Source organism: Amphiura filiformis, unplaced genomic scaffold (genome assembly GCF_039555335.1).
Source record: "Amphiura filiformis unplaced genomic scaffold, Afil_fr2py scaffold_26, whole genome shotgun sequence".
NCBI lineage: Eukaryota > Metazoa > Echinodermata > Ophiuroidea > Amphilepidida > Amphiuridae > Amphiura > Amphiura filiformis.
The window spans coordinates 72,417-313,245 of record NW_027305490.1 but is presented as its reverse complement, the minus strand read 5'-3'; the positions used below and the strand labels follow the sequence as shown (position 1 = coordinate 313,245).

The 240,829-nt window shown below is 37.0% G+C and overlaps 9 protein-coding genes and 1 long non-coding RNA gene across 11 annotated transcripts; 6 read left to right on the top strand and 4 right to left on the bottom strand.

Annotated features, from left to right (window-relative positions):
- The first annotated feature begins 8,215 nt into the window (after positions 1-8,215).
- LOC140143751 (ovochymase-like) lies at positions 8,216-32,692 on the top strand. The gene is made up of 22 exons (XM_072165566.1): positions 8,216-8,399; positions 8,913-9,090; positions 9,543-9,569; positions 10,096-10,196; positions 11,783-11,850; positions 14,200-14,399; positions 15,339-15,488; positions 15,857-16,219; positions 16,512-16,619; positions 18,002-18,179; positions 18,628-18,899; positions 19,143-19,273; positions 19,923-20,085; positions 20,715-20,777; positions 22,018-22,149; positions 23,380-23,727; positions 24,343-24,456; positions 26,006-26,371; positions 26,774-26,875; positions 28,010-28,336; positions 29,439-29,546; positions 30,550-32,692. Exons 1-22 carry the CDS (start codon positions 8,379-8,381, stop codon positions 30,555-30,557), a joined length of 3,528 nt encoding a protein of 1,175 aa, XP_072021667.1. The 5' UTR covers positions 8,216-8,378; the 3' UTR covers positions 30,558-32,692.
- An 11,916-nt stretch (positions 32,693-44,608) lies between these two features.
- Positions 44,609-52,143, top strand: LOC140143737 (CD5 antigen-like). The gene is made up of 8 exons (XM_072165548.1): positions 44,609-44,823; positions 48,584-48,817; positions 49,063-49,149; positions 49,323-49,562; positions 50,471-50,557; positions 50,919-51,182; positions 51,424-51,510; positions 51,847-52,143. The coding sequence occupies exons 1-8, from the start codon at positions 44,763-44,765 to the stop codon at positions 52,119-52,121; spliced, it is 1,335 nt and encodes a 444-aa protein (XP_072021649.1). The 5' UTR covers positions 44,609-44,762; the 3' UTR covers positions 52,122-52,143.
- A 455-nt stretch (positions 52,144-52,598) lies between these two features.
- Positions 52,599-64,581, top strand: LOC140143715 (uncharacterized). Its single transcript, XM_072165527.1, has 9 exons — positions 52,599-52,680; positions 52,811-53,011; positions 53,594-53,677; positions 53,872-54,111; positions 55,585-55,677; positions 58,197-58,250; positions 58,448-58,486; positions 63,501-63,576; positions 63,990-64,581. Exons 1-9 carry the CDS (start codon positions 52,656-52,658, stop codon positions 64,579-64,581), a joined length of 1,404 nt encoding a protein of 467 aa, XP_072021628.1. The 5' UTR covers positions 52,599-52,655.
- Positions 64,582-72,688: 8,107 nt separating this feature from the next.
- On the top strand, positions 72,689-82,125 carry LOC140143714 (cdc42 homolog; the record flags this gene model as incomplete). Its single annotated transcript, XM_072165526.1, has 8 exons — positions 72,689-72,899; positions 74,447-74,519; positions 74,980-75,089; positions 78,834-79,031; positions 80,396-80,537; positions 80,757-80,919; positions 81,280-81,389; positions 82,022-82,125. Coding segments are annotated over exons 1-8 (1,041 nt in total), but the record flags the coding sequence as incomplete, so codon positions are not given.
- Positions 82,126-82,134: 9 nt separating this feature from the next.
- On the top strand, positions 82,135-91,540 carry LOC140143744 (uncharacterized). The gene is made up of 14 exons (XM_072165557.1): positions 82,135-82,262; positions 82,427-82,481; positions 83,042-83,184; positions 83,413-83,508; positions 83,908-84,183; positions 84,636-84,767; positions 86,477-86,623; positions 88,079-88,288; positions 88,686-88,856; positions 88,997-89,114; positions 89,260-89,426; positions 89,783-89,863; positions 90,012-90,240; positions 90,641-91,540. The coding sequence occupies exons 5-14, from the start codon at positions 83,998-84,000 to the stop codon at positions 90,928-90,930; spliced, it is 1,731 nt and encodes a 576-aa protein (XP_072021658.1). The 5' UTR covers positions 82,135-82,262; positions 82,427-82,481; positions 83,042-83,184; positions 83,413-83,508; positions 83,908-83,997; the 3' UTR covers positions 90,931-91,540.
- An 8,848-nt stretch (positions 91,541-100,388) lies between these two features.
- LOC140143760 (EF-hand calcium-binding domain-containing protein 7-like) lies at positions 100,389-118,861 on the bottom strand. The gene is made up of 14 exons (XM_072165575.1): positions 118,757-118,861; positions 115,037-115,277; positions 112,943-113,008; positions 111,446-111,591; positions 110,306-110,392; positions 109,859-109,988; positions 109,310-109,549; positions 108,593-108,696; positions 108,007-108,161; positions 106,067-106,200; positions 104,754-104,902; positions 103,735-103,944; positions 102,872-102,979; positions 100,389-102,122 (listed from the first exon to the last, which is right to left on the bottom strand). The coding sequence occupies exons 2-14, from the start codon at positions 115,227-115,229 to the stop codon at positions 102,048-102,050; spliced, it is 1,797 nt and encodes a 598-aa protein (XP_072021676.1). The 5' UTR covers positions 115,230-115,277; positions 118,757-118,861; the 3' UTR covers positions 100,389-102,047.
- Positions 118,862-119,148: 287 nt separating this feature from the next.
- On the top strand, positions 119,149-149,965 carry LOC140143753 (uncharacterized). Of its 2 annotated transcripts, XM_072165568.1 has the most exons (11): positions 119,149-119,224; positions 123,163-123,684; positions 124,230-124,429; positions 133,408-133,545; positions 134,263-134,343; positions 135,024-135,186; positions 138,581-138,667; positions 139,703-139,781; positions 142,427-142,520; positions 142,648-142,817; positions 149,871-149,965. In XM_072165568.1, the coding sequence occupies exons 2-10, from the start codon at positions 123,179-123,181 to the stop codon at positions 142,806-142,808; spliced, it is 1,509 nt and encodes a 502-aa protein (XP_072021669.1). In that variant the 5' UTR covers positions 119,149-119,224; positions 123,163-123,178; the 3' UTR covers positions 142,809-142,817; positions 149,871-149,965. The 2 variants fall into 2 exon arrangements, with proteins under 2 accessions (XP_072021669.1, XP_072021668.1); XM_072165567.1 differs by lacking the exon at positions 149,871-149,965 and having other exon boundaries at positions 142,648-144,303.
- On the bottom strand, positions 145,983-167,966 carry LOC140143713 (uncharacterized). The gene is made up of 15 exons (XM_072165525.1): positions 167,583-167,966; positions 166,723-167,054; positions 165,095-165,362; positions 160,951-161,374; positions 158,379-158,398; positions 157,585-157,887; positions 156,989-157,234; positions 156,383-156,466; positions 155,950-156,150; positions 153,171-153,299; positions 151,602-151,912; positions 149,933-150,194; positions 149,571-149,687; positions 148,946-149,021; positions 145,983-148,023 (listed from the first exon to the last, which is right to left on the bottom strand). The coding sequence occupies exons 1-15, from the start codon at positions 167,635-167,637 to the stop codon at positions 147,264-147,266; spliced, it is 3,588 nt and encodes a 1,195-aa protein (XP_072021626.1). The 5' UTR covers positions 167,638-167,966; the 3' UTR covers positions 145,983-147,263.
- LOC140143754 (uncharacterized) lies at positions 161,677-164,955 on the bottom strand. Its single transcript, XR_011857790.1, has 3 exons — positions 164,839-164,955; positions 164,019-164,123; positions 161,677-161,756 (listed from the first exon to the last, which is right to left on the bottom strand). It is a non-coding gene; the product is annotated as an uncharacterized lncRNA (long non-coding RNA).
- Positions 167,967-211,416: 43,450 nt separating the features above from the next.
- Positions 211,417-219,559, bottom strand: LOC140143757 (transcription factor LBX1b-like). The gene is made up of 2 exons (XM_072165571.1): positions 218,935-219,559; positions 211,417-212,063 (listed from the first exon to the last, which is right to left on the bottom strand). Exons 1-2 carry the CDS (start codon positions 219,401-219,403, stop codon positions 211,468-211,470), a joined length of 1,065 nt encoding a protein of 354 aa, XP_072021672.1. The 5' UTR covers positions 219,404-219,559; the 3' UTR covers positions 211,417-211,467.
- Between the last annotated feature and the right edge of the window lie 21,270 nt (positions 219,560-240,829).

Genomic DNA, 240,829 nt, shown 5'->3' with positions numbered 1-240,829 from the left:
ATTTAAGAAAAAGTATTTATTCAATTATCATCATAATTACATGCCAAATACATTGTCAACATTATGTTAGAATATTTTGCAGTAAGTTTTTAAAGAAAGTTTTTGAATGTTATGAACACGTTTTACACCCTTTATATAACCCGACATATAAACGTTTTCTGGCAACCTTTTCTAACCTTTTGCGAATAATGTCGAAAACGTTTTGTGTTTGCTGGGTATGCTACCAGAAGAACTTTAGTTGGTTTCTTTTATTTTAAGGTACGCGTTCAAAAGTTATGTCTATTTTAGTAAATAGTCGAGTTGGATTCGTGGTTATCAAGGTTGTTGTACTGCATGAAATTGATTGGCAATGTTTTCGAGCAGTGCGCATCAGAGAAAAAAAAAAGAACAAAAACAAAACAAACAAAACAAAAAACCAAAAAACAAAAAACAAAACAAAACAAACAAAACAAAACAAAAAACAAATAAACAACAATAACAACAAGGAAGCCTTTAATAATGATTTTATATCCTTTTAAACCCTGAAAATAATGGCCCAGGGTAGGAGTGCTGGGTATGTGTCCGTCATGAGACCCCGCTTTTAAAGTTTAATATATCGAGGACTCCCTTTGCTATACCCATTTTTTTCTAGTATTTCATCATCAAAATACGGCCCTTTTAAAACAGCATTTTATAAGTGATGTGATAGGCCCCTTCTTCCCTACGCCTGTAAGTACATAATACCCCTAACTTCTAAAGTTGAGTGTCCTTGGGTATGCTAAAGTCCTGGAAGAGTACATGTAAATAGACCAGGCAAAGTTACATAAATCTCCAGGCTGTAACAAAACATTACACGGTCACATTGTTGTTTCAAAGTAAGAAACAAAAGAGCGCAACGGCATAATATTTCCTGTATTTAAGTAATGCCTATGCTACCAGAAGAACTGAAGTTGGTTTCTTTTAATTGTTAATGCTCCAGTTCAAAAGTTATGTCCTATTATTTAAATATCACAGATAATGAGTTGGATTCATGGTTATCAAGGTTGAATTGATTGGTAATGTTTTAGAGCAGTGCGCATTAAAGAAAACAACAACAAGAACAAGAACAAGAACACAAAACAAAAACAACAAGGAAGCCTTGCATAATGCTTTTATATCCTTTTAAACCCTGAAAATAATGGCCCAGGGTGGGGGCTCTCAACTCAGAGATGCCGTGTATGTGCCCGTCATGAGGCCCCGCCTTTTTTTCTAGTATTTTATCATCAAAATGTCATAAAATAAAGCAGAAACTTTCAAATCCTCTGATTTCAGTAAATTTGGCAAAATTGCTTTTTTAAGGTTTTTTTTTTAAAGCTCAATTCGTCTTGAAATTTTGTACATTATGAACCTATTTTCCCTAATTTTGGACCCCAATGACCCCTTTTGCATTTGTTAATACCCATTACCTAATACGCCCCTTTAAAACAGCAATTATAGATGATGTGATAGGCCCCTACTTCCCAACGCCGGTAAGTACATACAACAGTAACTTCTGAAGTTGAGTGCCCCTGGATATGTCCTGGGAAGTACATGTAAACATGCACATCAATCTCCAGTCTTACCCTTTGTGGTTACCACTCAATCCACCTCAGGTATCAAACTTGCATTAAGTGTATGTTACCAAACCTCCCCGTACAACCATTGTATTATATAGTAGCGATATTATATTAGTCACTGACAAATAACCTGTTATCACCCGCTTAGGGTCGGTTCATAGTGCATATTCGAAGGCGAATATTCGGCTTCGAATACTTTTTGTGACGTCAAAATATATACGGCAACGGATACACGCCGAGTTGAACCGGATTAAATATCGCGCAACTGATAGCGAGATACTATTGATTTATATGAAAGGCTCGAGGTCACCTGAATATCGTTCGACGAACGATAATTTCAAAAATCCCCAATGAAAATCAAGGGATCTGGAATGAGCGTTTTGAGCGTTTCGACAGTAGTTTTTGTGGGACATGAGAGCACATCAAACATATCGAATTACATTATGAATACGAAGAATGTCTTTCTGATATCAAATAATTTTCATTTTTTAAAATTCACGATATAATACAAACTTTATGACAAATTATTAAAATTTGATATTTTTGACATATTGATATAACAGTCCTCGAAGTAAATATTATAAATCTAATGATATTTTCTTAAAGTGTATGTAGCTGGGAGGAAAAGCCGACGATCAATTGAAAATTTTGACCTTTCATATTGAAGATATGGATTTTTTTCCCCAAAAGACCTAATTTTGTTGGTGTTGTGGGAAAAAATCCATATCTTCAATACGAAAGGTCAAAATTATCAATTGATTGTCGGCTTTTCATCCCACCTACATACACTATAAGTATAATGCGGACCTATTTTCTCAATAATTATAAAAATGCGACATTTTTGGTTACTCAAATTTATGTATAGGCTTTCCACTTTTATTTAAGCTATAATTCGCCACTCTTTCTGATTAATAAGTCCAGCCCAGCCCAAAATACCTCAACCGGAACTCATTAGGGTTACACAAATGGCGCATTCATTTAGTGGTGTGCCCCCTTATTAGTGCGGTACAAGCGTACCCATTTTTATATGATATGAAAGTAAAGGAAAATGCCTGGCAGGCAATATAGCATTCCAATGCTGTAGTGATGGTAAGTAATGTTTTATGCAAATAATATGATATTTAGGCTTACAAACATAACCTAAAGAATGTTTCCATATTTTAAATCGACTGATGCAGAAAAAAGTCCAAATTCAGATTTATGCCTCCACCCCGGTTTTACATAAATAATGTTTGGCCCCAGTTCTAGGTCCCCATATCATGGCCATAATGCATCTGCCCCTGGCAGACGATGTGTGAGGGTCTGGGGTGGTAAATCATTGGTTACCGGTATTGATATAAAAATGCGTTTGCCATGGAGGTTCAACCATTTTTGTCATCTTTTCCGCACTAGCGGAATTCTTGACGTTTTTGGCCCCAATAAACGATGTTATTTTGGGCGGAATAAAGATGTAATGCGTTGTTATCAGTCAAATTCATAATTATAATTAATAATTAAGAGGGCAAAATAAGTAATATGTAGGAATGGATATATAGCGCTTTGCAATGAATATCTTCAATCATAAACTATGCAGAACAACCAAAACCACGAGCGTTGGTATCCTATCATTGCGTGTTCTTTTAAAATAAATTCTTGTTTCGTATTTCTATAATTTGTGAATCAGGCATTAAAACACACTTAGGCCCTAGCAATGTAGGCCTACACAAGTTCGGAACGAGACTTTTTATCTTTTGACGCGTATTTCGGTCAAATGCCAAAATTGATTGCTCAATGAATCATGAAATGAGAGCAGTACTACTTTGATGATACCGATCTCAAGTGGATATCAGCCAATGAAAAAGGTATTCACCGGAAATATATTTGTGGGAGTTGAATTTTGTTGAACTCGACAGATATATATTTGGTGGGTCACCGTGGGTGGTCTCATATATAACACTTGTGAGGGCTGTCATATAAGTCGTCGCTTCAATCATATCTTATGATTTATTTATTTATTTATTTATCTATTTATTTATTTATTTATTTATTTATTTATTTATTTATATTTATTTATTTATTTATGAATTTATTGACTTATTTATTGACTTATTTATTTATTTTTATTTATTTACTTATTTATCTATTGACTCATTCATTTCTTGATTTGCTTTGCAGTTGAAACCTACAAGAAGGTATGGGTCAACCTCCGCGCCTGTTACAGGCAGGTCGTAAATGCCCCAAAAGCAAATCTTTTTGACTCCTATTCAGGTCAGGGGCGTAACCAGACCTGACCTTCCGGGGGGGGCAAGATTGAAAAATTTCCCAATTTCTGATCAAAAGAGGTGGAGTCGGTGGGGTCCAGGCAGGGATCAAGGGGGCTGAGCGCCATGAAGCTCCTGGTTTTTGGCATATTAGAAAATATCAGTGTTTCAGAGTACAAATTTCACAATGAAAGTAGTAGGCCTCTCTTTCTTTCCCTTTTCTCTTCTCCCTTGAGTCCCTTCCCTTTTCTCTTCTCCTTCCCCTTTTCTTCCCTCTTTTTCTTTACAAATTTCACAATGAAAGTAGTAGGCCTATAGATCTTCTCTCTTTCTTTCCCTTTCTCTTCTCCCTTGATCCCTTCCCCTTTTCTCTTCTCCCTTCCCCCTTTTCTTCCCTCTTTTTTCTTTTCTTCTTTCCCCTTTCTCTTCCCTCTTTCTTTCCCTTTTTTCTCTTCTCCCTTCCCCTTTTTTCTCTTCTTTCCCCTTTCTCTTCCCTCTTTTTTCTTCCCTCTTTTTCTCCCTTTCCCCCTTCCCAATTTTTTACTCTCCTTCCAGGTTTTTTGTGTCCTGGGGCAGCTTGCACCCCCGGCCCCCACTGGTTACGCCACTGCTCCTATTTAGACCCATTTATACAGATATTATAAATCATGACAATAGTTCAATGGAGAATAAGATTTTATTAACTTTGTTAAAGAAATTCTCTAAATTTTGCTTACCTTGGTCAACGGGCAATACTTGTTAACAGTCGGGCAACGCTGTAAATTGTAGAAATATATCTTTCTCCGGTTCATAGTTTTATATTCGAAGCCGCATATATTTTGACGCCCAAAACGTATTCGAAGCCGAATATTCGGCTTCGAATATTCACTTTGAACCAGCCTTTAATGTCAAAAACCAACCAAAAACAACAAAAGTGTTGGATTATTCACTGATCTCTATTCACAACTTGTTACAAGTACAACCGTCACGTTGGATTTAAATATTTTGGTATGCAACACAAAAAAGGAGATATGTGTAATTATTTAGCTGAAAAATAACTACTATATCATGTGCCAATGACCTTAAGTGTGCTGTTTTGATTAAAATAAGGTAAGAATGATAATTGTTTCTGCTTTGTTTTGTTTTGAATTGGAATTCCTCCTTTTGTGTAGGAGCACCTCATCCTTTTTGAAAAGTAGGTTCAGTTCACTAATATCCACAAGTCACTTGACAGTCACAAATAGGGAAGAATTGCTTATTCTTCATTTACATTAAATCACAAATCACAATCATAATAATCAAAAATATAGATTTGTTATATAATATTTCAAAACAATTTAATTCGCTTTGGATGAAGAAGCGAAGAATTCAAAATAATTTTTGAGATATCAACTCGCAGGTATACAAAGTTACTGACCACTTATTCTTTAACATTTTTTACCCAATATGTAACACATGCAGATAAAAACAATTGAATCAATCGGTCACATTGTTCCAAATTCTAAGAATTCTTTGCTATGCTGCCATTTATATCAAAGTTTAGATAAGCTAAAGAAAAAGGGAATTCTGTTGACTTCGTTATTGATCTTTATTGGCTGATTCGAAGAATAAAACTGCAGCTGAGAGTAAATTTTTTCATTTATTTTCTCAATTTAAAAGAGCTACTTTTTAGTTAAGTTGCACAGCTAAAGTTGAGATAGTATTGAGATATTACAAAATCATGGTATAAATAAGAATAATTTCTTTTGGTAAATATTCCTATTGTCTGTAAAGTGTGCTGTGGAAAGCACAGCTAGTCTCTTGTTCCTCTTGTTTCAGAACTTGGGATTTGGGATCACTTGCCTTTATTTCTTAACCGATTTCATCGAATGAGGTCTTTAATCCGAGTTAAAAGATGCAGCTATTGGATGTTGGTTCTAATTATGACATATCTGTCTCTGTTTAGGATATAAGGGGTGAAAATAACTGATACCTTAGAATTCTTTTGCTGCACGTAATAATAATAATTATTTTTTAAGAAGTTTAAAGGTCACTCGTACATAGCGTGCAACCTGTTTAGCACATAAGGGTAGTTGTGTTTCCGAGAATATTTTCCACATTTTAGAATGTCACTTTTTCAATTAGTTTCTTTCTTTCTTTTCCAAACTTTGTGTCAAACAGTGAGTCAAGTGAAAGTATTTTGTGTTTAATGGGATTAACGCGTTCCTAACATTGTAGTTGAATGACTGGACCTTATGTGGCCGAGAAACCCAGTCTATCTCTTTGAAAGAGATAGGACCTTTTCGCCAGCCCATAGGGCTGGTATCTAATTCTGAGATGGGATTTGTGTACACTAAAGATTAGCTAAGATTATAGCCTACTTCTATTGGTATGAATTATTTTTTTTATTTCTTGTGGTGGAAATGTTTTTGATGTCTGCTAATTCGATTTGCAAGGAAAAGAAAGTATGTTTTGCCGTTTCAACGAACGAAAACGATTGAGTATTGCCAAAGTTATGTTTGAATTAATTATGACTTAAAAAGTTATCATAGGTTAGGCCTACACATATAAACATAAACTTGTTCAGCAATCAGCATATCAAAAAATGACATGGTCAACAATTAGTAATTAGCGGGGAATGATCACTGGAACAAGGTCATATCAGTGGACTACTGAGCATAGCATGATGTTTGGTTGCCTGTGAGTGCATAATTGATGTTGATAACAGATCTAATAATGTTGTAGAATCAAAATCTTCATTATATGGACCACATTGAAGTCAAAGTAATTATCTATCCTATCCTGTATCGTTTTATGGATAAAATTGACTCAAAATGTTATTGATGATATTATTGCTATCTTTAACATTAGTTTTGTCTTTTCAACGGGAAAAATCCGATGGAAAATAAAGTTTTTAGGGGTTAGCTATAATATTGAACAATATATCCCATATTTTGGCATGCACTTATAGAAAATAAATAAATTATTGTCTTACTTTATAAATTATAAATACTGTAAAATGACACATAACTAAAGTGAGGCCACTTTCTATCTTTTTTATTTGATTCATAAAATTACATTCAACAAAATGATTGAAGACTGAGAAAACACACAATGCAGACTATTACAGAATGGAGTAGGTAAGATGCCATGTCCATAGCTTTGCAGGAGTTTCGGACTAACAATCAACACATTAAAAAATACAGTGAAGATTGTAGTGAATGATCAGTCCTTTTATCATGTGCTTGCCACTATCTACTTTATAGTAAACTATACATTGCGAAATAATATAAAATCATTTTAAAATAAAATGTGCATGTAAGTTGAGTTTACATAGGGAATTAACTAACAACTGCAGTGTATTTCTTGATTTTAATAATAAGCATGGGTAAAAAGCCGTAAAGACAAAAATACAGAACAATTTGGAGTAATGAATTCAAGAGTTGACAGGAGTTATAGGAGTTAATGTGTTTTGCTGTTTCAGTGTGCATGTTCTCACTATTGATGGTTTGGTGAACTGTCATGTAACATGGATGTAAGCGTGATCCTAAAAAATGCCTTTCACAGTGACCCAAACTATTTACAAGACCTCTTCTACATTGAGGCTGGCTTTCCCTTTTAAAGGGAATTTTTATTTAAATGAAGTACACCTTAAATAAATGTGGGTTGGAGGATGGAATATAAAATTCGAAGAAATATTTCCTGAGCCCTTGTTAGGATTAATGTGCGTTGCAACCTCCACAACTCATTCCTTAGCGAATAAAATTAATCATCAAATGGCATTTCTATAGCTCCAATTCTGAGTAACAAATTAATGTATTCTTTTATCATTTGAAAATACTAATTGCTATATTATTTAAGAGGCATATTTAAAATCGTTATTAAGCTGAAATTTACTGGAATAATTGGAAATGAGTTCATACAAGTAAATAACAGAATTTCATATGGAACGAACATTTTCTTGACTATAGTATTTTTGACATCAGTTACCGTGTGGAGAAAAGTCCTTACTTTCAACTACCCCACCAGAATATAGTAATTGCTACGTTTTGTTATTATTATTTGCGTCCACGTGGGTACCAAGCAACAAGTTCAATGGTAACTGAAACGTTAACAATAGAATCAAAAGCTATGACGTCGACGCCCTGGTTCAACAATAACAATTCTACTTATTCATTTGTGTTCAATAAAGTGTCAAAAAGGGTCAGATTTGTGTCGTTTTTCTTAGCGGGAGCTAATATGTATGACAAATCAGTGCTTTCAAATCAATAGAATAGTATTGTCATTATTGAAAGCTGCCTTCAGGCGTATCAGCCCAAACCAAATACACCATGAACATAAATGAAAAACAGCAGCTAATACAGGAATAACAAAATAGAATAACAAATGAATTACTTTGTATTGGTAAAGTTCAAAGCTGCCTTGTAGATTTTGGTAACCTGCACAATTTTACTAAGACTTCCCTGATACATGGACTACAAGTACAGAAGACAACACACCTACGCAACACCTACAGATTCAACAACTTGTAACTTAATGTGGTTAATTGGACGTTACAAGGTAAAGGAATATTATACACACTTGGCAGATCTTAGGATACATCAACATGGATGACGATTACAAAGGGGTCAGTAAAGAAATATATTTTATATTCGTGATATTTGTATGAATTGAATTGTTCAAACGTGTTGAAATGTTTAAATTATTTGCGGTACTTAACTTAACATCCGCGTTGTCATATACAGTGTATGATTTGTGTTTTTATGAAAAATGTGTATCGCAGGGTGAGTTTGTGAGTTTATGTTGAGAGGGTGTTTATGGACATAAATAATAAATAGAATACATTTCGGATTTATATAGCTAAAACTAGAACAGAAAATATACTGTGGTACAGATTAACTTATTCTAGTATGGTCTAAAATCTCGGATATCTGCTGTTGTTATGGTATTTTGAACTTATCAAATCAGGTCAGCTGCACAAGTCGTTAAAAACCAAGTAATGCTTGCAATTACATTGTCACTTTTTTGTTAGCATTTCATTATATTGAACCAGTTGCGTCTAATAAAGGATTCCAATGAAGCTCTTTTGGTAATTTTAATTTGCAATAATGATAATAATACACCTTTTTTGTCATGTCAGAATGGTCAGTGGCTAAGTAATGGCCAAGGTCTATCGGATAACTTATCATTTCTTCAACCAAGGACTGGAAGAAAATGCTACTACTGTCTTACCTTCATCATGACGTTGCTGATACTGCTCATCATTCTTTTCATTGCCGCTACTGGAGTGTTCTACTGGTATATATTTGTTTACAGAGGTAAGAGCTGCATATATCCTACTTTCATAATAATAAAAACATCAGTGCTCTCCAAAATGTAGATATCGAAGCTGCTTATACCTATGACGAATTTCTTTGTTCCAGTAAAGCTGTTGGAATAATATTTGACATAATTATATTTTAAGGATAGTTCTTAGGTAACTTCTCAGAACTATTTAGACCAAAACCTAATACCTAAATGTTGCTAGAATTCATGGTGTAACCTTTGTTAACAGTTGTCAAAAAATTCTAAAACTAGCTTTATCATCAAATAGTATTACACTTTAAAAGGTTGATTTACACTTTTTCGAAACTGCTTGTAACCTCTGTAAATGTACGTCGTATACATGTTTGTATATGAAATATCATTGTAACATTTTCCATGTGTTTGTCATAAAGTTGAAAGCATATGTCAGTCTACTACATGTTTTTAAATGTGTCTTCATTTGCAGGTAGCGTTGAGTCAAGAACTTATTTAGGTAAGTTTTTTAACATACTGATATTTACATTAAATACTATTTTTAAAAGCATTTGTAAAATATTACTGATGTGTTTTAACTCGCTCAGCGACAGTCCAAGAATATAATGTCATCTATAATTTTGTATAATTTCTAGAATTAAAACTATTTAAACAATAGTTAAGTCAGTTTTGCGCATTCAGAAATACGATAAAAATAATCATGAAAAATGTACATAAAAAAAGTTCAAATACTCTTACTAACTCGTTAAGGGTACACGACGTATTGTTGGTCGAAGCAGCCAGACAAAATCGATTTTCATTAAAACTTAATCAATATATTATTGAAAAATAACACTTTCATGTTTTGCAATAATTCATTCTACAAATCATATACTTTGAAAACTTCCTTAATTTATTGTTGTTAATGAGTTAATACGTTTAAAAGACAGAACTGATGCAATCATTAGAATGACTTGCCTAGATAAACGGTCACGTTTGAGGAACATCTAATTTCAAGAACACTGCATGTCTGAATTATTTTGCAGAGGTTCCAATCCTGGTGAGACTAGATGTGGACTTTGCAGATGAATTTTACAATTTCTCATCACCTGAATATATAAACTTAACATCATCTTATACAAGTGAGGTAAGAATAATACATTTTGGAATTTTCAGCGCAAATTCGGCATTTGAATTTTTGTCGTGATAACCGGGTATTTCACAAAAATCAAGGAGTGTATCCCCCTTGAAATGGCAAGTGGAATAAAAAGTCCACTAAAATTGCAAAGGTACACAAAGTAGTGATGTGTTATCGCAATCAAAGGTCAAAATTTGGAAAAAATGGGTATAAAAATCAAACTTAACTTTCTATTTTGTTATTCCTATATTAGCTGCTGTTTTTCATTTACGTTCATGGTGTATTTGGTTTGGACTGATACACCAGAAGGCAGCTTTCAATAATGATAATACTAAATAGAAAGCAAATTTTTATTCTACGCTACTCAAATTTGGTACACTCACCGGAGTGCTTTCACTGGGTCAACCGGCGTCTTCAGCGGATGTTATTACTCTGAAGATTGTTGTTGCTAGTGATGTAGTACTAGGACACCTCCGATGACGTCACAGATGTTGATGACGTTAAACTTGAAGATGTTGTGCCGCCCCCTTGGTTCTGGGGGGTCAGGAGGTTGTCCCAGACAGGGTCGATGTCCAACCCTTTGTCACGGTTCAGTCTGGGTCTTTTAGTTCTGATATGGATTGCTTCCAAGACCCTGCGAGGGAAGTCCTTGGACTCCCTTTCTAACACTTTGGTGTCCTTTGCTCCTGTCGACGTGTTCCTTGATCGCTGACTTGGAACTGGCTGCTTTGGATTTATGTTCTGTTAGCCTCTTTTCGAGCTTACGTCCAGACTCGCCAATGTATAGGGAGTCACAGTCTTTGCAAGGGATGCTGTACACGACACCAGATTGCTTTTCTTGTTCAGTTTTGCCCTTTGGGGAGACAAGAGATCTGCGCAGAGTATTTTGAGGTTTAAAAGCTGTGTTAACACCTACAGAGTTGAAAGCCCTGCGCAGCCGTTCCGAAAGTCCTTCCACGTAAGGCAAGGTAACAAATATGCCCTTCTTATTGCTATCTTCGTCGCTGTCCTTATTTTGTTCTTTCTGTTTTGGACGAGCGTCATCGGAGGTGTCCTAGTACTACATCACTAGCAACAACAATCTTCAGAGCAATAACATCCGCTGAAGACGCCGGTTGACCCAGTGAAAGCGCTCCGGTGAGTGTACCAAATTTGAGTAGCGTAGAAGTATAAATTTGCTTTCTATCATTATAATGATAATACTATTCTATTGATTTGAAAGCACTGATTTGTCAAAGCTGTTTCCCCCGGTGATTCCCCCACACCAATACATTATAAATTCACAAATCAATATATATATATTACTGCGATAAAGTTTTGTTTCTTCTTCTACTTCAATTCTGTATAATTGTAAAATGAATTATTGTCATGAACAAATTTACAGCACATTTGTGTATGTAATACCTTGAATACCATGATAAGAAGTGAAATATTTTAAATCATGAATAATTTTAATTGTCAAATACACTCGTCGTTACGACATTATTTTGAAATATATTGCTATTTTTAAGTAAAAACAAAAGAATAGAAAAGACACCTTATATTACACATTACTAATTATTTATATTAATATAATTGTCATTTCCCAAATTTAGGTAGACAAGCTTTTCAAAAATACAAATTATGAAGAAACCTATTTACAAACAAACGTGGTATCCCTCACGTAAGTAAACATTTTTGATAATATAATAATTATTATAAAACTTTCACAAAAAGTGACGCAGCCGTTATAAATACGCATATAGCTTCAGAACTATATTAATCGTATTTCCAATATTTTATTATTTTAACATAGGAAGAAGGGTGTTTCGTATACCCGCATTTTAATACCCCATTTGTCCAATGTCGTTCAATATTAGCAATGCAGTTGTGTTTTTAAACAAAACACCCGAATTTAAAAGTTGCAGTTTACAGTAATATGGTTATTACTTAAGCAATGTCGCATGTAAAAACCGCCATTATCTTCGCGCTGACTTTAAATCAATACAAATAACTTTTAAATTCCTTTTAAATTCAAATCTTTTTCTTTAAAAACACTGCCGTGTTGTTAGTATTGAACGACATTGGACGAATGGGTTTTCAAAATGCGCGTAAATAAACCACCATTCTTTTTAGTGTTAAATATTATGAATACGATTGCTAGTTTTGATGCTATGTGTATTTATAACGTCTGCGGTAATTTTTTGTTCAAGTATACTTTATATAGTATATAGTTTTATATTAAGTGTACTTGAACACTAACAAAATACTGGAACAATGGTAAAACATGACATATGAAGGTTAATACTTAGCTATTGAAATCTGTTGATACAATGGAGACAATAGATAAACTCTTTTGACCTTGGTTTTCCAATTTATTGCGTCAGACCAATGGAATTTATTTAAAAAAAGGAACAAATAATCAAGCAAACGTGCCTTATCCTTTCTAACGTGTAGTTATTTTTTTCTGTTAGTGCGGTCACGGGTCACCGAAAATACAATACACTAATCACACTTGTTTGAACCGTTTAATTTCAATGTGAAATAGACATGGTCACGCTATGCTTCGAATTCCAAAGTAAACATGCAATATAAAACAATAGAGTTACATGCCAAAAATAGCAGAGTGCGAAATAAACATATCAAAAAAGTAACTACCCCGTTAATGAATGACCATTATTTCGATATTATTTATTGTATGCCAAATTTTGGATATGCATTCGAAGCAGGATCTGATACGTCATTTGTCGCAATGTTTCCGATATTGTTGTCTCAGCGTAGATTTAAATTAAATTAATGATGGTAACCGAAGATTTGAAAGTTGCAGTAAAATCCTATTGCCTTGTATTCAGTATCCATTGGAGGAAATCTGTTCAGCTCTCATTGGGTTATTCTGTTTGTTTTGTGTATTTGGAGGGGATCAATTGTTGTGATGATCAATAACAAATGTCATTATTTATATCAGTTGTCATTATTCTCTTAATGACGAATTGAAACATGAAGATTTCAATATTATTTTGTTCTGACCAACAAGGTCCTAAATGGAATTTGTAACCCTTGGTCTTTCACTTTTTGTGACCTTGTTGGTCACTGAAAATATTGAAATTACCATGTTTCAATATGGAATAGAGTTAACAATGCACTGATATGAATAATGCCAACTTTTATTGATTATCATATGTTTTTACCTCCTCCAAATTCACGAAACAAAACGAATAATCCAATGAGAGACAAACAGATTTCCTTCAATGGATACTGAATACAAGGTAATAGGATTTCTCTGCAACTTTCAAATCTTGGGTTACTTTCATTAAAATGAACGCTGCCACATCAATGTTCGGGCCATTGTAACAAAGGAGGTGTCATAATGTTCAGAAATTAATTCTGCTTCCGCATCCAATGATGTTTACAAATTTGGCATACGATTATCCGTTTTGGAATAATGGTCATTAATTAAGGGGGGGGGGGGGTAGTTACATTTTTTGATGTGATTACGTAATACCTAAATACACATTAATGAATATTTTCAGTGTGATGCAAATTTGGAATATGGTTCTCTTATGATGATTTGTTGCTGGCACGGCAGGAAGGCTACATAATGATGCACAGAACAGAGATCATTCCCAGTATATCAGCTAATTTATCAAACAGTCCATGTTAATTTGACAGTGTACATGAAGATGTAGTAGTTCGTCACCCTGCTACGATAATCGCCAAAGTCGTTTTTTTGTAACTTTGAGAATAAAGTACAAAATATGGTTCAATCATGCATAAGTAACGTGATCACCCTAATTATTTCTGATTATTCCATTTAATTTGTCTCATTATCATTTGTTCTTGTTCATAGATTGGTGAATAAATATGTTTTAATGCATGCTTGAACCATATTGTGTACTTTGTTCTCAACATTACAAAAAAATTAAAAACAATTATCGTAGCTGGACAGATAGTTACTGTTACCATAAAATATAGAAGATCATGCTATACACTGAAGCAATTTTATTTAGTGAAATATTACTCCTTTTTGTTGCAGCCCAGGAAGTGTTTATGTTAACAGTTCATCATTTTTTAGAAACGACAACAAAGTTGATCAGAAAAGCTCAACTGACCACAAAGAAACGTTAGAAAATCTTCGTAAGGATATCGAAGAGATAATGAAGAATGAGTTATCAAACGGCAAATTAGGAGAAACTTTACCAGTTACCGAAATTTCATCACTTGTGGTCGAAACACGTAAGCTATAGTATTATACCTTCGTCTTTGTTTAACATTAGCGTGAAAGTTCATTTGTGTTGGTAAACCTCATAATTGATAGTTTAAATTTATGATCTCAACTCAAAATTAAGATGTACCTCAAGTTTTCGGTCACAACTTTGACCTTCATCTGGAGACTGGCAAACCAAGTTTGGGATCAGTGACCTGTTGGACACTTGACCCCGGGACTTGACCCCAAAACCCGGTCGTACACTCTTGGTAACTTGTATCGGCCCCCGTCGTGGTGAGTAATGGTTGGTTGACTGATGTAAATTGACTCCTTCACACCTCTTTCAAAGTATCTGGCGTCCCGGTCGAGGATTTTGACCTCATTCAAATCAACTTGGTGGCCGGGGGATTCAATGTAGATGTGCTGGGAGACTTCCGACGAGGAAGACAGTGTTCTGAGAATCTATTTTTCAATGATCTTTCAGTCTCACCAATGTAGGATTCTGAACACTAACCCATCAGGGGATGTAATAAATTGGTCCGGTAATGTATTTCTTCTCGGTTTTATCTTAGGCGAGACAAGTAGCTGCCTCAGAGTTTGAGTGGGTTTAAAGCAAATTCTGATACCGTAGCTGCCGAAGGTACTTGTCTGAGACAAGTTGTCTCGCCTAAAGATAAAACCGAGAAGAAAGACTTGACCTTTTGGTCAAGTGTCCAAAAGGTCACTGATCCCAAACTTGGGTTGCCAGTCTCCAGATGAAGGTCAAAGTTGCGACCGAAAATTTGAGGTACGTCATAAGTTTAAACTATCAATTATTTGTTTTTATTCTTATTTGCTCATGTTAAAATATGTTTAAATAAGTTGCAAAATCGTCAACGAATGGCAATGTTAATCATATCGCAGCAGCACCATTTAAACATATTTTGCAATAACGTTTTGCATACCATCTTCCACATTTGTAATTATAGCAATCATAGTTGAACAGTTGCCAAACACAATTCAGACGACAACAGTGATACCTACAACAGAAATGTCTACAACACCTACCCATCGTTCTACTACTGCTGAGGTAACTCCAACAAAGACACCGACGATACGAACGACAGTGGCCCCCTCATGTAGGTTTAATTGTTAATGCCATATAAAACATTAGGTTTTGCCCAATTGAATAAACCTTGCAGCTATTGTATCACATATGTATCACATAGTATCATATACAGTAATATGTGTATCACATATGTCTATCACATAATATGTATCACATATGTGTATCACATACGTGTATTAAGTAAAACACTTTTTAGTGATCTTCATCTGATGAAATTAACTGAAAGTTTATGCCGTAGTTATCACATAAAATCTTATAGGTTTCCCAGACTTTATATTGGGTTTTTCATCTTGTCTTTAAAACGATTTTAAAAGCAGAACGTTAACCATAGTCTGTATCATATTAATCATCGTCATCGTCATTCTTAATATTATACAGCTTGCCAGTCTCCTGGTGACGTGCGTCTCACACAAAACACTCCGTACGACCTCTTCTCACCAAATTACCCAGCAGCCTACCCGTCAAATACAGTCTGTATATGGTTTGTAAGAGCACCCTCAGCGGCACAAAGAGTTCGCGCGCATTTCAACTTCGTCTACCTCGAGGATGGCGTAGATTTCTTGTACGTAGGAACAGGACCTGGGGAGGGTGATTATAACAAGCTATCACACACGGGAACAACTCAACAAGTACCTTTGGATGTCATCTCGCCAGAGGATTTACTGGTCATTACCTTCGAATCAAGTCCAAATGGCGGTGCTCATGGATTCTCCATTCGTTTTGAAGCTGTTGATCCTCCAGGTGAGTACGAAACTCATTCAGTGTTCGGTTTTGTGGTAAAGAAGCATGCACTTATGTTTAATGAAATTGGCATTGGAGGATTATTTACGATTAACACAGACACGAGCTGCTGTGTCTAGATTTTGGGCATAAAAATAATGATGTGTGTGCATTGTGATATGGTATTAAATAAATACCGTCACTGTCACAAAAAAATTGTGAAAACATAAAGAATTTCATTTATCATGTTTATTTCATGCTTGTAAGCGAAACAGTTGCCATAACCATGATAACACTTTGGTCCCCTTGACAGGTAATGATCTTGTGACATGTGACAATGGTCTAGAGGTTCTTGTAGCAGACGACATTTGTGACTCGCGGATTGAATGTGACGACGGGTCAGACGAGACAGATTGTCATGGTAAGTTATCTGATAACAACAGTAACGATAGTTTTCTAAACCAAGTTTGACAGCATTCATTGTACGTATGTCAAGAAGTGGAGACAACATTATGTAGTAGCATGCTTTGAACAAACTCATAATGTCAATAGTTTTCCATTAGTCAGTTATTTCTTTTCTAATTTGAAACATTTGTAGGACGTTTCAAGAGCTTTATTAGGTCTGCCCTTGTCCTCAGTCAGATTATCCACGTGAGTTGGTGCTGGTTTAGATTGCATATTCTTCCTGTTGGTATTGATTGATAGTACTGTCATCTCCAGAGGAAATCAATACATTATAAAGGTGGCTTACTTTGAATGTGACATCAATGCTCCGCCTCTGGATCCAAATGGATTCATTGTTCCATCTTGTGAATTGATCTATCCTCCTAACATATAACATTTATAACATGGTTCTGTTGTGCTACAAGATCACAGCTTCTGATATGAGAGCTTCTGATTCGGCGCCTTTGCAGCGAATCACCATGTCCATAGATTTTTCATGTTAATTTTTTTCTCCAACAATGTTATGATGCTTCACACCTTTTGCATGCTATTTCACCAGTCTGTACTTTTAGCTTTACTGTTTTGTTCTTGGGATGTGGACAGATGTTGCGCTGAGTGGTCCTATGTTTTATTGAAGTGACGATATCATATTTTATGTCACTTTTCGCTCGGGCAAAACTCTTTTCATGACGTAAAAGAAATTTGACGATTGTATCGAATCTTTTCAGAATGAGCGTGTCAAAAATGAATCTGAATATTTTGCTCAACCACTTTGGTGAATGTTATGCTAACAAACTAAGAAACTGAGTTTTATATATAAGAAGGGACAATGAATCCATTTAGATCCAGAGGCGAGGCATTGATGTTACTTTCAATTTAAGCCATCTTTATGATATATTGATTTTTTCTGGAGATGTCAGTACTTCAATAAATACCAACAGGAAGTCAACCCCTCTGGAGTTGAATATGCAAACTCAACCAGCAGCTACTCACGTGGATAACCTGGCTGAGGGCAATATCTGTCCTAATATAGCTCTTGAAATGTCCTACAAACTAAGCGTTTCAAATTTGATTTGTCCTTCGTTCAGAAGAAATAATTAATCAATGAAATACTACTGACATTATGAGCTTGTTCAAAATATGGCGGGATTATTTCGCCACTTTCTTTGCTTTATCGCAGCAAACGCAAGACCCCAGTATAGTACTGCGGGTGCAATATGTTATAAACTTGACAGATTTAGTATATATTTCTTAGAATCTACCAAGATGCTTTCAAAAGGGTAGTAAAATATTTATAATGGAAAGAGGGGGGAAAGGTAGACGTAAAAATTAAGAGCTAAAATAAACGTTATTTTCCAGATTTGTTGCGGACGGAAATATGTGGAACAACTATACCTCTCACTCGTATTCTTGGTGGTCAGGACGTAGCCTTAGGTTCCATGCCTTGGATGAGTTCCGTTAGAACGGCAACAGGTGCTCATTATTGTGGTGCCACTCTGTTATCTGAACAATGGGCTATTACTGCAGCACACTGCATGTAAGTGTAGTAAATGCTTAAATCTGAGAATTTGAGAAATATTATGTGAAACATATATTGTACCAAACTATAGTGCGAAGGTTTTAAAATAAACAAATAAATAAATAAATAAATAAATAAATAAATAAATAAATAAATAAATAAATAAACAAACAAGTAAATAAATAAATAAATAAACCAACAAGTAAATAAATAAATAAATAAATAAATAACAACATAATATTCATAGTTAGACAACCTTTTGAATAGAGTGCTCAATCCCAAGAAGGGAGAGCGTATAAAAATTCAAAGTTTAGACCTTCTAGAATAGAAGTCGTTACTCTTGAGCTTAATAAATAATAAATAAATAAATAAATAGTAAAAGGCAACTGATGCAATGCGCCAATGACGTTCGGACAGTTATGCAATCAACTGATCTGATTTATTTGTTGATTTTGTTCTTTTACAGAAATCACGCCGATCATCTCTCAATCGGCGGCATTTCGTTGGATACATCAACAGACTATGAAGAGCGGATACCAATCTCCGCCATATTTGCTCACCCGGGTTACAATTTAACACATGGAAACCCGGATGTTGCCCTGATTCGTTTAGCCCGCCCTGTTAAAATTTCAGCAGCGACTCGTCCAATCTGTGTAGCCCATGTGACGGAAGATACAGATGAGGCAGACATATATACAAATTGCAAGGCGTTGGGATGGGGAGCACCTAATCACATGGGTATGCTTTACTTATTTCTATTCAAAACATGGTAATATATGAGATTAATCTTGATTTTGAGATAAGTATAAAATAATCTTGTAACTTCACTTGGTAATATCTCCAAATAGAAACATGAGTAAACAGAGTTTTGCTGAACATTTTTATGTATGTTCATGTATCAAAATATCCTTTTATCCAAATTGCTGCGAGTTTAAAGATTGCCATATTCATGATGCGCATTTTATCTTTTGTATGATTTAGGCGGTTTGAGTCCTGTGTTGAAGGAAGTGACTATGCCATTAATACCGAGAGATGAATGTACAGCAACATCAGAGGATTCACAAGGTACAAAGATTTGTGCGGGTAATAGACCTAACATTGACACATGCACGGTAAGTATGGCAAAGGGACACGAAATAGACCTTATTCCAACCCCGGGGGGGGGGGGGGCCTTCGAAAAAATTTGTACGGGGGTGTGCCACGACTTTCGGATGCTGACTTTCTCTATACCTACTTTTTATACCTACTTGTTTTTGCACCCCATCAGTATACCAATTTTCAAAAAAAGCACCCAAATTTGCCATAATTGGGCGCTTTAAGGGCATTTTTGCCAAAATGCGCCCAATTGGGCGCATTGGTCTCCACTGAAAACCCATCCATCGATATACCAAAATCGCTGAAAAGGTACCCCAAAACCGTGGCACATCCCCGTATACCTTCAACCAGGAAGAACCCCCTCCGGTATTCCAACTTAGTAATTATAAATGAAACACATAAACGCTTCATTAACTTATCAAGAGTCTTACCAATCAGGATGCAGCACCGGTGTGTGCATGTGTATGTGTATAGAAGAACAGTATGAAAACGGGTAAATGTTATATTTTTAGGTTGAACATTTGACTGGAAGCGCATATCTTTCTTGTGCGGCGTCTTACTCTCTATTTCAAGTTGTAATATTTACATAACCATTTCTTCTTTGATAAATTTACTTGTTCTAAAATGTAATTACACAAAATATATGATACCTTTTTCTTGTTTCAGGGTGATAATGGCGGTCCATTAGTATGTCGTGGTCAGAATGGTCTCTGGCATATTGTTGGAGTTACAACACGGTCTTCTCATTGTATGCCTTCAGTAGCAGATGTATACACTCGTATATCTGCATTACACAACTTTATCCTATACACAGTGACTCAAACAGATGGTAAGTTGACTCAACTTCGTTGCCGACCAAGTCTTTCTCGTTTTAGAAACAGTTTGAAAAGAACTGAAATACAATAATCATTGAAAGGGGAAACCAAACTAGAAAGCCAGCAGAAATCGTAGCTGAAAACCATAAACGCAAAGTTTGTCGCGCGAAATATGCACGCAAAAAACATCGGGCTAAAGTGGACTATAATTTTTCCTGTTAACTTTTGACGAGAGCGTATTTTAAGTGTATGTCGGGTATTTACTGGTTGAAACGCACTTGTTTCTGATTTCCGGCTGAGGCGATCTACTATTGCCGAATGGAAATTTATGAATGAACATTCCGCCGTATTCGTTGTTAGCTCCGACTTTGGAACATCATGGTAGTACGCGCTCGTCAAAGGTTAACAGTAATGTTGTTTATTTAAACATGATAGATATGCTATTTCAATACCATTTTATATGCGACCGAGTTATACGGCCTTTAATTATACGTACATAGACCTATACCACTGTTTCTCGTTTCTTGGAAACGTTTTCTTTATTTTTATATAGATTCTTTTTTAAATATATATGAACTCTTTACATTGAAGGTCGTGATACAAATAATTGTTGCTAATAGTTTTTATATTTTTGTCTTATTAGCATGCATTGGCACAGCTTTTGAACCTTTTTGTCTGGAGGGTTGCGTCGGAGGTGATGATTGTCGTAAGTTAATATTACAGTTTATGATATATATCTACTACTAACAGTAAACCTCATCGGGGCTAAGTGGTTACGTATCATTATGCCGACTGTTCACTGATGATTCCCGAGGATCGTTATTCCGAAGGTTCGTCATTCCAAAGGATCATTACTCCACAAGTTCATTACTCCGAAGGGTCGTTACTCTGAATTTACAACAAGGTTCGTCCTTCCGAAGGGCCAATACTCCTAATTTAGAATGGGGTCGTTACTACGAAGGGTCATTACTCTAAAATTCGAGAGTAACGAGCTTTCGGCGTATTGACCCTTCGGAACCCAGCAAACACAAAAACGTTTTAAAAACGTTTTAAATAAGTTATATTTTGGCTTTTGGTTTAGGTAAAAACGTTTTAATAACATTAAAATGTCGGGTTATATAAAGGTCAGGATAACGTTTTAAAACGTTTTGTATGAAAACACTCTACAACAATATTTTTTCAATGTTTTCAAAAAATGTTATTTTAAACTATTTTGGCAAACATTTTTGCCAAATATTTTGTCAATACTTAAATAACATTATGTTAAAATATTTGAACCCAGCAAACACAGAAATGTTCTTAAAATGTTTTTTCAAAACCTTTTAATAACATTTAAATGTCGGGTTATATAAAGGTCATGAAAACGTTTTTAAAACGTTATTGCAAATATTTTGGGCAAACATTTTTCGCAAAATATTTTTTCAACCCCAAAATAACATTCTGTTTAGAATGTTTTGTATCAAGTTTTCAAGAATGTTTTTGGAATGTTATTAAAACGTTTTGTACCCTTTATATAACCCGACATTTAAACGTTTTCTGTAAAACATTTGTGTTTGCTGTGCAGTAAATTACCAACAAATGTTATTTAATGTTATGAAAACGTTTTATACCATTAATGTACCCTTTATATAACCCGACAATTAAACGTTTTCTGACAACCTTTTATAACCTTTTGCGAATGATGTCGAAAACGTTTTGTGTTTGCTGGGGAACCCTGTTGTAAACTCGGAGTAACGACCATTAGGAGTAATGAACCTTCGGAGTAATGATATTTCGGAATAACGATCTGTTCCTGTTCATATCGAGCAGCACATCTTGCATTCATTAATTTTGAACAATTAAAGCTTTTCACGATTTTATCACGTGTTTGAACAGATGCCATCCACAATAAGTGGGTATTTCAATATTTTGATGTTATAATATCTAATTTTTGTCTCTTACTAAAGGTACTCAGTGTGGTGATGACCAGGTTAAATGTAACGTTGGTAACTGCATTGATAATACCAAAACGTGTGACGGAATAGCCGACTGTATAGATGCTACCGATGAAGGCGTTGCACGAAGTTGTACTACTGAAGGTAAGCCTTTGCCAGTCCAGTTTTCGGATTACGAATTATATATACGTACATTTCATTGCATTATGTATTGAAAATGCATTGCAACATTGCTGAAAAAAGAAGAATTCGTCAAACTGTAAGTTCCAGTCCCGGGTTCCAGTAAGTTCCAATATCCTTTCCACTTTACGCCACGTACTATAGATGGTATAATGTTCTTTGACAGAAACAAGTAAGATCAGGCTATTCAATGGGATGACAGGTGTCACCTGAGTGACATCATGCGCGTATTCCAGTGCTTACAATGGCGGAATAATGGACATCCGTTTGAACGCAGAGACGAAGAAATTACACAAATGACTTAGATTGGTATTACTAAACGCTTTAAATGGTTTCTGTAAGATATCAAAAATGGCTACGGAAGAAGGTTGCACGAAAGTAGTGATTGGACGAAAATAACAGTCAAAGACGGCTGACGACTTGCAAGGGTTGGGGGACTCATGAATTCCAATTGCAATAATAGGTCGCGTGGTTAAACCATAAAGGACATAGCAAAATTTAAACACGTGATGAACACACAAGACAATGTTTGTGGTGTGATTCAATGTAGCCCATGCCTTATCGGGTAGCCACGTGAACTTTCCTTCTTCTTTGTCTTCTAAGGCTGGTAATTTCTTCTAACCGACTCATTTATGAATCATTATCCCACTACCATTTTCCTGATACTTAGCAAAAACTAATTAAACCATTTGGCCAACATTGTAAAGGCATCTAGAATATTTTGTGTACTTAAGTTTCTCCGTCTCTGCGTTCAAACGGATGTCCATTATTCCGCCATTGTAAGCACTGGAATACGCGCATGATGTCACTCAGGTGATACTGTCATCCCATTGAATCGCCTAATCTCACTTCTTTCTTTCAAAGAACATTACTGTCTTGATTTTTATGCAAAGAACATTGCCATGTAATACGGTATGTGGAATCGATAGTCTATTGGATGAATCGTCACCTTACACTTGCCGAAATTTTCTGCTATGATGCAATAATTTTATAAGCACATTATGAGCACCATAATGTAAACTCATGGAAAGCATATTTTTTATCAAAAATATTTGACACCATCTCCCGACACATCCCAATAAATAATTAACCCGTGCGGTTTATGCAGACCCCTTTCAGATTAGGCTTGGCAATTCGAAGAAGTCTAATCATGCCGTAGTACCATACCAAACATTCAGTACTCCTTTTCTTCAGGTTGTGGTGGTGAATTCACCTTCAGTCAAGGTCAGGACACATACACGATTACCTCTCCAGGATACCCGAATGAATACCAAAGTCTCCAGCGTTGCCAGTGGAGAATCTCAACAACCGCAGGCAACAGAATCAAACTCAGATTTAACGAATTCGTCACAGAAAGAGGATACGACATTTTACACATAGGGAATCTAAATTCTGAATCTTTGCTGAGTCTATCTGGTGATTATTTACCATTAGAGGTTCTATCTGTTGATAATACTATGACGATCACGTTTGAATCAGATTATGCACTGGAAATGGGAGGATTTAGTGTACAAGCGACGTCTATTAGCGAAAATCAAATAGGTAAGATTATATTTTATTGTAGTAATAATTACTTACTTAATTTATGGAATTACGAATTATATAATGATTGTCTACTTGTCGACGTCATGTTCGGTACTAAAATGTACATGTACACCAACTATCCGTATGGAATATTTCCGTATGCATTTAAAGCAGAATGACTTGGTAGTGGTGTATAGTGAATTCAAAGTGAATTCAGAATTAATAAGTACTGGTTCTTAAACACGATATGTTGCTTAAAAGTGATAAGTCATTCAAATTGTCATTTAGTATTTTTGTAATGAAAAATTTGGCAAAACGAAGAAAACAACAGTATTGACGAAGTTGAAGCCCCATTCAAATACATGTAGCTAATTTATATACTGTCAGTATAATTACAGATTCATTTAATGCATTTTGTCTCATACGCACTGCTTTCGGCTGAACCACTAGCAGGCTACGTTAGCACATCTATGACAATGACAGAGGCACCACAATCTGAATTTTTATGATTTTTATGATCGTGCGGATGAGCAAATCACTGAATGGGCCTTTAAATGTGTATGTGATTTAAAAGTGTATATAATTAAAGATTTTTGAAAAAATGCTGGATGAGCCTTTGTTTAACATTAACAGGCACTTTGACAACGTGTTCCAATGGCATGCAAATTCTTCCGGCTCCGCAGATGAGAAACATCATGTGCAATGGAATTCCTGAATGTTTTGACAACAGCGATGAACTCCAATGTGGTAAGTTCTTTCAGCAGTAAGCATGGTAAGAGTATAGTGGTACATGTATTATTTTTCATAGTTTTTGGTGAACCATGAAATGGTATCAGCCTATATTAGTGTATGTTACTTACTTACCAACCTTTTGGTCTGAAATGGACATATCTTTAAATGCCACGAAGGTATGAACCCCAGAGTGGTGTGAAATGAAAGAGGAAGAAGTAAAAAATATAATACAAAAACACAGGGGGTTCTACTCATAATAGTTTTAAAGTTGTGGTCAATTTTGTCTTAAAAATAATCAGAAGTCGCCCAATTGGGCTTCTATCACAGGATTGGCAACTTTCTTTTAGATATAACAATTACTGCCTGTGCCGGGAGGTAGCTTGTCTGCTATTTTGATAACAAGCATATTGTTGCCAAGAAAGTGAAGTAAATATTGTGAAAATTCCCAAAGTATTATTAAAACAGTAAGGACCAAACTGGACGTGTCTAAGATCGCCCACTATAGCCCATTTTGTGGTTAGTATTTGAAATTACGTCGTCCCACGATGCATACACACTAAGGGTATGTGGTAAATGTTATATAGTTGCCTCTGATTGTGCAATAATGGTGAATACTTGTGCGGTGGGGGTTTGGTCAACTGTTATTCCTTCCCATGATGCATTTATGAAAATCAATACATACACACTATAAGGCTACAAGGCAAATGCTATATAGTTTCTACCAAGATTTAGAAATAATTAATTTATGTCCAATTGAGCTAAAACTTGGTACAAATAATCCTTGATATAAGAGGATCATGAAACAGCATCTGAGGTCATCCAAGGTCAAAGGTCAAATGTTAAATGTTAAAGCTGCTCCGATGGGGCTGTAACTCTGGGAAAACAATCCCCGGCACTTGAGGAGTATGAAACGGCTAAGGTCATCTGAGGTCAAAGGTCAGGTCAAATTTTAAGTTGCTCCGATTGGACTGTAACTTGGAGAAAATGATCCCTGACACTTGGGTAGTATGAAGCCGCCAAGGTCATGTGAGGTCAAAGGTCAGGTCACATTTAATGTTGCTCCGATGGGCTGTAACTGGGGGAAAACAATCCGAGGCATTTGGGGAGTATGAAACTGCAAAGGTCATCTGAGGTCAAAGGTGAGGTCAAATTTAGAGTTATGGTGCGGTTACCGCTCTAGTTTTTATATTTTTCATAATGGTACGTATCATGATCTTATGTTTCCAAATATTTCATTGGTCAGAGAGTTAACAGTTATGTACTTACAGCTTTGACAATTCACCTCAAATGTAAGCAACAGTACGTGTAACAATCGGCTAAAAATTGGCCTTGTCATTCTTGAAGACTTGCATTCAATACAAGCGTCTCAACATGTATCATTTGACGCTATGTGATAAGTCTTCGGTGTAGTTTTCTCAACATATATTTTTGTTGTCTATTTAAACTATACGATTTTCTTATCCAACCGGCGTTTAACCATTTATTCAGATACTGTTCCCCGAACTAAATTACATAATATATTCATTGAATGACATATCTATTTATTGGTGTACTGATTTTTCAGCTTGTGGAGACGCTGTTCGAAACGTACCACTGGATGGGTTCATATCAATGCAGTCCCAAAATTTTGGCAGTGGTGGATATCCAGATTTTACCATTCCATGTGAATGGAGAGTAAGAGCTTCCTCTCCAGAAAGAAGATTGGAAGTGACTTTCAATGAATTCGCAACAGAAAGTGGTTATGATTTTGTATCAATTGCGACTGGTAGAGAAAATAGTGCTACCGTGGTCTCATATTCGGGACATACTATTCCACCGAAATTGATTTCCCCAGCGTCTGAATTAATTATTAAGTTCACAACAGATCACACAGGAGGTGCTGAAGGATTTCAACTTTTGATTCAAGATATATCTGTGGAACAGTCAAATGGTAAGTTTAAAAGAAGAAAGGAATTTTCGTATATTCGTTAAAAGAAGAGTTAACAGTGAAGTTTAGCTTCAGCTATCCAAGCGCCAACCCGTCAGCTTTACCGTAATGATAAAAGCTGTTAATGCCTTTATGTCACGATATTAAAACAATCACAAACAGAAATAAATTGAATACCAAAGCAAAGAATTCAAGTTGCAAATGAGATATTTTATCACTAGGGAAAATAACAACAGACAGAAAATAACAAAAAAAAAACAAACCAAAAAACCCAAAAAAAAAAAAACAAACAAAAAAAAAATAAAAAACAAACAAACAGACAAACAAACAAATAAAAAAAGAAGGTAAATACCGGCAACAAAGTGATCAAATTGAAATGATGTTTCTCTTTTAAATCTTGATCAGGAGAGCCGAAGTGCAGAAACAATTTTGAACGTTTAGAGCCTGAAAATTCTTGTGATGGTATTCCACACTGCTCGGATGGCAGTGACGAGCTTGATGAATGTAGTAAGTAACCTTTCATTTGATACATGCAAGCATGTTCATCATCTTACTATAAATAGGGGAATGTTGTTTGTATCTGTGTATGAAGATCGAAAGGCTCCGTCAGTTTGGATCCAAATATCGCCAAATGTCGCCAATCATACGGGAGATTAAGAAATATACGGGGAACGCATTGCACTTTATTTGGTTGAAAACGGCTCAAAATCAGTAAAAAGTGGGTTTTTCGGGCATGTGGGGGGGGGTGTGGGGGGGTGGGTGTGGGGTGTGTGTGTGTGGGGCATATGTAAAATTTCGATCCAAATGTCTGGCGATCGTATTACAAATTACATACTTTAGTATATTTGAAAAAAATAAATAAATGTAGTTTATTGTTCTGATATACACCAGGCACAAAAACAAACTCGTCAGTTGTAGTCATCCTTGCTGTTCAACAACCTCATAATGCTGGATTATTCTGAAAAATACATTTCTTAATTGCACTTTGCTTTCTCATTTGACACCCTGTTCGTGAAAATCGAGCAAGAATTGATCAAGATATACGCCTCCAAACCCTCAAACCCCAAAATCAAAAGTTGCAATTATAACGATTCAATTGTGCCTGTTACATAGTGTGCTTTATTGATTGGCCCGTGGTGCTTGTGTGCAATACAACGATGCGTTCCCATTGAAAATCGTTGAAATTGCAACTTTTTTGGGGCTTGAGGGTTCGGAGCCTCGGAGGCGCATATTTTTTGTCAATTCTTGTTCGAGTTTCACGAACAGGGATTCAAATGAGAAAACAAAGTGCAATTAACAAAATATATATTTCAGAATTATACAAAATTAATAGATTGTTGAACAGCAAGGATGTCTATAACTGACGAGTTTCTTTTTGTGCCTGGTGTATTTCAAAACGTATGTGCGGGTACCAATCATTAGGATGCAGCCTGTATCAAAACCAAAGCTAAGACAGTTTTCATAACACAATAATTATCATTGATGTCTCTGTCAATTCCCCATAATCAATAGAGAATCTTGATCAACATCTTGATTTATTTAGTAATAATAACAATAATTAACAATAAAAAAGATAACGTCTAGAATTGCAGGAATAGGACAAAATGTATATTTTATACCGAATCATATTTTACCTTACAGAATGTGGTAACACATTTTACCTAGTTCCTGACGGCGGCTCATCGAATCTCAATTCTGCCAGATTTCCTTCCAATTATTTCCACTTAACGAATTGTCTGTGGTTAGTAACCCTAGCAAGATCTGACCAAAGGCTTCGTTTACACTTCCACCAATTTTCACTTGAGGATGGTAAAGACTTTTTGAAGATCGGTGCTTTGAACTATACTGGCTCAAAGCTTCCTCTGAACATCGTATCGTCAAATAATGAATTGTTTATTGAGTTTACAACGGATGCAAGTATCAGTAGCACAGGATTCTCGATAACCTTTTCAGGAATAGAGCCATCAGGTTAGTGTCAATGAAAAGCTGAGCATACAAGTGAATGAATGAATGAATGCATGAATGAATGAATCAATCAATCAATCAATTAATCAATCGATCAATCAAATCACCAAACAATTTACAAACTATAATCTTGGAAAAAAGTACTTGGAACGCTTGGCACACTCTGTCGAAATTCCGTGCAGAATTTCTTATGATCGTGGAAATGACGTATATTGTGTTTGGGAATAAACATGACATCTACAACAATGATCTACCCTTCCCCTCGCCCCATCAATCAATGTTGGAACACATTGGGAAATCGCTGAAGACATTGGTATTACTCATTCTTAAACACTTGAGAACGTTCCTGCAATCTTATTGGTTCTTACCCAGCTTTACCCGTGTGATATGACACGATATCACACGGGTCAGCGCGTGTGCGTCAACGCGATACGCGTACTCGCTATTTGGACCAATCGGAGGCGCACAGCAACAACGAGACTGATCGATTTTAAGCCCTAGGTAATTTCTTGCAAAATGTAGGTTTAATTTGGTTAAAATTTGTATGATATTTTTTTTGAATTGAAGTGTTTAAGAATGAGAATAAAGGTATTGTTTTTAGCCGCTGTCGTGCATCTATCGTCTCATATAACACGGGGACATCATTATTTGTAGCGTAAAACAACTCGGCTTCGCCTCGTTGTTTTACTTAAAATAATGATGTCGCCCGTGTTATATGAGACGATAGATGCACTCCAGGGGCTAAAAACAATACCTTTATTCTCTAAACATTGCACGGGGGAGAGGGGAGACAAACATTCCAAGACTTATTTCGAAGATTGTAGCTCGCCGAATTATGTTTACATAAACCTTTAAGATTCAACGTTTAAGTAATTTGGTCACTTGAAATTTTCCTGTACCCTTTTAACATGTTCAAATAGTAGCGATTGTTCCCGATATGATTTGATACTGTAGACATCAGATTTTTTTTCACAAACTGCAAATATTTATTCAAATACCTGTGCAAAATATCATCCATAAAAGCTTCTTTTAAAGTAAGGTGAGGAAAGTTATATAATGCTATTGTTAAAAATATTATTGTTGCACCAAATATGTTTCACTTCAGAAGCAGAATCGTATAATTTTTGTGACAATGGATTTGAGATTCTGGGTGCTAATGACGAATGTAATAACGTCTTCGACTGTAGTGACAAAACTGACGAAACTGACTGTGGTAAGATCGCATTTGTGTAGACTTTCAAGATAATCATTTCATACAAGCGTCAAATAATATTGTCAAGTATTGGAAATCTACAGCATATTTGTGAATAACTCTCTTCGAAATGGTTTCTGTTCAACAATAAACTAAAATGTCAGTCCTGTGGATAAATACAATTATTGCTCCTTCATATCACCAGTAAAATATATTTTGAGCTGTCTTGCTTTGAGATGTCAGCTCGGTCACCAAACCATACCGCAGTTTTCTGTATTGGTGTAGCGTATCATCTGGCCAATGTAACGGGAAGACCACACAGCTTTAAACATAGTTACTGGGTGTCTCCACACTCCTGATAAAAGTGGTTTTCCAAGTAAAGTGTTGGATGCGTGCCATTAGACCAATATGTTATCTTCTAACTTTCCACACTCATGAGATATGTCTTTACCTCTTGTGCGCGTAGGTGGCATTGCGTCATGACTCAAGAGCGCACTACACGCACACAACACTGCGCCATGAGTGTCCTAGACCCTCTGTAACACGTTTACAACGCGATTATTTCCCGGATCCGGATTCGATTGCCGTGAAGACACTTTCTGTCATGGATGCGTATACCAGAAGATAACATTGAAACGTTTTAATGCGGATCCACAGACTACTACAGACCATGTATCAACAGTCAAAGTCCCCGTGCATTGTATGATGTGAATTCTTGCATATTCATGAGGGCCGATTGTTCAATCGTGCCGTGTGTAACAATCACGCCAGCGTTGCGTGCCTTAACGTATACGCAATAGAGAGTTGCGTGCCTTGGCGTTTACGCGATAGACCGTAAAATGCGGGTGATGCTGAGACTTGGACTGCTTGTACGTGGTCTTTTTTCGTCCATGTGCGGATCGTGGTTCGTGTGGAGTCACAACGAATTATTGATTAAGACATAATGCAGATAAAGATTTTATTTTGTTTCAGAAATGAGTCGTTTGCCAATTACACGATGCATTTTGTTACATGTCTTATACAGGTTCCTAAAACTACATGGATCATAAAGGCTACTAGCAGAATTGTCATCTGCCATACGGTACTGAGCAAGGTGCTGGAATGGGGAGATAACGCTCCAAAGTACTTACCGAACATAGATTGAACAAGTCATAATGGATATGAAATCATATGTGACGGCAATGTTTGAGTGTTTTTTTTTTGCTATTTTCAATGCTTTAGTAATCAGTTAATATATTATTATACTGAACTATGTCGTATAGATTTGGGACGGCCAATGTAATAAGGAAAGTTGCAACATTGTGACATTTAGTTGCACCATTGTGACATTTCATATCCGTTTCATCAAAAAACACGTTGGGAACGTTAGTAAAGAGTTCACAGGAAAATAATTTCAATTATGAAATGACGCGTTTGCATACGACGTATCTGATAAAGGAGCTAATGCAAGAGAGCTACTTGTTAAACGGGTTTGTAAAATCCTAAAAACAAGGTTTTTTCTCTTTGAGATGCATGTGTATCCATGAAACGGAGAAGACTCATTCAGCTACTAGTATTTTACAAAAAAATGAAGACTATTCGACTCCCTGTATGAATGGTGGGAAGTTGGAACCACATTTGTTTTTCAAAACCTATTGTAATGAATGTAGCCCTTTCATAATTATTTTAATCTGTTTCACCAAATATAACTGGGAAGTTCTATTTCTGATCACACTTTGAAAATAATTAAAATGAAAAAAGATCCCCTGCTGCCAAAATAAAAATACAGGTTTTTTGTGCGTCTCACCGTAGCTAAATCATGAAATATAAGAACACCGGGAAAACATGTCCCAACTGACCAGTAGAGAACCAGAGAACGAGTTCCAGAGGGTACATCCTTGTCACACTAGCCAATTTTAAATAGAAACAGGGATAATGTGACAAAACATACAATGGGGGATAACAAAATGGTATAAACAAAGTTTCGAAAGGATACAAGTTTTCTTTTGCTAGGGATAAAAGATGTAATAAGAGCTGGCCTCTTCCCAATCCCTAGAAAACGAAAAGTTTTTTTCGAAACGTCGGATTTATAACTTTGTATCTTTTGTGTTATTCCCTCAATGGACGTAGTGTTACATTTTCCCTGTAACTTTAAAATAAATATTGAAAACAGCTTACCTACAAAATATTTTTAATTGCATGGTACTGTCTACACTTGTCAGTTGCATAAAACCTTGTTAGCTGCACATAAATGTCTATTGGGATGATCAGTACATAACATATATTTAAGAGGAAAGTGGTGTACATAAAATGTAGGCGATATGTTTCATCAGCAGTACTTGTCATACATTTTTAATATTGTAAAATCGAATGTATATAAGAGATGTAGTCAAGGAAAATGAGCCATATACCGACAAAACCGACATTGAGCATGTTGAGATGTGGCCAATATAGTGTGCAATTATTTGGGAATCTTAGTGGTTTCAGCAATCAGCATGATCAGCAACATTCATGTGTTTTCACACTTTAGTAATATTGAGAGGGGTTCAAATTGGGTAGCCATTAAATTCGATAAAGACAATTACAAACAATCTCATTTATGAAAATCGTATTTATTAAAGAGTTTAACTTCAGCACTACAATGTTTTTGCACTCACATGGGGCGCCTCACCTGGAACGTTTTCGCTACGTCAACAGCATCACTATCTGCTATGGAAGCTAGTGGATCTAGCGAAAACGTTCCGGGTGAGCGAAAAAATGGTGCAGTGTTAAAGTTAAACTCTTTAATCATTCTATCTGCCACTACGTATTAATATAATCTCATTTATATGTTTGATTGAATATTTATAAGCCTCAAGTTTGTTTAAATTACAGTGCTGGTCACTGAAGTTGTACTATAGAACTACGGATGAGATAAAGTAAGCAAGTAAACAGACAAAGAAACATGATAATTTTGAAATAGAGGTTTTATACTACTGAATGTATGTACATTAAGCATTAATTTTGTTATTATCACTTTATACAGAATGGCAGGGGTGCAAATTGTGATTTCTTCCTCAGGAGCAAGGTTTTTACGCTCAAGATTTCCTCAATCATACCATGCATAAAATAGCTTTATTCTGCACTTCAAAAGATGAGAATGTTAACATAGCGTATATTTATAGAGCGACTGTATGTTAGGTCTTTGAGCTTCCAAAAAGGTTTTACTATGTGCTAAAATTTGCTATTTTACACTAGTTTGGGGTCAATTATGGTCGGACAGGGCTCCTTTCCCTTTTATTTTCCTTTTTGTCAGAGGATCACAACTTGTTTAGTGCTTTATGATTCTTCTTTTTAAATTTCCTCAATATTTTCCAGTTTGTCCTCTTTTAAGTGGCTGCATTATTGATACACTGAATTCCTTTATGACTTTTGTTCCCATAAAATCCTTATTGCTGCCTCTCTATAAATTTCCTCAGATATGATTGCCGCCTCTCTAAATTTCCTCAGATATGAGTCCTGTTTCCACCTGTTTTCATCCAACTTAGTTTTTTCCTGTTAAATTACATTGAATACTTCCTATAGTGATGAATTGTAAATTTCCCCATATCCCATTTCCATATTTTAAAACCAACACCTTCCTATTTTTTGCTCTTATTTCTTGAACAATAATGTGAATTCCTCCAAATTTTGCACAACCAGTGTCCGAAAGATTTCCTCTCTTCCATTCAGTAGCTTCACTTCCTCACAGCCCTCCCTATCATCTTGTACCTTACTCTTCTTCATTTTCTTTCCTCTCAGTTTCCCTCTTCTCTTTTCTTTTCTTCTCTCTCCCTCCTTTTTCCTCTCTTTCTTTCTTCTTCCCATGGCATTATTTCCTCAATTTTGACTCTTATTTCCTAGGAGCGGTGCTCCCCGCTCCCGCACAATTTGCATTCCTGCAGAATGGTATACAATAATAAAGGAATTAATTTTATGTATGTTTTTATATCGCCTCTGCACATTTTTATATCAGGTCAAAAACTAATTCGTTTTGTGCCGTTTATACGGACCGCCTTCTTAAATTAAATTTCAACTAACCCTGGGGGTCACTCCCATTGGGGCCTGTCCACCATCCGCGATAATCAACTCTTGAAAAGCACCCTAAACAAGGATTTAACCCTTGGCTTAAACAATACCCTAAACAGGTGTTTTCACAACCTAAACAGGGATTTTATTCCTTGCATCAAATTTCATACCCTAAATTTCATTTCCGCGTATTAGCAATTGCAATTTTGCTACCCTTTTTTTCCAATATTTTATGTTTTTGACACCCTAAACGCGTTACGCGCGTATCGTGCCTACCCACGAAAAACTACCCTTTTACGCGTTTTCATTATCGCGGATGGTGTACAGGCCACAATGGGAGTGACCCCCCGGGCAACTAACTTGGTGGTGTCAATGACGACTCATTTAGGATGTTGTGCTAATCATCTCCCGGATGAGAGACGTGAGAGTGACGTATCTGCAAGACGTATTGTCGAGACTTATTTGAACATGAAAGTTACCGTTTGAATTTATATGCATTAATGAATGGCTGTTGAACGCGGATTAGATTAGAACAACCTCTCTATATAAGCTTCTATTCGCTGTAGAAGTCGTGATGTAACAGGTTTAATTATCAAAGCCATAGGTGAACATTTTTTTTGAATGTATTGCCCTGCACTATATCTTCGTGTCAAAAATTGCCGTGATAGTACGGCGAATCCTCTCGTTTTTCAAAAGCTACGCATGGCGATTTTGTTCGAGATAGGCCGAGCGACTCAGGCTAAACATACCATTTACGCGATATGAGATACCGCAGAATTTCCTACGAGTTTTTACGATTTGTGCCTGCTCAGTACCCCATATGATGTTGCCATTACAAGAAAATTCGATTTGTTGTCAGGTGAAACCCAGGTTTTGTTTTCAATACACTAACTGGAAGTTCAATACACTAATAGGCGATTGCTGTTGTCGGTATACGCATATAGTTTACTGCATTTTATACATTACGTACATTAAAATTGTGATATATGCAACTGTTTGAGAATTAAAATCATATAAAGCTCAGATGCACGTTTTCTATAGAATATGAAATCACAAGTCTATAACACTATGCAACTTTCTTTATCTGCGTCAATAATAGAATATTGATTTTATCGAATTGAATGCATCTCTACATTTTGAGTTTGTACTTCAGCACTGAGCGATCTAGCGATTATTCCTAGCCAATCAGATAGGACTCCTTTTCTTGCGTTCGGTGAAATACCAATCGCCCGTCGCTCACCAACGGAGTAGTAAATTGCAGGGAAAAAATCTTTATAATACAGGGTGTCGACACTGTGAGACGTACGCTGTAACTCTATATCGCGCCATTGATTATCAAAGAATAGGCATAAAGACCGGGGTCATAATTCTATGGAATTATCACATTATGCTGAGTCAATGTACGTTTCACTCACACTTGTACGAGTAGTGTCTTAAAGGTCCGTAACCCGATCGACAGCATCATCCCCCGATTTTTTCATTGTTGATGAGGTTTTGGTATCACATAATAGATACTATTTTTCTCATTACTATCCTGAAATTTGACGCTCCAAGATGTATTTCCGCAGAAATCATGAAACACAGCGGTTTTTACAGGCTACCATTTTGTAAATACTAAAAATTACTTCGGATTTCTGGGCAGGGCATTAATTGCGAATCATCAGTCTCCTCAACAGCTACTTTGGTTTCGCGTCATACACATTCTGTGAAAAAAGCGAACCACACTAACTGCTGAGGAGACGGTTTGCCGTATTTAGTTATAAAAATTCCACGATGGAGTTAGTGGGCTGAATAGCTCAATTGGTTAGCGCATTATGCTTTTGACCGAGAGGTACCCGGTTCAAAACCCGGTATCGGAAGGGTTTTTTCCCTCTCCATTTTTAACCCAAACTTTTTTATATTCATTTGAAATGTACATATTGCAAGGGGAATATATTTTGTTTCCTTTTTTCTGAAACGGTAAGAAAAACAAACAAATATTTTCCGTTCAATACGGGCCGGGCATTGTACAGCATGTCAGCATTCGTCATACGAGCGGGAATTGTTGTTGTTGCTTGCCTGCCCAGAATGCAATTCACGTATACCAAGGTATTGGATTGCAAATTTGGCTATTTATTTACGCTAAAATGCTCTCGTTTTTTCACAAAGCAGCATAAAGGGGGCGATATTTGATATTATTATGTAATTTTAGAGACAATCCATATCCAAAACCAATAGGGTTACACCCTTTAAGAAAAAGCAGTCACACAAACATGACAGGGGATGAGTTGTAGAGTTGTAGGGCAGGGCAATAGATTCAAAAATTGTTTTCACCTATCGCTATGGTAATTAATACAACTATGGTATACAACTATGGTAAACGATTGTTAACGGCCCTTTACCACGCTTACAAGTTCTAGACAGAGTCAACCGCCATGACAATCTTGTGATGAATTCACTCATTTTCATTTCATCGTAACGGGAATGATTGTTAACGGAAATAACGGTCCTTTACTACCTTTACCTTTACTTCGGTTGTATATATAAATGCGCATTTATAAATGCGTACGTGACTAGATGGCCAGCGCCATATTTGCATTACATCACTGTCAATCACTGAAATGACGACCATTGAGGAGTGGCCACAGTTGTGACCTTGTTTCGTGGCTAGCACTGGCAAGGAACATTGGCTGGAGGTTCGATGCTATAAATTTGCAAGGATAAATCATGGATCATGATTATTGCACAGCACCCCCATGTACAAACATAACTAATGTTTATGTATTTATTTTTATTTATTTATTTATTTATTTATTTATTTATTTATTTATTTATTTATTTATTTATTTATTTATTTATTTATTTGTTTATTTATTTATTTATTTATTTATTTATTTATTTATGCGACGAAAAACGAAAACCCTGTTCTATTTTGAACAAATTGGGAAACTCCAAATTTTTCCTGTACAAATGAATGCCGACCCCAAATTTCGGAAATTTCAGGACAATTTTTTGTGTGTATTTTCTCAAATTGAAATTTATTTTTTTGGGTTATTTAAAAATGTTTAAAAAAAATACCAACCGACCGAACGACCCTACTTGATAAAGGTCCGTTCGCCCGTAGAACAGGGTTTCTCTCTTTCTCGCCTTACTTATAATTTTAGAAATATTATTTGTCCCCCTTCCCCAAAACCACCCCTCCCCTTTTACACTCATAAATTAATTGGTTTTTTTTTTTTTTTTCCCTTCCGTGTAAAGTAAAACTTTATAAGCCGGTTGAATCAAACTGAACAAAATTGACGTATATAATTACAATATAATACCATGACAATAATGTGTATGACGAGATCTAACTTACTAGCTGATGTATAGTGTACGAGTCTTCCTCAACATCTTCCAGCCGGGATGATTAGATCATATACAAGGGTGACAAAGGGTGTACAGATTACCGATTTAGCATGGGGGACACAAAAAAGTAAAACTTTATAAGCCGGTTGACTCAAACCATGGAAGTAAGAGACATGGAAGCTGGTCGATCCAACACCTATTGAATTATTTACGTAACATTCTATAGAGGGTACGTATCAAGCTATTGTGATAACAATGTAGTCAGCGTGTCTTTGGTGTGGATCAGACTTGCCGCCTTTATTGCCAGTTCGTTTATTTACAGGTTTATTATTTTGAGCAAAAATCGTGTTTTTCTTGATTATGTTTCAAGTATGTTGTTTTTATTCGGAAAAAAGTGACAGGGATGTTAGATTTGTAATCCATAATTACAGAAATTCATTCAAAATATCGATTTCTACCCTATACTTACAGATTTTCTTAAACTTCAAAATATTGGAAATCATGCATTTACGTCTAAACCGCTAATTAGCGGTAATAATTGATATGCGCACTTGGCACATGCTTTACATTATAAAATGAATCCGCATCTATTTGTGTGCCTGGGGCTGCCTGAAATTGCTGTTGACCAGAATGTTCCAGAGTCGGGTATTATCTTTACATTTTGCGTAAAATAAATTGTATATCATTTCATTTTCTGTTTTAAAACTGCTATCTGAAAGTCTAGCATATATATACATTTAATCGGTAGGTTTTCACATAATTACATACTTTTAATAAAATTGTATAAATTAATCTGATAGCATTCTGACCATTACGTAGGGATTTTATAAAATATGTTTGTGTTCATAAAACTAGTCATGCACTGCGGTAATATAACACAGCCCATTGTCAGGACTTAGTACACGACCTCGTACTGCTATTGATTTTTAAGCGGGAACTTTGATTTTAGACATGGTACACGTTGACCATGCGATGACTGAATTGTTCCACTTTCAACTGTACTGCTTTTGTTCAGTATCGCGGCAAGTATGATACTCACTTTGATGTAGTATTTGACCAGCTTCCATGTGTATTACTTCCATGCTCAAACTGAACAAAATTGACGTATACAATTACAATATAATACCATGACAATAATGTGTATGACGAGATCTAACTTACTAGCTGAATAAACCTCAAACCATGCATAACATACGTGATTGTACGTCAAATTGTCATATAACGTATGAGCGTGATGTATAGTGTACGAGTCTTCCTCAACATCTTCCAGCCGGGATGATTAGATCATATACAGTCATCTACGTGTTTATACTCTAAATTGTACGTCAAAGGGTGACAAAGGGTGTACAGATTACCGATTTAGCAAGGGGACACAAAAGGTGCTTAAAAACACATTTTAAATTGGTTTTTTGTCCATTTGCGAGCGAATGAGTAAGTTAGAGTTGAGGAGGTCGGGCGGAGACATCTAGCCTATTTAGTTTGAGAGGGTCATTATACCGAAAAGGGCTAAAGTTATAGTTTCCTCAATTTACGTTATAATTAGAGTTAAAATTAGAGTCAGAGTTCATTGGCGGCACTACGGGGGGGGGGATACTTATCTTGACTCCCAAATAAATAAATCCATGACCCCCTTCCTCCGAAGAAAATGACAGCCCCCTAAGTTCCCTACGTGCAAACATTATCAAATAACATCATCGGCAGCTACCCAGTTCTGACCTTAATGCCAGTAAGAATCACATTTCGTCATCAATATGGCCAATTGCCACGCCCATTTAGCACGGAAATAATGAAATATAACTTTTTAAATCAGCTATATCTAGCTTTTCCGTCATAATTTTTTTTCCGTGATGGAAAATCCAAATAAAGAGTTTATGTTTCGGATCAAATTATTTTGCCCTTTGCAATCAATGCCACTATTTTGCAAAACCAATTGTCCTTGTAACCTGTCATTTTTCGCCTATACTTTTGCGTGTGGAAATTGTGCACATCCGGGTACCTTACATCGTTGAACACGGTATGGCGACTTGTAGATGTCACGTGCGCATTTATAAAAGCGCATTTATATATATACCCGAAGTCCACTGTTTACAAGATAGAACCAACCAGCCTGATTATCTTGTGCTTAATTCACTCAATTTCATTTCATTATGTTTACTAGAGATCACAAGAAAACTGCAGCTGAAAATACATTCAAGTTTCTCTATTTCTCTAAAGCATCAGTTGCATTAGCACGACTGCAAGCGAAAGTCATTTTGAAGGCTTCTCTATACCGTTTGCTTGTTAAGCCATACACTACGGGATTAATGGTGGAATTGAAACACAGTAACCAAACTGAAAGTGTCCGCAAAAGATAACTTGAAAACCTCAAATTAAAAGTCAGAAAAAGCTGCTGCAGATCAATTATCCGATACGGTGTTAAACAAACGAAGAATATAACTCCATTGATGATGAGCATTTTGGTAACCGAATTGGAAGTACTGTTTTGCTCATTTCTGCTATCAGAAGACACGCCATTACCACCAGCACTAGGAGCTATTCTATGTTTCAATCGCATAATGATTTTTGTATACATATAAATGTTCATTATTAACGGAATTACAAAGATTACAACTTTGAGAGCAGGCACACAAGTTGTGAAAAGTACCGACAAAGAGCCACAGCTTCTGACAACTCGTGGTAAATGGGCAAATTGCGGTTGGTTTGGCCAATCAAAGCATAACATATCCAACGAACTGAACATTGGAGTTGAAAAAGCCGCTAAAATTCCAGAAAATGTCCATGAGAAAATTGTTACGTATTTTGTACGATGCATACTGCTCATCAAGCGGTGCTTCACAGGGTAGCATATTGCTAGGAATCTCTCAATGCTTACAACTGTTACCAAAATTATGGAAGCAAAATTTGTGATATGTTGTAGAAAAGTAGGTATGATGCACCCGAACGGTGATATGTAAGGTACCGATCCTTTAACAACTGATGCGCCGAAGAAAACTAGTATCTCAACAATGTAGAAGAACAGAAACCCCAAATCAGCGAGTGCTAAGTTTGCGAGATAAAAGTTTATGACATTCCGCATTGAGGCTACGCGCCAAACGACATAAAGGAATGAACAATTTGTTGCAAATCCAAAGACCAAAACAGCAGGATAACATAGGAAAATAAAAAGACGCTCATTAGACGAATATAACAGTGAGTTTGCGTCACTTTCCGATAATTCCAGACCTGTGGTTTTCCCGGTACAATAGGAAGCTACTGTATTTACTGAAGTAATGTTTTCCATCTTATTTACGAAGACAAACCTTCATCAGAAATCTGTCTTGTGCTTTATCTTCGTGGAACAATATACAGAAATGAACATTTGTCAAATCATGTATGACTTTTGCTAAATGTGATGCATTGAGTTGAAAACATTCTATTCTAATTATTGTCAAGCTTCAATAACAACAGACGTAGCAAATCTGAATTACTAAATTTTAGATTTCGTCCACCCATGCACACAATCCAATTTCCACAATTACAATAATTGGGTTATTTTAAAAACGCCGGAAACATCTTCCAATTTAATAAAATTCATAATTTGGTCCTGTTTACATTCAAAATAGAAATACTTAATATAGATGCACCTGTATTCTAGAAATAGGAAGGTAATGTGGAAGTTAGTATTACGTACACCATTGTCACTGCTCGAAATAATATCCTGTTTGCATTCATTAACTTAATTACATGATATTTACTCAGTAAAATATTCGATAGGTTAACAACTAAAATTAGGTGTGTTCTGTTTTTATAAGGCATACGGTTAATGGTTCCATTGTTATCAGGCAAGTCAAGTTATGAAATGACCCACCATAATTGCATCAGCCTCCATTCTGATGCACTGTAATTCTGATGCATCCATCTTCCAAAAGCTCACACAAAAACATAAATTAAATATGGCCGCTTAGGAAATGTATTCTTCTCATTATATTATAACATCCTCGACGTACATTTCTTATATTAAAGGTTATTACGTAATCCTAGCTAATGACAATTTTCAGTAAAAGCTTATTCCAAAAATGTCAGTTGATTCCGATTTTGTGTTTGCGAGTTTTGCACGATTTGTGTATTGCACTGCTCCATAGGCCACTGTGTTGAATTACGTTCTACTATTTCCTGAGCAAAACATGTTCAGTGATGTTTATTTTTAAAAAATCATTAGGCCAGCGGCCCATGGAGAAAAAACAAAAATTATACAGTGTTGTCCTTGGATGACTTTATACAAAATGCAGTATACAAGAATTTGGCTAAATTAACTGAGATTTTTACATTTGTGAAAAGCGAGTATTTATTTCGGTTTGGACTTTGCCAGAAGTGTGATGGCAAGAAGGTTTCACTTTGAGCCTAGGTTATAAGCAGGACAAACAAGACAGAATGAAATGATCGTTTAAATCACACATCTGTCAAAGTCCGTTTATTTGGTCTTTACATCTTACATCGCCTGTGTTTGAAAACAGTTACATGCTTGATGTATTCTCTAATATCAAATCCAGTTTTAATTTTTAAGTCTGTTATAGCTCTCCAGTCTGACCATAAACATCTTTACATTTCTGTTCAAAAATACTCAAAAATTTAAAATGATTTACAACACCTTGATTCAAGCAAACGTATCCAAAACCGTTATAATCAAGAATTTTTCGAATTTTTGAGACCCAATTACAATCAATACCGTTTCCATCCATTTGTTTCAGAAAAAGATAACATTTCAGTGGGCTACCACAATTTATCACGTCTAATAAGATCAAATGCCTTACGAAAAACGACAAAAACACAATTTGCCACCTTCCTTCCTCAAGTATTTATAATAATTGTGTAAAGTGTGAATATATGGTCAGTTGTGATGTAAACTTTTTGAAATCCAGCTTGCATTTCTGTGATAACATTGAACTCATGTGTCCAATTCATAAGACGAGTATTAAAACACATGTGAAAAGTTTACTGAATATTGGAAGGAGAGATATTGCACGGTAGTTATTTGGATCTCTCAAAGAACCTTTTTGTCAGTGAATTGAAACTATAATGCCCCTTTTTCAGTCATCAGGAACGTTTATCATTGTAAAGATAGCATTGAAAATCTTAGTAGACTAATTAAATTTGAATATATCTTTGCTTAACGAATTAATCTGCAAGATATTTTTGTACATAAATATTATGCAGCCAGAGTTTTTCAGTGGTATAAAAACTTCTTTTGAGAAAAGTGTGGGTTGAGTCTGCGGATCACAAAATGTCCCTTTAAGTCCAAAGGTCTAATTGTGGCACCATGATGATAGGGGTCTACAATTGAAAAAAAAAAATGATGTTACACAATGTATGTAACATCAGAAAATAGGTTGATGTCAACAGAGCTCAATGGTCGTTATATTACAATTACAATAAACATTTAACCTTCTTCCCACGAAGAGGGGTGGGGTGTTATACATATTCTCTAAAGTTGGTCACCCGGCATTTAAAACATTAAAAAAACCCGCGTCGTCGCTTGTTTTCCACTTTTGAGAAAAAAGTACAAAATATGATTCAAGCATGCATTTAAACATATTTATTCACCAATCTTCACCAATCAGGGTGATGGCATGTGTTTACGCCAAGCTAATTGTAGATCCATCCTTTGCGCTCTTCACCGATACAAGTTTTATCACAGCAGCTTAATCTTAATCCACGGTGAAATTATTGTTAGAGATGCCGTCATTTGACGACGATAGAGTAGCTGAAAAGGAAATTTCCTTTCATATTTAGGAAATAATCTGTTCAAAATTGTATGTTCCTAGTATCATTAGCCGTTGTTCCTATACTTTTGCACATGAACAGAATTGTTAAGTTTTTAGTTCGCGTGCACAGTATGACATCATACCGATATGTTGGGGGAAAGGTTTGCTTATTTTGGTATCACTGGATAGAGAATACTCATAGGTATTTGGTACAAAACAGTATATGACGTGTATGACATTGGTACAAAACAGTATATGACGTCTATAATAGAAAATCAGGGTTGCAAAAACCACTTCTTACAAAATATAGCTCTATAGGACAGGGAGGAAACATCATAATATGCTCCCCGGAATTTTGAGTTGAGGTGGTGGGTCTTTGGGAACTGTGAACAGGTAAAAGGGGTGCTGCGAAAGAACCCAAAATGTGAAGAATGAGCAATTTAGAGCTGAAATTATCAAAATCAAGGGTGCATGTAATATTCAAGGGTCTTTTGGAGCTGCGCTGTCTAAAAACGAGGGTCCTTCCGTGTAATCATACCCGTATGGTTGAGTCCCCGGGTAGGACGAGGGTTATTGTGCGAACATAATAGTATATGCAGCGAAATTACAGCGCCTTGAGTCCTCTAAGATCTGGAGAAAGGCGCTTTATAAATCCAAATTTTTTTTATTTATTTATGCGAATGTCGTTATACAGGGTGTCCCAGAATGATTTGTACCGTGTTTGCAAAAATAACTAAAAATAGAAGACGGGCAGTGTATCTATTTTTGATACCAGCATTATAATGTTGGACATGTCTCCTACTTATTCTGTTAATTTCCGCACGCTACCTTTATTTGTTTTGGCGTGCCATGCAATAATGTAAAATCGATGAAAAACGACTCGCATACCTTTGAAAAATGGCACGATACGATTAAATGAAGAACGTGGGATGTTTGGCACAGCATTTCGACGACGACAACTACTGTTGGGGTCACGCCTTAAAGCTTGCCGGACAGCTGCAATGTTCGCTCTAGTTCTTACAGTCTTACGAGCACCTGAAGCTTCACTCTGCCGATTCCTGACAATTCCGTGCTCGTCAAACTTCTTTACCTTATACACTATCGTCTAATGAATCTTCTTTGCGTCTCAACATAGCTGCCGGTTTGCCAGTAAGTTTTTGAAAGAAATCCACGCTACTGTTCAGTAAATTGAGGAGCCGTCTTTTCTGTACCACAACCAGTTTGATCTCTGCAAGCATTTCAAATGACATGGACCTCACACCACATTAACTATATTTAAAACTACCGCCAAAGAGAGAATGGGATTAGGCCACAAATCCTTAATTCCATATGATGATTGCTTCGTAACGTCATAAATAATAGATAGATATCGGCTATTTAGTGGAAATATGAACAGGGCACAACTAAAATACCTGCATAACTTTTTCCAAATAACTTTGTGCTGAACGGTTAGTAATGTTACAGATTTTCAAAATAGGTTGCGTTGTCAAAACTTAGAATTCACCATTTTACGCAATCTTCTATAACTTCTACTAGAAACGTCCAATTTTTAAAATCTAAAAAATCTGAGAAAGCTAAATATATGTAGAACTAAAAATGCAAGACAATATGACCATTCAACATGCCCTTCATACCTAAAAAATTTCATCTTTCCCGGTACAGATCATTCTGGGACACCCTGTATGTAATTTTTAGTTTAAGATGATTTTAATCCAGAATACCAGTCAAATACGGATAAAATAATTGCATTTGACACTAACTGCGTTGTCATTTTTATCAATATCTATATTCAATGTCTGTTTAACAGTTATCGGCTTTCCCAAAACAAATGAACCGAATCGTTCACCATGGCATTGCCTCTTTTGTATTTACTAAAATCAACTCTACTTAGTCATACGAGGAAGTGAACTGTATACTTTTATTATTTTTATTGTTGCATGTCACACAGAAATTAAACGTAGCATTTTACCATGTTTACCACAAGTATCATACATGTACTGTGTGATACATTGTATGCTCAATCATATTTCTATCAATAATATTAAGATGTTCTGCTTGTGCAGCTTCTGCTGGTACAGCAGAAAATGAAACCTAACCTATTTTCAATATTTTGGAACAATTCGAAAATAAATTGGTTCTAACAATGCTGAACGCTGTTTTCATTGTAACATGTGTATTGCCGCCGTTAATTCTCTCTCGAGAACGTGAGTATTATTTTTTTATTATGTGTATAATAGGAGCACGAATATTGAATATTATTAGGTTCACTTCAAGTTCTGTAGTGACGTCAATGCTAGCGTACCGACAAACTGCAACTGTACGCATGCGTGTATGCTCTGCGCAATTAAAATTACGCGCGCTATTCATAATTACGACCACCGAAATACGCACCTACGTATACACAACTTGAGGCAAACCAATGTATGATTGATTGCAGTTTTAATTTGCCAATTACCTATTAAATCATGGTCACACCTTACCCACCCACACACCCTGTGCTCGAAATAAGGCCCACCAATATGCTACATGCGAGCTCGCAGGGCCCGTTAAGTTTCGTCACCAATTCGCCATAGAAGTGACGTAATAATCGGATTAACTAACGTAGCAATAGATGAATACAATTTTTGAATAGATCGCCCTGCACTACAAGCATATTGTACTCTAACAGGTGCGAGTGATCAACATGCATATTCTATAGAATTACGATACAGGTCTTTATCCATGATCTTTGACATCCGATGGTTCAATGAATAGGTACCGAGTGAACATTGTAGTGCAGGCCGATATATTCAAAATTGTATTCATCTATTGCTGTGGTAGTTAATCCGATTAATTACGTCACTTCTACGGCGAATATCAGCAATATGGACTCATTCCCTCATTTCAAATTATAAGTTTTGGTTTCTCTTTTGTTCAGAAACCAAAATTCAAGGGATTAAAAAGTGGAGATGAACTGGTCTGCAATCATAACACTATTGTGCTGACATAGAGTACATAAACATAAGAAGTCTGTCGTAGGTGGCATACTTTTATGTCACCGTATAATTACAGCCCGAGTTCAACGGCCCAGCGAACTAGAAATCATGCGCGTATATTGAGGGGGGGGGGGGGCTTTGTTTGTTTTTTATGAAACATAAACGATGCATGATGATGGTTTCAGTTTCAGTTTCAGTTTCAGTTTATTTATTTACCATATCAACGCAATGAAAATATATATAATACATAATGGTAGGATGACCAAAAAAAGAGCAAAGCTCGAGAAGACTTTGGCCACCCTGAAAGGTAATAACAAAATACAAAACAGTGCAAAGACAAAGACACCATTTATGTGTAGACAAAGACATTACCTACAAGTGGGACAGACATTCGCTACATGTTGGCAACAAAGGCAGATCCATGAGTAAACCACACTCCCAGACAGTTGGTTAGGTCCATAAGGATGAACGAAACAAGCGTGCAAAATGGAAAAGCAAAAGGAGCATAACAAGAGAGCAAATGACACGAAAAGGACAGAAATGTCTGGAAGTGCGAACTACAAATAGATAACACTATTAAATAACATGAATAATATTCAGAGCATAAAATAATCACCACTTAATGATAATTAGATAGTAAATTCACTTTATACATTAGTTTAAATTTTTTAACTGATAAGGAATTACGAGTACATGTCTCAATAGCATTCCATAGAATGGGACCCTGTCTTCTGATCGTATTTCTGGCAAGATCAGAGACAAAATTATGAGGGCGAAACAATTCAGAAGACCTGGTACCATAATTATGAATTCTATTGACAGTAACAAAATAATCAGACAAATTTACAGGCAGTAAATAATTCGTAAATTTATACATAAACACAGCTTTAGATAATTTATGAATATCATATACAGTAAGAGTATTAAGTCTGGCAAATAAAGGTGTCGAATGTTCAAGAAAATGAGAATTCGTACAGAGACGCATAATACGCTTTTGTTTGCGATGAACTAAATCTAAATTGCAATTATTACGGTCGGCCCAAATTAAACTACAATACTAAGGTATTATATAATGAAAACAAAATGTTCACGTGTAAAACGTGCTTTAGTCTGAAGAGTATGCCAGAATACTTTGATGGAGATGATTTGATTATGAATTAGTTTATTGTCCCCGGAAAGCACAGCCCATATCTGTTAACTAGGCTCCCCTCTCCCCACCTATATAACCTACTCCCCCGCCTGCCCCACATTCGATATCTACTCTCCTTTACACACTAAATTTCACTCCACTCTCGAGCTCTCCTCTCCACTTCCTTCCCTTCCCACTTCCCGCTCTCTCCCTGTGTGTCTCTTTCTGTCTCCCCTTACATCCCCACATACCCCACCCACTTTCCCCCTCCCTCTTCTCATTTCGAGTAATAAATAAAAGTCAATTTAAACCAGCCTAGATATTGGAAGTCATATAGCTTTCTATTATATCGATCCTACGCATGCGATATGCATATAAATGAGAAGTGTATAATAGTGTATAATCACTCAAGAGTCTTTTCTCAGGGTATTCTTTTGTTATATCGGTGGAAATATTTCGATGGTCTATATTTTTTCACAGTGAAATAAGCCTAGGTTATTTCCAAAACCAAATCACGCTTTCAAATGTAGATTGACTCGTTCGACTTCCCTGTTCGTGAATAATGCCCTGTGAAATTTAAAAACTTCTTTTGTATAATTTGATCAAGGTAACTTCAAACCTGATTTCCAATTATATAACAAAACTGAATTGAAAATCGAAACAGCTTGCTACAAATTTTAAGTTTTTAACAAAGGGTATAGACAAAGATATCGATAATGACGTCACTTAAGAGCTTATGCAGGATAATAGGAAACCACGTAACAAAAACCAAATCCAAAACTAAAACTCAATATTTGAAATGACCGATTTTTGTCTTCATTATCCATCCATGTTACTACCTATTGTTCATTTGTGAGTCTGAAGTCTTACTAAAAGTCGCCAATGTCACTGAGGACTCGTAGATCTTAAACTCAAGGGTCCGAATGGTCTTTAAAGATTTGTTTTGGAAAATAACTCATGTCTGTTATTATCCTCTGCACGTTTTGGAATGTTTTGGAAAGATTATGTTTATTGCTTGAAGATGGTCGTGAGTTTGACTTTACTACCTTTACTACATTTTTGGGTATTTTAATGCCCGAATCAAACATGACAGAATACCTTATACTTGGCACAGTAAACAGCTGTCATAAACTTTTTGAGAATTGACCATTTTCATCCTTGAAATATAAAAATGTCACTGTAGTACCTCATTTTCAATCCATTCCACGGATTCAAATATCAGTCAATAATCTCTATCTGGAAAATAAGCGCTGAGCATAAATCGCACAATTTTCGTATTAAAATGGGCAAAATCTGGAAAATTTCGAATTCTTTTGACACAGATATCAACATGATCAAGTCGTAGCTTACAATGGTTTCCATACGTTCATACACATTGTACTGTATTAGTGTAAGATATTTCAGTTCATATGCACTACAATCGTACAAATCATTTTAAAATTGTCATAATTATTTGGCTGAGTAATTAGTACTTGTTATGCTGATTAATCTAGACTACGGAGGCATTTTAACAGTACATGTACCACCATTTAGTGGACAAATTTAGAATGAGAATAAAGGTATTGTTTTTAGCCGCTGACGTGCATCTACCGTCTGATATAACACGGGCGACGTCATTATTTTTGGCGTGAAACAAACGAGGCGAATCGCCCGTGTTATATGAGACGAAAGATGTATGACAGCGTCTAAAAATAATACCTTTATTTTCTCACTATTCATGCTATTAAGTTATGTTTGGTTTGGGCATGACCCCCGCCCCAATGAAAGGTTTCTGACGGTACAGTTCTTCCAAACGGAAGAAAATTTAACCTGATGGAAATTATTTATATTTTATTCTTTTATGCCTCCCCGTCACGACAGTTGGGGAACTTGTGGGAATTCGTCTGCACTCAAATGGTAAACTGGAGGTACTGATACATGGTCATAGTGACTATATCCCAGTGTGCTATGATCATTCAGGAGATGGAGTTATAACCTGGAACAATCAAGCAGCATGGGTAGCATGTCGTCATCTTGGGTTTTATGGGGGAAGAAAGACCGTCTACGAGGTTGTGTCAGATGGACCAAAACTGTATAATGTTTCCTGTGGAGACGGTAAGTACGTAAATTCTCAATCCATTTAAATATGCTGTCAACTCCATTCAGTGGCGTAGATTTCTTTTTGAGATTGGGGGTAAAGAGTGTTGGAAAACAATTCTTTAAGTATAGTGAGTCCAGCCTCTTTTGGCGACAGAATATGTTTATGATACACATGCGCACAAAAATTGTTGCCATGTTGAAGCTAGACTGATGAAAAATGGTGCATAAGTGGAATAATAAATAGTATCAATTGCTTACAGGTCTGTTTAACGATTTGGAAAGATGTTATTATAAACAGACAGATACAGCTTGTCTCCAGGACATGGAAGCAGGAGTTGAATGTTTTGGTAAGTTCCTAGTAATAAATTTTAGTAGTAAAGGAATGACCACTACATTAGGAATGACCACTCCTATTTAGTGAAAGCTATGAGCAGATTACACCAAAACGGGAACATGCTATAAGTTGAAGTAATCAAAATAAGTATTTGAATCTACTTTTACTGGTGTTGACGTTTTCCAGAACAAGAATCTGAATTTCGCGTCAAGCATGACAATCCGATGAATGGTAGGCTTGAGATGTCTTACAATGGTCAATGGATACCTGTATGTTATGACGGTGGTGATGACGATCATCCATGGAGTGACCAGGAAGCATGGGTTACATGTCGGCAGATAGGATACCATGGGGGAAGAAGAATCGCCTATGAAGGACTATCAGCTACGAGTGATTTGAACGTAAATGATGTTCGTTGTGGACAGGGTAATTATAAATTATATTTATGCCTATACATACACACACGAATATTTGACATGACATGGTAGGTATTACCATAAATCGGTTTTTAGTCTTTTCGTTTCATAATTTTCTGTATCAATTTCCATATGCTGTGGAAGAAAAACAAACTCTTTTCAGATAAACCTACTCGTATATATCATTTGAAAACATCATTAAGGGTTGGGGTATGAACGTTTGGACAGTATTTATTGTGGGACATTAGAGCACATCAGACATATCGAATTGCATTCTGAATACGAAGAATGTCCTTCTGATATCAAATAATTTAGATTTTTGAAATTCGCAATGTAATACACATTTTATTGCAAATCATTAACAATTAAAATTGTTTATATTTAACAGTACTCGAAGTAAACTTTATAAATCTGATGATTTATACTTGAAGTGTATGCAGATGGGATGAAAAGCCGACGATCAATTGAAAATGTTGACCTTTCTTATTGAAGATATGGATTATTTTCCAAAACACCCCAAAAAATAGGTCTTTTTGGGAAAAAATCTATATCTTCAATATGAAAGGTCAAAATTGTCAATTGATCGTCGGCTTTTCCTCCCAGCTATACATACACTTTAAGAATATATCATAAGGTTTATAAAATTTACTTCGAGGACTGTTATTATATCAAACATTTGAAAAATATCCAATTTTAATAATTTGTCGTAAAATTTGTATTATATTGTGAATTCCAACAAAATTATTTGATATCAGAAAGACATTCTGCGTATTCAGAATGCAATTCGATATGTCTGATGTGCTCTCATGTCCCACAAAAAATACTGTCGAAACGCTTAAAACGCTCATTCCAGATACCTTAAGATGATGAGTGAAGAGATATGTGTTATTATTACGATGACTATATAATCTGTTACAGGATTTTATACTGATTTAAAAGAATGTTCTTTTGAGCTTGAAGACACACCATGCCAAAACAATCAACAGGCTGGCGTAGAATGTTTCGGTAAGATTATAATTAACAATTTAGTTATTTTGCCTTTGCAAGAAGTTTATTTAATGTTAGGTCTGGGTCGATTCGACTTCAGTGTCCATCTCTAATATCCACATTGCTCTAATTTAACCATGTAAAAACATTTAAGAAAAATTGTTAATGCAAAACCCAGATTAAAATCGCAACTCACATTTTCGTGCTTAAAAACTAAATTTAGAAGTAGACTTAGAAGTAAAAAAAATACTTAATTAATTTAATTGCATTTGTAAAAGGAATAAAATATGAAACGGTATAAGGTGTCATTATACATTATGATGTGCATAATAATAGTGAGTACGCCTTTTAAGGCTTTACACTTATTGGCTTTTAATAGATTTGCTAGACATTCGTTTGGTACACGAGGACACGTTTACAGCAACACCCGATCTATCTGAAGGTAGACTGGAGATGTCCTACCAAGGAGAATGGATTGCAGTTTGTAATTATGGAGGAATGCCTGGTCAGGATAACTCATGGAGTTACCAAGCAGCGTGGGTAGCTTGTCGACAGCTTGGGTATTATGGAGGGAGGAGAAAGGTCTACGAAGGAGTCTCAGTTAGAAGTGAATTTACAGTTAACGATGTTCGATGTATAAATGGTAACTGAACTAATAATACCTGAATATATTTTGACAATATGCAGTGTGTACGCCATGTTTCCCTTTCCTTTGTTGTAGGTAATTTTTCTCTCGAATTCAAGCCAAAGAAATATTTGTCCTAAGCAAGACCAACAAACATTTAATGGAAATGGAACGTTGCAGTTATTTATGTAAAGTTTTTGGTATAAAACTGTTTAGTTTTAAGATATAAACCTTTTACAAACTTGATTCTTCTGTACAGGTTTGTTTTATCATTTACAAGAGTGTGTATTTGAACTGGAAAATACAATTTGCCATAAAGACAGACAAGCTGGGGCTGAGTGCTTCGGTGAGATACTGTATTTATTTGTTACTGCTGTTATTGTTGTTGTTCAGGTTACATTTACTCCCTATTATCGTCTAAAAACCATCTATTTTTTCGTTTGTCCATTACAAACGGTTGCTTAACATGAAATTATTGATGAATTTGAAAAGCAAATCATGAGCAATCATCAATAATAACCTATTTTATATCTCTATGTCATGTTTGCCGCAAACACTGATATGACAATACAATATTATCGTAATAAATGGCATAGAGCATAACTTATGTAATGTTGGCCTTCATGTTTGAGACATCTGCCATTAACCATGATTTTGTATAACGCCTTTTATTTGTTTTCAGAAACAATTTTAGATATTAAGCTCGTACAAGAGGAATATGATATTGACCCTTTGCCTGATGAAGGTAGATTGGAAATGTTGTACAAAGGCCAGTGGTTACCTCTATGTTTTGACGGTGTAATGTCAAATGATATTGAGTGGAATAATCAAGCGGCTTGGGTAGCATGCCGGCAACTAGGGTATTATGGAGGAAGAAGCAAAATCTACGATGGCCTTTCAGTCAATATTAGTCTCAAAGTTATGGACGTCCGCTGTGATGATGGTACAGTATTTTAACAAATGCGACACTCCTTTAACTCAATTATCGTTACTTAATTATCATTAATCCCATTTGCTTGCCTTGTAAAGGTAATGACTAAGTATCATTTGTGCTATTAAATCCGTTTGGCTCTAGAGACGCTATTATCATGATTATTCTTCACCCATATCTGACTGATTAGATGAACTTTTATTTCTGTTTTCATCGTGCATTATTAGTTTGGACAATGTGTGTAATGATTTGTATTCATTTTTATTAATGCAAATATCTTTCCAAAATTCTTTACTATTCGGCTATCTCCCAAAAACAATTGCTTGATTTCAAAAGGATAGGCTAAGAATATTACTTCATAAAGATGCGATCTTTTGTAAATTTGTCATTAACCTTTGCATGACTTACGCCGCCGTTGCTTCTATATTTCGTACCATGTGGCACATAATTATATGTTTCCTTATTCAAATTCAGTACTAACATTAATTTCCTATACAGGTTTGTTCAATAATTTACAAGAATGCTTTTTCGAAGTGGAAGAAACTGACTGCTACGAAGAAATGCAAGCTGGTGTCGAATGTTTCAGTAAGTAGTTAGAATATTTTGTTAGCAATAAATGTAAAATATTATTCGCAAGTGATCATTCATTTAGATGATCCATAATGTCCAGAATACTTATTATTACTCTTTTGTTTTCTTATTTATCCTACGTAAGACATTCCACCAGACATACGCATTGCGGATAACGACGGACTTGAATTGTTATATCAGAACCAGTGGATTGCAGTTTGTTCGTGGAACAGCCAAGCAGCATGGGTAGCATGTCGTCAATTAGGATATTATGGAGGACGTAATGCTGTACGCGTACTGTCTGATAGTTCAGATTCGACAGTAAACAATGTTCGATGTGGAGATGGTGAGAAAATAATCACTATACTATGAGCATTAAACCTGTTCATATTCATAGGGAACATAGAGAACATAAATGTAAAAAATTTCATTTAAAAAAATGATTGTCATGATTTAGACTTCTCCGTAGTCCACTTGCCCATTTTGCATCTCTGGCTATTTACATTTAAGCATAAAATGTGTATAAGATTTGTATTCATTTGTGTGCAATTGGTAAATTTCATATCTAATCTTTTCTGTCACCGTACTCCCTCTGTTTGTTAGCTTCTTTTTACTCGGGCTTTCGCGATCAATAAACTGGTAGATTCCAAAATCAGAATTGTTCAGTGTTTAAGTAAGCCATTAGAATTATGCAAGATATGTTGCATTCAATAACATAGGCCTACGTATATTTTACTATCACTAATTATATAAACTCTTTATGGCCATTTTACTATTGAAAACGTTCATTTTGATAAACATCAGTATAATTTCTAGTTCAACGGAATGCGTTCATCATGATTAATAATAACATATTTCTATTTATCAAAATTCGACTATGGCATAGTCTAATCGTGATTATGATCTTTACAATTGGACGAAATTGCAGGTTTATTTTATAACATTCAAGAGTGTTTCTTCGAACTTCAAGACACAAACTGTGACGGAAAATATGCAGGAATTGAATGTTTCGGTAAGTGCTTTTAAGAACTGTTTAAAAAATACATGTTTTATTCAAAACTACATTAGTAAATTAGACCAATATCATGGCCTGCCTTGCAAATTGTACTTTGCTATAGGTTTATGACCCATTGTCCCATCACTTTCTTCAAATATTCAATTTTGAACAATAAGCATTTTCATTATCTCAACATTTTATACTTGAAGACTCTCTTCTAGAGATTCGCCTTGCAGATAATGCGACGACAATAGGTAGATTGGAAATATCTTATGATGGGAGTGATTGGGTCGCAGTCTGTTTTGATGGGGGCGATTACGATGATACCTGGAATGATCATGCAGCTTCTGTGGCATGCCGTCAGCTTGGGTTTTATGGTGGAAAGGCAACTGTTCATCCTACTACTGCTGAATGGAAAAGACATGTAAAAGATGTCCGATGTGGTCATGGTAATCATTATTATTATTTCTCTGTTTTCAATCTTCTGCGGTATCGAGAACCGTATAACTTGTTCCTCGTCTTTGGGCGCTTAAGTCCGAATCGAAGTTTTTTGTTATCTAAAACAGATAATTTATCTATATTTCAGTGATCCTATATTTTGTAAACGTTTGTGAGAGGTAGCCACCATTTTAAACAAACCTTTTTGAGGTTTCTTATGCATCACTGAATTCTTTTTGTTGACCACAGTAAATGTATCATTATGTAATCTTAATCAAAAGGCCGCGAAAATTCGTCGCGTTGTCGTTCCTGCTCCTGAAAAGAACGTTATATTTCTATATATTACTACAATAAGAGCGACATAAATATAATAAAGATGAAAAAGGTGATATTATGACTGCAATAACTTTATCCTTGTGTTGTGTCCCATTTAATAACATTATTGGGATTCTGTGTCTCGTGGTTCATTGTACGAAACCCCATCAGAGGCTCCGGGAGATTTTGAATTTTGGGGAGCCATCAATCTGAGACGCGCGCGGAACGCTTGAAATGTTGATGCGGGAAGGGATGCCCCCCCCTTGAAATGATGAATTTTACCTTAAAATTTCCCCTTAAATTATTGGGGGGCTAGGGTACTTGGGTCCTCATCTAATTTATTGGGGGTCAGGCCCACGATTCCAGAGCCACTGACCATGAAAGCGCGAGTATTTATTATTTCATTGCCTCAAAGATGATCATCACCGGATATGTTGCTTGTGTCATATTGTTTCAGAATAATATATTGCACCAACATTATAAGATTGAATTGGCTAATTACTCCATATTCCAGAAAAATATAGCACTAATTTTTGGAATTAAAAAATATTATCGTGTTTTGCTAAATGAAACATAGCTAAATCCTAATTCTTTAGATAGCTCTAACTGGCAATAAAAGTCCAATTTTAATATTTGGACAATTTGAGGGGAAAATGGGCCAAAACAATTTACAATTGTAGTAAAAAAATCCAAGACTTGGCACAATTCTAAGCATTCGAAATCTTGATTACATCTAAGAGTGAGCTAAACATTTTAAGATTTTATGTTAATTTTATTTTGATAATTGGTTATGGAAAATATTAGAAAATGTGTTTTCCAAAAGTCAGAATGCATAACTTGAAATAAGTCTTTGTACAAGTCTTTGGGCTTGATTGTCACAGCATACGAAAAACACGCATGTTTTGACCCTTATTTCCAAAAATTGACCAAATGTTAAAATTTAACTTTCATTGCCAGTTAGCACTAAATAAAGGATTAGGATTTAGCTGCATTTCATTTGACAAAACAGGATATTATTTTTTAAATTAAAAAAAAATATTGTTGTATTTTTTGGAATAGGGAGTAGAGGAAGGAACCAAATTCAATATCTGTTTGCAAAGACCTGTTTAAAAAAAAATAAATAAACAAGTGCATTTTTCATTGGTTTTGTTATCACATTAACTGTGCAGACTTCTACATGTATGACCATCTGCAAAATTGTTCCTTCGAAGTGAAAACAACAGATTGTGGAAATGGTGAACAAGCAGGTGTAGAGTGTTATGGTAAGATTAAGTCAATAAAATACAAGTGTCTGCAAAATTGAAATGATGATCATAGAAACAAATTGTGAAAAGAAATACAAGCGTAACATAACAGCAACACAAACAATAACAACAAATTTGGCAATTAATTTTACAAATTCAAAAATGTACATAAAACACCTTCTGTAACTTGCAATGACTTAGGTGCACAAACTTATATGAAAAAGCATATGGTAGCCATCTGGTACCTTTTGTATGACAACAATAAGAAGCAAGTCCTGACCGATTCATGAAAAAAATACAGTACTATTTCTTTGGGATTAAAATATATCTATATTTTCCCGTCAAATACAACATAGTTGAATCATATTCCTTTAGTTGGACCTAACTGGCAATATCAGTGTTTAAGGATTGTTTTGTATGAAGTGACAATCATACAAAGTCTATAGTATCAGTCGATGTAAACACATTATAGTTTATAACTATTTATTGAAATATCTTAGCCTATAATCAAGATTCCGAATATTTAAACTTGTGCCAAGTCTATAATGACTGTGATTATATGAACACATGCAAATATTTTCAGGTTTATGCCCCCTTTGCCAAAAAAGTTTCCAAATATCTTTTCCAAAAATGGCTTTTTATTGCTAGCCAACTAAAGGATTAGGAATGGGGTGTGTTTCATTTGGTAAAACAGGATATTTATTTAATGTTTTTGGAATCTGGAGTAAGCACATTTCGGATATGCTAATGGTTGTTCGTCAATGGTATAATATCTTAGAACATTTAAGATACCGAATAGAGATCACTGCTTTTTATTTGCACTTGCATAAAACAGAGTATTAATTAACATTGCAAAAAAATATAGGACGGGGCTGATAGTTTAGTTGGAAGAAGGGCCTATCGTGTATCCTCGGAATTTTTTGTCAAAACCCACGCCAAAGCATTCCTCGGGTCATAGCGAACCAGAAAATGTATGTAAACTGTCTGCGGTATACCATTCCTGAGTTATAAGCAACAATGTCACAATAGAGGGGGCATCTAGTAAAAGTCAACATAGGGCTGGTACCTAATTCTGAGATGGAGTTTGTGTACATTAAAGATTAGCTAAGATTATAGCCTTCTTCTATTGGTATGAATTTTTTTTTTACTTCTCGTGGTGGAAACGTTTTTGATGTCTGCTAATTCGATTTGCAAGGAAAAGAAAGTATGTTTTGCCGTTTCAACGAACGAAAACGATTGAGTTATGTTTGAATTAATTATGACTTAAAAAGTTATCATAGGTTAGGCCTACACATATAAACATAAACTTGTTCAGCAATCAGCATATCAAAAAAATGACATGGTCAAAGCGGGGGAATGATCACGAGGTTATATCAGTGGACTACTGAGCATAGCATGATGTTTGGTTGCCTGTGAGTGCATAATTGATAATTATGTTGATAACAGATCTAATAATGTTGTAGAATCAAAATCTTCATTATATGGACCACATTGAAGTCAAAGTAATTATCTATCCTATCCTGTATCGTTTTATGGATAAAATTGACTCAAAATGTTATTGATGATATTATTGCTATCTTTAACATCAGTTTTGTCTTTTCAACGGGAAAATCCGATTGAAAATAAAGTATGTAGGGGCTAGCTATAATATTGAACAATATATCCCATATTTTGACATGCACTTATAGAAAATAAATAAATTATTGTCTTACTTTATAAATTATAAATACTGTAAAATGACACATAACTAAAGTGAGGCCAATTTCTATCTTTTTTATTTGATTCATAAAATTACATTCAACAAAATGATTGAAGACTGAGAAAACACACAATGCAGACTATTACAGAATGGAGTAGGTAAGATGCCATGTCCATAGCTTTGCAGGAGTTTCGGACTAACAATCAACACATTCAAAAAATACAGTTTAAAAGTGAAGATTGTAGTGAATGATCAGTCCTTTATCATGTGCTTGCCACTATCTACTTTATAGTAAACTATACATTGCGAAATAATATAAAATTATTTTAAAATAAAATGTGCATGTAAGTTGAGTTAACATAGCGAATGAACTAACAACTGCAGTGTATTTCTTGATTTTAATAATAAGCATGGGTAAAAAGCAGTAAAGACAAAAATACAGAACAATTTGGAGTAATGAATTAAAGAGTTGACAGGAGTTATAGGAGTTAATGTTTTTGCTGTTTCAGTGTGCATGTTCTCACCATTGATGGTTTGGTGAACTGTCATGTAACATGGATGTAAGCGTGATCCTAAAAATGCCTTTCACGGTGACCCAAACTATTTACAAGACCTCTTCTGCATTGAGGCTGGCCTTCCCTTTTAAAGGGAATTTTTATCTACGCATTTGTTTCTGATCTTCAGACGTCGATTAGAAGTGTTAAGGTTTTTCACCACGTCTGACAGTGTAAGATTGGTGTGGATGTGGCAATGGTGCTAATATAGCTTTTTGAAATAAAGGGGAAATTATTACTAGGTTTGCTGCGTTTACAATGTTTACTGAACTGATTTATTTCAGATACAACTACTACACCAGCCACATCATCCGATAAGCCTCAAAACGCATCAACAGGTTAGTTTATATTCATCGTAATTGGTGTTAGGATAAAGGGCATTGCCATGACTGCCAAAAATAATAATAGCTAAAAAGAAAGCATGGGAAACTAATGTTTAGAGTTAGCAGAATTATAAAAAAAAGAGTACTAATCAGTGTTTAGTCTCACCTACTCTGATAAAGTTTTTACATTTGTACATGTTTTATTGTTGCAGGGAATCCGATTCAAGGCGCTAACCAAGACGGTCAAAACGGTAAAAGAATAATATATCTTGCATACTGATAATTAGAGAAATCTTTTAGGTTGTTTGTTTTTTCTGAAAATAAAGGGCGCAATGAAAACATTCTTGGTAATACACCTGGTTCCCGCATTTTATGTTACTTTATCCAACTCAAACACGTCATTGTCATTACATTAACTTTAGTATGCTGGTCATTCTGTCTTCTACAGAGCGGAGTACAGCATCCCATTTTAACAATACTGTTTATTCGGCGGCAGAGAATACGGAAGAATACACTTGCTTGATTCCATATTGTCACGGATGATTGTTTGTTCTTCTATGTTGTGTCTCCCTTGCACAATCGTTAATCATTTTTTCAGTGTTTCAAAGAGTAATCGTTTGAGCTGTGCTTTGTTACGTCTGTTGAATTTATTTTTGACCGATCTTTTTCTGATAATATAATATCTTACCAAAATACCGTAACTGTTAATGTTTGTAACTGCTGTAGCAATAGGCTAAGGATAATTCTAACATTGATTACAAAAGTGAATCCGTATTGACGTACATGTATACGTTAGATCAATGAAATAGTCAATATCCCAATTGATGCATTAAAAAATCTAAATAAAACGTATTATATTGGGTGCACAGTGCACACCATATATTTACGTACTGTTTCCGTAATGTTAAGAACAGCGTACAAAAATCTTTTAAAAACTATATGGACTGCTTACTTTCGCTAAACATTAATCAGTGGACTTCGGTTGTATATATAAATGCGCATATATAAATGCGCACGTGACATCTACAAGTCGCCATACCGTATTAAACGATATAAGGTACCCGGATGTACATAAACTCCCCGTGCAAAAGTATAGGGGAAAATGACAGGTCGCAAGGAAAATTGCTATTGCAAAATAGTGGCATTGATTGCAAAGGGTAAAATAACTTGACCCGAAAGATAAACTCTTTATTAACGTTTTCCATTACGGAAAAAAAAATTAACTACGGAAAAGCTAGATATAGCTGATTTACAAACTTATATTTCATAATTTCCGTGCTAAATGGGCGTGCCAATTGGCCATATCTATGACGTAGTGTTGGTTTCATACTATCATGCTGCTTGCCGTCGAGCGGCGTGACACACGCGCATTGTAGACAAACAGACACAATCAAGACTTGTGAATGGCTGGTAAGTCATGCCTCTTGTCGCACTACGGCATGAAAGTATGAAAGGGGACATGATTGGCTTTAAGGTCAGAACTGTGCAGGCGGCGGATGACATGATCGAGCCGGCAACTTGTGAAACCGCCCGGCCGTATGGCATTTTCCAATATAGTCGGTTAATTTACTAGTCAACATTTGCATAGGAACCGCATAGTCGGAGGCAAGGTTCATTATTGATTGGAGATTATATACGTATTTATTAGTAATAGACAAGTAATATATATATCGTGTGTTTGCGATTTATTCCGTAATCAATAAGTATGATGAACAAACGCATTTCTGGCAGAAGCACTCACAGCGTAGTGGTATCCGATCTCGACTGTTAATCAAAAGGTTGTGGGTTCGAACCCTGGTAGAATTTTAATTGTGATAAATTTGTTTTTCTTTTGTTAAGGGATCTAAAATGAGCGTTTATTGCGTTTCGACAGTATTTTTGTGGGACATGAGAGCACCTCAGACCTATCGAATTGCATTCTGAATACGAAGCATGTCTTTCTGATATCAAATAATTTTCATTTTTGAAAATCACAATATAATACAAATTTTATGACAAATTATAAAAATTTGATATTTTTCAAATTTTGATATATAACAGTACTCGAAGTAAATTATATAAATCTAATGACATATTCTTAAAGTGTATGTAGCAGGGAGGAAAAGCCGACGGTCAATTGAAAATTTTGACCTTTCATATTGAAGATATGGATTTTTTCCCAAAAAGACCTAATTTTTTTGGTGTTTTGGGAAAAAAATTCATATCTTCAATACGAAAGGTCAAAATTTTCAATTGATCGTCGGCTTTTCATCCCACCTACATACACTTTAAGTATAAATCATCAGATTTATAAAGTTTACTTCAAGTACTGTTAAATATCAAAAATATCAATTTTAATGATTTGCCATAAAATGTGTATTAAATTGCGAATTTCAAAAAATCAAAATTATTTGATATCAGAATGACATTCTTCGTATTCAGAATGCAATTCGATATGTCTGATGTGCTCTAATGTCCCACAATAAATACTGTCCAAACGTTCATACCCCAGCCCTTAAGAGGTAATAATTATGGCAATAAATCCGCCGTATAAAACTGAACACAGCGCAATCCGGCCTCATATAGGCCTATATCATGTAAATGTATTATGTGATGCAAATGTTGACTAGGAAAAAAATATCGCCGCCCGGCCGTATGGCATTTTCCAATATAGTCGGTTATAATTTTGTGGGGTTCATTATCGAACCCTAACGGTTTTAGCTTGTATTTATATTATTTATCAACATAGGCTGTGAGATAATAAATATCATGCATAAAGTGAATAATTAGAATGTTTTTTTTTTTTTTCCATTTTTATTCACCTGTACTTGGGCCTGGTGGAAGGGAAAAAAGAACATACAGACATGGTCCACCAGACCCCATCTTAATTACGGTAACCAAGATATATGCAAAGACACAATCAGATTATGACAATGAGATTTAAATACTACTGCCCCACCACGACAACAGGACCCAACCAATACCTCTGTTAAAAAAATAATAAAAAAGAGCAAATGCTACGCTACCAAGAATGATGGAAAAGGCAAGCAGAAAAAAGAAGTGGTAGCCCAGCAAAAAAGCATGAAAACACAAAGGCAACTGTTGGGTCCCCCTGCCATGGGTGGGCAGAATCAGCACCATACAACATGCATAATAAGATCAAACAAATAATGTTGGTTACGAGTGCATTAATAAACTAGACCAGGGATTTTCTAGACAAAAACACAAATCCCACCCAAACACCCCCTCAACAATCAACGCACCCACCCATCCCCCAAACACACAAACATGCAGGACAAGTGACAAAACAAAACACTGAAAACTTTCCCATCTCACAGTGCAAATAACATGGTCCACCATGGCAAGAAAAAAAAGAAAAGAAAAAAGGGGTAAAAATATATATAAACACACCACGATAAAAGAAAATTGCAACCCAATAAAAACCAAGATCAAAGGAAAATTTCTTAAAATGGTTACCCAGTTTTCCCTTGCTTTCTGCAATTTTATATTCTGTGCCAAATTTAACTTTCACCATGTTCTTGTAAGCTTGAAAACTAGGTTTGACATCTTGAAATTTGCATCTATGAATATAATATTTCAAACATAAAACAAGAAAGTTGATGGCATTGTTGTGCCAGATTCTTCAACATCCAAACCAAACATTTTCTGAAAATTTGAGAATCCAAAACACTCACCGGTTTTACTTTCAATCAAGGCACTCAAGCTATCCCACAAACAAGTAATTTTTTCACATTCACAAAACAAATGTACCAGGGTCTCATCATCATTTTTTTACAAAAACAACAAAATGGAGAATCAGTTCTACCAATCTTATGAAGAAATTTATTGGTACAAACAGCTCTATGAAAAACTTTAAAGTAAAATGCTCTCATCTGAGGAATAATTAGAATGTTTAAAGAGAAAGTTAAAGGTTTAACCATTGTACAGAGTTAAAATCCTGGTGGGAGTTAGTGGAACTTCTAAAGCAGATGAAATTCCTTGATGACCACAGTTTGATAGGCCTATACCTAATGGTCACTTTATTATCCTGCTTTCCAGCTAAATAATTATTAACCCATTGGAATGTGGTTTGTCCAAGGAAATAACATGTCGAATTATTATTAATTAGTTCTCTACCTTGGCCAAACCATCCCTTTCCAAGATTCAGATCATCTCTAGGGACCCCACCCACTCTGTAGGTGATCTAGATCCTTCTAGTCCTGAAATTGGTCGTTATGTTATTATATCTAAGCCTACTTGGAAGCTGATGATTGGTTAAGAATAGTTTGGTACAATCACACTAGGAAGCTTCCAATTGGACAACAATTATTATACTATGTGAATTCTTAATTCCATTTTAGTATGTATATGGAAAGAATTATGTGATTTAATTTAGTTAGACTCGTGATACTGAAGAGAAGAAGTAATAGTCAAGCTCCGCTTCTAGATAGCGATATATCCAGTAGATGTAGAAATACAAAACGTGTGAAGTTTGGATGTGTTAAATGAGTAACTAACCACGCTACCCTACCAACCAACTTCCCAACATAGGCCTATTTGTTTGTGATATTTCAAGCGTTTTAAAATGTCAAAATAATCCCATTCAATTACACGGTTGACGATGAAAATTTACTGAATTTAGAGAATGCAATGCGGCCACCACCTGGAACGGTGGTCGCAATTTCAGTGATTGACAGTGAGGTAACATGAACATGGCACTGGCCATCTGGTCACGTGCGCATTTATATATGCGCATTTATATATACAACCGAAGTCCACTGTTAATAAACAAACTCTTTGCTTTTCAATATTTTCCCGAAATAACCTGACACAAAACTATAGAACACAAAATAGTATAGGTGATTATTCTCTATCATCTTACCAAGTGTAAAGTTAATCCTCTGAGTTAATCGGTTTTACTGCACAGAGTGGAATAACGATTTTGCTTCCGTCCGACCAGCCAGCGAACCGGACAGACAGCCAACCATCTGCACAAAAAAGGGCTCCACACAACACAATTTGTTTTGGGATCATCACTTCCCACCCTTCTTCCCAAACGACGTTTCATTAACAGCTGCACCAGGGCTATCAGCTTAAAATGGAAGTATTACATTATCAAGTTGAAAATTGTCGCTTTCTTTTTGCTGTTGGGGCTTGATGCTAGTCAAAAAGTATTTAGTAAACACAAACGATTTGAGGACCAACTTTGAGCATAAGAGACTTGTTCGTAAGCAAAATAAAATCTTGTTCATTCTCATATTGTGTTCTTTGCTTTTGATCAAACAGCTGCTATTGGAGGAGGCGTGGCCGGTGGCATCATACTATTTATCCTGGTTATAGTAGTAATACTCATTTGCTACAAGTAAGAAATATTACTATGTATATATTTAATAAAATACCGTAAATACACAGATATTAATACAGTGAAAGAAGGCTTTGGGAAATGCTGCTCAAAAATATACTTTCATCAAGAATTGTGAAGTACTCGGGGAAATGCAACGGAGAGGACAAAGTACTCTGCGGACCGACGGATGATGGTGGGGTAAAGGAGGGAAAGTATGGGTAAAAAACCCCCCATTTTGACAAACACTCTAGCGGAAATAATTTATTCGCTCCCTGGGAACAACCGACGGAGCCGCCTACACGTCTGGCAAAAATAAATTGGTCGATTTTACTCCCAAATTAATCTAAAGAGATATAGGGTTACAGTTAGGGTGAGTGCCTTCGTATTGTTTTATTAAAGTGACATGCCTGTTTCTGTCATCTTCCGTTAAGGTACAAAAACAGAGAACTGTTAAGACGTACATCGCAAAATGTTAGGACCATAAGTAATCCAGACCTTCTCAACGACGCCTTACATACCAATCCCGCATACGGAGAAACAGATGCACAAGATACAAACACCTATCAAGAAGAGCGAGGTCAGACATCAAGCGAGTATACATACATTGATGCCAATCTCCAGAATGCGCGAACAAACCAGAATCATAATGACAATGAATATGCATATGCCCAGACACCTGGCAATATGAATTCACGGTCACTGTCTGACAATCCTTACGCTTATGCAGAGACACCGGGTGGCATGCGGCCATCGCTACCAGTGCACAGTGCCACAAATTCTCCCGAAGCTCACCATTCCAATGATAATCTTTACGCTTATGCAGAAACGCCTGGCGGACGTCATCCACAAGTATCCGCTGATCCAAAGCCTTCAACTAACCCGGCTGATGAAGGCTGGAATGAGAACACGATTTATATTACTTCATGTTCGAATGGTGAGACTAAAGATGCAATAGCCTCTAGAACGGATGGTGACCATAATGTGCAGGAAGGCTGGGCTGCAAATTCTTTTTATGGAGATTGAGACACTGCAGCTGCTTTATGTAAACTGATATTTCATCAGATTTCCAAACTATGTGTTTGTGTAAACTTATCCTTCCATGATATTGGTTACCTTATTTTTACTGAACCATGAAATGGTCTCAGCCTATATTGATCTACGTTTACTTCCTTACTTACCTCCTTACTACCTTTAAATACCCAGCAACCTTTTGGTCTGAAATGGACATATCTCCAAATGCCAAGAAGGTATGACCCCCAAGAGGTGTCACATGAAAGAGAAAAACGTAAGGAATATAATAAAAATATTTCTCCACCCGGGGAGGGGGGGTGACACTCATTATAAGACCCGGGTCAATATTCATATGGGTCCTTTTTATATCTCAAAATTCCCAAAAGGAATGACCCCCGAGTGGTGTCGATTGAAAGAGAACAAAGTAAAAAAGTATAATAAAAATATTTCCCCACCCGGGGGTGACACTCATTATAAGACCCGGGTCAATATTCACATATTTGAGTCCTTTTCATATCTCAAAATGCCAACAAGGTATGACCCTCGAGTGGTGCCAAATGTAAGCGAAACAAGCGAAGTACATAATAAAAATATTTCCCCCACCGGGGGGGTGACACTGCTCAGAAGACCTGGGTCAATATTCATATTTTGGGTCCTTTTCATATCTCCATTGAGAACAGATACAAGCATTTCAATGGTAGAGGGACGGATTTCAAAAGTTAGCCTCTATAAAAGTGCAAAGCCAATAAACACGTTCATAACAGAAACATTTTTCTTCACTCAGTGATAACTTTTATTGAACCTGTTTATTTTAATCTTATGCTATAATTGTTTTCATGGATTTATTCTGTCCTCTCAATCATGTAAAATGCAGTTTACTTCAATTTATCTTTCAATACTTACTTCCTCCATCACAGTTCACAACTCCTGTAATGCGACGTCGTATGCTTCTGACGAGGTGTCTTATTTCTTCTTGGTCAATGCTCATCCACTTTCTCAAATGAATGTGATGCAAACCCACGAGGGTTGTGCCTGGCTTGATGGACTTGTTAGCCATCTTCTTCAGAGTGTTCCATAGGTTCTCTATTAATGGGTTCAAGTATGCTTTTCATCGATTAATCAACCATGGGACAAAAATAATGGTTTAAATTTGAATGAAAATGGCGCGCAAAATAAAGTATGTACCTCATTAATGGATCCAGTAATCTCTGCAGAATCCTTTGAATTAGGACTTCTGCAACTTTTGAAATCCGACCCATTACCATTGAAATACTTTTCAGTAAGTAAGCATTTTTTTTTTCAACAAGACCGCGCCGAGCAACAGCATTAAACAAGTTTATTAATTTGCCCAATACTCTTTTGGTTTTTAAATCATGGTGACTTTTTCTTTACAGATAATCTGTTATTTTATCATTGAGCTTTTGTATCATTAAGTAATGCGAACAAAGAAAGTGACACACATTGCCCTTAGACATAATTATTATAATAATAAAAATACGTAAACAACATAACGAGGGAAATAAAGGTTTTTTTTGCCCATTTCCCATACCAATTTCTAACGTTTTGGAGACTGGTTAATAAAAGTAGGTTTAGTCAGCCAAATGAACAAAGATACCTCTGCATTGAAATTGGTCTCTTTATTTGTCATTGTCAATCGCTGACCTGTATTATCGTTTCTATTGTTTGTATTTTTATCGTTGTCCTTTGACAGGTTACATTGTCCTTTTCGAGTAAAAAGGCAACATGTGTCCCTAACGGAATTTAATAGCTGCTCTGTGAAATTTAAGCAAGTATCAATCATTAATACAATAATTGGATTAATGTAGCCCGCATAAGAACGGTGAGAAGTAGTAATGTATCGCGTTTGGTATATAATATGAGATTGAACATATCCGGAAAAAAATATTCTATTGAAGATTTGCTGTGGAACAACTTTTTCTGTAAGTCTTTGTCTTTTGTTTTTATCTGTGGGACAAGATTTTTGACAAGAATAGACCACCTTTTCATCTCTCAAGCAGGTGTTACTGTGGTCAAGATGAAGAATGTTACTTGCAGTGGCGACACCAGGATTTTTTTGGGGGGCATGGGGTAAAGTGAATTTCTGGGGAGGCAAAATCGAGCGCAAAATTGCCGTATAAAGCTGAAATTTACGTAATTTGGGGGCTTTTGCCTGGGGGGAAAATTGGGTGAGGGAAAACTGGGTGGGGGGGTGAAAATATTTGTGGCGGGGGGGTGGTGTCCCCTTGCTCCCCCAGACACGACACTTTTGTGTGGTGGATTAAAAGCGAGAATCCAGCGAGAATAACGCGCAAAAAGCGGGCGATTTAGTAATGAGTGGGCTTTGAGACCAACTATTAAATTATGATGGCCTTACATGTACTAAGTTCTATTCTCAAATTGGTTGATTGTACCAAATGAGCATTGCACATATTGAAAGAATAGCGAAGTACATGATCAATAAACAAATAAATAATAATCAAATAAATAAAACTATACCTATAACAGATACAGCGACAACTAAATCTATTTGTGGGAAATAATTACAGTCTTAGAGCGAGAATGCTGATATCAAAAGTTTATGTACAGTCATGGACAAAAGTTTGGAATATTTTTATTTTTGTATCAAATGCAGTTTTCAATCATATTAGGAACAGGTTTATTGTTCTGGAGTAGTGCTGAGTTGAATTCAATTGAACGATACAAATGTCCTTATACGAGGGGGTATCCAAAAGTTTTTGACATCTCCCAGAAGCGAAGGAGCTATATCGATGAAATTTTGTCAGTGCAATTACTGGTCCTTCTGTACATTATGGTCCAAAAATGGTCTCATAAGTATGTTTACTTTTTTTACAGGTGGCGCCAGATGGGCAGTAGGCGCATAACCTGTAAAATGGTGAAAATTGAGGCACGCAGCGTGATTAAGTTCCTGCATTTGAAGGGTTAGGCCTACAATGCTCAGAAAATCTATGATGAAATGAAAGCTATCTACGGTGATGATTGCCCATCATATGGCACTGTTGCTTTTTGAAAAAGAAATTTCCAAACTGGCCACATGTCTCTCACAGATGAGCCAAGAAGTGGACGTCCATCACTTTCGGATGATGCGGCCACAGTGAAGAAATTCAAGAAAGTGGAGGATCTTATAATGAAAAGGTTATGCGCCTACATCTAGCGCCACCTGTAAAGAAAGAAAACATACTTATGAGACCATTTTTGGACTATAATGTACATAAGGACTAGTATTTACACTGACAAAAAAAGTCTCATAAGTATGTTTACTTTCTTTACAGGTGGCGCTATGGGCAGTAGGCGCATAACCTTTTCATGATAAGATCCTCCACTTTTTTGAATTTCTTCACGGTGGCCGCATCATCCGAAAGTGATGGACGTCCACTTCTTGGCTCATCTGTGAGGGACATGTGGCCAGTTTGGAAATTCCTTTTTCAAAAAGCAACAGTGCCATATGATGGGTAATCATCACCGTAGATAGCTTTCATTTCATCATAGATTTTCTTCAAATGCAGGAACTTTTCAAATGGTGAAAATTGAGGCACGCAGCGTGATTAAAATCACGCTGCGTGCCTCAATTTTCACCATTTTACAGGTTATGCGCCTACTGTCCATCTGGCGCCACCTGTAAAAAAAGTAAACATACTTATGAGACCATTTTTGGACCATAATGTACAGAAGGACCAGTGATGTCAAAAACTTTTGGATACCCCCTCGTATGTTTACATCTCAAAGTTTGTCAATTTAAACAAAGAATTACCCGAGGAAGCGCATTACAATGGAAGTATCACACGATGGCAACACTTTTGGCGGTCTCTTTGTGTCACAAAATGAGATTAAAGACACTAGCAAACTTTATTGTTTAAACTCCGACCAGAACATGTGTTCTACATTTTCATTTTCAAGGAGTCTCTTCTTGCAAACGGAAGCATAACTGTACCAAGAACATGCAGGTATTAGTCCTGGTTCATGAGTCCTTCTAGCATGTAGAGGTGTGAATTCGACCTACCGTGAAATGCTTCCCATATTGTGATTCCACCACGATCTCCCTGGGCCCTAGGCAGCATGCAATCCTCAAGCAGGGCTTGACCAATCTGTCTTCGGACCTTGAATCGGCCATCTTGTCTGTAGATGATGAACCGGGCCTCGTCACTGAAGATCACATTACGACAGTAGCCTACTGTTAAATTCCTATGTCTCTGTGACCAAAGCAAGCGCGGTTGCCGATGTCTTTGCAGAAGTATCAGCTTTCTTATTGGTCGTCTTGCGAGAAAACATGCACTAACCAGTCTATTGTTAACAAGTTTCCTGGTAACAGGCGCGTTTATGGACCTCAGCATTCTGTTCGTAGCCGAGATGCAGGCTTCGGGCGGCCATTGCGGCAAAGTCTCAGGAGAGATCGGTCTTCCCTGGCGGTTGTCTTTCGGGGCCGACCTGACCTAGGTGTAGTAGTTCTGGTCTCTCGACGTCTCTTCAAAATGTTAGAAACTGCGCCTTTTGTAATTCATGAAGTGGCATCAATATCCTTCTGTTTGTAACCGCGATTACGTAAGTCAATGACGCGGGCGCATAAATCTGCGCTCAACTCGCACCCAATGATTAGAACTATCGTATACAACCACAGAATTCTGTGTATACAACAGACAGATGCAATAATGTAAAGCTGCTTTCTTCACACACTTCACACAGTAATGCAAAATGTTCTCAGTACAGATCCAAATAAGTAAAATTAGGTACTCACTAGAAATATTTCGATTTCTATCAGGAATCTTGTTCACTCTGGTTTGGTGAGTGGTGGTGTTTCTAGTTGTTATCGGCAATCTTTGTGACTGATCTTGATTACGTCACATGGGTTGCTTGCCGATTGATGATCTGATCGTAAATTCGATCAAGACTGTACGCCCCCTCGTCCTTGTTCATGGTGGTGTTGCCTCAGCCTCCTTCTTGGTCGATGACTTTAGAAGCAGAGGCAACACCACCATGAACAAGGACGAGGGGGGTTGCACTTGAGTGGCACTCAGCTAAAGCGATGGGTCAAAAACTTGTCAAAATATAAACTGTCAGAAGCTCAAAATAGAGTGTTAGCACGCGGTTTTGGATACGCGGTAAGTCCCGATAATTTAAATCACTCGTCCATTGCTGATGAGCATATCGTTGCGTGTGAGAAAGCATGTTGGAAGCTTCCCAAACCTGAAGCAGCACAATTACGTGCGGAGATTGTAGAAACATTAAAATCCGCGAAATTACCTCCCTCAAATATCAGTAAAGATGAGCGAGTCGCGATTAACCAGCTTCAAAAAGAGGATTCTATCATGGTCCTGGGTGCTGATAAAGGACGGGCAACAGTTGTCATGGACAAAACACACCCCAAGAAAAAATGTGCACCCTCCTCAGCGACTCAAAGACTTATGAAAAAATTAGATCGTGATCCCACGCCAAAACACAAAAGAGAACTGGTTTCAATTTTACATAGGCTAGAAAAAGAAGATAAGTTCAAGAAAGCGGACAAGCAGTTTCTGTACCCCACCTCGGAAAATGTAGCCTACCTCGGATTTATGGTAGCCCCAAAATTCATAAAGACGGTACTCCGCTTCGACCTATAGTAGACTTTACAGGCTCAATCGGTTACAACGTGGCCAAGTCCCTTGCTGATATTTTGAGTATAATTGTTGGCCAATCTGAGCACCATGTTCTGAACTAAAAAAGTCTAGCTGAATATCTAAAAGATGTAACCCTTGAGGAAGATGAGATCCTTAACTCGCACGATGTGGTGGCGCTTTTCACGAGTACCCCTATTGATCTCACTCTTCATGTGCTCAGAGAAAGACTAAATGAGGATACAGATCTTAAAAACAGAACTCTCCTCTCCATCGACGACATAATAGAACTAACCAACTTTTGCCTTGCTACGGTCGCATATTTTAGGTACTCAGGTCAAATATATCGCCAACGTTTCGGCATGGCCATGGATAGCGAAAATCATCTATCACAGACATTCACAAGTCAGCTATCACCGACCACGTAGCTTCTTCTAATCATTCCATCAATTGGGAGGACTCAAAAAGTTATCGACAGGGAAGCTGACAAGACCACCAGATGGCTAAAAGAGGCTATCTGGATACGCCGAAAAGGAAAAGACACTCTAAACAAGGACGAGGGGGCCTATTCACTCAACAACATCTTTGACTAACTCATCACGCCCTCAACGGCTACTGTTGACTATAAAAGGAAGCAGTTAAGATATGATGAGTTGCAGTCTGAAGAAACCACTAGTGTAGTGGTGAAACGTCACTGAAAATGTGAGTAGATCAACATCATTTTGCATTGGAATTGTTCAAAACGAACCATGTTTACAGTATAGTGTTACCTATCTAGGATGTACCATTCTTGGGTTATTACCAAAAAGGGCAAAAGGTCAAAGGTTGACCTCTAAAGGATCAAAATTTTAAACTTGCTCCAATTTTGATCCAAATGGTGCAAAATCTTCGTTTTGATAAAACAGTGTACCTGTTCGTCAAAGTCATTTCATGGAACCTTTTGCTTGTAAAATGTATCATCGTCAAGTATTACGATTAATAAATTAAGTTTAAAAAAAAAAAATAACACAACATCCAATGGGCAGTAACACAATACATATAAACAAAGTTAAAAACCCGACGTTTCGAAAAGACAAAACTTTTCTTTTTCAAGGAGTGAAATAGGAGACATGCTCTCAATATAGTGGAGACCAGCTCTGATCATAAAAGATAAGAGATAAAAAGCTGCATTGACTGAAATATTTGATTTCCTGCTTTTGTTTGTATGCTTGCCTGGATTATCAATAAATCAAATTAAATCAAATCAAATTAATTTTATAGAAATATTACAATAAAGGATTTTCTATCTCACTATACTATATTGTGAACTGACAAAGTCAACGTGCCTGAAACGAAATTATTTTCTCTTTAATGTGTAAATAGTACATGAATATCTCAGCATATCATTAACCTTTTCGTACAAGTGCACCTTTTGAAAATATGACCTTTAGACCCATTGATCCGGAAAATTACAGGTCGTGTATTTCCGTTTTCTTGGACGCAGATATAATAGACGTAAACATTGTAGAATGGTGGATCATTGTGAAAAATGGACTGACATAAGTGTGACTTTCATGTTAAAAGGTCTATCGTGTATTATACAGAGAGAGCGACGCGCGGCTACCTGTAGGCCTACCATTTTCTCATACGGGTCTATTTCAGAAAAACATAGGCTTTACATGTAAAACGGTAAGTGTGCATTACCTCATATGCTTAATGTATAGGCTTATACTACATGTATAAGTTATAGGTGGGTACGGTGTGAGTGTGTCATAGAAGTCGTTTACCGTGTTTCATACCTACCCGGATCATTGCACCATTCTTAGATATTTAAGTTATTTGGATATTATTGTATTTGATAACATAAGCGTAGGAACCGGGCGGGCTTGTGGGGGCTCAGCCCCCTCAATAATTTTGGTCTGGGGGCTCAGCTCCCAATAATCCAGATGAAGTAAAAAAATGGAGCCAGATACCGGGAAAAATGGGTGTTTTTGACATATTTCCTGACACCCAGGGGGTGCGAGGCTCGGGAACCCACACGATGGGTCACTAAAATGTTTTGCTTGGTCAGCCCCCTCCCCAATTTTGAGAATCCAACGGATAATGGATAATAGTTATACCTATTATGGTATTTTAGATATTTATAAATTTCGACACAGGGATTCCCCACAAAACAAATATCTGGGAATCCCTACCGTCACTTAGTGAAACAAGGTGCTAACTTTAGACATAGGGGATTCCCACAAAACAAACATCGAGGAATCCCCAACGTGATATCAAAAACATCTCTAGGATCAAGGGGCTAAATATAGCATCGCTAATTACAGATCCAGGGAATGAGGTCATCCAACTAAAATAGATATGACGTCAAAAGTTCTACCCTACTTACCCTATAGTTTAAGTCATATTAAGATTAGCAAGTGTTCCAATTTTAGAGTTGCATAGCCTAAGCTTGCATAATAAGTTTTGTCTCAATGTTGCAGGGACTCAACATTTGTTTACACCTTTCTCTTATTTACATACTCGTAGATATCTAGGATAAAAAAAAAATAAAAGTCTTACATTTCGTCAAATGAATACTTGCAGTAAGCCGGAAATTGCAAGATGCAGGCTATCAAGTGTGTTTTAGTTGGAGGTGGTGGCGGAGCATATGAATTGTATGATGATGGCCAGCGTCATGATTTGAAAACTGCTTTGGCTATTACTTACACCACCAACAAGCTTCCTACTGAATATATTCCCACTGTAAGTATAAGGGTCATAGGTATGTGTGTTTTTCAGCTTTATACTCTTTTATATTTGTATACTCTTGGAAAGGGAATTGCATAAAGCCCTTATCAGAAAACATTTTTTCAAATGACGTACATGTAGCAGGACATAATAATTAGACATTGTTCATTAAGTCACGTAACGGCCAAGCAACAAGCTCGCATCAACAAAGCATTATAAGACACAAACAAGTCGCTTGATTTGTTTTTCTTTCCCACAAAATGTTAGTTTTCACTGTCAGATATATTCCTTTTGGACCTAACCAGATTAAGCAAAACAAAGAAAATCGCTATTTAATATCGGCGCATATGTCGCCAATGCACGCCACTCTCTCTATCGTGACTGTGTTCGGTCATTTTGATGTGTTATCATGGTTATAATGGCCTTCTCGCACTCCGTGTATATGTACAGTGTATCATGTGTATGGGTATCACATACACGTTCGACTAATATTTCGACTAATAATAAAACGACGTATTCAATCGTTTATTCAAAACCTTGTTACAACTACACAGAACCTATAACCTTGATTTTTACAGAGGATATGTAATACTAAAAACATTTCAATCATGTAAAAATCAGTATTTAGACCAAACTTGAGGGCGTCCTTCTCAGCAAATGTTACAATATGGCTTCAATGCTAATCTGTATCTACCCAAGAAACTAGCACGTATCATGCTTTATACAGCATTATTATTACTTACTTACTTACTTACTTACTTACATAAAGAAAGTCCGCACTTATGTAACCCGTCCTACACCAAAACCTGATCGTGTTTTTTCTACCAAACACTCTAAATTGACAAAGATTGATACCACCAGTATATGAAAGTTGGTGCATTTTCAAATCAAAACGATGCACGCGTTCGAAATTGCTTTCTTGCCCACGATGGGCAGCTGTCGACTATCCCAAATGCGCGCCTTATTCAATTGTTAATTTAAAACGCATGGATTGTTGCAATGGTCACGCTCTGCAATTTACCTCGACAGGTCCGCGTGGTCCGTTTCTAATTTGCAACATTTACAAATGCACCAAATTTCATATATTGGTATCAATCTCTGTGAATTTAGAGTGTTTGGTAGCAAATGTGGTATCAAATTGGAGCTAACAAGATTCTGCACACGACCTTATCACTCAAAATGTCATAACACGATCAGGGTTTGGTGTAGGGCGGGTTGCATAAGTGCGGACATTCTTTATGTGAGTAGTTTATATACCGTATCCATTCATCTTCATTATGATGTCTGTGATAAAATATGTCCTTTTATATGTAGCTTTCGTTAATTTTGTGCATGACGTTGTCCATCTTTGTATAATAACACTATTTTGTTCTAGTCATTATGAACAGCAACATAATAACAACTTTATTTGCAATGCAACGTTCTTGCCAAGTCTGAGTAGTCCTTCAAACTTTTTTATGAAGACTCGGCCTATGTAGCGAGGCCAAACGCAGCCTTAGGCCTAGGCCGTATGCATTTTATACCATCTCTTGTAGATTTACATGTGTATTTGTATATTTTAGGTTTTCGATAATTATCAAGTAACTGTAATGATTGGTGGAGAACCATACGCACTAGGAATATTTGACACTGCAGGTAATAACAGATTCAAAGTTTAAGTTTCTGAATAAATCGTACTTACTGTGAATTTTTCAACAACAGTTATTAACTTTTTACCTGGTCTTTTTAAACACTAGGGAGTGGCTATAAGGGGCTGTGCAATAATTTTGAGGCTGGTGGGAGGGTAAAATGGGGGGGGGGGGCAATTTTTTGACACACATTTAAACGGAAGCTGAATTTATACAGAATCATTGTTGCAGTCGAGTCTTGCTGAAAAACGATCCCTTGATCAATTTCCGTTTTCAGGGCGTCGAGACGTCAGACGATAGATTACATGTTATTTAAGACTCATCAATTCAGTGATCCAAGTTTAAAAAAAACTAAAATTGTGTATTTTCAGAATCACGAGTTACCATAAGTTGAGAAATATGCATGACCCATCACTCACACTTGAATGAATTTCAATCATAGCAAACATTTTATTTCTATAATACAGGACAACAGGATTACGATAGGCTACGGCCACTGTCATATCCACAAACAGATGTCTTTCTCGTGATTTTTTCAATCGCTCTGCAAGCAAGCTTCGAAAGTGTGAAAGAAAAGGTAAGCTCTTTCTTTGAACAAGTTCATTTGGAATGTATAGATTAGTTCTTTTTGTACAATCCAAGAAAAATTAAGGTGTTAGACTCACATTACACTAGTGGTTTTATTAGACTGGCAACCCATCACAGATGACTGTTTCCTTTTATAGGCGACAGGAACCGCCGTAGAGGTCGTGATGAAATTGTCAAAGATTTCACAGGTGGTGTGTGGCAAAATTGACTAAATTCAAGACTTTTCCTTTGTCGGCCGTGTGATTGAATGGGATTATTTTGAAATTTTAAAACGCTTACAATATCACAAACCAAGCAAGTATGTTAAGAAATAATATTAATACAAGCTAAAACCGTAACGGTTGGGGATCGATATATAATGAACTCCCTAAACTAACTTTCAAAATTAATTAAATACAGTATAAAATTATTACACTTTAACGGTTTAAATGTTGTTGGTTAGGCTCCAATCACTCAGTGTGAAAATTGAACGGCAATAATAGAGATTGAAGACGATATGTGTCTGTGGAAACCCCGGCATTACACGGTCCGGGCGTATGGTAAGTAATATGCATCAAAAGAAAACAACAACATACAGGTACGCTAAATGAGAACATCCCTGGTTTTTTAAACAAGAAACCATATTTATCGATGGAATTCCTGGTCCTTGATCGACAAAGCAGCTTTTTGGATAAAGAAATCAGCTTTTTGGAATTAAGACACCCGTCTTCTCTTTTATTGGACAAATACTTGCCAAACGAGGGAGAGGTTTTGCCTTCTCTGTTTATTCCAGTAAATCATGCCGCACACCACCTGAGATAGACACTTAAATATGTTTGCCAAATGATATTTTACTATAGCATTTCGAATTTTGGCTTAAAATGTTGTTGTATTATTTTTTTCAGTATAACACGAGTTTTCACGATTTTTATATAAACATACATCGATATGTTATCAAAACGTTTTAACTAAACCCAAAAACACATGCATTATCATGTTTTAAAAACATTTTGGAGTTTGCTGAATAGTATCCATAAGCAAAACACTTTGACAGCTGTTTAATGCACAACGAAAAAGCAAGGCGAAAAATAGCGTTGCACGAACTTCTGTTCCCCGTCCCAAACAGACACTTATACCGCATTTATGCTGTAACACGACACAATCTTGCCTAAAACGCCTCTTCGCAAGCTGATTTTTGGACGACATTTTCCACACACAAATGAATAGGCAATCTGTCCGTTCGAATTCGCGTCGAAAAAAAATCGAAATTTGTTCACTTCTTCTTGTCTATACGAGATCAAATTTTAACCCCAAAATGGATTTTATTACATGTCGGACTCTACTTGTTCTATTAGGATACTTTGATTCGTTTCATAACATGATAAACATAACATTTTTCTCTTTGAATAAGTTCATCAGGACTGATATAATTAAATTAAATATCAGATTATGTTGTTCAAGTCCAAAGATTTACTCACGTTTTAGACGTTTCATCTTCCGTGCGGAAGATTTCATCAGTAATGCGCCGATACAGCCGCTGGAGCACGGTTATTACAGCTACCGACAAGTATGAGGAGAAGGTAAATACCTTGTTGAGCGATAAAAAGACTTATGAAAAGTTGAAAGGAGATCCCACAGGTAGTTACAAGCGAAAATTGGTGGGTATCTTACAAAGACTGAAAAAGGAGGAAAAGATAGATGATGGACAGTACAAATTGCTCTACCCAACCGCTGAAAACACACCGCGTATTTACTGCACCACAAAGATCCACAAAGAAGGATACCCGGTCAGACCCATTGTAGATTACATGGGTTCCATCGCATACCAGACATCAAAAGCGTTGGCTGAGATTTTGTCACCCATGGTAGGTAAGACTGTACACCACGTCACCAACTCAAAAGAACTAGCAGAAGAACTCGCTACGGTTAAGATAGACGATGAGGACATTTTCAATTCGCACGACGTAGTATCACTCTTCACAAATACTCCTATAAATAAGACTTTGGAGATTGTTACAGAGTATTTGGACAGGGACACTACGCTGAAACAAAGGACCTTATTGAACACCAAGGACATAATTGAACTTCTCGAGTTTGTTCTTACAACAACGTACTTTTCATTCAGAGGTGAAATATATAAACAGAACTTCGGAGCAGCGATGGGAAGTCCCTGCAGTGCCATTATTGCAAATATTTTCATGGAATGGCTGGAACAAAGAGCGATTGCGAACGCACCTGTTGCTTGTCAACCGAAGTTATGGAAAAGATACGTTGACGACATCTTAGAGATAATACCCCGGGGTACCACTCAGGAACTGACAGATCACCTTAATAGCGCAGACCCGACAAATAACATCAAATTTACCTACGAAGAAGAAGCGGAGGAAATTGCCATTTCTCGACACGCTGATAAACAGAAAAGAGGATGGATCGGTCAAATTGACAGTTTACAGAAAAAAGACACACACCGACCAGTACTTAAACTTTGCATCGCAACACCCCCTACACCAAAAGCTAGGGGTAGTCAGAACACTTTTAGATAGAAAGGACTCAATTGTTACAGAAGAAGAAGACAAACAACAGGAGGAAGCAAGAGTAAAACAAGCATTGAATCGCTGTGGATACCCCAATTGGGCCATCGAAAAAGTCAAACAACAGATGACAGATAAGAGCAAAGCGAAAAAGAAACAAAAGGACAAGACCGCAGAAAAGAGCAATGGAATGGTAGTGATTCCATATGTACAGGGTGTATCGGAAAGGTTGCAGCGAGTTTTCAAAAAGCACAACATCCAAACCGCGATGAAGCCACATAACACTCTGAAAAACAACCTTGTGCACCCGAAGGACAAAAGAGAAGACGCGAAAACTTGTGACTGTGTTTACGAGATTCCATGTCAAAATTGTAACAAATCGTACATTGGGGAAACCGGCAGGCAGTTTAGCGTAAGAATGAAAGAGCACCAAAAGGAATCGGATAAGTTAGCGACAAGAAAATTTACCCGAGCGGTAAGGAAGGACTCAGTGGAGGAAATAAACAAATCAGCAATTACAGACCATGTTTCACAGCAAAACCATGTGATTAATTGGGAAGGGGCCAAAGTCGTCGATAAAGACTCATGTAAACAAACACGGTGGATCAGAGAGGCCATGTGGATCAGAAAGCGGGGGGACAACGTCATCAATCGCGATGAAGGAACTTATTCTTTGAGTCATGTATACGATCAGCTACTGCAAACAACTACACACCCTGGGGATGAGAGTAGGAGGACCAGAGGTGGTGCAGCGGCTGTATCGGCGCATTACTGATGAAATCTTCCGCACGGAAGATGAAACGTCTAAAACGTGAGTAAATCTTTGGACTTGAACAACATAATCTGATATTTAATAACATTTTTCTGCATTTTATAATGCGTTTTTTTTTGTCATTTTGGAACGTCATTTTTTGCTACCAACCGCAACGTAATCGCCTTACGGTAATTCCATGATTGACCAATTCACAATAGATTTCACCCTCTAGAGGGCATAATAACCGATTTTCGACTAATGTAGCTTGCCGTTCGCGTTCCCGTGTCACGTTTCACGTAAATTTCGCAATCTCTCTATCATTGAGTGAATGGGTCCCCACACGCTCACCGGTTTTCGTTTTTCGTTCAGAAGTTCTGAACTTATATGTATAAAATTATGTACACGATGTAAAAAAAGAAAAAGAAAATTTGCCACTCATAGAAAAATATAATTCTTCATTAATTTCCAGTGGGTTCCGGAAATAACACACCATTGTCGCAATACGCCTTTCATTCTGGTAGGCCTGGAAACAGAAATAAGGGATGATCCTCGATTACTGGAAAAATTAACAAAGCATGGAGTAAAGTCAATAACCAGAGAGAAAGGGGAACAACTTGCTAAACAGTTGGGAGCTGTCAAATATTTGGAATGTTCTCTCAAAACGCAGGTATAAATACAACGACTGCACAGTGCCAGAAGTGAGTAAGCACAATAGCTGTCTTGTGAAAATTGGCGATTTCCACACTGTACTTGGTCTCATATATACATGGCACCTACAAATGTCAGCTATTGCATTCACCCACTTCTGGCAATGAGCAGTCGACACGCAGTGTCATCGCCCCGATATCTTCATGGCGCAAATCGCCATGATGGTAGGTCGAATCCACGTTCTTCAATAGCCACGAATGGCCATTTTGTTCCGACCTGTTTAGTAGTTTTGAGAAGCATAATGGGCCGAGGGACATCCGACTAAGGCTATTGACAATAGCCTAGTGACTGACCTCTCTAGATATCAGTAAGCCTGGTACGTCATCTGCTTTAGACTGCCTCCACCATTGGTCCCACTGCGCTATAGTACCGTGTTATGTTCAGTAACCCGAGTGTTTACGAATAAAGGGCAGCTGTCATTTTTTTGTTCTGCACATATAAAATCTGAATTTTTGTCAGTTTTTGATTTCAAAACGCACGATTGTTTGTCAATACGTACGCTAACGACTTTCATGTTCTTTCAACACATTATATTCAAATGCAAGCCTTGCAATTGGCTTCTTTAGAAAGCAAAAATGACGGGAGATATTTAACATTTTCTACCCCGGTATCCAAAGATTTATCGTCTGAATATCAAATCGCGCATAGCAGATATATGTGTATTGATCCCGGGTATATTACCAGGCGTTGTCGCTGTGCGACAGTTGCTTTTGATTCTGTTATGCCTTCCAACTTCACGTTTATCAGAATTGATATATTGTTGCAATGCCTATTATCATGGATCATGGAAATCAATTTTTCTTTAATAAAGGTGCTATAATCTCCTAATGTGGTATGTATAGGCAATCTTTAAAAGTAAATCTTTAAAAAGTAAATTTAATTGGCTAACATTTTTGATAATTATAAGGTGTTAAATTTTAAATAATTAATGGACCCATGGAAATGAGCTATGAACTTTAAACTTTTTAAATTTATATTTGTTTGATGAAAGAAAAAAGTCATTATATCTAAAAATGTTGTTGTCAGATTTTTTCTAAAGTACCAAGAAATGTTGTTTTTATACGTATAAAAACGTGCATGTGTAGTACTTTAGGGTACTTTTTTTGCCAAAATAAAAAATCTAACTCGGACATTTTGTTGATATGATTTTTCTCTTTCATCTAAAAAAGCCAAGCTTATGAATTTTTACACCGTTTAAAGTGAAAATCCAAGTACCGGCAATTGAATATTAAATATACAAATTAAAATGATCATTTTTCCTTCTTGACCCAAATTTGTTTATCATGAAAGTCTTCCCTTAACACGATTTGCATTGTCTTTTAGAAAGAAGTAAAGAATGTTTTTGACGAGGCTATCTTTGCAGCACTTGAGGCACCAGACCCCGAGCCAAAGAGCTCGTTGATGTCGAGGTTATTCGAGGGAGCCAAGAACATATTCAAAGATCAAACCCAGGAATCTGATACAGGTGAGATATTTATTTTTCTACCGTGCGTTAATTAATTACCAGGCACAGAATCCTTAAAAGAAAAAAGTACGAAACTTTTTAAATACATTTTAATCTGATTGTACTTTACAATCATTATATAACAATGTAGTCCACCGATTACATGATATTTTGAATCAATAAGAATCCAACCAGGTTTTTCGTCCCTTCTATTTTACCTTTATTTTTGTTTTTAAGCAGACATAGCTCCTAAAGAAATTTTGACAAAAGGGCCAAAGGCTCTGCAGGCGTACCTTAGAGCTTCACGTCACGGAACAAGACCGATTTATAGAACACGGATCATGCTAGTTGGGCAGGAACGAGTTGGGAAGACCAGTCTAATGAATTCACTGCTTGCACAAAAGTAAGGAACAGTAATAATGAAAAGTTTTTTGAGTTACCGTAAAACCTCGTCTACAAGCATATAGAGTGCTTCTGATGAAAGCTAAATTAATGCCGGCGCCATTATGGAGTTTGAGCAAATAAATTACAGATCCAATCATATACAAACAAGTATTATTGTAAGACAAATTTATTGTATTGGTATATTATTTACGCTTGTTTCGTATTAATTTAGCTTCCATAAAAATACTATATATGCTTGTAGACGAGGTTTTACGGTATTGCTCTTTTACGGAGAAAACAATAACACATGTTTGGAAAATATGCAATCGGATGAAAAAGTGTCTCTCAATATGGAAAACATTTGTCTTGTTTATCGTAGGTATAGTGCTTCGCAACCAGTTACGGACGGAGTTGATACGACGAAGACATGTAGAGTTCCGATTCACAAAGCTGGATCTTCGTGGCATCTACAACGGAGTGGAATAGAAGGTAGGCTGTAAAGCATCACTGTGGTCATTGTAAAATTTTAGTATCATCGTAAACATGTTTTCCTGATATGCATTTTAGGGATGGCCATACTAAGGAGTAGTGTTTTGGGCGGGAAAAACGATACCAAATTAAGTATTCTTCTAGTCAAGGTTTCATAAAAAGTATAATTTACCCATCTATGGCGCATCGTTCTTTGCTATGTGTGGTCAAAAACATGTTTTGAAAGAGGTGTCAAAATATTAGTTTGATATAAAAAAAATTAAATTAAAAATAGTTTGCACTATCCAGGACGTGCCATGTACCCATGTAACGCAACAAAGCAGGTCACCTCCAATTGAGCCGGGCCTTTGAGGCCTATTGACCTTCATCGATTTTGCCGCATACAGAAACAGCCTAGACAGTGTCAACTATTCTTTATTTAAATTGTGATATCGAGCACCCTTTTCATAGTTTTGACCCCATACAGCCACAAAGTTGACATTTGACCTTTCTGGTAATAAATCTAATGGTACGTCCTAGATAGGTTTAACTATACTTTCTTCTAAATCCTTTGGTGTAATTAAAAAAAAAAAAAGAATGCAGGAAGTTTGAAATTGGTTGAAATTTCACCACAATGTTACAATTCATTTCAGAGCGCGCAAAGAAGATTAAAAGTGAATATATAAAAGCGATGGGATACAATATGGCTAAAAACATTTTACACCCTGAGGAAAGTGTCGCTATGGATACAACTAGAATTCTGCAACCTTGGCAACCGATATTGAATCGAGCGGGAACAAGACGGAAGATGAGAACGCAGAATCGAAAGCTCCTGTCAGTAGCTCATCAAATATAGAGAACCTACCTAACAATACAGGAATCACAGATCTCGTGGTAAGATTTAAATGTGTTATCTGGTTTACTGTCTTATCAAAACTGTTATCTTACTTCCTTTATTTTGTGTCCGCTTTGTGAGAGGATATTAAAAATATGTCAATTTCAACTTACAATCATTTAACTGAAACTTGCCTGATTAGTATCATAATATTTTCTTTCAGGAACAACAGTCATCGTCGAAAGTATCGAATAAAACCACACCGATTGCATTAACCGGTAAATATACTAATAACACCAACAGGGTAAATACGATACTAAGACCAGGAATTAAAATTCAATTTTGAAATTATTCAAATGTTCGGTTCTCAGTTCGGGTGCCTCAGATTTAGATTTTCGGTTAGGGCCTGTCACGAGAATTCAAATTCTTTGTTGTGTTTACACTAGTCCGTTGCTGTATATGAGGCCCTATATATAAACCTGACCAGCCATCTCCGCGCGCTAAATTCGAGGACAGCGTGATCAGAGGAACTGAGCCAGTCCTATGTCGTGCTAGTTTGTGTTACAGACTGGGAAGCAAGCTAGCGAGTAAGGATCGCGAGTCGTCTGTGACAAAGACTGATGTCGAAGTAACATTTTTGCCTTTGAACATGTACAATTAGCTTTTGATTTTTGCACACGGTGAAGTGACACGTAATACTTAGAGTAGGATGATCTTGACAAATGTCTGGAAAAAATAGAAGATATCATTTAAAACACAAATTCTGTGTCGGTTGGGCCCGTTGAACAGCGTCTTTTCCGTTCCTTAGTCGACATTTTTTTAATCTATATATTCTAAGAGTTACCACCAGAAATTTTGAAGGAGTTGGATCAAGAGCTAGACAAGCAGCGACAAAGTGACAACAAAGATGAAGTTGAACCTGTTCTAGAATTTCAGTTCTGGGATTTTGCTGGACAAGATGTCTATTACAATGCACATCAGGTAAGTTGAAGGTATTCAAAATGGTTTATAAAAAATACGATAATCATAATAATGATGATAGCGATGATGATCATAATAGTACTTATTATTATATTTTATGATGATGATAATAGTAATGACGAATATGATGACGAGTGATGACATTGGATGATGATGTAGTATATCTTTGAAATAATTGACTCTTGTTTTTTAGTTTAATTACCGGTATTTATGTGTGACATTGAGCAGGTGTTCCTGAATCGTCGTGCAATATTTCTGCTTGCCTTTGATCTCAGTACAAATCTAACTGATCCGGTGGAAGTTGGTCATGTGTGTTTCGATCGGGTGAGCATCAATCCTAAATGTAGTTCACTATTATCATTATTAAAGCTCAAATAGCTTCAAATCGTCTTTTTTTGCTCACATTACCCTATAAAGGAGTCAAGACGCACATCCCGGGCGCACATCCTCGTCGAAAACGTAATTCAATTACCCGTCCATCCCGGTCAATTTGGTTAGCTGGAAACCTACGCCTATAAAAGCATCTTAAACCACTGTAGGCCTACTTTCTACCAATTTACACAGGCTTCTATAGGCCTACTCTCTTCGTGTTCCCTATAATCAGAGTAGGTCAATTCTGGCGATTTTCCACTCATATTGACATTCCTCCTGTTAACTTGCGTCCACTATACATGTTAGAGGCACCTCTCTCTCAGTAACTTCAAATATGTCGTATTTTTCCAGAACTCGTCAAAGAAATCTCGCTTCCATGATTTTACGGGTCTTGAGTTCATAGACTTTTGGCTTCAATCAATCTATGCATACGCAACACCAATGAGCGACTCAATGCAAAGCACAGAATCAGATTCTTCACAACATGGAGAAGACACATCACAAAATAGAGAAGGTCGTGGAGCTGTTCGAAAACAAAAGGATGCTTCATCCTATAAGACGCCACCTATTGTAATTATAGGAACACATCGGAATCACAGCCGTAAACATGTTACTCCAGAACAACAGGTATTGTATCACCTGGCTGTTTTCCTACAAATATTGTTTCCTGTACAATAATAATCCGTTGTTATCAATAGAAGTCCAGCCTTGTTATAGAAAGGTATTCATAACAATGTAAGCTGATGATTTCATAAGGGTTTACTACACTGTCGTGACCCCAGACCGGGCACCCGGAGGTGATGGGTAGGATATGCTGCTGAGAATTTTAAATTTGACCCATGGCTATACTAATTTTAAAAAAATTGCCAGCAATCTTTGGCAAATCGATACCAAAGTTTCATTGATGTACCAAATGGTCGAAAATGCGACCCATGTTGGCGACATGGTTATTTTACTGCCCAGTTTTACCGAGTCCCCCGGCTGTCATGGCTGTCGTGATGGTGAGCATATATGCGGACAGTACCACGAGTTATGCCCGGGAGTTATGCTCATATAATATATTTTGCTTTGTTTTGCAGGTAAGAGAGGAGGCAGAAAAGAAACACGAGATATCCAGTGCAATCAAGGGCAAGCCATACGAGAGGCACGTCATCCCGAAAATATACAGCATCGAAAATAATCCAAAGAATAGAACCAAAGACGATGAAAAGGTATCACTCCTGCCCAAATTGCCCGGGGAGGAATACTTGCATTAGTTTTCGACAAGGATGCTCGTCCCGAGCTGCCCAACCGCTCCCCATTTCTAAGAGTAATTTTGCGAGTAAGAAACGCGTAAGTGTACTTCGGTTATATTTGTAAATGCGCTTTTATAAATACTCACGACCACTCTACAGAAAAGCATAGGAACTTTGTAGGTAAATATCATCAAATTTAAGTATTAATTGAATAGCAAAATTTTTACACATGGGGTCATTCCGAATTTATAATATGTTATCAAAAACAACATTTTGAAAGTATTTGACGACGGAAAAAAAATATTCAACGACGGAAACGTTTACAATATAATTACAAAGTTGAACAAATTAGACAATTTTGGTGCACAGTAGTCTCACGTTGTTCCGCCTTTGCATTCAAATGTATAGGAAGACCACCCGCTATGTAGAAGGTTGCTTTCTACAAGCTGTTATGGTAGCGCGGACGTGGTCACGTGCGTATTTATAAAAGCGCATTTATAACCGAAGTACACTGTCCAGGGTGGCTCAACTTACCTGGCGGTTCAACCCGCTCTCCCTTACCGTACCCTCCCTGGCTATGCTCAATGAACAGGTTAGTTCAGTTTATGATGTACAAGAAAATACTATTTTCAGAATTCGTTTATACAAATCCAAAATTTGGGTTGACGTACCTTAACGACAGTTTCATGTTAAGCCTCAGCACGGTCTCAAATTGACAGATCATTGACCAATCTCTGTACATCAACATCGGCTGCTTCCTTGATCCTGCTGATGTAGCTGGCACTGTTAGGTCATAAATATGCGGAAGAAAGTACTTCCCTTCGTTTCTGTTGGTTGTTTTGGCCCCCTCTTTCTTACCCAGATGGCTTCCTATATGGGTCTCCTCATTCTGTTCTGCTTCTGTTTTTGTGACTCCTCCCACACTATACATGGTGTTCTGTGCATCGTCAGCCTGCAATGTGATGTGTATTACTAAACAGAAAGGGAGATATCAAAATTAAGGAGGCTATCAAATTATGCGGCTACCCTGAGTGGGTTTTCAAACAAACGGGAGTCCAAATACTCGGAGATGGCAGTCCTTCTGTACAAAGAAGGTCTTCCAAGTTTACGCGTAAGGCGAGTGAGAAACATGACATTAGAACCGTTTTTTAAGCCACATCAGACGCATAATATCCACCCCAAAGACACGCGGGATGTTAAACAAACATCGCAATGAGTATAAGATCCCTTGCCCGAATTGTGATAAGTCATATATCGGAGAAACATGGAGAATTTTTGTTACAAGACTTAAAGAACACAACACAAAAAGGAAGCTGACAAAGCTGAAAAGAATTTCACTTGAACGCAAATTCAGGCCTCCATTCCAGGGGAGGAGAACAAATCTGTTATTGCAGATCACGTTGAAGAGAAAAAGTATGTAATCGGATGGGAAAACCTATAAATCAAACACACTGGATGAGAACAGAACAGAAAGAGGAGGCACATAAAAGAAGCTATCTGGGTATAAGAAAGAGGGGGACACTCACCAGATACAACTGCCGTCGATGTGCACGGATTATGAGAAAGTATTTTAACACTTTCTCATAAGACTTAAAAGTCTTAGCACGCAACTGTAATTGAGTGATGGACTTATTTGAGGGTAAGAATTAGATCAAATAAGCGGCTGTATTTTCATTGAATTGCAGATGATCCATTTTCTTCGCACTGATCTAACTGAAATTGCACTACAAGAGCCGTACATGGGAGAGAGAATACCCGTCAGGTGGCTTCAATTTGAAAGTGTCTTGCTTGAACAGGCAGCCAAAAAGACTCACTACATCACATTTGAAGAGGTAAGGGCGCCTTGGTAGTAGTAATGTCCTGGTAGAAGAGAATTAAAGTGGGTGGGCATAAACTCATTATCGAACAGGGAAGGCTTTTTGGTTAAACGGTCGTTCCGCGCAAAGATACGCTTGGGTCCGAATGTGACCGGGCTCAAATAAATCCTCCAACCAGACTACAAAGCCCAAATAAGCATGCTGCACAGTGTCGACAGCCTCTAAATAATTATTTTTTCCCTGAAATGAATCACGTCCTAATACTCCGTTGGCGAACGACGGGCGATTGGTATTCCACCAATAAGATAGCTCGCCTTTCCGAACGCAAGAAAAGGAGTCCTATCTGATTGGCTAGAAAACGATCGCTAGATCGCTCAGTGATGAGTGTACAAACTCAGATGTAGAGATGTATTTATTCCATTTGAATCAATATTCTATTATTGACGCAGATAAAGAAAGTTGTATAGCTGTTCACTGTGCTGTATTGTATTATAGACTTGTGATTTGATATTCTATAGCCAGTGTACAGCACCGTGGTCTGGGCTGAATGGGCTATGCTTGTTCTTTTCATAATAATAATATTCTCAGACAATTGAATATATCACATTATAACGTACGATTTAAAAACGTTATGGTGAAAATGCAGTAAAATATATGTGTTTAAAGAAAGCAGCAATCGCAGCCGAGTGTATTGAATTTCCAGTTAGTGTATTGAAAACAAAACCTGCATTTTACCTGACAACAAATCGAATTTTCTTGTAATGGCAACGCCATATGGGGTAACTGAGCATGCGCAGATCGTATACGTGTATGAATGGAAACGCTGCGGTATCTCATATCGTGTAAGTGATATGCTTAGTCTGAGTCGCTCGGCCTAACTCGAACAAAATCGCCATGCGTAGCTTTTGAAGAATGAGTGGATTCGCCGTACTATCACGGCAATTTTTGACACGAAGATATAGGGATGATGACGCTGTACGGTGCTGGTCTATACGGAAAGGAAAGAGAGATCAGATTTGAAGATAAAAATTCAAGTGACACATTTTGATAGCTACTGATTAGACATGTGAAAGAATGAGGCTTCAGCTTCCTGGCCTGTCAAGGTTATATAACCTGCAACAATTATTTGTGTCATGTGCACGTGCACAACGCATATATATTAGAGCCATAAGTTTCCGTGATACGGAAAACGGACGAATTTCACGGAATCGGAGGAAGAAAACGGGAAACAGGATTTCATGTGTTATCATTTTATTTATATATAAATTATAAAATGAATTGTCTCAAGACATTAACCGAACTGTTTTGAAAGCTACTGTACAGTAATATTATTCAATTAGGCAAATAGAAGATTTGACAGCGATGACCCCACACTAAAATTCAGTGTATCGTTACGTCAACTTCACTTATTGCGCAAACTATGAATTTAAAAAAAGATCACTCTTTTTATATATTTCACAAATCCAACAGGCAAGGAACCAGGCTGCCAAACATGGAATTACAGATAACACTGAATTCGTAACTGTCCTTCAATTCATGCACGACTTGGGCACCATCATATACTTTGGATCAAATGATGAGAAGGGTGAACCGTCTTTGAAAGATTTGGTCATTTTGAACCCTCAGTGGTTGATAGATATCTTCAAGACGATCATTACAGTAAAACCAGTAGAAAAACAAGTAAGGTTAATAAAAGGTCATGGAACACATTATAATTTGGTCGTCCTTCCTTTCAAATTGTACTTTTCGCAGTTCAACAGCGTGACAAGTTCAATCAAAAGAACGAATTTTTACAGCAATTATATTCATCTGATATAAACTGTCAGTTGCTTCCACAGCGAACGGTTAGCCCTTATTTGTTACATTTAGTATGTTTTGCTATCAAACTACAGATCATCATCTTGTTTAATGTAGTCATAGTAACTTTGTGCTATCTGCCATTTGATGATAATTATTTATTATGTTAGAAACTGAGACTAGTATAGTCTCAGGTTAGAAACTAAGTTGTTAAACAACAAATTTGGCAAATAGTCGTTATAGATTCGCACATTTTTCAAATGGATGTTTTGTTATTTAGTGGTCAACATATTGCGATAGATGGCGACTACTTGCAGACAAAGGCATTCTCCAGGACTCTCTCATCAACCACATCTGGAGCAAACATCTACATCTCAAGGATGAGTTGCTAGCCATCATGGAGAAGTTTGATCTTATCTGTCCACAATATCCTGATGAGGAAAATGGAGAGGTAGGAGTTACGTCTGATTTGATTACATTATTTATAGCCACGTAGTTTCTTGGATGAATTGCACAGTAAAGAAATAAATTATATTAGCCAAAAGCGTGCGTATTAAGTTATATTTCAAACAATTTCTATTCTCAATTTAGGAAGAAAAGGCTTACTATGTGCCGGCGTGTCTTAGACATCCTCAATCAGCTCAAGAGAGAGAATCAGGAGAAATTGCAGACGGAACTTTCTATCTCAATTTTTACGAATATCTGCCAGGTAATCATCAGTTCGTATTACTTTGGTAACCGATCGAGTAGGTAGCTTTTAATTTATGTAACAGAATTAAGACATTTTCAAAGTAATAAAGCATTGATTAATTAGGTTACGGTAGGTAAACATGGTAAACGTTTTGTACTTTCAGATGCTGTGTTCAACTACGTAACAATCTATGCCGCCAGATGGTCTCAGGAAAAGTCTGGAATCCCACCCAAGCTTTTCTATCGATTAGGTCGCTTTACTGTTGGCGCCAAACACAATCGACACTCATATCGCATGGAGATGCAACCTGCAAGACCAGCATGCATCAAGGTAAACTTTGAATGCCCGCAAGCTCTGAACAGTTAAGAAATTTCTATATAATCGCTGAAACAATGTATCATATTTGGTTTTTTATCATATGCTAGCTGGTCTTTATTAACAAAAATGAAGAACACAGCATGAAAATAGTACACTAAAGAAAATGAAAAAGATCACTCCCAACAGTTGTATACTCTCAGCTTTTGGGTCAACGGGATCCAAACTTATCTGCCACTATTGTCATGTCGATACCAGAAAACCAAATGTTACATGTAATTATACTGTTAATGAGCTTCCCAACATTGTAGTACGATAATACCCGGTATTCATTTTAATCTCAATTTTACTTGGCTAATTATTTTCCGCAGGTGGTAGTTGAAAGAAAGCAAACGTACGGGATTGATGAGCATCATAAGGCCGCAGCTCCATCTCCAGATATTTGCGAAGAGGTAAAATTTGAAACACACTCTAAATCTATTCATTTATAACATTTAAAAGACAGCCATATAAAATATTTTCCTATGTGGGATTATCTCCGCACCACGCAAAATAAAACGCATTTTTCTACTTTCATTGTTTAACCGTGTTCTCATTCAGATTATTCACTTCATGCAACGGACAATGGAAGAACTTCGAGGTAAATGGGCCCGTGGCATCAGATTTGAGCTTTCTGTTGCTTGTGTAGCATGCAGAGATAAAAGGCAGTCCTTGCATTTGATACCCTTGACAGACAGCCACCAAGAAGATGAGGAGATTTATTGCGAGTTCACAGAGGATCACATCTTGATGGGTTATTACTGGAAGCAGCTTCAACGCCAGTCAGAAAGTGAGTGAAAATGCAAAATAAATTATGAACAAAATGCTTGCTCATACAAGTAGAGACTCTATACCTTCATGCTCATACTACCAGCACTATACAAAAAAATGTATAGTAGTACTGTATTCAAGTGTTGTTTTCTCTTCAGGTAAAATTACGTACTTTGGAGTCAGGTTATTATAAACTTTGAATATTCTTAAACACTTAATTTAATTTAAGATACACGTATTGGTTTGGTATATTAGGCTTTTTTTATTGTTAATTTTGTTGTTTTCTTGTTAAGCCATTGCGTAAGGGGCGCTATACAAATGCCTGCACGTGTAGATAAGTCTCCAGCATTTCCAGCATTGTCTTTATTTATTGTATCATTTTCCTTTTAAAATCCATGCCGCTTTCTTTTTTCCTAAAGGTACCTTGGAGATGTCAGATAGCGATTTCAGAGCAGTCATTAAACAACTTGATCGAGACGACCTTCAGAAATTATACATTGAACTTGAACTACAATCACAGGCAGTACAGAAGGCTGAATATCGGGCAAACACAACTGACATTGAACTACAAGCAATGGAAGTACTACGTATGTGGCGTCAGGAAATGAGAGATAAGGGGCAGTTGGCAACAAAAGAAATAATACTACATGCACTAGAAGAATGTGAAAATACAGAGGCTGCGGAGATACTGGAAGAAATTTGGAAATAAACCTCTTGTACGACTATGTCAAATGTGAGGTCAATTATTTGGTACAATGGAAGCTAGTAAAAAACTGCAAGATTGCATTGGATGAAGTTGGATGTGGGAAACATGTAAAACCATGGCCGTCATATTTCACCTCTACCTGATTATGCAAGCATGAAAGAACGGCTTCAAACAAGGTTGGTCAATTGATGATGCCCGGGATATGTTGTTGACACTTAGTGGCAGATGAGCCCTCAGGCTGCATGCTATTTGCAACATATTGGTTAGCCCATGTATGTAATATTTTATAGTGGAACCCTGGGTTGGATGACAAGTGCAAAATGATGTCAAATAGTCAATCAGATAAAACCTAGTCAGTGGTCACACACAATGAATACTGCCAGACAATTATGTTCCATAGCTGAGTTGCCAATTTAATACTTATAAAAATGCACAATTTCAGCACTTATCGGTTTTCAAGGTGATACATTTATTATATAATAATAAAAGAACTTTATAGGCTGCATCAGAATGATTGGTAACCAACACTTTTGATGTTGAGCGAATGAAGGCTTCTTCAAAATGCAACATTGGATTGTCTTACTTTTGAAATGACAAGAATAATAATAGTTTTATGACCTATATTAATCTTATGTTGCATATTGGTATCCCGGATTGGTATGGTAGTGATGCCCCGAATCACTGGATCCAAACGGGTACCCATCATTTTGATACAACCTGTAGTAAAAGTAATAATAGCTACCATATGCAATCAGCACTTTTATGCGATGATGTACACATGTAGCACAAACAAACAGCAGGTATTATTCTTGTGGTTCTAGTATTTATCAAGTAAATCTGCAAAATAAAGCTGAATTTATAGCGATAGCGGTTTTTAGCCAATGAGGTAGAGTGCTTTTTGTTGCGTTGGGAACAGCACGCTACCTTATTGGTCAAATACCAATCACTCAGTATGGTGTATAAATTCAGCTTTAAGTCCACACTTGGATGGGCCCAAAGCAGAGAGAAATGTATCGTTGTAAATGCAGATCAGAATTCATTCCACCATTACTGGGGGGGGGGGGGAGGTGCATAACTGCCCAACTGGTGTTGTAACTGCCCAACTGGGTGGCAATGTGCTGCTTCAAAATCAATCTTATATTGTATTGTATTGTAAACTTTCAGCATCCTTTTGTCACACGGGTGATGGAACACAATTTAAAATTCCCGCAAAGTCTGCATCATTTCACATTTCAGGTGGGATTGTCCACTTAAATGGCTGCCATTGAGGTGTAGGAATGCATGGAATCGGCTTTGTCGTGATCAAATGTACAAATCTGTCCTTTCCATTTGGTCTGCACCCCATACATGTACTTATCCACAAATACAAAACTTATCTTGTATTGAAATTCAAACTTAATGCCAATTTAAATGTTCTTTTACCCAAGACAATAATATTCATATCGTCGGGTGCATTACATAGTGACGGATGTTGATTTTTGTCATTTTTATGAAAATTGGCCAATGTATTTTAAATAGTGAGTAGTATAATATTACCAAGATTTGAAGCTCAAGTTTGCATAAATAATTAGTTAATTAATTATGTAAATGATGGATGTTGATATATTACATTACCCGATGTTTTACATAAAGACGTATCTAAGATCTGTCACTATGTAAAACGCTGTTTACTCGGAAAAACAACTAAATTGTATGGCGTATCTGTCACATCCGTCACTATGTAAAAACACGATTTTTCAATTTGAACGTACGTAATTCAATATCGTTCATTGAAACCTATATGATTTCTTGACGTATGTTGATAACTGGGTATAAACCAAAAACGTTTACGTAGAACAGATATTCAATGGATCATTATTTTAGTAAAATATCACTTTTAATAAATTTTGAATGCTTCGAGTTGATTCGACAATTATTTAGAGACATTATTTCAAAACTTTACAATAAAAAAGGGATGGTTAAGTAATAAAAATGTAAATATGATCCTTTTTAATGAGTAGGTTATTGAAAGATGATCGAAAGATGATCAAAAGATGTTCAGAGGCGTTTAGAGGCGGCTTCAAATTGACAGATAATACAGTGTAAATTGGTCAAAACTGAATACAATCATTGGCGTTTTGTAAAAAGAAGTTACAGCTTGTGTGACTAGCTATATCATGAGAGTGAGCACTAGTAAGATCAGGAGTAAATCCTCAAATACAATATGCCATGTATGTCGTGGGCACTCGTGACGAGTCGTTTTTATCATGAAAAAAGCGTTTAATAATAAGCGTAAAGAACCGACGGATGCTTCGAAGTCCTTCCTTGATCCGACTTTTATGCACAAGACATACTGATGTATGACGGATGTCCATAGATCAACACGAGAGACCAGATTAGCGTGCGCGATATTGGCGCAAGACATGGTGACGGATGTGTGACGGATGTTAGGGTGCAACGTTTTCACGTTTTTACATACTGACGTATAACTTTGTAATCATTTTACTGATTTAATAGCGAATAATTCTTCATGTGATAGATGTTTCAAGATACTTTAGATACTAGTTTTTTAAATTACAGCAACTTTTGGAGGATTTTACTTGTTAGTGTTCTATGGTTGATCACAAATTGGCGTACTCTTTCACCCCGTCTAACTTAAAAACTTTTTTTCTGGCGAAGTTTAACATCCGTCACTATGTAATACACCCGACGATATTCTTAATCACAATAATACTTTTGATACTATTATTATACAGATTACTTTTAAATATTACGAGTGCAAGTGATTTTTGTTATATTGCTATTGTTATATTGATTATACTTGTTGATTTCGTATATCAATAAATTTAACCAACTGAAAAAATATGAACTGTCTTGTCTAGTGTGAATGCTTGTAATTGTAAGGTTTATACTGGCATAAAAGCTATAAATGCAAAATATACAAAACTGATACTGATATGATATCATGGCAGCAGAATTCACTCTTGTAATTAGACAAAATAATACAAAATCCAATAGAAACAGATATCGTCAGCCTGCTACGCTAATTTTTTGTAATTATACATATATACATACAACGGCATTTATATAGCGCAATTTCAAAGAAATGATCATTGCACTTTACAGAAAAAAAAAAAAAAAATTACCCTACTACTAAAGACTAAAAGTAAACAAAAATATGCAAAAGAAACAACATAAAATTAGCAATGGTTAAAAAGATGGGTTTTCAGGCTACGTTTGAAAGTAGTAACTGTGGGAGATGACCTAATGGATGAAGGAAGATTGTTCCAGGTTCTGGGTCCAAAGACACTGAACGATCCATCGCCTATCAATCTGTTTGTCTTAGGAATTATAAGGCGCGTAAGATCTTGATTTGAACGAAGACCTTCCCTAGTTGGAACACGGATGGTCAGACAATCAGAGAGGTAGGGTGGTGCCAGATCGTTCAATGTCTTGTAAATGTAAAGTAGCACTTTGAAGCAAATTCTTTTGTCTATTGGAAGCCAGTGTAATGAATTTAAAGAGGTGAAGATGAGTGGCGTGGAACTTGGAAGATAATGCGGGCAGCACGGTTTTGTAGTCTTTATAAGCGAGCAACGCGTCTTTGCTTCTACATCCAGACAGAAGAAGGCGTTGGCATAATCAATCTTGGATAACACTAGTGCCCGCATGGCATTACTGGATGCATCTTCGGTGACAAACCTACGAATTCTGGACAAGTTCCACAAGAGAAAGTTAACTGTTTTACAAATAGATGTTATATGGTTAGACATGTTCATCGTAGCATCAAAAACAACTCCCAGATTCCTGATGGTAGCAGATGGAATTACTTCAGCATCACCAATCTTTATATTGATGTTGGAGAGACTGGGCATATTGTGTGGAGGGGCAGCAATGAAAAACTCAGTTTTGGAGTCATTTAACTTGAGCATATTACAAAGCATCCAATCACGAACTTCCTCAACACACATGGATAGCTTGAAGATGGCACATGCTGAATCACCAGGAATCTTGGGATTGAAAACCATATAGATTTGAACATCATCGGCATATATGTGAAAATGTAAACCATGACGACGGATTATGTTAGCAATATACTGAGAATATTTTGTAAACACTCTTGGCCCAATAATAGAGCCTTGAGGTATGCCACACTCAAGAACATGCCTATCAGACATCACCCCTCCAACAGATACTCTAAACTGACGACCACTTATGTAAGACTTGAACCACTGTAGGACTGTGCCTTTGATACCAAAGCCATGCTCTAAGCGAGAGAATAAAATGTCATGGTCAATGGTATCAAAGGCAGCAAAAATCAAGCATAATTAAGAAGACTGCCTTGTTATCATCAATGGCCCTAGCAATATCATTGGTCACCTTGAGCAGTGCTGTCTCAGTGGAATGCTTTTCTTTATAGGCAGACTGACATAATTCATCAAGCTCATTAGCACGCATATGGTCATTGATCTGGATAATTGCAGCCTTCTCAATTAGCTTCCCTATAAAGGCGATGTTTGAGACGGGTCTGTAATTCTGTAAGTTGTTCCAATCTAGATTGGGTTTTTTGAGGATAGGTGTGACAATTGCTTGTTTAAGATCACCTGGGAAAATACCATTTGTTAAAGAAGAGTTAATAATGTCAGTTACACATGGAAGAACAATATCAATATTCTCCTTTAGCAGCCAGGTGGGAAGGCTGTCAAGACTACATGTTTTGTTGGCACATTTCATAATAATAGAACGAACATCAATTCTCTGAAATGATCAAGATGATTTTGAATAACAACATCACTATGTAGTGAGGATACCGAGTCATTACCTAGAGGAATATCAATTACATTACTACTACTATCCTTAACACTACTATCCTTAACACTACTATCCTTAACACTACTATCCTTAACACTACACTTGATACTAATTCTAATTTTTTCAACTTTTTCATTAAAGAATTCAGCAAACTTGTTGCTTAGCACATCAGGTGTGTACAATGATGGCAGACTTTTCTCATTTTGGTTTAGTAAAATACCAATGACCCTGAAAGTATCTTTTGGGCTAGCATTATAAAGAGCATCGTTGAAATGTGTCATTTTAGAGTCCTGTAACATTTTATTGTAACAAAGATGCTGCTCCCAATAGGATTCCTTATCTGATGAAGAGCCACTTTTCCTCCACTTCCTTTCAAGTCTACGTTGTTTACGCTTTTCTTCTCTGAGATCGTCATTATACCACGGAGGGCGATAGGCCTACACGACGAGATCTTGTGGTTGCAGGAGCATGTTTATCAAGGACTCTAATAGCAGCTTTCTCAAGGTGATCCAAAAGATCATTCACATTACTAGGTTTCGGTTTCAGACTGTTATTTAGTTCGCAATTAAGATCAGTTTTTAGAGCCACTGGATCCACCTTTCTGAAATCCCTTAATGTACTAGTGACCCTTAAAGGTGGTGGTTTACTTTGTTGCAGGACAAATCTTACCATGTAATGATCAGAGCCATAGGCAGTGCCAGCATCACAGAGTCTGACCAAATCTTCCTTCTCAGGAGTGAGTAACAAATCAAGAGTGTTACCGGATATGTGAGTGGCCTGGGTAACATGTTGGTTGAGACCAAAAGAGGATAAAATTGCTTGAAAACGAACAACCTCGGATCTGTGAGGCTCGTTCATGTGGAAATTAAAATCCCCAACATGATAAGTTTTCCTGTCAACAAAGAGACCTCCTGGAGGAAATCCTCAAACTCCTCCATGAACCGATTAAGAGTAAAACCATTTGCTTTGGTTGGGTGGGGGCGGTATATGATAATGTAGTGAACACCATTGTTTGGATCTAAGATACTTGCATGTTCAAAGGTAACTGTCTTAGCATTAAGCGGGTGTAAGCGAAACGCATAAGTTGAGTCTTACTAAGAACCCCAATACCACCATGATTACTGGTACCTCGTGGGATGTTCAAGAAGGTATACCCATTTGGCTTCAATTCGCCAATGACAACTGGGTCATTGGTTGCTAACCATGTTTCAACTAAGAAGATAGCATCTACATCGTGTTCACTAATATAGTCATTACATGTAGTTGTTTTATTTCGGATTGATCTCGGATTCCAGAGTCTCATGTTCATTAATGGATCACGATTTATATAGGGTGTTATGAGGGTACGGTTGGGCCTATCAGTGTGAACAGGCTTTATGTGCAGTTCTGTTTTCCTTGCAGATGAGATATGAACAGGTATACTGTGAACTGAATCATCTAGGTGGGTGGAATTGTTTGAGATCAGCCATGGTTTTCGTCGGCCACCTCTTTTTCCACGTGGTTTTGAATGGAATGAGTTATTGATTCCAAGGGAAGTAATTGTTCTCCAAACCTCTGTGGGTAACCGGGGTAATGATTGCTTGGTTGAGTTGTTGTATGTGTTCAGTGCAATCAGCTTTTTGAGAACAAAGAACAAAATGTGGTTCAAGCATGTATCAGTTACGTAATCACCCTAATTATTTTGGATTATTCCCTTTCATTTGTATCATTATCATTTGTTCATTTGAATAAATATGTTTAAATGCTTGCTTGAACCATAATTTGTACTTTGTTCTCAAAATTACAAAAAAATACTTAGGCAAAAAGCGTAGCAGGCTGACGATATGTTACATCACAAACATATATGTTACATTATCTGATTTACTTCTAAGAACATATTAGGAACTAATATTAAGAATTTAAGTACATATCTTGTAGGCTTCCTATTGCACATATAGCTAAACAAGTTTAGAGGACATTGATCATTTAAGAACAAAAAACATTTTGTTTCACTTCAAGAATAAATCAATAAGCATGATTTGGACAATATGCTCATAATTCATAATATTTGCTGTACACAGTTTATCTCAGCACCCACTCCTCATGAATGTGACTATCCAACCATCCATGAAATGGACTGGCACATTGGCAGATCACAAGTTGAATTTGTGATATGCTCCACTGAACCTTCAAATATCACAAAGCAAATGATTTCTCAACCCATTCACTTTATATTTTGATGTTTTCATTATTTTTCCCCTTCTTTGCTAACAAAGCAATATGGGCATGCAATATATTAATGCAAAGCTTATTTTGAGGCTTTAATTGCGTGTTTAATATCTCACAAATTGACAATGTCAATCTTACTGGATGGTTATATATTAGCATTTGGCTGGCTCACTGCACCTCAAAAGCATGGCTATACCTTACCCTTACTTGGACACTAGAAGTTTGGAATAATTGCACTTATCTTAAAATTGTTACCTTCCACCACTGTTGTACTGATGGTAGGTGTGTTTGGAACAGTCTTGCTCATGAACACCAATTCTATTTGTAAAATAGTTAATGTATATTCCATTTACAGGCCAGCATGCTTATATAGACTTTTTAGCTGGCTTGAGCATTTTCTTTGAGCCTGGTCCCATCAGGACGCAAGCGTGTCTTTACACGGAACGACCGTTTAAACAAACAAACAAACAATTATGATGTGTATTAAATTGCAAAGAATAGTGCCAAATATATTCAAATTCATTCATGCATGCACGCCATTTAAAATTTGTAAAGCTTTTAAACTAAATCATAAAACTCGGCTATACAAAATCACTACAGAATATTTGGCTACAGAATATCAAAGTATCACATTCTATTCCTACATTGTCATCAAACTTTGATCATACCATAACTGTTACCATTCAGTTATCTGGGAATTATTTGTTTGTTTGAATTTGTAACAGTTTAATTTAAAAATCCTTATAAAAATGACCAAAATAGTATTGTGGTGATTATGGTAGGTAAAATAAACCAAAAGGTTGTTTTTTGAGCCAAAATATTTCAGATCTAACATTTCGCATGAAGACACAGTTTTTATTGGTTCCGAATTCCTATTATTACTAGGAGAAATTGCATATGTTCAATTTAAACAATGTTTTTGTCATTAGTGGACTGATCAACCACATTTGTACATCTTCTATCATTACATACAAACACTGCTACTTTTACAATGGGGGTAGGTTCTTTGTTTGATTTTCCCATCTGTTTTATGTCAAGCTTTCACATCCTTTGGTGATAACAATATAGTATGTGATCTAAAATATGATGACATCTGAATGATATCACAAATAAACAGCAATTGACATTAAAGCATTTTTATACATAAATATAAATTTGCACATATCACATCTTATTATGTGTTGTACCACATCAAATCCATGCAGCTGATAGATGCTACATGTACAGATCACATAGCTGGTATCAGATTGAATCTGTGGTGGCCAGTACAATAAATAATACAGTTGTCAAGATTTGTTATTGTTTGATTTTGTACATAACTCTCTCACCTAGAAGATGGAACAATATAAACCTTTTCAGCAGCTGACTGGACATTTTGGAAAATTAGATCAGAAAGATGTTGAGTGCTGTAAACAAAAAAACCACAACCAATCACTCACATTGGCGACATGTTTGACGAGCATGTGGCATGGTATGATTGTTCACACTAATCCTGTACTGCATTGCTCTTACGTACTTGACACAGTGTATTAAATGCAATGTCCACTGCATGGTCGAATAAGCTTTCAAATCTCCAGAAATGACTGGTATAATACAAGGTGTCCCATAAAAAGGTTACATGTAGAAAATGATCCGCATTTTGTGATGGTACTACAAAACAAGGTCATTTTTTAAGATATTATTTATTCATCCTTCTTGTAACTGTTTGCTAAGTTTCAATTCTGTATCTTAAAAGCAACTTAACTTATGAGCGCAAGAGTACAGGGGTGTCAAGAGTGGCTAACCATCAAAATATCGCACAACGAATGTTGAACACACGCACACCCTTGTTTTCATATTTTTTATTACCTTTTATGGTTCTCTTACTTTTTATTGTTAAACTTATTGCACAAAAGAAACATATTGAAAAATATTATTGTCAACTGAAAATAAAACAGTTTTAGAGCTTCTTGACTCTTGGTGGTAAAGGAAAATGGTCATTAGAGGAGAACACGCTTTTGGTGAAAGCAATTCTGCACGCTGTATCTCCAGTCATCAACATAGTGAAATGAATATTCCTATGCATTTAGGCCTTGCTTGATTTTGTTGACTTGAAATCGCTGCTGTTTGTTTTTGCATTTCCGACTGAACTCTTGAAATAAAATTGAACAAGTTTTATTCTTTGTTTGTCAGAATAAACTACTGCATCTGCCCTATTGCTATGGCAGGGCCTACTCAAGTGCCCCCCAAATGCACGGTGGCTGTAACGGTATAATGAACCTCGTGTTGCAGTCACGTAAAGAGCTTGCTCAGGAATGCGTGGAATGCGGACAAAGTCATAGGTTGTGCACTTGACATTCATAGGGGTACTAGTAGAGGGTACATAAATTATGTCATGAAAAGGATATTTATATTTATTAACATTAACTTAGATTATTTTCAAAAACCTACATGTAACCTTTTTATGGGACACCCGGTATGTTTAATATGCATGATGAGTGTTTTTTGTAAAGTCTAGGCAAAGCATGCCTGCACCAAAGAGTGAATAACAGTAGTGTAGGTGGTGGAGACATGATCAGACACTGAAAGCTGTAGCAAATGGCATAATGCCCTTCATTGAAGAGGCAAATCAGAAGTCATACATCCCTCCAGAAGATATCAACTATATGACAACTATCAAATTCCGCACTGCAAATGGTGTAACCTACCAGAATCCAGCACTGCCTCTTCCAAAAAGAGATCCATCAAACCTCTTATAGAAGGCCAATGACTGGGAATTCCCGATGGATGAGGAACATAAGCAAGTAGTATTTCCTCCCATAATCACAGACACTGCAAAACGGCCAGATATTACAATCTGTTCTGAAAGGCCCAAAACAGTTATCATCATTGAGCTTACAGTCACAATGGAAGAAAACCTGTCAAATGCCAATGCAAGAAAGAAAAGTAAATACCAAGATCTTGTAGCCGACTGTGAAAATAGGGGATGGTGTAAACAGATAGAACTGAGCACAAACTTATTTGGAATTAAACGTAAGTTATGTGTTCCCTTTCCTATTACAGGATTGTAATTGAATTTAAATACTTTGGGCTGGTCCTTATGTAAGAAGGTAACTGTCACAATTGATAACAGCATCACATTAATGTGACTGGACACATACTTCTAGACGTGAATGTTGCAATCTAAATGTAAAATGTGCAAACCAACTCTATTTGTCACAATTAAAAACATGTTTTCTTAATATAAACAGGAGATAACTTTACAACACTGATCACATAAAAAATATTTGAATTACTGTTTTAGAATACAACCATGTTCCAAAAACAAGGTAGAGCTTCATAATCGCCTTTCAGCTACAAATGCAAGAAATCCAGGTGTTAATGGAGGTCAATCTGACTGCTCATGTATAATCATATTATAGGTAAATTAGGTCATTTTTGTCAGACTATATCCATGTGTTCAATATGCCAGTACACCTGTTACCCTTACTCCAATTGTATGGGTAATGGGAAAATGAGAATTTTCTATTTGGGGCTTTATTGTATAATTAATTGAAAATTGTAAACAAAATTACCAATTTTTTTCTTCATCATTTACAAGAGTACTGTAAGTATTATAAAAACATTATGTAATACCATCAATGGTTTTGAGATGCTCACATGGCTTATAAATTATATAATGCTCATTCGCTGCACCTTCATCCAACAATGCAGCTGGTTGATGAGATTAATTGAATGAGTAATCCTAATGAGTATAGGTGAGCTGACATGTTTGTTGGCAACTGCCACTGTTCATTGACTGGCAGTATACGAACATCATGTTGAGGATGGCGTCTATCGATTTGCTTGAGGGAACAGCAAATGGCCACTTTACTGTCCAATAGCCTCATTTCCCTTCATATGATTGGCAAAGTTTTTAAAGCACCAGGGTTCTGACCTTTCCTGTAAAAGCTGAAGTCAGTCACATCATCTTTACTTGAATAATTTCAGCATTTGGACTTATGGTAGTCTATACCTTAGCAAGAAATATACTTAAGATAATCAGATCCGGAACTACTTAGTGATGCCGTTAAAAGTAGCAGACTATATGAAGCCCTTCCTCAGAGTATCTTTGAGAATAATTGTAGCATTAAGTGGAGCTGCTAGCTGACCAACGATTCTGCACATTTGACTGTCCAATCGCGAGTTTCATCCTGTGGCATTAAGTGTTGTCCAACCTGTACAGAAATAATAAAGCAAACTTCACTTATAAACACACTTGATGGAACTTGTAAAAGTAAGTCAGGGCATTACTTTTAAAATGTTATACAAAAATGTGTACCTACACATATCCTATACTCTACTCTTTCCTGTTGTTCAATCAGTCATGTAGGAAATGGAACATTTCCATGATATTACATACCAACATTATTGACTACTGGCTTACTATTGTTTATTTGTTATTGTTTAACTTTGTGTATTTATTTATTTTTACCCCCATTGGATGTTGTGTCACATTTTTGTTTGTTTTAAATTCACCCTTTTTAGTGCAACACACTTGTATCTTTTTGGATCCACCCTTTGGTTCCCTATATGTCAGTTGGAATAGAATTTTCTAGTTTTTACCTTGGGCAACAAAAAAGTGGTTTGTCTCAGGACACTGTGAGCATAGCTTGTAAAATTTGCTTATTTCCAGAAGTTTGATCAAATAAGTCAGAATAAATTCCATTTCCTATAAGATACACTTTCTCCTTGATTGTAAACATATTACTACAACATACAGGGTTATCACTCAACTTGTTTGTAAACTGCTAATAAGAGCTGAAAAAAGATATGGCTCTGAATCTATGGGACTGTAAAGGACAAAGCACTCTCATGGTACATTTGCTCATTATGCTGGAAAGTAGAATATCACAACATACAAACACAAATAAAACATTCAAATTTCCCTCCACCTGCGTAAGATGGTTGAGGTTGTAAGACTTACCGCTACAGCTCTTGCTGGAACATTTACTGTGTACATCAGGTCCGGTCTGTTGCTTGTACAATTGGTACTCCTACTACAATTAAGCTGCACTGATATATTGCTACTTCCCTAAAACAGAATCAATCAGTCAATCAATCAGTCAATCAATTGTTACCAATCAATAAAATAATACATGAATAAAATACATAAATATAAATCATCAATCAAAATCATTATTTTGCCCTATACGCAGCACAATTTGATTTTGAAATCTGATCAAAGGTGGTTATAATGGGTTATAGCATTACAAAGGTTTGCACACATAGGCATGAGACTACATGTTCTAAAATAACTGAAAAATATGTGTAAAATTGTGCCAAAAGTACCAAAAAAAGAGCTGAAATTAAATATTAAATGAAGTTTCAGAAATTTTGACTAAAAAAATGAATTCAGCTTTAAAACTGAAAATTTTTATACCACCTTTATAGCACGATGCATTGGACGTGGAACAAAAACAAGCATGTACTTTTAATCAAAGTTCACCGTGTGCACAAGCGACAAACAGGCATGGCGGAGTCAGTACTCTTTGGGTCTAACTTCTTTGGATCAAATCAATTTTTTAATACGTAATTGATCACTTCTTGGAATAGGTTGCCAACTATTTTGATATCTCTGCATATCCTTTCAAGATACAGCCATAATTACAAGGATACTCCTATTTTTGTTCTATTTGGTTCATGCTATAAAATGTTAATGATTTGATTTGATTTTGATAATACAATACATTATTTTTGTATGATTATGAAAATTGAAAATGGTCCAGATGCAACTCATTTTGCATTGTTTTGGCTGGTAAAATGTGTGATACTCTAATACTATCCTACCTGATTTTCTACTGCAATAGACACTCTAGCATCTGTTGTCTGTGTGTGTAGTGCCACTTCCTTTGACCCCTTGACCTTTGTAGGTTCTCCTGCACTCATAATGGCTGCACATACTGCCTTCTCTAAAGTGACACCACCCTTCTGAAGTGGCAAAGCCCGGACATGTGCCTTGCATTTATCTGTGTACAGGTCCACTATGAATGGGCAAGCCTGAGTACATAACAAAATAAAAATGAAAATAAAATGCTTAGTAACCGATCAAAATGTTTTAAAAATATTATTTTAGTTTTCATGTTCGTCCAGAACAATCATATTTAGGGATTCAATCATGTTTCACCGATTAACAACGATGCGTCCGCATGGTTTACCACGCAGACGCGCCAGATGCGAGTTGTTAATCGGTGATGAAAAATGGTGAAACATGGTTGAATCCCTTTCAACAACGAAAACAAGCTAAAGATGGTATAATTCACATCTTTATCCGATACTTCCAAAATACTGAATTCAACTTGTAAGCGTGATATGCACACAGATTCCAGACATGGCGAATTTTACGCGCTTACGCGTAACGTGGATGTGCGCTGGCGTTCGCGTATACGCTTACTGTAAAAGTGTGGATTCATCACGGATTAACAACGGTTGGCTCCTGTACAAAAGTATCGGAGAGTTGTTGAAATGTGACATGATCAAGGGGAATGAGTCACATGTCGACCCTGGTCGAAAATGAGTTTTACATAAGTTTCTAACGAGCACATTTACAGCTTTCAGAAACTGAAACCCCATGTTGATACGACTTTTCATTACAAAGTTATGTCAATTTATTAATCGCTGAAAACAATATAAAACAAAAGAATTTTAACACTTTCTTTGCCAATATCTCAAAATCAACATTACATCCGACTCATTTCTCTTGATCGTGTCACATATGTGAATTTGTTGCTCTTCACAGTGGCCATCAATCAAGTCCATTTAAGCTACAATTTACTTAATGCTGCAATACACTGCCTTCTCCTTCTTACCTGGTCTAGCTCCAATCTATTATTGAATCCCATGGAATGTAATGTAACCCACAGATCATCTGTGTCTCCTTCAACATCATTGGCCTCCATCTGGTTTAAATCCATGAAACCCTTTCTTGTTAACTCGCCTTTCTTCAGCTCAAAGTTCTCTGGAATAACAACAGAAAGATTACAAGTATTATACAGAGTTTCATACAAAACTTTAACAGCAAGAAGTTCATAGTTAAAAAATTAACATGTAAAAGTAAAAAAATTATGAAATTTCAAAATTTAGTAGTGATATATAGGATAAGTTTATAAATGGAAGTTTCCATGTATCAACAATATCATCTAATGTCACACAAGCACTGCATAAAAATGCAAGTGGAATTTTAGGGTGCACAAGGCCTTTCCAAACAAAATCAATATTTTCACACTTCAAGAACAAAATAAATCAGCAGTATTCTTTCAGCATTGCTAGTTGGCAGCTCTAGTGTAACACATGATCATTCTTAAAATTGAAAATTACCCTTATTTTGGTCTATTACTACGAGATTTCAATTTTTCTGATACCCATTTTTCACAAATGGAGAGCATCAAGAAACATAATGCAGGCAGGTTCTATTTCTCCTCTTGGGAGAACGCACTGACGTGGTGTGGTACATTGTGTTTTTATTCAAAGCACACTGATGTGTGGTGAATTGTGTTTTTATTCATGTTTGAGTAGTTTATTGAAAACCAGGGGAAATCTAAATATTTGACAATTGAGCCCAGAAAGTTTACAGTGTAAAGATAACCATCGTGTCTTATTATTATTAGCAGCTTCTCCACTTATCAAGTAATGTAACATATTACCGGTACTCTCGCCTTTCTGAAGAGTATCTTCACACAACAGCATCATCAAAAGCTTAAAAAGTTATCTTTTCAGCTACACCACTGCTCAATGCAGACTCTGAAAAGGTAAATTTTTAAGCTTAAGTCAACATGACAAGAGTCCAATATCAGTCTGCATGCTGCTATCACCATCAACATCAAAAGGACTCCTCCCTCCACCCACATATAATTCAAACTTGGTATATTTTTCACTCTGTTTTAGTGCACTAGTACACGTGTAATGTATGCCTCTCATAAAGTAACACTTTACCGCTACATGTACACAATCAAGAACAGCTTCTCCAATCGTGTGTATGATTGTAATGGGATCTTATTTATTTCTACTCGGCACACAATAACACAGACCGTCTATATTTCTTACCTTCTACGACCTCCCATGCATTATTATCAACAGGCTCTCCACTTGTATGTAACTGGAATAAATTGAACTCATCTCTTACCTTCTACAACCTCCCATGCATCATCATCAACAGGCTCTCCACTTGTATGTAACTGGAATAAATTGAACTCATCTCTACTCAATGTACCATTGCTGTCTAAATCTACTATTTCAAAGATGTCTGTCAATGCATTTCTGAAACATGTAAAAAGTTTGGAAAACACATTACTTGTTAACAGGTGTATTTAAATATTTGAAAAACAAAGTTAAAAGACACTATTATAATGTGTCTCATCTCAAGTTAGAAGTAACACTGTGCTGGATTTTGCAGTGGCAGATTCAAATTAAGCGCTAACCTAATCCTACAAGATATATACACACACGCAAAAAGGTGACTTGTCTGTACACTGGTGACGCAACCGTGTAAATGCACTTATTCAAATCTACCACTGCAAAATCCAACATTACTCTTAACATAAAACGAGACACATGATATCAGTGTTTGCTAAATCAGAAAATTAGATTTGTACATTTTTGTAAAGAGAATATATAGCTGCGCTACTCTGTAGGGAATAAGACAGAACACACCCCAATAAGGATAGAGAGTCAAAGCTTAGTCCATGTTGAAGAGGTTTGGCTTTATGGACACTTGTAGCTAACATAACTGAATGGAGTTTCATATTTCGACACTGTCATTTTCTTCCTTACTGCAAAAATTTACATTATGAGAAAAAACCTTTTAAAAAGTTTTTATGACTTATCCTTCACTTTCAAACCATTGATAGTGCCTTTGAGTCCCAATAGTTGCTAAGCACAGCTAAAATATCTGCTATTACCATAGATAACTTGTTGGTCACATACCCCTGAACCAAGCCTTGAAATAAGCAGACTGGAACCAGGAGCAATTTGTTATTGAACATTGCTCCTGGTTCACTGTGATTTGACAAGAACCAGGAGCAATTTCTGAAGAAATAGGAGCAATTTTCAAATAGTAATCCTTTTCTGCATACAATACCAGCACTAGGCCTACTGCATAAGTGCAAAACTGGAACCAGGAGCAATTTGTTTTAAAAATTGCTCCTGGTTCATGAATGTGAATTTTACAAGGACCAGGAGCAATTGGTGGCTTTACGAGAGCAAATTTGCTCCCCGCGCCCGCTTATTTCAAGGCTTGCCCTGAACAGTTAATGATAGACGTCACTTTATTCACTTTCAAATTTCAGAAAGAATGAATTCAAACAATTCTAATAACTGACATCGCATACATCAATCTTTCATGGGAACACTTCTTAAATTCAATGGATACTTTCCAGTCTCATCTTCAAATGGGCTGTTGCATTTCAAATGGAATGGACACATTATTAGCTCCATTTGTGCCTCACCCTTCCTCAGTGGAATATTCAGGTTGAATCTGTCTCAGATGGTGTATGAAATTCAAATGGAACTGCCTTAATGTGTTCATTCCATTTGAAATTCACATACATGTACTGCCTCTGTGAAAGATATTTCCAAAATCTTCCACAGAAGGAGTGTGAATTTTAATTGGAATAGCCCAATGCTTCTGAAAGTGCTACTATTCAGATTCATAAAATCAGTAATTGGATTAGTGTACAAGAACCTTTGAACTGCATTTGACTGATAATTATAGGTGAACTTATTTGAGCATCTACACTTAAGAAGTCACTAGAATTGTCTATTACCACAACAAAAGAGCCTTTAGAGTCTCTGCGCGGCAGAGAATAGCACTTGCATATATTTTGAGAGCATGCACAACAAAAACACAAAAGTGGGATTCTGATTAGCCGATTCAATCGTCTGACAATCATAACAACAAACTGATAATCTGATTGGCTAATTACGTGTCAAAGCTTCGGTCGGCGCAGAGCGTTGCTCTTGAAGGGAACACAAAGCTCTGTGTATGTCGCTCATTAACAGGGTGCTCGCGTCAATCAGAGCAAAAGACTGCCATACTTCTCTGGAAGCTAGTGTAAGTATACTCACTTGAATTGTTTAGTTAACACATAGGTGTCACTTTCTTTCTGTGTGAGTTGTCCTTTAGTACTGTGATGTTTTTCCCTGGGTTTGAACCGGCAACCTGATGTCATGGGGATGAGTCGATACGAACCTGCCTTTAGCTCTCGATGTGCACAGTATTTCTGATGAGAGTAAAAATAACAAATTGAAAAATTTGAAAATGGTGATGTGTGGAAATTCATTCACAAACACACAACAGCACTTTCAAAACTGCTCTTGATTTATTCTGGGATTAAGTAGTCCACCTTTTCTGTATCTTCTGCCAATTCTGTTTGTTGTTTTGTCTTATACATTTGCTTTGTTTTATTTTTCCTTTTGATGTAAAGCTGCCCTTCATTTTAGTGTTTGCTCACTATTGGGTCTTGCCTGGCTGTTTCTAAACAGAGGTTTGAAAGCTTAGAAAAGTAGAGATAATGGGGCACATTGTTTATTGTTATTTAATAAGTAACTTCCAATTAACTGTGCTTACGTGGCAATATGATAGCCGATGGTGACTTGTTTAATCCAACTTTCATTTAGAATTAAATCAACTCATTATGATTGCCAACTTTACCTGTTGGTTTTTCATATGTGTATATGTAACCAGCTCCCCTACAACAGCTTCATCATTTTGTCTTAATAAGTAAACAGAGATGTCAGGACTTGGTTTCCCACCACCTAAAATAACCAAACATTAACAAATGATCAAATAAATAAATAGATATATATTGAAAAATAACAAATACTGTAGCAGAGCAGAGTAAATACGTAAGATATACAAGCAAGCATGTCAAATTAAATTTAAAAAAAACCCATTAAAGGTTTTTGTGCCCAAAAAAAATTGTTCAGATTTAAAAAATAAAAACAGGTAATGCACTAAAACTTAACTGCTCCCAAACAAAAATGCCCATACCCTACAGAGAAACAAACTTATTTTTCGTCAACCTACTATGAAAAAGTGTTTTATGCAATGGGCTTATATCATTGGAAAAATGATATGCTTTGAGTAAAATTGTTAGAATGCTGTAATTAAACATTAATAGGTCCCCTTCTGACACACACAAGTTAGTTCACATAATTATTCAAATCAGACAAAGATATGTAGTCCATAATTTTAGCTTTATATGAACAGGCATATTCTTCAGTTGATAGGGGTTTTGATGTGTGTTTCTAGATTGGCATACATGTAGGTTGTGCTTGTTTATAGGCAAAGCCAGAGAAAATTATCAAAGCTGATTTCATAACATGATGAAAGCATGAAGTGTCAGAACCATAAACATTCCGGACTTACTTTCAGGTTTTAAATGCAGGGGTTTCACAGTAAGCCATAACGCTGTTGCAGTGGACAACTCAAGAACATACTGATGAGATATTAATAAATTATCTTCATCTAGATGAAAGCAGCCTTTGCTCTGTGTGTGATGCCAGCTTTTGAGATTACGAGGCTCTGTAACCTTGGCAGCAATGGAGGACACTGGTTGCAAGTTGATTATGATGGTATCTCTCTTTGCTGGTCTCGGAGATATCCCATCTGCAAAAGATATAAAATCACTGTTAGATTTGGAAGTACAATGCATGTTTTTAATTTCACGATTTTGAGTTTTCTTAACCAAAATACCGGTTTTCTAAGAATTTGATTCTTGGGTCAAATTCTCCAATTCAAATTCTCAAGAGTCACATGAGTCATTTCAAAGATGTTAGAGAGCTTGCGATTTCCGAACATACATTTCAAACGCCCATGCATCTATTCAAAATCCCGTCACATGAGAATGATTTTAAATAGATGCACGGGCCTTTGAAACATACGTTTGGAATTCTCAAGCTCTCTATCATCACCTACCTTTCTTTGAAGGCATGGGTTTATCTATCGAATCCTGTCTGTTTTTTCGTTGTTTTCTGTCTTTCCTTTCCATTCTTTCAGATGTTTTCTTCTTGCACTTTTCTGAAGTGTTCATGAGCATTTGGCAAAACTAAAGGAAAATAGTATGATAATAATGCATGATGAGAAATAACCAACCAAAGGCTACATGTGCAAAAGAAAATATATTTAGAGGAAATTGACAACAAAAGAGTTTCATTTGTTGTAATTGTAACTACACATTATTTGACCTCACCTTGGGTAGTGCATAAGTGCGTATTAAATTAGAATATCAAATTGCACCCTAATCTAATCCAGCAGAACATATACATGTGCCTACAATGCCAGTTTGTTGGCATGTTGCAGCACAATCACATTAAAAAACAAGCTGACATCACTCAAAACCAAACCTCAGCTGCTGTTTCCTACCTCCTTATAGTTTAACTTCTTGTCTCCATCTTCATCAGCTTCTGCTATCATAGATTTCACTTCTTCTTCTGTCATTTTCTCTCCTCTCTGTAGCCAGAATAGATCAAAAATGGGTGTATTGGAATCACTAAATTACCACAGAAAAATTGTACAATCATTGTTACTATATTCTTTGCCTTTTGTTTTTAGTGCCTATAAATGCCAGTGATTGTGGGCTTCCACCACCTCCTCTTTCAGTATTTCATTTGGTCTTCTCTGGTTGTAAATTTAATTTTAGTTCATGACAATGCAGACATCACCACAGAATATCTTAATTGTGTGAGTGCTTTCATTGCTTTTGGCATGAGTGAAATCATTAAGCATATTCAAAAACAACACAACTCTAATGAAATTGAAATACTGAGAACAAAACCACTTCTACATGTATGTCATTTTTATGTAAATGTTCATTGTGAGTAATGAACCCATCGCCATTGATATCAAAGACCCTCATACCTGAGTGAGTACTTTAGCCAGCTCATTGTGAGTAATGAACCCATCGCCATTGATATTAAAGACCCTCATACCTGAGTGAGTACTTTAGCCAGCTCATTGTGAGTAATGAACCCATCGCCATTGATATTAAAGACCCTCATACCTGAGTGAGTACTTTAGCCAGTTCATTGTGAGTAATGAACCCATCGCCATTGATATTAAAGACCCTCATACCTGAGTGAGTACTTTAGCCAGGTCATTGTGAGTAATGAACCCATCGCCATTGATATTAAAGACCCTCATACCTGAGCGAGTACTTTAGCCAGCTCATTGTGAGTAATGAACCCATCACCATTGATATTAAAGACCCTCATACCTGAGTGAGTAGGCCTACTTTAGCCAGTTCATTGTGAGTAATGAACCCATCGCCATTGATATCAAAGACCCTCATACCTGAGTGAGTACTTTAGCCAGTTCATTGTGAGTAATGAACCCATCGCCATTGATATCAAAGACCCTCATACCTGAGTGAGTACTTTAGCCAGTTCATTGTGAGTAATGAACCCATCACCATTGATATCAAAGACCCTCATACCTGAGTGAGTACTTTAGCTAGCTCATTGTGAGTAATGAACCCATCACCATTGATATCAAAGACCCTCATACCTGAGTGAGTACTTTAGCCAGTTCATTGTGAGTAATGAACCCATCACCATTGATATCCATCTTCTTGAAGGCTTTCATTAGCTCCTCACTTGTTGTAGGTTGGATTTCTCTCATGACGGCACACACATCATCATAAATCATCTTTTCTGTAAGTTGAAGTAAGTAACACAGGTGAGAGTATGGTATACAAATATTAACTGTCTATGAGTGTGATGGTCGAAATATAATCACGAGGTGAAAGATGGATTGTTCCATTACACGAGCCGGAACGGCGAGTGGAATGGAACAATACATCTTTCACCAAGTGATTATATTTTGACCATTACACAATTTAAGACAGTTAATATTTGTTTTATATCACTCATGCATAAATTCTATTACTAAAATACTATTTAAGGTAGGAAATACATTTTTTCTTTATTTTAACACCATGTTTTGCCGTGATATATTTCACATTTTGGGGTCCACCGCATAACTAAATCGGCGAGTCCAAGAGTCAGCGCACGCTTTGGCGCAGGCGCACTACGCCAGAGCAGATGACGGTAAAGACTATCACACGGAGAGGGTGATAGTAAAAATGGCAAATGGTAATCAACCAATGAACTGTCTAGAATTTATGTATGAGTGATATAATAACAAATTATTAACAACTATGTTTTGAGTAAGTGACAGCAAATCTGAAAGAAACAACGAAATATTTAATGAAAATAATAAAAATATGTGACTTGATCAAGGGAAATGAGTCGGACGTTGCCAATATTGATTTTGAGATATTGGCAAAGAAAGTGTTAAAATTCTTTTGTTTTATGTTGTTTTCAGTGATAAATAAAGTGATGTAACTTGGCAAAGAACAGTTGTATCAACATGGGGTTTTCAGTTTCTGAAAGCTCTTAATGTCCTCTTTAGAAACATATCTAATACTCATTTTCGACCAGGGTCAACATGCGACTCATTATTCCCCTTGATCATGTCACATATACGTCATTGCAGTTGCAGTATTTTGTCAACTGAAGAAAGATCTATTTATTTTAACAATATTATGCATTAGCCTTTCATAAAATATAAAGTACAGTAACAAAGCAAACATACATGTATAAACAATGATAATAACAGTGGTGGTGCCAGGGGGCAAGGGAGCATTCCCCCCAAATTTACCCCCACCAGTTTTTCCCCAGTCAGGAAAACATTATTTTGTGCCATAATTGCAAAATTTTAGGAAAATTTTCTGATTTCCTTACCCCATTTCAATTTGCCGCACCAGGAAAAAATGCCTGGCGCTACCATACAAACAGATTAATGTAATTCTTTCTTTGGATTTGGAGTGACCTTTATAGATGTAATTACTGATTGAGGGCTTTATTGACTCTGCACAATGCAGTGTACTTTTAGGAAAACACCAATATAGTTTATGCTTTACAGAAATATTCTCTTTCCTATTTTGGGCAAGGGTTGATTGAGGTTTTCCCAAATTAGTTGGCAGCTATTACAAAAACTTACTTGTTTGAGATGTCCAGTATTTACCAAGGGTTTTCTGGGATGGATTTCTTCCGGTCTGTTGTAAAACTGAAAAGTATTCAAGAGCATAAACAGCATCTACTGTATAAAGTTAAACATCATTATAGACTACTGCTCTGAATGGTTGTTATTTAGCACTTCTTTCACTTCGTTTCAATTTATCCAAAATTTAATTTGTGCAACAATTGCCTATTTTGATACAATGTATGACGGGTCGCAAAATCTTTGTCTCACAAATCGTTTGTCTCCACGCCTGGTTTCCAGCTGCAGAGATACTAATATTGATGCAGAATTTGTTCCTTGTTTATATGTATATTGCCTGTGGAGACATGTGGAAGAGACTCACCGTCTTTATGTTAAAGTTTATTTTTCCATACAATGGTATGGCAACAAATATTCAATGGGATATCTCAAGTTCTTGTTTCAACTTAGGCATAATAATAGTTGTGGTTAACCTCCAAATTTGATTACATGTACAATTGATGGGATGAAGAAACCACCTTTAATGCTGCTTGCTGAGAAACCAAAAGACCTAAGAATTTTTGTACAGGGGAGACAAATTCTTTGATTCAATATGTAGTAGATAAAGGGTGAGAAACAGACCATTACCATAGATAATCGGTGGGTCTTGTTGAGGTATGGTGAGCATGTTAGTCATGCTTCGGGGTCTCGCCTACGAGCGACTAACATGCGAACCATACCTCAACAAGACACCGATTATCTATGGTGATGGCCTGTTTTGAACCGTTTATCTTACATATACGGCGAGCAAAAATAAACAAATTTGTTGTAAAAGTGTATTCATTTTCCAAAAAACAAAATGGATAAAACTGATGTATTATTTTGTAAAAGTTGTGGGGTTTTTCCCAAAATAAAAACACCTCGAGATAGTGTAATATTCTTCCCATGTGTCCTGCGTGCGAGTCTATTTAATGACAAATGCAAGTGATTTAATCAAATCAATACAGAATTGATCTCAATTGACAATTGTATTTGAAGTGGTTTGGCAGGTTATTCACTTGCTTTAATCCGCGTGAGTTTATTCACCCCGTGACCATTGTTATTTAAATGATTAATGAATAATGCAAATTATATAGAGTTGTCAACGTTTGGACTATATACAATCTGTTTCAACACCATGAAATTTATATCTTAGACAAATTTGAGTATAAGCAGATATTTGGAAGACCTAGTAGTAACGTTGTGTCCAATGGTGCTCCCCATTATGGGTAGGTCACAGTAAGGCTTTGCACCCCCAGCCTCTTGACTTGTAATGAGTACCGCAGGTTAGTTGGTTTAAGCTCCCTGGTCGGGTAGTATCCGGGGTTCTTGCCTAGCAGCTAATTTGCATGGACCGTTGAGCGTTTTTGGGTTGGGCAAGGATAAAGGCAGATTCCCTTCTAAAAACCAATGGCAAGTATATACATGGACTGAGTTTACATTCAACGAAACGGTTACTTTTTATTTATGAATTTTTACTTTGTTATGCTAATTAAAATTTAATTTGCATAAATCTAACTGAGCACCAGTGGTGTTATGTGAATTACTGTTATACGGACTGCAGGAGCCCTCTATAATTTTCTCTTGCCATGTAACATTTGCATTTAAATCGAGCTGTAAATTTTTTCCAAAATTCTGAGACTAGTAACCAACTCAGTCAGATTCTACATGTATGTTGTGATCCTTTCCATAGTGTTTCTAGAATGTCCATGGTATTCCTTTTGTTTAGCTCGCTGCCCGAGACCGTTATCTTGAGCTATTGTGTTGATAACGGTCTCTGGGCAGCTAGCTACCTCCATTACTCTAGGTAATGGTCGAGGCACCGAACCTCAAACAAAAGGAATACAATGGATAATCTGTGAATAGAAAAGAGCTAGACGTATATGGTTAGTTAACGTTGTGGTGGTGCAATACACCCAGAAAATGAAAACTGAAAAGGCTGAAAAACCAAAATATGAAAAGGTCCAAAATAAAATGTATGAGAGAAAAAGGTAGGAAACGTTTATTCTACAGTCTATGTAAAATCAGATGTTACCAGTCTGTCAAAAGCAAGCTCCCTATCTACATTGTATATACCTTGTGCTAGTTGGTCTTTTGATGTAATGCCATCCTGTGGATTGCCAACAATAGCAATATAGGCTGCCCTGCATTCAGTGTAGAATTCAGCATCTTTGCTAGTCTTGGTGTCTTTAGCATTTCCTGCTGTATGTGAGGAACTTCTGCGGCTGTCTTGACTACCAGCAGAGCCAGACCTCCTGTGTCGACTCATTCTTGATGCAGTGTGTACTTTATGTGTCCTTCATACAAGAGATGCCACCTAAATGTAAATACAGAAATTAAATGATTTCCATTTATCTTGAGAGAAAGGTAATTCAGTATGGCATTTGTTGAACCCAGAAGGTGATAAGGCCAATGGAACTTGATTAATAGTTTCCGATTGGATGTTTAAAAAAAAGGATGAGGTCGCTATTTCATTATTCATTATTCGGTCTCTTTTCATTATCCATTATGTCAACAAAATCAATGATTTTCTGAACAGCTTTCTCCAAATTTAGGTACCCCACCAGTACCAAAGTATATATTGTTGATGAAAGACCATCTCAAAACCGGTATTAATGCTTAGATCATCTTTACAGACATTTTGCAACAGATTGAGAAAAATTTGAATTTGTTTTCATAAAAATGAAAAGAAATTAGCAATTTTGTAATCACTAGAAACATGATGAGGTAATCCTTAAATTTCCATTATTTACTACATCCTCTACCCTACAACTAAGAAAAAGTGCTGATTATGATCAGCAGGGGATGTCAGACATTTTGAGAGTTTCAATTTTGATTATTTCCATCTCAATTTTCAGATAATTGACTTTTTTATGAAAATAATGAAAGTTTTGGTCAAATTGAAAAAATGATGCGGGCGGTCAATCGGAAACTAACAATCGAGTTCCTTTAGCCTAAAGGGGATTTCTTTGGGGTCTGGTGCCAGTATTGTGAGTCGGTAAATTACCGGTTAAGGGGGTACTACACCCCTGGCCAATTTTGTGCCTATTTTTGCATTTTTCTCAAAAATTATAGCACAGTGGTGACAAGTAAGATGTATATTATAGGGGCTAGGACTACAACTACTGTACTGAAAATTCAGCAACTCAAAGCAAGTAGTTTTTGATTTATTGATCAAATATTAGTTTTCCCTCATTTTTGACTGTAACTCCACAACTGTTGTGCTGATTGCTCAAATAAAATTTCCAGTGCAGTATTTGTAGTCCTTGCCCCTATAATATACATATCTTACTTGTCCCCAATGTACTATAATTTTTGAGAAAAATGCAAAAATAGGCACAAATTTGGGTACCTGCCAACCCCTGGGTGAGTTGGCATGGAATTAGCTAAAATTTCTATACAAATTACAAATTTCACGATACCTTTGCAAAACGAATTAATCTGCAAGAAATATTTTGTACATAAACATTATGTAGGTATCCTAGGTGAATTCAAATTTGCCATCAAATTGCATCGTTTTATATATATCAAATTAAAGCCCTTGAGTAAACTAAGCCAAAACTGAAAACCTTTTTTTTTCATAGCACTTTCCGTAGCAAAGTTACATCTTGTCAAAGATTGACTTTCATCAAAAAAGATTCAGCTAGCAAAATTCCCCAAAAGCGGCATTTCGGGGTGTTTCTAGATCTTAGTCTCATGGCGATGGCAGCTTTTTTAATGGAACTGCTATCAAAATCCTCTAAAATTCCATGTGCGACTTGATTATCACCATAAAAAATCATATATTTGGGTCAAGTGAAGTATAGAAAACATATTTATGTAGGTTTCCTTCACCCACCTATTCTCGAAAAAAATTCAAATTTCTATGTAAATATGCATTGTGTTGGGGCCAGTGTCCGATTTACAAATTTTTTCCTACCTGCACTGGTGCATGTAGCCCAAAATTTCTACATGCACAGCAAAAAGTGTGCATGCACCAAAATTAAAGCAAACATAAAATCACATTGAATCACGATCATTGTCAGTTAAGCTTGTAATAATATTCCGGCTCCACTGTCAGTGTCATTTTTATGCCGATCACTCGCCGATTTCTTAGCCAAAACACTGGATGCTGTGGCTTCATCTGTTCTAGAACTAGTCGCCGACGAGGTGCACAATTTCCAGAATGATGCAAGTGTTTTTTGAGCTATTTCCTTTTTTGCTGGACATTATTATGATTATTTTCTGCGTACGTAAACAAATATTTCCCACGGTTTAAATTCCGGTTCTTTTTTTTTTTTTCAATTAAATGAAAATGACAGCTTCGACATGTGCGAGGGTATCGGGAATTGGTGGATGACGTCACATTACGCTAGCCCCTCTAAGGGAAGTCATAGTCTCGGACCAGACTGTATGTGGCTATCACGAATGTTCGTTAGGATCGAAGAGTATCAGACCGACGCAAACTGGCTGTGTAGAAGACTAGGGAAGTCAATGAAAAAAAGTGACAGTTCTCACGTGATAGGGGTATCGGGAATTGTCAATTGCGTCAGCCCTGAAGTCAGGATGTTGCGCTAAAAATAGATTGGGTTTTTCCAAATCGGACTGACTGCTTGTTTACTTTTGTATATTGGCCTTGTCATATCGCTAGCGCTAAAATCATTACATGCACGCGTGCAGGCAGGTAGTGAAAAGCTGCATGCACAAAGGGAATGTTACATGCACTGGTGCAGGTATGCAGGTGGTAAATCGAACACTGGTTGGGGCCCCGGTCTCGGCGAATTCGCTGACTAGTAAATGTGTTAACTAAGGTTTGCCTAATACCTACATTATGTAGCCAGAGGTTTCCAGTGATATAAAAATCTCTACTTTTTTTGAGAAAAGTGGGGGGATGAGGCTGTGGATCACGAAATGCCCCTTTAAAGTGAACATGTCGGTAGATATGGTCGCTACAATCTCATACTCACTATGGACTATATTAGCCGAATTTTGTTCTTACATAAAATGCGTAGTGATTTAGTGTTGCGCCCGCGCCCCCTCCATAGCTCGAGATACTCTAGCTAAAATACAGGTTTACATTTACTATCTTACATTATCTTGCTGTATTTCAGCTAGAGCTCCAAACGACAAGCTTCCGGGTTTTTTTTGGAGAACAATACTGTTACGTAAGATGAAGAAGAAACCCACCTCGGAGCCCGCCCTACTCATTATTTCATTGTACTTATTGCAATTTGCCTCCACATTACGTAATCAACACAAAGCTTGTTTTGTGAGGATTAGTGAGTGGATAAGAAATTGACAGTGGAGGATACGAAGGACACACCGATTGTTAGTTGTCAATCATGAATTGCCGCAACGTATTAATATTTTACTGCATGGCATTCCGCAAACACCAAGACAAATTATGCCGTATTTTTCCAAAGATCATCTCATATGAAGTAAGCTGAATGCGATCTGTACTTTTGTAACATTCCGATCGCTTTTGATCACCTATTATCGGCGAATTTGCTTTAAAACATGTGAGTTCATGTTGTGTAAACATAATTAGCATAGACACAAATGAAATTATGATGCAATACAATGCAATTTGAATGCGCAGCAGATCTATAGAAATAAAGTTGCCCGGTTTTATGCAGAATTAGACCCTGTCTGCCCCTCCAGCTCCATTCATCCACACACAAAATGTGCCAAGCTGTGGAATTCTGATACTGTACACGACAGTACAGCTTTCTACAGGAAAACGTACAGTGATTCATTTAGAAAAGACAGACAGAAATAACTTATTAATAACCAGAAGATATAAAGCATATCAGTTACCTTCTGTAAATGTAGAAATAATGCTTAAATCTCCACGAAATCGCGTGTTTAATTGATTCCATCAGCCTGTTTCTCGAAACTAAAATTCGCCATATTTGTTTATTTATTATGAAGGCATTTCCAGTTTATTTAAATATGATTACTATCATTTGTAGCCAAATAAAATTAATGTTTGCATTAAATATTGATAATTTTTTTAAATATTAAATAGGTAAAAAGGTTTATGAAATTTTGCAATGATATAATATTTTGTATTGGCCAAAACTTTCCCCTAAAAATAAGTAAGTGAAAAAGGTTAAATTGGTTTAACCTCATATCACAGCCACAGTTCAGATTAAATACACACGAGACACGCATCCGCATGAACAGTGATTTTGTAAATGAGATTGCCCGGGAGATCTGACAGGGAGCTGTACACATTTAGTAAGCTTAAATTTAAAATAAATTTGTCGGGAATTTAATATACAGGTAGCAATGTTTTCTTTGATAATATAATAAATTTATAAAATGTGATTACTTTTGTATTGACTGTCACTGAGTGTCACTGATTGTACATGTTAACCATGTCTTTAACATCTACCATTGACAATGACTTGTCAAGGTGCACTTTATCTTAATCAGAATTTCACTAGAACATCAAGTGCTCACTCTTATGGAACCAGATCAAGTGAATCCAATTTCATTGTTCCTAGGGTAAAAGGTATCGCCTCAAACACATTCTACTACAAAGCCATTTTGGACTGGAATGATCTCCCATCAAACATCAAGGGATTGCCTACCAAGTCTGCATTTAAACAAAGTGTCAAACAACATCTAGCCAGCAACTCTCTCACGACTCAGTCAAGAGATGTCTGATTTCACTGTGTAGGCATTTTTTTTGGTTTCCGATAATTTTGTTCTCTCATCTTTTCTTGGGACCCTATCGGAAATAAGCTTGCCTTTTCTGCGGGCTTAATGGGTTATCCCGGCTTGTCATTTTTTTTTTTTTGTCCGTGTGCCTGGTTCCTAAATGGCTTTGTGGCTGATTAATTTAAGCTTTAAATAATTTGTCACATTGATGTACTTTGTAATGATTTTTCTGTCTCTATAATTTGTTTTTGTTATTCTAATGATATTGCCAAATAAAAAACAAACAAACAAACAAACAAACTTGCAGGGCTGTCAACTTTTTGGAATTGCTTGCCTTGGCGTGAGATAGCTCGTTCACGTAGCGTTTTCGTTGTCCCACTAGATTGCCTGGCGATCGGAGTGTTTATCGTCAGAGCACCTCGGACTAGGCGTGAGATGGAAGCCTACCTGGATTTGCCGACTCCAATGTTCATTTCGACCGATGATTATTTGAGCCATGGCGCTCGAGACTGTGAAAAGGGGGGGGGTCGTTGCAACAAATTATTCATGACGATGCGTGAGATTTTACTAATTGTTCAGCTTTTTGCGTGAGAATTATTACCGTACCTGGGCGTGAGATTTTACTACCTTTGGCGTGAGACGGTGAGAAAGTGACCCAATGCGTGAGACTCATGGCCAATGCGTGAGAGTTGACAGCCCTGAACTTGTTTTTTTTTTTTGTAGATGTAAAATTTTTTTTCTTGTTTCAACTTCAACATGTTCAATAGCTATGTGACAAAAAATTTCAAAGTTGGTAGATGTTACTGCAACAAATAGCAATGGAAAGGGCTTAATTGGGAAGAGTTCAAGGCATTTGAGTTTCAACTTCAAGCTCGGGTGAATTCATTCATGCATTGCCATTGTTTATTGGGTGACCATATCATATAAATGATCATGTCTTTCATGATCATATTTTTAATTGACAGCAGGGTTCCTGTTAAGGTTTTTAAAATGTGCGTCATGTGTGGCGCAAGTTAGCTGCCAAGGTTGAAAAAACTTTCGCCCAGACAGATTTTGTGCGTCCATCTGAAATTCATAATCTATCATACCGGGAAACGCAACGGCAACCCCCTTGTTGCTAACACACATACCCGGGCCCGGGTCTACATGTACACCTCATCAAATGTTGATGGTTAAAATAAAATAAAAGTGCATTTTCGCCGTGGATGGAGGCCCCAGACAATGGATTAATACATGGAAAGGTATTTGGATATATGGGTGAATGGGGCCAAGGGACAAACATCATTCATGAGTGTATGGTACTACATATGACAAGGTTCGAAATGTCACCCCGGTTTGACTGACAGATTTGCCAAAAAGTAAAGTTATTGCTAAAACAATAAAATACACTTTTTCTATAGTGAAATTTTGTGCAGAATCTGAATCTGAAGTCAAAAATACCTACAGTGCTTTCGTTTTCAAAATCCATAATTCCTATGGCAATTTCCTATGTTTACGAAAAAGTGTGTCCAGGGCTCTAAAATGGGCATATCAGATTGTTTAAAAAATCCAGGCTTTTTTGATATAGACAGTGAGCACCAATAACTCAAACTTGTTATAGCCAAGTATCTTGGGCACATCAAGTTTGAATTTTAAGTCCATAGGATGATTATTAAAAAAGCCTGGATTTTTTTAACAAACGCATACATTAAATGTATTTATTTCACGCCCTTGAAAATTAAGGGGTAGGGGTTACATTTTGTGATTTTTCTGAATATTTATAAACAATAATAAATTATACAAAATTATTATCAGCATTTAGCTTATTAAATGCTGAATAGAATGAGGGGTAAATCTTCTTTGTAGTACCTTCTGATCAAATTTTATGAATGTTACAAGCCGTTTGTCGTCCAAAAATTGGGGTTTTTTCATGAATCTTTTGTCACGGCAAATGTCAATTTCCAGTGAACATTACAAGAAAAATAAATGATCAATATGGAAAATAATGGTTTTGACTGAAAAGTACTACCCTAAATTAATGAATAAAAGTGATAAATGGATCATCATTAAAAGTTAAATGAGTATAATCAGTGATTCTAAATGAAGGCTCCAAAATTTTGTCACGCGAAAATGGTGTTTTTCGGACAAAAATGACCCAAAATCAATATTTGTCTCAAAAACTATACTAGATACAATGTTTTAAGTGGTAAAATTAGAAACTACAGACAATTTTACCCACAAGTAAGCTTAATGAAGCCCGCCCTCGCATGTTCAAAATGTGATCACCCTAGCATTGTTTATTGGGTGACCATATCATATAAATGATCATGTCTTTCATGATCATATTTTTTATTGACAGCAGGGTTCCTGTTAAGGTTTTTAAAATGTGCGTCATGTGTGACGCAAGTTAGCTGCCAAGGTTGAAAAAACTTTCGCCCAGACAGATTTGTGTGCGTCCATCTGAAATTCATGATCTATCATACTGGGAAACGCAACGGCAACCCCCTTGTTGCTAACACACATACCCGGGCCCGGGTCTACATGTACACCTCATCAAATGTTGATGGTTAAAATAAAATAAAAGTGCATTTTCGCCGTGATATTCCATCTCCAGTCGCTATGATAATTTTTTTCATTTCTGTGTCAGTTTTGGTCCGAAACATGGTCCGAAACAGCTGCAAAAACTACATGTGCAAAGTCTGTCAACTTTAGCAAATTTTCGTACTTTTACTTCCGGGTTTCTTTAATTAATATGTTGTTGATGATATAAAGCTAAAATACACGCTGCCACAAATAATACAAAAAAAGGTTATCATTTGGATTTTTGTCTTTAAAATTGCTTACATTGGAACAATAATACTAATAAGGCTACATATGTATATGGAGCTCGATTGTTAGTTTCCTATTGACCGCCCGTGTCACCTTTTCAATTTGACCAAAACTTTCATTATTTTCATTAAAAAGTCAATTACCTGAAAATTGAGATGGAAATAATCAAAATTGATACTTTCAAAATGGCTGACATCCCCTGCTGATCATAATGAGCAGTTTTTCTTAGTTGTAGGGGTAGAGGATGTAGTAAATTTATGGAAATTTAAGGATTACCTCATGTTCTAGTGATTACAAAAATTGCCAATTTCTTTTCATTTTAATAAAAACAAATTCAAATCTTTTCTCAATCTGTTGCAAAATGTCTGTAAAGATGATCTAAGCATTAATACCTGTTTTGAGATGGTCTTTCATCAACAATATACTTTGGTACTGGTGGGGTACCTAAATTTGGAGAAAGCTGTTCATAAAATCATTGATTTCGTTGACATAATGGATAATGAAAAGAGACCGAATAATGAAATAGCGACCTCGTACAATAACAGTGACAGTGATCTGAATCTGTTATTGTACAGCTTTCCAGACTTGACTGTAAACACTTTTACATTGATGTTTAAAAAGCACTCAAAAATTATCATTTTAAATCATGTTGAGATCATACTTAAACAATACTTTAGTGTAAATGGGTATCATATTTAATACTATCATATGCACAAAACAAATTGAAATTTTGTTTTTATTCTATGCAGCATATTCTACATAATCATGGATTCCACACCAGTTACAAGAGCCAAAAGGAAATTGACTGCACCAATTGGTAAAAAGAGGCAGAAAACATCTACTCCCAGTAAAAGCAGAATTGAACATTACATGTCACCTGGTAACATCAGTAAAGTAGTAGGCTCACCAATCCAGCATCAACAAAGTACTTTGCAAAGTATCAATGAAATGACTGACAGGTCAAGTAGAGGTGATTTGTCAGATTTTACTCAAATGCTTGTGGATGGTAAGAACAGAAATAACAAGAATAAGACAAACAAAGGTAATGCTGTGTTGAAGAAATCTGGAAAATCAACTGATGATGAAACTATGGAATCCTCTGTACTACATAAGACTAGCAATGTGAATGCCAACAAGAAGAGGCAAAATATGTCAAGATCAAGGAAATCGTCAAGGAAAGGGGCCAACTTGTCGTCAACCCTGCAGAATGCAACCATTGATAAGTTTTTGTCTCCAGAGTGCAGTAGTAGTGCCATAACAACACCAACAAGGTACCTTTGTCTATTCATTTCTTTTCTTCCTGTTTGATTGCAAGTCAACATCTAACATACTCTCCAACACTATATCCCTCAAACCATGATAGGTGATTGTATAATTTGTTCAAATGTGACACAATCTGCTCCGTGGTGCCAAAGAAGGCATTTTTAAAAAATTGAGTTACATATACACAGTACTTTAATTATTACCTAGGCTTACAAACATGTTTATTAGTATATCATACTGAAAACACCAAAGGTCTAGCATACTTAATTTTGAAGTTCTAAAGTTTTGTGGTGTCTTTTTTCTTACATTTGAATTTTTTTTGCTCCATATCAAATATCAAATCTCAAATTTGCTAGCTTTAACCCCATGGACCAGATTGTGTCATAAAAAACTCACAAATGCTATTTTGTGTGACTTATTTGTAGTGTTATATTATTTCTGAGTACATGTATGTGTACATGTACACATACTAGTACTACATTAATTCAATTCTGCTATTTTTGCATGATGATGTATTACAGTCTTCATTGTATGTTTATCCTCAATATTTTAGGTTTTCAAGAGACAGAGATAATGATTCATCATCAGAAAATGAGGAGACAAAAGCTGATCCAAAGGAAAAGAAACAAACTAAGCAGACAATACACCAGATGAGTGCTGGAACATCAACTGTATCTGAAGATGAACCTTCTACCAGCGCTGGAATTAACCAATCAAAGCAGAATGGTGAAACTACCACTGGTAGAGCTAAAGGTATGCTACTGCTCATGGAATGTCTTAGTAGGATTCAATCAGGGATGTGTTTCTTGTCATAGATATATGCCAATGTGTGGCAGGACTTTTAGATATAAGTTACTCGAGAACTCTAGCTTCGAATTTGCACACGATAGTTACGCATTCGATGCTAGAGTGCGTTGGTATCATTTTTCGGTCGGACAGCGGTGCATTTTTTTGCACCGGGGGTTATTTATTCTGTTAATGTTGAAATTTGGATGAAAGTTATTTTGATGAGTAAACTGTATCTTTGAGCAAGATTTGCCTATTTTGGACAGTATAAAATTTTGCTGAAGTGTGATTTTAGCAACATTTTTTATGTAATCGCCTGCCGTGATCGGCTGTGTTTACTTCTGAACCTCCATTGCTTTACACGGTGTCATGCTTCAGCAAATCCGACTAGATTTTGAATGCAATGGTCTCTAGCCTAGAATGTGAAGCTATCGGTGAGCAAATTCTTGGCTAGACTTCTCGAGCAAGATATAAGTGGTCTGTCAAATCAGATGTGGCCAGTTGGTTCTATCCATGACTTGGAACCATACAAAATAAACTTAATGTGCCAAATGATGCCTGTCAAAGTATGACATGCATGTAGCAGATAAAATAGCCTTTTATGCTTACCTAGGTGTGTCATTGAATTTTCATGCAGAGGACAACGGAGATACAAATTGGCTAAAAGGAATGCAAATGGTACAAACTGGATCTAAATGTAATCATAAAACAGTTGACTGCACTCCATAAATGATGCAAGATGTTAATCATGCAAGTGTGAAAAAAAATGTTGCTGTGAGGTGTAATGAAATGTCTCCTTCGGTACTACATTTGTACAAATACAAAATGATACAGACTCAGTACACCGGTCGATCTTACCGTTTCCGATGTTGATTAAGATACTTCTTGCATCGATCCCGAGATGCGGAAAAAACCAATAGTCATTTTGTCCCACATAAATGAATAAATAACAAAAACCCCCGATCCCCCGAGTGTCCTCACCCATTCGGTGACGTCACACTCGATAATCACCCCTTATCCTCCTTGGTTTCTAGATGAGATAGACGTGTGGATTTTTCTTTACCAACGCTAAGTATCATTACTTAACCAAAGGCCGAGATATACAGTTTGTTTGTTACACTGAGGTAAAAACCAACCAGTATAGTCGCTAGGGAGATAGTTTTGACGACATTTTTCGGCTAGAAAAGTGACAAAGACGATCCAAAAACTTAGCTTGTATGTGTGTTTCCGTTCATATACGAGACACACGTTTTCAAAATGGCCGCCCTTAGGACGCCATTTTATTTTTGTTCTCACGTAAAACAACTATAACAGACTAGTAAGTTACAATAGATGTTTGTACAGTACTGTGTATACATGTATGGTGAGTGATTATCGCTATGTTTATGGTGTGCTCTATCGTTATATCTTTCAGTACGCGGCTGATGACGAGTTACTGCTAAGAGTTCGTGGGTTTTCGAAGGACCAGCCTGACAAATCTTCCCAAAAGGTTTTCAGTTTTTCATCCCTTTGTATATATATTTTTATATCATACCACTACATCAGCGCCAGCCACTGTGCGTGTGGGTCTGTTTATTGGGCTTGAGCTTGTGTTAGGGGGTAGTGCTGTACGCTCCCGATTACTACAATGTCTAGGCCTTGTCAATCATGCCCTTCCTTGTGCCAGAGTGGGACCCAGATCCACTCTGCTACTCCCACAGGATTGCTCTAAATCAAATAAGTGTGCTTCCTTTTGCATAGGCTTATCGGACATCCACTTCGAGGATTTAGAAAGTAGCGCTCGTTTAGGTCTTCGACACAGACAGAAGACGAAGACTAAGAAACAGAAGCCTACAGGTAAGATTGATATGGTAGGTACTAGCGAGGCCGGCAAGGGCCACGCTAAGGTAACCTCTGGGGCTCCGGTCCCGGCAAGCAGGCGGACCCTCCGGGACTGCTAGCGAGCCCGAAGGCCTAGCAGCCAGCGTAAAGCACTGACTTAACGCTCTAAGCTAGTAGCAGGTAGCAGGGCGGTACTTGCCCTAACAGGCGAGTACCAGTCTACCAGTGAGATCTCTAGCGAGCTTCTTGCAGGTGGACACCCGTCTATTGCTGGCTTAACGAAGCGGGTCTAGCACCCATGAAGTAGCCGGCGACGGACAGTATGCCAAGGGTACCCCGGCTTGCCTGGGTTGAATCTCTAGCATACAGCGTGCAGCGGACTTGCCTCGGCCGGTTGTAGCACGCAGCGTGCCAGTGGAACCCCGGCTTGCCTGGGTTGATCCACGGCACGCAGCACGCCTTTCGCTCCTCGCAAGGGTCCTAATGAAAACGTGCATGGGTTTAGCAGAGACGATACCGGGCTAACGCTTCAGGTGTAGTCTTAGCAGAACCAACTGGGGTTGTCACACGGCAGCGTTCCATGGTGGGACCGCCGAGTGATTCCCTGGGCCTTGGAATGGCTGCCGGCTGTCCTCCGGGACTGGCTAGCGGCTATATCGGGGGTTGGGCTCGCAGTCTCTCACGGGACAGCGACCCAAGTGCAAACAGTGGCAGCTACCGAGACGAAGCCACGGCTTGACTTCAGTGGTAGCCACTATGCACGCGCCCATAGCTGCCGTGAGTGGTCCGCCACACACAGCGACCTTGGGCGAGGCTCAAGAGGTTAGGTAGGTAGTTTGAACAGCCTGGCTGATCAACAACCCACTTATGTCCTCGAGAGCCAGCAGAGCGTGGGTGATCCATTACAGTCAATGGGTCAATTACCCTCTTATGATCGATCACTATCTATTCAGCGGAGCATGGCTCCATTGATTGATACTGCCTATTCAGGTAGCGAGGTGACTGATCGAGGGTATACACGCTCAGCTACCCGTGATACTAGGCAAGCTCCTTTTAGCCAAGGGACAGCCAGTATAGCGGGGTACCCATACACACGGCTTGATCCTCTAGCGGGGAATGCTGTGAGGCATGGGTACAGTGGTACGCAGCCGGGAGCCCTACCGGGCACCTACGCTACAACCACGCAGGTACCGCAGTACTCGTCCTGGTTACCACAGTCTCTGTGGCAACAGGGGGGGGGGAGGCGGTACTGGTACTGTTGCTCCATGGGGTTTCCCTGGTGGCGGATCCTTTCAGGGTCAGCTACCAACAGGGTATGCCCCGTGGTATCCGCCGCAGGGTGGTTTCTTCCACGGTCTACCACCGTGGCAAGTGCCGCCTAGCGTTGGGCAAGCAGTACCACCAGTTGTTACCCACCCCGGGCGGCGAGTGGCTAACCCGGAGACAGCTCAGGGTAGGCCGCACACTGCTATGGCTAGGGCGACAGCAGCGAGAGCGCGGCGGATCCCGGGTGCTATAGCTAGCATCTCGGGTCTAGCGGGAGTACTCCCTCTTCTGCTGGTGTTCAGTTGGCTAGCCACACGGTGGCTTACACCTCCCTGTCCACCTTCAGATGCCCGTCGTCAGATCTCTTCCTCATCAGAGAGTGAGTCAGAGTCTGAAGGCGAGGGAAAGGAGTCGGAAGATGAAACCAGTAGCGACTCACAGTCTGATGAGACTGTGCAGCTAGCTTCAGGTATCCTTCCCCCGCTTCCCCGTGAGGAACTCGCTAGCAATGGTCTGCCTGCGGACACCGCTGAGGTGATGAGCCGTGTGGCCCAAGGTTTGGGCCTGGCTTTCTCTCAGGAGGAGTCCGTTCAGGAGGACCAGGGCATCTTTTCAGTAGGATGCCCAGCTAGCGCTCCACACAAGGGTCGCCCGCACTTGCATTCCCGGGCGGACCTCAAGGGTAGGTTTCAGAGGGCTGTCAGGCTCGCTGGAGCTTCGACGCCGCGGCGTGCTTGCACGCTTCCACCGCGTGTTTCGCAGGAGGACTACGAAACCTACCTCAGGGTCCCTGACATGGATCCAGACGTTGCCAAGTGCCTGCCGCTAGCGCCAAGGCGCGACGGGTCGTTCTCCCCCAGTGGGAGGAGGAGCTAAAGCTCATCGATAAGCGAGCACGCCGCTTATCAGAGTCTCTAGCGCCGCTACCACGCTTGCCGAGCACCTCGGTAGGAAGGTAGCGAACGACCACGGGCAACGCCGAACTCTTCCATGAGGTTAATCTGTTAGCGGTGCTAACAGCTAACCTCAACGAGAGTTCTATGGGCCTAGCCCATAGGATGTCATCTCGCCGGGAGAATGCCTGTCTGTCCCTCCAGTCAACTTACGGCTCCGACTTTGCTGATGCAATGAAGAAGTCAGACTCGTGGGACAGGGGCTACTTTTGACAGGCCTTTTGCGCCACGGTTGAGGACCGGGCAAAGAAGGCCACCAATGAGAGCACTCTGAAGAAGTCGGAGGCTGCCCTGACCAAGGGAAGGGCAGTAAGGCGAAGAAGAAGCACAAGAAGAAGAAGTCTTCTAAGCGTTCTTCAGCGCCAGCTCCGGCTTCAGCAGGACGCGCACCACAGACTACACCCGAGCCCGAGGCTACTCCAGCACCTCCCAAGAAATCTGGGAAGCGCAAGAGTAGTGCTGGATCAGATGGCAAGCCCCCAAGAAGAGCCGTTCTTCTAAGGGTGGCAAACCAGATCGGTCCTGAGGCACGGGCGGTCGACAGTCCATGCCGGCAGGTTTGACTTCCCACAGGGATTCCCCTGTGGGCGGCCGCTATTGACACGCCCAGAGATGGCATGCCATCTCACCGGGCGCCTGGGTATTGTCAGTGGTCAGTGGGGGTTACAGGCTGGAATTTACCAGCCACCCTCGTGGCGCCTGCACGATTCAGAGGTCCACGGTAGTGCCGCCAGACGGCCCCCAGCGCCGGGCACTACTGTCAGAGGTCACTCAGCTTCTCACGGCAAGCGATTGTCCCGGTCTCACCCCCTTTCACCAAGGGGTTTTGGAGCACGTTTTTCTGGCTCCAAAGAAGACCGGCGATTGAGGTTCATTCTGAACCTCAAGCCGTTGAACGAGTTCATCAGGCCCAAGAGGTTCAGAATGGAGACTCGCTCGGTGCTAGCCTGCCCCATCAAGGGTATGTGGGCGGCATCGCTAGATCTCTCGGACGCATATCTGCATGTTCCGATCGCACCTCAAGATCAGAGGTTTCTACGCTTCAAGGTACAGGGTCAAACTTACCAGTTTCGATGCCTGCCATTCGGCTTGTCCACCTCCCCCAGAGTGTTTACACTCCTGGTCAGGGCGGTGGCAGCGCATCTGAAGCGCAGGGGAGTCAACATGTGTTGCTACCTGGACGATTGGTTCATTTACGGACGCACCCGCTGGAGACACAGTGTCTCGTGGAGTTAGTAGTCCAGACGGTGCGGGACCTGGGATTTCTGATCAACGCCAAGAAATCCAATCTGGTCCCGACGCGAGACACCACTATTCTTAGGGGCCCAGATCAACCTCAAGGAGGGATCGCGGTGCCCTCACCCGAGAGGGTGACGAACATGGCGAGGTGTGCCCGACTCTTGGCCGAGTCAGAGGGGCACCCGCTGTGGCATGGATGAAGGTTTTGGGCCTTATGGCCAGTATGGTAGACCTCGCACTGCACTGCCGCTTTCACATGAGGCCTATACAACTACACCTTCTAGCCTTTTACAGGCCCAGTCGTCACCCAATATCCCTCGCGGTTCCGATGTCGGAGATCGCGCGAGAGGAACTCTGGTGGTGGACCCATCAGCCCAATTTGACTCAAGGTGTCAGGTTTCCTGCACCAGCGGTCAAGGCCACGTAGTGACGACCGACGCGCACAAAGCTGGGCTGGGGGCTACATCCACGGGACTCAGTCTCGGCCTATGGTCGGCCACGGAGACGGAGTTCCATATCAACCTTCTCGAACTTTGGGCAGTGGAGAGAACTCTCCAGCATTTCGAGAAGGTGATCGTGGGATCTCATATCGTTGTCCAAACAGACAACACAACCGTGGTGGCCTACCTCAACAGACAAGGGGGCACCAGGTCACCACGGTTATGCCTGCACGCACCACGCCTGATAGGGTGGTGCAAGGCCAGGCAGATTACGCTGAGAGCGATGCACATAGCGGAGTCACCAACATCCTCGCGGACGATCTGTCACGAGGAAAGGTGTCGGGACCTACAGAATGGTCCCTTGCTCCGCAGGTCGCCCAGACGATCTTCGAGGTGATGTACCACCCCTCGAAAGATTTGTTCGCATCTCATCGAAATCATCAGCTGCCGTGTATTGCTCAAGGGTCGCAGACCCACAGGCATTCGCCGTGGACGCTCCGACCGTAGACTGGTGCGGAATGCCTGCTTACGCAGTCCCCCCGATCTCACTGCTCGCAAGGGTGGTGACCAAGATCGGGAGGGAGGATTGCAACGTCATTCTGATAGCACCGTTCTGGCCGAAACACCTGTGGTTTCGACCGATGGTGGATCTACTAGCGGCTCAGCCGCGAGTACTCCCCCCGAAGTTATTAAATCTACTCCGGATGCCCGGAGGAGAGGTACCAAGTCTACCACTAGAGCACCTGCAGTTAGCTGCATGGCCCTTATCAGGGAACGTGGCGGCGGAGGGAGGCTTTTCATCAGAAGCTGCTTTCTCATCGCCGGGGTAGACGAGTCTACCCTCCGCACGTATAGTCAGCGCTTGGCTCCCTACTACGCATGGTGCGATGAGAGAATACATCTCCCACTAGAGCCCCTGTGCCTCTAGTGGCAGATTTTCTGACAGAAAAGTTCAGGTCAGGACTTCAGCAGGCAACGATAGCCAACTATAAGTCAGCCATTCTCTCGATTCATCGGGATTTGAAGACGGGTCGACTATCAATTCAGATGGGTCCCTAAGTCTTCTTCTCGACGGTATGTTCAACGAGCGCCCGCCAGAAAGGAAGGTGGTCCTCCATGGGACCTCAACACAGTCTTGGAGTATATTAAGGGTCCCCTTTGAGCCCCTGTCAAAAGCGACCCTTAAATACGCCACTCTTAAGGCGGCCTTTCTTCTGGCGTTATTTCGGACGGCGCTGCTCAGAGTTGCACGCAGTCTCAAGTCAGCCTCCGTGATTTACTAACAACGGAGCGACGCTGTTTCTTCGCCCGGATTTCCTTGCAAAAATGAGCGAAGTACATTCCGACACTCGCCTCTTCCTCCCCAGTATTGGGCAGGGTTCATCAATAGCCGAAGACAGGTTGTGGTGCCCGTGAGGGCGCTACAGCACTACCTTGGCCGAACACAAACCTTAAGAGTGGCTCATGACCGCTTATTTATCACTCACGCAGAACCGCACGGTCCAGCCGCTAAACAGACTCTGGCACGGTGGCTGGTCCAGGTGTTGGTGGACTCGGGGCGGCAAAAGACGCCGCCCAAGGCCCACTCAACCAGATCTATCTCATCTTCGTGGGCCTACCATAGGGGGGGCCCCATAGAAGAGATTTGTCAGGCTGTGTCTTGGAAGAACCCGTCGTCCTTTTCCACGGTTTACTACAAAAACGTAAACCAACGACCAGGCGATAAGTTCTCCAGGGCTATTCTGCGGAGATAATATGGTGGTTGGGTATCAGGTGTTTTGCGGACAATCAGAATTCCAACATGGTAAGAACCAGTGGTTCTATTCTTAACCACTGAACTTTCAGTTCAGGGGTTTTTGTCTGTTCACGTAGTCTTTCTGTTTCCGGCCGTGAGGGGGGAAATAGTTTGACCTCGCGATTACCATGCTACCCACTCTCCCGATCCTTATCAGATGCTGGCCAATCTTGTACCTCCATCCGTCGGTTACTTGCTAGATCGATCTTTCAGATGTTGATGCAAGAAGTATCTTAATCAACATCGGAACGGTAAGATCGACCGGTGTACTGAGTCTAGTCCCAAACAAAAATGTTTGGTAGACTCATAACCGTGCGATCTTACCTTTCCGATGTTGATTATCTCGACCCGCCGCCCCTACAAGTTTGGCGAGTAGGGGCTGCCCAAGTCGGATAAGGGATGATTATCGTGTGTGACGTCACCGAATGGGTGAGTCCACTCGGGGATCGGGGTTTTTGTTATTTATTCATTTATGTGGGACAAAATGACTATTGGTTTTTTCCGCATCTCGGGATCGATGCAAGAAGTATCTTAATCAACATCGGAAAGGTAAGATCGCACCGGTTATGAGTCTACCAAACATTTTTGTTTGGGACTAAACATAAGGAGCAAACTGGTCTCTTGTCCATTTCATTAACCTCTGAGTAACAGTAAGCATGGAACAGTTTCCCATTTGATGATTGTATTTTTAAATGTAAAATTAAGGGATGGGGTAGATGTACGAACGTTTGGACAGTATTTATTGTGGGACATTAGAACACATCAGACATATCGAATTGCATTTTGAATACGAAGAATGTCCTTCTGATATCAAATAATTTTGATTTCTTGAAATTCGCAATGTAAGTACACATTTTATGGGAAATGATTAAAACTTGATATTTTTGATATACTCGAAGTAAACTTTAAAAATCTGATGATACTTAAAGTGTATGTAGGTGGGATGAAAAGCAGACGATCAATTGAAAATTTTGACCTTTCGTATCTTTAATATGAAAGGTCAAAATTTTCAATTGACCGTCGGCTTTTCCTCCCTGCTACATACACTTTAAGAATATATCATTAGATTTATATAATTTACTTCGAGGACTTGATTTGTCATAAAATTTGTATTATATCGTGAATTTCAAAAAATGAAAATTATTTGATATCAGAAAGACATTCTTCGTATTCAGAATACAATTCAATATTTCTGACTCCGATGTGCTCTCATGTCCCACAAAAAATACTGTCGAAACGCTCAAAACGCTCATTCCAGATCCCTTAATGCAAAAGATTAGTTGTATTAATATTCTACATTGATGATGATGATGATGACTACAGCATCTGTAATGTGATTCAAACAAATTGTTACTGATCTTCAAAATGTGGTGGCATAATGAGTGATTCATGAAATGACAGTTGCAGAAATATGTCTTTTATTTGTTTCAGGTGTTAACCGTTTCATGGCAAGTGGTGATGTCAAGACCCATATGGAAGATAAAGAATTTGTAGCAAGTCAAGTGCATATATTATCCAAGCCGTTTACTATGGATGGAGGCCCCAGACAATGGATTAATACATGGAAAGGTATTTGGATTTATATCCTTCATTAATATATTCTTGTTCATTAATTGGTTAAACAAGTATCATGTGACCAAAAAATAGTTTTAAAATAACTATTTTGCAAACCAGTCAAAAAGCTGATTGATGAGGGAATGTCAATGTGGTACTATTGGAAGTATTATTTTCCCTAGGGAAATAGTACTACTATTTCCCTATGACCTTGATGCTGCGTAAAGGGTCCCTTTTTCAGGTTCTTCTGCAGTACCAAAGAGCAGTTCTTTAGCTTCACTTTAATATGCAGCTCTAATTAGGCTCAAATCTAGACAAATTTGGAATTTCTTACTATTAGCTTACTAGACCACAAAATGTTGAAATTTCATTCAGATGTCCCTATTTTGCCCAGTTCCAAAAGTTTGCCACTGGATCTGTGCCTCACACCCCTACCAAAATTAAAGTTGAGTGCTCAAGCCTGTAATTTGTTTGGAGTTGTGTACTACTTTCTGCAAATAAATATCCTTGTTAAGCAAAACAAGGTTCTTGCTATTGAATACAAATAGATATGAGAGGGAAAATCTTCGATCTATGTTTTGAAATATGACATATCTTAGGGATGAAATCAAAACTCGACCGGCGATTCTGTCCGGTTTGTTTAGAACAATAGCAAACGGACGGAACCGGCGGTCGACAGCCAGTCGAGTTTTGATTTCACCCCTTATCAGTTTTCTCTTTTGTTACTTCCAGCACGTCAGTCAGCATCTCAAAATGATGATGGAGAAATAGAAGATATTCCAGAAAAAGTGATCCACAAAACCATATCAAAATGTAAGAAACATTGTCATGTTGTCTGCATGGTAAAATATTTTTAAATTGGGACAATGGAAATTATCAAAGGTGTTTCAGAAATTGGCGTAGGTATTGTGTTGCCATGCAATGGAAACCAGAATTTTCAGATTATACCTTTGGCCCAAATGGCCTAAAGAAATTATCTTGTTAGCCTTTGTTCAGAAGATATTATCTTTGAAAGGTTTCCTATTTTGTTTTCATGTTTGCTCAAAAGAATTGTTTACAGTGCAATGTATTACATGTAGAGCAGGGGGTGATTTCTTGTCCTCAATGTACACACATATAGTACTGTTTGACACATTAGGTATACCTTGATTTGGGTATACTATTTTGTAAATTGCACATTTTTGCACCCTTCATGCAAAATGAATGCAATTTAGATTAACTTTCACTTCAAATACATGTAGTAACTTATGAAACTGAATCTTTTTGTATGTTATTTTGTTAGCTACATATTCATTGCACTTTGTCAAATATGCATGAACATAATGTGTATATTTAATTCCATGCATGAATGTACATAGTGGTACTTCAAATTGTGTGGTTATTGTTGCTATCCACAGGTGGATCAAAGATCCACAGATCCAAAGATGATTAAATTATAAATCCCAACTCCTAGACCAAGAGTTGCATAACTCTTCTGTTGTTTTTTATTGCAGTGAACTATGCAATGAACTCTGATCTTGGTTTGCGTCTTAGTCGCCAAAAGCAGAGGATGGTGCTTATCAATTTGGATGAGATAAGGAAAGAGGAACAAGGTGGTGGAGCAGACGACAGACAGAGAGGCAAAGGAATGCTGAAAATTGGAGCATCATTGGAAGAGTAAGTAACTGAATACCTGAACACAAAACCCACCAAGTCCATACTTTGGCAAATAGGCCTATCATATGTATAAAAGAAAAGCATGAATCCCATTACTCGTTGACTGCCGATAAACGTCCCAATAAATCGGACTTAGTCACCGGTCAGTTCTCATGATAGATATCCATGGCTAACGATGGTTAACTATGAAAACATGTTAAAGGACATCAAGAAAATTTTCTAAGTTATTTATTTTGAGCTCTTTCGAGTATCGCATTTAGTAATGGATATATTCTGTAGATTTAGGTTTTGTCTGTGACTGCTAATGTGAGGCCGCCGAGGTCGCACGGGCTCAAACTCGGTGGGTGGGTGTAGCTCTGTCCTGGCAAGAAGAAGTTTATGTTAGTTAAGTCATCCGACCCCGGGGCCCCCTTCCCAGGGGTCATTTGAGGTCAAATGACTAAAAACTGTCATATGGGCATGAAACTAGGTCGCACGGGGCTCAAACTCGGTGGGTGGGTGACGTTCTGTCCTGGCAAGAAGATGTTTATGTTCGTTAAGTCATCCGACCCCGGGCCCCCTCCCAGGGGTCATTTGAGGTCAAATGACTACAAACTGTCATATGGGCATGAAACTAGGTCGCACGGGACTCAAACTCGGTGGGTGGGTGTGCCTGGTGTAGTTCTGTCCTGGCAAGAAGATGTTTATGTTCGTTAAGTCGTCCGACCCCGGGGCTCCCTCCCAGGGGTCATTTGAGTTCAAATGACTAAAAACTGTCATATGGGCATGAAACTAGGTCCTCACGGGCTCAAACTCGGTGGGTGGGTGTAGTTCTGTCCTGGCAAGAAGATGTCTATGTTCGTTAAGTCATCCGACCACGGGTCTCCTCCCAGGGGTCATCTAAGGTCAAATTACTAAAAAGTGTCGTATGGGCATGAAACTTGGTAGGTACAGTCAACATTTAAAGCAGCATTTTTGAAGGTCATTTTGGGGTCATCCAAGGTCACCACGGGTCATCTGAGGTCAAATTAGTAAAAGCTCATATATGGGCATGAAACTTGGTAGGTACAGTCAACATTTAGAGTTATAAGTTTAGGTCATTTTGGGGTCATCCAATGTCACCCTGGGGTCATCTGAGGTCAAATTAGTAAAATTGTCATATGGGCATGTCACCATCAGCCTGGTAATCGCGCCCAGACGAGAACCGCCAAATATGGGTAACCGCCTAGTCTATTTTAAAACTGATGCATCAATGACTATGTTCATCATGTCATATAGAGGCCTTGCATGCGACGTATCATCCCGTAAATATGGCGGACTACTCAAATGCATTCAACAAAAGCATGATTGCAATCTACCGTGACAGTTCGTCTCACACACATAATCCTGCACTACTGTTGATGACAACATTTGATTGAATGGACTGCACTCCGCCATAACTACGGTGAAGGACACCGGTTGAAAACCTTTGTTTGGAGCCAATCAATAATTTCATGCAGGGCCTCTATTGTATCATTCTCACATAGATATAGAAATACTAAATTGCTCACTATCTATATTTTTACTTCTAGTAGAGCTCCAATCTAAGGGTTAAAGTTATGTTTTAGGTTAGGTTAGGATTTTTTAAAGTACCCAGTACAGTGAACCTTATGGTACAAATGCTTGAAAATTTTAGCATAGGCCTATTGAAACTAAACTGGTGAAATATGGGACAAAAGTGGAATAAATTCAAGCAAAGCGCTAAAAATGGCATTCTGTGGCTATAAAATGGCCAAATATGAGGTTAATTTCGACACAAACCAATACACAGGCGTCAATATTGGGGGTGATTATATTGACCATCCCCCTGGCAAAATATTGTGGCATTTATCCCCCGATCTACGCCTATGTAATTTAGAGCCCTGTGACTCCATCGGTCTCCCTCTCCCTCTCTCTCCTTCCCCCCCCTCCCCCTCGATACGTAATCTATTTCCTCTTCTTTCTATATCTAACCTCCTTGGGCCTACATATTAGTACTGATATATCATACGCTGGCGAAATTACGTAATTAACCGGATTAATTAACATACTGAGAAATAGGTGAAAACAATTTTGACAAAAGGAGTTGTCCTTGTCAATTTGTAGACATGTACTTTTGATTATTTACATAGCTTCTTCTCCAATCACTGTGTAAAACATCCATCCAAAAATCTGATTGCTATTATTATATGGATGAATGGACATATCACAAAAGGATTGCTTATCTCAATAGGGCATGTACTTAAGCATTTTTTTTAACTGACCGGCGTTAATAGGCGTTTTATCGGAGGTCACCGAGTAATGCCGAAGATCAAAATCGATTTTATGTATTGTGTATGTATCATAGGCCGCTCGTATTAATTGTCTCTATGCGCTTGAGAATTCAACAATATAAATAATGGTAGCTCTATTATAATACACATTAATGTTTTAAGCAGATAAAATTCCAAAATATAATACGTTTTCTGCCTTTGCTTGTCACGTGGTAGGCCTATGTTGAAGTTGCGATTATATTTTTAAATAAGTTTCAGCTGAATAACAAGAAGACAAGTGGCCTAGTGGTCTAAGGCGCTAGACTCATAGAGTACTAAGCGTTGCGCCGTGAAATCGAACCCTGCCTCTGCCAAACTTTAAAAGAAGTAAATTAAAATTTGACTTTTTTAATTTCATATTTGGGAAATGTGACTGGGAGAATTTATGTATGGTGTGGAGTGGTGTGATAGGGCATGTACTTTAACTGGCCGGGCGGTCCGGTGACTAAGTCTTTATTAGGCGTTTTATCGGCAGTCAACGAGTAATGCACCTCTACGTGCATCTATTGAGCATGTGAAATCCCAAAACCACCCAAGTCCAGGACGCAGAAATGAAGTTGAATGGGCACAACACAAGAAAAACAGACTGAGAGCAAAGGGTAAAGAATACACTAATTATATGTGATTAAAAAAACAACCAAAGTCCGACATACAAAATGACTCCCACAAAGTCCCCGAAATGCTAATAGTCATACCTAATAATAATACATTTTAACCCACTCATTGCGGGTAAATCTAACTGAAGGAATTAAAATGATATACAGTTTTGTTTAGTTTTCTCAAAATCACTTTCCATGGACTTGGGTGAGTTTTGTATTCATGTATTCAATTGTTGATAAGATGCTATATTTAATCATCATCTCAAAACCACTATTATATCATGCTTGAAGCACTTCCTACCAAATTATGTAGTAATACAGAAATTAAAAAAACTCTTTTAAAAGCTCATAACTTTTTCTTTAGGTGACTGCATTTCCTAGTACATTAAAATAATCAAGATACTTTATATAATGTTGAGGTCACATAGCTATTTTTATTCTTCAAAAATTTATTGTCATTAGAAATGAATTTATTTATATTTTCAGGATTTTAGAGCATTATCCAAGTAAATGGCCAAGTACAGATGATGTAGAAGACAATGGATCTGAAGATGGAATTGAAATGTCTGAAAGGTAATTCTGTGTAATATATTTATACTCATTTATATTTTGTATTTGATTTATAATCTAAATCTGTATACTTATATTGGAACAGCATAAACCTTAGCGAATCAAAGCAAAGAAGACATAGGCCTTAATTGGCATAACATAAAAAAGAAATAAGGTAAATAGGTCGGGATTTTACATTTTTTTATCAATTGTCTTTTGGTTCAAGACTACTTATCGTACCTGTTTTCTTAAAAGACAGTGATACACATCGAATAATGAGACGGTTAAAATGCATATTTTCTGTATATTTAACTTAACTTCTTTTTAACTTGGTCACAAACTACTTTGTTCCATTTTTGGAGCATTTATTATCCATAATATATTAAATTTAAATAATTTTTTTCTCAAAATAAATGAAAATATTAAGGGTCATCAGTATATATTTAGGGTAGGTCAGGTTACGCCACTCAAACATTTTTGTAGGTTTACTGGGTGTCCAGTGTCAGGGAATGTTCAAAATACATAGGTATCTTCACTTAGTTTGAAGAATATTTCATCTAACATTATCTTTGTCTTATTGCACAAGTATAGTGTCCAACATTTGGAAGTGAAACACAAGTTTTGGATAACTTTCACCCAAAGACCCTTATTATGGGAGATACTGCCCCCCCCCCCATTACTGTCATTGCTGTTGTGTCATTCCCATCATCATTAGCATCATGTCAGTATACTTTAACATTTACCATTTACTTTTGCATGCCCACTTCTTGCTGTATTTACTTCATAAGATTAAAAAAACAATGTCTGAAATATTAATGTGCCATGTTCAGTATTTGGTATATTTTTTGTAATAGGATTTTGATATTCTATTTAGAAAATCATCCATATCTTTAGAAGCAAAATGTTATGAAGAAGCTTTTGGGGTCAATTTAGTGGTTAACTTCCATGTTATGATATGTATGTTAAAATGTGGAATGTTAAAGTTTCTGGTTTTGTTATAATGCACACAATATTTTACATGCATGCCATAATATTTTGAATATCATTGTTTGAATACAGATACAAGGATGTACATGCTAGACTTTCTGCTCTTCATGAGTCTTTAACCAAAAAGGAACAAGAAAAAGAACAATTACAGGTACTGTATGACATAAGAAAAAAATGAAAATTCAGTTATAATTCTTATTTTTCATGTATCTTTTTCATATGTTGTCTCATCACAAAAAGACCATGCCAAAAGTGGCTGTGTTGTAGAGAATGGTTTTATCCATATTCAGTATCCAGCAAAATATCAAGTTAAATATCAGTAAACAAGTATTCCTGAAAAAAATTGGTGTCAGTTCCAATTTACAATGTAACTATTATTTTAATGTAATGTTAAAGAGAAGTTTTGCACTGCAGCACTGACAAGAACATTTAGTAGTAGTTCATTTTATCATTAAATAGGCCTAATTATACACTTATAGCGTGCGTGTTTTGGCGCAACGTCAGCCTTCTATTCTTCAAATTTTTTCACAGGAGGAAGATGGCGAATTTCATCATTCGATTGGTTTGAGTTGTATTTTTTCCTGAATGTATTTTAATGCTTTCTCTCCCCCTCCAAGTACTGATAAAATACAAAAAACTGAAAAAGAAAGAAAGAATAAAAAAAAAAAAAAAAAAGATGTGGACACCGTCAGTTCCCCCGTGTATTATCCTTGGCGCCATTATCACGTGACTGTAGAAAAATACTGCTGCCACCAGATATAGGCTAAGTAAAACAACGTATTACTATCAAGACTTATGTTTGAAGTGTCTGGCGTCATCTGTCAAAGTTGTTGATGATGACTTGCAAAACTCGTGTAAACCGGGCCATGATTTTAAGCTTATTGTTAATTTTGCACCTTCAAACATACAAACCATATCAAAAGTTAGGTCTTTATAGTAGGAAACCTTTTGGGCGTAAGGCACCATGTCAACAATGCCTAGAAAAGTTGCTTTTGCCTTGTAAAAGTACGTAATTTTTCGGCACTTCCTGGTATACAGGTCGATTCGGCCAAATCAATTCGTCCACAGTTGACTTGGCCATATGCCAATTCATGCATTTGGCCCCAAGCTAAGTCAGCCACAAACCAATTCGATATTGACCAAAAGGGATAAACGATTTAATATGTTAATGAATATATGTGACCGTCCATCTCTAAACAGCTGTAAAGTCGGCTCGCGGTCAATTTTGTTTTATTTCGTGTTTAGAAAATATATCATAAGCTTTAAAATGAAAAATCATTTGACTCAAAGCGATATCCAGAAGTAAAAAAAAAAGAGGGTTAAGTGCACAACGTACAAAAAAGTGACTATATCTCATTAACCGATGATCCTACAGATATGCGACCACTGACTTTTTTTTTCCTTTTGACCAGAGGAAAAATTCGACATATGGCACGACTCAAGGATATTTGGTTAAAAAGATAGAGGGTTAAGTGCACAAAATTTATAAAAAAAAGTGACTATATCTCATTAACCAATGATCCTACAGATATGCGACCACTGACTTTTCTGTTCCTATGACCAGAGGAAAAATTTGACATATGGCACGACTCTCTAGGATATTTTGGTTAAAAATATAAAAAAAGTGAGTATATCTTATTAACCAATGATCCTACAGATATGCGACCACTGACTTTTTTTGTTCCTTATGACCAAGGGAAAAGTTTGACATATCTCCCGACTCTGTAGGAAATAATGTACATCATCATCATCATACATCATCATTTTATTTTCATTCAAATCAACATACAAAATATAAAAGACACAACATTTGAATGAGGAGATGCTCAAAAGGCCTGAAGCGAGCACCCCTTACACTGCCTTAAGTTACAACATACAATTACACAAAGTTAACAAATAAAAGAAAAAAGAAAGAGGAGAAGAACATGCAAAGAAAGACTCCAATATAAATATTTATAACATTTCATATAGACATTCCACAGTCCACACAAGAAATTGATAGTTGGAGTGGAGATGGGGGGGGGGGGGGGGGGGGGTCATTAAATAATCCCTAAATATTAGAGGTAATTTTTATTAGACTTTTCTTTATTTGTAACTTAAACTGGTTTACTGATTTTGCCATCTTTATATATTTATCAGTAATATTCCATTTCCTAGGACCGGAAGCCCGTGTTGTGAGGGCCACAAACTGCATGACTACGCATACAGATACTGTGAACGCTGACTTGTTTTGTTCTTTATGACCAGAGGAAAAGTTCGACATATCGCACAACTCTTTAGGATATTTGGTTTAAAAGATAGAGGGTTATTATTGCACAAAGTACAACGAATTGGTTTGTGACCGAATGCAAGACATCAATTCATCTAAATATACAGATTTGGTGTAAAAACAACGGTTATGGAGAAAATCATGAAATAGTTAAATTTGGCCAACTTTTTTTGTACATCAATATACAGGGTTCGAATTGGCATGTGGGCGATTTGGTTTGGGGCTGAATTGACGAATAGTATCGATATCGATATTTTTACAGAGCACGTGATATTTCGATATGATGATTCGAATTGTCACGTGATCGTCAAACCTGTACTAAAGGTGTCAGTTCTGCAGGAACTGACACAAAAATACTCAATGGGTCCTACTGTAACACTGCTGCATGCCTACTACATTTTACATTTGTCTCAAAAGGAAGCTGTATGTTGATATTGTTCTCTTATATTTAAGAAAGGATGAATTACAATATTCTTCATAATTCACTAATTGTAATATGTTGACATTTCTTTTTAACTCAATTGCAGAATATGTGTAGTCAGCTGCAAGAAATTGATGAGAATCTAAGGAGTTATACTGACAGTGATTTCAAGAAAGAACTTGGTAGAACCAAATCATTAGGTAAGAATGCAAGTTACTAGTCGTAGATTTAGACCATGTAGATATTTTCAGTTGGAAATTAAATTTTCCTCTCTTGATATGTGATAATACCAGCTTTATTTTACATTCCTTTCCTATCTTCTTATAGTGTCTCAAATGTTAAAGAAATTAAACCAAAGAAGAAGCCCAAGGAAACATACCTCAAGTGAACCTACAGCATCCAAAGAGCCAACTAGCAAGGAGGTATACAAATACCAACTATCGGGACATGAAGCCATTGTTAGACACCTTTTTGCAAGTAGTTTTTGATTAATGAAGGTAATATACATGTACTGTTAGTAATACTACCAGTCGATTTTGTAGGGTTGTACAACTTGTTGACTTTAGTCTTTATAGTACCGGTAGTCTAAAAGTTGGGACTATTGACAATAACCGGAGTTATCTACCTGGTTGACTATCTATTAATCTAAGCTAAGTGCAAGAGGGTTAATGTAAGTGCCTTGTTATTACTATGCAATTTTTTCAGCAGATGCATTGTGTCCTCAAAATGCATAAATAGGGAAAATATTAACATGAAATACAGCTAGTTCTAGCTCAAATTAGCAAGAGATATGCAGCAATAAACTTGAGTTTAAGCATAATTATGTAGGTAGAACATTACAGCATTCAGTCTAAATTGAGTTGAAAAAATTAATAATACAAATTAATTGACATATTTTAGATACAATGCTGAACTGGAATAAGTAGATTATGATTCCATCAAAATAAATTTATATTACTGAAATTGGTCTACATCATGTTAATAAGTTACATGTATTTGTATATAGAATTTCACATGTGTTTTTGGTATTTGTACAAAGTGTTGTTTGCATCAATTCTTTCGACCTGTGTTAATGTGTTTATTTATGCATTTCTGTCACAAAGCTTTTATTTTTGACCTTGGTATAATTTGCCCAACCTATAAGTGACTCATAACATCATGGATTGATATTGAATGGTGTGCACACAGTTGGATGCCTCACCTTTGCTAAGTGTGCTTCATAATATGTAACTGGGACACACTTGAATTTACGCAAGCATAATTTGGGATTTTATTAATTATGCGCACAGTAAAAAAACTCAATAATTTTGCCACTTATAGGTTGGACTAACTATATATTCAATTAGTCATAGTCATAACTTTTGGTGCCTATTACTCAACTATCAAAAATGCCTAAGGTGTACTTCAACCATACTGTGTTAATTCTTACATCATGTTAGAGTGCATGGATGGTTAAATCTGTAGTAGCTACCTTCAGTTCATAAATTTTTTAAAACTTGGATGAAAGGTACCTTGGGAAATTGATATTCAAGCAAAATATAGGGATCAAGCAATATAGGGAACAAAACAAGAAAATACACCAGAAAATTGGCACTGTGATAACTCATAACATAGGGATCTAAGGATTTGGGCTATAGTATGCTCCATTACCGGGATAGTAGACATTCTTAAATGTCCATAACTTAATTTTCAAATTGTCTTCCTTTGGCCGGAGTGGATTAATAGTATCACATAATGGGAACAGGCTTATTTTTTGTCTCGCCTGATAAGGCAGGAGACTATATAATCACTTTTCCGTATGTGTGGGGGTGTGTGTGTGTGTGTATGTGACAAATTTGGTTAAAGTTTTGGTTAAAGTTTGCCTTCCGCCTATTTTCTCGGAGATAAGGAGTCGCACGTTCCTCAAACTTGGTGGGTTGGTGCATCTTGACCCCAGACAGAACCGGTTTGTATTGGTTAGTGGGTCAAGGTCACTGAGGTCATCTAGGGTCATCTGAGGTCAAATTAGTAAAACTGTCGTATGGCCATGAAACTTGGTGGGTGCAGTCAACATTTAAAGCCAAATTTTTGGAAGGTCATTTCAAGGTCACCTGGGGTCATCTGATGTCAAATTAGTAAAAACTGTCGTATGGCCATGAAACTTGGTGGGTACAGTCAACATTTAAAGCCAAATTTTTGGAAGGTCATTTCAAGGTCACCAGGGGTCATCTGAGGTCAAATTAGTAAGAACTGTCATATGGGCATGAAACTTGGAGGGTACAGTCAACATTTAAAGCCTAATTTTTGGAAGGTCATTTCAAGGTCACCTGGGGTCATCTGAGGTCAAATTAGTCAAAACTGTTGTATGGCCATGAAACTTGGTGGGTACAGTCAACATTTAAAGCCAAATTTTTGGAAGGTCATTTCAAGGTCACCAGGGGTCATCTGAGGTCAAATTAGTAAAAACTGTTGTATGGGCATGAAACTTGGTGGGTGTGGGTACAGTCAACATTTAAAGCCAATTTTTTGGAAGGTCATTTCAGGGTCACCAGGGGTCATCTGAGGTCAAATTAGTAAAAACTGTTGTATGGGCGCTTGATGCAGGAATTCCAAATAATTATAATTAACAATCACTTTTTTCCATATCGCCAATAACACTTCCATTACAAGGTTCTTCGCATAAGCAGGCAATTACAAAAGCAAGCGGTCGCGAAAGCAGGCGAGACTCGTGGTTCGAGAACCGCCTTGTGTTTCTTTATAATTATGATAACTTGTTTAAACAAAATAATGTAATTGATTGCATTTGTAATTTGGAGTGAGATAGATTTTTAAGACTGCAACACATTTTTTGTTATGAGAATGGTTTATATCTGGGTAAACAAGTGTAAATTATTTTATATCTGTAGGCTTTAGACTTCACTTCAAATAACACTTTTTAGTAGAACAAGCATCATGATAGTTCATGCTAGGATCTTTAATTGTTATAAAATGGGACTATTACATGACAAAGGAAGATTATAAACTACAGTACTTTATTCAAGCAAATATCCTAAGAACTTCTACAGTAAATGTTCTCAGAAGTTGTCTTTATTAGCATTAACAACAATTGTAAAGTTGTACAATATCCTCTCTAAAGCCTCCAGGATACTTTCCTGCCGCTTGCCGCTGCGGCAAGCGGCAGGGCGTTTCAACCAATGACAAACCTTGATTGTGTCCGTTTGTCTGCAATACGTGTGCGCCACGGGCAGGGTAGTATGAAACCAGCATTAGCCTTAGCCAGTGTCCGATTTACAAATTTTTTCCTACCTGCACTGGTGCATGTAGCCCAAAATGTCTACATGCACAGCAAAAAGTGTGCATGCACCAAAATTAAAGCAAACATAAAATCACATTGAATCACGATCATTGTCAGTTAAGCTTGTAATAATATTCCCGGCTCCACTGTCATTGTCATTTTTATGCCGATCACTCGCCGATTTCTTAGCCAAAACACTGGATGCTGTGGCTTCATCTGTTCTAGAACTAGTCGCCGACGAGGTGCACGATTTCCAGAATGATGCATGTGATTTTTCAGCTATCTCCTTGTTTTCTAGACTTTCCTATGATTATGTTCCGTCTATCAACAAATACACCACACAATCCTAATTCCGGTTCTTTTTTTTCAATGAAATGAAAATGACAGCTTCTACATGTGCGAGGGTATCGGAATTGGTGGATGACGTCACATTACGCTAGCCCCTCTAAGGGAAGTCATAGTCTCGGACCAGACTATATGTGGCTATCTCGAATGTTCGTTAGGATCGACAAGTATCAGACCCTGTATCAGACCGACGCAAACTGGCTGTGTAGGAGACTAGGGAAGTCAATGAAAAAAAGTGACAGTTCTCACGTGATAGGGTATCGGGAATTGTAAATTGCGCGATTTGCGCCAGCCCTTCTAATGAGGTCAGGATATTGCGCTAAAAATAGATTGGGTTTTTCCAAATCGGACTGACTGCTTGTTTACTTTTGTATATTGCCTTGTCATATATCGCTAGCGCTAAAATCGTACGTGCACGCGTGCAGGCAGGTAGTGAAAAGCTGCATGCACAGAGGGAATGTTACATGCACTGGTGCAGGTATGCAGGTGGTAAATCGAACACTGGCCTTAGCTATCAGTGGAATCTTTTTCCAAATACAAATAATATCAACCCTAATGTGTTTTTGTTTGGTATCTATTTATCTTGGTCTCTCAGGGACTAGCATGTTTGTTAATTTTAGTTTTATAATTTAATATACAATAATTTATACACTGAAATAAAGTCAATGATATAAATAATGGAAAATCTTTTAAGTATTTGTTTTCTAGCTCTGAATTTTATTTTGAATTGTTGAAAAGCAGTTGTTACTTTTGCTAATTTCAAGAGTCACCAATTGGTGCAGTGTGCACCACTACAGAAGATGGCTGTGCTTTTGCAATAATAAAACTCGTCAAACATGGGTGCCCTCAAGTGGTTTCGGCCACCATGTAAAACTTCTGAGGTAGTTGCCCAAGACACTTCATAAGTTAAGTTTATTACATGACCAAACCATGCAATTGAGCAACAAACTGAATGAGATGAATTATTGCTCATTTTACAAGTCGATGGTGAATCTCTCCCCCAGAAGGCTTCATGGCGATTGATTGTTAAACCCATTATACATCTATGACAAGATATAACCACCATAAAACACTTTTATGTATGTATATAACTGCATATGACATTTTTATGTACATTGGTTGGGCTAATATAAATTGTAAGTTGGGCCTAACGAGTAGTCCAGTATTATGAGGATTGCCATCATATTAAGTGACCAGCTATTTTTCTATATCAAATAGGCCAACTCAAACCTGATATGTAAAATCATCCCTTTTTGTCATTTGAAACAGATGTGCTATATATCTTGATCTTCTAAGCTCTGATCTTGCATTGCTGCTGCACCTATTATACATCATAAATAGAATTATCCACCCATCCCTCTTCTTCATTTTGCACATGAGTAGGATGTTGCTGGCTATCTCCACTGCCTCCCGAATTTGCATACAGAGTATTATCTATCCAGCCTTGATTGCTTTGGGTAACCATGGCTACAGGCTCAGCTGCCATGGTAACATGAGAAGATGTTGTTTGGGCAGTTGGTGTTTCATCATCAGTGGAAGATGAATAGATGGTATTGTCCATCCAGCCTTCTTGAGAAGTTGTCAGTGGTTGTCCAGATGATTGACTGCTACTACCTGGTGGTGTGTCAACATAAGTGTAGTATTCACTTTCAAATGGATTATTTTGGAGTGGATTACACTGGTCTTGTTTTGGCAGAGTGTGGTTTGTTGAATCCGGATTGCTTTGAATCGATTCGACCTGAATTTTAGTTTTATTTACGCATGCATATTCATCAAAATTGGAACTATTAGCATGTCCATGGTCTATATCTGCATAGGGGTATTCAATAGTATTTGGATTATCTTCTGGAATTTCCTGGTTTTGATCTGGACATGCATAGGTATTATCACTTATATGTGCATATCCATTAGTTGGATTATGCTGATCTTGGCTAAAATCTGCTTCTGCATATTCATTAGGTTGGTCTTGAATCCCTTGGTAGATGTTTCCAATAGGTGTCTCTGCTTGTGTGTCTAGTGGTGATAACTGGTTGTTCTGTGGATCAGCCAGCTCCAATGCAGTAGCTTTAGATGTTCTTTGATTTCTATATATCGATGAGATGGAGAAAAATGAAAAGGGCATTATGTAATAATCAACACTCATGCGCATTATTAGTGTTTGTAAAGGTTTTACAAGGCTTATTTGAAAGCTAACATATATTAGAAATAAATAAAATAATCTTGATCTGCATGTAGTATTAATTTCCCAGGGAGTATTTGAGACATACATTTCATTGTCATCAGGTGTTTGCAAGTGGATGTTGTGAAATGTTTGAATTTCTAGATTTACTAGATGTTTTGCTAAAATAAACTATAGTTCTATAAACAGAGGAAGAGGCTTACGCATCATACACTGGAACATGGAAACATTCAAACATTACAACTAGCGCACAAGATCAAATTAATGATGCTTAATCATTATTCTTAATATATCAATATACAGGGGAAAGAAGAATTACGCATCGCACACTAGCACATTTAAACATGAATTTACAAATGGAAACATAACATGCATAGGCAGATATACCAGAGAAAAAACTCCGGACACACCTGCCTGTGCCGGCACTTGAACCCCAGACCTCTCGCTTGTCGGGCGAGCGCTCTAACCACTGAGCTACACAGACTGTCCCTGATAAACAGGACTCAAGTCTGGTACTTATGGATATGAGCAGTCAAGGGTGAACAATACAAACAACACATTACACACCAGTGTACAAGATCAATTAATGATGCTTACCCGCCAGCCTAATATAATCATACAAACAGAGAGAGAGGCTTACGCATCATACACTGGAACATGGAAACATTCAAACATTACAACTAGCGCACAAGATCAAATTAATGATGCTTAATCGTTATTCTTAATATATCAATATACAGGGGAAAGAAGAATTACGCATCGCACACTAGCACATTTAAACATGAATTTATACAGTAATTTGGTAATATAGTTCTATGTGATATTACCTGAAAACGAACCAAAGCAGGAACAAAATTAGAATGGTGAGCACTATGCCTCCTACCAAACCTCCAGCAATGGCAGCTGTATAGTATTTCAACAAATAAGAAAAAACATACAGTAATTTGGTAAATCAGTTGTATAATATTAATAATAATATTTAAAGACACACATTTTTTATCACAAGGAATCTCAATGCTAATTGGGCATACAAGACATGAAAAGATGACTGAAATACATATTATGTACAATTCAATAATGAAATATTAATAAATATCCACTATCAAAAGACAAGGAGAACAATAGTTGTTATTCTTTAATTTTTTTGAATATAGTTGAAATCTATGTCAGGTTATTTTATAGAATTAGTATTATATAGAACTCATTGAATTTGGTCATATAGCTAAAACTTGATCAAATGGCGAAAACAAGAATTAATGGAACAAATACGGTACTTGTGATAATAATGGTTGACCGAGTTCGAAATGATCATGAAGTATACTTCATAGTTGTGTTGCAACTTACTTGATACGCTTACTGCTTGAAATTTGCGCTGCAAGTTTCAAATTGGACCCCTGCTATCGGTCGACTGCAAGCAGTGCTGCATGGCACTAAATAGTATATTGGCCTTACCTGTGTTGTTTGTGCTGGTATCAATACTGATATCTGGTGCAAATTTGGTAGGTATTGATATCTTTGTTGTGTCCTGTGTCCCCTCCATTCTTGGGTGGTTGGTGCTAGAGAGAATTTCTGCAAATGATATAAAATATGGATACTTTAAATAACAATTTGGCCATTTGCAGGCTCATTTCTCGTTAATTTTTTTTTAATGAAACATAATATTTCAGGAGTGTTTATGGTAATGTTCAAGTTGTATTTAGTGATTTTTTTGTTTCAAATTCTGCACGTATTGACTCTTGAATCTATTCACAGGAGACAACTATTTTGCAAATGGTCAATGCAGAAGGTCATTGCTTTCAGGTGGGTCAACATACCTGTACATAAGAAGCCATTGCCAACAAATCCTGGTTTACATATGCATTTAAATCCATCGTCTAAATCACTGCAGATTGCATGAACATCGCAAGGACCATTTTCATCATCACACTCATTCAGTGCTATACATCCAACCACATCAAATCGCAGAGCGCAATACTCCGTACATTTTACTGGATTGATTAGTAGAAAGCGTGCAGTAATTGGAACTGGTAATGGGAGTTCTACCACTGAATCTATATCTATGTTTGCAGTAAGTTTCTGGGAAATATAATTGAACAAGCACACAACAGTTTAGCTGAGGTAGTAATGTACTGTAGAGTTAAACTTACTCATGCTTTTTGTATTTAACTGAAGAAAACTAGATTAAAAAAATAGCAGCAACCCATGGAATATGAATTGGCAATTACATGTATAGCCAATTAGCTTTATCACATTTCGAATGTACAGTAGCCATGCATGATAGCATTGCTCCTCAGTCTAGTTTTATATACACATTTGTTGTCTGTTTGATGAAAATTAGGAAGATTTTCTTTAGACTATCTAACACACTATTATCACTTTTGTATACTACACTAAGCCAAAAAAGAAACTTATAATTTTTCACCAGGCCATATCTTAAAATCCTGTCCATCAAAATTAACCAAAATTACACGCAGGATTGCCTCAATACTCTACTCTAAACACATGTCAGTAACCAATCAGTTGACCAACTGACACAACAGCAAAATGCACTGATATGGGACAACTTCCTGGACCACATTCACAGCCCTATTGGCACCCAGCAAAAGAAATCTGTGAGAATGGCATCTTGAATCACAGGTCACAGCAACCAATTTTAACAACATTAAGTTAAAAACATTAAAGAGAGTCAAAACAAACTTACCAGGATCATTATGTCACATGTCCAAACAAATAATGAAGTCCTTTAGTAACGGGAAGTATGGGGCAATCTTCCCCAGGATATCATCAGGAACTTGGTTGGAAGCATGAGAAGCAGGTGCACAGCATGCGTGCAAGCGCACGGTGGACATACCCGTTACTAATGGACTTCATTATTTTGTTTGGACATTTGACATGATGATCCTGGTGATTCAAGATGCCGTTCTCACAGATTTCGTTTGTTGGGTGCCAATAGGGCTGTGAATGTGGTCCAGGAAGGTGTTCCATATCAGTGCATTTTGCTATTGTGTCAGTTGGACAACTGCTTGATTAATGACATGTGTTTAGGGTAGAGTATTGAGGCAATACTGTGTGTAATTTTGGTTAATTTTGATGGACAGGATTTTAAGATACAAACATAAAAAAAATTATAAGTTTCTTTTTTGGCTTAGTGTAGTATATATAGAAGACAACAAAATAGGCTACAGCCCATTCCCAAATAAACACTTGTCTGACTTCAGGGGTGAGAAAGTGTTTTATTTCAGCAATGAATTTTTTTAAATTCAAGATAAATATAATGCCAGAAGGCATGCTACATGAGCTTTTCTGTGCTAATTTGTCATGTGTTTCCTTCTGTCCGAAACATGTCACTGTCCGGATGCATCCCTAAAGCACCTCTTAAAAGTAAAACTTATTAATGTGGACAAACCCTATACACTTTCGAACTAAATGCCAATTGACCCATTGCCATATAATCTTGACATCAAATGCAGCTGGTAAACTCACCATTGGCTTATCGTCTTCCTCAATGTAAGTCAGTGTTTCTTCCCTATACCCTGTTTGGATTTCAACTTCGGTAACCCATGCATTGAAATAGGAATTGCCACTACCCTGGATGAGGACCTTCGTCATTGTTACTGCAGTTGCAAATTCTACCTGAATCCAAGGATCCGGGACTGAATTTTCTGCTGTCCAATAACCGGAATTTCCCAGGCGACCTTTGTAGGCCTCATAGCCGCTGTATTCCGATGACGATTTGATTTGTTTGTCTTTGATTGCTCCTGATTCCAGACCAAGATTATCAGTTTTACTGCATCCTGGTATCACATGATATCAGTTAAATCATAAAAATAGTACAAAGAAACAAAAACGACATTAGATCATTAAGGTACAATGTATTTATGACTAAATGACATGATATATACACATGTACGTTATTTATCTTGAAATATAACCTGCAAAAATTGCCAATCTGTTCGCAAATTTCATTTTTATTTGTGAATATTAGCACAATTAGTAAATAGTGGCATTTGTTCTAGACAAAAAACAAGCTGAAAATATGAAGAGTTTGTTCTGTAAATTTTGTTCATTTTGAACAATTCCTAAGAAAAAATGAAGTTTTTGACTCCCGTTTTAGTGACGTTTCACCACTACTTAAAGATGAAGCCACTAGTGTAGAGGTGAAACGTCACTAAAACGTGAGTCAAAACGTTTTTCTTAGGAATTGTTCAAAATGAACAAAATTTACAGTTGAAATCGACATTCCTTATGAACTTGTTCAAAGGAATGAAGAGTTTGTTGCCAAAAGGCATTTAGAGTCCAATTGTGTCACATTTTTCTGGTATATTTTACATTTTTTTTAAAGTTTAAATGACATTTAACGATTGCCATGGATATGTTTTAAGCAAAGTTAAGTTATGGCCTAATTCTGTCATTGATTCATGTTAATATTTTATTCCTGGGATTTCATTAACCCTAACACTACCAGGTACTACAAAATACTACTTGGTATATGCACTGTTGTGCGCGCATCCAGAGAAGATGAGAAACTTCCTGGTGCATCCCATGTGATGTGATGACGCAATCACCCTAAGTGATATATAGGCACGCTTTCACTGGCCAGGCCAGTGCAAGACCTGTGACCTGTGACAAACCTAGTGGTTGGCATGCTCAGGGTCTCTGTTCGAATCCCACCCAGACCTAAACAACTTCTTTCTTTATTTCCTCTTTTTTCCTTCCCTTCCCGTCGCCTAATTCATATTTCAATTCTTATATCTTTACAATGGGCTATTCCATTTAAAATCCACACTACCCCTGTGGAAGATTTTGGAATATCTTACACAGAGCGGGTATGAATTTCAAATGGAATGAGCACATTATGCATCTTCATTTGAATTTCATACATCATACGTGAAAGATGCATCATAAATCTTTTACAGAAGGAGACTGTGTTTCAAATTGGTTGATGCGCTAATTTCATTTGAAATTCATACTCCCTCTGTAGAAGATGTTTCAAGTTCTTCCACAGGGTAGTGTGGATTTTAAATGGAATAGCCCGATGAGAATCATCCTTACCAGAGCAAATAAGTCCAGCATCACGTTGATGTCCACAGTCATGTCCTCCCCATCCTCGATGTTTGCAAGCAGACATCTCATCTTCATTCCCATCGCATTCAAGTCCATCTAACCAAACAGGTCCAGTACCTGATGTAAGAAAATAAGTTTGATACCCAGTGTTTATCATGTTTATCCAAACAAACAATGTTGAACTTGGTAATGATATTCAAAATGTGATATTTGAACCTTAGAAGTAAAGAACATTAATTTTGTAATTAGTAATATCAAAATTAGGAATAAAGGGCGTTTTTTGAAATTAGGTATAACGGTGAAGCGGTCCTTGGAGATTGAGATAACGGGATGTTACCATTTTTGATACAGGATAACACAATAAATAGCTGTTTACTGTTAGTAAACTGTACACTCTTAAAATTATTTAGTCAATTTGACTTTTTGCTAGTAAAATAAGATCTTTTTATTTATCTGAAGTAGGGTATGTGAATCGTTTGAACTCTACTAATAAGATCTCACTAGATATTCCAAGTCAAATCTTACCCCAAATTAGTGTAGAGAATCAGGTCAAAGTTGACTTAACACTCAGCTCAATGAGTAGGGAACCATAATAAGCCAGCGCCTATTTGGCTGCTTCACGGCCGTGCACGCTTTGTGCACACTCCCTCGAGGAACTGGAACTAGTTCTATGTTGACTTGGAAAATCTAGTAAGATCTAATTGAATACCTGAGTGGAAGAAAGGCCCAACTCCATTTTTTTACAAAAATGAAATGAGTTAGACCCAGCATTTTATTGCCAGCAGACTGTTCTTCCTTGTGTGTAAAAGATGAGCCAAAATCCACTCTCTAAAATAGTCTTCCACGTACAGTTAATCATGGTTTTCATGGAAGAAAGGCCCAACTCCATGGAGTTGGGCCCTTCTTCCACAAATATTGGGTTGAAGAGAAATTTTGTTCATCCATGAAATTTGCTTTTCACTACCATAAATGTTCTTGCTAACATATTACATGCTTCTACTTGTGCAATTACTGGATAATTGCCAAATTTCTGTAGCTATTTATAACACATCTGCTTAATGAACGGGCACTTGCAGTATATGAGTGGAAGAAGGCCCAACTCCAGTTCGTATTAAGACCTGTACCGTTGCCATGGAAACATCATGTATAATTTCGAATGTATGTAATACTGTATGTTCATGTATTAAAGGTCCCCTGAAGATGAAAACATTCTGTCTGTAAAACGTTTCCAAATATTACGTATTTTCTTAATATCTCAAAAACAGTTTTGATGGAGTTGGGCCCTTCTTCCTCTCAGGTATTCAATTGGTAGAGTTTAAACCTATACACATTACTAAAATTGTTCACTTAAGGGAGCTTCTGGAATACACTGTCCTCTGTACCCTAATACATGTAGCTACATTGTATAATTTAACTCCTCAAAAAAAGTTTGGAAACTTTCCAAATATTTGAAACCTATTTCGTATCAATACAAATATTGTTCTCTCCTGTCAAAAATGACACCAAATTTGTGGCCACAAAACCAAAAATGAAATGTGCCATATATGCCATTGTCTGCGCCATTTGCATCAGTAGACATAAGTAAGGAATATCACAGTTTCATTAAAACAATCACCATTCACCTAAAATCAGTAACAAGTAGAGAAACCATGTGCGTTCACAACAGCATGCTTCTTATCAACCTGGCTATACGCTCCTGAGGGATGGTAATCCTCTCTTCAAGCAAGATCTGTTTTAAACCAGCCAAGTTGGATTGATTTGTCACTCTAGTGCGCTCAGCCAAACCAAGTTTGTCCCAGAGATGTTCTGTAGGATTAAAGTCCGGGCTATTAGCTGGTCACTCCATTCGTTGAATTCCTTCTTCTTGCAGAAAGTCATTTACAACTCTTGCCCTGTGTTGTAAGTCTTGTAGAGCAGCGTTTGGTCCAAGGTTTAGCAGAAATGGGACTGCGATGGGCTGAAGGATGTCAGCTCCATAGTTGATTGCATTGAGATTTCCGTTGACTACTACCAATCTGGTCTTTCATGTCATCGAAATTCCCGCCCATATCATCACGCTTCCACCACCATAGGCTGTTACTTTGTCAATGCAGCAATCTGCAATACGTTCGCCACGTCTTCTCCACATTCTCACTCGGTCATCCAGCTTCCTCAACCCACCTTGACTGGTTCAAGACAGATCTTGCTTAAAGAGTGGAATGCCACCCTTAGGAGCATGTGGCCAGGTTGATGGCCAGGAAGCATGAAAAGAAGATGCCCATTACGGATTTAAGTAAGTGATTGCTTTATGAACAGTGTGATTTTCCTTACTCATATTTACTGATGCAAATGGCACAGACAATGGCAGATTTGCACATTTTGTTTGAGACCTTGTCTTTCAAAGACAGTTACTCAACCATGGAATAAGTTATGGTCACAAATTTGGTGTAATTTTTGACAGGAAAGAACAATGCTTGTATTGATATGAAACAATATGGAAATAGATTTCAAATATTTCTGATATATAGCCGTTTTGGAAAGTTTCCAAACTTTTTAGTGAGCAGTTTATGTTACCCTACCCTTACTTACCCCAACTATAATCTAAACTTTATGATAAACTTAAAAAATTTAAAGCAAGATAGCACAGGTTATCTGGAACGATGTCAATTTGAAGAGAACGATGCACCTGTTAATAAAATCCACTTTGTAGGTTACCCTGTTTTTGATGCGAGGGAAGGCATGAGGTTTTGTCTCCTTTGCAAACCCAAATTAAAAGATTCTGTAGTACCTCTTCCAAAGTAAGCACCATGCAGTGCTTTGACTGCTTCATATGGTAATCCCAATTGGCGGCATGCAACCTCGGCGTCATCTGTGCTCCAGTATGTATCGCACACGGTTCCCCATTGATCATTGTAGTATACTTCAAGACGACCCTGGTTGTAGTTGTCACCATTCACAAGACGAAGACCTGCATTAATTGCATTATTCTCTGTTGGAAAAAAATAAACTAAACTGAGTTCAGGATAACCATAATAGCTTAAGGTTATGGTTTATTACAGTGATGATGTCGTAACCTGATATGCTATGGAGCTGTAGATCGCTGCATTATAACGATCATATGCATAGGAAAGAAGCTCAAGCGTAAAGGCCTATGGTTAAATCGGGAACAGACAATTTGAACCAAATTGTTGGCCTATGCCATTGTAAAGACGGAAACTTACGAAAACAAAGTGCAGTGGCCTGTAAGTTATCCTGACAGTTGTGTGTGTCCACTTCGTAGAAGCAAGCTTGTAGTTTATTTCTGGCTGTAACGATAGAAAGAATAAGGAACATGAACTTTACCGCCGAAGTAACAGGACCACTTTAACCATGCATACCATATTACATGGAAGCCTACACTCAGTAAACTTCTGATGGAAACATCAACAACAATTATTTAGAAGCCTTGACTAACTAACAATTTGAAAAACGTTGGAACGCATTGGTTCATCTAAGTAGTAAATGCAAGGTTTTTAACTATAAATAAATAATCAAACTATGGCAATAGAATACATGATTGCATCTTTGATTCATAAAGAGGCCTTAATAACGTAAATTGAAAAAATAAATTAAGATGTCGAAGCTGGAGACATTATCTTCTTATATAACAGTATGTAAGAGCTCCTGTTACCTTAGCACAGAAGAATGATAAAAAGACCCATTGTCTTTATGGCATTTAGTTTTGTTTGTTGTTTTAAAATGATCTTCTTGTAGGAACTTGACAACAACCTGAATAGGAGAACGAGGGAGTTGGTTAATAGTATTCCCGTTATAAAAACGTTACTTACAGTAATCACATCCGACATCGTTCACCGTATATGGAACCACTGACGACAGGCCAAGACCTTCCGCAAATTCCATATAGACCACACCACCTGCTTCGTAGCCTAGTTGATTACAAACCACCCTGGCAGCTTCATTATTCCATTCTACATATTGACTACGTTGACAAACCGATATCCATGTTTCACCGTAATAGGCTTCTATCCTGCCTATGTTTGGCGCAGGACCAACCAGGCGAACATCGGATACCTCTAAAATACAAACAAGTACACATCTGAAATGATGACACACGTTTTTTATATGACTTAATCATTGGTTTGTGCCTATAATTCGTGGTATGAGTTTATGCCTATTCTTTTGCCGCTGGAGTGCCTATAATTCGTGGTATGTGTTTATGCATATTCTTTTGCCACTGGGGTGCATCTATTGTCATTAACACGGGCGACATCATTATTTAAATAAAACAACATGAACAATCATGACGAGGCGAAGCCCAGTTGTTTTACGCCAAAAATAATGATGCCGCGTGTAATATGAGACGATATGCACGACAGCGGCTAAAAACAATGCCTTTATTCTCCAAACATCAAGGGGTGTTTACCTGAGCATATAATGCTGACATCCTGACTGTGGTCGCAACCAATTAAACTATAGAAGCATTCTCCAATCTTAGCCTCGTATCCTTGACAGACAACATCGTTTAAAAAACTTGGACCTGAACCTTCTCCAAAGTATGCCCCTCCTATGACTACAGCATGTTGATAAGGTAGCCCTAGTTGAGCACAGACAACCTTGGATTCGATGAAACCCCACCCGTCTGCACATACAGTCCCCCATTTCTGGTCGTAGAAGATTTCAAGACGGCCTTGAAACTCGTCCCCATTAACCAAACGAACGTCCCAATCTGCCGAGAAAGGAAGGAAGGAAACACACATTTCGTTTGAGAGATTCTGTAAAAAAACCTTTGACTATTAAGATTTAAGACGCCTGAAAGACTTAGAAGTTTGTGGAAATTGCCCTGAGTTGTGCTAGCTTGGCGTAGACATGGTAGATCTGAGACCCGGACCTGAGATGGGGCCTCGGTAGCATTGATCCATAACCCTCCCCTGTAGGCCTGTAATAGGTTGTTGCAGAGTTCTTACGGGAAGATCATTTAAAACAAACAATCGCCTCCACACCCATTCACCCACCCACCCACCCACCCCAACTCGGAAAGACTCTCAGGATTTCTGTGAAAGCACTGTTTCATGAGGACGTGTATATATTATATTCGATTGGAACAAGAAATTTGACTAAACACATCTAGTGTAATGATACTACGGTTCAAACATGTAGACCTACGCAAAAGTGCCGGTTAATATCTCATATTCATGAATAGGCCTACCTTACTCTTACTGACATTTACCTTGCGGCTCCTGTGACAAAGATGCCATGAATAATGTTGCTAAAAGTAACACCAAAATCATTCTGAAACTAATCAAGACTAGACATATATACAAACGCAACTAATAGACCTATAAGGTAATACTATGGTGATCTTACTTTAGCTCCAACGCTAAAGCATAGCTGTGCAGAAACCGGAAGCATGAGTATACATGGTATACTAGTACTACGATGTCCTTGATGAACAATTTGATCCACCGGAAAGAGATAAGCGCAATGACCATGATGACCGACACTGAGCGCATAATAATACACTCCTCCCTACGTCATGCATTACTTCGGCTAGCCCAATTTCCCGAGTGCATCAAGAAAGGACCCACTAGATGGACCTGTGAGGCCTTTAGCTGCCTCTTGGTGGACTAGATTTCCCTAAATTGAAAATGTATTGATCAAACAATACAAATGAACAAATATAGGGCCTACATGATATTCAAGTATCATGTCTCCATTTATGCGTTTACATAGTACAGTTATCAAACTTATCAAAATGATGCACATCATGCACTTGTTTTTTCTTTTACATAATAACTACAGGAATAAAGCATCGGGTTAAAACATCTCCAAGTCACGTGGTTTACTTTATGAATGTTAATTCGCTTATTGTTACTGAGTGGCTGACAATTACCATGCTTTCAAAAGCCAACACAATGGACGTGCTAGAGATAAGCTTATTGTCCCCTTCTGCAATAGGATTTTTGGGCGGGATCAAATTTGATTTGAACTAACAAAAGGATAATAGTAGTTTAGCTGTGACGAAGTATAACCACATGGCAGTCTGGGTCAAAGACTATACGAATTCGTTTCGAGGAAAAGTCAGAACTCCCATTTTCCCATGGAGTCTTGTGAATAGGTGATGAATTTTTACACTTCACACAAAAATTACTCATAGTATCCAAAAATTTATTTCAGAAATGAGAAGACAGATTATCATAAAAAAAAAGGAAACGGCAATCTTTAGTCAGCCATCTTTTCAGTCTTCACTTTCAATAAATTCAAAAAAAGTTACATAAAATTAAGATAAATCGGTACTCTGCCTTCTAAATCAGATTAATTATTGTAACTTGATTGGGTATCATAATATCTGCCCCACAGTCTCGGTTCGGTCCGGTCTCTGGAAGCTTCTGGATAATTGAACGATACATGATTACATAATAATAGCCTATAAAACATGCCATAGTCCTTTAACCTTATTGTCCCCTTATTGCCCCCTTCAGAAGTACTTGTAAAACAGATTAAGCTGTAATATTTTGACACTATAATTAAATGTATTCAATTAACTTCAGGTATTTTTATTCAACATTTGACATAATAACGATAAATACAATTACATACTGTCAGACCAAACAAGTTTGCAACTTCCACTCCCTGGCTTCCACTGGACGACCCTGATGATAAATTATTTACGAATTCGGTTGTTCCCTGCGATATTTTGCTATAAACGTGTAGGACGTCGGGTACCATAATCTTTTTGTTGAACTTTGCAATACGGATCCATTTTAGTGCATGGAATGGTCACGATTGTTCCACCTCAGCATCAGACATGTCAGATGCGTTGCGAGCATTAGATGTTATATATTTAGGGTGTCTAAATTCTCAGACCCATGTCGGAAAAAACTAGGACCAAAGGTTTCTTGGTATCGTTGTGATAGAATCCAATTTTCACGCATTCCTACACCTCAATGGCAGCCATAGATGGGTCACCCCTTAGGTCTATTCCACCTAAAATGTGAAATGATGTGGCCTTGGCGGGGATATTAAGCTGCACGGTGTTACACGTAGACAAAAGAATGATGAAAGTTTACAACATAATACAATTTAACATCGATTTTTAAGCGGATGTAATACACCCAATTGGGCAGTGTGAACAACACCAGTTTTGTGCAGACGGAAAATGGCCGACTGAATTCTGACCATCACTTGGCTCGTTGGATTCGTCTATAGGCATAAAAAGTACATGCACGATGGGGAGAGGAGGACAAAATTTTGAGAGGAAAAAATAAGAATACGAAATTGTGGAATGTGCATCTACCTTTGGCCCGGTTTTAGGTCACAATTGTTTTAATTTAGCCCCATTTCAACATTAAAATTACACATTTTCTCGCACTTCGCCCACATATGTCCCGGTAAAGTCATTTGTGTGAGGATACTCAAGCAACTTGCAGCAAAATTTTAGGTTAAAAAAACTTAGTAGTGGGGGGTGTAGAGCCAGGGGAAAATCCTGTTGCCGTGCTCAGGGGCCAGCAAAAGATAAATCTGGCCCTACATATTTTACTCTGTATTAAATCTAACTGTGATTATGCAAGTCAAGTCACAAGATTTACGGTCGACTCTGAGTCTCCAGTCGAGTCATTGGAGTCAGAGTCTTGAGTCCTAAAATGTCGAGTCATTCGAAACGAGTCGTTACAAGTCTGTTGCAGCCACCTCGGTTCGGTAGCTTCATTGCCATTTGTTCGGATGGTATCCCTCCCATCGGAAGTTGCCTATATGGTATTGTCCATCCATCTTCTTCGTTGTCATTCTTTACATCATTGTCATGTATTTGCTTTCATCAAATCTTGCATCTGCACCATATTGCTGATCGGAGCCTCCGTTGTGACCACTCTTCTTGGATTTCACCACGATTGCATATACGGGTGGTTTTAATTTCGAATGATTCCCATCGGCGTCAGAACTAGTGTATGTTGGCTTATTTATCCGCCCTTCGTCTCCTGCTATTACAAACCTATGATGTGGTGCTGATGGAGTTTTGCCGTCATTCGTCGTGTTTTTATCTACTTGTTCGTATTGGTGATCTTTGTTCCGTTCTTGTACATGCATATCAATATCATCGTTGGCTTCATTTGAAATTGGTAATGAGTCTGATTGGTGGTCATGTGATGCAGGATTTGTTGTTACGTCTCCTTGAAATCCTTGCGTGTTGATGCAATAAGGGCCGTGAAGCTCAAGTCCTGAGTTTGTGGAATATGCAGTTCGCTTTTTGTGCATTTAACAAAAGAAAGAAAAGTTACGTGACATGAATATGTTGTTTGAAGATCTTTTTACCAATTTGAAAAAAATAAGAGTGTGTATAATAATAATTATTGCAGCCAATATCCAACCCGATCATTTAGGATAGTACATGCTGTTTTCCACCATTCAACTGTAGTATAAAAAAAACCCGCAAAATATGCATCGTGTCGCACAGAAACCAATAGCATGTATAGACAAAAATCATATTTGAAAAATAACAAAATGGCTACTATGAGACTCACCTGTAGACTAGCCATACAACCAACGCAACCAGGGTGACTAAGGATATGACACCAATAACAGCTCCTGTGATTATTATTACTGCAAAGGAGATCAATATGTTTAGAATACCAATTTCTATTTTCGCCAGCGCATAGGGCGCTGGTACCTAATTCTGAGATGGGGTTTGTGTACACTAAAGATTAGCTAAGATTATAGCCTTCTTCTATTGCTATGAATTATTTTTTTTACTTCTCGTGGTGGAAATGTTTTTGATGTCTGCTAATTCGATTTGTAAGGAAAAGAATGTATGTTTTGCCGTTTCAACGAACGAAAACGATTGAGTATTGCCAAAGTTATGTTTGAATTAATTATGACTTAAAAAGTTATCATATGTTAGGCCTACACATATAAACATAAACTTGTTCAGCAATCAGCATATCAAAAAAATGACATGGTCAAAGCGGGGAAATGATCACGAGGTCATATCAGTGGACTACTGATAGCATGATGTTTGGTTGCCTGTGAGTGCATAATTGATATGTTGATAACAGATCTAATAATGTTGTGGAATCAAAATCTTCATTATATGGACCACATTGAAGTCAAAGTAATTATCTATCCTATCCTGTATCGTTTTATGGATAAAATTGACTCAAAATGTTATTTTGATATTGCTATCTTTAACATCAGTTTTGTCTTTTCAACGGGAAAAATCCGATTGAAAATAAAGTTTTTAGGGGCTAGCTATAATATTGAACAATATATCCATATTTTGACATGCACTTATAGAAAATAAATAAATTATTGTCTTACTTTATAAATGATAAATACTGTAAAATGACACATAACTAAAGTGAGGCCAATTTCTATCTTTTTTATTTGTTTCATAAAATTACATTCAACAAAATGATTGAAGACTGAGAAAACACACAATGCAGATTACAGAATGGAGTAGGTAAGATGCCATGTCCATAGCTTTGCAGGAGTTTCGGACTAACAATCAACACATTCAAAAAATACAGTTTAAAAGTGAAGATTGTAGTGAATGATCAGTCCTTTATCATGTGCTTGCCACTATCTACTTTATAGTAAACTATACATTGCGAAATAATATAAAATTATTTTAAAATAAAATGTGCATGTAAGTTGAGTTAACATAGCGAATTAACTAACAACTGCAGTGTATTTCTTGATTTTATAATAAGCATGGGTAAAAAGCAGTAAAGACAAAAATACAGAACAATTTGGAGTAATGAATTAAAGAGTTGACAGGAGTTATAGGAGTTAATGTGTTTTGCTGTTTCAGTGTGCATGTTCTCACCATTGATGGTTTGGTGAACTGTCATGTAACATGGATGTAAGCGTGATCCTAAAAAATGCCTTTCACGGTGGCCCAAACTATTTACAAGACCTCTTCTGCATTGACGCTGGCCTTCCCTTTTAAAGGGAATTTTTATTTAACTTTTGACCTGAGCTTTTGATATTTTGGGAGTATTTTGGAAAAGCTTGGAATCGGACAAATAAAATAGAATACGGGAAATCTCAAACGGGGTGGGGGTGCACTTCAATAGGAAATTGGTGCAGGGCTGACACAGCAAGGGGCATTCGTTGAGAGACATATATATTTTATAAAAAAAAAAAAATTTAATCATGAGGGTCATTGGCTGAGAGCATAATTTTTGGCATTCAGTGCGAGCAAAATGTGAAAAATATGGGTCTTTGGGTATTGCAGATGAACCGTTTGAGGGTCATTGGGTAAGAACATGACCTTGTTAAACTGAGATCTTTGGGTGAGAGTTAAAACAGTCCGACAGAAGCCTTGAACATTGGAATTTTTAGTTCTAAATGGCTTCAAATTGCTTTGTTATTTCAAAATAAGTAACAAAATCAGTGATAAATGAAAGTTGCTTTTCAAATAGAAAAATAAGGACCTGGGTGACATCCGACAGAGCATGTGTTAAAAGAAAAAATTGGGGTCTTTGGGTATTAACAGCGATGCGGAGTCTTAAAAACCCTATATATGTGTCACCCCCGAAAGTGGGAGTGTTTAAAGTCTCTTAACACATTACCAGCTGTCCTGACAGTTTTGCATAATCGTAGGAATTGTTCCTTCACACTGACATTTTAAGCGGGTTCGATCGTATGAAAGGTGAAATTTACAAAGAAATATTTCATATAAATATAATATATGAAATGAATTTTATATTATTTAACACAACTTAAAGTCAGAGTCGTTATCCGATGGCTTTTTTCGTCGATTGTCAATTAAACTCTTCCGTTCACTTCGATGTCAGGACGTGCTCCATACTCCGATAACGCTACAACACTGATGTATTTTCGTGTGTACGAATAATTCCTTACCTGTTCTTTTTGTGAATTGTGGAGGGTTGTATTCTCCAGTTATTTGTGTTGATGGTGGTGGAAATATTGACGGGGTTGGCTTTTCAGTGGATAAATGATTTATAGCTATAAAAGAGAAATGAATATTAAAAAGAACATTAAAAAGCATTGATGTTTGATTTGTTAATTTTGAGTACTATTTGAAAGATTTATATAACATTTCTTGGCGTTTTAGTTGACGGAAACCTCAAATTTTACGCTCATTCTTTTTTTAGGTGGAAGAAAAGTTAGTGTTAATTCAACAAAATCACGAAGGGAGCTAATGATATACGAAGAAATATAACTTTTCCCCCGACTTTTCCATATGAATAATTGTAAACGTGTCGTTTATGTGTTTTATTTTTTACTTTTATTCGTCTTGCCCTAACAGCAATTTTTATTTGAACTTCAGCGATGAATTTGTATAAACCTGCATTAAACGTACATGTTTGGCACTTTTAAGTGCCAAACATGTACGTTTAATGCAGGTTTAAACACCGGTAAAACACCCCGCAGCAAAGCTACAGCTATAATAAACGATTTCATCTCTACAAGTATCTCCGTTTAGCCCCTAAGGCAGGTGTTTGAAGAACATTCGTTTTCAATATGTTTAGCCATAAATCATAAGAATATGTTTCACCATTTCGATTAAACGTTTGGTCTTGGGTATCCACTAGGCTAGATGAAAGAAGTATAACTTATTCCATATGAATAGTTATAAACGTGTTGTATATGTGTTTTATTTTGTACTTTAATTCGTGTTGCCCCAACAGCCATTTAACATTTGATCTTAAGGACGTACCTGTTTGGCACATGACACCTGTAAATCCTGCAACACAGCTACAGCTATAAGAATCGACTTCATCCCTACAAGTCCCTCCATTTAGGCAAGGGTTGGAAGAACATTCGTTGATATCTGTGAAATAATAATCAACGGTTTTTCCACTGTAAGACGATACTCAGTAATAATATAAATTTCTTGCCAAGCACAATTTATATATCAAGATATTACTATCATTTTGGTAATTTTAACACAGTTTATTAATATTATACTCTACCTTCACAATGTGAGCCGTTTCCGAAGTATCCTGGATGACATATACATTGAAAGCCGTCATCCCGATCGTGGCACTCAGCATTGGTGTCACATTGATCCGTATGATTGCGTGACATACATTCATCAATCAGTCGGCAACCAAGAACCTCAAAACGCAATCCACATTTGTTGTGACATTCTATTGGTAAAATGCGCAAATATCGTGTACGGACTCTCTGCGGGAATGTTATTCTTTCGATGGAATTGATATCTGTGTTTGCTGAAAAAACCTGGAAGAAATATATCAAAATTTTCATATAAATAGTGATTGGACCGAGTAAAGTTCCAATGGTTTAATGTCGCAAAAAAAGAGGGTGGGTATAATTCCCATACAATTTAGAGGTTGTTAACGTGTGGCTGTAACCAGAGAGAGACTGAACATTTTGAGCAATTCCTTTAACAAACAAGGTTGTTCAAAACAAGAAAACCATTTATAGATTGTTGTTTTCACCTACTAATATATGAAGTTCTAGATTTTTCATTCAAACACCATAAAGCATTGCTAAGCATTATTGATGAAATCAATCCAACAATATTGCACGAATGGGGTTGTTTGGAGGTAAAATTCTGTGCTTTTACCATTCACAATGTACTACTGACCAACACGGAAGTATTTATGTGGTGTTATTCTTGCTTTTGTTGAAATCATTCTATATTCAATAATGTATTAAAACGAAAGTTTTGTATGCCCCAGAAAAATCATACAGATAAATCATACATATGGGGCAGAAATAAATCCCGTTATATCAAGCCTTGGGATCTCCTTTGTGGAACCATACAACTCTTCTCAGTTTTATTTGTCTCAATATTTCAATGTATTTGAGTGTAAACACTGCTAGGTCATGCTCTCTTCCGACACCATAGCTATCAGGCAATGCTATCTACTGAAGATAGCAAGATATCCACGTATTTAAACAAACATAGCTATCAGACATTAGGCTATCTACTGAAGATATCAATATATTCATGTATTTAACTCAACATAGCTATACAGACATAATGCTATCTACTGAAGATAGCAATATATTCATTTTTAACCAAACATAGCTAGCAGACATTAAGCTATCTACTGAAGATAGCAATATATTCATGTATCTAACTCAACATAGCTATACAGGCATAATGCTATATACTGAAGATAGCAATATATTCATGTTTAACCAAACATAGCTAGCAGACATTAAGCTATATCTACTGAAGATAGCAACATGTTTATGTATTTTTAACACAACATAGCTATCAGATATAATGCTATCTACTGAAGATGGCAACACATTCATGTATTTACCCAAACATAGCGATCATACTTGATGTTATCTACTGGAGATAGCAACACATTCACGTATTTAACACAATATAGCTACCAGACATGCTATCTACTGAAGATATCAACATAATCCGTTTGGAAACGAGTACTGTAGGGACAAAGTTAATTTTCCTTGTATATCTTATACATTAATTAAACTTTCTTTTACACTATGACACTGTTGTTTTACATCTGGATGTGTAATGCACCTGAGAAAGTGACATAAATTGCTGACATAAATTGTGAAATAAGTTTCTCTAAATAACAATATATCTTCCAGTTACCTTAGGACTGCTTTCATCAGTGATGTAGGTCAATGAGGTTTCATTGCCAATCTGTACTTGAAATGTTGTTACCCATCTGTTAGCTTTATTTTCATCTCCACTGCCCTGAGTCTCAATCCCTGTTACAATCACCGTATCCAAGAAATCGACTTGTATCCAAGAGTTTGATATTGCGTCAGACGCGGGTCGCCAATACCTAAGTTCCTTTGGGTTGTTGAGTCTGGCTCGCCACGGATCGAAGGTGCGACTCCTTGAACGATATGATGATGCAGTGATTTGGCTGTTTTCAATTAAACCATTCTGCATACCAAGTTCATCAGCGTCACACAAAACTGTCAAAAAGTAATATGTGGGAACGTGAGATGCAGCACTTTTAGGAAAAATATACACAAAAATGTTTACTTTTGCGCGTGTTTATAATGTAGGCTAATAACAGAATACCTGAATAATGTTATCAACTTATCACTAATTATTTATAGATTGAACACTAACATTTGAACGATAGTGATTAACAGGCATTTAAACCCAAAGTGAAGCAAGCAAGAAAGTTATAATTATGTAAGCAAGTTATCCAAACAAACAAATGTTGCAACTGAATCATTTTGTTTGCTTTCAATCATTTGGAATAACCGACAAGGTATAAATGACTTATGATTATGTGAATCTGGTCAACTCCCGGGGGTCAACTAATCAAACTATCCAGCAAATTTTATTTACTGATCACCCGTAGAACGTCAACATTGAGAAACACTGGGCGCTTTTACTTTCTGATGGTGAAACAGGTTACTTTAAAACATCACCCATTGACTAATTTAAATGGCATACTAAATTATCATTATTAACTAGCTAAGTGTACTTACCTTCTGCTGACAAAGCAGGTGAACAAAGAACAAAGAGTAAAATGATGAAGAACATGGCGATGCTTCAATGATTGATCTTTGGTCGTTCATTATTTTATATAAAGTGCGTTCTGTTTAATCAGACTATCCAACAAATTTTATTCGATGATTACCCATAGAGCGTCGACATTGATCATGTTGAGAAACACACGGCGGTTTTACTTTCTGGTGGCGAAACAGGTTACTAATTTAAACGGTTGCTCTGCGATGTAAATTCCCTGGGAATTGAGGCACAAATGTACGACCATGACGATATCCTGCTTCCGAGGCTTTTGAAAAAGTTCAAATTATGTTGGCGGTGGTCATGATGGTGTCATAGTAATATATGTCAATAAACGACAAACCTCTATACGTACATGTACATAGCGAACAGTTCGGATATCCGTACAACACGGAAAGTTACCATAAACAAGATTTAAAGTCTCGAAATGAGTTTGTTACGAAGTACTCTAACCCTAATGCTATTGAAACCTGCAACCTGCGTCCGTACTCCCCGTGCAACACGGGAAGTGTAAACATTATAAAACAATAATACAAGTATTGAATTTGAAGTGTCCTTAAAAGCGCCCAAATAGGGCAAATTTGGGTTTGTTTGTGAACAATTAATGGTATACCGATGGGTATCAAAAAAGTCTGCGTGGTACATCCCCGTACAAAAATTTTCGAAGAACTCCTGGCTAAATTTGGCTCCGTTGACGCATTTTTGATCTCCCAGTATAGCTCCTTCTATACGGAAGTCCCTTTACGTCACTCGATAAATACCCACAAAAAACACCAACATGAATGTTGTATGACAATAGATGAATGAATTTCACTTTTGATAAATGAATGAATAGACGGGTACAAAATTACACCAGATCCAATCACCAGTTCCGCATTTATAATTATGATATACTGAATATATAAATAGCGGATCTAATGGAGAGTGAGGCAAATGCTGGCATAGAAACAATTAACGTTTTGCATTTTTATGTTATTTATCCAAAATTGAAGCTCAAATGAAAATTTGGTTCATAATTAATGCATTGCTATCAAATGTAAGTGAACAATAATTATTGTCACACAGGCTTGTCAATGGAAATTTTATTTGGTGTATTACGCCACAGATATCTGTGATTACACGGCCTTCCTCGAGGTACTCATGTTTACTGGTTTACGGCGCACTGAATGTGCATGCACAAGAACTTAAAGGGGGATCCAGTTGACCAGGCAAACTCTCAAGGACAACCCAATTAAGTAGGCTTAAAATGTAATCAAGTCAATGTTCACCTCTATACCACCAAACTTTGTACAGCTCCCAACTTAATGTGTTTTCCAGATATTTATAGCGGGGGTACTACACCCATTGATTTTTTTTGCATTTTTTGCATTTTGTGAAGAAATTACAAAAAAAATTGGACAAAGTGGTATGCAAAATGAAGGGGCAAATCTTCTCGTTTTATTGGTGGCATCGGTATCAACGTAGCTTACATGCTTTTAAAAGTAGAAGCCAAAAGGTGGTACATCACTGATGATTTAAATTCACTTCATTTGGAAAGCTTACTATCAACGGATTTCGTTAAAATTTTGGATATGTGTTGCTAACACATTAGGGAAATAAAGTTGATATGTAAAATGGGAATAAGTGGTTCCTGATTTCTTTTATGACTTCATGAAAAAAGGAACTGGTTAAAATGCTTCTATTTTCAATGTTGAGCTATATTTTGTATTTTTAACTAGCGACATTATTTCACTGAAACTTAATTAAGCCACAGGTAACAGGTTACCACAACATACTACAGCAATGTTGAAAAAAATTGTATTTCTTGTCACCTAATCCACCATATTGGGTAGTTTTCCGTAAGCTTCACTTTTGTGATTTTGGTAACTATTTTATATTTATTTGTGAAATCCATCTCAACTAGGCATTCTAAATTGTACTCACCATTTACATCCCAAGGTATATTAGTATATCCACCTTGCACTTCTCGATATAAATTATATCCAGTTAAAGACAGAATATCAAAATTATGCCTCATTATGATATCACAGACTCTCACATGTGTATTCAAAATTGATGCTTAAATTTGACCTGAACCAATTGACCTATAACCTGACATACGGTGACCTAATAGCCTTTTCTTCTCCTAACAACACATTATAGTATTAAATTGACTAATGACTATGCATCCATTGTGTAAGTGTTTATTTAATTTATTCAGTGTTATATATTTTGCATGCACCACTAGATTTTCTATAGAGAGTATAACAAAGGATTTAATGTATTCTATTCATGTACCCTACTTGAACATGTTGAATAGAATAAATTATGGTTTGTTATGAAACAAGCATCTGAGCAAATGAAATGAATAAAGTCTGTAATTGGTAAATAAATAAATAAATAAATAAATAAATAAATAAATAAATAAATAAATAAATAAATAAATAAATAAATAAATAAATAAGGCAATGATAAAAACATGTAACCAGTGGTAACATACCCTTAATCTTTAATGAACATATTAAATTTTCTTTAAACCACGATATCATAAACCCTTGGTTGTGTTACCCGGATATTTGCCTGTCTAATCAGAACATGATGTCAAGAGATTTTAAATTGAGAAACACAAACAACGTTCTCCATGGACATTACAAATGGTTGATACGATTATATTGCACTCACCCGGCGACTTTTGAACCAAAATACACGCATCACCCCTTCCTCAGAATCTACTGTGAAGTTTGCGTGACCACCAGTTTCGCAACCAAGATCCACGAATACCTTGATTTGGACCCTGGTATACTTAAATGATTTCAACTGGTTTCTGAGGAAGATGTTCGCAAACTTACACGTAGTAATGCTTCTTCCCTGGGCTTCTTCCACCAGTGCTTGCATCCATGATGTAATTCTTACTTGGTTGTTGAAAGATGATACCGAGTCTTTTGGTTTCTAACAGGTTGACTTTGAGCCCTTGCTCTGTGGCCCTGGGTCTCCAGCTCTTGATCTGTGAGTCGTCTGTGGCTTGGCGCTCTTTTGAAAAGAATATGGGCCCTGTGAGAAATGGTTCCAATATACTCCACATGTACACCCCACCCTGGGCCCCATGTCAGCGTTCTGGTCACAATGTGAAAATTATACTCGCGTTCGCGTACACACGCCTATAATTATATATGTCAATACGAGGCTGTGGACGAAATTACGGCATAACTCGATGTAGCGCCACGGGCATGACGGGCTTGATGCTATAAACAAAACGAGGGCACAAGAGGGCGGATTTAAAGTAGAGAATTACAAACAAACAGAAGAAGAGCAGCGACAATCATAACAGGTTATTCGTAGTTATTCTGTGTAAGCAATTCAACTTTATTAATTTATTTGTTTGAAATTTCCAACAACAACAACAAAAATGGCGCTACAAAATGGTGTTTTAAATTGCTTACAGGAGCGGCCTATAATGACCATTTAACTGTTGACTTTCATGACAGATGACCCTCGAAGACAATGATGGGCATGACTTGGACTCACGTAGGGCTAATTCTTGACAATAGAGAAGAAAATGTAAGAGATGCTTAGCATTTTCACGCAATGCTTTCTTTATCTGTGCTCGTGTACAATGAAAACATAAATATATAGCTACTATTTATTGGTGTGATACCTATAAAACTTTATCACCAGTCTATTCACCAGTCGCATTCATATACTAATTAGGGATTAATTCATGACCAAACGGTTGCTTATGGCCGAGGGACGCTTACCCCGTTCAAACATACCAGAACATTTTGTGATTCATATTTTATCAAAATAATAACAAAAATAACAAGTAACATTAAAAAACGTGATTTTCCTTCATTGTCCCACCTGGCATTAACGGTTGTTTATGACCGGCTCTGGACCAATCACGCACTCTGTTTGAAATTGAAGGTAGGTTTGATTGAAGATGGATTCTGGTGCTAAAGAGTATTTAGGGAACAAAGAGCTCCTATGCTCCTCCCTGAGTGTGGGCTAACTCCAGGAAATGGCATATCAAAAATGGCTACCGTCGACCATCTTGGAAAGCAGGAGATTACATAACTTTTGAATATATTAGACATGACTGAGGTGTCATTTCCTACTATTTTTATGATCAGGAATCCATTCCAAGTGTTATTTTGTCATTTTGGGTGTCAACTTCAGCATGAAAACAAAGATGGCCGCCAATAACCATATTGATTATTTTCATATTTGCACATTTGCAGACCCACTCTACCTTAATACAATTGAGGTGATTTTCAATTAAAACTATGGCTAGAAATTCATTTCAGTAGTGTTTTATTTTGCCGTTTTGAGTTCAACTTAAAGTGGAAGCCCCACTTTTGGTTCAAGTTCCTTAGGGAATTAGTCAAGGTTAAAATTTATCCATGTAAATTCTATTCTGTCTATCATCAAAGTAGCAGGTGTAAGTCAGTTCTTCTGTGAGGAACTGGCCAAGCGGGGCTTCCTGTGTAAGCTTGCATAATCCAAAATGGCCGCTGGCTTCCATATTGGAAAATTTGAAAATATCATGGCAGTTAACCAAACAGCTTTATAAACATGCAAACTTGGCTGGTTTTTACTAATTGCATGTAGAAGAATCCACTCCAGAGGTTAGAGGTCATCTTCAGAATGCATTCCAAGATGTCTGCCATTTTCATAGTTATTTATACAGGTAGCAGTCATTTTAATTATGACAGTCATCATGAATCTCTATTATTGCCATCACGGTGGTTTCAATGGAAGTTGCAAAAACAGCAGGCACGGTACCAAATTGGTTAAGCAGTCTTCGTGGTCTTGTATTATTCCAATTGGTTTTTTAACAGATGATTGATCTCTATCTCATAAATAATGTAACAAATGGCCATCCTTGCCATGTATTATGCGTTCTGAACTAACAACATGTAACTTTTTCCTCTATCAACATTTAACAGGTTGATTTTGAGCCTGTGCTCTGTGGCCCCGGGTCTCCCGGGCCTGGTTTATTTGTTAGTCTTCTGTGGCATGGTGCTCTCTTGGGCCGCCCTGTGAGAACATACTGCAGTTAAGTTACTGTCCATTTTCCTACACATAATAGTAATACACAGTACTCTCACCATTGACGCGTGACCTCTACAAACAGTGCGTGTTATAGGTATATGGGCATCCCGGCCAATAATATAGTTATGTAATATGTCCTAAATTTTTAGCTAATTTAGGTGTTTGGAAATATTCGCACTTTGGTGTTTTAGTGTATGTTATAGGTAATAGGGCATTGCCTAGTTAACGTCACTGTGTGAAAAATAACCGGCCAATATTTAAAGTTCTCCCTGAAATTCTAGAAAATATAGTTTTGTAACATGTCCTAAAATTTTAGCTAATTTAGGTGTTTGGAAATATTCGCACTTTGGTGTTTAAGGAAGGATATGTAAACGACAGATAACACCAAAAAATATGTAGAAATTATTTCCAAACCGTGTTAAGTCTGCCACCATTATGTTTCTCATTTTCAAGAATGCTGGTATATGCAATATGCAGACTATTGTCTCATTTCGTAAACAAAGGCGCACACAGTATTGTTACCTTGCGTTTGCTTTAAAATCGTTCTCCCAACTGAAACTATAATACCAGTTCATTGCTCATTGCACATGTAAAACAGAAACATGTGTTGTGGATTTAACCAGAGAAGATCTGATTTAACATAGTTGAGCTGTTTTCAATGAGTGTTATCTTGGTTTAATAGCTTTTAATGGGGTTTAAGTCCTGCAAAGGTCGTGGTGAATTCGACTGTAGACATGACTGCATCATGAATGGCCCCTATATATCCCACACGTACACCCACCCTGGGCCCCATGTCAGCGTCATGTAAAAGTTAACTCGCATTCGCGTACACACGCAGGAGAATACTTGGCAACAAATTATGTTCCAGTGATGATGAGCGTTCACCATGTCATGTCTATAATGAAGCTATGAATATCTGAAGGACCTGTGGACGAACGGCAGCATAATTCAGTGTAGCGCCACGGGTATGACGGGCTTGATGCTAGAGTTTTCCAGAAACAACACGAGGGCACAAGAGGGCGGATTTAAAGTAGAGAATTATAAACAAACAGAAGAAGAGTAGCGACATAATATAGTTTTCATCCCAACAGGTTATTCGTCATGTTGTTTATTTGTTTGAAGTTTTCAACAACAAAAACATAATAGCGCTGCAAAACGGTGTTTTAAATTGCTGTACAGGAGTGGCCTATTGAATCGCTATTTAACTGTTGACGTTCATGACAGATGACCCTCGAAGACAATGATGGACATGACTTGGACTCACATATGGCTAATTCCTGACAATAGAGAAGAAAGTGTAAGAGATGCTTAGCATCTATCACTCAATGCTTTCTGTGCTCTTGTTGTATGAAATCAGAATCATATATATCCACTATTTATTGGTCAGTGTAAATACCTATGTTTTAAAACTTTATCACCAGTCTATTCTCCAGTCACATATACTGCGCCAAAAAAGTATCCTTACACTTGGAAAAATAATCACAATTTCAAAATGGAACCATATTGGGGTAAATATGTTTTTTTTAATAGATACGCTATCTAATCTTGCACATTATGACACCACATGGAATCCAATGTGACATCAAGAAGTAAAGTTACAAGCAATTGAATAGACGAAAGTCCAGTTTTAAAAGTGATAAATTGGACTATAAAAGGCGCAAAAAGATTCTAACAAGCGCAACAAAGAGACAACACGGTTTCTTCAATGAAGCTTTATTTAAAGCAGTTTTTATTTCAGTTTTTACTTTTCTGTACTTTTCATAACTTTCATTTTCTTTGTCAGCACTTTTGTTCCTTTTGTTTTAAATTAAAGGCACGCACAAATTAGCCATTCACCACTCTCAAATCAGATGTTTAGTCTGTGGAGTTTTGAGGCCAGATTGTCACTTTTAAAACTGGACTTTCGTCTAATCAAATGCTTGTAACTTTGCTTCTTGAAGTCACATTGGATTCAATGGGGTCATTGGGGTGTCATAATGTACCTGATTAGATAGTGCATCCATTAAAAAACAAATTTACCTCAATATGGTTCAGTTTTGAAATTGTTATTATTTTTCCAAATGTAAGGATACTTTTCTGGCGCAGTATATATCTAATGCATGATATAGGTTGCAAATGTATATTATTTATAGTGGAGTCCTGATTGGCCGATTAAATCTGAGTCAAAATTAGCATTTCATTACTATTGGCCCATTACCCTATACATGCTATAGGAGATTAGGATTAGGGTTAAGTTTATGGATTAGTGGTTCTCGTTGTGTTAGGATGAGAAAAGCACTTAGAACAGGGAAGTTGCTGGAGGAACCGCCTAACACGATGTCGTAGCAAGTCTGGAACCTAACAAGAGGGCCTGCCTAGCAGGTCTGGAACGCTAGCAAGAGGACATGTCTAGTATGGCACGCGAAAAAAAAAAAAAACGGCGAGACTTAAAAAATGACGTCCAGTTTAAAAAATGACGCCGAGAATAAAAAAAATTAACGTCGAGAATAAAAAACAACGTCGAGAATGAAATGATAACGTCGAGAATGAAATAATAACGTCGAGTTTTAAAATACAACGTTGAGTTCAAAATGATGACGTTGAGATTGTAAAACCAACGCCGAGTTTGTAACGGGCCGAGTTTTTCGCGTCCAGATTTTTTCGCGTCAGATTTTTTCGCGCCGAGAAGCGCCCTCTATAGTCTTTCTGTATATATTATATCTCAATACTAGTAATTATTATAAACCATGCAATTTATTGATTATTTACTAATATTATTCATATTTGAAAGAAACAACAATGATAAAGACAGCACTTGAGCTGTGATTATTGGCAGTATTGTTCATGTTTCATTGTAGGTAAGTGCTATGCGTGTTTGTTTAAGTCCATGATAGTGATAGTGTCTCCTTATCTATGGTTGAATCCAGCATGGTCTTGACTTGGTGGAGGTCAGTGCAGAACTGCCTAGCACATGAAAAAGCACATAGTATGGGGTGGGTTACCATGGTTATCAGGTCAAATTGCAAGGATAGGACAGGAAATGGGCAAGGTCAGTGATGTAATTTTAGGTATGGGTAGCAGGTAGGGTCAAAATGGGTTAACAAAGACACATTGGGTATGGAGGCAACATAAGACAAAACATGAAATTTATAGGCCTACCTGTTACAATAATTTGAGTGATAATTCATGTTTGACCAATTGGCTCTGGGGAGTGTACAGGGTGTCCCAGGAAAATAAACAACTGGACCTTAAGTTGAGAAATAGGCATCAGAATCCAAATATTTTAAAAACAGCGTATAGCCCATTATAATACGATGATTTTACTTGAATCAGTTGAATGATTGCGAATAAATTAGCGATTACATAACGCATGAATCAATCACTTCATTTCAAGTTTGAAAGAAAGTTCATTCAGAATCAGAATCAGCATTTTATAGACAATCACCTAAACAAAGCAGGTATAAGTCAAACTAGACATTAAATGAAAATACAGGATCGAACATAGAGAATACAACATATTATTATGAACATGAAATTAACTATCATTATTTAACATGTTTAAAGAACGTTTTTTAAGCAGAATGAATGAAATTAGCAAGATCAGTGATGGCATCATTCTTATTATCGCTCATAATGAATATAAACTTATTATTATAATTAAAGTTGCCAATATCAAAACTTCAAACAAAGTACATGCCAATGGGCTTTATATTTTGGTAAAATTCTTTTCGTTCTTTAAATAATCTGTTAATAAGTTTAATCTGTTCAATAAGTTTGTTGCAGAAATCAAAGTTTTCCCGGACAAAGTGTTACTTTAAATATTGTCCTGAATAATGAATGCAAAAGTTTTAAACAAAACATTGCACAGTATCAACAATTACACTGTAAATTGGCTAGAACACATTGAACACGTCCCCCTAAAAATCATAGTAGAAGAAACAAAGTAATAATTCCCATATGTGCATCTTCCTTTTTAGCACCTTTTTTGGGCACAAATGGGTAAAATTACACAATTGTACGCGCTTCGTGCGCGATAACCCATCAAATAGCAAAACGCACGTTCATCTAGGGCTAAAATAGTCCAAAATTGAAATATTTTCGTGCGCACAAAAAGTCACATCAGCGAAACCGGAATGCTCGTCCCCTACTAGCGCCCCCCGAGATGTTAATGCTTCCATCGCGTACCGCGACTGCAAAAAGCAGGATTAACATAACACCGTTGGATTATAAGAGGACTAAATTTAATGAGATACACAATCTTTATAAGGAAGGGGTGAGCAGTATGAAAAAAGCGCGGGGGGCACTTCAATATGAAATGGATATAGGTGTAGGGCTGGCACTTTCGCACTAAGGGGCATTCGGTGAGAAAAAAAAAAAAAAAATATGGGGTCATTGGGTGAGAGCATACATATTGGCATTTGGTGAGATCAAAATGCACAAAATATGGGGTCATTGGGTGACAGACGGACCGTTTGGATTTAAAGTAGTCGAGGCATTGGGTAAGAATGACCTTTTTAAAATAGGGTCTTCGGACGAGACCCTCGAAAATTAATTTCTAGTTCTAAATGGCTTCAAATGGCTTTGTTATTTCAAAATAAGTAACAAAATCAGTGATAGATGACTCGTTGCTGTTCAAATGGATATACATGTATAAGGGTCTTTGGGTGACAGATCAAAAGGAAAATATAAGGAGTATTTGGGTGACAGAGCATGAGTTCTAGCATGTGATAATAAAAAAAATATGGGGTCTTTGGGTGACTGCGGTGCTGATAAAGGGAGTCTTAATGGCCCTACATACGCGTCACTTCCACGCGGAAATTGCATTGATGCGGGCATTATCATGATTATGTAGGCCCTAATCGCCCATTTCTTCACAAACAGTCAACCGAATCAAATATAATTTGCGTACATAATAATATTATGATGCACAATACAATGAGCTAAACGCCGCTTTTTACATTTTTTCCGATGCCTATTTCTTGACTTATGTCCAAATTCCTTCACCAGGGTATTTCTGGTACACCTTGTATATCATGTTATGCTGGTTATTTAAATTTCACACGACATAAGAGTCATTCCATTGAACTGACTATGGCAAGTATACAGCTAGAAAGGTCGTAACTTAATTACACAAATGCTCTTCTACCATAATCTTCCTAGTCTTTCCACGGAATTAACCTCGGAATCAATGTCTGTCCTCTGAATCTCACTCATAAGATTTGCCACACTCACCATATTCTTTTATTTCCGCCATTGCAGATATTGATAATGACTAGCTATTTGGACCATGTCAACATGGCCAATCAGAAACTATAGAGGGCGCTTCTCGACGCGAAAAAATCTGGACGTGAAAAAAATCTGGACGCGAAGAAACTCGGCGTTACAAACTCGGCGTTGGTTTTACAATCTCAACGTCATCGTTTTGAACTCAACGTCGTATTTTAAAACTCGACGTTATCATTTCATTCTCGACGTCATTTTTTCATTCTCGGCGTCATTTTTAAACTGGACGTCATTTTTAAGTCTCGCCGTTTTTGTCCGGTGTGGCGTGCCATAGTCTAGCAGGTCTGAGGTCTGGAACCTAACAATATGGTCATGATGGTATAGGAGTTACAGAATGTCACAAAGAGTTGAGCCAACTTCATATCGGTTTTATTATTTCATATCCCATACTATGGCACGCCACACCGGACAAAAAACGGCGAGACTTAAAAATGACGTCCAGTTTAAAAATGACGCCGAGAATGAAAAAATGACGTCGAGAATGAAATGATAACGTCGAGTTTTTAAATACGACGTTGAGTTCAAAACGATCACGTTGAGATTGTAAAACCAACGCCGAGTTTCTTCGCGTCCAGATTTTTTTCGCGTCCAGATTTTTTCGCGTCGAGAAGCGCCCTCTATAGTTTCTGATTGGCCATGTTGACATGGTCCAAATAGCTAGTCATTTTCAATATCTGCAATGGCGGAAATAAAAGAATATGGTGAGCGTGGCAAATCTTATGAGTGAGATTCAGAGGACAGACATTGATTCGAGGTTAATTCCGTGGAAAGACTAGGAAGAATATGGTAGAAGAGCATTTGTGTAATTAAGTTACGACCTTTCTAGCTGTATACTTGCCATAGTCAGTTCAATGGAATGACTCTTATGTCGTGTGAAATTTAAATAACCAGCACTAGCATAACATGATATACAAGGTGTACCAGAAATACCCTGGTGAATGAATTTGGACATAAGTCAAGAAATAGGCATCGGAAAAAATGTACAAAGCGGCGTTTAGGTCATTGTATTGTGCATCATATTATTATAATATTATTATGTACGCAAATTATATTTGATTCGGTTGACTGTTTGTGAAGAAATGAGCGATTAGGGCCTACATAATCATGATAATGCCCGCATCAATGCAATTTCCGCGGGTACGTGACGCGTATGTAGGGCCATTAAGACTCCCTTTATCAGCACCGCAGTCACCCAAAGACCCCATATTTTTTTTTATTATCACATGCTCTGTCACCCAAATACTCCTTATATTTTCTTTTCATCTGTCACCCAAAGACCCTTATACATGTATATCCATTTGAACAGCAACGAGTCATCTATCACTGATTTTGTTACTTATTTTGAAATACAAAGCCATTTGAAGCCATTTAGAACTAGAAATTCAATTTTCGAGGGTCTCGTCCGACCCTATTTTAAAAAAGGTCATTCTTGCCCAATGCCCCGACTAATTTAGATCCAAACGGTCCGTCTGTCACCCAATGACCCCATATTTTGTGCATTTTGATCTCACCAAATGCAAATATGTATGCTCTCACCCAACAATGACCCCATATTTTTTTATATTTTGCTCTCACCAAATGCCCCTTACTGTGAAAGTGTCAGCCCTACACCTATATCCATTTCATATTGAAGTGCCCCCCCCCCCCGCTTTTTCATACTGCTCACCCCTTCCTTATAAAGATTGTGTATCTCATTAAATTCAGTCCTGCTTTAATCAGTCGCGGTGAAGCAAACATCTAGGGGGGGGGGCTAGTAGGGGGACGAGCATTCCGGTTTCGCTGATGTGACTTTTTGTGCGCACGAAAATATTTCAATTTTGGACTATTTTAGCCCTTGATGAACGTGCGTTTTGCTATTTGATGGGTCATCGCGCACGAAGCGCGTACAATTGTGTAATTTTACCCATTTGGGCCCAAAAAAGGTGCTAAAAAGGAAGATGCACATGGGAATTATTACGTTGTTTCTTCTATTATGATTTTAGGGGACGTGTTCAATGTGTTCTAGCCAATTTACAGTGTAATTGTTGATACTGTGCAATGTTTTGTTTAAAACTTTTGCATTCATTATTCAGGACAATATAAAGTAACATTTTGTCCGGGAAAACTTTGATTTCTGCAACAAACTTATTGAACAGATTAAACTTATTAACAGATTATTTAAAGAACGAAAAGAATTTTACCAAAATATAAAGCCCATTGGCATGTACTTTGTTTGAATTTTTGATATTGGCAACCTTAATGATAATAATAAGTTTATATTCATTTTGAGCGATAATGAGAATGATGCCATCACTGATCTTGCTAATTTCATTCATTCTGATTAAAAAACGTTCTTTAAACATGTTAAATAATGATAGTTAATTTCTCATGTTCATAATAATATGTTGTATTCTCTATGTTCGATCCTGTATTTTCATTTAATGTCTAGTTTGACTTATACCTGCTTTGTTTAGGTGATTGTCTATAAAATGCTGATTCTGATTCTGAATGAACTTTCTTTCAAACTTGAAATGAAGTGATTGATTCATGCGTTATGTAATCGCTAATTTATTCGCAATCATTCAACCGATTCAAGTAAAATCATCGTATTATAATGGGCTATACGCTGTTTTTTAAATATTTGGATTCTGATGCCTATTTCTCAACTTAGGTCCAGTTGTTTATTTTTCTGGGACACCCTGTACACTCCCCAGAGCCAATTGGTCAAACATGAATTATCACTCAAATTATTGTAACAGGTAGGCCAATAAATTTCATGTTTTGCATTATGTTGCCTCCATACCCAATGTGTCTTTGTTAACCCATTTTGACCCTACCTGCTACCCATACCTAACATTACATCACTGACCTTGCCCATTTCCTGTCCTATCCTTGCAATTTGACCTGATAACCATGGTAACCCACCCCATACTATGTGCTTTTTCATGTGCTAGGCAGTTCTGCACTGACCTCCACCAAGACCATGCTGGATTCAACCATAAAAGGAGACACTATCACTATCATGGACTTAAACAAACACGCATAGCAATTACCTACAATGAAACATGAACATATACTGCCAATAATCACAGCTCAAGTGCTATCTTTATCATTGTTGTTTCTTTCAAATATGAATAATATTAGTAAATAATCAATAAATTGCATGGTTTATAATAATTACTAGTATTGAGATATAATATATACAGAAAGACTATAGAGGGCGCTTCTCGGCGCGAAAAAATCTGGACGCGAAAAAATCTGGACGCGAAAAAAATCTGGACGCGAAAAAACTCGGCGTTGGTTTTACAATCTCAACGTCATCGTTTTGAACTCAACGTTGTATTTTAAAACTCGACGTTATTATTTCATTCTCGACGTTATTATTTCATTCTCGACGTTATCATTTCATTCTCGACGTTGTTTTTTATTCTCGACGTTAATTTTTTTTATTCTCGGCGTCATTTTTTAAACTGGACGTCATTTTTTAAGTCTCGCCGTTTTTTGTCTTGTCTCGCGTGCCATAGTTATACCCTGCCTGAAAAGGGGCCACTCACCAGAGAATAAATTAATTTTCATTGAAAAGTAGTTTAAGTAAACACGAATTCCATGTTGAAACGTATTATTAAATTTTAGTAGAAAATGTATCATTCTGTAAATCGGTACGGTGTATTATACATTTCCAAAACTACTTTCCAACTACTGGCAATGATAATGATATAAATAAAACTAAATAAGCGAGACCCTGAGCACCTACGGGCCTTCGTATGCTGAGAGACCCCTTGTTTCTAGCGAAGGTCTTTGTCGGCAACTCAAAAGACCCCTTTCATCACAATGCTTTGTTAAACCTTCACAAAAAAGAAGGGTAAAAGATAACTTTTCGACACCCTCTTAAGTATGTCCTTAATTTGGTTAAGTAGCATGCATTTTAAAATGCGTTGTCACCAGTGCAGGTGCGTTAAGTATAATGAGAACCAGGATAATGTCTAACATTAGATGATTTGTTTGCCTGATTATCACCAAGGTATTTTCTTTAAACACTTCATGGTCAAAGGAAACTTAAGACTGGTTAGGATGTTCCGGCCAAGTATTAGAGGTCTAAATAGCATGATTGTCATTGTATCCCCTTAGTCGGCATGCTACTCTGTATGGGATCTTAACCGGGGTTTTCTGATGCGGATTCATCGAGTTGTCAACTAGTAATAGGTGACGACATGGTGGGATTTAGTAGCAGAGATCAAAAATATCATGGTTTATTATAGCTAGGCGCTTTTTTGCAACAAGATAGTAAGTAAAGAAGTAAAAATGTTATACAGCTGGAATTAAGCTAAAATTCTCACTACCGGAAAGAGAACACTTCCAAATGTGTCATTAAAATCCAATTGAATAGAGTTAGGGAGTTGTCATGTGGAATCAAAAACGATGAGAAAAGCAGCGGTGAGATGGGATTGAATTCCATGGCCCCACCAGGTGAACAGATTTGTATTAGCGCATGGGACGAACTAATGTCATCATTTGGTGACAACGCAACCAATAATTGGCAACGGTGAGATTGGGTTTGAATAACCATTAAAATATAACTTCCGTTGATTTATTCCAGACTTTATCATATTACATTGGATGTAGAATGAAATACTGCAAAAGTTATGAATATGATGGGAATTGAGGCAGTTTAATAGATTTGAGTTGTCGAAGGATGAAAAATGGTATCAATCAACAAAGAGTCATTTCGCTGACTTTTCCATTTGCTTTGTCTCTATTGTTTGATGATATTGATCGAAGTTCAGTTTGCAGCTAGGCCCAATTCTGGTTTTGGAAAACTATATATGACAGGTCTCGTCCCTTGATCATCAATTCACCCCAGCTGCATGTGCCCTTCCAAGTTCTTTCACAAAATACAACAGAATCTCCAGTGACGGCCTTGACCAGAGCAAATACATTTCTTAGGGTGGGAGCGGTTCTTGTTCTGAATATAAATGAGTTGATTGGGATGACGGAATTGTTTAGGAAATTACTCCAACTTCCATAAACTGCATGCAATGCCTTTTTCTTCTTCAAAATGCATTGCACAATTGCATCGCCGTTTACTGATTATTTTGTGATGTGATCTGTGACTGAAAACCCTTCACATGTCGCATTAGCCTAAAGGCTAAAGCTCTTTGTTAAAAATGATTTCTTTATTTTTTCAATCCTTCTTTGCTCGTAACTTTTAATGTTTAAAAAGAGTTCTAAAAAGAGTTTTAAAGCTCCATGTTTTTGTGTACAAAACAAATTATCAATTTCACTATGTAATTGTAAAGGATTTTCACAGATCACGTCAAATTGTTCATGTGCAAAGAATTTCAAACTTATTATTATTCTACATGTACACCAAGCAATATTTAGTATCATGACAATTCAAATGACAACTAAGGACCTAGAACAGATACAGAATGAGATTAACTGCAAATTGTCACATGATAGACACAAGACGTCAAATCAGTTAACCGTGACGACTGTACTCTCCTATGGTACTCTTAATGAGATTAATGAGGTTGCGTGTTTTCACTGTGAAATTTGGAAGTAAATCTCATTTTTTAAAGTATTGTAGTCAAGCTAGGGATCATGGCATGGTAGCGCTTATACTTACGCTCTAAAACGTAAATTAAAAATTAAGAGGCGCCACTACTTTGAGCTACAATTTATATATTTTTGAGCTACAAATTAATGTATCTTGAGCTTTATTATTTTTTCAGTTCTATTGACACATTTTCAGTCCTATATTTTGTCATAATGAGTTTTAATAGCTTTTAATTAATTGCGTCTAGTTAATGCGATTTTGAATGAACAATTTGAAAAGCGTGGTATTCATGGTATTGCTGGCCATGCATGCCGACACGGAACTTCTAGCTGATCCATGGCATGTCTTAGCAGTGCAATCTGTGGCAGTATTATAGTATGGCCCGTCGTGATATGTGAGATCCCGAAGACAGACTGGCTGTTAGCCACTACTGTTTCAGAATGTGAAGCTTTATATGGCTGGTTAGCATAGATTAAGAATTCTGCATGAACATTACTAGGATTCGAGTGCTCATTTGTTATAAAAAGTATTTGAACTACACTAACACAGACGACGGACGTACTTTGAGAGTCCGCAAAACTCGAATTATGCAGGAATAAACGGGGGAATAAAGTCGTGAAAATAATAATAAGTCATGGAACAAATGCGCGCTTTGCCTGAATTTAGGAGGCAGTACCACCGGTCATCTAGTTTTAGAAAGTTTGTAAAAAAAGAAAAATTAATAATTGGAGATATAATCTGAAATAGACAAAAAACAGACAAAAAGTGGACGCGCGCGTGAGAGAATAAAATAGACCGAGGGGGTTATTACTGTAATATATACTGCTTGTATTAAACACGTTAGATGTTCCAAATGAGCCGTTGAAGGAGATGATAAATCCTCATCCAAACAACATTTGCTAACAGCGGTTGATTGATGGATGATGATTCCAAGTTGATAATGATCGTTCTGAAACTAATGTGAAATAAATCGCCTCACATCATTGAGGATGTCAACTAGCTTAACCTTTTTGTTCTTATTGCTTTGATCCAGAAATCCAGGGTAAACACTCATGTAAGTTCACGTACCATGCGTGGATACACCAACACGTCAGGAACGATCGGATTTTCATGCATAGCCCTATAGTATAAATATAACATGACTGTATAATTATGCTATAGTGGATCCCGGGAGTGGATCAACAATATTCAGTTTATTTGACTCACTCATTCCCCCACTCACTCCTGACTCCTCACTGCAAATCTTGATCTTCATTTGATCATAAATCACGAAGATAATGTAAATCGTCTTTCCATATTCAAGGCTGATAGATGAAAGTGCTGGCCACTCAAAGCTTTCCCGCAACAACATCTGAGGAGCTGATTCTGAATTTTTCACTTGCTCTTGGAAAAGAGTCCATTTAAAAAACTCAGCAACATAATGTTCTTTTTTTAATTTGTATGAAAGGCAATATCTTATTCTGGATATCTTGACACCTCTTTGGATCTGCTGCGACTCATACAAACAACAAGCATTTGAATGGGCGAAGGTCGAATTTTAAAAATGACAAACTGGCCTGTGAAACATGATAAAGTGAAACGATTCCATCAATATGATCACGCGGAACAAAAAGACAGCATATTTGCTTCACTCTTTCACTAGAAGCAGTATGTTTTTGTTGTAAAATTCTTTTGGTGTACTTTTAACAACTTCATTTTTTGTTTCGTTTTCTTTAGTTCTTTAGATTCTTTTTTAAGTATTTTGTGTGGCCACCTTTTTCCTGATATCTGCTCTGCCAATCTGGTTGCTCTGCCTAAAAAGAATACTATATATGAATACGGCGCAATCTAGTCAGGAGGTACCTGGACTCCTCCAGCAGCATGCAAAACAAGACTATTGATAAACATACAAAATCGAACTGCGTCAATAAGCATGATAAAGATTGACAAAAGGAAATGTGTTTACACGTCTTTTTGTTCCACTTGTTGGAATCGTTTTTTCTCTTTTTATAGGTGAGTTTGTCATCATTTTTATTCAACTTTCGTCCATTCAAAATGCTTGTAACTTCGCTTGTAGCCTACAGGTCGTAACGCGTAGCAGTGGCGACACCAGGAATATTTTTCTACGGGGGCAATGGGGGAAGTGATCTTTCTTTTTGGGGAGGGGGAATAATTGTGCGTTTGCATATACGCTACTTTGATCGCGCGCGTATAAGTATGCACAAGCACCAAGTAACGCTAATGTAAAAGCTAGTGCCGCTAGCGGGAGGCGTCTGTGTGATTTGTCAAAACGCGTCACGCGTCATGTAAGTATGCACAAGCACCAAGTAACGCTAATGTAAAAGCTAGTGCCGCGCGCTAGCGGGAGGCGTCTGTGTGATTTGTCAAAACGCGTCACGTGAAAGCACTGTAGCCTATGTGCTCTGAATGTATACGGAACGCAATAAAGTGTGTACAACTGTACATTCTACGCGCAAGGTTACGACTGAGTATAATTTTCCCGCGATACCCGCTGTAACTGGCTCGGTGTATAATGCACTGCTTTACCTTCACCATTATTTACGTTTGCTACCTCGGACACATTATTTGGGTGTAAAGGATAGGGTTTTACCATTTATTTCTTAATTATAGGGCATTTTACTCTTTGTTTCTTAATTATAGTCTAAACGGGCAGGCCCATAGCCAGGGGAATGTATCATCCGCACCAATATATTCACAAATAAGAACAAGACAAATAACAACAAATAAACAAACACCGACATTACCCCTCAGTTAACCTGTTGCACGATGACCTTAAAAGACATCGTGTAAGAGACGCATGTAATATCGCATGTTACAATGTCCAAAAAGGTGCTATTTGGGAAGAACTATTTTAAAAGTCAACTTCATGCAAGTTCAAAATATGGACCCCCAAAGCTCCATACTGGCTATACGGGCCTGTTACCGGGAAATCCGACATGTCCATATAGGACGTAAGTCGTTAAGAAATAGTAGATAACCCTTATCTTCCCTTTTTACTTGCATTGTCAATCCGTATTAGGTGTTGTAGTTGATGAGTTAATAGGTAGTTGACCGTTTAAGATGATAACCCGACCACCGATTATTCTGGATTAAGGAAGGTTGGTCACTAATTTACCATGATTACTTTTATTTTGTCAATCTATTAACAGTTTATTAATATTACATGTGTCTCTTACACGATGTCTTTTAAGGTCATCGTGCAACAGGTTAAGGGAGGGGTAATGCCGGTTTTTGTTTATTTGTTGTTTAGTTATTTGGCTTAATTGTTCTTATTTGTGTTTGTGGATTGGTTGTATATCTCTTCAACGAGAAAAATAAGAACATACAAAGGAACAGTGATTTTGGTAATGCAAGGTTGCCATTCTGTTGAGTTTGGGAAAGAATCGTCGCCTGACTTTTTTAAAGATGATTCCAATTATGTCCCTATATCAGGCGCCGTATGCCCCCACACATCTGCTTCATATTTTCCCCATGATTTTTTAAAGACAGTTTTCCTACAACCAACAGTACCTCCTCCCCATCCTTCTGTATCACTGTGTATTATATAGGAAGTGCTGACAAGTAAGAAGGGTGCCTATTCGGGAAAATGCCAAGTATACTTTTTTTCGCGCCTTCTCCCCCCCCCAAGTCTGCACATCATGGAATTACAATAAACTACTAGTATAGGTTACTAGGTTACTACGTGGTATGGATATTGATGGAAATGTCAAGTAGCAGAGCTTTAGTTGTATAGACTCCAGTAGTCAGTTTGTGTTAGTATTATTAGCGCATCCTGAAAGCTAAGTCCTCGAAGACAGAAGGATGTTACCGGCTGTCAACCTGCATTGATTTGAATTCCATCCGGGAGCTTTCGCTCTCATTACCCCTTGTTAAAATACTAACGTTGTGGGTTTGGCCCGTGACTCCAGTTCAAGCCATTTGGGATTTTATCTACGACCATGCCTTTAATAAAACTTCTATGAAGAAAATCACATAGTACACTAACTCTATGTTAATATTTGAATAATGTTAGCATTGAAGTTCACCTGTGTTGGTAATTTCTATATAAAAAAACACAATAGAAAACTGGTTACCTTCTTAATTTTCAGCTGTTGTTACTGCAGCCTACGTCAAAGCATCCATGGTCAGAAGAATGAATGACCCGATTTTGCTTTCTTGAAGTGTGACGTAATGATCTTCGCCGATGAAGGCTATGGTATAAACAAGAGATGAAAATTACGGAGGCAAACAATTGTGTTTTATGGTCAAGGGTTTAAATTTTCTAGACAGAAAAATGTTGTTGTATTAAATAATTAAATGGTGTAATTAAATGGTGGTCCAAACATAGTCTCTCTGCTTCTCTCTGGCTCACTCTCTAATTCCGCTTTCTTTCTACGTTTTTTATTTTTATACTAAGTTCATACAATGTAGTTCACCTGCCATGCTATATTCTACATCACTATTCTACATCTACATCATTCTCGATTTTACCTTCTTTCTTCTTTGGTTCAAAACCAGGGTTTTTTCAGTGTCACGGGACATCGACACTGTAGGGGGCGCACCATTAGATTTCCAGGGGGGCATGGGAGTTTTTGAAAAAAAACTTTGCCCACTAGTGAGAAAAAAAAAAAAATTTGCCCACTAGTGACGAAAAAAAAAAAATTTGCCTCACTGATGAGTAAAAAAAAATTTCCCCACCCAACTTTGTATAAAAATATACATTAAAATTGAAAAAAAATAACTTCGCCGCCAAAGGCGGCGAAAAAAAAAAATTTTGTGCTCTTGGAGGCGAAAAAAAAAAAATTCCGCCGCCTTTGGCGGCGAAAAAAAAAAATTCTGCCTGACCCAAACTCCCATGCCCCCCCCTGAGAATCTAATGGTGCGTCCCTAGTTGGTAGTGTTCAAGTCCAAGTTTTCTGTTGCCTCAACATTACTGAATGAAATGACACTCATCTGAAATGACACTCATACCGTTTTTGCAAAATGCTAATAAATAAGTCTGTCTTAGCCTACATATAGAACTACTGAGCCATATTTTGTAACGCGGACTACGAAGGGGGGGTTGTTGCAACCCCCTCCCCAGTAATTTTCAATTACTAACGTCATATACCGTTATATTTTGGTACTGGTACTGATGTATAGCTATGGATCTCCTCTATCCAATGATACCAAAATAAGTACAAACATTTCCCACATAATATCGCTATGACGTCATAATGTGAGGGCGCCCATGCGAATTTGGACATTCTGGCTATGTACAAAAGTATTGGCAAAATTGATTTTCGGCTAAAAATTCTACAAAAATATTATAGGAAATATTTAGGAAAAAATTTCTGCTAAATATAAAATGAAATGACTATTTTCAGCTAACTAACAAGTAAAAATAGCTCTTGGAATAATTTCACAAGAGCGAAATGAAAATCACTCGGGCATCACCATCCTCCCTCCTCTATGGTAATCTTTGATGGCCTGTCCTAATCTTTGATTAAGCAGTCAAGTTAGCTCAATCGTTAAGGCGTTCGACTATGGTGCGAGAGGTTGCGGGTTCGAACCTGGCGGTGCCTAGTACGCTCTCGTGGAAAAATTGAGTTAGCTTGAAATTCCCTGGACAAGGAACTCACTGCTAATTTGTCTCGTTGTAACCCGTACGAAACTCGGGGAGCTGATCCTGGTTGCGATGGTTATTTGTGGAATGTCTAGGGTGTGCGCTCTTGAAGCAGCAAAGTCCCTGAATTGTTGTTTAATGGTTTATGGAATGATGTGGGGCCATAGTGGTCAGCGACAACCTGTAAAGTGTGCTGAGGCTTGTGGATCAACGTCTAGGCGTTGTGCCTGTGCGTAGCGCACTAAAAATCACTGCGCTTTTCTTTCTTTTTTCTGTCCTACCCCCGCGAGTAAGGTGCTGGGATAAACATTTTATCACTAAAATGAGCCTCGGCGCAAAAGATGGATCTGCGATTAGCTTAGGTCGTTTGGGCGTAAACACGTGCGTTTTTTATGACAAATATGACAATAAAAAAATTTAGGGGGTTACTAGTTCTAGGGTTAATTTTTGCTGAACCTTTTGTTCTGAAATGGACATATCTCGTTTCGAGTAGTGTATCATTTTAAAATGGCAAGCATTACACTTGAAGATCCATCAGAAAACAAAAATCTTAGCGGGCTAGAAGTCAAAGTAGACGAAAGAAGCCTATAAATTTCGCAATGCAATGTTCCCGAGCAGAGGGAGAAGCTTCTTTTTATAAGTGTGGTATGTTAAAAAAATCCTATGGGATTATTACTGTGAATATTGTAGATCACTCAGTGAAATATTATTGACTGACGAAATAAGACGTATAGTCATGCATGGATTGTTGAAATGACACACGCCATTTGATATCCAACTATTGCGTAATATTGATAGAATCAGACTTCTAGCATTGTTACGCTAATCTTATTATTTTTAGTTCATGACTGTGCAATATAGAAACCAAAATTGAAAACTTGGAAAGGCCCATTGTAATAAACACACTGTCCATTTCCAACCGAGCAAGTCTAATTTGAAATTGTCAACAAAATAATATGAAAAGAACCCCATTGTTAATATTTGACATAGGTGTATATCGCTCATTCTACAAAATCCGATGATCAACTTTCAAAACTGATAAAATAAAAGTAAAAGTTGTTCAAAAAGATCTGCTTTTTGTGTTTTTAAGAGTAAATATATTTATACTTTCGGATTTAAAAGATTGTCAACACCACTTTCATCAATTTAATGTGAGCTACCGTACGTTACCGGCTATACTTTGTACACAATGGTCTTGTTTTACTAAATCCATACAAAAAGCAAACGAAAGATCACCTGAGTGAAATGTAAAACCGATTTCACAGTTTCCTAGATGTTTTTAACAATGCGTAAATGAGTGCGTAACGTAGCTCACCAGTAACATAGTTCACGTTTTTGAATGTTTGATGTGATTTGCAAACGTGAGAACGTTATAAAAATCACAGTAAAAATCTTGATGTTGTAGCATTTTTGGCATAGAAAATGTTTTGAACATTGAAATTTTGACCGAAAACTGGTGAGCTACGTTTCCAGGATTCCATAGTATGCACTTATATAACATGTGCTTCCTAATAATATGTGATAGGTACCAGTGATCGAACCCCATATATTGTAATTAAAAACCTATGAGTGTTTTGGTGGAAAGTGCATTTTATTTTAGAATTACACAAAGACGTTTTTAAATCACTAAAAATAATGTTCAGTGAGAAACAATATGATGGCGCGTTATCTAATTAAAAAAACAGCAAATCTGTCTGTAAAGGAAGCGCATTTATTCAAAGAAAATTTGAAACTTGAACAGTGGAAACGCCTTTTTTTAGCGATTTTGGAGCCTTTTCAAGGGTTAATCAGGCTGAAGAAAGCAATCAAAGTATGGAAAACTATACGGTATTATGTCCATGTAGATCTCTTTGATTTCAACCAGAAAAACAACACATTCGATGCCCTATAAACGCTCGACAAAGTGTGGACCAAAGAATGGGAAAAGGGCCATTGGCACCGGATTTTGTAGAATGAGCGATGTACCAGTATGCAAGTGGCAATTATCTGGAGTGCTAAAACTATATCGTGGGGAAGGTTTATAAAGTCGAATATAGCCAATGATCCCTTTTTTAAGTCCTCCTGATTACCCCCCTTTTCCGGCTACCCCACATATGAAAAGGGTCTACTACAAAAACGATTCTCTTATAAATGCCTCTACGCACATTTTCCACCTCGATACACCCGAGCACACAGATATTTCCAACACAGCGAGTCTAGCCTAGTACGCAGTCTGTGCTATACTACACGTTTGAGTGTATTAAAGCATCATAAGAGCTGTATGAGATCTAGTGGAAAATATCCAATCAGACGACAGCTAACACTTCCCCCTTAAAACACTTTTCCCCATTCATCAGATAACGCAATTCAATGTTATCATGGTTATAGCAAGGTGAATGTGATAAATCTGTTGAAAACAGACAAGCACATTTTTGACCAAAATTTAGGTTTTAAAAGTCAAAACCTCAAGTGTTCCTTACAATATTTTTCCAATATGTCATTAAATGAAAGAGCACACTAATTATATTGTCCATCCACACGGGCATCTACCCCGACTGCTCTAGTCGAGTTACGGATTTACCTCAGACTTTTTTTTAAATCAGTCGGGTTAAGGTCGGGATAAGCTCAGCTGCCCCGACTCCTGTCCAGACAGGCACAAACTCGACCTTCATCACGAGCTTACCCCGACTGGGCACTTTTAAATACCCCTATACTCGAGTTAAATACCCCACGTCTGAACACGGCTATGCTAGCCTCAATGAGCAATGGCCAATTCTCTTTAAATTGCAAATCTGGTGCAAAAAGTTACTATTTTTGCCTGTTTTGTCATACGTGTAAATTCAATGAACTAATTGCTAAAGAGCGCTAGTAATATGTGACCCCCTATTTTATAAAATTAATTAATCAAAAATCAGTGCCATGAAATAATGAGGAAACTTCATAATTCTCTTCTTTCAGCCAATTTGTACTGAAAATTTGGTCAAAATTATCTACCCAATGACCACCACCTTTCAAACAACATTCAGCCGTTAGGCCCCTACATCCCGACACCGGTAGTATATGAAGTTGAGTGCCCCTGGGACATAATTATGCGTAGTGAAAATAGACGTGCATAGTGAAGTGCAGGGGGTTAACATTGGTTAAAGTAATCATTGCTAATATTGAAAGCCGATCGATCGTAAAACTCTTTGAGGTCTTTTGCAATAGTACTGCAGTGAAACCTTCAACAATTTGATATAGTGCTGCACCTTTGTAGGTGCCGATAAAAAAACACGGCACGAGAGTCATCGGACCCGGACATCGGTTGAGTGGACGCCAGATAGCTTTATAGGACTAAACCAAATATTATGCCTAAAAGTACGAAAATAAAAAGAGTTCGCTAGACCAAAAGTTAGGGTTAGGGTTAGGTTTTCATAGATTAGGGGTAGGTTTTCATAGATTAGAGTTAGGGTATTAGCAAACTTTAGTACTAGAGACTCTTAGGACAAGTTAGCCTTCCCCATGATTTCTTTTGAGATTTAAATAGGAAGGATAACAAAGCTGCAGGAGATATGGGGAAGGGACCATATATAGGGTTTTTGGTCCCTTTATTGGTCGGTCTCTGCATGACAAGTTTTGCTCATTCATTGCTTTACAAAGAATGTGTACATGTACACATATCTACTGAGGCCACATAGTTATCGCCTTATCATATCACTTCTGACTTTTTAACAACCTTTAAATAAATAACAACCCCATAAGTTAAATATATGAGGATACAACTGATACACAGATGTAATAGGTGGGTTCAATATTATTACGATAGAGAGTTTAGAAAACTAACCATAAACAAAGTTATAAAACTGATCACGGAGCATTTATGACGGGTCAGGAGGGCCACAACATGTCGTCAATCACCACGTTGTTTGCCGTAAGAGCACGTTTGGCTTGTCAAATTTGTATTACTTGTCAATCTAACTCAAATTATACTCCTCACATTGAACACGGAGGAGGAGGGGGGTTAATCGGGTTTTGATACGTTGGGAGTATAAGCTACTTGTTTTTGCAACTTTTTTGATTTGCAGTGCTAAAAGGGTAACCGGGAAAGCCCCCTACGACTAATGGAGTTTCATTTGCAAAGAATGTTGTCTTATTTGTCATGTTTTAGATGACATTATTTTAAAATTAAATTGTTTTTTATGCAATGTTTAGCTTTCAATCTAACATAAACTTTCTAGCTTGAAAGTGTGTTATTGCCACTATATTGACCATATTTCATTATCTAAATCTTGTGATGTATTTATTGTCGTTTAATTTCAAGCATGTCAAGATCTTGATTGGTCTTTTGTTTGCTGATGAATGTAAAATCATGATAATGTATACTCTGGCCATGCTAACTAAAAACCATAGACCATGGTTCCATGGTCCATGCTAAAACAGACATTTCTTTGCTCCTAGTTCTATTTACATATCCAGCTGTTAGTTACGACTGTTACGTAATACGCGTGCATGAGCTGCGATATGTAAATAATGGGCGTGGCTTTGCACGTATAGGTTTCGTGTAGCAAGGTCATCGGTAATTGTCATGCAAATCAGGGGTCGTTTTCATATGTTCAGAGTTGAGTGAACACAAATTGTACTTCTATGTAGCATACCGTAAAAAGTTTGTCTACAAGCATATGTAGTGTTTCTGATGAAAGCTAAATTAATACGATGTATGCGTAAGCATGCCAATACAATAGATTGGTCTTACAATAATACTTGTTTGTATGTGTTTGGATCTGTAATATATTTGCTCAAACTCCATAATGGCGCCTGGATTACATTAGCTTTCATCAAAAGTACTCTATATGCTTGTAGACGAGGTTTTACGGTATACAATGTATGTATGCCCATTGATAGTAAGACAATTCCGTCTAGAACCCATTCCCCTCACCTAAATCAGGGCCTAAATGACACCACAGATATTGGAACACATTCCAATAATGTGATGACACAAACGTTAATAATTTTCATTCGGGTACATGTATAAGTACACAACTCTATTACTAAGCCCACGAAGGGGAATGAACATACGGTGCTCGGTGGCAACAAATGAAAGGATAAAAACTCATCTTTAAAAGTGTAGAATGTTCAATTTACCTACCACAAAGGCGCAAAGGAGTTTACGATGATGTTTCATTGGTCCTCGCTGCACTGATTGAAGATATTTGCACCAACTGCAAACAAACTCAACGAACGAAACAAAACAAAAGCAACCTGCATCTCTAGTATAGTACAAAGTATTTTACCAAAAGATATCCAAAGGCTTGGTTTTACTTTTACCAAAAGTATAGGCTAACTCGCTTCACAGGGAAGCATTTTGGTAAAAATTTGGGAATTAGAAAAAAAACCTGTTTTTGTTATTTGTTATATCTGTCACAAATCAATCATAAACTCGATTGCGTCTATTTGCGTTTAATAGGCCTTGCTATAACTGTTTCCTATCAGACATACTGGAATGTACAATAGTCCCATAGAGTACAACTATCAACATTATGATGGACTTTCCCTAATCACCATGTTATAAATCACCATCGTGATTCCCATATCAATAAAATATTTCCAACTTAACACGCCATATGTTGAATATGAGTAAAACTCAATGAAAATATTGTGTACATGAGCCTGTCCCATCGGGTGTCATTCGTCAGTGTCCTGGCTAGTTAAGGTCACCATTCGAAATTGTGGTCGAACCTTTTTGATATTGATGACTCGAGAGACTTTAAATCACCGCATCAAGAAGGTCGTTTTCTATTTGACAAACAAGGAAAACAGCTTTGTCGCTATTTCCCACTATAAATAACATGCCATTTGTATTAAAAAAATTATACAATTGGGAAACATAATTTAATTGCATACGTTGAATCAATCGATCACCGCATGCAAGTATCTCCATGATAGCCCTATGGTATTTCTAGCAGTATTGTGAATGATCTACAGCCTGTCTCAAAAATATTGTGCAAGTAAAAAGCGCCCTCTTTGGCAATTACAAAAGACCGTTGTGACATGATGCTTACATCCACGTCAAGGGTGTAGTCTTACCTCTCAAATGACATTTGCTCTGTTCAATTTGCTTGTTTTAATCTCGAGATATGTTTAGTTATTAACAACGAAAGGGTGAAATCACAATTGTGCCACTTTAAGGAAGAGGGTTGTTTTTATTAAGACAATTTACATGAATCTGTAATTTAGGTCTAGGCCCTATATACTGACAGTATATGAATTAGCAACATACATGTATTTGAATGGGGCTTCAACTTCATCAATACTGATGTTTTGTTTGTTTGTTTGTGTGGTTTTTTTTGGTCAAATTTTTCATTCCAAAATATCATATGACGCCCGGATTTATGATGCAGCCTCCCATCATAAGGCAGCGTCAACTTCGCTTCTTCGGACTGGTACATCCTGAGGCCCGGTCCTGAGGATGGCAGTGGAGGATCACTGTAGGGTATTATGCTCTTTATGCTCACAGATCCTGGAAAGAATGCTCCATCACATGGCAAAAGGGGACAAGCTTAAACAGAAGCTGTTGGGCGATACTAACAACGATCTATAAACAGATGCTATTGTCTCACTATAGCTATGGATTGTGGTGCTTTGAGAAACTTCATGAAAATACGGCCTTTTAATAAGATGTTAAGAGAAACGTCGTTAAGAGAACAGTGGGGGATAGACAAGAATGCCTGCCGTCACCAACACTTTTCAGATATCCAATCTTCGCTTTGCTGATGATATAGATGGCAATTAGCTGGCAGTGAGCAAAAACTTCTGATTAATAATCTCCATCAAACCTCACCGTAAGAGGTATGGAATGGAAATAAGCACATGCCGAAAAGACCAAGTTGATGACTAACCGTATCCATCAGGAATCAATGAAGCAGTGGAAATAGGTGAGCAAATGTTAGGCACAGTAACCAACTTCAATTATCTTGGTGCGATGATATCAGATGAGGGCCAAAAACCTGAAGTGCTCTCCAGGATCATACAAACAACCAGTGCCATGGCAAAATTAAAGCTGACAAGAACATCTCTCTTTGATCAGTGTTGATCAAAAATCAAACTAATGCGTACCCTCGCCGTATCCCTCTTCCTGTATGCTTGCGAATCATGTACACTGACAGCTTTCGTAAAATCTTCATCATCTCATATAAGGACCATGTGACCAACGAGGAGGTACGGGACCAGGGTGAAGCAAGCTATCGGTCCCTATGACGACCTACTAACAACAGTCTGGTAACGTAAACTACGTTGGTTCGCCCACATCTCTCGCTCCTCTGTGTTAGCAAAGACAATACTACAGGGTACAGTGGATGGTTCAAGAAAAAGAGGAAGACAGAAAAAGAGATGGGCCGGAAGACAACATAAAAGAATGGACTGGCCTGACCTTTGCCACCTCTCAGAGGGCAATGGAAGACAGGAACAGATGGAGAGAGATTGTTAAGATGTCATCAGTGCCATGTGCCCCGACGACCAAGCCGGTTAAGGGATCAGTAAGCAGCATAAGAGAAACGGTTAATAAAATCATTAACAATTATCTCTCTCCAATGCATAAAATACGGCAAGCATCTTCAGATCACCATCACACAGATCCCTATGATCAAGTTCCGACAAGGCATCCTGGTCAGGGTAGCCATGAGTACCTGGACACTGACTGTGTCTCCGCTGAACACCGAATGATCATTGATTAGCCTAAATTTATTGGCAAAGTCAGGAAAAAATATTGTTTGTTCTTACAATCAACGCTGGGCCAGGCCAGCCGTTTAACCGGAGCCGTAGCACCCTTTAAGACTGAGTTACCCTAGTGATCAGTTGAAACATGGTTTCACTTCATAATGTGAAAGGTCTTCATCTGTCACGCCCTGTCATATAGGCCTATTCTCACACAGAATGACGGAAATTTTGTAAGGGTTTCCAGATGAAACTGAAATGTTGGAGACTCATGGCAACCGACATAGATCTTATCAAAACTGCCAATGAATCTACTTAAACTCCCTCATCAGATGCATTACAATCCATCGGTCGGGGTTTTCAAAATAGTGCAACGAAAGTACAGAAACATAAAAAAGGGGTGGCATCTAGGAGCATGATGGAAACTTTGATTGTGTCGGAAGCATACTGACATGCGGAATGATCCAAACAACACTGGGAGAGAAGTAGGTCTACCTAATATTATGAAGACTTTAATATGCCCTGCTTCCAAGCCTCGCACCAGGCCTATCCATCTCTTTCAAAATGAAGCAGTGTCCTCTTTTTGCCAAACCTTTTTATCTGTCAATATTTAAATCATCGGAAATGTAATCAGTATTTTTCATCTCTCTATAAATTGGCCAGCACGTTTTTGTTTATAGGCTAAGCTAGTCTGGCTTGTGCATTTTTGCGTAAGTCTGGGCCATGGATTTTCCGTGGACCCAAGCATGTGGCAGACTCAGAAAAAGCTGGCACAGTGAATGTTCGCGGGCAACTCAACCCAAACCTCCAGGTGGTGCCGGGTGGGTCACTCTAACTTCGGCAATGGGGAACAGGCTTGGATGCGAGGATTTCAGCTAGTCGGAGGATCATGATGAGTTTTGGCCACGGGCTAGCTATTTTCTCGGCTAACTCAGCCTCTGAGAAGATACCGTTTGGTTTGTTAAAATGCAAGGAAATGAAATGAAATCACCGTACGAGTAACTACACAGGAGACATGAACAACGTGGCACCACGCCGTCTGGACAATGGAAATAACTAAGGTGCAATGAAGCATAGAACGTATTGCAGTTGAATAAAGCTATCTAGAGTTTAACGGGATATCTAGCTAGTGATGCAGTTGATAAGTAGTAGTCGAAAGCACCATTCACTCTACGAAACGAAACGATATGGGGCTGGTCGGGGTGGCTACGGCGCGTTAAAACCAGAACGACACAAACCGTGATATCCAACTGGTTTTCCCCGCATGGCCACAAAGAACCCCGGCAAAGAACCACCAACCACGAAATACAAGCTTAAACTATAATTTAGCCCCCGATAGAGGGCATGACTTTATGAATGACGGAAATTAAGGGGTAAAGTTAAAACATAAATATCAAAATTAGAATATATATTCTGTGGTATCAAATTACATTAAAGTTACTGATTTACATCAAGGTTACTCTTGCCTTCTTGCCCTATTTGGGGTCCCACTGTTTAGTCGTCGTATGGGAGTGTTTAGTCGTCGTCGTATGGGAGTCGCCGGCCCTGCGGCCTTGATGTTTTTAGAATCAACCGAAAAATATCTAGGCCGCAGGCCGGCAGGGCCGGCAGGCCCGAGGCCGGCGACTCCGATACGACGGCTGAACACTCCAAGTAGAACCCCCAATACAAGGGCAAGAAAGCAAGAGTGACCAACACTGACCTTAATGTAATCTGACACCACATAATATACAGGGTGTCCCAAAAAAAGAGGCCCCTCATAGCGCCCTCTTTTTCTCCTATTTATGAAAAGTTGATTAAATATATTTGGTATGTAAAGAAACCTTGAATCGTTAGCTTTAATAAACCAAAACAATTATTTCAATCGGCTCACAACTTTTGAAGATATGCCCTTTTGAATAAAAGTACCCGTTTTTCACTCTGTCCACGGATAGCAAACAGAGTGGTCGGGATGGCTCATGCTGTGGAGTGGCCTGCACGATCACCAGACCTCACACCACTTGATTTTTTCCTTTGTGGCAAAATCCAAGATCTTCGCAAACGTATTAATGAATGCATTCGCAAGTATCCGGCGCACAAGGATGGTACACAACGCAATTGATGTAATGGGGACCAAGGCTGAAACATATATTCGCCAAGGAGGCAACCAGGTAGAGGGCAGAGCAGCACAGTAAACTCACTTCAGAAGAACCAAAGACAAACCAAACTGCCTTTTAGGGCTACCTTTTATCCTAAAAAGAGAAATGACTTATGTTGTAAATAAAAAAAAAAACAAGAAACTACAAAGTAAGAAAGTAAGAAACATAATAAAACAAAAAGGCATAAATAATCAAGAAAAAATAAGTAATTGCAAGTAAAGCAAAAGAAGTCCCATTCGGCATCCAATTTACCCACAGATTAATGACACTATTAACAAAATCCATTGCCCATAAAACCCATTCCATAAATAAAGTTATTTTATAAAGTTATCATTGAGGAATGTTTGATATTCATGCATGGTATGTGTACTCCTATTCAATCTTTGAAGTAGTGAAACCTTCTCCGTGGACTGAGTGAAAAACGGGTACATTTCTTTAAAAGAGCATATCTTCAAAAGTTGTGAGCCGATTGATAAAATAGTTTTAGTTTATTAAAGCTAACGACTCAAGGTTTCTTTACATACCAAAATATATTTGATCAACTTTTCAGAAACAGGAGAAAAAGAGGGCGCAATGAGGGGCCTCTTTTTTTGGGACACCCTGTATATCATACTTAATAATTATGTCGACATCCATTTTTTCTGGTGGAAGTCGATTTGGCATGTTAATTAATCCACATTTCTGCTAAGTTGATTTGGTGTGATAATCTTTCGTTCTTTCTTTCCTGTTCTTTTTTAAATTAATTGATTGTTTGGGTTATTTATTTATTTATTTATCTTTCTATTTATTTATTTATTTATTTATCTTTCTATTTTTTTTTTTTTTTTTAGTTAGTTAGTTAGTTAGTTAGTTAGTTAGTTAGTTAGTTAGTTAGTTAGTTAGTTAGTTAGTTAGTTAGTTAGTTGAATTTTGCAATTATTGAATGTAAACCGGTTTCCAAAAAGATCATCCCTTCTCCATCAAGTTTTATGCTTGTGTGGGTGTCTCACATAGACATTCCTAATCATGTTTTGAAGTTTGATATGCTAACGTACATATGATTGCTATATGCCTGTTCTCTTTGACAAGATATTTTGTAACAAGATACCACGGTTACTTTGCTTTTTACTAGATGAAGAAAGATGGATTTCATCCTGACATGTGTGTAAGTGATGTTTATCGTGTTTAGGGCGACGTTGATCATCTCAGTGATTTTGTAATGGATAATATTATCTTTGATCAAATAGGCTATGATTAAATGGGTATTTTGCCATTGATTATAATGGTATCCTCTTTTAAAATGATTTTTTGCACACAAACATTATTGTAGCGACTAGCGATGATAAAAATCCAATTTATTTTTTTCTCGAAAAGTAAGGGATTCAGATATGGATCAGAATCAACTGAAATTTTGAGAATAAGCTTTTCTCATGGATATCTACTGAAACATGTAATAAAAAGAGGATTCTAGGATCACGAAGTACTCCTTTTAAATACACTGGTTTCTGTATGTATCGCTTTTATGTTTTGATTCAAATATGTTTGCGTGACACCAATTTGATGTCATTCAAGCCTGTCGGTCATTTAGCGCCATGTACTTGTCACATACACTAGCATACATGTATTTTACTCCGGGATTACATGTCTTGTACATGTACAATGCAATGATAATTTAGATTATTGTTTATTTCTTTGGAGTGTATTCAGGTTTAAGAAGCATTGTACAATTCAGTTGACTCGCTACACCAATCAGAGAATCTTAAAATGAACTACAATAACTTGTACCGATTTGGAATTGTAGAGCATGTAAAACATTAGGCCTGCGGTTGTAGCAGCGCGTGAAGCTTGTTGTCTATAACTTAACACTTCTGGTTGTCATAACATTTTGAAGTCATTTAAACTTTGTTTCATCTGTGATTAATACCATAGAAATGTGGTGAGGTATCCGTTTAAATCTTATTGATGTACCGAATCTTTACCATACTCACCTACCCATGGGCCATGGATGACATGGATGAGGCCGCTATAGTTCAACATGGACGATTGCAATCGGGAACGTGTGATATGCAAACTAGATTGCGCGTCCTGACCGCATTTGCCAATTGAACATGTAATGAACTCAATTGAAAATTGATTGTCCATGGTTTTACACAAGAATGCCTATTTGTAAAGCTTTGCAACACCGTTGATTTTAAACCTTAATGACACATTGACAAATGGGTAATGAGCTATCATCAATTGTAGGAGAGCATAGCGTAATAGTTAGCGTCCTTGCTTTTGGTGCATGAGGTCCCGAGTTCAACTCCCGGCGGTGCGGAGTATTGAAAATGTCTATTTTCAATTGGCAACCTCTGTAGATTAAACTCAGACTTCTCAGTGCCCTCCATCATATTTTATAATGGGTGAGTGACCCATGAGAGTACTCAATCCTGCGGGGGATGTTAATCCGTCGATCACGTGTTTATAGCGTCAAACCTATAAGCCTTACATGTATACCGCAGTCAGTTTCGAAAAGATTAGGGTGTCAACCCCTGACTGTCCAATCCATCCCGGTGCTAGTTACTTAGTAGATGTTCACAATCTATGAGTACAGATAAGACGCCGCGCGTGAAAGGCTGCCGCTTGCAATTCCCCTGGAGTAAGGGATCTGATTCAGATTTAGCTAAGCTTAAAATGCCTGCATCTAAGCTCAACTACAACTTCGATTCCCTTTCGTCTTCTTCTTGTGATCATGAAAAGCATATTCCAGATATTCTACGCAACAAATTATCGATTTTACGTCATAAAGGCAAACATTCGTTAGAATTTAAACATATAGAATGACATCAAATATTCTACGTCGAATACTCGGAGTTTGTAGCAGCCTTTATGATAATAAGTCCATGTAAGTTGTAACAGTCGGCTGCATGGAGCTATTATATCGACAGAGACACAATAGATTACGTAACGCATTGTTCCTTTGTGCCGATTTGATTTGCCGACAAGCTATTCATCGAGACGTACCTTTTGTTCGAGACAAAAGGGTTCCGCCATTAAGTCGGTAACTGACCTGACAGCGTATTAACGCTTTATCAAGCAGGCTATTGTCATTAAGTTATCAAACGAAAGTCATGTGAAAGTGCCTACTTGAGTGAGAGGTGCCTTTTGTTCTCATAGAGCCCACGGGTGTGATTGAGTCTTCGCCAGCACACAAAAGCACACTTTAGCCGGCGATGTACAGTTATTACCACCCACTTTATTTCAGAGAAATGAGAATAAATAAATTAATTAACAATAAGTATTGCTAAACACATAACAGCACTAGGCAGCCATTCGATGATGTCATTGCCTTTATGCGTTACGTAATTAAAACGCCCAGTCAGATGTTTTTCACACCTACCAAACACAAGTCACCCAATTTCGAAAACTGGACGCTGAATGTACACTCTCATGAATATTGATTGGCAACATTTCCCAATATGTCAGCGCTCTAATCGGAGACAATAGAACAATAAACCCTGAAGTGCGTTGGTCGGCTGCACATCACTTTTTATCCAAAAAAAATCCTTTAAAAGGGTGAAGCAGCGCCACGGGGTTTATCATTTAAATGTTGGTAATTGTCTTAATACAATGATTTGTACTTGGTAGGTGACTGATTTAAAGCCATATTATAACATTTTCAAACAAAATAGATTAGCATTTCTTTGCCATAAAATGTTAGCTTTTACTGTCAGATATATCCCTTTTATTTTTGAGCCGAACAACTACGGCAAAGCAAAGAAAATTGGAATTTACTACCAGCGCACATGTCGCCATTACGTACCACTCCTTCGGTCATGTTGTGGTACGACCCTTTGTTGTGCATATCACCGTCCCGCACGCCGTGTACGTACTGTGTGTTAATATGAACATCGTGTATGCGTTCGACTAATAATTCCGTCGTAATAATAAAGCGCCGAATCCGGCGTTTTATTCAAAATCTCGGATTTTGACAAAACTACAGCACCTAGAGTCTTGATTTTTGCAGGGTATATTGGTTTAATAAAGTACAATTTAATCGTGTAAAAAAGGAATTTTAAAAATTCAGTGAGGGCGTCTTCCTCAGCAAATGTTATAATATGGCTTTAATTAGCAATAGGGACAGAAACAATCACGTGTTGAGATTAATGTTTAGTTTCATTAACTAACCCTTCTTCCGTGAGCAACTTTCTTAACAGCATAACACGCGTGCCAACAGATAGATGTAGAACTTTGTGCAAACCACCTGCATCTCTATCATATTTGGGAATGAGAGAACTGTTGACTTCATATCTTGGGTTTACATCATTAGTGGAGAAATATGTTGTGTAGTACATACATAAAATTTGAGACACAAGTTGTTTCGCATTATCATTATTGTTGTACAAGATCATTTGTTGTGGAAAGTCACCTTAGTATTTTCATAAATGTCACTACAATACACCGATAGCGAATCGTGAACGATCACTATGGCTATTACGTAAAGTCACATACAATACACCAATCACCATGATCACTTAATTTATAAATATATTCATGATAGTATAGAAGCATACTGTTTAATCACGGTGTATCCTTCGTGTAAGAGAATACCAAACAAATCCCAACTCTAACCCTAATCCTAACCCTACCCTAACCCTTACCCTTACCCTAAAACTAACCCTAAATCCTAACCCTAACCCTAACTCTAATCCTATTAGTATTACACTAAGGATAAACATTAATCACGTACACAAACTGCGGCATTTGTGTATTCAAAGATATTTCTAGCGATCAACCAGCGAATCTGAGATCCGAAATCGGACAATTTAAGGGCGATTTGTCTGATTTCCTGTCTCTTTTTATGAGTAATAAAAGTTGTTATTTCTATTTCTGTTTTAAAATTAGTTCTGAAGAAGTGCGGATATTAAAATATCAGTGGGTGAAAGATTATCATTTTTTCCAACAATACCTTTTAAAAAGTGGTAAACTATTGATACAAAATATGGCATAATTACTTCGAGACAAATATATTTTCCCGAAGACTATATCTATCATTATATTTTTATACTATTTTATCATTTGTGTAGAAAGACCTACAAAACCATCTACTTCTTTGTTTTCAATTAGGGGTTACAAAAATAACATCTCTGGAATATTTCAAGTTTTGAAACTACCCAATTCCTAACACGTCTAGTGTACTTGAGGACACTTCCTATGCGTTTAACCCTCACTCACCTTGTTGGTCTCCCGACGAGAAGAAATGAAGCACAAATTCGAGAATAAAGTCAAAAGTTGGGCAATTTCAGCCTTTGACGTTTGATGAGCATATTATTAAAGATAATAAAAAATGGTTTAAAATTGGGAAAAACTAGTACAGTGGTTCTTGGCGATAAGTGTATGTATCATCATGAATTCATGATATATGGGGGAGTTTCAATGTATACAGAATGTATGCGGTGAGCGCGCTAAGTACTCAATTAGCCAAACACAAAGCACACCTTCAGTTCCCAGACATATAGCACTGATTTGAACGCCCATATTTCCCACAATTTTCACCTTTGTAAACTTCTGGATTTCATCTTGGATTAAAACACAGTTTAAGGAAATAGCTGTCAAACTAAAACAGCGTGATATAAGCCGCGCGGTCACTTTAAAACACCGTTAAATAGCATTACCCCCACATGGATGTATTTAGCTTGCTGTATATTGCAATCGTGTGCCCTGTATGATCTGTATCTGCACTAGCTTGAATCCAGGTGAATTGCAGGTGTGACAAGATTTTAACCTCCTTCTTGTATTCTTGCGCGTTTGTTTATTATTTTCTGCTAGACCATAGACTGTCCCACAGTTTCGGTTGCTTTCACTAAAGAGAGCTAAAGAGACAGAGGTAAAACCACCTTCCCCTTCATCACTCCACAGATAATAATCCACATACTGTGAACATGCATTGGGCTATTCCAGAAAATAGGTACACACCCCCTATAGAGGAGTAAATTTTCAATCAAAGAAATGTCCGGATTTCCAAGTTTCCTTTCTGAAAACGACTGGATTTCCAGTTGCCAATGTTACTGGAAAAAAGTTGGAAATCCAATCAAATGAAGGTATCAAATAATCAAAATAAAAGTAAGGACAAACCTTTCAGATAATTTTAAGAATTTTGGAAATATAATCTTTTCAAATTTCAGAAACACCAGAAGAAAACTTAAAACGTGCAAGAAAAAAACTCTCGAACTCAAGAAAACTTTATAGAAAACACGTTAGAAATGTTTTTGGTATTTCCAAAATTCTTTGAAAGGTTTCTCCTTAGCAATAACTATTATGAAATGATGTTAAATAAAGTAATTAATAAATATTAATAACACATCATGATAAATAATACCAAAATAGATCCGATTTTCAAGTGAAATCAATTTCTCTCGAATTATGTTTGGCATGTTTGGGGTTATGTTATGGTGAGGGATATGTGTTAATAGGTAAAGGTAGATGGGCTGGGTTGGGTTTGTATGCGTTTATGGTAAGTTGCGGGGGAGTGGGTTAGAATTCTTTTGGGTAATTCTGATGAAATACTGGTACTAAGCACAAATTCTGTCACCTATTTTGGAACAAGTTCCGGGTTCAAGTCACAATTCAGCATTGTTCGGGCACATGGACTATTAAATTAATGTTAATGATCTTCTCTTCAAATTTAACGTCTCCGCGCGTCTCCGAGGCAATTATATAATTTCATACACTCCTATAATGAAAACCAATTAGAGTAAGCGTTAGTAAATTACTAGCCGCACTCCGCGTAGTACTCGTCATGCTTTCGGACGCGTTCATTTTACTTGCAGGTGAACATTTGCTTGCATTTTCCATCATTTTAGTAACAATTTTGTTATAAGAATGGTAAAAATCAGGGGATTTTTTCTCGTGTATGAAATAGGTTAATAAATGCGTATCACTTGTTCATCGAGAGATTGTACAAAATAATGCACTTGTAATGAGATGTTGATACGTCTAATGTACTCCCACGTAGGGGCTCGTGCATTAGACGCATCAACATCTCAGTACGCGTGCATTTATTTCGTACAATTTCACTCCCAACAAGTGATACGCACTTAACCTAGAAAATATAGAGACCAAAACTATATGCAAAGTGTCGTCTTTCGTTGTTACAGTTGATTGTACTACTGAACTACATCATATGACTACATGATGAAGTTATGAAATCTAAGTATCTGGCCGGGTAGGAAGAAAATCTACAGTATTTCTTGCAGAGACAACATAGCGTGCAGCGCATACTGCACCTGTCCTGATGAAGCCCACATAGCGATTAACATTACCAGCATTGCTTGACAAATTTAATGTGTGTGGCCAGGCCAACTATTCTTCTTTTAAAACATTTTACGTTGATTATGTAAAATAACATTGCTTATTTACACTATCGTTTGAATTTTGTTTTTATCTGTTACGAGCAATGAAATGAAAACAAACAGCCAGGTGCCTCCGCACCTGGGTACCAGTATGTGCGTCAAATCGTTACTGTCCTAACACCACATGTTCACATACAACCTGAGTGGCTACAACTGTTCTACATAATGTGAAATTAAAGAAGCGTTTGTTTTTATAGGATAGTTTCTCATTTTTAGTGTCATCGGTTCTTCATTCATGTTCACCTTTTCACTCGAGGTGTGGAGTTAAGATACTACAGTGTAATAATTCGAACATATAAACACCCCATAAAAAGAAAGTCCACACATTTTAATTGACATGTAAATGTGGAGCATAAATGTGTTATAAATATTACAGTATTGAATTATACCACACTTCAGAATGATCGAGAACTTTGTGAGAAAGTTGTGATTCGAAAAGTTCCAAATTAAATAAGATAATCTGTATTTTTTGTATATAAAAGTTAAGTGTCGGTCACCATGTTATCATTACTGTGTTATATCGATTGGTAAAAGAATACGCGCGGCCTTTTCGATTTGGTGAGATTGTGCATTTTGATACCCATTCAAGCATTTTTTTACCCAGTAATAGATTTGCAACAATTAATATTGCACTAGATTTCCTTCAATCGTTAATTTAATGATCATTTTGGTATCATACAGGGTGTCCCTGAAAGAACTGTATCGTAATTGTTTGGGTATTTTTAACGCCACAACTAATCATAACTAAATGGTTGAGGAATAAATCAGCTATAACATATTTTTTGTTAATTTTGACAATTGACCACACCGTTCGTAAAATATAAGAATTTTACGACACTCCCTCATTTTCTAACCTTTCCACGGATTCAAATTTCAATCGATGATCTGTACTCAGAGTGTTAATCACTGCGCATCATTAGCGCATGAGGCGTTGACTCCGTGGAACGGGCTGAAAATGAGGTAGTTGGTAAAATTCTTTTATTTCAAAAACGGAGCAATCAAGTGTCAAGATTCAAAAAAGTATGTGATAGCTGATATATTCCTCAACCAAATCAGCTATTTAGTTATGTCTGGTTTATCATGTTTATGCGTTAAAATACCAAAAAACAAATAATAATAATTGTGTTTAAATCCAGACCACTCGCTAAAAGTGGGTACTTTCTTTTTTGTGAGGAAATGGCTCATATCTAGGCTACACATTGTATTGTCTGTCATTTACTGTCAATAAGTGAACATGATGAACTTCATCCCCGTACGATGATAATATCATTACCCGGGGATGATATGTTGGAGATCATATTATAGCAAAATTAAGTAATTTTGAAGCACAGATCCCATAGCCGCATGAAGGATTACCTGAAGTGATAATAAGGTTTTGGTTAAGTATCATCTCAGTAAGACCAAACGGACGTATAATTGGACTTATAATTGACGAGGAATTTATGTTGTATTGCCACATGAGGCACATGCGTAGCAGTCATAAGTGATATCAAGAATGAATCAGAACAGACAGATTTCCGATATGCATTGCATTTTAATAGTCAATCAAAACATTTAAGACGGTTCAAAGAACAAAGTAATGTCAAAAGACGCCAAAATATACAAAATCACCTCAGAAATGTCCATAATATGCTTAAAAATCCATAGAGATTATTGAGTGGTTTACAGGTTTAGCCTACACCATGAATATCTATAGTAAGTAGAAAAGCAATTACCTTTTTGATAAAAGTAACAGATAGACCTCATTTGATACCATAGATTTTGGCACTTATGATTAAATTTTACTAAGTACTTCATCATACACTACCATATTGCTGCGGCCAGGTACACTGCTGCCCAGCTACTTCATTGGTACTCGGTGTGGCTACCGATGTGGGTACGAAGTAGGTACTGTGTGGGTACTCTAGTACAGTACGCGGTGTGTGTACTCTAGAGAGTACATGTGTGGGTACAATAAACACACTGGTACTGAGGTACTGAATTGGTACTGCACTGGTACTCTCGAGTAGCCACAAAGTAGCTGGGCTGACAGGGCAGTATTCCTCTGGGGTCGGCAGCAATAGGAATCTGGCAGTGTATATTATAGAACAGTGAGTTTGTACACAGATTGTATCCTACCTTCTTAAATGTATAAAATGAAAACGGCCTTAGTTGTTCAGAGTAAAATCTGGACTCGGACCAATGAAGCGATTGCGGTATTATTGGATAAATACCGATAAACGATATTTGCTTATAAATCATCATCTTGACGACATTCATTAAATGTACAATGCAAATTATAATGAATTTCTGAAGGCACATAAGTTAGAAAAAATATAATTGTTTTTACAATATACTATCATACAAAGAAAACAGTCATCATCATAAGGCTTCATTATTATAGTTTGGACACACCAGACACACAATATTATTGAGTGATACATGTATATAACAGAGTTCATTACCAGACCTGATCAAAATATAAATTTAATCTTTCTACATCATACCTTGCTTGAATGTACTTTCATGGTTACTATTTGCCTCGACTTCGGCAAATATGTTCACGAGTGAATATCATGATATAGCTTGTTACCATTCCCATTTATTACATACGTTTAAATGTTGTTTTACTGACTTTCAAGAAATCGTTAGAGTGCGTAATTCAAAGAATATTTGTATCATACAAATTCGAAAGTATTATCATTACCAAAGGAGAGTCTTCACCGTGGATATCACTTTGAGAGCTATACATACTGATTCATTGAGACAAAGGAACAGACAATCAAATAGCCTTTTTTGGACTTTATCGTATTGCATAACAAATGCTTACTGCTGGCTCTATTGGCATGACATGAATGTGTGTAAAAGATCCTTAGTGGAGGTGAAAACTAGAAATACGGCTGTTACAGTTTTGGTAAGGCACAATGGTCATTTCGCTTGGCATTTTGGTGCCATTGATTTAATACAAAAACATAAATCAATTTATAACGCTCATTGAAATGTACAAGCCCTGTACATCTTCGAGTGGATGATCTATGCATAGTCTTTAACTAGATTTCCAGGGGTGAGTGTTTTTGTTTTGTTTTGTTTTTTGTTTGTCTGTTTGTTTTTGAAAAAAATCTTCGCGCACAAGTCAGAAGTGGGAGCAACATCCAAAATTTGCTCCACTGATGAATAAAATATACTTATAAAAATTGAAAAAATACTGTCCAACCTGAACTTTCATGCCCCCACCCCTGGAAATCTAGTAGACTGTACCCCTATAACACCCTGTCTATTATGTTTGAATGACATATAGAACTTGCCATTTATCCCACTGATTGCACTGTTGACAAATTTTGTATCCGGCAGTTTTATGAACCCAAGGAGAAAAGGCTCACACACACACAAAAGGGATTTATTCTGATCACAGTCCTAACACGATTTACGATCACATGGAAATATGTTAAATGATGTGACATTGATATTGATGGTCGCAAAATTACTTGATAATTATGATGATATTTACATTATTTATTACAGTGATCGTTTGACACGGTCGATTCTCAGATAGGCAAACCGGTTGACATATGGATATTTGATGGATTAATGATTGCGGGAAATCTTGAGTTAAAACCCCATGGGAGTATCGTGATCCCGTGGCCGATTTAAGAGATCCTCGTTAATCATCTTCTCGTCATATTCATCATTAGTTGAAGTTCTATTTTATAATGTATTAATATTGGTTAAATTTATGATGTATTGGTACTGTGACGTGTGAGAACCAAAACATGCTATAGTAATAATTTACATATCTAGACCAAGTGTGTGAACCCTCTGAATGAATAGTAAATGTTACAATGGTTAAAATTGTTTTCAACATAAACTTTCGTAAAAGCATTATCAATAATTAGAAACGACATTGCTTCATAAGAAAAACATTTAAAATCAGCCGAAAAAGTGAAGAATGAAAATGCATTATAAAATTATGTCATGTCAATTGTTTTGTTTAAATAAATGGATGGTGTCATGGTCACGTTAAAAAGGTAGCAGCAAACATGATTCACATGTCATACGAATATAATACGAAACTGTTTTTCTCTTAATAAGCTTTAAGATACATGTAAGTTAAGAAAAGTTCATTAGTGTTTCCAAAATCTAACACGGCAATTAATTACACTGTATTGTAAGGCACAGCAAAAGCAGCACAATCTGATGTGCTTTATGGGCGACAAAAAACCCTGTTCTACATTGTATGGGGGACTTGCGGTTGGTGGTTTTTTCTTTTTTTCTGAAAAATGACCTTAAGAATTCAACAAACGCTTGAAAAGCTGAAGAGAAAAGTCAACATATTTTGAAAATTCAGTCAAAATCAAACCATGACTTCGGCAAAAACGGCTGGTTTTAATTGCATACAGCTAAAAATAAGATAATATTTTAGGATCTTTCCTCGAAGATCCCCATTTTCAGCATTAGCCCCCAAAAGACCACTAGTTTTTCACATAATTTTGCGCCAAAAAACCCAATGTTGAAAGTTACGGTCGTACTTACAAATATACCCCCGTAGAACAAGTGTTTTGTCACCTTGATAACAAATTGTTATTTATGCTATATGCAACCTCTTCGAAAATGGAAGTCAGGAATTACTGAATATCTCATATATTTTATGATCAATTTGAGGCACACCTTTTTAAGAAACCTTTGACAGTATTTTTGCCGGACCTGAGAGCACATCAGACACACCAAATTGCATTCTGAATATATTTCCCCAAAAGGTGTCACAAAAACAATGTCTATCTTCCATGTACGGAATGTTAAAATTTTCAATTGATGGTCGGCTTTTCATCCCAGGTACATACACTTTAAGTACATAATCAATAATCATTAGATTTATACAATTTACTTCGAGGACTGTTAAATGTCAAAAACGTCAATTTCTAAAGATAGGCCATGAAATTTGTATTATATCGCAAAATTTCAAAAAATTAAAATTATTTGATATCAGAAGGATATTCCTTGTATTCGAAATGCAATTTAGTGTGTCTGATGTGCTCTCAGGTCCCACAAAAGAAAACGTGAAAAACGTCGCTATCCGAGCCCTTAAAACTTTTTTTGTTCCTTATAATTTCTCACCGTATGAAAACGTGTAACAAAATCGCAAAGGGTTACAGTTTTACAAGTAAAATGTCCCCCTTCATGAACCACCTCAAGAAATGTTTTGTTCTATATATCATTTGCACAATTGTTTCTTTATATATAAATGATTATTCATGCATGAATTTGTTATTTAATTACATTGTTTTAATCACTCTCCGCATCAGAATGATCGCTACATGGTGATGTAGAACAGTCCATCGCTTCCGTATCATCAGAATGTTCAACACTGCTATTTCTTGACATGATTGAGCTGACATCGGTGTTACTATGATCAGAGGACTCTGACGATATATCTACATGTCCACTATGCAACGAGGATAAAGGCACTCGATGATTGTCCAACATTTCTGTTGTTGTGAGTGTTTGTGATGGTTCTTCATTACCTTCAGAGTCTTTCCTCTTCTCATCAATTGATTCTTCAATAAGTCCTGTTACTTTCAAACACTTAATGGGGACATGATCTGGATCTGAAGTAGCGACGACGTCTGCTTTCAACTCGTCCATATCTCGCTTCAATTTAGCGCGGCGATTCTGAAACCAGGTGATCACTTGACCGTTGGAAAGGCCCAAAGTCGACGCTATTTCATCACGATCGGCAGGTGTCAGGTATTTTTGATAGAGGAATCGTCGTTCAAGTTCAAATATTTGCTGGTTTGTGAAGGCTGTGCGAGACTTGCGTTTCTTGCGGGGTGGTTGTCTGTTAAACAGATGCAGAGGATCACGTTTGCCTGATGTTGTGGCTGCAGAGAGAAGAAAAAAGAAGAATATACAGGGTTTTAGAATTAATGTCTTTACACGTGCATTAGTCAAATTTACAACATGTTTTCAATGTATAGAAACTGGTGATGTCTTACGTGTTATTACTATAATAACACATTTCTATTAATAACACATAAGACATGTTATTAATAGATGCGTATCATTTGTTCATCGGGAAATTGTACAAAATAATGCACTTGTACTGAGATGTTGATGCGTCTAATGCACTTCCCCCTTCGGGGCTCGTACATTAGACGCATCAACATCTCTGTACGCGTGCATTATTTCTTACAATTTCACTCCCAACAAGTGATACGCATTTATTAATATATAATACAAATACAAAGGGTAAAAGTATTTGTTTATAATACTCTTCACCCTGTGTTGTAATACATATTTATTTTGTTTAAGAGGGTACTACACCCATGTAGTAAATTTGTGACTATTTTTGCATTTTTCTCAAAAAATAATTACACACTGGTAACAAAAGTTATGTACACTATTGGGGCAAGGAATCCAATTACTAAGCGGTTCAGTATATATGATAGGAAACGAGGTACATCCTACATGTAGCGGTACCTTATTTCTGATCGTAAATAACAAACCGCTTGTCTTGGGTCTCTGAAATTCCAGTGTAGTTATTGGATTCCTTGCCCCTATAATATACATAACTTTTGTTACCACTGTGTTATTAGTTTTTGAGAAAAATGCAAAAATAGACACAAATTTATCGATGGGTGTAGTACCCCTTAAAAGTATGCAATGCATAGTAAAATACAGTGCCATGTATACGGTGAAAGATATGCCTATTACAGATTCACATTTTTATCTCATTCATTAGGATTTTTACCAATGCCAAAATTTCAATTTCCTAAAAAGCTATTTCTAAATTAGCTATTTCTAAATCACGTACTGCGCCTCGATAATTTTATGTGATCCAAACTGTGTATTTTTGCATCATGTATTCTATATGTCCTTTCTACACATATAGGCTGTAAAATTACAACACGTGTAAAAATAGAACTCTACAAACTGTATAGGTTTTGCAAAAGGTTTGAGTAATTTTTACATAATTTGTATAGCCTATCTTTTGCTCATGTTTTGTGTAAAGACTTTTTTCTATGCGAATACTCTCGTTCTCTCTCTCTCTCTCTCTTTGTCCATCTTTTTCTTTCCTTCTTGTATCTTGTAACCCTATCATTCTCTTCATATCTATTGTTTGCGTTGTCTTTCATTTCATCTCATAATCATTTCAATTTGAAGAAGACCCATCAAACGACTACCTGGACAAGAACCTAACACCGTGTTCAATGATTCGATGATGAAACTGTTTACACAATCTTATACTGATACTCCCAAAAGTTTACTTTGTGAAAATCGACTCCGTTACACGACTCCATCATCGCCAAATGTCATGTCAAGCCTGACGCTTTTGCTGTGAAGCCTTGCTCCGCCAACCCTCGGGGTAACGCCAATTTTTAATAGTTTCCAAAACATGCTGCAATAACTTTATTGATCAATATCATTAAAGGTGTCATGTCAGTGTCAAGTCACGCCAGCAGGCCGTTTTAAAGGTTTCCACGCCAAACGACTAAACACCCAACCATAATGTTTCAACATTCATTATTATAATACCTCTAAATTTCTCATAAGGTGGATAACGTTCTAGTACAAGTCATATAGACCAATTATTACCTGTTTCATAACGTCAGACATGTCACATTCATATTAGTTTATTAATTACGATACTTAAGACAACGTCAACGAATCTTGCAATGAATCCGAGGCGGTGAAAGAGTTAGCTGTTTAGCCAGGTTGGAATGGGGATACTGTTTACAGTTCTATTACATCTCCGTGAAAGATCTTGACTACGGAACAGCTGAGCAAACGGGACAGACTGCGATGCCACTTCCCGTCCAATTTGTTCCAATTTCATCTTGGTCCAAATGTGGCTAACAAGAATAACACAACTCTTGAGAAAATGATATCATCTCAATTTGAAATGTAAATATTGAAAGAATATCAGATAAGGAGACGCTAACAACGTTACGGAGTATGGCCTCCTCACACGACATCACACCGTCAACATTGGGTGGCTTCACACTTGTCTTATTTTTCTCATCTTATTTTTCTCATCATTTTAATTGATGGTTCAATTAATTGCTTATGCTTTATAGTAAGGTCTCATTTCACTTGCTTATTATTAGATACTCTTCAACATGTTAATTTATCCTTGCAAAAAGTTGCCACAATAAATAACAACACTCTTACTGTTAATTTTATATGATCAATGATGCCACGATCCCAGCAAACACAAAACGTTTTGGACATCATTCGCAAAAGGTTAAAAAGGTTACCAGAAAACGTTTAAATGCCGGGTTATATAAAGGGCATATAAAGGGTATAAAATGTTTTCGAAACATTCAAAAACATTTGTTGATAACCTACTGCAAATATTTAAACATATAAATGTTAATAAAGTGTTGACAAAATATTTGGCAAAAAATGTTTGCAAAAATATTTTTCAATAACATTTATAAAACATTTAATAATATTGGTGTGGTGTGTTTTCATACAAACGTTCACAAACGTTTTCTTAACCTTTATATAACCTGATATTTAGTGTTATTAAAACCTTTTTTCTTAAACCAAAACCCAAAATATAACACCCGTTAACGTAATAACAAATTTGTGTTAGTTTACTGCGGATGTGATCTACATTACTGGTTCTATATATTATTGTAATGTAATATTTTGCTGTGTGCTTATGTAAGTTGTGTAATGCCAAATTCAAAAAACATGAAAATATTCTGACTTTGGCTGAGTTGATCTGATCAATTTTGATATATGAAATTAATTTAAAAAAATAAAGAATACAAATGCAAGGCGTTGGCTGTTAACGTGAGTTACAAAATATATGTTACTTGCATATAAGTTCCATTTATCATACCATTATGACAAAATAGATTTATTAAAATTACTAATTTAATTTAGTTAATTTTAATTACATTTATTTCTCAATTTTAATGATTTGTCCAGATTTGTTCCCATTGTTGGTGTTTTTGAAAACTTCCCTCACTTCCAAACACACCATTGGATCAACTTGAAAGGACGCGGCTTTATATTGTATACAATACATTTATTTTAAAAGTTTGATCATTTCAAGCTAATTCATGCAATATATTGCGTTCGGAGATGCACGAATTTCAAAAACATGCACATAAACAGACGGAGAACTTCACGGATGAAGAACAATCACTTTGATAAAGTCTGTGTCCATGGTATCATGGCAGTCGTTAGGTATGTTGTTAAGTCTAGAAACTGTGATTTGCTTATTTGTTTGTAATAATCTACATAATTTAGTTTCAGTTAATCATTTGTTCCAATTACTTTAGCATTTAATAACATTTGCTGGTATTGATATCTCTTACATCATACCTGCCAAATTTAGGAAGCAGGCTTACGATTTAAGTAACCGATAAGCAGTAAGCGCTAAAGCACCCAACCCAAAACTATACTATCAGTTTATTGCAAAAGAGAAATCATGACAAAAGAGCTCAAGTTTGGACCGATCAGATAAAGATACACCATGTACACACTGTGTATCTTTATATGAACGGTCCAAACTTGAGCTCTTTGTCATGTTTTCTCTTTTGCAATAGACTGATAGTATTGATACATAGTATTGGGTTGGGTGCTTTAGTGCTTTACGGTTACTCAAATCACTTGCGCCATTTTCCAATATATTTATTTATCAGATTCAATTCGGCAAGGAAAATCAATTGTATTCAGGGAAGAAAGCCAAGGGATGCAGGAGGAAACCGGATAACATGGAGAAAATAACCTGCGAGAGCGAGCGTGGACTGGGAATGCACGGGAACGATTGGGGCTCGAACCAGGGACATCAGTGCAGTGGTGCGGTTGCAAAGCAATGTTAACCGGTAACGCTAACCCGCGCCCCAATTTGTGGAAGTAAGATGCAGACGAGTGCCATTACCGTTCATCGCGTAAAGCATTAATAAAGTACAATGTTCGAGTCATCCATGCCATGATCGGTAGCAGATACATGTACCTGTGTTGTGTTAGCAACATTTCCGCGAAAGTAAGAAGGAAAGTCTAAGAAATTTTCTTCCGCTATAGACTTCATATTGAGCATTTTATAAGACAGTTTAATCTCTCAAATCAACAATAAAATGGAAATTGAATTTAACAACATGCATGTAGGAGGTTAACAACGGAGCGGAACTAATATTACCATGATTGCCCGGACTGCGATGGGTAGGCCTATACGCCATTCTATCGGTGAACTGTGCAAGAGGGTCAAAATAATAACATATCAACCAGAGGGTAAAGTGGGGTTTATATACCTACTGTAAGTTGTGTAACTGTGGTACAAGTACCGATTTTAACGCATACATAATCATATTTGTGCAGCAATTAATGAAATTTTCAAAATTCGTCTACATTCGATGTTGTTATTTTATTAAGCAACCGTTGTGCACGAATTTTGCGAGATTGTGGTCTGTAATTCTTTTACTTTTAAAATGAATGAGCCAGTATATATCCCTGATGTAAACATGGTAAACTGATATACAATGTACATTATAAATGTACGCTATATAGAATAATTATTACAACAAGTTTGCAAGTAAAAAAACAACAACAAGATGTCTGACTGGTCAGTGGGGTGAAAATGCTATAGATTAAGGTACATAATATTTCTGATTTTGACGTTACATAACCTGGCCCTCGGCCATCCAAAATTAAACACATTACAAAAAGTAATTAATCCCTTTATTACGAGACAATAACTCATATTCTTTTCTTTTACCAAGACAGCCTATTATTCAGAATCGTGCTCTCTGTTTTGTTAAAACTTATCAAATGAGAGCCATTCTGCATTATTATGTTTTGATGAATCCAAGTGTGTGAAAATATTGGATCCAAAACATAATTAATAATGATAAAATTGGATGCTTTTCGGCCAATATTTATTGGAACAGCTGAGAGTATGAGTTTTAAAATATTGTACTCGACTTCGTCCAATATTTTAAAACTCATAGCTCGACCAATAAATATGGGCTCAATCGATCCAATTTTTTTTTTATTATGTGTCAACCCCCGTAACACATTATACGCACAGCATTACACTTGGTTACGCGTACAGTATTTCCGTGATACGCGCTGTCACTTGCACTTTGAATAAACTTACTAGTTTGTAATAAAAATGGAACATGAAATATAAAGGACAGTAAAATGTTTTTGCTGGTTCATACATATTATTTGGGTATAAAGGATACTGAATTACCCTTTATTTCTGTACATAATATGCATCAAATTTCAAATCTTAACTGAAACAGAAATAGCAAAATGAAACCCTGTTTAGCTCAAAATCTGTAGCCATGTGACTTCTTAGAATGAAACAAGTTGCAGATTCACAACTTGCAAAAGCTACTCAGGCATGTCTAGTCAGCATACCACTACATGACTGGTCAAGGATGTCCCGCGTTGACCAGTCATGTAATCATGGTAATGGTATGCTGACTAGACATGCCTGAGTAGCTTTTGCAAGTTGTGAATCTGCAACTTGTGTCAATTCAATAAGTCACATGGCTACAGATTTTGAGCTAAACAGTGTTTTTTGAATGAAACAAATTGCAGATTCACAACTAGACTTGCAAAAGCTACTCATGCTTGTCTAGTCAGCGTACCATTACATGGCTGGTCAAGAATGTCCCGCGTTGACATGACCAGTGAAGATCGGGGCCCGAACCCCACTCTATACAACAAAAGAACATTTTCAATAGGTGCAACTTTGGAACCTGCACCTGTGTCCTTCAAAGAGTCACAATGGCAACAAAATTTGGGCTATAATAAGGCAGCGACAAACGAGGCAGCAAAATTTGCAGCAAAAAACTGGGTTTCTTTTCTGCTATTTCAGTTTTAAAATGTGATACATAGATTTTGAGTTTATTATCTCGTATTATGAAGGGGGCAATTAGTTATGCCTGTGTGATGTGTTTATAATAATGCATTTCTTTTGCATTGAATCTCTTTTTGCCCTGGAACGTATGAGCGTGATGCGTGAATAATTCCAATTATTTTGAAGTTAAATTGATTAAAGATAACCGACATTGAAACAAAATGAGCGCGAAAATTTGCCATTTTACAGCTAAAAATGCAACTTTTAAAGCTATACATTTTAATGGTTAAGTATGAGGTTAACTTGGTCAAAAACATACACTCTCTTAAATTGGTGATAATTGCATGCACCATCGTCCTCTCCTCGTCGAACATTGGAGGAATTTAACCTACCAGCATGCAGCATAGCACCCCTCCCCCCACCACCACCCCCTTCTAGTTAAATGTATATAGTAATTATCATGCATAAAAATGGCCTCACGGTATAATTTAATGGTATACCTGGTATGTTGTCCAAATGGAATCACTGGAGCTCATTGACCAAGTGGAACAACTAAATACTTTCTGCCCACTGATCTTTGGCCTATTACTACATCTAATGTTCCAAGAACATCCATGACATTACTCATTAATCAAGATTTCAACAGATCAGGCATCAAGATGTAGATGGTTAAAATCGTGAGAGATCAGACGAGCCCTGGCATTCGACTTTAATAGCTCGTTGTTGGTGATATTGTTGGTTACATCAAATCATAGGTTATTTATGTTGCACTAAAGCATTATTTTCCCGGATTATTTTCTCAGTGGTATCTTTTGTTCTTCTTGATCGGGCTAGTTTGAAAATTGGTGAAAAATAAACATTGTTTACATGAATACCTTTTGCAAAGTTCAATGTACGCCTATTTATAAAGTATTCAAAATGCATCTTACCTTCGGCAGCTCGGAGTATACTAGTTTCCAGCCCAGTGAATGTCTTATTAGCCAATTGTTCTAAAGCTGACAATGGAGAATCTCCTTGTTGCTTGGATCCAGTCTTATGTGCACGCTTCTCTAGAGCTGTTGACCTGGTAACATTGGTGATAGGAGGCGGAGGTGAGGTTGGTGGTGGCGGACTGCGTACAGCACTTGGAGCTGGACGCGGAGCCCACGGTGAAAACCCAGTTGCGCTTCGTGCACTTCTATTAACAACTTCATGATGGTGAGTTTGTGTTGCGTTCGTAGGATGACCAAGTTTAGAACCCAAAATATCCCTGATAAAAAATGATGTAAAAGGTTTACTGGTAGACCCTGATGGACTTCGTGGTCGACGAAGTGGTACAGCAATTGCAGACAAACTCTGATGATGGTGATGAGGCAGAGGTGTTATCAAAATACCATTGATAGAATGGCTAAAAGACATCTTGGCCGACTAGCTGGCAAAATCGATTTGTTAAGTAAAACTCCTTTCTTCAAGTCCACTGTTCTGCAAACAGTGCAAATGACGAACTTGTTCACCTTTTCAACTCCTTAAATTACATTGGTACATAGGTTTGATCCTCCCACTGACTTCCAGTACGTTGTATCAAAAGAGCGAATCATATAAGGGACGCACCATTAGATATCATCGGGGGGGCTAGGGAGTTTAATGAAAAAAAAAGTTTTGCCTCACTGATGAGTAAAAAAAAAATTTTGCCTCACTGATGAGTAAAAAAAAAAATTTTGCCTCACTGATGAAAAAAAAAAAAATTTTCCCCTACCCAGCTCTGTATTAAGGTATACATTGAAATTGAAAAAAGACAACTTCGCCGCCGAAGGCGGCAAAAAAAAAAATTTTGCTTCCAAAGGCAGTGAAAAAAAAAAAAAATTTTGCCGCCTTCGGCGGCAAAAAAAAAAATTTTGCCTGACCCAAACTCCCTAGCCCCCCCCGATAATATCTAATGGTGCGTCCCTAAGTGGCTCAGACTTGCTCAAGGTGTACTGACTATGTTGGCGGATTTGTTACGCTGTGACAAGTTTGTGATGGTGCAGGAGTCATGTGTTACAACTTGGTAGTAAATTGGGACTAGCCAATAAGCAAGCAAGCAGACGCTGTAGCCTTGCATACTCAGTGGTTTAACAAGGTAATCACAGCAGAGCCCCAAGAGGGACGGGAGCGTATCGGGCAAATCACATCCGTTTACCTGTCATCTATGTCGTTACTCATGCTAATTGGCCAATCTTGTTTCCGATTGGTTCATAATCCAATTAACGGCTATTTGAGTCTCTTGTCTCACCCAATCACTTTTTAATAGAGATGTAAAATTGAAAGCGCCTTGGAGAATTGGGCGGGGCGGGCACACATGGTTTGCAATAAATATGGACTATGTAAAGTTAGCAAAATAATTTGCATGATTTGATTGAAGTTTAATGTCTGGTTGAGGCTACGTTGGGGATCAGTAAAGTGTATCACATCAATTGCCCTTAACCATGCCCTATCCAAATCTTTTGATCCATTGTGGGACTGTTATTTATTGCTGACCGAAATATGACTTATAAGAGCATAATAATGGTTACCCCCAATTGAAAGAGTTGATGAAAGACTATGTAATTCTTATTGGAAACCCAGGTTCGCGTAGCAGGTTTTCAATGTTCAATTTTGGCTAAAATTATAATGTTGCGTGTATGTACGTGCACATGTAGTAGATAGGGTTTGGAGGTGTAAGAGTATGTTTGCGTTTGCAAACTTGGACCTTGGTCTGACTTTTTACCACCTAAATGGGGACACACCTCCAAACGAGGACGTCCACGGTTGTCGGAATCAGCAGCGTGTAAATTCGCCGTTGAAGCAATGTTCTTTTCTAATGTAGGGGATACACTCTTTAGTATTTCAACAGTCTGGTGTGTCCAGTGCAGTGGGGTGTCCTCTGTTGGGCAGTCAATTTCGGTCCTTGGATCCACGGTTGTATGGATATTTTCCAGTAAAAACAAGAGGTCCACGGTTGCAGGCCCTGTTTGTAAGTCTTTACAAGTAGGGGAGGAGGTGTGTGTAGGAACTTTACCACATTAAGATGTTCAATGAAAACCCAGGCCATGGAAAGGCTTTTTTGACTAGAAACGTTATCATAGCAACGACAAACCTGTGTCATAATGCATTATGGTAACGAAGTATCTAAACGCCGCTAATGCTATAATGAATCCCGTATCGTACAGATATTATCATTGTGCAAATAGCTACCACCGCAAAAAGAAAACACAAGAAACAATAACAACAAACAAAGACAGCAGCACCAAAAATGAACAGCAAAATTTAAAAAAAAATAACAACAAACTATTGATAGCTTTTTAATACCACGTGACTTTTTGCACTTAATTGAAAATTCAAACTACATAAATACTGTACCATATCAAAAAGTGATTAATCTGCCTTCAATGAGCCTTTAAACAGGAAACAAAGTGTCGAATTTCTCGTATAATTTACACCGAAGGCTTATTTAGCTATGATATAATTAATTTGTTTAAGATGTCCTTCAGCTAGCTGAGCCATAGGGTTGGACGTGTTATGCTATTGGCATGATCCGTAAAACCAGAGAAGGTTTTAGACGGAGTTATTGAGCGGTCAAATGTCACGTTGTTCCTATAGTTATCTTGATTGAAGTGTTGACTGGTTTAATTGCTAAATGTATGTAACAATAACTAAAATGACATTTTATAATTTGTGTTTTATTTTGGCTGGCGTTTCCGGTATACGTTAATGTTTATATCTTCCATTTTAAGTATAATATTATCTGCGAATTGACTTTTGTACCAGTCTGCCGAAGGCAAACATTCTGAATCAGTCCTATTTGTATCACTATAGTATGGAATGGCATTTTATTGCATTCAAATTATTATGACATTTCGTTTTAATTTATATGACTGCCAATCGAATGTCGCTGAAATCTTCTTGACGGTGCGCGGTGCAACACTAGTTGACAGATTTTGATATGTCATTTGCGTGCTTGAATAATAAAACTGATTCAAAAACGAAAGTTAACTCGTATTTATAGTTATACAATAAATTTTGTAGCTTGAAGTGAAAATATCTCCTTGGTATATTTTCCCCTTTCTTGCGTTAACTTCCAGACTTTGATAACAAATACTTGATGTATTCCTAAATAGGAACAATACCTGAGCCTGTAGCAGTCAGACCCCCTTCTTAAGGGCTGTTTATCCTAACACTAGGACGCAAGAATAATTACTCTTAACCTCGTCAGCTTATATCAGTTTCCTGTTTAAGGGCATTTCGTGTGAACACTTCAACCATGTGGTCCTACACAGAACTGCCACCGTCTGCCACCAAACGCCCCAGTGGCCTGATATGGTTAGTGTCTTGTTGAAGTTTAAAAAACCAACAATCATCAAATCGATTTTGACAAACAGCAGAGTTAGCTCTATACCAAACAAGGTGGGAAAATAAAATAGCGTTTGATAGACTGCTAGCATGGGTTAAAACCCCGTCGGTTTTGTGAAGAAAAGTGTCTGTATTGACCTCATATCGCCTACTGTGAATACATTGCAATTCCCAACAACTAAATAACTATATATCCCGCATAAGGAGACCAAATGACTCAACGACACTGTACTCTAGAGCAAGTTTCAAATAATTGGTAGAACTTTGATGGTGAACATTATATAAAATTATGTATTTCATTTCCGTGTACATGGATATTAGTACAAAACTCGGGACTCAAAGCTGGCAATTTTGCCGCACATTATTTTCAACTATGACCCCAATCAATAATTACTAATAGCATTGCACTTCCATTGCATAAGTCCTCTCTGCTTTTAATTTTCAACTGAATCATTCAAAGAAAAACATTCTTTTCAGTAAATTGGAACCATTAAAGCATATCACCATTGTACCTTGTGGTTAACATGGTTTAAAACCAACATGTATAGCCTATATATAGCTAAAGTCACTCCATAAACCAGTTACGTATACTCGTGTATAATTATGTATATATAGTAACATGATTTCACTGCGCTTTATCCTTGTGGCAACAATCCACACCATACCCTCTATGCTTTATAGGTAAATCTAAGTTGTCCCTGGTATTTCAGGAAGTGGAAAGTAAACTTCGTTGTCAGCCTATTGTTAAATGTTGTACACATAGCATAGTCTGCCCTTGTTATACACATAGCATAGTCTGTCCTTGTCTTCCATTAGGAAGAATGTGCTTGCTGCGACTCATCACGATCCTTTACAACATCATGTAGAGAATTTGGTATAATACAAAAAGCTACAAAATTATAGGCTACTTAATTAACATTGTGCTTATTGAGTGGTGTCAATAGAAACCCAGATTCAACTTCCCGTATTGTTTGAACATTATGTTGCCAGTCAAATTCTAAAGACTTCAGCGAAGTTTGAATTAGCTAAGTGTTGTAAAACAAGATAAAGTGTGTACCATGTTAAAGATCTGTATAAGCTTATAATAGCACAGATCGATCTATTCCAAGTGGCAAGTACTCAGTTGAAGAAACAATTGGAGTCTTCATGTGATTTCATTGGCTATTGTCCTGGTCGTGATGTTTGAAATACTAAAAGTACACTACGACCATAGGGTAATTTCCTCGGTATAACGTCAATCACAATTTGGAATATCTGTTAAATTTTGTTCTTTTCCAATGATGCCTAAATATGTGAGAGACGATAAACTTGCACACCGACTACACCATTTGCAATTATTTTCCACATGTAAAACAGGTCGTAGCAATCGTTGCAATATCTGTCGGTATTTTCTTTATCGTAACTATTTCAAATTGCTTCATCATATACCAGTGTTGGTTCAATTTGCAACTTGAGTGGCGTCGACCCAGTAATCATCGGTAATAAAGTTAATTTCCACTAAACTTTACTTATTATTGTAATACGATTTAGCTTTCAATTGTCATCCATGATGAGACGCGCAATGCGAAGCTCTTCTTATTAATAAGCAATCAATTTTCCTGTCAGAAGTAACTAAAATTTTGTCAATGTGAAAGGAAGAACGATAAGGTAAGTAATTATCAAAGAGGGTCGAATTACTTAATGATCATTTATATCTTGCAGTGCGTGGTAGGATAACACAATATTGATGAACACTTGAACTTGATAACCCATTCAAGGCAGCCATGAGTGCACGAGACAACCTCTTTCAAAAAACAAAAGAATCTTCAATACTATCAAAATTATCCAATTTCAATGCAATATTAAGATTTTCATCAAACTTGTATTCGGGTAAATACTAATAATCCTAGTTTTGGTTCAGCGCTTATGAGATAAACCTTATTGTTTTGGGAAAGAAGCGCACATTTTTGTGATTGGTGCACTGAATTCCGCAGATGCGTGTGTACTTGTTAAGAGGGCGACAAGTAAGCAGGTGTACGTCATAAGGGTGCATTGCCGCTGAGTTGATATCTACTCTGTAACTATAACATCTTTATAGTCTGCTAATTAGACTTGATACAGTTACCTACAAGTAGACATATCACGTGCTTCTGAAGTAGGTTTCAATTACCATCTTTGACAAAGAAGATCAACTTATGTAATTATACTGCAGTTGTAGACACTCTGTAGGTGTTATATTTGTATTTTCAATGTTATTGCACTTTTTGTTAAGTTGTTAAGTACAAGGACGCTTGCAAGTAAGTTGGTTGGTAAGTTATTTTGCAAACATGGTAAAGGGACAGCTACCAGATAACACCCCCCCCCCCTTCAGAGGTTTAGGCTGACATTCTATAAGCCCAAATTAACCGCCAACGACTAGGGCTAATTGTGGACCATCCTTTGCACTCATCATCACTGTTAACAACTTGTGACAAACTAATTAGTTTTGTTTCTAGAATATTGATTTCCTCTCATCATGTACATAATTATTTAGTCAAATATTTGGTGGAAAGCGCATATTTCTGTGATCTTTTAGCCAAAATCGATTTTGGCCTATTTTCTATATTTCTTGAGGGCGTACTCACATAATGACGTCAATGACAAAGTATGGAGAGTGTTGATACTTATTTTGGTATGATTGGCTAGAAAAGACCCATGAGTAACTTTACATATTGGAATAAAAAGCAAACACAAAACAAAACGTTTTCGACATCATTTGAAAAAGGTTAGAAAAGGTTGCCAAAAAACGTTTAAATGTCGGGTTATGATAAAGGGTATATAAAGGGTTTAAAACGTTTTCATAACATTCAAAAACATTTTTAAAACATTTTTATGATAACTCACTGCAAATATTCTAATATAATGTTATTTAAGTGTTGACAAAATATTTGGCAAAAATTTTTTACACAAAATATTTTATAATAACATCTTTAATACATTTTACAAATATTTTTGTTGTGTGTTTTCATACAAAACATTTTAAAACGTTTTCGTGACCTTTATATAACTTGACATTTAATGTTATTAAAACGTTTTTACCAAAACCAAAAACCCAAAATATAACCTGTATAAAAACGTTTTAAAAACGTTTTGTGCTTGCTGGGCTCCTGGTAGCGAGAATGTAAGACGATTACCTTTATTTTGTGTAGTGACTTGAAGTTGAAATAACAACTTAAAATTGCGATTCGTATCAGATCGTATACGATAATCTAATCTGCTTCATTTCACTTAAGCTGCTCTGTTAATTGTAACTCATGTCCCTGATGCCTTAATCTGTACTATGTAAGACATAATACCCCTGTATATAATTGGATATTTATGTTACAGCACATGTATTGGACACATGCATGAGAGAGGTTGCGATTTCCAAACGTATGTATTGTACGCCCGTATATCTATTCAAAATCACTCTCGTATGACGGGATTTTGAATAGATATACGGGCCTACGACACGTACATTTGGAAATCGCAACATCTCTAATGCATGGGTCCAATATCTGTGCTTTAACATAAATATCCAATTATATGAAGGGGTATTATGTCTTACATATAGTACAGATTAAGACACCAGGGACATGAGTTACAAATAACAGAACAGCTTAAATGAAATGAAGCAGATTAGATTATCGTATACGATCTGATACGAATCGCAATTTTAAGACACCTAGTGCCTCTCAAACAGCAAATTCTGTTTTAGATCAATACTTGTGGTTTACAGATGGCCGCCATTGTACCTGGGATGTTTCATGTTGTCAGCAACAGGCCATGGCCCGGATGAAGGCTTGGTCACCCTCACCGGTGTTAACACCTTGCACAACTTCTTTTATTTGACAATAAACAGTGCAATGAGAGCATTAAAGAGAAATTAGGAACAAAATCGACGCCGCGTGTTATTGTTATCGACGGGACAATAAGTATTTTTAACTGTTTGAGAAAGCGAAGCAGCGGATGGGGGTTTTCCTAAAATAATTCCCTTCCTCTTCAATCAGTCGCAATGACTTTTGTGACAATTATAGTATTTTTGGACAGTTTCTTTATGCAAGAAAAAATAATGAGGAAATCGTTTTTCACTCAAGTTATAAGCTATTCAATAAAACAGACTATGGGAGTTCTGTTAATTATTAAGTATGCTCCCTATGGATAGTTTGCTAAATGCATGTACAATGTATTACTTATAGACTTGTCTGTTCAAAATCAAGCTTGGTCATTCTTTGGTTATTAAAAAGAGTTGGCGCCTTTGTAACGTATTAATGAGACTCAAATACTAAATTTTTATTAAATTTGAATTGATCATGCAGTGCACTAATATGAGCGCGAAGCATGGATCTACGATTAGCTCTTGGCGTAAAATGCGCGCGATGCCAATTGAATAACCTGAGGGGCTGAGGATGAGGGTTAAAAAAAAATTTTATGCGATACAAGTTGCATGAATGTAAAAGCTGAATATTACTTATTATAATTAGGCTAGTCAAATAATGAAATGAGTCGCCACTAATTGCTACAGAAGTTCATTTGAAATGCACCCATCTCCCAAAAGGCTCAAAAAAGTCCCGGGAAATCCAAGCAGTGGAATTTGCATACACATCTAAAATGACCGCTTATACAAGGGGTGAAATCTCAAAGTCGGTCAAGTTTTCATAAAACTCATACCAATATAGGCCTAGTCCTGTCGTTATAAGAATTCAGAAAAAAGTATAGTTTGATGATCTCCGTTGCACAGTTCTTGGGCTATGGGGAAAAAAGTCAAATGTTAAATTTTGTGTTCCACTAGGGACAAAAATTGAAAAGTTTTTAGAAAAAAAAAATGGTTTTAGATACCTCCGCAAAAAACTTTTTAAAGCAAGGAACGGTTTGCCACATATCAAATGGTTTGTTACAAGGGTAACGTGGTAAAACGGATCAAAGCCCATTGAGCCCTGTTGATTTTGACCTATTTTGTAATGTTACTTATGTAACAAAACGTCCAAAGCAATGCAGCTATTTTAATTTTAATTTATTTTTGGCAAAGGAACAATCTACACCATATAACGTCCCGCCAGTGACATAACTTCCCGCCAGTCATCAGTTGTAGAACCATCACAACAACAGCAAGCTTCGACAAAGTTAGTGGTTTGCACTGACGAAACTGTCTTTAAGAAAATTACCTTTTAAGTTTCTTCAATTGGTTTTGGCGAATCCAAAACTCTTTATTCTTAATCACCAAACATGATGAACCTGTTTCAAAATTTAAGACCAGTTTGAATTTAATCGGAATATTGACCGTTGTCCTTTTTGCCTATACGAGAATATGTAGAACTGCGCATTGGAGCCTCACATTTGTACGGGTTTTAACAAGATTTTACCAACTTTGAAAGTTCACCCCTTGCATATTAAAGCGGGCATTTCGATTTTATGCAAATTAGGCACTGTTCCACCACTTAGATTTGTCGGGACTTTTTGATATGTTTTTTGTGATTTTATTCGTGTAATTATACTGCACTTTATCGTCAGTTTCTACAATTCACATGTGAAGTGGTGTATAATACATTATTACAATACTTTCACTCAAGAGTACCATGACCTTTTTATGTTCACTGGTCAATACGGAGCTAAGGATTTGGTCATATTTTGGTTCAGTTTCAGTTTTAGTAAATTAAATAAAACACGTAAATGATTTGCATAATATAAATGTACATAATGTATACCGTTACGTTACAAGTATTATTAACTAAATAGTTCAATATTATAATTTTTATGTCTCCATATTAAGGGCTGGGGTATGAACGTTTGGACAGTATTTATTTTGGGACATTAGAGCACATCAGACATATCGAATTGCATTCTGAATATGAAGAATGTCATTCCGATATCAAATAATTTTGATTTTTTGAAATTCGCAATTTAATACACATTTTATGGCAAATCATTAAAAATTGATATTTTTGATATTTAACAGTAAGTATTTTGACCTTTCGTATTAAAGATATGGATTTTTTTTCCCAAAACACCAAAAAAAAGAAGGTTTTTGGGAAAAAATCCATATCTTCAATATGAAAGGTCAAAATTTTCAATTGACCGTCGGCTTTTCCTCCTGCTACATACACTTTAAGAATATATCATTAGATTTATATAATTTACTTCGAGGACTGTATTATATCAAAATTTGAAAAATATCAAATTTTTATAATTTGTCATAAAATTTGTATTATATTGTGATTTTAAAAAATGAAAATTATTTGATATCAGAAAGACATGCTTCGTATTCAGAATGCAATTTGATAGGTCTGAGGTGCTCTCATGTCCCACAAAAAATACTGTCGAAACGCAATAAACGCTCATTTTGGATCCCTTAATGTCACAGGAATATCGAATCTTCATAGTCTACCCAAAAGGTAAATATTATACAGGTAGTCTATTTTTACATCGTTAGGATCCCATAGTTTTGAAAGTAACACGAAAGTTCAAATCGGGTTATAGCCTATCGGATGCATGTTACCCAGGTGTGATACAGATGGAGAACCGGTGTGTTCACCTACCGAGCAGTTTGTCAAATTTGTCACAATTTGCGGTTGTTATTGGCAAAATATTAATATGTTTTCAAAGACCGGCTATTAGCCTCTCTTTGTAAATACCATGCCGCTTTATAAGCAAACATAAGTCTTGTTTTTACAACCAAAACTACATCCGTAGCTGGTTCTGTGATAATTGATGTCTAAATTAAAATTATGCCTCAATTTTAATAACTATGTATCTGAGCCTTGAGAAAATTACCAACCACCTTTGACAGCAGAATGAAACAGCGCTTTTTACCAAAATGATTCTCCCCGGGTGATTCTCAAAGATGAAAACAATGCGTGAAAATTGTATCTGGAAGATAATTTGCAATTTAAAAATAACTTCGGTGTGATTCACAATTTAAAGTTTGGAATATTAGTCACTCAAGTACAAACAGATGGAGACAGTTGCACTTGAATAAATACAATCCAGAATTTACTTTTTTAGATAGTATAATTTCAATTTCTTATTTTACTTCGTGAGAATAGCTGCCATGGCAGTACTCCAAAGTGATTCAATTGATTTTGGAATAATCGCTATAGTTAACAAAACAATATAGTAAGTAAACCATTACCTATGGGCTGCCCTTTTAGATAAGATTCCTATTACCTAAAGAAGAATAAAAGAACACCGCTATGCGTAATGATGCACCTGCGCATAAAAACAAATAAATAGGTATGGGCTATACCAGAGGATGATTTAAGGAAGCCCCATTATGCATTGCAAAAGTGTTATCACTAGAGTTTCAACTGCCACTTTGCTTTTCAAATCCCATTGAATACTGTGCAAAATATGTTGTTTTAAAATTGTGTGTGTATCATTATTACTTGGTTGATTTCAGAACAAAAGTGATATGTGTTTAAAGGATAATTCACACCTTCTGTAGATAACATAGAATGTGAAATCAACCAGCATGTTCACAGCCTTTTTAATGTAAATATAACTGTACAAATTCAAATTTAACCATGCACTTCTATGCAGTATAGCAGAGCAGTGGTGTCATGTTACTCACACTGCTCACCTACTGCACAGTTAAGCCAGTGGGGGTGTTGGGTAGTACTTAAATCATCCTCTGGGGCTATACGCAAAATCCCATCCAATCAACAGATGAAAGTTTATAGCACACTTAAAATCAGCTTTGAACATAACGCTCTACTCCACAGACAGAATAACCAGTAGTTTTACATTAGAATCCCGCACATAACTAAATTGATATTAAGGGCGTTGGCTCTAAAAATGTTAGGCCTTGTTATGTAAATAAGACAATTTCACGCTTCATGACTTTCACGCTGGATCTCGGAGCTTGTTCGTAATAGACTAGTATCACACTTTCTAAGCTCCCCCGGATTTTGTATAATGTTAAAAAGCTGTTCCACGTATATAAAATCCAAACACTAAATTTTAGAATGACAAGTTAGTCCTTTGGTCTTGAATTCATTCGGTCATTTACATTTGTAACAGATAGTTAAATAAAGTTTGAGCTTGTTTTAAAAGTTGCAATCAATTATTGTGTTAAGGAAAATATTACAGTAATTTACCCGTTCACAGAAAAAGATAAGCTATTTTTATTGCAACGCAAACATTGACTTACACCTACCGTTTGGGATTCAATGTACAAATTGTACTTAGTGAGGAATGTTTAACTTTACCATGGTTATTAGTTAACTGATAATTCCTTTGTAGATTTCCAATTTCATTTGAAGGGGGAATGCAATCGAAGAGCAACTTCGTACGTTGCCACGTCTTCCAACGTCAAATCGCTATTCCCTCTGATATTCAACTAAATGCGCCATTTTTGAGTTATGCAACCATGGGTTGTTTTATGTATTGAGTAATGCAAGTTAATCTCATAAACCTCTTGTCCTGCTTGAACATCTGATGATTGGATGGGAGTTTTATGCGGCATAAATTTTAATATAGCTTGTTTCCAATTATTAGCTTGGCATATTTATTTATTTTCATGCGCAGATGCATCATTACGCATAACCATGGTCTTTTATTCTTCTTTAGGCATGTTAGGTAAGAGGAATCATATCTAAAAGGACAGCCCATAGGTAATGGTTTACTTACTATATTGTTTTGCAAACTATAGAGATTATTCTAAAATAAAATAAATCGCTTTCATCAGGTCTTACCTTCCATTATGCTTGCTTGGCTTGTTCCATAACCCGAGAAAATGTGATATACCTTCTTCTGTAAGTGAGAAACAGCATCTTGCAGAAACAGAAATCTATACATCAATTGGGGTGTTTATAGACCGACGATCGAAAAACGAGGATCACAAAACGAGGATCGCAAAACAAGACTAGACTGGTAAAATACATAGCCAAGAATCCACGTTTTGTTGTCCTCGGTTTATAAACACCTATATAGAATGTAATATAAACCGAGGATAGGAAAACAAGAATCGGTTTAATATACCATTTCCCGACGTTGTATGTTACTATGATTCCCCAATTAGTTTGTTAAAGATATGGAATTTGTGTATGCAAATTTGGCTCTAGATGATCTAGGCCTATAGGTTACAGAAATACACCAGGCACAAAAAGACTCGTCAGTTATATTCATCCTTGCTGTTCAATAACATGATAATTTTGGATTATTCTGAAATATACATTTTGTTAATTGGACTTTGCTTTCTCATTTGACACCCTGTTCGTGAAAAACGAACAAGAATTGACCAAGATATTTGCATCCAAAGCCTCAAAACGTATTTTCAACGATTTTCAATGGGAACGCATCGTTATATTGCACACAAGCACCACGGGCCAATCAATAAAGCACACAGTGTAACAGGCACAATTGAATCGTTAAAATTGCAACTTTTCATTTTGGGGTTTGAGAGTTTGGAGGCGCATATCTTGGTCAATTCTTGCTCAATGTTCACGAACAGGGTGTCAAATGAGAAAGAAAAGTCCAATTAACAAAATATATATTTCAGAATAATCCAAAATTATCAAGTTATTGAACAGCAAGGATGAATATAACTGACGAGTTTCTTTTTGTCCCTGGTGTACAACACATCAGTACGTCCTTTGGACGTTGATCATGTTGATAAAGAGTGAATATTACCATTCTCGCTCTATTTAACTTTCCCCATGCCCCTACTACGTCAAGGCGAGCACCCCTAGAAATGATATATTAATTAAACCGATCCTCAGTTTATAACCTTATATATAGGTGTTTATAAACCGAGGACAACAAAACGAGGATTCTTGGCTATGTATTTTGTCACAGACTCGTTTCCGATCCTCGGTTTATATTCATATATAATAGCTGTTAACCGAGGACAACAAAACGAAGATTATTAATTGGCTATGTATTTTACCACAGCCTCATATTCTGATCCTCGGTTTATAAACACCCGGTACAATTGAGATAAAGTCATTCAAGCAGGACAAAAGCTTTATATCTATGCTGTAGATTTTCTTGGTATTTTAAGTGCTTTGTAATTTAAGATTAAGGCAATTTTATATTTTTCAATATTTGTATATTTTTTATAACTTTGTAACTCTGTTGTATTTTAACATGTAAAGAGGGCCCCAGTGGAAAGCAGTGCTTTGTTCACTGATCTGGGCTACCCTCTATAAAGATGCCGTTAATAAAAAATAAAAATAAAAAGATTAACTTGACTTACGCTTTTACCTAAATATCGGAGGGAATTACGATATTGAAGATAGAAGACGTGCATTTGAAATTGGGGTTGGAAAATACCTTCTCCTAAATAACAGCTAATAACAGTATTGCGAACCACCAGCATCCATGGTTCGATGTAGAGAGTCTTTCCTATTCAGAGGAAATATTGCAATTACACACCTTATTGCCTTTTAACAATAACCAATGACACTAGCACGTAACTCCAGTCAAGCACCAATCTTTAATCCTATTGTTGAAGAGGATAATAAGCTTATACTTATGTATAGCATTAGTAAAAAGCTTATGTCTTTGTTTGCTTTGGCTAAATCCTGTTCAAGTGGTGGGCTAACCAACAATTAACAATGAGAGGACATTCCTGAACCTCGTTCAGTTGGGGATGATTTGAAGTGACCGCCAATTATGACCATTTGATATTTAATACCAGCAATGTGGAAAAAAAGAAATAATGTAGTGCCAAAATAATGTACCCTTTTACGGAGGAGTAACGTTTAACAAGTTATAACTCCGCTTCTGCAGTACGAATGTCAGCGGCGAATGTCAGGTTATTATTTCCCAGTCTTTAAAAAAATTGCAGGCAGAGGTGGGAATCGATCTCGGTACCTCCCGGTTAAAAAGCACTGTGCAAGACCAGTAAGCCAACTAAATATATGTTGTGAGATGCTTGACATTAATCTTTGATATTGCTTAATGGAACAAATCGCGGAATTAAATTAGTAATAAAAGAAGTATATAGATTCTTATTTAGCGGTCAAATTGGATAAAAGGGAAAATATTTGTCCCTGCTCTAAAGAAAATATAGGTTAGAAAATTATCAACTAAATTTAAATTAAAAATTCAGATTTTATATTTATTTCTTTCACGAGGCGCCATTATCACAGACAAACACTGTATAAGCTAAAAATTCGACCCTCATCACTAGATTCTGTCATAGCTCAATGGTAGAGCATCAGACTGCTAATGTTAATATCGTTGGTTCGAGTCCTCCTGCCAGCAATGGTTATATTTATGATTTTAATGCTACGCTACAATTTGTACAATTTTTTTCGTTTATTTATTTATTTATTTATTTATTTATTTATTTATTTATTTATTTATTTATTTATTTATTTTTATTTATTTTTATTTATTTTTATTTATTTATTTTTATTTATTTATTTTTATTTATTTATTTTTATTTATTTATTTATTTTTGTTTATTTATGTAAATGATTTGATATATTTGAAAGAGGTATTTGAGCAATTGAAATTTTGATTTTATAATCCTATGGGGTCATTTTGAACCCCCACCCCTCCCCAATTGTCAAACGCACAACACCTTGCATCATACATGTCATCATCATAAAAAAATTCTATGTATACCTGACGCCGGCAACTAGACTACTATACAAAAAAATAGTATCACATCTTTCCTGCTCAATCAATATAATACTTGCAAATAGATCATAGTTTACTAATCTAATCCTGTAATATAGACCTGTTATATCACCTGTAATATAGGTGATCATTGTTATGGTAGGGATTAGTGTCCGATCTCTGTAATGTAATGTAATGTAAATGAAGCATATTGATATGCAGGAAGAATCGATCAGGGCGCTATCTATTAGGGAAAGATAAACACTATTCAAAATATCAATAGACAAGAAGAAAGGGATGTAGAGATTTGTAATTGAGTCATGCTTGATTTAACAGAAGGTTCTTTCCAAAACCCAAACGTAATGGTAATGTAGGAAGTTGCTTATCGATTGCATTCCTCCTTTAAATGAAATTGAGAATCTACAAAGGAATTATCTCTTGACTAATACCATGGTATAATGTTAGAGATTTCTCACTAAATACAACATTGAAACCCAAACGGTAGGTGTATGTCAAAGTTTGCGTTGCAACAACAATTAGCGAAGTAGTCGTTTGTCTTTTTTCTCTGACCGGGTAAATTACTGTAATATTTTTCCATAACACAATAATATTGATTACAACTTTTGAAACAAGCCCAGATTTTACTTAATTTTACTGTTAATGTAAATGACCGAATGAATTCAACCCGAAGACCAAGGAGCTAGCTGGTGCACATGGTGTAGAACTGGTCAATCATTTCAGGACAAAGGCTTTATATAAGATTAAGGTTAGCAACTATTTTAAACTGTTGCGATTTGGTAGTTCACAGCATCTTGCGAATGGTAGTGAGCTTTGGAAAAAATTGCATTGATCATTATTTTCATAGCGCGTGTTTAGAAGAAAATATCACAGATATACTTTTGTAAGTCCTGTGGTTCTTGAGTCATGTTGTAAACAACAACACTTAAAACGTGTTAGCAAGTTTTCAAAGTTTGATTTGTAGAATGAACTTTTGCAAAACATCAAAGTGTTAGTTTTCTATCATATATTGATTTAGATAATGGAAATCGATTTTTGCTTTGGCTGCTTCGACCAACAAAACCGAATATACTCTTAACTTGACTTACTGAATACAACAAAACGACTCTGTTTGGTTGCATGACTCCAAAATGGCGTGTTTTGCCTGAATATCAGAGAGAATGGCGATATTGAAGTTATAATGTAAAGTGGCAAACTGGCAATGTAAGATGATTTTGTTTCTCACATTCACAAAGTGTACATCAAATTTCTCGGGCTATAGTGAATGGAACAAGTCAACCAAATATTAGTAGTTACAATAAGTAATCAGAAAACTGAAACTGAGTGTAAATGTTATGCAATACGACAAACTTATAAGGGCGAATACAATGCATCTTGTATTCTTGTTATTCATCCATGCTCAATTAATATTGTCATGATTGTACAGTTATTATTTTCTCAGTGAACTGCATTGCATGATGTGACAAGGACTGTTGCAAGGTTTGCAATATTGCAAGTTTTTCGTATTGCATGATATTTTGTAATTTGTTAGTCTAAAAAGTGTAACATCCCAAAAGTTTGTATCTTGTTAGTGTGTTCATTGTTTCTATATTGTGTAAGAACAGTCAATAAAATGTTCACATTTCAAAACGGTACAGTAGGATCAAAGGTCAAGATTACCAGTTTGGTATTGTAGTGTTGTAGATGCATCGATTTCACCATTTAACTCAAAGGTGTGCAGAATGTGTTATTCTACTTAAGGTAGCGCTATCGGATATAGATTTTTTTCTTAATTTAAATATGTGAAAGTCCGTGCTCTCTTGATTACAAAACTGAAAATTTCATTTTAATCGGACATTCGGTTCTCGCTGTCAAAATGGCGCGAAATCAACAAATTGGTAACAACTATCTTTGTATTTTCTTTAGTTTCGGCATGCAGTGTTGTCAGGTAATTTTTTAATTATATATGCATGAATTTTGCAAAGTAAAGTTTTCAGATACAATTAGAAGAGGTATGGCACTGAAACTTGGTACATGGGTAGTACACAAATGCAACAACCCTATGGTCGCGTTTGGCAAATTTCCATTTGAAAATAAATTGAAAATTGCCAAACGCAACCGTAATTTTGTAGCACCTTGTGTGTACTACCCATGTACCAAGCCTCAGTACCATAGCTCTTTTAATTGTATCTGAAAACTTTACTTTGCATAATTCATCCATATATAATTAGAAAATTATCTGGCAACTGGACTTGTCATAAATATAGAAAATAAAAAGAAAGTTGTTGCCAATTTGTTGGTTTCGCGCCATTTTGATAGGCCATATCTGGAGAACCGAATGTCCGATTGAAACAAAATTTTCAGTTTTGTAATCTACGAGGTAAGAGCTTTAACATATATGAATTGAAAGAGAATCTAAATTTTTGCATTAGCCGATAGGGCCACCAAAATATATATTTAAAGATGGACAGGCAAAATTAATAATGTTAATGCTTAATAATAGTGGTTAGGGTTCAGGTTATGTTAACGTTAACAAGTTATAGCAGGTTTTGGATTTAACTTACGAGGCTCATGTTTAGGGAATGGTATCATTTGCACTGGCAAAGCGAGGGACTCAATTCCATTTCTGGAAGTGGAATGTTTTAAAATAAAGTACAGTTTGGGTGGCCACTGGTAGCTACTGGTGGCAAAATTAAGCTATCTGATCTGATAATGATCATTGGCATGATTGGAGCAGAACATTGGAGATGCTAGCAGGTGATAATAAATCGCTACTGTTGCTTCCGATGGGAGTCCGCCAATGGTATCTATGAACAGCATCTCAGTAGGTTCCCACAGTGGCATTCCAAACTGGGTCACGCAATATTAAGATGTTATAGAGAGGTATTTTAATATCGGTCACTTAAAGTACAATCTCTACAAGACATGTGAACAAAATATACATACTTTTAGACAGAAAAGAGACAGTAAAATTAGAATAAAAATATACAACTGATGTCTCAATGTTATGCTAAATTGAAAAGTCGTAATTCCAGTTATTTCCAATCAACATGATTGACATGATCAATGGTAAAACTGCAGCCCGTTTATCATGGATACATTTGGAGCTTTTTATTATAAATAAATAATACGGATGAAATAAATTCATTAAAAAGAAAGAAACGGTTCATTTATTGAACAAAGTCAAGATCAGATCCGTGATGTAGCATGTGTTAGATGGTGTAAGGAGACACATTACTTAATGTGATTTATAATGCAATCATTTGATATTTGTCGTCAGTTCACTCCATTTACAATCGGTATCTATTTACTGGTACTCTACCCAGCTACTACCAGAACAAGTCAAAACTAGTGGCAAATGGTGGTCATAGACCACAAACCTAGCTGGGGCATGTTGGTGTTTTGGAGGTATCTGACCCCTGCAAAATGTTCCAAAAATGCTCCCCTGGTCATGAGGTTTGTTGTCACCGAGTTTGAGTCCCATACGACTTGCAGATGCCCAGAAAGTAAAATTTTACGATTTGACCCAGATGACCTTTGACCTGACCCCTGTACAGCATTCCAAAGTGTTCCCCTGGTCAGTACATTTGTTATCACAGAGTTTGAGCCGCGTACCCCTTAGATGTCCAGAAAATGCATTTCCAAAATTTGACCTCTGCATGACCTTTGACCTGACCCCTTCAAACTGTTCCTATGTTCATGAGATTTGTTGTCACTGAGTTTGAGCCCCATACAGATATCCAGAAAATGAAATTATATGATTTGACCCCAATTAACCTTTGACATAACCCCTGCAAAGTATTCCAAAATATTCCCCTGGTCATTAAGTTTGTTGTCACAGAGTTAGAGCACTGTACCCCTTACAGATGTCCAGAAAATGCACTTCTAAAATTTGACCTCTGCATGACCTTTGACCTGACCCCTGTAAAATGTTCCCCAGGTAATGAGATTTGTTGTCACTGAGTGTGAGCCCCTACACCCCTTACAGATATCGAGATAAGGCAAAATAGATTTTACCCCCTTAATGACCTTTGACCCAAATTCTGTGTGCAAGGTATGGGTACTGGGTAAAGCCGATGCACATGTGTAAGTGACGTCATTGTGCTATGTAATATGTGGCAGAAGAAGCATTTTGAAGGTATTTGATTATATACCGGTAATGCCCCCTTAATGACCTTTGACCCCAATTCTGTTTGCACCCTATGGCATTGGATATAGCCGATACATATGTGCAAGTTACGTAATTGTAGGGTGTAACATGTAGGAGGAGAAGCATTTTGAAATTAATTGCCAGAAAGAAAGAAAGAAAGAAAGAAGAAAGATCCGATAGCAAAACAGTACCTAGCTCGGGGGGTTGAAAACCCCCCAGCTAGGTAAGTAAAACAATATTTAGAAAATTTTCATGAAGACGTGCAGTAAAAGGAAGGAAAGCATATTGTAAATGGCCGGATATCTCATCTAGTGAGGGGTTGGAATTTGTATGTGATGAAGGTTTCCACCCGAATAACTTGCATTCATATAAATCGTGAGTAGTAGTAAAACCAATTAACACTTCATCGAACAAAGATTTCATGAAATCAACTCGGAGCAAGGATGAAAGACGATTGTTTTTTAAATGTCATCAGTTTTCAATGTAGTTTTAGTTTACAGAAGTATATCCATATTTTTGTGATACAGCGGATACCGTGACCGTTTTTTTACCGAGAATATTACTCCTAATGTAAAGGTTAATTAATGTCGCATAACAAGTGAAACTATCTCTGTTCATCCCAGAGATATTTGACATTATGTTATAATACAAGTGATATTAAACATCAATTAATTCAGGATTTGATAATGCGGTCACAGTATGCCAGGTTCGAGAGCAGCCACTCCTGTGACCTTGCACAGGTATCAGTACTTCACCATATCAATCATGAACGCCACCATTTATGATTCAAATGGTCCGTTTGTGGTCCTGTGACAGAACCCTGCGGGACACGTCGTTGAAGAAAACAAGGTAGGCCCTATTTGTCGAAAAAACGTGGCCGTTTTTTTGCAAATGCTAAATACGTATTGGATAGATGATTTTGGAGAGTGTGCCTAAATGGCCTGGCCTAATGGTTAGGGTAATTGCCTTTAGTGCATGAGATCCCGGGTTCAATTTCCGGCGGTGGAGATTATCTGGGATATTGATTTGGGGAAAAAATATCCGAAATTAATTGGCAACATCTGTAGATTGAATTCAGACTTTCGCTTTCCTCGTGGTTCATTTAGAATTGCTTAAATGAATCATGAAAGTACTCCGTCCCTCGGAGGGGACATTAAGCCTTCGGTCCCGAAGCCAGTTTCGAAAAGAGTAGGGATTTAACCCCTGACTATTCCCAACCCGTCCCGCTGTTCAAATGAACCTCCATGGATATAAGCTTCAAAAGAGGCTTTCTTGGGTTATCCATGGTTGTCAAAAACCTGAACATATCAAAACAAAAAACACGTCAGGCAGCAGCTTGGAGAGTATATAACAACTTAGATCTGGAAGTCTGCTCTACCAAAGAAATTCAAACGAGTCAAGTCTTCAGTGCAACAACGGCATATCAATTAATTGTAAGCGCTCTTTTATCAAAGTTATAGTTCATTGCATTTACAACCGTATGACAAAACAGGCGAAAATAGTAAGTTTTGGCAATTTAAAGAGAATTGGCAATTGCTCATTCTAGTGACGCTAGTATATGGACAATATAACGGTGATTTTTCATCCAATGACATAAAATTTGAAAAATATTGTAAGGAACCCTTGACTTTTAAAACCTACATTTTAGTCAAAAAATGTGTTTGGATAGGTAGTTTTCAACAGATTTACCACATTCGCCTTGCTATAACATTGAATTGCGTTATCTGTTAACCTAGTGACGAAAAGTGTTTTTGGGGGAAGTGTTAGCTTTCATTTGATATAAAAAAAATTCTGATTTGATGAAGGGAACACTTGAGGCTTCTACAAAAAACAATCAAAGAGGCCCATTTTTCAGCTAGAAGCTCAACAGCTCTTCGATGCTATGTACTCAACAGTGTAGTGGAGACAATCACTGCTTACTTGAGATTTGAGAGCTCGTGGACGAAAATGTGTGTTCAGGTGTATGGAGGTGGCAACTGTGCGCAAGATGGTTTATAAGAGAATCATTTTTGTATAGAAACCTTTCCATATGAGTCTGTGGTAACAATATGGTGTAAAGCCTGGACCATGACTCACACTCACTAACTGTCTAAAGAGCTGGATAGCTGTTAATGTTACACTCGAAAGTAGCTTAGGGCATTGTACAATGTACAACTTCCACTGAAATCAGCACATAAGTAGCAAAAAGATCTCCCAGAGACCTCCCAAGATTCTCAGAGAAGATCAGAGAAAGAATGACATGCTTCACTGGAAACTGCTTCAGTAATTTGAGTCTCCAATCTGATTAATTGGACACCCTAGCCGTGGAGTAAGACACCCTGGCTGAACGTCCCTTACATACTAGTATGTATATGTGCCGCCCAAGCAGGACACTAGACTGGAAGCATCTGACCTGGGAACTGTGATACAGGACACTAGGATATGAAGAGCTGTCGTGGTTCGGGAAAACCCACGAAATAGTACTTTGGATAGGAAATTTTTATATTTGAACTTTTATCCCTTGATGCTATAAATAATACTAGGTACTGTAATTAATAAGCGGACATACGCACCAAATTAACTCCTATTTTTTCATTTGATATTCACATTTTACAACATAATCATTACCTGATTTTGGTAAAATTATAATTTTGTAATTCTCGGTATTCGCAATAAAGAGGGCGCCGCCAGCGGTTTTGATGTATTCGTGATGTATCATGGAAAAAATGTCGACATCAAGTCCGCGCAATACGAATATTACCATGCTATTACATAGGAACACGTGATAA

Bases quoted from the DNA above. Each gene is read 5' to 3' on its own strand.
- LOC140143751 (XM_072165566.1), top strand. From the start codon at position 8,379: ATGGATGACGATTACAAAGGG. The intron at 10,197-11,782 runs GTAAGAATAATA...TCCCAAATTTAG, and splicing joins CATCATCTTATACAAGTGAG to GTAGACAAGCTTTTCAAAAA. The intron at 26,876-28,009 runs GTAAGTAACCTT...TTTACCTTACAG, and splicing joins TGACGAGCTTGATGAATGTA to AATGTGGTAACACATTTTAC.
- LOC140143737 (XM_072165548.1), top strand. From the start codon at position 44,763: ATGCTGAACGCTGTTTTCATTGTAACATGTGTATTGCCGCCGTTAATT. The intron at 49,563-50,470 runs GTAATTATAAAT...AATCTGTTACAG, and splicing joins TGATGTTCGTTGTGGACAGG to GATTTTATACTGATTTAAAA. The intron at 50,558-50,918 runs GTAAGATTATAA...GGCTTTTAATAG, and splicing joins GGCTGGCGTAGAATGTTTCG to ATTTGCTAGACATTCGTTTG.
- LOC140143715 (XM_072165527.1), top strand. From the start codon at position 52,656: ATGCAAGCTGGTGTCGAATGTTTCA. The intron at 52,681-52,810 runs GTAAGTAGTTAG...ATCCTACGTAAG, and splicing joins AGCTGGTGTCGAATGTTTCA to ACATTCCACCAGACATACGC. The intron at 53,678-53,871 runs GTAAGTGCTTTT...TTATACTTGAAG, and splicing joins TGCAGGAATTGAATGTTTCG to ACTCTCTTCTAGAGATTCGC.
- LOC140143744 (XM_072165557.1), top strand. From the start codon at position 83,998: ATGAGCGACTCAATGCAAAGCACAGAATCAGATTCTTCACAACATGGA. The intron at 89,115-89,259 runs GTAATCATCAGT...TTGTACTTTCAG, and splicing joins TTTTTACGAATATCTGCCAG to ATGCTGTGTTCAACTACGTA. The intron at 89,864-90,011 runs GTAAAATTTGAA...GTTCTCATTCAG, and splicing joins CTCCAGATATTTGCGAAGAG to ATTATTCACTTCATGCAACG.
- LOC140143760 (XM_072165575.1), bottom strand. From the start codon at position 115,229: ATGAGTCGACACAGGAGGTCTGGCTCTGCTGGTAGTCAAGACAGCCGC. The intron at 113,009-115,036 runs GTATATACAATG...AATACTTTTCAG, and splicing joins AAAAGACCAACTAGCACAAG to TTTTACAACAGACCGGAAGA. The intron at 108,697-109,309 runs GTAAGTCCGGAA...TGGTTATTTTAG, and splicing joins CCTGCATTTAAAACCTGAAA to GTGGTGGGAAACCAAGTCCT.
- LOC140143753 (XM_072165568.1), top strand. From the start codon at position 123,179: ATGGATTCCACACCAGTTACAAGAGCCAAAAGGAAATTGACTGCACCA. The intron at 124,430-133,407 runs GTATGCTACTGC...TATTTGTTTCAG, and splicing joins TACCACTGGTAGAGCTAAAG to GTGTTAACCGTTTCATGGCA. The intron at 142,521-142,647 runs GTAAGAATGCAA...ATCTTCTTATAG, and splicing joins TGGTAGAACCAAATCATTAG to TGTCTCAAATGTTAAAGAAA.
- LOC140143713 (XM_072165525.1), bottom strand. From the start codon at position 167,637: ATGTTCTTCATCATTTTACTCTTTGTTCTTTGTTCACCTGCTTTGTCA. The intron at 153,300-155,949 runs GTACTACAGAAT...TTCTTACATCAG, and splicing joins TGGTGCTTACTTTGGAAGAG to GTACTGGACCTGTTTGGTTA. The intron at 149,688-149,932 runs GTATGTTGACCC...TATCATTTGCAG, and splicing joins CAATGGCTTCTTATGTACAG to AAATTCTCTCTAGCACCAAC.
- LOC140143757 (XM_072165571.1), bottom strand. From the start codon at position 219,403: ATGTCTTTTAGCCATTCTATCAATGGTATTTTGATAACACCTCTGCCT. The intron at 212,064-218,934 runs GTAAGATGCATT...TTCTCTCTGCAG, and splicing joins TATACTCCGAGCTGCCGAAG to CCACAACATCAGGCAAACGT.